At 46.9% G+C, this 240,786-nt stretch overlaps 2 protein-coding genes, 1 long non-coding RNA gene and 1 other non-coding gene across 7 annotated transcripts; 2 read left to right on the top strand and 2 right to left on the bottom strand.

Moving 5' to 3' along the window:
- Positions 1-11,362: 11,362 nt before the first annotated feature.
- On the top strand, positions 11,363-186,296 carry LOC135913318 (multidrug resistance protein mrp-7-like). The gene is made up of 27 exons (XM_065445913.1): positions 11,363-11,527; positions 22,194-22,352; positions 25,439-25,573; positions 41,889-42,029; positions 44,743-44,877; positions 69,376-69,446; positions 71,357-71,473; positions 73,613-73,744; positions 83,864-84,026; positions 96,945-97,202; positions 104,524-104,727; positions 108,227-108,373; positions 110,824-110,920; positions 113,440-113,642; positions 117,711-117,887; positions 119,684-119,851; positions 127,688-127,869; positions 128,445-128,520; positions 129,326-129,563; positions 131,286-131,596; positions 137,611-137,937; positions 150,072-150,173; positions 151,607-151,780; positions 163,933-164,091; positions 164,986-165,152; positions 168,862-169,056; positions 181,080-186,296. The coding sequence occupies exons 1-27, from the start codon at positions 11,510-11,512 to the stop codon at positions 181,228-181,230; spliced, it is 4,407 nt and encodes a 1,468-aa protein (XP_065301985.1). The 5' UTR covers positions 11,363-11,509; the 3' UTR covers positions 181,231-186,296.
- LOC135913320 (uncharacterized) lies at positions 71,330-102,968 on the bottom strand. 3 transcript variants are annotated; one of them, XR_010567964.2, is made up of 5 exons: positions 102,781-102,968; positions 99,733-99,852; positions 97,731-97,845; positions 96,981-97,177; positions 91,349-92,549 (listed from the first exon to the last, which is right to left on the bottom strand). It is a non-coding gene; the product is annotated as an uncharacterized lncRNA (long non-coding RNA). The 3 variants fall into 3 exon arrangements; XR_010567965.1 differs by lacking the exons at positions 91,349-92,549; positions 97,731-97,845 and adding an exon at positions 71,330-71,458; XR_010567963.2 differs by lacking the exon at positions 97,731-97,845.
- Positions 143,698-143,772, bottom strand: TRNAP-GGG (transfer RNA proline (anticodon GGG)). Its single transcript has one exon. It is a non-coding gene; the product is annotated as a tRNA-Pro (tRNA).
- Positions 186,297-212,998: 26,702 nt separating the features above from the next.
- On the top strand, positions 212,999-238,049 carry LOC135913319 (uncharacterized). Of its 2 annotated transcripts, XM_065445915.1 has the most exons (3): positions 212,999-214,184; positions 217,202-217,367; positions 237,809-238,049. In XM_065445915.1, the coding sequence occupies exon 1, from the start codon at positions 213,183-213,185 to the stop codon at positions 213,936-213,938; it is 756 nt and encodes a 251-aa protein (XP_065301987.1). In that variant the 5' UTR covers positions 212,999-213,182; the 3' UTR covers positions 213,939-214,184; positions 217,202-217,367; positions 237,809-238,049. The 2 variants fall into 2 exon arrangements, with proteins under 2 accessions (XP_065301987.1, XP_065301986.1); XM_065445914.1 differs by lacking the exon at positions 237,809-238,049 and having other exon boundaries at positions 217,202-217,750.
- Positions 238,050-240,786: the final 2,737 nt, after the last annotated feature.

Genomic DNA, 240,786 nt, shown 5'->3' with positions numbered 1-240,786 from the left:
GCTTATCATGAACCAGAGACACCCTTTGCTTGCTGTCCCTTTCTACAATAGCAGATTTCCATAGTTTCTTTCTAACGTCTGCAGTTTCTTTTGCGTAATCATTGCTGACGTGAACAGATTTTCCCTTAAGTTTCTTGCAATTCTTTAGAATACTGTCCTTTTCCCTGCTGTCATAGAATTTCATTATGATAGGTCTATGTTTTTCTGGCTTCTTCCTTCCAATACGGTGAATTCTTTCTATTGTGGTGACATGGACACCTAGTTCTTTTTTAAAAATGTTATCTACAACAGCTGCCCTGCGATCTGACTCTGTTTCGTTCGCCTTTTCCGGGACACCAAACACTAAGAGGTTGTTACGCCGCCCACGGTTTTCAAACTCAACTAATTTTTTGGCCTGTTGCCTGACAGTATTCTCGAGCTTATCTATTGTTGTGGTCATCTCCTGGATTACCACAAGGTAATCTGACAGCTTTTCTGTCCTTGCTGAGAGAACACCAATTTGTTCTTGAATTGAATTAAGTTTTCGGTCGGTTTCTGCCTGGTTGTCTAGAATGGCCTTCAAATATTTTTCCGTCAGGGGCCCTGGATTCTCCTCGATATCCCCCGATGTCAACAACAACAGCATCACTGACCAGCAGTCAACCAAAATGGCGCGACATCTGCGAGGGCACGGCAGAACTACGAGAAATCTATCGTCACTGCGATAGGAAATAGAATCAGGCCATGAACCAACCTGCAAAACGAGCAGTAGCTTTTCAGCCATGCTGTCCCTCAGGCGTGTGCCGTGCCCTCTGAAGCCGTGGGTGTCGAGGTGCTGCCTTTGTAGAAGTTCCGCCGATGACGTAATTCTCGAAAGAAGCTTGTCGACGAATCGGAAATCCGTGATGTCCCCCATGCGGCCAAGTAGGAATGACGGGCCACGCGGCTTGCATGTTGTCGCATCCGATGGCATGTCGTTGTCGAGATGATACGGCAGGCAGGATGGCAATCCATCCCAAGTGATCGCTGTACCCGAAAACCACGACGTCACCTGCAAAACGAGCAGTAGCTTTTCAGCCATGCTGTCCCTCAGGCGTGTGCCGTGCCCTCTGAAGCCGTGGGTGTCGAGGTGCTGCCTTTGTAGAAGTTCCGCCGATGACGTAATTCTCGAAAGAAGCTTGTCGACGAATCGGAAATCCGTGATGTCCCCCATGCGGCCAAGTAGGAATGACGGGCCACGCGGCTTGCATGTTGTCGCATCCGATGGCATGTCGTTGTCGAGATGATACGGCAGGCAGGATGGCAATCCATCCCAAGTGATCGCTGTACCCGAAAACCACGACGTCACCTGCAAAACGAGCAGTAGCTTTTCAGCCATGCTGTCCCTCAGGCGTGTGCCGTGCCCTCTTTCACCATGTGACAACTTTCACCATGCGACAATTCGCTGCGCCACAACAATGTCTTTCTTTGTCCTTCTGTGGGGCGGGGCACCGAAATAAAGAAACGCAAAGTATCTCCACAATCGAATACCTACTCTGGGCCCCTAATGTCGCTACCGAAGGAATATCGAAGAAAATGTGAGACGTTTGGTCCACCGAGAACCATGCGCATACTGCTCGGCGTCCTACACCGACTAGACAAGACTTTCCGGAGATGTTGCTCTCCAGCGAACGCGATGCAATCCGTCGAGTCCCCCCAGTGATGGCGGCGAGTAACCATTGTTCCCTTCTCTCGCCTGCTAGCCAGAAAGCGTACAAAACTCTTTGCTAGGCGAAAATCCACTCGGCCAGAGAAAACCGAACGCGCACCGAACTGCGCCGCGCGGTGGCCGGGACAACATGAGAAAAACGCATGTGCTCTGGCTGGCCTGGCAGCTCGCGGGTAGGGTAGCGAGAACGAAAAAAATTGTAGAGGCTCAATGTGTCCTCGTGAATAAAAGTCAAAGTAGAAAAAATAAATAAGAACACAGCTACCTTTGCTGGCTTTAGTGTCTTGACATGGATGCTTTGGAGTAGGTGAAAAAAATATTGATATTTTTTTGTGTGAGATGGCGGCGCCAATGAACCACCTCAACGCTTCGTCTCATTGGACCGCGCTGCTGGCTTTGTCAACTTGTTTGATAGTGTGTTGATTTGGCTTGCCTTGTTGTATGTTCCGATGTACGAATTTAAAAAGGTCAGTAGACCTTAGGTGTCAAATGTTTATAACAGCATTAAAACCAGCAAAGTTCCGCAATTGAAAATCGAAAGCACAACTTTGGAAATGCATCACATCACATCACATCATCACATCACATCAAACATTTATGAGAAATTTATACGCATAAATATTCGGAATTGACATCCATGCGCTCCGTAGATTCCGCGGCCTCCACGACATGCCGCGGCGAGCCCGTTCACCGACTGTTGTGCACTGCTGTATTATACTGGTACCCGCAGAACCTGCCTTTCTTTCCGCAGATTTGTTTATAAACAAGGTATTTCGGTCTTGTAAGCGTAGTATGTGAGCATGGCAATCCAGCTTGTTCTAAAAGTTGCTGCAATGCATGAAATATTTATATACAATCAACCGCGGCCGCTAACGCTGAGCAGTGGAATTGGTCGTCAATAATCAAACTATGAAAACCTAAAATCATATATGCAGCTACATCGCCAATTTGAAAAGGCAAAACAAGTTTTTTTCATGTTTCTAGCATTTTCGCAGGAGGTTCGTCTAATCGTTGTAAAGGTACTTAGTGTTTTTGAGGCGGGGGTAATTTTGGTGCCACTTTTTAGCCCCTTCTGGTGCTTGTTTCCGTATGTGAATAGACAGATATGTTCATTATAAAATTGAGTTTGCTTGATAGCAAAATATTTAAAAAAAGATTTTTGGGATTCCTGCACTCATACATTAGAAAAGAGAATTCTCACTAGTAGCATTTTTAATAACGAGTGTTCAAGGTGCACTTTTAAACTCCTTTGAAGCATTGACTTGGCCACAATTTAAGTACACAGTACGGCAATATAGTAGCCCTCCCCTCCATCCCCCCCCCCCGACACACACACTAACCATACACGAAAACAAGGGCAGGTGCACAGGTCAGTTAACTGCGGCAATTACTTTCTGTTTAATGAAATACGAAAAAAATGAAAAATATGAAGAAAATTATAAAATGCGGTTCTTCTTACCTTTAGAAGCCTGTGGACCGCAAAATGGTTGAGAGCAGGCAAAACATACTTTTTATTCGTGTATCCTGTATTAATAGCATTAAACACTATTTATCCAAAAAGCACGCAACGTGTTCAAAATATGGAGGACGCTTAAGCTTTCTCTTTGAGAAAGGAACGCGATAGCGTTCAAAGACTGCTGTTTTACATGCTTCCCGGCCACTGCAGCTTATGTAACCGTAACGTTTATTGGGAAACATTGGCTACCAACGCTATGCACGAAGGCGAGCTTTCTGGTAGAAGCGTGGCCTCTTGCCTGGGTCGATCTCCTGTAATTGTTTCGCACTTTTAATATTCCAGTCTGAGCCGAGCTAACATAAAAGACACGCGCTGTCGGCGTTTTCTTCCATTACATTTGTTTGTGGGCGGCCGTTCTCAAAATTTCGAGGAATAACATTTGGCAAAGAATGAAAGACAAGGTATGAGCAACTTTGATGGTAGAGAAGTGATTGGATATGCGTGGTCCAGAATTCCGTTCGAAATTCCATAACGCTCTCGTGAACATAGGCTAGCGGTGTTATCAGCATGGGACGACGTGGACCTTGGCGTGTCCGCAGCGTCCTGTCGGCAAGGCTTGCATGGCACTCACAGTCGTCCCAGTGCTCGACGGTGTGTTCCTTGATGGCCGGTACGTTGGTGCAGTCCTATTTTCAAACAGTGAAGTAGACGCTGTTGGAGACCTTGAAGTACTTGCATTCCTGTCTGTTGTTCGTTGGATACATTCTGCTCAGGAGCAAGAGATGCGGAAAGATGTTGGCATCAAGTCTCCCGAAGTCAACTGCTTCGTCTCGGCTCAGCCTGGGGTCTGGCGGTGGCTAGCGTCTTCTGTTCAATTGGTCTTAAATAACAGCGCTAAATGGCTTCGAACTCCTGCGGTTTAACGTCCGGAAACTGCACAATGGCTTAACAGAGGCGCCGCAGTTGTCGTATACGGAATAATTTTGATTACTGGGATTTATTTTTACCGATGACCAAAATCAGGGCACATTGTCAGATTTCCGGCACACTGTCTCCACCAGAATGGGGCCTCTGGGTGCGCTCAACAGCGCAAATAGAAAATGCACCTTATCCGAGCGTATTTACAGAACGACATTGTCTATCCTTTCTTTGTTTTTCCGGTGGCGGCTTTTTTTTTCTGTTCTCGCGACTGTTGTAGATACCGCTCGGCGCACGGCGGGCCTGCTCTTATTAGAACATTCTCGGTTGTTATCGCTGATTGAGTCGGTTGTCTTTGTTGTCACCGAATTTTCTTTTTTTCTGCAAGCAGATTGCATGTGCGACGCGAGTGCTGTTGTGCATTCTGGAAGGCGCGTGAGCACCAGCAAATACTGTTACATCTACCGCGTGTCGCATACTAATAGCCAATGCGTCTGACCCGTGGAAAAAATCTTGAGGGTCGACACATGTACTCATCCCTATTGTTTTGCCCGAGTGCAGCTGTTGTTTCTTTTTTTGCGGGCAAAGCTTCGCCCAATAGCTAGTAAGTTTTGTGCCACGTCATTCATCCGTGGTCTATCCATCATCACGACAACGTGACAATATGACCATGACCAATGCGAGCACTAGTTTGGTGGGGAACGAAGGCAGCTAATCGCATGACTGGCCGCCGGAAAATAAGCTTACGTCTCTGTAAGAAGCATTATTGTTTATTGACTGCACACACATGGAAAGCTTGACTACGTTAGGCCCGCCTATCCATGTACATAGTCGAGAATTTGTAACTATTGATTTCGCCATAACTGCGCACGCACATGCACAAAACACAGACATATCAGGTCTAGAATAGTCTAGAAGTGCAAACAAGAGAAAAAAACTACGAAAGGCGCTCATATGCTGCTGCCCTAATTAAAAGTTTAACGTTCAAGTAAAAACTTCCACTGAAAATATGCCATTTCTAAAATGGACAGAGAGGATATGGTGATGGTTACATGGATTCTAGGTGTGCGGAAAGTACTGCGCATTCATGGAAAGGAGTCCTTCATATCCTTTTGAACACCGTGAATTAGGCAGAACCACTTCATTTCTAATGAAATAAACAAGGCTACCGTGGGCTTTGGCCACTACCTCATCAACATTGCGTTCAAGGGCGGAACTAGCATTCTCATAACAAGACTACTGTTGACCGTCGATCAAGAGACCGTCCTAAGTAATTTTCTTTGTATTGAACATCAGGACAGTGTGTATTCTTCTGTTGCTAATTTTTCAGAGGCACTACACAGAAACACAAAATCATCATAGGCTGATAAATTATTTTTAGAACTCTATCTTAGTTTATCAGGTGGTACTAATGGAGTTAATGGTAAGGACAGAAGTTCAATATTCTACTTGTGAAATTGTATTCTCTGAGAGCTCCTTCTTGAAATTTATCTATATATATATATTGTTTAGCAATAAAATAGGCAGTATTACACTGAAGCTGTCTATTGGTAGCCAATTCGTCTGTCCGTCCATCCGTCTATCGCCTGTAGGCAGAAGACTCCTCCGGTGCAACCCCATGCGCATGCACGGAATAAAGAAGGGCAAGAGACGCACGTTATTGGATGCACCAGTAGTGGCGTCGTTGCTCTCCGTCGTGGCGGACCGCATGCGCGGCAGTTTCTCTTCAGCTCTGAAATGCGTAGGCCACGCATCATATTTACTCCTGAGGAGCAGGCAGCTATTTATCAGCAACGTCGCTAGCAGAAATGGGAAAGAGCTCGTCTACGCCGTGCAGATGCTGCAGCCCGGGAACAATAACAGGCTCGTGCAGCCGAGCGCAAGCAGCAGCTGCGTCCCGAGCATCCGGCAGCCTATAGACTAAGCCGTCGTTTAATGTACAGTCGGGATGAACTTAGTGATAAAGACAGCGGCCGCACGTTTCAGCTTCGCTGGTTAACTAGGTGTACGGAATACTCGGGCGGTAATTTTCTTCGCTAAAAGCCTCTTTATTTTACGTTTTTTTTTTGGCTTATCAAGGTTTTTAATAGTTAACGGTTCCTTAAAAGGAAGTGTGGCATATTGTTAAAATCAACAGAAGTGAGAGCAGACAGAAAGAGCCTCTGTTTCAGCATTGTAGAAGGCCAGTGCACTAACACAGCTAAATAGTTTTCTTCTTCTTCATGGCTCGTTAAGCTGGAGTAATTTGTCTGGTACAATGTAAAAAGAAGAAAGAACTCTGTCGCGTTGTACCCGGTCCTTAGCTGTGCTTAAGTGCGTTTTCCTAGTAGATGTATTCAGCAGTATTCTGTTTACTTATTTATTTATTTATTTATTTATTTATTTATTTATTTATTCATGCATTCATTCATTCATTCATTCATTTATTTATTTATTTATTTATTTCAATACTTTCATGGCCCCAGCGGGGCGTACGTTAAAGAAGTGAGTGGGTAAAAAAAGGTTTAGTCATAATAAAGCAAAATGAATACACTGAAAAACGGCAATAAAAAGCACAAGTTCACGCAAAACGCAAGAACACAACAGGTAACGAGGCAGATTATTCAAATACATTGTTTTGCGCTGTGGTTTCGAACAAACAAGAGTCAAAAATATCGGCAACAGAGGTCATCAGGTGGTTCAGATCACTGGCCATCCTCGGTATGAATGAGTGGAAGTACGCATTTCTCCGGCAGCATAGAATGCGTACTTTATGGCGATGATCTGTGCGAGGTGGTGTGAATGGCGGCGCAGAGAGAAGCTCTCTTTTGAGTTGGTGATTGAGGTAATAAATCTTGTTAAAAAGTAGCTATCGGGACAGTTTTCTACGAAAGGAACGACTAGGAAGGTTCCAGGTACTTTTCATTCCAGTTACGCTAGCACTGCGAGTGAGAGAGAGAGAATAAACATTTTTATTAGGTAAATGCAGCTTTGGAGAGGCGTCCTCATTCCAGAATGCCTTGAGCTTGGGCAGCGTCCTGGGCCCTCGCACTCAACCATTGCTGATGCTTGGGGAGGTAGCTGGCCAAGGCTCTCTCACAAAGCTCGTTGGTGTGGTAAGGGTTCAGAGGATTTAATGGTGCCACTCTGCAACCCCCTACTATGTGCCTAAGCGACCCGGGCTCTGCGCAGAAGCGGCATTCCGGAGAGAATTGTGTAGGGGCTATGAGGTGATTTCTGGTTGGGTGGGGGAATGTATTAACCTGTAGAGCTCGGAGGAATCGCTGCCACTCTCTAGGTAGTGACTTGTGTGGGGGTGCATATGTTCTGCGGGTTAGCTTGTGGTGTTGTGTGATGTGTCGGTACGAGACTAGAGGGTGCAGGCGCTCGGGTTCGGATTCGTCGGCGTCGGCTCGGTGGGTCAAATCTTGAGCCACGTGGTTTGCGACCTCGTTTTCAGGAATGCCGTGATGAGCTCGCGCAAAGATGATCATGACTGATCTCGTTGGCGGCTTTCGATTGATGATCTGGAGCGTAGTGGTACGAATTCTGCCGCTAGCAAAGTTGCGGCCTGCCTCTTGGGAGTCGGCCACTATGACTAAAACCTCTGTTTGGGAGAGCGCGAGGGCTATGGCCGCTTCCTCGGCTTGGAGGGTATTGTTTCGGGTAACCGAAATGCTGCTCCAATGTTCTTTGTTTACGACTACGGTGCTTGTTGTGGCGACGCGTCTGGGGTAAGACCCCGCATCCGTGTAGGCTGTAGAAAGTAAAGTCCGTATCGCTTGTGTATGGCCTGGGCCCAGGCCTCCCTTCGCTTTGCGTGGTGCACTGGGTGCTTATTGTGAGGTAGAGAACGTACGGTGATGTTGCTCCCGATGGCATGGGGTAAGCTCACAGTCTGAGGCGGCGGATGGCTGAGAGGGGCAGAGAACCCCAGACGTATAAGGACGGACCTCCCTGCTTCCGTAACCGCCAGCCTTGTTTGCTGACTGCATAAATGTGCATCGATGAGCTCCTTGGCCGTATTGTCCACTCCTTGTCGTAGTAGGCGTTCTGTGGACGCACTTATCGGCAGGCCCATGGCTTGCTTATATGCCTTTCTGATCATTTTGTTGATTTTCTTGAATTCCGTCGTGTTGAGTAGTGCGTATGGAATAGCGTGCCATGCCTCTTGCCTTGGTTGTTATTCGCCGGATCATGTGAGTAACATTGGCTGTTGTATTCTTAAGCTTGTGAATTAGTGTAGTGAAGTTAGACAACATAAAACGGGCGCTGCTATTCTGTGCTGATTGTAATTGATTAGTAAGGGTATCGAGGCCCGGGTGCCATACCGAGCTTGCATATTCTAATTTAGATCGCACTAGGGTTTCGTAAAGTAGTAGTTTTAATGAAGATAGAGCCATGACATGTTACGGTGCAAGTACCCAAGCACGCGGTTAGCATTATAACATCATCGACGTGAAGTTTCCACGAACGCTTATCAGTTATATGAACCCCTAAATATTTATGCGTCTTTACTTGTTCAAGTATATAGCCTGAAATGTGGTACACACTAAGATTCACGTTAGCAGACCTGTGTGAAACACGCATAACTTTACATTTGTTAATATCCAACTGTGACCGTTTTCAGGTTGGCCGTTTTTCGAAAGAATGTTCTGAGGCGTTAGAACGCTGACGCAGACGTCTTATCCGATAGAGGTATTTCCGCATAGCACTAAAGTGTTATCTATGGAGTGTTTGCCTTCGAGGCAAACACTCGGCAAGTAACGACAGTCATTTCCAAAAGGAAAATTTATATTCACGTTATTAGCTGGCCACGAACAGAAAACGTGCACAGGAACTGTTGTGCAAAAGCCGGGCACGGTAGCTGCAGAAGATATTCGATTCCTAAAGGAAATGCAACGCAAAAAGCCTTAGAAAGAAAAATTACGCACTATTTTTTTCTTTTTTGTTGCCCGTAGTCACGAATGAATTTGCTCTTGTATCGACATCTTGTATCGCCTTATGCTTGGAGGAACTGCAAGGGATTACGCTAATTTAGCTCAATGGCTCTGGCGTTACTTTTTTAATTCAATTTATTTACAAATACTGCAGCCCGGAAGGGCTATTGCAGGAGTGGGTAATTACAAAATGTGGAAAATACAAATCACCATACAAAAGAAGCATATGTGAGTAACATGGCTTAGGGGAGCACTCAATAGCATCTCAAGATGCTCTATGTGGTAAACAACGGATGGAACCTGGCAGGTCATACCAGAGTTCAGTTGTCCTAGGAAAAAAGCTGTATTTAAATGTGTCGGTGCGAGTGAAAAAGACAGATACGTTTAAGTAATTGCTGTTTCTCGTGATTAGGGGCTTTGCACGGGTCAGATATGTGTTAGGAGAAGCATGATGTGGAGAGTAAAATAGAGAGTGTAGAAGTTTCAGAGAATTAATGTGACGACGGTTAGGTTGCTGACTAGGAGGTCATCGGTTCAATCTCCGGCCAATGCGGTCGCACACCACGTGGGTGCAGAATAAAAAATCTTGCGTGTCCCGTGCTTTTGGTACACGTTAAGCGCACAGCCCTGGTGTCAAATGTTAATTCGGAGCTCCTCGTTACGGCGCCCCTCATGATCAACTCGCCATGCGTCCTGGGCAATTAAAACGCCAAATTTTTAATATCAATCTGTTAACAATGCCAAAACACTCAATGGGTATTTTAGATTCAAACACAATGCTAACCCATAGTACCCATACAGCTTTGCTTGACTTTCCTCTCTACTGTCGCTTCAAAATAGCCCAATTTCTAGATTGACTGTAGATGAAAGATCCGGGGCAGGCTTTCATGTCCATACTGTGTCAACTTTCGCTTAAAAATTTTTCGATGGGCATGATGTAAACGGAGAGGCTGGCACATTTAGGTGGAAATGGCTACCCCTTCACGCTTGGCAAAATAAAGATCCTATCAGAAGTAGTAACGATGTGCGTCGCGATTCTATACACGTATGCAGCAGGTTTGCATGAGCACAAAGTGCTGTACATGAGGCTAGTAACGTGCCGAAGAAAAACATGTATGATGCTGCATACCTAAACACAGCCGTGTCTTATTGTACCTGAACATCTACAGAATTACACAGTGGCGCATACGTATGCACAGACCATATACGTCCACATGCATAACCTACTACGTATTCCGTGGAGATCAAAACAAACTATCACGCTTAGGCTTGGGTCACACGTATATATTTCAGAGGACACTAAAATTGATTATAGCATAGTGTGAACAAGTCTCAAATACGTGAGCCTAGACGTCTTTTTTTTTTTGAACTTATATTTATGGGACCGACGTCCATTAGGCTACGCAATGATTATCCGCCATGAAGAGAGTTTTTGTCAAACTAGTTTTTTTCGGGAAGGAAATGGAACTCAAGTCCATCAAGCAAGCATTGGAGGTACTATGACAGAGTCAGTACAGTTTTCATGAAATAATTTTTCATCCCCGTACCGGCGTATTAGCGCTGGCCCTTCTATACCACCGACAGTATTCTAATGAGACCGTAACAACACGCCTGGTTTCCGTAACAGTGTAAGATTCCTCGGTGTTCAGCCACAAACTTTACAAACCCCAGCAAGTGTTTTTCGTCGCGTTCGCGTCAAAACTCTCGTGCTCGATCCACCGGCGTCATTCTGGTGTCATCATCATATTGTAATCATGCCGTCGTCATTTTTACTTCGTCATTCCTTTGTCGTCATGTTCGGGATTCATGTGTTCGAGTGCCGTATCTCCATAATGAGATTCACGTTCCACCTTTAACATGTGTCCGATTTGGTCTCATGCTCTACATCCCCAAATGGTCGTTAAACAAGGAACAACATACGTTCTTCGCAAACATCTATAAAGCTTCGCCCAAACCGATTCTCACAGCGCGCCAGATCTGTAATTTCTTTTTCTCAGCGATTAGAATTAATGGCACTTACTCGGGCTCAATCCTTCAACATTTGATAATAAACTACATCCATTTTTATTTTTATTTTACTTTCTTGATTCACTCACATCAAGCAACATTTAAGTTATCACTGGGATCAACCATTGGAGGTATGATGTTATATGCCGTAAATATAGCAGAAAAAAAACAATCCATAAAATAAAGCTGCCCTACACGTCTTCGTTTATTCATTCACTCCTAATTAGCGTACCCGCAGAGCCGAGAAAGGGCAGCGCTGACTACTAACAAGATCTACAGGCGCTTAGTTTCTGCGCGAGGCGCCTCTGACGGGATCTCGCAAGACAGCTGCGGAAACACACGAGCGACCTTCTAACCAGTACTGGAGGTGAAGAGACGTCGCTGCCCTTTCCGGTGGTCGCCAGCGCAGCACATCGGCTGCTTGGCAGACGGCGTTGTAAGCTGGAACAAAGATCTCCCCACACTTACACAACGTATGCTTGAACTTTCGCTTTTGCGCTGTTGCAGAGCTGCGTCCAAGCGATGGAGACTGTTTCAGAGGTGAGACCTGCCGCGTTTCATTGCAACAGTAGCTGTACGGTGTTCGCGTACAAATGCGAGACCACCGGTGTGCTTAGATTTAGGTGCGCGTTAAAGAACTGCATGTGGTCCAAATTTGCGGAGTCCCCCAATACGGCGAGCCTCATAATCATATCGTGGTTTTGGCATGTAAAACGCGATAATTTATTTGTAATACATTCCAAGAAGTTTACAGTGACTCCTTTCTTTCGAGCAATTCATTAAATTTACCGTTATCATTACTCACTGACTGTTTCCGTGAAATCCGGGCCACAAAACCCCACGCGACACGGTCACTTTTGCTTATTTGTATTGTTCTTGAATAAATAAAGAATGAGTGTGAGGTCATTCCGGCTACTTCCCGAGCCGTTACTTCGAAGCATTGAGCGCTCCCGCTGTACAGCTATTATGTTCTATCGCGATACGTCAATCCTGATCTTGTGTATGAATGCCACAGGAACAGTTGATGCCTAAGTAAATGCACTGAATGCAGCAGCCTTTACGCTTTCTGCAGCAGTGGCTCTTGAAAGATTACCGAGAAGACCGTTGCGACTTGTCAATTTATTGCGTTAAATGGAGATTTGATTATTTCGATTTGTAAAAACACGATGGGCGGACAGACGAGTGGGAAGCGACTCTCAAGAATTCACTAGGTTACTCGCTTTTACACGAACCAGTTTCCACGAAGGCACCCATAGTGTGATAGCGGCGTGACGTCATGACGCAATGACTCACTCTGACCATCCGATTCGCTGTGCTTGCGCTCAGAAAGGAATTAGCGCCACAAGTGCCTACTTTTTGTTATAGAGAACGTCAGTGTATCGACAGCAACATTGGTGGACGTCAGGAATTATTGCTGTGTGTCACGAGGTCAGCAGAATGTCGACGACGCCAGGTCTAGCATTTTGAGGCCAACTTTATGGTATGAAAAGAAAATACCTAGTAAATGTTTTATAACCTTCACAAACGATATATCCTTCCCTTTACACGCGGCAAGCCGCTGTTAGATTTTGTATAAATTCAAGAATACGTATCGCATCACTACGGTGGTAAAGGCGCTTCCTATTAATTTTGTAACTTGTATCGTGAAAATTCCGCAATAAAGATTGTTTTGCCTCGAAATCCTCCAGAAAAAAAATAATACTATTATATGCAGCCGAAAGTTTACATGAGCTCCGCGAAACGTATGAGCGGTAGATAAAGTCATGGTTGTTGTCCTCAGGTCGGCTAGCACGGTTTCGCGCAGCAATTGAAATCTGCCTTGAACAATGTTCTCGATGGCGTGAAATATATTAGTTCCGGAAAGCGTAGATTTACAGCAGGCTTCTTGTAAAATTGCACGTTTTCAAATGAGCACATACGTCAAGAAGAGCTCGCAAAGCCAGACGCCTCTTATACCAAATCCTAAAAGAATAAATAGTGATTGCCACATGCCAAAATGGCAGGGGATCTAGAAAGTTGAGTGCTGACGGAGCTCCTCGGCATGACCTCCGAGATTGTTTCCACTGCGTTTGATATGTGGCGGCGCTGGAAGCATTGCAGCTGAGAACGACAGAAAGCTGAGCTAGTTGGTAAGTATTCATTATGCAAAATAGAAGTGAGGCGTGCACACAGGACACAAGAGTATTGCAGCTGTTTTGCTGGAATTCCCGCGGCATCCGCTAACCATTAGGTGTGCACGTCGTCTGTCAAGGCGCTAGCTGACGCACGTTAATAAAAGTAATTCCATTGGTCAATTTGGAGCCGGAACTTCTTGTTCCGCAGCGGCAAATCTCGTTTCCACTGGTCGATTAGGGTGAACTCGCCGTGCGCCAGATCGCACTTTTTCGTTCCACCGTGGAGGCGCCGATTCCGGCGGAAAATACCTACGTCACTTCCGCCTTCATGGGAAGTCAGTGCCCAATACTGTTCCCGCTATGGGTGGGGGGGGGGGGATGGAATCGTAGGAAACTGAAGACAGGTACCGGTTTGTAACGTGTATCCACAACCTATTCTGTAGTTAACCATTGTTCTGCTATATTTGATCTTCGCAGGCCCACATGGGTGAATGCAATCCGTCATTGCATTCATCTCGCTCGCTTGAGGACGCCGGCAGCAATTTCATATCGGCCCGTGAAAAAGAAACATCAGAACAATTGACAGTTACCAGCCTTACAGCTTTGCCATGATTCATTCATTGGTATATACCAAAATCGAAATTATGAGCGAATCCAGTCGGGCCGGAATGGAACACGGCGAAATGAAAAAAAAAACACCGCCAACGAGCAATTCAGTAACGTTAACGTTTATGCATTCACACGGGGGCCTCGTTCACAAATGGAACTAAAACCGATAAAAAAAAGTCCGTTAGCTACGCCGTATGATGTGTCTGAGGAACCTAGCACACACAGGTGGCAAATTTCCTTCGTTTCAGTTGGCAGTGTGCGTCATGGTTCGACTATAAAGCGAGCCTAGATGAGGACGCACGTTTCAATTCTCTTCCCAATTATGCGTGCATGATGCCAGTTAATAGCATGCCCCGACGAAACACATTGTTCATAAAGGGCACTCGATGACGCGTGTTGCTTCTTGACGTCGTTTAAATGCTGCTTGAGGCGCCTCTGCCAGTTCGCTCTTCCGCCGACGTTATTCTACGAACAATGTGGACTTGCAATGACACACACCATACCCAAATTTTGTCACTGTTTAGTTTGTGCTTCACGTTCTCGAGTTGATGCAGATGCTTTCTTGTGGATAATGTTGCTTTTCATTCATTACGGATTTCACCAGAGTGAAACGTTGTTGCATTTGGTCTTTAAAGAAACACTTAAGAGAACTGAGGCGTAGTGAGCCACGATGGTGTTGCATATATTAGTCGCGACCAGTGGGCAGCTGCCACTGAACCTTGCATCAAGAGAAGGAAACCCAACGGGAATACTAGCAATGAGCATCAGCACCTGCGAGTTGCAGATCACGTGGTCCCCACCGTCGGCATCATCTGCTTTATCTATTGTTTTCACTCCCCTTAGCTGAAAGCTAGGCTGCCTATTCATGGCATTGTCAAATTCGCCCATACTGTCAAATTCGTCATCCTTATGGCCCTTACTGGCCCAGAGGACTGCTGGGGTTTGTCTGATTGGCACGAAATGCCTCCATTACAGAATTCAACAATGTGGCTGCATTTGACATTGTCACTGAACAAGGCCGAAATTATGCAGCGACACGTTCTACTTCTTTCTTTACCACACTTATAATCGTCCGTTCAAGGTTAGATGATCCCACTGACTACGCGGGCGGAGTGTCGCGCTTCCCGCTGACGAAGCGCAAAAAGAAGTAGCATCTGAAAACGCATCGCTGCAATTCACGGCCTTACAGCTCAGAACACACAAGTTCCCGCCGACCTCTGAGCTTTCCGCGAGCAATAAACCTCTTCCTTTTTCACTCTCGGTATATTTCTTCAATGACGGCAGTAAGCGATGACGACAACGACAAATTGACTATGCGCAGCTGCAGCTTATCCGCAGCCTCACAGCAGCCAACTAATATACATATTTTCTATTCTCCACACCAATAATCTTGTACTGAAACATACTCTGCAGCATGGTCAGCACGGTCAAGAACCCGTTTCTATTGGCTATTAACATGGGGGACACGTGCGTTTATTATCTTGAAAGCTTCCACTGGAACCTACTATCTTGCCTTCACAAGAAATCTCAGAAAGAAGAAGAGGCTTGCGCGAAAGCACCATCACTCGGTTTTTACGTGATCTTCTAATTTGTTGAGCTTAAGAAACAAAAAGCCGCAAGGTTCTCTGCAGAGTAAATATGTGATTTGTTAGGAACTTAGTGCAACACCCAACGCAATCGTTTTTTGCAGATGCCAAGTGCAGTCCATCAGCGATCAGTATCCAACGCGAAAAATGCGCACGCGAAGCAATATGCACGAAACAATATGTGAACTAAAGTATGAATAAGTAACATCAGTGAAGCAAGCTGCTATGCCTGTTTATGCTTTACATCCAGCCATTAAAGGAAAGCTTCAGCTAGGCGTCAACTCCCAATAGCCCCATTAAAATACATGATAACCACATAAATGATCATGAAACAACCAATGGATCAGTTTGAATGAAATGTCTAGCATTTAAAATACAAATCTAACTCGTAGCAACTGTGAACACAGAAAGGCTTTGATCAAGGCCATCATACCCTTCACATAAAGCTACAGAAATTCTGAGAATTGTTTAATAATGCATGAGCACTGTTCAGCTCACGTGCGATTTCGCTTTTGCTTAGTTTAGCTTACTTGCTTTTCCTAGCTTATGCGCGTCTATTCATGGCCGTTCCGGGGGCAAAAAAATATTAAGGCTTAAGTGGGCAATTGGCACATTTTCTCGCCGAATCCATCTCCTTCAATGCAATCGTGCCAATTGAGACGGAACGCCGGGCACGAGTGCGCCTCCACGAAGCGGAGTGGTCGACCAGCTGCCGCAGTACCGCATTCATTGCCGCGATGCCATGCATTGCCGAATTGTACCACCATCGCTGTCGCTCTCGCAAGACTGTGTTATGCGCGAGTTTTTTATCCGCACAATCTTTCGCCTGCGTTCTGACTGCGCCACGGTAAGGCCCAGTGAAAATGCACCAAGCGTCTCAACGTGCTCGCTGCCCGCGAGGTGCTCATTACTCGAAGGATGCTCAGCAGCGTTCGATTGGACATTGGGCCACCTCAAAATCTCAAGTTAGCCCACACCCAAATTTAAGTAGTTTCACGCCAAGAAGCTCAAGTTGGCACTAGCCCACATTACAGTGGCGCGAACCCAAATGTCAAGTAGGCCCACCCCGAAATTGAAGTGGCCCACCAACAAATTTCATTTGGGCCACCCTCCAGCCCCAAACCTTAAGTAGACCAACCCCTAAATTTAAGTAGGCCCACGTGCAAATTTCAAGTTGGCCCACCCCTAAATTTCAAGTTGGTGTATTACCAAATTAAAGTTTGCCCATCACTAAATTTCAAGTTGTCCCGCTGCCAAATAGAAGTTTGCCCACACCCAAATTTAAGTTGGCGCATCTCCTAATTTAGGTTGGCCCTCCCCCGTATTTCATGTTGGCCCACCCTATAATATAAGTAGGCCCGGCATCAAATTTCAAGTTTGTTCACCCCCAAATTTAACCTCGCTCACCCCTAAATTTCAAGCTGGCCCACACCGAATTTGAACTGACCCTGCTGGATATTTCCACTTGGTCCACCGCCAAATTTTAGTTCGCCCATCTCTAAACTTAAGTTGGCCCATTTCACGGCTTACGTTGGGCCACCGTCAAATTTCAAGTTGGCCCACCCCCTGATTTCAGTGGCTCACCCCCAAACTGCAGTTCGCTCACCATTAAATTTAGGCTGGCCCACTGAAAACTTTAGGTTGGGCCACCGTAAAACTTCAAGTAGGCCCACCCCGAAATTTCAGTTGGCTCACATTCAAAATTCAAGTTGGCCCACCCCTAAATCTATTTTGGCCCATGTTCTAATTGGAAGTTGGCCCAGGCGCTAATTATGTTGGCCCACCCCACATTTCAAATTGGATCACCCATAAACTTCAGGTTGGCCCACCCAGAAATTTAAGTTGGCCCACCTTCAAATTTCACTTGACCCACCCCTACTATAAGCTTTCCCGTGCGTTTTCTAAGGAGCCCTGTGTATTTCTAAGGGTATTCTCCTTTCATTTTATTATTTTCTTGCTTTAAATTGTTCCTTGTAACTTAAAAGCTTCCAATCATCTACATTTACATTATCATAGCGATTAGATGTCTTAACTTTGCAAAGTACTTATTTTTGTGCAGATACGAGACATTACACTTTTCACGTGACAGGGCTGGGGAGCTCGCCAAAGAATGCTTACACATTGAAAGTACATCGTAAGTAAAACAATTAGCGCACAAGATTTAAAAATCGCTATTCCACACCAAAAGTACACATCGCAGTTCTGTAAGCTCCATTTGCTGGAGCATCCTGTGTGGAAATATGTGATACCTAATTTTGCAGTGTACTGAAGTTCTTAGTGTGTTCACGATATTTTTGTAAATGTTCGGCTTACGAAATGTGAGTAAATGTCCGAATTATAGGCACCAGCTCAAAGTTACCCGTTTAAGGTGTCTCAGGGCCTCCATATTACAGAATCGTGATGTCGTTTCTACGTGCAAGCGTTACTACCCAGCTCGTGAAATCTGTGGTGGTGATCTGAAGCCACGAAGCAAGCGAATGAGGAAGGCACCTCGTCCTCTGTGATGGCTCCGGTCTGTCTGAAAATTTTGTCTGCACATTTAATTAGCACTGTAGGCAACGACAACACAGAAATTTGAAGATAAAAATCGTTAAGCGTCCTTCATACTCTTTAAGCCACCACTTTGAACACAAGGGCTGACACGCATATACCTGAAATTGCATTGCTCAGACGTTTGCTATTAATAAAGACGAAATGGCTGAATAACTAACCCCGCTTACTATTGAAGATAATGCATTCGGAGGTGATTATTTGCGACACTATATTGCACCCTGTTATGGGAGTGCTCCCTCTAAGGTGCTCCCTCCTTTGAGCAACGCGTTTATAACCCCGTGCAGAGCCTCCCACCCCCTCTTATCTCAGACGGCGTGACTAGAGTCGCAGCGTCACAACGACAGCGTCTCTAAGCGCTAGCTGTCACGATCGAAGAATGCGAGAAGGCTCCCCTTACCACCACCACCACCATACCACCATGCGGTACTGAACGGTACTACACTGCCAGCGTTACCGCCATACTGTCTCACAGCGCGGTTGCACGGGAGTTATCTTGAAAGAATTCTGCCTTGGGAGCACAGTTTACGTGGGCCGACGGCTCGTAGATTTGCGTACGCCATGTCCTCACCTCTCAGTTAGCGTTCAAGTAATAGACAGCACGAAGGTCACTTCGCTCGCTGGTGCTGCCGTGATTCCTCTCGCCAACGTTATGGCAGCGACTGTCCGCGGTCATCGAGTGTGAAGTGTTCATGATTGCCTGTGGGCGCTGACACCATGCTGGGTAATTTAGATAGTAAGTGAATGTTTATAACGGGCCTTCTACTATGACGGCTGCTGCGAAAAGCGCCACCGCGCGAGCCCCGTCTCGAATACGATATGCGCTGCGGACAGTGTAGGCACCTAGCGTCACCAAGGACCGACAGCGTCATGTGCGTGATAGCACCCGTACGCTTGCGCTTCACCCGCGTCCACGAAGTTAAACATCACTCTAATGTTTTTATTGCTCAGTTACAAAGTTCAAAACGTCATGCTGCAATGTTATCGCTTCAAATTTAAAATTTTGAACATTCTTTTGAATGAACGCTCAAATTAAAAAGACGCGTTCTGCAGTCGCTTGTCTTTTCCTATTTTTTAGTGCAAACGAACCTCATGAAATGTCGGGCCGTGAATGCTGATCAACGTGATTTTTTCCCTTTCCGAGTATTTCGATAGGTGCTCCTAAGATAGGCGCTCCTGAGCTCCTGACTGGCGGATTGGTGCGGTTATTCCTGTTTTAAAGCAGGAATTTTAATCTCAGCCTAAGAATTATCGCCCTATTTATATATCTAGCATCATCTCAAAACATATGGAGCAAATCATGTATTCTAATGTTGTTGCTAAATTCCTGTCAGCTCTGAACTTCCTCCACCCTAACCAACTTGGTATGCACAAAGGCTTGTGAAACTCAACTCTATAGCTCTTCGTCCACGACATTCACTCTTTCCTCAACTGCAACATTACTGCAGATCTCCTGTGCTGGCACTTTTAAGAGGCATTCGACAAAGTACCAATTTCTCGCTTTGTACTTAAGCTTTCCTGCTTAAACCTACGTGAGTTCGTCGTATCATGGATTCGAGCATTTCTAACCAACCGTCAAAAATTTGTCCGCGTAAGCTCTCGTCACGTAGTCTCGTGTACTCTTTCCTCTGCCTTATCTGGTACACAGCAAGGAACCATTCTTCGGCCAGTCCTCTACCTAATATACATAACTCACTTGCTACTTAGCGTCCTATCTTACATGCGTTTGTTCACCGATAATTCTTTTGTGTACCGCACTTTAAAGGACTCAACGGACGCGTCCACTACAGAACGACCTCCTTAAGGTACAATAATGGCGAGAAATTCGGCTTGACATTGAGCACGCTCATTGGTTTTCACCAACACCGTAACTTCCCTTCCCCAACTTACACCATCAAGTCTCACAATAACTTCTGCGCATTCTTCTAAATAACTTAGTTGACATATATCCCGCGTTATTAATTGGTTCAGTCACACCACCTGTCGTGGTTGCTCAGTGACTTTGGCCTTACACTGCTAAGCACGAGTTCGCGCAATCCAATCCCGGCCCTGGCAGCCGCATTTCGATGGGGCCGAAATGCAAAACACCCCTGTAGCGCGCACTTGGTGCGCGTAGATAACCTCAGGTAGTCTAAATTAATCCGAAGTCCCCCACTATTTCGCGCCTCATCGGGAGATTGTGGTTTTAGCACGTAAAACTCCAGAATTAAATTTTTTTCGCTCATATCAACCCCGTAACAAATTCTTCTATGTGCTCTAAAACTCTTCTTCCGAAGAGTTTTACAACATTATTATGCGGAATATAACTCCAGAACAATGGCGCAGCTTAGGGGGAACACCGGCAACACGCCTGTTACCGCCCCCCCCGGGATTTCTGTGTTAGTATGCCACCTAGCCTGCCTGCCTTCTCACCCTCCCCGTGCCCGATTAGTTGCCATGCTCCCCTTTCTCGGAAAAGTAATTCTGGCTATGCCAATGTATCAGAAGCTTGTTATCAATGAACGACGATTTTGAGGCAAAGCAACCCGTCACGTCCGCAACCGCAAGAGCCAACCTCGTCGCGACATCTCCAGTCGTGACGTACATACGCAACTACCGTGATCTGCCTGTATTATATCAGACTTTAGAGAATCACATTAATAAAAGGACGAACATATTAATTATGGTACTTGTTCGGTTTCTTGTTAACAAACATAAATAACCCGTTGAATGCGCCCAGGTGTCGCCTAGCACTCCATCTCTTGGGGAACGCGTCCTAGGGGCGGCATCAGTCGAAACAGATGCCAACTAGCAGCCATACGTGAGTTCAGAATAGGAAAGAAGGTTGTTTTTCGTGCGATTGTAGCTTTAAAATAAGCCTAATTTCTGAAGCAGTCGTCTTGACTCTGGTGATCGAAGAAAGTGCCAGATTGTGGCGGCACGGCTGCAAGGACTTTGCCAACTTTCCTCATCTGTGCATTAGTGGCGGCTCCTGCATGTTGCGTGGTTGCTTTTGGAACCACGTGACTACGTTTAATGAGTGGGGACGTCCGATGAATAGAAAACCAAGTCGCAGCTCTAGTTATCTAAAGGTGGCCAGCTATCTTTATATTCATAGCACCCTTGGTCGCAGCCTAAGGTGTGCCGTGTCTCAAACAAGAATAAAAACATATGTTGAAATTTTTCTGTGCAAAATGCAGTTCATATAGTTTTCAAAAACTATTATTTGCTTTGCTTTTTATTTTCTCGTTCAAGATGAAGAGAATATAGATTTTTGAACAGCGATTTCAAAGATGGGAGGCTAGAATGTCTAGAAATACGACAAGCGCTCCAGCATGCATAAATCGTCATTAACATAGACTAACTAGCTCAAGCCACCATCTCGTTTCAATAGATAACATCTTCTTTATTGCTAATGCCATGGTTTCATTTCCACTGTTTCTTTAACTTATATGCGCTCCCTCTTGCTCACCATATCGAGTTTGTGTGTTAGTGCCATAGCGAGTTTCTTTTCTTTTGTGTTTGAGTTTCTTTTTTATTTCAGCCCTCATCATGAATAAGTCCTGCAGCAGTTTTCCGTGCCTGTTGCAAGGCTAAATTTTTCCAGTTATCATTATGTTTTCTCTCACGCGCACACAAGCACGCGGTCTTTCTGGTGGCAGTACTAGTCGCTCTATACACTATTCTTGTAATTCAGTCTTACAATGCAAAGATTTTTAAAGGACCGTGTTGCGCAAGCGTAGCAAGTAACGTGGTGGTGGGAGTTCAGGACGCCATGGTGAAAAGGTGGATGTCTTGGATGATGTAGTAGAAGATATTTTGGGAATTTTTTTTCAGAAGGTTTAAATGCCCAAAAAATAATAAGTTTGGTCAACCACGACATTTTCTTTCTAATTATAGTTTGCGAAGATTTTCTTCTCCGTAACTGATTCACAACTTACAAGGTGCACAGCAGGATTTCGGTTAAGGTAAGTTGGCTGTGCATGATGACATGAAATCTCCTATTGAGTGAGACAAAATCACAAAACAAGGACAAATGGCACGGGAATATTCATCTCTACCACTACAACATCTACAGGGTAAATGACGTTGTGAAGTCCGTGGCTCTCTGTGGCCGTTTGTATACTCAGTGCGCACATTCAAGTGTGCGAGCAACTAGCGCTATTTTTCTTTTGTTATTTCACTCTTTCCGCTTGTTTATCCCCCTTCACTCAGTGCAAGATACAAAACACTGTTTTTTTCGCTTCTTCAACTCGCTCGAAGTCATTGTTAAACGCATCTCACATATGGCTGGAATACATTCCTTCATGACGTAATTGACGCCATTCCTGAAAGGGACGGAATTCTCATTCGCGCTTTGAAATGCAGGTGGCATCCACAGACCTGCCTTCAGTGGTGGCGACGCAGGGACTCACCTGCTTCAGCCTCGGTGCGGCCGTGCTGCTCGCGCGCCAGCAGGTGCGCCACAACAATTACCCGAGCGCCCCCGGTGGACCGCGGTTCACGTTGCTCGATGTCGCCCAGACGGTGAGTGAGCCCGACCGCGTGCTGCCTTTCGCAGGTCGATGCTTCAGTGTCGTGTCCGGAGTGTCCTCGATACAGTGAATGGGCGGGGAACGTGCGCTAAAGCCTACCACGTTTACCACAGCACGGATGAGTCATTTCATACGTGAAGGAACTTGAGTCCCGCGTATTGTGTGACGAGTGTCCGCCCTTTCCTAAATGTCAACACATGCTTGCATTCCACGATGAGAAACGACAAGTATAAACAGAACGTTTAAGCGTTCACACTGCCGTTCGCGTAGCGATCATGGACTAGGCCATCACTACGCAGTCAAAAAACGTTTGTGGCATCACTTTTTCTACGAGATGCTTCACTAAACCTCCAGATTTCGCTGTGGCGAAAACCTGTGACATCATCATTTTCGTTATTTTGATGTTTTTTTTTTCATCTGCTTTGACAGAATAACTCTACCTCATAGACATCTCGGTCATGTACATGCGAAAGTGATGGATGGATTATAGGGGATCGGTGGTTTCCCGGTGCAGTAGACAAGGACGACAAAATAGACAGACACAGCGCTGAACTAACAGTTAAACATTATTTTTCTGAGCGCTAGCGTAAATGCACAGGAAAAGAAAGCTGAAGCGAGGTTACATGAAATGCAACCTGCGAAAACCGTCACGCTGCATATGTCACTTATTTCACGATAGTAAATCAGACAGCTTGTTTGACAAAGAAAGCGAACCCACACTGGCACACCGTCGCCCTGCTTCGAAATGTTTCGGGATTGTATAGTTTTCAATTCTATCTTTTCCTTTCGCTGTCAGAATCCCTTAATAAAAAAGAGTCCACTGGCCACAATCGGGACAATGCGCTTCAAGGTGAACAATTACAACCCTATTACATTATGCACTTGTTTCCGAGGACAACGCAAGCAGTTGAGCAACTTGGTTCAGCATTGCAGGAGTGTATATGACATTAGGAGACAAGGAAGCAAGAACGGACTAGACACACGTATCGCGAGCATTTTCTTCTTGTTCGTTAGGTGCACTTACACGCCTCTGTTTCCGAGGACATTTCTGGGGCAACTCACTAGTTTCTCCTACAAATATATGTAACAAATGACAGGACAACGCTGCGTGAAAAGAGAGGGAGACTAAGAGTAAAGGCAGTGTCCGGGCGACCATGTTTGTCTCCATCCGCAACCTCCTGCTCTCGTCACAAATACTCGCTGTTGCACGAAACCGAATATACTAAACTACGCCTTCGCCACACCGCGGGAATTTGCCTTTGTACTTGGTAGTTCATCTTTGGCTAGGGCTTGAGGTTAACGCTCGTAACGTTGACTTGATGCCAAAAATGTCAGACTTTTTCAGGAGCCGTAAACACGACTGTCACATTAACTCGTCTGCCAGTGCACTTTACATTGTGGCGAATTTGATGCAGGTAGAAGAAAACTGCAACTACGTATCTTGCTTTCTGCTAGCGCGTTAGAATCTACACCCCTTCTACAAGCTTTCCTATTCGACTCCTGCATTTTGTTTCACAGCAGATTTTAGGAAAAGGGGTGGGTGCCTGGCTGGCGCGAAACGCTCATTTGAGCTCGTAAAAGGGAGGGCGGGGTGGAATAAAGCGAGCGTACAAGCAATGTTTCATTTAACTTATAACGAGCTGATTTCAATGGTAAAATATCCACCGATAATAACGATGCTCCCCAATGCGAATTTTGAGCGCGGCTGTTTATGTGCTCTGAATTCGCGATATATTGCGGCAGCGAATTTGACTGTGAACAACAGGGATCTCTCGGCGGCGGCATTGAGCCTCTGCTCGGGCAGCTCATTTAACAGCAGCGACAGGCGTAGCATTTCCACAGGTTGCGTCGTTCATTGTTCAGAAAAAAAGCGTGAGCATCGGCATGCTTCGCTCGCGCAGAGCGCAATCTCTAACGGCGTGGCGCAGGCGAAGTAGCGCATGCGTAGTGGGTGCGAAGCCCACGGCATCACTTTGTTTCCATATATGGTATCGGTGGACCCGCTCGCCGCATCTCTGGTCGCCGCTGCTGAGCACGTCTCGCGCGGCGCTCCGCTTACCTCCTCCTCCGCTTTCCTCCTCGCGTTCTCGTCACTGTCGCCGCCTTTCACCCCCCGCTGCACTCCGCGTTCGCTCTCATCCTCGATGGGCTTTTTCGCTTGGTTGCCAGAAACGCCGAGCCACACGAACACTCAACGCACGAAGGGCGCCTAAGAGTGACGCTCTAATACTCCTTGTCACCCCACGGAGTGTAGACCCAACGTACGAATGACTGCCAAAACTCAAGACCTCAATATCTTAATTGGTCGTCCTGTGGAGGTTCCGCGTTTAATTCAAGCAGGTGCAAGCTCTAACAGAATAAGCTCACTGGCATAGCACGTGCGAATGATCATGGCCACTGAGTATGAAGTGGCTTCTTGCCATGTTGTCCACTAGGATTGCCATGACAACAATTCTTTCGCAGCATGGTTGCATGGTTTTTGTGTGCAGTCGGAGACAACCTAAAGGTCTAGAGTCTAATAGATCAATGTCCAATTAACAGGAAGATTGCGTAGAGAACCGGCCGATTACAGTCACTCATAGCTGTGACCTCATGTTGGTGGTTCTAGGAAACTTTGTTTTTCGTGATACGTTGGTGTCAGTTTGTGGTGTATCACACGCCAAGACCGCATATCCACACTGCAAAAAAATGACAGTAATAGGATGTAGTGGTATCTGGCATGACATCCATGGGCTTCCAGAACATGCATTTCCTTTTCAGACCCTTTCAACCATAATTATGTAAAAGAACCTAAGCCTTCTTTAAAAAGTCTTGAACAAGTTCCTGACATAGCGAACACTTACTGCTTGCGCCACGAGCACACAGACAGTGAACATGACGGAAGCTTACTTGCACTTGCAAAAACAGTTTCGTAAAAAAAAAATATCGACAACATTTATAACCGTCAATTTTGTATATTCCGGCCTGTAACGCTTCATTCCCCATGTAACGTTCCCCATACCCTTCATTCCCCATGTAACGTAGCTGCAAGTGTATTTCGCGAGAGCCGCTAATGGATGCTCAATTTTTCTCTTACAGATTTTGGCGTTGTGCTCAGCGGTGCTCGCCTTCATGAAGGGCATTTACGTGCTGGAAGGCAAGTGGTCACTCGAGTTCATGAACACGTCGACACTGCGGTTGGCTACTTCGGCATTTGCCATGGCGGCAACATTTGTGAGTACCGCATCGTAAGCGCACGTGATCACGGCCGGTCCGCGGTACGCTCTTTGCGGCCCAGACATGCGGGGTGTTGCTGCGGCCTCTCGTCGAACTTACGGGGCCGCTGCGAGCTTGCCCTCTACTACTCTCTCTCTCTCCCTCCCTCCCTCCCTATCTCTCTCTGCCTCAGCTCTACGGGAGCTTCTGACCGGTTCACTCGAAAGAGCAACAGTGCCCTGGTTTAAACCCCTGGCGCATGTAGCTGAGCGCTACTCCTAACACTTAGACAAAAGTAAATGGCCGCGTCTTGTACAAACCCAACTATAAATATAAACGCGCAAGGCAATGTGTCCTTCTGTTTTCTACGACCTCAGCCGAGCATTATACGAAGCGTATATAATAATAATAATAATAATAATAATAATAATATATTTCCCATTACTACAGTGGTTCATGGATGGTGTGAGACTAAAAGCAAGGAACGCTTGACGAAGGTGTCACACCTTTCAGAGCAGGCAACAGCAGGGAACATCATACGTTTACATTCGTATTAGCAGATAACTTATTTCAAATAGAAAGAATAACTGAAATACACTTCGAGACGTTTCATTTTGCCTCATAGGTGTTATACGTACCTTTAAAAAGCATGCAAATGGAGTTCGAACGCCTTCAGCAAGAAATAAAATAAAAGTAAGAATGAAAAATGGTCACAATAATTTGGCGGAACAATAACTTTGCACGTATATTGGGGATTGTAGCATGTTTATTTATCTAGAGAGACATTGTCGAACCCGCCGTGGTTGCTCAGTGGCTATGGTGTTGGGCTGCTGAGCACGAGGTCGCGGGATCTAATCCCGGCCACGGCGGCCGCATTTCGATGGGGGCGAAATGCGAAAACACCCGTGTGCTTAGATTTAGGTGCACGTTAAAGAACCCCAGGTGGTCAAAATTTCCAGAATCCTCCACTACGGCGTGCCTCATAATCAGAAAGTGGTTTTGGCACGTAAAACCCCAAATATTATTATTACATTGTCGATGGGCGACGTTAAGAAGCTGTTCTTTTTACGCTACGACCAATAATGTAACTGCGCAGATGCACATTTCAAATGTCCTTAAGGGAAATGTTCGAGTTATTAAATTAATTTGAAAGCTCGGGTAACTGGAACCTGATCATCTCGCACCTGTAGTTTGTTCGTGCAGTCGGCATCGCCCAGACTATCATCTGTCGGAATGTATAGGAAGATTTGAAAGGATGTAAAGACGCTAACTTGGATATTTTTTGCATGAAAGGATTATTTTTTGGGCAACCGATGCCTATATTAGGTGTGTAGTGGTGGTGGTCGCTAACACTAATGTACAGTAATTTAGATAAGAGCAGAATAGGGAATTATACAGAAGCAACTTTATGTGGCAGGACATACCTGTGGCATGTTAGAAAACTTATAACTTGAAAGGCTTTCATGGCAATATGATTTATTTGTCGGCCCCAGAACATTTGTTCTGAAAAATGCACTCCCAGTGATTTAAAAGATTGTACAATTTCTATAATTGCTCCCTTGTACGATAGGTTAACAGTAATATCACATTGTTTGTATTTTTCGCGCGAGAACAGACTGCCTTAGATATTTCAAGATTAGTATGCAACACATTTGCGTCGCACCAAGCTATCAGTTTTTAGATAAATGTATTAACCTGTACTGCTAAGTTAATAAAGATATCGCCTTCAAAGAGTATAGTGGTATCGTCTGCAAACATTATGAAACGAGCATTACTATCAATGTTGACCAGATCATTATTACCGATATTAAAATGCAATGTTCTGAGGATACTGCCTTGTGGTACACCACAACTCACAGCTTGCGTAGTTGACCTAAATTTGGCCATCGAAATAAACGGTTTTCGGGAAGAAAGGTATAATTTTACTAGTTGCAAAACATAACCTCTTATTCATACAACTCGAATTTTTCAAATACTATGCCATGATCTATTTAGTCAAATGCCTTTGTGAGGGCAAGACCATGAGCAACACGAGAACAACGTAAAAGCGGGAGCCAACGTTTCGACAAGTGGACTTGTCTTTCTTAAGGTCCACTTGTGCACTTGGACTTTTCAAGTCCGCTTGTCGAAACGTTGGCTCCCGCTTTTACCTTGTTCTCGTTTTTCTCATCGTCTTGAATTGCTATGCCACACCTTCCCCGTGTTTTTATGAAATCAAGAACAATTCCTAACACAATGTTCTTGTTTTCAAAGTTTCCTAAGATGAATTGTTTTTGATGAGAAGGGCAAGCTCTGTAGAGCGGTTACTACTGAATCCATACTGACAGTCAGTAATAATATTATATTTCCTTAAAAAGTTTTCATTTTGTTTAAGTATCTTTCCGAGTTTCCTTACAAAACTAGCAGTATGCTAGTTGGTCTGGAATTCCCGAATTCACTTTTGCTTCCTTTTTTTCTATATAACAGCGACTTTTTTCAATCTGGATGTCTAAAGGAAAAGTGGACGTTTGTATAAGTAGGTTGTATATGTGGTCGACAGGATAGTTAAGAATGTCAGAGACATGTTTAATTTGATTTAACTGTAGACATTAGCGTCACAAAACGTGCCATTACATAACAGAAAGAATAGCGTAATAACTTCATTTTGGTAAACTGGCTTGAAAAAGAGAGTGGAGGGATATTTATTACTAGATGAATATTGCTTACGTCTTCCCAGTGGGAAGTACCTTGAGTAAAAAATTTATTAAATTAATTTGCTAAATACTTGCCCACATACTCAGGGTCAATATGCGCAAGCCTATCTGCTATATCCTATTATCTTGCGAACAACCTAAGGAACTCGCGACAAGCGACGGAACGAAAAATGTTGGCCGATACCGAATCACAGAGCAACGGGAGTAGCTGGTATTCTAGTTGACATAGAAGAGAAAGTATGGGCCTGTGCAGGTAATATATAGCCTCGGGCAGATAACCGATGGTCATTAAGCTAGCAGAATGGGTGCGAAGGAAGCACAATCGAGGATGGCACAAAATTATTTGGGCAGATGAAATTGAAAAATGTACAGGCACAACATGAAACCCGCTAGCGCAACTCATGTGCAGGGAAAATTGGTGATTGCTGGGACGTGCCTTAATCCGCCAAGGGGCATAAAAATGGGCGTACGGTTATGACAAAGATGATTACAGATAAAACAATAAGATTTTAGCCTGTTAATTTTCTTGCGCATTCGACAAAAATAATTCGGAGAACCTTTTCAGAGATGACACGTGCGGATAGTTTGACGAAACTCTGGTTGACACACACGAAGCGGTATGGGGAATCCTGAATATATGTATGGCTCGACAATTATTGGATGCCTGCGATGATATTTAAGAGCGAAGCTTTATTAGTGATTTGACTGCTTTCTTTAAAGAAACAAGAAGAGTGACCCAGTTGTCTCCTGCATGTTTTGATTTTGGATGTTGGCGTTTAACAGTTTTTCGCTCGTAGAGAAAGTAGCACTTGACGGCGTCTTGTTGGTCGTGATGAGTACAACAGATACATCACAACCAAATGCCTATACAAGTAGCAATATAGCCACCTATACATGCACAAAGCTGCAATAAGAGATATAAGTAGGTGGAATTAAAGAATATCCTCAAAAAATTTTCATTTCTTGAACCGTATTGCCAGGAACAGATGCATCTGCTTCTCCAGCAAATTCGCCTTGCATATTTTTGTGTTTTAATACACATCAACGCCTTTTCTTTCAAAAGCTTTTCAAGCTGTCATGGCTCCTACAACTAACACGTAATTTCTTCCTCATATAACCATCAATTTCCCAAGCAGTCCCTTTATAGGATTAGTGTTCCATTTTCTAGGGAGATTATTCGACGCCTCTTTTCAGTTGCAATTTGACTGTCCTTGTGGAGAGAAGCCGGACAGTGTATGTTTCCTCTGTAAATGTCCCAACATGATCTGCCACTGAACTACCTCGAATGTTCGTCACATGTTTGAAAAGCAATTACAAAACCACAGTGTTCAAGCGTTGACGAAAGCGGCACGCATCGTTAGGGTGCGCGTACGGAATGATCTTGTGCAGGAAGGTCGGGCATGGGTAGGTGCCGGCAGAAGCCGCCTGTACGTGACTTCTTGTGCTTTACTGAGTGCTTTGTGCGGTAGCGGCATGGGCATCCTTTATAGTGCTGGGTGAGATCGTTGTAAGTGACGAGGGGGTCGCGCTCGCTCCCCCATCCTGCCAAGATGAAGTCGGGGCTCGCACGGTGAGTTATGTGTCATGCGGCCTCGTGTGCCGTCTCGTTGAGGTGAGGCAGCGGCCCGTCCATTGGTCCCATGTGTGTCGGCAACCAATTGATGTAGTGTGGGGTGAGCTGTTGAGTACCAAGTATTCTGTTCCGAAGGACAGAATTGGACTCTTGGAGTCGCAGTACACCAAGCTTTTACCGCCTTCTAGGAGTGCAAGGCTGATGGCCACCTGCTGGCGTGATGATGTGATGGCGTGATGAAAGTAGGAAACGTGCGGACATCAAATGCATGGACAAGTACAGATACAACACCCTCGGTATCTTTCATTCGTCCCTATGCGTGTGTTTAGCGACCCTTTCTTCAAGCCAACAGGAGTCGGTGTGTTTGCGCCATTAAGTGCGTGCTTCATGGATCCGATAACCCTACCTAGCTTTCTGCAGCACCTACGCCATCACTCCGGTGCGAGTTTACAATAATTGTGGCTTTTAGTCACTTTAAAAAAACGGTGCTTCCCTTTGATATAAACAATCACGCCTATACATTACAACCTATTTAACCACGCTTGTTTTCGGGAATGATTGCATTGACCTTGCATTATTATCATTCTATTAGCGCATGAAAACTGTTCGTTCTGCGTGATTTCTTATGTGGATTGCACTCGTTCATGCCGTGTTTTCTTTAAACATCATATACCAGCATTACAGACGTCGACGACAGCCTCGATTAACACTTATTGCCAGGTACGGATGGCATCGGCAAATACTTTTTTTTATTTCCTAAAGTACCGTACCGCTGACCTTACTTATTGATTACATTACGCTGCCTTGCTTCCCGCTTCGGTCATCACACCAACACAAATCATATAAGGTAGCTGAAACCGTACACTTGCACCCTTCGGGGCAGTGCAGCGGCTTAGGGGTTGCGCGACTGTGCTCCAGTGGGACGTGTTCAAAGCCTGGCCCCGAAGGCCGCGTGCAAATAGAGGATGTGCGCAAAAACCCTCTTATGTACACCCTACAGGCCTCCACTGCACGGCTGTATATATATTGTATATAGTGTTGATCCGTTAATATAGTGTATTGTTATTGTGTGCTGTTGGTGTTGATGTTTGAGGGAAGAGGTTCGGTTGGGATTTTTTTTTTATTCAGGGATTTTTCAATTCCTCTACGCACTTTCCTAATGCATCTGTCACTGCGTAAACGTGCTGTACCTTGCGACAAAAAGAGGTGCAATGTTTTCCAGCATGCATGTGAAGTTTTTTTCACGGAGGCTAGAAGGCAATAAATGTTTTAAAAGGTGTTTAAAGAAAACTTGCAGCTTTCGTTGAAGAAACGGTGCAGCGAGTGCGTAAAGGTAGAGCATCGGCCTCACGTGCAGAAGGACTGTGGTTCAAATCCCGGTGTCACTCAATTTTCAACCTGACTAAAAAAATCCACATGTGGATAAAGTTGTATAAAGAGGCCTGGAGTGTGGCCTGATCTCGGTAGTGCACTCCCTCACCAGAACACGATTGGCTACCCTGGTACAGTACTTAGCCACAACCTCCTATATGAGTACAACATTCAAACCCCGGCCCTCAGTCCCCAGCAGCTGCGATACAACTGACCACAGCGGTGCTCAGACCTGCGACGCAGCAGAGGGGGCTAAGAATCTCTGGACCCGGACTAGGCCAGCATTGGAATCTGAACCTAGCAACGTTTAACGCTGAAAGTTTATCTAGTGAGGCGAGTCTAGCAGCGCTATTGGATGAATTAGCTGGCATTCAGTGGGATATAATAGGGCTCAGTGAGGCTAGGAGGACAAATGAAGCATATGCATTGCTAAAAACGGGGCACGTCCTGCGCTACCGGGGCTTAGCGGAGAGACGAGAACTAGGAGTCGGATTCCTGATTACCCCTTTGAGACGCCACTTGATCCGCTGATTGAAAACATGCTTTCACCAGATCTCTTGCATCTTCAGCATCATAGAAAGTGGACAGTTGCAGAAGAGATTAGGGATTTTCAATTGTTTAGTAAGTTTTGTCAAGCTTAGAAAATTCCGACTCCATGCGAAAACTCACTACAGGAACATCTAATATGAGAACACATACTAGTTCGTGTTCTCGAAAGCTTGAAAAGCACTCATCCAGCCACTAGAAAATTACGGCTGGTGCGTGACATTGTGAACAACAATGAAAGAGGTGAATCCGCTACATACAACATACTGACACAGAGTAAGAACGCCCAGCCGTCTGCCTTCCCACTCAATTTGCTAAAGTATTCTCCACATTATTCAAACTGCACCACAGTTCCAATTAAGTGTTTCAAGATGTATAAAGCACATTCTAAATATCATTACTTTCATCAGTGCTTTTGTTATTGATGCACTATCCTGACGTGCACAATTGTGTAGACATCGCCTAAAAAGGATAGTAAGGATATAGCTGGTAACATGCAGGAACTCTATAGCATTAACGAGATGTTGGCAGGTCTGGTTGTGAAATTTAATAAGAGGTACAAATTGAAGGTCGTACAGGTCTACGCCCCTACATCCAGCCATGATGACCAGCAAGTCGAAAGCTTCTATGAAGACGTAGAATCGGCGATCGGTAAAGTCAAAACAAAATACACTATACTGATGGGCGACTTCAATGCCTGGGTAGGCAAGCAGCAGGCTGGAGACAAGTCAGTAGGGGAATATGGTATAGGATTGAGAAATAGCAGGGAAGAGTTATTAGTAGAGTTTGCAGAACGGAATAATTTGCGGACAATAAATACCTTCATCCGCAAGCCGGATAACCCAAAGTGGACGCGGAGGAGCCCGAGCGGTAAGACTAGAAATGAAATAGAATTCATACTCTGCGCTAACCCTGGCATCACCCATAATCTGAACGTCCTCGGCAAGGTGCGCTGCAGTGACCATAGGATGGTAAGATATCGAATTAGCATAGACGTGAGGAGGGAACTGAAGAAACTGGTGCATAAGAAGCCGATCAGTGAGTTAGCGGTAAGAGAGAAAATAGAGCAATTCCGGATCAAGCTACAGAACAGGTATTCGGATTTAACTCAGAAAGAGGACCTTAGTGTTAACGCAATGAACGACAATCTTATGGCCATGATTAATCAGTGTGCAATAGAAGTCAGTGGTAACTTCGTTAGACAGGATACCGGTAAGCTATCGCAGGACACGAAAGGTCTGATTAAGAAACGCCAATGTATGAAAGCCTCTAACCCTACAGCTAGAATAGAACTCGCAGAACTTTCCAAGTTAATCAACAAGCGTAAAATAGCTGACATAAGGAAGGATAACATGGACAGAATAGAGCATGCTCTCAGGAACGGAGGAAGCCTAAAAGCCGTGAAGAAGCAACTAGGAATAGGCAAGAATCAGGTGTATGCGTTAAGAAACAAAGCCGGCAATATCATTACTAATATGGGTAAAATAGTTCAAGTGGCTGAGGAGTTCTACAGAGATTTACACATTACCCGTGGCAACCACGACGATAATGGAAGAGGGAATATTCTAGAGGAATTTGACATCCCACAAGTAACGCCGGAAGAAGTAAAGAAAGCCTTGGGAGATTGAAAAGGGGGAAGGCAGCTGAGGAGGATCAGGTAACAGCAGATTTGTTGAAGGATGGTGGGCAGATTGTTCTAGAGAAACTGGCCACCCTGTATACGCAATGCCTCGTGACCTCGAGCGTACCGGAATCTTGGAAGAACGCTAACATAATCTTAATCCATAAGAAAGGGGATGACAAAGACTTGAAAAATTATAGACAGATCAGCTTCCTGTCCGTTGCATACAAAGTATTTATTAAGGTAATTGCAAATATAATCAGGAACACCTTAGACTTCTGTCAACCTAAAGACCAGGCAGGATATCGTAAAGGCTACTCAACAATAGACCATATTCACACTATCAGTCAGGTGATAGAGAAATGTGCGGAATATAACCAACCCTTATAATAGCTTTCATTGATTACGAGAAAGTGTTTGATTCAGTCGAAACATCAGCTGCCATGGAGACATTACGGAATCAGGGTGTAGACGAGCTGTATGTAAAAATATTGAAAGATATGTATAGCGGCTCCACAGCCACCGTGGTCCTTCATAAAGAAAGCAACAAAATCCCCATAAACAAGGGCGTCAGGCAGGGAGACACGATCTCTCCAATGCTATTCACACCGTGTTAACAGGAGGTATTCAGAGACCTGGATTGGGAAGCATTGGGGATAAGAGTTAATAAAGAATACCTTAGTAATTTGCGATTCACTGATAATATCGCCTTGCTCAGGGGACCAACTGCAATGCATGCTCACTGACCTGTACAGGCAAAGCAGGAGGGTTGGTCTAAAAATTAATCTGCAGAAAACTAAATTAATGCTTAACAATCTCAAAAGAGAACAGCAGTTTACGATAGATAGCGAGGCACTGAAAGTGGTAAGGGAATACATCTTCTTAGGGCAGATAGTTACCGCGGATCTGGATCATGAGAGTGAAATAATCAGAAGAATGAGAATGGGCTGGGGTGCGTTTTTCAGGCATTCTCAAATCTTATCATTATCCCTCAAGAGAAAAGTGTATAACAGCTGTGTCTTACCAGTACTCACCTACGAGGCAGAAACCTGGAGGCTTACGAAAAGGGTTCTACTTAAATTGGGGACAACGCAACGAGGTATAGAAAGAAGAATGATGGGTGTAACTTTAAGGGAAGAAGGGAGCAGATTGGGTGAGTGAACAAGCGTGGGTTAATGACATTTTAGTTGAAATCAAGAAAAAGAAATGGGCATCGGCAGGGCATGTAATGAGGAGGGAAGCTGGCCGATGGTAATTAAGGGGTACGGACTGGATTCCGAGAGAAGGGAAGCGTAGCAGGGGGTGGCAGAAAGTTAGGTAGGCGGATGAGATTAAGACGCTTGCCGAGACAACATGGGCACGATTGGCACAAGACCAAGGTAGTTGGAGAAGTATTGGAGAGGCCTTTGGCCTGCAGTGGGCGTAGCCAGGCTGATGATGACGATTATGATTTTTCAGCCGTTGCCTTTCTGGGAGATGGGAGTTTATTAGTTAAATTGCATGCAATGCTACGGATGTCGAACTATTCCTTAAAATTTACTTGTTGGTGATCTTGCGGCGTCTCTAAACGAATAGGAGAGTATTGCTTCAAAAGCTGAAATATGCCCCCGTAGCGTTTCACGAGCACGACTGCAGTGCGTGCAACACTTCTGCTGCTGCAAAGGCTATAATTTTACGCAAGCGCCTTTGTGAAATTTTAGACCGATTTCATAGTCCTTCCCTTCTGGTGTTCATATATCTACGGCTCAAGTATGCCAGAGAAGGCGCCTGTGGGTTGCAGTCCGAGAAATTGACTGCGAAACTTTTTGACTGCCTGGCAGAGACCTAACGATGCTTTACGACACGGCACCATGAAGGATACTGTGTTGTGTCCAGAAACGGCAATGCGCATTCTTTGAATGCTTCGCCCGGGGCAGCCCCTTCGCCAGTGCCCGCCCTGACGGTGACGCATCCCGACACCGACTTTGTCGCGCAAAGACGCTCCCTTCGACGCGAGAACAATCGCTGGAATCTGTGGAAGCGGCAACGACCGTGAACGCCAGTCACGTAATCCCGACGAGCTGAACAACACGGAGAGCAATGAGCAGGTGTCGACGACTTTATTGGAAGGAGCCTCAACCTCTGTTTCCTGATTGCCTCATCCCTGGTTCCAAGGTTGGACGTCAGAGGCGGAGTCCGGCAAGGTCGTGCGACTATTGGTGCCATTTTGCGAACAGTTCGACCATTAGGATTGGCCGAGACACAATCATCAGGTTCCCTCGTACAGTTACCTAAAGAAAACGACTGTTGTATAAAAGCGCACACCTTTGGTGCAGTGTGTGTGAGCTGATATGTGTGCTCAGGACATGTAATGAGCTCCGACATTAAAAGTGCTCCTACATGGGATGTGCTCCTATGTCTGGAGCCCGTTGTGCAAATATTATGCGAAGCATATTACGAGAGCTCAACCCAGCTCCTCAGGCGCGGCGTTGTCGCCTTCAATACCACGTGACACCGTGACGTGACGACAGAGGAGAAACGGGGCTCCAACTCGCGCCGTCGCTCGCGGCGTCGCGGCGGTATATAAGCAGCTGCGCTTGCCTCTGCTAGACACTCACGACCGCTCACGAGGTGAGATGCCTCCTGGAGACAGAGCTGCTCGTTGGAATGAGAAGCGAAGGTTCCGGCGTGCTACAGAGACTGATTTTCTAGGTGGCTTTGGCTCAACTCTTGCAAGATGGGCTGGGTGGGAATCGAACCAGGGTCTCCGGAGTGTGAGACGGAGACGCTACCACTGAGCCACGAGTACGATGCTTCAAAGCGGTACAAAAGCGCCTCTAGTGAATGCGGTGTTGCCTTAGAAACGAGCTGTTTCTAAGGCTGAGGCGTGCGTCGCTTGCTCAGGCGCACATTTCGTTGCCGCGCCGAACGCTGCGTTGCTCGACGCTCACCGCGTCCAATGCGGGGCGCGTAGTCGCTGCGCCGTATCCCATTGTCTTACACTCCTTGGCGGGTCGACGGGAACGCTGTCGCGTTCCACTCTTGAAGGCGAAGCAGATGAGTTGTTTCTTCGTCTAGCCGAACCAAATATAGCCAAGCAACAGCAGTTCACCAGGCTAAACAGTGGTTCAACAACTAAAATAAAGGCTAGTATGCTTCGCATCCTGGGCTTAACCTTAGCTAAGCCACAGCCATTTTTTTTTTAAATAAAGGCCTTTCTCGTTTCCACTAACCTCATCTCCTGGCCAACAAGCAACTCTCAGTGACAGCGACGGACACAGACATCGGTCCGCTTAGCCCCGGTATAGCAAAGGCTAGTTGTCACGTTTTAGGCGCTTCGGCGGTGAAGGCCGACGTCCCTCTTTATGACACCTGAGGCCGATCTACGGTAAAGGTACCGAGGTGACTGTCCATGGAGCCAAATTGAACAAGTTCTTTTCGTACATGCCAAATTAAACAACCGTCAATATTACTCTGCCAATGCACGTTGTTCTTGAACGAACGTGACATAAATACAACCAACTTTTAACACATACTGCAATACTTACGATCAATCTTGTTCTCAGTGCGCGGCTTTAAAACTAGTCGCAGTGATAACAGTGGACAAACAATGCATACACGATAAACATAAGTTGCATTTGTCTAGAAGGCACAGTAGTGGCATATGTGCCTGCGGGCATTTACCCGCTAACAGCATTATAATCCATAAGCGTTCCTTCGCGACCTCCCCAGTCCTGTGATGCGACAAGTGTGTCAGCACAAGAATGCGTAATTTTCAAAGATGTTTAATCGTTATGATGGCGCAAATGTAGATGATCGCTAGCTTTTAAGCGATGAGTAACAATGTAAAGCAAAAAAGTAAAATAGAAAGATAATACCAACTCCAAATAAGGGAGGGTTCCAAATAAGGGTCCCAACTTCAAATAAGGGAGCGAGCCTCTCGCGTCTATACAGTCGTAGCGTTTCCTTGCCTTCTCACGTCACCTTTTCCCTATCCCCTCCCCCACCGCCACACCTTTTGTATGGGACCTATGACCAAAGAATGGTAGGGCTGTTAACCACCCGCTTCGTGACTGTGTTGTTTCTACCCATTCTTTGCCTTCTCCCCCTCTTCTCCACCATTCTGTTTAGCTTCCCTCTGGACTTGGGAATAGTAGAACGGTGAGCGCTGTAATTTCTGCAGTGATTTTACGGGGGGTCACGAATATTTACACCTGTGAAGAGGCTAATGTGGCGATTTACTCCAAGGGAGCTCCATGAGATATTGTCATATTCGACGCTGTGCCAAGGTCCCAACAAGTTTCTCACTTCTTGTTTCCTTCTGCCAGGCTCCTTCCAAGTATATACACGTCCTGAACCACCCTCGATGCGGGCAAAGTTTTGAAAAAAAATAAGCTTCCCATTAGAAGAGCGCCGATTTGCGCAAGGAAAATTGTATCAAAGACGGGGGTGCTGGGCCAGAGAAGCTAAAAAACCGGCACAACAAACAGGTGGGAGGGCAGGTACGAAAATGGCCTCGAAGTCGACGCAGAAACAGAAATATAGAAAAGTTAGCGGCCACCGCGCCGTTCAACAAACCAGTGAATGTTGAAGTGTGTGACAGTGACTAACGGAAAAGAATGTTACGAATGGCAGTGGAGTGATGGACGCCAAAAAGGGGTGGACGCGCATAAAAGACATCAAGAACGAAGTTGGTGGATAATTATGGACATATGGAGAGCGTCTCGTCACTTCCCGATCGCTCAACACCAGACAGCCGTGGGCAGTGGCCTAGTTGAGGCCCACCTGCGTCGTGATCGACTCCAGCGGCAAGATTTCCAATAGCGCCTCGATTCGCACTGCAGACCCGAAAGTCACACAGCAAGCCGCCATCGCCCTCGCTCTACTGTACGGTCCTGGGTCCGAGATTTATAGCGATTCGCATCTATTATATATATTATATCGATTTTCCGAATGTCCCCTTTTGCTGAATTTCTGTCTCCATGGGCAAAGGATAGGTCCGCAATTTCTGCGGCGGCAACGCAGTGACTCGGTTAATCAGCGACAGAAGAGCGGTCAGTCTTTCACATCACCGGCAGCGCTGAGCGCCGTGGAGCTCTAGGCGGTGCCCACATCGTCGCTCGGTACTTTCCAGTTAACTTCGAAGCTATATAAGGCTCACGGTGCTTCGCAACGAACCACGCACGGTCATCAGCCGCAATATTTTGCTACTGTTGTTGCGCCTTTACTATCTCCTCGCAGTAATTTCACGCAAAGAATAAAATACGCTGATATTCACGGCACTGTCGACAGCTATGCTTGCACAGCTGCCGGTTCACCGAGCGCCGTAGGTAGCCGTGCACTGAAGTGGAGTTTGGAAAGCGTCGGAACTCTTTTGGTGCTCAACCCTTGACCATGGAGGTCGCTTTTTATTCAAAGAGACATCCACCGGAATACCCGCCGTGTTTGCATGAGGCCGCCGGATGGAGAGGCCTTCGTCCTGCAGCGGACATAAAATAGGATGATGATGATGATGATGATGATGAAATCAACAATAGGGAACTGGATAAGTGAGAAAACAGCATGGCACAAGGAAGTACTTGTTTGCCGATTAAAAATAGGGCACACTTACGATACTCACCATTACCAGTTCACTGTGAAGGATCCTCTGACTTGTAGGAGCTGCGGCAATCATGTTACAGCCCTCCATATTCTTATTCAATGGCCTGTGATAGAGGCAGAGAAGAAAACGTAGTTCGCTCCTGCATATCGCGAAAATATCTTTTCAGCCTTCATTTCTTTTTAGCAATGAACCGCTCTGTAACCGGAAAATAGTCTTAGAATTTTTATCTGCAACAGTCTCTGCAAATAATTTGGCCAGGTAATTTTTAGTACGCGACTTACAGCCCTGTATTCAAGGGCTCTCTTGAAACTCTAATGTCACTCTTGTGTTTTGTTGTGTCACGTTTTTAACTAAACCCAATTTCCACTGCCCTCATCACTAAGTAGTCAGTGCCATTATTTGGGTACCTATATATTTTACGCCATATACAGTGATAGGGTTCGGCCCTTTGACAGCCAGGTCACATCTAGCATAAGGAATTCGTTGTCCACGTCATTCGCAATTCATCTGTAACATTGCCGTTTGTCATGGCGCTCTTTGGCGATACCTGGCTCTTGCGCCATAAAACACAACACATTATCGTGCATATAACCATGCGTCCCCCCCCCCATGTCGCAATGAACGCGTACCTACGCTGAAAACAATGGTGTTGTACCCCTAGATGTTGCCAGCAGCGAAAAAGAAAGCGATGGTGGTGGGCGAACATGTTCTTTTTGGGGTGTCCTACGGTAGAAGCACGGCCGTTAGATCACATATCCATGTTGAGAGGGTGCGTACTCTCGTACGAGGGTAAGCTATATGCTCACACAACGGCGATATGCCATTGCTGAGAAAAGAACGAACTCCGGCGGCCGCGAGTCTGGCAAACTTAAAAATAGAGCTCGCACACGAGGATAGCACTTTCTGTGCGACTGTGTTGGCTGCCAGATTAGGTGCCGGATTGTGAGGGCGCAATCCTCTTGTGCACCCGGCGTGGTCAAAGCTCGTGCGTACGTCCAGTGTTGAGCGCCAGCTACAGCGCAAGGGGTCTGCAGAGGTTTCGCACCACGAGGAATGGCACACTTACCCTTTTCTGAAAGCAGTCACAGCCACTGCGATTTTTCTAAGGGAAAGCAGACGAGATTCGTCAGCTAGGAGGAGGTCGGCTGGCGGGACCGTAGTCATCTTCAGAAGGCACTGAATGAGGAGCAAATTTCATGTCATGAAATTAAAAGCTGCACAGGTGTTCACTATGGCTTCAACGTTTTTTGGTGACTCGCCAAGCTGGATTTGCAACGTGGGCATACCTGTAAACGGGCCCAGTGATAGGAGAGGGACTTGACGACTTACGCAGGGTCCTGTCCTCATTGGCGTGATGTGGAGTTTTCCGACGAAGGGATGCGACGTGCGCAGTCTCGACTGTAATGGCCGATCTCGTTGCATTGATATCAGCACATGGTTGGAGAGCGCTGATGGTATTCGTCGGAGCGACTGGCTTGTCCTGCTAAAGCTGGTTGACTTGGAAAAGGGTGGGGCGGTGCACTGCAGTGGACCGTTCCATTATGTGAGCCTCCAAGGCAAGAGCTAAGGCAGCGTGAACTGGATGCTGGCAGGTGAAGCGGACGGAGTTTTGGACGTTGAGGTCAATGATAGCGCCGACGAAGGCTTTGTTAGCAATGAAGTCGGTGGTGAAGTTTGGGCAACCAGCCAGGAACTTCCACGACAGGCGTTCGACAAGAGCGAGCCCTTGGAGGCTCCTCAGGAACTCCAGGACCTCGCGTCAATCAAAGGAGTGACGCGAGGTCAAAGAGTGTTTGCAAAATCATTATATGGCGAGGTCAGGTTGACCTCGCCCTCTGGAGTACGTCGGTGGCACGGCTGTGCAGAAACGCGTCTATAGTAATCTCGGCGCCTGCGCATGCCGTAAGGAAAGAAGGCGTGCGCGAGCGTACTCCAGACCGGCCGCTAGTTGACGTGGGTCTTTTCAGAATGACCATGCGAAACGTGCGTTGAGTATTCTTTCGTTTGGGGAGAAAGACATATGCTGCACTTGCTTTGCAAAATGATTCGGGCAAGTCACGAGATGCCCGCCAAGGGAGCAACGATACTTTTGCAGATAAATATATTACGCCTCCCACCTCACCAGTGCTACAGAAGAGTTTCAGCGGAGGCGCTCGGTGCTCTATTCTTAAAAGCGTCAGGGGTTTCACTAGCTATGTGCTAATTTTTGTCTTGCTCACCTTGCGCTGGTCAACTTGTTGATAGAACCGCCCCATTTCGCCAATGCACCTCTCGAAAATACAAGCCGAGAACTGAATGCTCTCGCTTTGTCCCGAAGCATTGCTTTGGAATTAAGTAGACGGCGGTGACAATCACGAATATGTCAACGAACTCGACAGGCACTCTTCAGTATCGTCACCCTTATGTCCCTTATGTCCCAGTTGCAGGGCTAATGATCTATGGGGTGTCTTTCCGGTACGGTCCACCTGTTTCTATTCCCGACAGCATCGTATGGCATCGGATGGATCGATGAACCTAGTCTTCGTGCCTTGAACAGTGGGCCATCGCTTCTTTTTATGAGTGGTCATTTATCAGTGCGCTCTATTTTACGAGGTATTTTAGACTTGTGGGGCTACGAAAGGCGCTTGTTTCAATGCCGGTTGCAATGAACACGGAGTGACCCCGTGGTAGTGCCTCCTTGCAGCTCATTCTGCTTGTTTCTGTCTTCTTGAAATGTTTCTGGAGACTGTCAAGGCTAATCAGCCACAATGTACCCACACACGGGCAATCAGTAATGTCGTAACGAAAATGGAAAAATGGTGGACTGTACTACCATTCAAGTTCAAGCATGCGTTCAAATTACTGACATGTCTCCCTCGCGCAAGCTTTGGGATAGTTGCGCAGGCTAAAACAAATTGCACGTTTTGTCACTTGCAATTTATCCGCTTACTGATTCGCTTTTTTCGCAGGTCACCTTGTTGCTGGTCTTTCTGGGCAGGCTTCGCCGTACCCTTCCACCGTCGGGCCTCTGCTGCGCCCTCTATGGGGCACTGACCGTCGCTGCTGTGGTTGACATGGTTCGTTTCCTCGAGAGGATTCATAACGCAGAGGTAAAGAGTTTCACCGCCTACAGGGCTTTCAGGAGATCCCTTTGTTACAGCTCCATTCTGTACTGCTGAAGTGATGAATGCTGCCGCTGATGTGAAGGACACGATGCGGCATCTGACAATCTAAAAAGGCCCTGAAAAGAAAAAGGAGATCACTTTTGAACGATTGAGTACGCCATAAAAATGACGTTTTCTTTAATTTGGCAGTAGCACGTTGATTACTATAAATTAAAAGAAATGAAGGCCACACGTACATTTACGAAATTCCGCACAGAAACCGCAGCGCCGAAACCTTAGTCTGAAGTCACGGATTTCAGGGGATACTGTTCCCGTATTTAGGTTTAGCTTCTTGTGGTGCTGCAAACGTTTAAAAAGTTGCAAAGTTCAGTCATTGGCTCCTTTAGCGTGCATCTTAGGCCTCCCTTATCGATAAAGGATCAAATGTGTTTCAGCAGATGCCCTCGAATCCATGACGTCACGCCGAGCTGTTGCGGAAAATCCAAGGTGATGTCGCCCCTCGCGTCTTCAGTTCTTGCGTTTTTTGCGGCTTATCAAACTTTGTCGGGCCGTAAGAGTGTCTGTTTTCTGAGTTGCGATTGTCGAAAACTAATTCGAGTAGAGCTAACCTTTTTTTTATTTACTGTCTCTTTCATAAGTGTTTTTAGCGAGCAGTAACGTCGACTCAGCGTTGCGAAAGCGGCGTCGCACGGATAATTCAGAACGTTGCTGCGCGAACACAAATGTTTCGATCAATGTCAGAGCGTCACGAAATGCGCAATAAATGTTGGCGTTAAAGATGTGGATGCTTGACGCATGCGCTATTGTTGCTCCTGCAAAACGCAATAATAAAACTTAAAGTAATCAGCCCGCAACTACGACCATGTTCGTTTATTTGTCACGAGTTCTACACTCTGTTTCAGTAATTCCATGCAGCACTGTGGAAGCTATGGGCTTCTTCAACCAATAAGAATAGATCTTAAAGGTCTCCTTCCGCACCCTCACGTCTGCTAGCGGCGAGCGCCTCAACGCAGGCGGTGGCAGCGTCTACGAACACAGTTCAACCGCATAAGGAGATCAGCTAATGCGGTAGCGATGGTAGAAAATCCGCTCCATATTCACTCTGACACCGAAAAGGCATGCGTCTTCAAGATATTTCGAGATACAGACAAGAAGCACGGTTGTAGAGACGGCGCAGACGGGGAACTTAAAAGGAGCACTTCTCAAGTGTCGCATGGGACAGAGGCGCCCTGCCCTTTATCTCTATTTTACCGTCCACTTGTGCACCGTGCGCCCGCTGATATTCGTAAGTGCGGTTGTTTTCTTAAATAGAATTCGTTCACGTTTGCTGCACTCCTTCCGCACTGTTCCAAGTACGTTAAACGCCATCTCATTCGTTCCTTCCGCGTAAAATAACAACTTGCAACGATACCGCACAGTCGAGTCTGCGAACGCCACTTTTGCGAAGGGCGATGCACTCCCCAAAAGGGAGTCCCGCGCGGTGGCGTGGCTATTCCAACTACACGTACGAATTTCGCCACGGTCCAAGCAAATCATTCTTTCTCCATCAATACAAAACTAATGCTTACACGGCAGGGCGACGTTATGTTCTTTTCTTTTTAAGCAGCACGATTTCATTTGAACATGCGGGAAACTGTACTTTCAGTATTAGAGATCCTCAATAAATATTTTATTAAAGAATGAAGTGAAATCACGCAATAAACCTTGGCTGCGACTTCCAGAGGAGCTGTAATATGTATCGTAAGTAAATATCTATCGACAAGACCACTTTTAAGTTCATTTACTCAAGCGGCGGGTTCCAAAATATAACTACATCTCGCTGCTCATGGATCTGCGCTAGCAGGTCTTGTTGCCTCGACTCTGCTGCGAGTAAATGCTGAAGCTGAGCCTAGAGCGTGCACAACGTTCCGCCGGGCTGTTCATTCCGACATGCCGTATTCGCGTAAGCGCTTTTGCCGCAGTAGAAAAATTCTGATTTATATGAAATGGCACTCAGTACACATATGCGACAAGGAAGTTTTAAAAACAGCAGTAGATGGGCGCACCGTTGACGTCTTCGAAGTTGTGTCCAAAAGGGCCGATTTTTCACATGGGCTTATACCAAAAGGTATTGTTAGCATTTTTCGTATTGTAGGAGCACGCATTACGAAGCGGTGTCGTTTATATCGATCACTGATATGGGACATAAGAACACGCGGGAAAATCATTACCAGCAGCATTTACAAAAGAAGTTAGTCAATGCTTGCGGTAGTCATCATTTAGGGACTTGCAATATGCCGATACCCATGGCACCATCATTACTTGAATTGCTCCACCAAATTTTATATGGCTCAGTCTCACACATTCTAAATTTTATAAAAATAAAGTGCAATACCTAACAAAAGCTTTACGTGACTAAAGGTGGCACATTGCATCTCCGCGGTGAGTGAAATGAGATGACTTGTTCCTAGCTTAAAATTTGTATGCGACTACTATGTAAAACACGGTAGCGATATTACATAGAGGTTGCATTTACGCCGCCATGTCAAGCTTTGGCGCTCAGCTATCACCGGCGCTGGGTTATTTGACGGGTGCTTCAGAAACAAACTGCGATGTTACGTGCATAATGACTCGTTCGATGTGCTTTATGCATTCTGCAATGGGCAGAAAATGCACATTTTCGTATAGGCCCGTGTTCACTGCTTTCGGATTCTTCCAGGATATCCACATAAACGACGTGGAACTTCGGCGGCCGGTAATACTGGTTAGCGTTTTGCTAACTTTTACCACAGTCGGGAACTTTGTCATCGCCGGCCTCCAGGACACCGTGTTCGCCAAGACAGCCAGCGTCAAGGTAAGACAACGTGGTGCGCAGGTTGTTTCGGCGAAAACTATCGTCCCCATGTCTCGTAACCAAACACCACAAGCTACAATAGCCACCGACTCAGATAATATAGAGATGGAAAACGGCATTCAACTCGATGCCGGTCATGGTCGCGTCCTAACGTTTCTTAAAACGCGCAGAGGGGCGTGGCACACGTGCGGTTTCTTTTCAGTAACTTCCAAAACGCCCCGCCTCTTTCTTTTTAACGCGACAGCGTTAAGGAGCTCGTGTCGCAGAAACCCCGGTGTCGTCGGCGTCAGTGCCGGCGTCGGCGTCCGCGGCGTTGGCCGTGAGCGATTAATCTCACCGTGAGCGATAAATAAGATGGGCTGGTGGGAATCGAACCAGGGTCTCCGGAGTGTGAGACAGAGACGCTACCACTCAGCCACGAGTTTTTTTTTTTACTCACTCAGCCACGAGTTTGTTCTTTCAAAACGGGACAAAATCGCCTGTAGTGAATGCGGTGTTGCTTTAGAAACGTGCAGTAGAAAGTTATACTGCGGTGTATATCGGTAATTATGACCATGTAACTTACAGAAGTCGCAGTTTCACGAGTAGCGAAGTATGTTTCCGCTAAATTTCTTCTGCGCTTTGCGCACACGCAGAGCCAACTTACGGCAAAAACAGAAGACCCCCTCCTCGCAATGTACGACGCTGCCCCGACACGTGGCGGGCCACTCGCCCCATGATCGCTTCCGCCTTCATGGCGCATCGGGGCCCGTATTTGTGCGGGTCGCGACGTTTGGCTGGCGTAGCGCGTTTGAGTAGGTGGTGCGAACGGGGTGCGATCACGCTATCGCGTTCCACTCTTGAAGGCGAAGCTTAACACGTTCACTGCGTAGCCCCTTATCATAGTTTTGATCTCTGTGCGTTGCGGCCCACCGGTGGACCACCCTATGCTTTCCGCGGGTGCGGCGTGACACACCAGTGGGGCACACTTCTGAGGCTGTTTTTTTCGCCTCCTGAAAGATGGCTCTACTGGCATTTTCGGTCGCAGCTTTCGCGGGCTACTTCAATCATGTATGCTAGCGCAGAAAATCATCACGTGGTTCACTTGGGCCGTGCATTTTCAGGAAGTTGCTTTCCCTGGGGCCACATTTTATAAGAATCCATTGTCCATTTTCCGCTCCATTTCGCGTGACGTAAGCCTGATGGAATCATCAGACAAAAGCAGCAATCGACCAATCACAGAAATGAAAAGCAGCAGACACCCGCGTTGACGATAGTATTCGCCATTCGTTGCGCGATGTGGTTCAATATGGGCTGCAAGGTGCATCCAATACTGAGGTCCGGTCGCCAATGAAGCATTAGTCAGGTCGCTTCCCACGGACGTTTGAACGGCATGGCTACGTCATCGAACAATAATGACCTGACGTAAAGGACCAAACGGACCATAAAAACAAAATGGATAATGAATTCTTGTAGCATACGGCATCTGGAGAATTTATCGAGTCATTTATTGCCGCGACTCTGCTCACTCCATCCCCACTGAACGCGACTGAAGTGCGTTTTCAAGGATGTCCTTGAAAAACGGCGCCCTTTCTGTCTACAGAATTTCTGCTTTATGAAACTATAGCGCGGCCAAGAGTTTCGGTCCTTTTGGTCCGAACAGGTGCCAGAGGCGCTTGTTGCTCTTGGAACTTGGATTCATCTTTCTTTTCCTGGGCATGCGCAAGTTTCCACAATAAAGAGTTTGCGTTTTGAAGCCTTTGCCTGCTACGTTTAGTACACACCGACCAGCTCCCCTTTGTGGGGCAACGCCACGTGACCCTGCGTTTCAGCATACACTAAGTACCAAGACTCAAGAACAAGACTTCAAACTCGACATTTTATTGAAGTACTTCCTGAGTAATTTTCGTAAAAAAAAACTGTTCAAATCACAGAATTTGCAGCTAAACGTCTTACGTGCCACCAGCTCACGATGTCTAAAACGTAGTCTATGTTCAGAAGTTCTACTCGTGCAGAAGATTGAAACATGGCAAACACATAAATGGCCTTCCTGCGTAATTTGTGCAAAATGTAACAACTTTCTTCGCCATTACCCTTGCCTGCTCTGGACTTGTGCAAGCTCTCAGCGACGCGTAGCATCCAGTACATCTCCTTCGGACAGACCATGCAGGTTCAACGGCCTTTTACAGCGTATGGGCGCGCTTTGTTCTTGAAAGGACGCGTGTCCTTTCGGTCTCAATCTGAGCTGTGGCGAAAAGTGCGCGTGCCAACTCCTCGCGGAATTCGATGATGGTCTACGTTTTACCATCCACCATTGAACGGACAAAACTGCAGTTCCAACGATGAGCTCCACCGCAGCTTTCCTATACCACTTGAGCCCTTTCCGTAGGCAGGAGTAGTAGGACGTCATTTGGTCACTGTAGTCTACGCCCTTTTTCGCCACCTTGTAGTCGAGGACTGTGCGCGGTTTCATGATCGGCTCACCCTTTCTCGTTTTTTTTCCGGCATCAACAAGGCTGGTGTCATGCTCAGTAACCGTTGTCACCATGAGAACAGGCCGTTTATCCTACCACTGCAGCACCTTTACGCCGTTGTGAGATTCAAGACCAACGACTTCCCCTTTTCTTACTGCAGCTTGTGTAACTTCTTTCCGAAGCCCCTTTCGGTTGGATCGGAGAGTGCCACACAAAAATGTATCATCTTTCAACAAGCGTCACGCAAGCGGCATACTCGCGTAGAAGTTGTGCACGAAAAGTGTGCGACCACCGCCGGTGAAGACAGCCATCAAATTTACTACTGCTTCTTCGGCATGCCCCATGCCCGCTATGGCATCAGATTTTTCGGCATATATTTGCATTTTCAATGTATAACCCTCCTTCGTGCAGGCCTTCTATAGATTGACTCCATACTTGTGGGCTTTACCAGGGATGTATTGCTTAAAGGCGAGGTGCCCACGCCACGGAATAATCGTTTCGTCAATGACGATCTGTTTGCCTGGCTCCAACACTGAGAATAAATTGCGATTCATTTTTTCCGTCAAGGGTTGAATACGATAGAGACGACCCTGCTGTGCGCTCGGTTCCTCGTTATCTGCGAAATGCCAGAACCTTAGTAGCAGCCGAAACCGGTCGCGGGCCATGTTCTGGCGAATGCAGTTTACGCCGTACAGATCGCTTCTTGCCCAATAATGCTGCAGATTAGGAAGCCTTACTATACCCATGCAGATCAGTACACCAATGAACACTTTCATTGATTGCACGTTTGTCTCAGTCCATTTCTTCACGCGCGATTTCTCTAGTAGGACGTTCGAGTCTATATACTGCTTCCCATACCTCTTTGTCTCATGACGATCATGTCCCAAATGTCATCAGTCAAAAAAAGAGAAAACAAGCTGAGAGCATCGTTGCTAGTCGGGAGGCTGATTAGCACAGGAGGGCTCGAATACGACATCGCTCCAACTCTAGTCGTTATCGCATTCCAGCTTTCGGCAGGTAATGCAGCCTGAACATCCCCATTTTCCGAATCCTCAGATACCGCTTCACCGCAAACGCTTGACTCACCATGCCACAGTTCAGAATTTTCTAATAACTGTTCGAGGCTGTCATCGTCGCTGTTTGAACACTCAACGTTCGCTGGAGCGGAAGTTGTGCCGCACGAAGTGGATGGCAACGTATTTGGGCTGCCGTGTGTCCCGGCAGATCCGCTTCCGCCGCAGGGTCTTTTATTCAGGTTTTCTGTACCTCCGTCGAATTTTCGACAGTCCACCACGATTTTTGAATGCTCGTAAAAAATTGAAAGCACAAGGATGTGGACCACTAGGCTTGGCACTGAGAGTAAGCCACGTTATTGCGAAGAGGACGGACTAATTCTTCAGCTGGGCTCTTGCACACATTGTGAGCGCTTTTCAAAAGTACGTTGCACATATGGAAAGCGCCCGAATAAAAGGCTGGAGTGGGTAGCTGGAACATTTTCCGCGCCGCTTCCTGATAGCCGTCAGCTTTATCATCAGACGCATTACAAGCGCCAATGTCAATAAATATGGGCACGCTTTATATCTCTACCGCCATCTGTGATATCATAGTGAAAATGCATTTTCATGCATTTGTGGAAACATATCATCGCCGCACTGCAAGAAACGCCTCGTTGTTTGCGCCAGCTCGGCTGGATTGCGTTGCGTGACCCACCGGTGGGCCAAGACGCAGTGAACGTGTTAAGCGTCCTCCAATTTTTGTTTCGCTCTTCTGCCTACTGAAAACATGCTCTTTCACCGTGTAATTTGGTGCTATGAAATTATTTGGCACGTGAAAAAATAATACTGCAACACGGAACACCGAAAAAAGTGGTGATTTCTCAGTGCTGCGGACTCCTCTTGAAGTAAAGACGCGATGGATGACGTTTGTCTCCCTTACGAAGGGCAGGACCCGTATTAGCAAAACACTGTGACACTATTACTGCTCGTGAAAAAAAGATTCCATTTAATGCTAAAGATGGGTACACTATTAGTGAACGGTGGCTGCCAATTGACTAGCACAACTACGAACTAGAATATCTATGAATTCAGCCCCAAGAGGTTGCCGGTCAGGGCGGTCGGCTGTTGCTATAGCTTTGCATTTCATACGACCCTTTGGGTCGATGTATGAAAAATCTTCCAAAAATTAGCATTATATTGGCCTACTTCTGCTCCGGGCATCTTTTAACGCTGTTTGGCATACGCCGTGCGTTTCAAATTTTCTTATTTCATTTTCACTTCTTGTGAAAGCTTATTGTCCGCCTCTTCGAGAAACACAGCTGTAGTATTACAATTGTGTTAAGTTTCAACGGCAATACTTGCGATTCCCACATAACTCCTATTAAAGCGCGTGATATATGAGTGGTTACCTCGATACAAGATGTATCAATGGTACATTGAGAAGAGTACATTTTATGGTTTTCCGGTGACAGCTCGTCACTGGCTAACAAATGTACAAAGGTATCGCTTGCGCAAGACGCAGCTTTTAGTATTCGAAATTTTTCAATTCCTTCGCCCACTGTATAGCGAAAAAGAACTTACAAAATCAGATTACATGCACATAGCGAATAGTGACGCACATTTTATAGCAAACGCCAGCAACAACGAGTACGCTGGCATGCACCATAAGTGATATTTAAATAGCCGACGCTCTTGACACTAAGATCACATTTTCGTACGACCGACGACTGTGCTGGGTGCTATGGTTGTGCACCTAGTGCTACTTGATTTGCTTGGCACAACTTCGTCCAATACAGATTCACAGTTGTGCAACCGTCATTTTCTTCACCGTCACTATAACGTGATATCGAGTAGGGGTGTTTTATTGTGCAATCCGGATTGTGCTCCGGACAGGCCGCCATTGGAATATGAACCTGGCAACGTTTAACGCTAGAACGTTATCTAGTGAGGCGAGTCTAGCAGTGCTATTGGAGGAATTAGAGGGCAGTAAATGGGATATAATAGGGCTCAGTGAAGTTAGGAGGCCAAAAGAAGCATATACAGTGCTAAAAAGCGGGCACGTCCTGTGCTACCGGGGCTTCGCAGAGAGAAGGGAACTAGGCGTCGGATTCCTGATTAATAAGAATATAGCTGGTAACATACAGGAATTCTATAGCATTAACGAGAGGGTGGCAGGTCTTGTTGTCAAACTTAATAAGAGGTACAAAATGAAAATTGTACAGGTCTACGCCCCTACATCCAGTCATGATGACCAGGAAGTCGAAAGCTTCTATGAAGACGTGGAATCGGCGATGGGTAGAGTGAAAACTAAATACACTATACTAATGGGTGACTTTAATGCCAAGGTAGGCAAAAAGCAGGCTGGAGACAAGGCAGTGGGGGAATATGGCATAGGCACTAGGAATATGAGGGGGGACTTATTAGTAGAGTTTGCGGAACAGAATAATATGAGGATAATGAATACCTTCTTCCGCAAGCGGGATAGCCGAAAGTGGACGTGGAGGGGCCCGAACGGCGAGACTAGAAATTAAATAGACTTCATACTCTGCGCTAACCCTGGCATCATACAAGATGTGGACGTGCTCGGCAAGGTGCGCTGCAGTGACCACAGGATGGTAAGAACTCGAATTAGCCTAGACCTGAGAAGGGAACGGAAGAAACTGGTACATAAGAAGCCGATCAATGAGTTAGCGGTAAGAGGGAAAATAGAGGAATTCCAGATCAAGCTTCAGAACAGGTATTCGGCTTTAACTCAGGAAGAGGACCTTAGTGTTGAAGCAATGAAGGACAATCTTGTGGACATCATTAAGGAGTGTGCAATGGAAGTCGGTGGTAACTCCGTTAGGCAGGATACCAGTAAACTATCGCAGGAGACGAAAGATCTCATCAAGAAACGCCAATGTATAAAAGCCTCTAACCCTACAGCTAGAATAGAACTGGCAGAACTTTCGAAGTTAATCAACAAGCGTAAGACAGCTGACATAAGGAAGTATAATATGGATAGAATTGAACATGCTCTCAGGAACGGAGGAAGCCTAAAAACAGTGAAGAAGAAACTAGGAATTGGCAAGAATCAGATGTATGCGTTAAGAGACAAAGCCGGCAATATCATTACTAATATGGATGAGATAGTACAAATGGCTGAGGAGTTCTATAGAGATTTATACAGTACCAGTGCCATCCACGACAATAATGAAAGAGAAAATAGTCTAGAGGAATTCGAAATCCCACAGGTAACGCCGGAAGAAGTAAAGAAAGCCTTGGGAGATATGCAAAGGGGGAAGGCAGCTGGGGAGGATCAGGTAACAGCAGATTTACTGAAGGATGGTGGGCAGATTGTTCTAGAGAAACTGGCCACCCTGTATACGCAATGCCTCATAACGTCGAGCGTACCGGAATCTTGGAAAAACGCTAACATAATCCTAATCCATTAGAAAGGGGACGCGAAAGACTTGAAAAATTATAGACCGATCAGCTTACTGTCAGTTGCCTACAAACTATTTACTAAGGTAATCGCAAATAGAATCAGGAACACCTTAGACTTCTGTCAAGCAAAGGACCAGGCAGGATTCCGTAAAGGCTACTCAACAATAGATCATATTGATACGTGGTAGTATTCCCAGTGACGAAGAGCCTACCTTCATGGCTCCCGGCGGCGTATTTGGAATATCCAGAAGGTACAACGCATGGCAACCGCAGCACCACGCTATTGGCTTACGAGCCTGCGGGACGCCGTGATGTCACTCCTAGCAACGGCGCCAAGCGATAACTCTCGTTCCCGGTGCTCTCCGTACAAAAAATCCCTCACGTGACCTGATAATAGGTGCCTAGGGACAGGATTGTTTACGGTTTTTGAGAAGGCATGATGGTGGCGCCGAGCGACGCCGTGGCGTGTTCGTTCTCGGCATGTTCGTTCTCCGGCTCGCGCGGACCGTGCGTTGTTCGACGTTGCTTATGTGATCGTGCTTGCGTTGCTTGTGTGTTGGTGGTAGGTTCTGTGTTACTTGGCGGAAAGCCGCGAGTAGTGGTGGTGCGGCAGTGCGACTTTCGCCTCGGTGAGCTCTGGCAGTACAGAATCTGCGTTGTGACCCGTGCTTCTAGCGCCTCGGCAGCGAAGTTCTGCGAACCGCGATGTGGCGTCGCCGTGTCCGACTTTGCTTAACGGACATTGAGGGATGTGCTGCTCGCTACAAGTCATGTAAATGCGACTGCGTCGATCGCCCATGCACTGTTCAGCGCTGATTGTGTACACAATTAAGTGTGCTGTGCTTGAAACGAGTGGTGCAGCCGTGCAGCGGGGGGTGGTGGAGGAGCAGAGTGGCTTAGGGGTCTCCATTTGCACGTTCACAGATATGTGCTCCCGTTTTGGTCTCATTAGCGGCTGTCGCGGGATTGTGGTGTGCTCCTTGCCTAGTATGAAGTTTACGATGCTAACACACAGCATGTTCGCGTTTTTCCGTGCTATGTGTCATTTGCATGATGACCGAGTTGAAAACAAGGCATATGTCTGTGTTGTTTGCATTTGTGTGTTGTAAATTACTTCCTATTGTGGAAGTTCTGGCAGTCTTAAACATAAACGTAAACATATAAACATATTTCTGTGTGTCTGAAATTTTGAATTTCCCATAATAGCCTTTACGACTGATAAGCGGGCTACACAGCCTGTGTGAATCAGCTACCTTTTGTTGCGACCCTCTTCCATGTGGTAGACTGATGCATGGTGCGCGTTTATTTCTGTACTGTTGTAAAAACCATTTGTTTATTCACCCATGGAGTACAAATGTACTGCTTCTTCGCCGCAGTACATTTTAGTTGCGCGCTGAAGGATACTAAAAGTGGGAGGGGACCGCTATCACTCAGCATAGTATGTCCACTCAGGCGACCTGAGAGGCGGCGGTTGCGCGAGTGTATAATTAAAGAACTCTTTTTATGTCCAGTGACAGTGGCCCCTTTCCCCTTTAGTATGCTTCAACGCAGTACATAGGAGTATTGCGAAAAAGGTAATCTTAAAAAGCTCAATTATGCAACGTTTCTTTCGTAGCTTGCTACACCGCAATACAGGGGTGTAGCATCGTGCAGTAAAGCATAATAAGAGTGGAAAGGGCACATAGGTTTACTCATTATTTTCAATTGTGATATAATTTGCAAGTGCATCTGTGCTCTTGGTAAGCTTTATTGACAATTCTTTGTACATTACAAATTCATATTGCCAGGAAGCTTACTAAGGCACATTCGCCATATTGTAATGCATTATTCACCTTCAATGCAGGAGCACAATGCGGATTCATGCCTATGCTTCTGGCTGGACTGCACGTGCTCTTTGAGAACTGATTCGTTGTTCATAAGTGCACTGGTACTTACTCTAAACTGGAGGGCTGAAGTTGATACGGAAGCACAATCTTTATTAAGAGGACAAGATGTTGCCAAGGTGGTTGTAGCACAGTTTTTTTTTTCTTCGAGGTACCTTTTCTACTAGAAGCTTCCATTGCAGTGTTTCGAGCCTCTTTGAGCCAGCACATAGTCTATATAAACATCGGACACCGATTGGGAACATCACCTATGCTCTCTGCAGTAAGCTGCGCACAGGATAAGTTCATGCCTATCTATAGAAAAAAATGTAGCATGACCAGACTAAAAGGGGGTGGGCTGCAGCAATACTAAGTGTTAAATGTTGCCTTATCCTTTCTGTTGAGTTTTCTGTTTTGTGCTTTTTATTATGGATCCTCCACAATAACCATTAGAGTGCCGAACGTGAGCTTGTTGGTCTCAGATCTCATGGTTGTTACTAACAAAACAGTGTGATAAACAAACAAGGGCTTGGAGGCATCCTGTCACCTTGCTTATCTCATGGTGTTGCTTCATGAGCACCGTAGGCCTCCAGACCAACTAGGAAGGGAAATTTGTTGCAATCACTTCAGAACTGTATTGCAACCAAACGAACAGTGCTCTCAATGACAACATTTGGACAGTAGAGTGCTTGCACCCAGCAAAGTCTAAGAAGGAAGCATTCAGGATGTGCAAGTGGGCCTTTTGAAGCTGGCATCATTGTTGAAGGGGCTTTGCCTGCTACCCTCTTTATGGATACACAAAGATGATTTCCTCTTTGAGAGGGATTGTTTCAGATGTCGTTACATGGCAACAATGCTGGGTGTATAGTAGCAGAGAAGCTTGTCTTTGCCCACTGTCAATAATATGTTCCTTTTCCAGTTCCTGTGGAAGTGCCTACTTTTTGTACACAAAGTGCTCTCCATGCATGCATGCATTTTTAGCTTGTAAAGATGTCTATTACCCTTTGCCTCAAGCTGGTCCTTGTTGATGTCACCCAAGAAGGCATTGTGGAGTATGGCGATGCGCACTTACAAATCAGTGTTGATGCCAGTGAAACCAGATTAATGGAGCTGCCATTTATTTCTGTCCACTCCATCTTCATCCAGTTACAATGAGCAGTTCTTTTGTCCAAACAGAAGGCATATGTAGTTGGTCATGCATAGCCTACGCACTAAGACTTGTCGGCGTGCCTGAGAACCTTAGCAGTGTCTATATGCAAAAACATTCTGATGTGTTGATGACTTCCTTCTTTTTATCACCCTTTGCCTGATGAAGCCAGCAACTTGGTCACCCGCCGTGGTTGCTCAGTGGCATGGTGTTGGGCTGCTGAGCACGAGGTCACGGGATCGAATCCCAGCCACGGTGGCCGCATTTCGATGGGGGCGAAATGCGAAAACACCCGTGTACTTAGATTTAGGTGCACGTTAAAGAACCCCAGGTGGTGGAAATTTCCGGAGTCCTCCATTACGGCGTGCCTCATAATCAGAAAGTGGTTTTGGCACGTAAAACCCCATAATTCAGCAACTTGGTCAATTAGATGTACAACAGGCTTCCCATTAGTTTTCTCAGCGTCTCCTTTACCAGGGTGCTGCTCGTAGATATCTGTTTTCTTGACCTTGCACTGCACTTAAACCATGGCCACACCTGCTGAACCTATAGTATGCGATCAGAAAAGTGCTATACATCACGTTGCTCCAAACTCATGACATGCGCTACAAGGCCTTGTGGAACACCCTCATTAATTTCCGCCCTCATCATACTGTATGAAGTTTCACATGACAAGTACGACAATTAACATCTGCTGGTTTTTCAGTGCTATTCCTGTCCAGCTTGCTGAAAGCTGTCCCGAGTGTTTCAAAAGCAAGACTGCTGTCGGACAAGAAGTGCATAAAGCAAGGGTAGCAATAACCATATATGTCACACAAAATGAAGGTCACTGAGTGTACAGGCGATTTAATTCTTATCCAACAAGCTTGGTTCTCCCTTTGCAAGTGAGTAAACCCAACTTGCCCCAAAGACATGGCCTGTGACAAACTATGTGCCAGATGCTGTGTCCCCTGCAAAGCCGAAGATGTGTACAACATCCTGACACCCGTAGTGGCTTCTACACTGGGCAAACAGGCTACTACAAGAATGACCGCCTCTAATAATATGCTAATAACATGAAAACGTGCAGAGATTTGGCTATTCATTGGGTCCAACTGCAGGTGCAAGCCACTCTTCCACCAGATTTGTGTTGTTCACAGGAATTGGAGCTATACAAATGCAGACAAAAACAGTGATGTTTGAAAGTAGTTGAGTTCAACTATATTCTGCACAAACAGTGCTACTTACAGCGCCGGTACCTTGTAGCTACATTTCATGGCTGTCCCGCCATTCAAAGGCACTATTCTTGAATTATTAACTTCTATTTATACTTATGGTGGCCACATATTGCAAGTACATATCTACATTTGTGCAATATGGTTAAATGATGTCAACTATGATAGCCATTCCTAATCTGAGATGCAACAAAAGAACTAATATAGACAACAAATTGCAATTCAAGAAGACAGCCCGTGCACAGGATAAGTGATAGACTTCCTTTTATTGAACAAAAGTCACATGTGTCACACGTCACCAGCAGTGGGTAGCAAACTTGCAAGCTTGGGTGACAGAGGCAAAACTTAGCAAAATGCTACACTCATACTCAAATGTATAATGGCCTATGACACAATAAACTACATTATATTGTACTGAATGAAAGGGCAAGACTCCATCCAAGAACACATTACGGCACAACATAATTGACATGGTGTAAAAGATGTTAACACACCTTCCCCATAAAAAAAGAAACACTGAAAACATGCCTTAAAGGGCAATGTGCAGTGTCTGAAAGCAAGGAAAAACAACCCAAAAAATGTTTCGCTAAGTCTTTCAATGATTAAAATTGTCAAACTGTCTTGTCACTTCTTAATGGATCTGCATTGTGTACTAGGGTGTTCTGATAAGGCAGTTTCAGCAAGTGTATTGGAAAGCAGTGTTCCCAGTCTGTGCCCAATATTTCGAATTTAAAGAGGGTCAGGCTGCCTTTCAAAGATGTACATTTTAATTTATAAAACAGAAAAAGGCAAGCAAAATTGCTGTGCTTTAGAAATTCACTTAAAGCAGTGCTAGTAAATTAAAGTATTAGTTTTCACTTATACAGCTTTCCACCTCTAACATTGTTTATCCCAGTTGTAAAAAGATGGGAATTTCTTTTTGAACAGAACTTTTTAAACTATATTTAACAGGCGAACCAAATACATCATAAAAGTGGCATTTCGCATCTGCAACAACTTCAATGTACTTGAAATTCAGCATATTGGGACATGGAGGAAGCCATAAAAATGCAATAACGGCCCGAGAGAGTTCTCTGCAATTAGGTGAAGAAATTGGCACATACCTGCAACATTTATTGATATCTAGGGTGAACTTTAACATCCAATGCAATATAGGCTCTTTCGGGACTGTTTATAACGTTTTGTGCCAGCGCACATACGTTAAAACACTATTCAGTGCTTGCACGCCGTGTCGATGTATGCCGAATTGCATTAACAGGACGTGAGCAGCACAGTAATCGCAAGGGCGTTTTGTTTCCTCTTGAGGGCATCGCGCTGCGTATCATTAGTAGTAGTGGTGGAATACGACTCCATCTCACAGGTTCCGATCTTGTCAGCATGGTTTTCGCCCAGCGATCCTCGCAGCGTAAACTGTCGCACCGGCGTAGATCCCGATTCCTATCAATCGGTTGTCGGCATGGGTTTCGCCCAGCGATCCTCGCAGCGTAAATTGTCGCACCAGCGTAGATCGCGATTCCTATCAATCGGCAGGGCGGAGACGGCGCTTCGATGGATGGGACGGAAAGTCGCGTCACCCTCGGCTCGCGACCGCGCCAGCACACAGTTACGCCAGTTTCACGTAGCCGCGTCTGCGTGCCAGCCACGACAAAACCATATGACAAAACGTTGGCCACGGCGTTGGCCACGACACGCAACAAGCTACGCGAAACCGCTGGTGATGAGAGTACGTTGTTAGGCATGACGCCACGGCGCGTCCCCGCAGGCGGCAGCCAATAGCGTGGCGCTGCGGTTGCCATGCGTTGTCCCTTCTGGATTTTCCAAATACGCCTCCCGGCGACGCCAACCCGACCCCACCGGCTCCGGCACCTGCTGCCACTTCGACGACCTACATCACCCTCTCCGCTCCCCGTGATCCTGGCGTATTCTCGGCAAAAGATGGGGAAGACGTCGAGGACTGGATCAGCCTTTACGAACACGTCAGCCGCAATAACCGGTGGGACCCAACTATAATGCTCGCCAACGTCGTCTTTTACCTCGGTGGAACACCTCGAGTTTGGTATCGGACGCACGAAGATGAGCTGACCAGTTGGGATTCGCTTAAGCAAAAGCTTCGAGACTTGTTCGGCAACCCCTACGGTCACCAACTTGCCGCGCAGAAGGCGCTTTCCGGTCGTGTGCAGACGTCAACGGAGCCCTACGTCACGTACATTCAGGACGTCTTGGCTCTATGCCGCAAAGTTGACGCACACATGACTGAGTCCGACAAGGTCTCCCACATCCTCAAAGGCATTGCCGATGACGCCTTCAACTTGCTCGTATTTAACAACGTCGCGACGGTGGATGCAGTTATAAAAGAGTGCCGCCGCCTGGAATTTGCTAAAAGCCGACGTATCGACCAACAGTTTGCCCGTCTGCCCAACACCCCAGCGACATCTTCCTGTGCCGACGCTCCTCGTCCCAACAACACTGGCGATGTTACCAGGATTGTCCGGCGTGAGATCGAGGCCGCCTATCCGGCTGCGTTCGACTTCAGCCCCTCCATTGCACCTGCAGTCACTGTTTCCCTGATCCAGGCAGTTGTCCGCCAGGAGTTCGCCAACATGGGTATTCACACCATCTGCTCGGCCCATCGCCCTGATCCCCACCCGGCATCTTCGATTCCACCCCGTCCCGCACCTTCTTACCCACCACGTTTCCGCAACCCCTCTGAATGGCGCACTGCAGACGACAAGCCAATTTGCTTTCACTGCCATCGAATTGGGCACATTTCTCGGCACTGCCGCAGTCGCTGGAGTTCCCTGAACCAGTCAACATATACTGCCTACTCTCCCCCCCAGATGGCCTTTCTCGTCGCTATGCTGCCCGCTCAGATAATGCCGCCACCGATTCTCCTGCGCCGAACCGCCCCTATTCTCGTTCACCTTCGCCCCAACGACGACAATCTCGCTCTCCCCAGCCCCGTCGTTCCTATTCGCCGACTCCCTTCGGACGCCGCTCCCAGCCGGAAAACTAGACGATGCAGCGCCTCGAGGTGACGCTGCATTGCTCCCTACGCCGCCAAATTCTCTCCTGACGTTGCCCACTCATCTGAACCTTCTTTACGTGCAAGTCGACGGTGTTCCTGTATCAGCTCTCATAGACACTGGGGCGCATTTGTCGGTAATGAGCGCGGATCTTCGTACCCGGCTGAGGAAAATAATCACGCCCGCCACGACGCCTGTTGTACGTGTCGCCGATGGCGGAACAGCCCCCGTAATTGGTATGTGTGCCGCCCGCGTCTCCTTCGCCGATCGCTCCACTACCGTGCTATTCACAGTCATCGCTCACTGTCCCCACGACATCATCCTCGGCCTCGACTTCCTCTCCGCACATTCTGCTCTCATCGATTGCTCCGCCAGTACTCTCCGCCTCGACCTGCCTGTTCTGGATCCCGCTGAACAACACCTTCCTCGCCTCAGTTCCGTCGACTTCGTTCGTTTGCCACCTTCGGCACTGACTTACGTTGACTTCGTGTCATCCCCACCAGTGCCCGACGGTCACTACATCGCGGCTCCTATGCAAGACGTCCTCCTTACACACGGGATCACACTACCTCATACTATTTTATCTATTACGGCGAATTGCGTCTGCCTGCCAGTGGTCAATTTTGCCTTGACGACACAAGTGCTGCCATGCGGGATGTCTCTGGCCCAACTTTGCTTATTCGAGGATCACTCTGTAGCACCGATTTCAGTAGACGACAATTCAACCGATCCTCCTCTACCATCGCAGTCGGCAACTTGTACCATCGCAAACTTACAGAAAATGATTGCACCCGACATGCCGTCCGAGCACGCTCGTGCGCTCTGCCGCGTTCTGATGACCTACCAAGATATTTTTGACTTTAACGATCGTCCTTTGGCCCAAACAACGGCTGTTAAACATCGCATTAATACCGGAGATGCCCCTCCTATTCATCGCCGCCCGTATCGAGTATCACCGGCTGAGCGTCAAGTGATTCGCACCGAAGTTCGCAAAATGCTTGCCAAGAACATTATTGAACCGTCATGCAGTCCATGGGCGTCACCGGTTGTGCTGGTAAAAAAGAAGGATGGCTCATGGCGCTTTTGCGTGGATTATCGGCACCTTAACAGGGTTACCAAAAAGGACGTGTATCCCCTACCTCGGATTGATGACGCCCTTGACTGCCTCCACGGTGCTCGCTATTTCTCATCTATTGACCTTCGCTCCGGCTATTGGCAGATTGCCGTGGACGATCTCGACCGCGAGAAGACTGCCTTTGTGACACCCGACGGTCTTTATCAATTCAAGGTGATGCCGTTCGGCCTATGTAATGCTCCTGCCACTTTTGAACGCATGATGGACTCCCTTCTTCACGGTTTCAAATGGTCCACATGCCTGTGCTACTTGGACGACGTTATAGTATTCTCCCCAACATTCGCTACGCACCTCGAGCGCCTCTCAGCAGTCCTGGACGTTTTTCGGCGAGCCGGTCTGCAACTCAACGCATCGAAGTGCCAATTCGGCCGTCGCCAGATTACTGTCCTTGGACATCTCGTTGATGCGAACGGCGTGCAACCGGACCCAGGCAAGATCCATGCTGTTACGCACTTCCCTGTTCCGAAGTGTGTCAAGGATGTGCGCAGCTTCATCGGCCTTTGCTCGTACTTCCGCCGTTTCGTCAAAAAATTCGCGGCCATCGCACGACCACTAACCGAGCTTTTGAAAAAAGACGCCCCTTTCCAGTGGGGCGATAACGAGGCCTCTGCATTCTCGCTTCTCATCGATCTTCTCACAACGCCTCCCGTTCTGGCCCATTTCGATCCTTCTGCGCCTACCGAAGTCCGTACTGATGCCAGCGGTCACGGTATTGGCGCAGTACTGGCCCAACGCCAGCGTGGCCACGACCGTGTTATCGCTTACGCCAGCAGGCTCCTCTCACCCGCGGAGCGCAACTATTCCATCACTGAGCGTGAGTGTCTGGCCCTAGTTTGGGCGGTTGCGAAGTTCCGCCCATACTTATATGGCCGACCCTTTTCCGTCATCACAGACCATCACGCGCTTTGTTGGTTATGCTCATTGAAAGACCCTTCAGGAAGACTTGGTCGCTGGGCCCTACGCCTCCAAGAATATTCGTTCTCTGTCACCTACAAATCAGGCCGACTACACAAGGACGCTGACTGCCGGTCTCGCTACCCGGTAGACGAGCCTGACGACGCCGACAGTAGTACCGCCGACGGCATTTTCTCTGTGTCTGCCTTCGCTAACATCGCCGATGAGCAGTACCGAGACCCATCGCTGCGAGTACTCATCGAGCGTCTGCGCTCTACACCTACCGACGCATCCGTTCGCCGATACGTCCTCCAGGGCGGCATTCTGTACCGAAGGAGCTTCCTCTCTGACGGCCCTGATCTTCTTCTTGTCGTGCCAAAACATCTACGACAGACTGTGCTCTTTCAGATGCATGACGCACCCACTGCAGGACATCTTGGCGTAACCCGCACGTACGACCGCGTCCGCCGCCGCTTCTATTGGCCTGGTCTTGCTCGCTCCGTCCGACGCTATGTTGCGGCCTGTGATCCCTGCCAGCGTCGGAAAACGCCTCAGGTGCTACCTTCCGGTCATCTCCAGCCGATCCCCATCCCTGTGGAACCGTTTTTTCGTGTTGGATTAGACCTCCTCGGTCCCTTTACCACGTCATCCTCTGAGAACAAATGGGTAGCCGTCGCAACTGATTACGCCACCCGATACGCTATCACGCGGGCTCTTCCTACCAGTTGCGCCACTGACGTCGCGGACTTTCTCTTGCGTGACATTATCTTAGTGCATGGCGCCCCGCGACAGCTGCTTACTGACCGTGGTCGTAACTTCCTCTCGAAAGTTATCGCCGACATTGTGCGTTCCTGCTCTATTCAACACAAGCTGACTACCTCATACCATCCTCAAACCAATGGCCTGACAGAGCGCTTAAACCGTACTCTTACCGACATGCTGTCCAAGTACGTTTCGAAGGACCACCACGACTGGGACGTTGCCCTTCCTTACGTCACCTTTGCTTACGATTCTTCCCGGCACGACACCGCCGGATTTTCCCCTTTTTATCTACTCTACGGTCGCGAACCGACCTTGCCCCTTGACACGGTACTTCCTCCCGCTGCGACCTCAACAACCGAGTATGCGCGCGACGCCATCGCCCTCGCCGATCATGCACGCCAGCTTGCCCGTGCTCGACTGACGGACTCGCAAACCACGCAGCAGCGTCAGTACAACGCCCGCCACCGTGACGTACAGTTTTCGCCTGGTGCACTTGTGCTCCTGTGGTCGCCCTGTCGTCACGTTGGACTTTCCGAAAAGCTCCTTTCGCGGTACACAGGGCCCTACCGCGTATTGCGCCAGGTGACGCCTGTGACTTATGAAATTGCTCCTGTGAGCTCAACCTCGTCATCTACTCTGGCGTCTAGTGATGTCGTGCACGTCAGTAGGCTCAAGAGCTACTACACTGCTTCAGAGTCCAGCCTTTAGTCGCTCCGGGACGGCGCTTTTGCCGCCGGGGGTAGTGATACGTGGTAGTATTCCCAGTGACGAAGAGCCGAGCAGGAAGAAGAAGAAGACGACGATTGGAAGCTAGCGCGGGCTGTTGCCTCTTGGTCAACTGCGGCGTATAGCCTTGTAAATATACTTGTAAATAGCTTTTCGTCGGTGTCTTCCTACGTAACAATATGCACACTATCAATCAGCTGATAGAGAAATGTGCGGAATACAACCAACCCCTATATATACCTTTCATTGATTACGAGAAAGCATTTGATTCTGTCGAAACCTCAGCAGTCATGGAGGCATTACGCAATCAGGGTGTAGACGAGCCATATGTAAAAATACTGAAAAATATCTATAGCGGCTCCACAGCCACCGTAGTCCTCCATAAAGAAAGTTACAAAATCCCAATAAAGAAAGGCGTCAGGCAGGAAGATACGATCTCTCCAATGCTATTCACAGCGTGTTTACAGGAGGTATTCAGAGACCTGGATTGGGAAGAAATGGGGATAAAAGTTAATGGAGAATACCTTAGTAACTTGCGATTCGCTGATGATATTGCCTTGCTTAGTAACTCAGGGGACCAACTGCAATGCATGCTCACTGACCTGGAGAGGCAAAGCAGAAGAGTGGGTCTAAAAATTAATCTGCAGAAAACTAAAGTAATGTTTAACAGTCTCAGAAGAGAACAGCAGTTTACAATAGGCAGCGAGGCACTGGAAGTCGTAAGGGAATACATCTACTTAGGGCAGGTAGTGACTGCGGATCCGGATCATGAGACAGAAATAATAAGATGAATAAGAATGGGCTGGGGTGCGTTTGGCAGGCATTCTCAGATCATGAACAGCAGGTTGCCATTATCCCTCAAAAGAAAAGTGTTTAATAGCTGTGTCTTACCAGTACTCACCTACGGGGCAGAAACCTGGAGGCTTACGAAAAGGGTTCTACTCAAATTGAGGACGACGCAATGAGCTATGGAAAGAAGAATGATAGGTGTAACGTTAAGGGATAAGAAAAGAGCAGATTGGGTGAGGGAACAAACGCGAGTTAATGACATCTTAGTTGAAATCAAGAAAAAGAAATGGGCATGGGCAGGACATGTAATGAGGAGGGAAGATAACCGATGGTCATTAAGGGTTACGGACTGGATTCCAAGAGAAGGGAAGCGTAGCAGGGGACGGCAGAAAGTTAGGTGGGGTGATGAGATTAAGAAATTTGCAGGGACGGCATGGCCACAATTAGTACATGACCGGGGTTGTTGGAGAAATATGGGAGAGGCCTTTGCCCTGCAGTGGGCGTAACCAGGCTGATGATGATGATGATGATTGTGCAATTTATTCTCGGTGCAAGTCAAAGCCCAAGTCGTGAAAACAACGTTGACGTCACCTCGGACCAGCGAACTATGCGCAGGCTTCAACGATTGCTACCGGAGTACGAACTTCGATCCGACAACACTAGGAAAATTATGGTCAAATCAACAGGCCCCAATGACGACACTAGTATTGCACGCCACGTTTTAACATACCCAGGGAGCCACCGACCTTCCGTGGATAAAAATTTGATGATACGGGAAGCTGACTGAAAAAATACGAAAGGTTCGCTACGGTTAACAACTGTAAACGTGACAAGTTGCGGCATGAACATGTCTCATTGAAAGACGCCACCAGGACTTTATTCGAGGATCCAAAGTGCACGCTGACAACGTGAGACTTGCTTCGCAGCCCCTTCCTAGACACCTTTCACGAATGCTGGGCGCCAAAAAATGGGGAGAAAGTGTAGTAACATCCCGTATGCAGCTACCAAGATGAGAATATCACAATTTTCAGCGAACAAAGTTCTCGTCTCTTTCGACACACTGACCCAACGACGTGCCTGAAGAGAACAAAGTTCGCTTGGTCTTTCAGGGAGTACAATACTTTTTCACTGAAATATTCCGCAATCCGCCCAACACCGTCATCGATTTCTCAACGGAAGCAACGGCCATCGAGAAGGCACTGCTAATGCGCAGTAGGCATTATAACCGCCAAGTGCTATACGCCGAAGTGTAAGGTCCAGGCACTAGTCTCATGACCTCCAGAAGACTAGCTAAGCCACTGTACGTAAAGAACTGAGGAAACTTTTGCTTGCGTCGCAGCCTTCGAGTTTCTTTGATCTTTGATATCGTCGGCGAGGAAATCCAGCCCTCACTGGGTGTTCCTGACCAACCGTAATCTCAGCTGAAAGCAATGAGATACTCCGCTGTCACACACCATCTCGTTCCCCCTTCGAGAGCGTGATAAAGTTCCGTGACGCCATTTCGTCGCAGCCACCTCTCCACCAGCCCGTTAGCCCGTGCCAACCCCAAGGAAGACGGACGTTTGACGTACTCCAGAGTGTCGCCTGCAGGCTATCGCAGCGGAGAAGCAGGGTGCGCGGACCGCCATTGCCCATACCCCGAGTTGAGACCACGAGGATTCGCGGTCAAAATCCCGTTTTTGTTGCAAGGTGAGCGGCGTCATGAGATAGCCGAGGATACCTCGCAGCCGCTCAATGTAGTAGACGAGCGCCCCGTTCGTCGTCGCCAAGACGCTACCTGTTGTCGCAGCGCAGACAGTACACTAGTCCAACCTGTGGCCGGTCTGTCAGCTCACCTCCGGAAAACTGAAAGCACCATCCGATGCAGGTGTGATTGCTGTTCGCCGAAATACTGAAGATCATCCGCCACTGCGGACAACGCTGCGAGAGCCACTTTAACGATGTAGCAACGGCACGCTGCCATAAAGATGAACCTGCGAAAGAAAAAAACAGGCCGCCTAAACAAAATATACGTGGCGACGTAATGACACCCGGACAATGAGGCGCAGTTATGAATGGAGGCCGCGAGCTAAGACAACCAACCACCGACCTGAGCGTGCTTCTAGACTGCCTCACAGTCATCGCTTAGTAGACACGGGACCCCACCATATTTCTTCGTCATAGGTTGAACCTTCGCCGCGAAGTTAGAGAGAGCTGGACTGCATGGAAGGGTTCACGTGCTTATTAAGTGTCGTTAGAGCCCTTATTAGCTTACAAAAACATAACAATCCTGTTTTCGATGAACTATATTCATTGCTATGAGCAGCGTACGTGTGCAACCGAGTCATTGTTCTTTTGGTGAGTACCAGGCGACAGAGGCATAATAAGCAATGTAGCTGCTGCTGAAAATGCTGCGTCACTAGACTTCAGTCATACAGTTATAAACGTACCCACAGCGGCCTCAGACCTGAAACCTTTCTTACACTACGATTCGAGGAAGTATTCGCAAAGCCAGTGGGATAGTGAAGTATCAAATAAGCTGCACATGATAAAGCCAAAAGTAGAGAACTAGACATAGGAGAGGACAGAAAGGCACAAGGAAGTGCTTCTTTGTAGATTGAGGATCGGGCACAGCTACGGCACCAACTCTCACTCAGTTACTGGAAGTGATACTCTTAACATGTAGTAGATCTGGCAATAGGCTTCCTGTCATCCATGTTCTTCTTCAGTACTCTGAAATAGAAACAAAGAGGAAAACCATCGCCAAGCACCCCGTACAGATGGTAAATCCGCGAACCTGAAATGTGCGGCCCCGGAGTTTATGTTGACGTCGACGTGGTCCGGAACCGCCGTATCCTCGGCCCGACGTCGCTCCTGGATATCTCGCTATATTTGCATGTGGTCACCGTCACTCTGGACAGAAAGACGGTGCTTGGCTGTCAACGCAAGCCTTTTCCCGCGGTTCAGGTCAGTGCCGTTACCGTTCACAAGTCGCAAGGAGCCACCTACTTGGACATGGTGTACGAGTACGAGCGCAGGTACTAGCATAGACACGAGCATAGCAACGTAGAAGCTGGTCTACGTTACCCTCAGTATGCGCACGAGCGTCGTCCGGCTAAGCCTTACGAAGTCCAAGGGGGATCACACCATCTTCCTCGCCCGTGAGAACCTGGACCACAGCCTGCTGGACGAGTTTCACTGGCTAGATAACCACCACCTTCGCACCGTCAGGTAAGCGTTTGCGCCTAGGTTCGCCGACCCGCAACATACCTTCTCGCTGGCGGCTCTCAGCGTCTGATCACTGCCTCTGCACCCGGCGGACGTGGTCCACGACACCCTACTTCGACCGGTATCCCTCTCATGTGTCTCCGATACGTGGTCCGATTTTTTTCGTTCAAGTCGACGACTACACCGGCGTCGCGTGCGCCCTCCGAGTCGACTCGCGAGCTGGCGGAGTTGCAGTATATATGTGAGGAATGACGTAGCCGCCGTCGTCGGGCTTTACGACGTTTCGTCCACCACCCAAGAACTAGAAAGGGCGGTGTTTCGTGCCGACGCGTGTGCCGTGAAGGCCGCCGACTGGACGTTCGTTGCCGGCGTGTACGTTCGTCCTGCCTCTTCCAAGCGAGAAGAAGAGGACTTCAGGAACGACCACTTTGTATGGCTGCTCGATCAAGCCGACGATCATCAAACTCCAGTATTCGTCGTTGGCGATTTCAACGTGGACGTGTCGCGGCCAGGTGGCAATGGGCTGCCCTTGTTTATGCCCGAACGGTAAGGGCTACAGTGGTACACCACTCCCAAGGTGTCAACGACCCAGAGGCGCTCGTGTTTGAACTTAACAATCGCAAATAACTGTCCATCCTCGTCACCGAACTTTTGGCTATCTACCATAGTGACCACAAAGCTATAGTAACTTGCGTGAAATAATAAACAACACGAAAATATTTATGTACCTCTGCGTTGTACATTATACCATCCATACAGCTTCGCCGGTCATCCATCTTCACAGAGTGGTGTGGCTGACGAATTTTTTTCTCAACAATGAACGACGTTTCATTTTCAACAAGGTACTGAACTTTTTAACAGAAACTGACAATCATGTCGCCTGTGTATTTCTAGCACGGCCTCCCCTTGGAGGTTCTAGCTGCAATACAAGCCTACTAGTCGAGCACGTACGTGTTTCTCGCCCTTGCGTCCAAGGGCTCTCTTGAGGTACTAGTGCTACTGTAACCTATACGTATCTCTTAATCATCATTCGTTGCAAATATTTTATGATCATATCGTACACTACTAATAATTGAAACCATATCTAGCACCAGCAAGCAAGGAGCGAAGGGAGACGACAACAAAATGCGCTCCCTTCTGTCCTTGTTTGCTGGCGCTAAATATGCTTTGAATTTACCAACACGCCCAACAAATGGCAATAGTAATAATTACCATTATTTTAGTATATCTATATTATAAGCAATTTACAGACACTTATTTTAGGCCTCTTTGAAGCCATGTTACATTCTTTGGTATCATTATTACCTCACTAAAACTTGCGTTTGGCGCTCTTTGGCCAGAACTGGCCCTTGTGGTATTAAAACCCACTAATCAGTCAATAAGACAACGGTTATCACGCCATTGAAGCTGGTTTACGGAAGGAACCCGGCGACAACTCTCGACGTCATCTACAGCACATCAACCACGAAGGGAATCTCAACGTCGTGGTCTTTCTGCGGCAAGCCGAAGAAACAGCAAACGATGAACGCTAAGTGGAATACCAGCCCGGTGGCTGTGTTTGGGTTTGGACCTCAATACGCCAGCATGTACTCATCCAAAAGCTACTACGGCGTTATTCCGAACCATACAAGTTCATCTGGAGGATTGGCGCACTGGCCTATGAGGTTGTTGGGAGCTCAGTTTGAAGGAGGCAAGAAATACACGTTCTGACAGCTTCAGAACGGACAGTCGACTCTCTTTATTCAACACTAAAATCAGGTTTGCCGAGCGGCAGTCGTGGCGCTCCAGTAGGGCAGCCGCTCTTCGGTTCCAAGAAAGAGCAGTAGCAATGACCCCTACGGTGAGGCAACCTAAATTTCTAGAGCAAGGGGCAATAACTCCCACGGCGGGGACAACGAAGTGATGGACGGTCGCTACAAGGGCGTGCCCTACCTCACTGCGTAATCACGACGGTGCGACGCATAACCTGCAGTCATCCATGCAGTGACTTGAGCAATTGTGCGCGCGCTAACCAATCTTCATTTCTTTATTGTCTTGCTACTTTTTCTTTAATATGTGTGCTTTTCTTTGTTTGTTCGTTTGTTTGTTTTTGTTTGTTTGTTTGCTTTATTTTGTGTTATGTTTGTAGCATTGCTACGATGTTTTTTTTGGAGGGGGACATTGACAAGCGTACGTTTCTGTGGTTTTCCAGTGACTTCTTGACTGGATAACGAATGTAAAATGGTATTGTACGGCACTAGACGTGCCTTTCTGCTTCAAAACTTTCTTTAATGGTGTTGTTGATTTTGCAGCGATACAACGTTTGTGTAATCAGGTTGCATGCATAAAGTAAATGATGGTGCACATTACAAAACAAATACCAATGGGAGCAACAGCAATTACGCGGGAATGTACGATACGTGATGCGTAAATAGCCGAAGCTCTTGACCACGGGATAAGTTTTTTGACGGCAGAATAATGTGCCGACCCTTATCATTGAGCTCCGAGTTTTACTTAATTTTTGGGCACAATTTAGTTGAATTAAGAGCTAGATTTGTGAGTCGTAGTTCTTATACCATCTAATTCTTCCCATTCACTACGGCGTTACAATATGGTGATGTTTCCACGGTATAGTATGTATCTACGGTATATAAAGCATATCTTCGTAAACGAACAGCTCAGTACGGATGACGAATACGGATTCACGGAGCACGAAGGCTGCGAATCCTTGTCCGTCGGCACTTTCGCGTTAACTTACGAATTTATCCAGCTTGCTGTTTTGATCCGACGTAAGGTACATCCCAGAGCGCACCACCCTCTAAGGCAACTAAGCAGTAAATGAAGAACATTGCAAATGTCCTTTATTGTAACGCAAACTGCTTTCAGATACCGCCTGGTCCGAAGAACGAAGATGACATGTCGCCCTTTGGAAAGATTATTGTGGCTGCGTTGTTCCCGTAAGTCTTGCTTACTTTTGAAGCTAATAGCCCGTGAATGGAACGACTGAGAAAAAAATTTAGACTTGTATAACTGAAAGGCATAACTGTAAAAGGGCATGGCAAATGCAAGAGAAAGCAAAGGCAACTTGCCGCAGGATTTAGTCGAAGCCATCGCACTACCATGTGGCACCAGCAGTCTGAGAGCGTTTTCATTCAGCGCCATGGCAGTTAGCGGAGCTGAGTAACACTGCCAGGGCAAAGTTTTGCACATGCACAAGTCCCCAAGAAAGTGGACGATAGAACGACCACCACTGTAGCGCAGCTGGTATGTCCGCATGTCATGTCGATGGTATGGGCTCGTCTCTCTTTGGTGACAAGTCATATTTTCTTCAATTTTCATACTATTATTAATGTTATATTTCTATAAAAACAGCATATTTTCCCCTTTCTTGGTCTCATTTCCTATTGAAGTAAAATGGTTCTTGTTACTCAAACATGAAGTCCTCCGCTCTGCTAGGGTACCTAGGCATTATCCGGTGGTTCCACAGGCTGTTTAGCTTTTGTATCGCGTAGTGCACGAAACTACATAACCACCTAAACAGAACCCATGGGCCCTCGCTTGTGGTGACGATGACTGCGTGCTTGCGGTTTCGTTCTCTGTGGTGGCTTCTTGTACGCTAGGGCAGTAATCACTAGCTCAGGATATTGTCACCTGGCATTGAAGCAATGAAACAGAGAACATACAAAAAATTTATATTTAAGCATACTTTATAACTTGATATACTATGAGATGCAAATTTACTTCCTACGGAGTTTAATAAAAACACTGTAAAGAAATAAAGTGCCGGTCCTGAATGCCAGCCGTTGTGGGGATATTAAATAAGATGATAAAGAGGTGTCAAAGAGAAATGAATCATGGAAGTTATCGACATGTGGCTGAATCACATTGGAGTTAGCCGAAATAGTGGCATTCTGTATACAAGCGTTTGTTTAGAAAGATAGACTCGTCATCACGGCGCTGTGAAAGTGGATATCTTGAGAAGCTGTTGAAAGCCACCACTACAGCTTTTGAGGGGCGTATGGAATGTGTCGTTGCTTCAGAGTAATGGTAGTAGTGGCAATTTACAGTAATGAAGTAATGGAAGAAAGTGTAATTTTTATACCATGCAGCCGCTAGTCGTATTTCCGTTTCTTTTTTTCTTTGCGCTCCTCGTATTTACACCGCAGCTGGGAAGTCCTAACTATGCGCTGCCTACTCCTAGAAGTGCTGCAACAACAATGAAGTCAGTTTCTGGGCTGGTTCTTTTGCATACGAAAGGCTAGGGACATCACTGCCCACGTCGCAAGCTGCCGTCGCCGCGGCAGGTTGCATAACATGTGATATTTACCGGGAAACGTATGCGGGGCGCGCTACGTGCTTCGTATTGTTATCAGGAGCGCCTTATCATCAGTTATGTGGTTTAGATGCTCGTTTTCTGCTTGTTCTTGATTGAAAGGAATGATATGCCAGATTCCAAAGAATGTATGCACTTTTCGCGTCGCTTTGCTGAGTGCTTCAAACCTGTTTCACTTCTGCGGGCCAACGAAAGGCCCACAGCTTCCCCAAAAAAGAAACAATAAGCGGATAACGTAAATATTTTCTTGCTGTGTTACAGCAGAGTTCAAATAATGGGAAATTTTTGAGGACGGTGACTGCGTGCTTGCGGTTTCTGTCTCTGTGGTGGCTTCTAGTACGCTAGGGGAGTAATCACTAGATCATGATATTGTCACCTGTCAATGAAGCAATTGCTGCACATATTTAAATTTCACGAATAAAGACAGATGAGCACAACAAAAATGGTAGGGAACGAAAATTCTGAAATGTGTCGCTTTCAAAACATTCAACCAGGTCATTATCTCAGGTATGTTTCGTGCAACTTCAAATGCAGCCTTTTTCGAGAGCAGCTCCGTGGAAGCAAAGACATGGACTCCGCATTTCCAGAGCTCAGGCGTGGAATGAGGTGCAAGGATTTGGTGACGTACCTCAACACCTGCATCACACGCGGGTAAGATCGATCGCATTTAAAGCTACCATAGCCTGTGATTTGTCGCACGCAACTGAAGCGTCGTAGCTCGATATGAAAGTCAGTAGATATGTAACAAAACGAAAAGGTAGGCGAAAATTTTGTATCTTTGCTCTTTTAAGTAGCTTATACTTTCTACACACCCCAGTGAGAACATTTATTGTAAACAAGTTAAACATATTTATAAGCCAGGGGCCCTATAACGTAAAACTTTTCCAATATGTTTTTATTCCAATCTCTTGACGTCAAATTTGCCTAACCGCCGACGCAAGCATCGGGCGGTCACCCACAGGGTGGTCTAAACAGTCCAATCAAACGCTCTCCTCGTTCATAGGAGGTGACTTTTGTTTGCTTTAAAAACGAATAGCATTGCCTACAGGGAGCGGCTTGTCTTTTCTAATTCGCGGGCAAGAGGCGAGGAGCACGCTCAAGTGGAGAGGGATTCGATGGGGCCGAGCCCCTGCACTGAAAATCGATAACCGGATGAAGAGGGTGGTGCCGGTGTCGGTGATTGGTACGCTTTCCCTTACTTAGCTTGCGGTGGCTGGTCGAAAATCGTGGCAGCATGCAATGGAAGCTTAAAAATGACGCTAAAACGGATCCTCAGCAAAGGAGAGGTGGCAGAACGAGGTCGTAAACTTCTCGAAAGCGGTGGAAAACTTACACTCCACGGAAAAGTTTTGCTATGCGCAAATAAACCTATGTTCCCCGGCAGTTGTGAGTAGCCAGTGCCTGAGCGATCGGCGGCAGCCATCTTTTATTCCTTTCGGAACGGGGCAGCCTGTGGCTATTCAGAAGAAAATTCAATTTTGTTCCGCATATTAATGCATCTTTAATGCGTACCCGTCACTTTGACGCGGTGAGTTTTCCCGGTTTTGTGACGTCGCGTGATAGGCAGGTGAAGTGGGTGCAGCCCGAAAACTTTTGACGAATGGCCGAGGTTTAATCGTGAAAAGGCGTCGAATGAGAAAAAGCAATTTTGCTTTTCTTCGCTCCAATCATGCATAATCAGTGTGTACACGTCATATCAGATGGGGAGCTATCGCGGGTTTCGGGGCGTCGCGTGACGGACAGGTGAAGGGGAGGGGGGGGGGGTAGTCAAAAAATGTTTTTGACCAATCGCGAAGGGCTGATTGCAGAATTGGAATAGGCAAGTATGGAATAGTTTTACGTTATAGCGCCCCAGTATTGAAAGCATGACGTACCTTTTATTATGGTAAATAACATTGTACGCAAGAAAGCTATTCTTGATGTTTGTACTTAGGTTTTTGCGCAAATTCCATAGCTGTAAAATTAATGCGCTTTTATTACCACAGAAAACGTAACATTCTCATAAAAATTTTAGTAATAAACTTATTCAGTCTATGGACACAGGTGCAAGAAAAGCTTAGTGAGCGTACTTTCTAAAGACCTAAATTTCAAAGACCCGTGTGGATGCTTAACGCGCGACGTACCGCAGAATATTTACCCGAGAAGTACAGGAAATGTTTACAATGTTACGCCGACAATATGAAATGAAAGAAATTGATATTTTGAAGCAAGCAACTTGCTTCCAGCTCAATCGCCCACGGCAAATTAAAATTTCATATACCTAGCTCATCGGTGACGTAATATATAAGAATGCCTTTCTGCCTAGTAGGAACGGCCTCTTTAGGGTACGCGCCAAAACTGCGCAAAACACCACGCTCTGTTACACTCGTTGCAGCATATCTCTCCCATTGCTCTCAACATGTCATTCGTTAATGGCCAAAAGAAGTGCAGTGGCGATTTGCAGGAAAATTCGAGATATATGCGTTATAATTACATCGGATCTCTTTAAGGTCCCGGATCCACGACTCTAAACCGCATTCACCAACTTGCGAAGTGTCGTTCAGGAGCTCACTCGACACACGTGCCGTCTTTTCTCGGAAAAAAGTTCAACTGACGGTGGACTAGAGCAGACCTCCATCAGTTGCACTATGTAGATATATATAATTACACTACTACCAAAATTTCTTGAAGTATGCTCCCGAACACCATTCAGCTTAGCGTAAGCCTATAAGCTTATAGGAAACCTTTGAGGCTAAGGCGCAGAAAATGCCTCTTGGTTCATCAAAGAGTTCTTCTCCGATGACGCCGCAGAAAGAAGGACGTCATCCGTCGTCGCGTCTTCATCAAGTCCATGATCAGCGTCCTCTGGGTGGACGTGGTTCGAGTCACCGTCTGCACCTTGGCCTACTACGGTTGCCTCTTCGTCAGGGTTCCAGCACTTGAGTGAGTCTTGATTTTATGTTGTTAATTTCAACCAATAACTTGTATATTCAGCTGATCTCGGTCGCGGCCACGGTGATTACAGCGCAATATCGAGGTCCGTGGCAATCTATATTGTTCCGTCGTTACAGAAAATCACCGCAAGTTGTACACAGAATTTCTCTCATTTATTTATCAACACTTGCAAAGCCCTGTAAAGCTCGTACAGGGGATAACATACCTAATTATGTCATAGCCCTTTGCCATACAGAGGATGCGGGGCGCTCAATGGGAAATGCCAAAATGTACGACTTGAAGGCCACGTAAGGATTAAAGGTAGCCAATGTCAAAGTTAACATATGCATCCAGTGGAAGGTAAAAGTGTGCAAAACCGGACGGTAGAACATACAAAAAGAACGAACATACCCAAACGTGTGTGCAAAACGTCAGGGCACAGAAAGTGCGACATCGATAAAATTATAACTCAGTGCAAACCAATGCCACACGAATATGTTCATAATTCTGACAACTCAAATTGCAATTAAAGTGCCGGCATAAATGAATTCAGCGATTGTGAACAGAGAACGTCGCTCGGATGGGGAATTGCAGAGCTCTACTATAAAGAGAAAAAAAGAGTATTTAGTGTGACAACGCTCAAAAATTGGTAAATGCATTTAGCGTTGTTTCTTCCACTGGAGTGTGTCCCAAGGGACATCAAGTGGTCTTGGTTTAGTTTACAAGATCGTACTACAGACGATAAATAAACTTCAGAGGCCAGCTTCCTCTGGCAAGCTAGTTTAAAAGATAGTGTGTTGGCGTTAACGTGCTTTTCTCACCATACTTAGATCTTCTGAGATGAAATTTCCACAAAGGCATATTACACAGACTCACGAAGGGCTCGGCTAATGAGTACTGGCCTCGAAATGTAGGGAACAGGCAGCACAGTCCTGTTCTCACCCACATCAGTGCGTGCGCTACATCCTGGGTGCGTTTCATGCTCGCAGGAATGTCCACCTTACTGACATCTACAGAGTTGGCCCGGGTGTGCTATTTTGCACGCTCTGAAACTCTTCAGTGTCGGTAAAATTGGCGAAATTTTAAGCCGCACAACATGTGTTCTAGCGTTTACGTCCTCGTTGCCGTCAAACACAGTAAAAGATGGTCGCTGCAAGAACATGACAAAACTACTTTTACACAGTTCCCATGCTTCGAACTTGCTATGCGGTATTAAATGTTTATGTAATTGCTTCCGAGTAAAATTGGTAAAAGAACTGTAATATAATGTGCAGTATATTGCACGAGGGGTCTCAGGAAACTGTACGCTGGGAGCATAGGCCAGAACACCAGGCCAGCCAGCCGCGCGCCCACGTGTTGCTGCGAGGACGATCCAGCATGGTCCACTTCACGAGGGGGAAAAATTACCGAGAATGAAGAAATTATACCTGCAGCAGTTCTTGGATATCATGAGAGGAAGAAAGCCAGCAGGCATCACAGGTTTTTCTGGCACTAAATTCATTCACTATGAAAAAATGAGGGTGTTACCACGACCATGGCCAGCTTCTGGAGAGATTATGTGCGATTCGCTCAAAGTCATCCTCCTCCGCGACAACATTGCCGCCGCTTCCGAAATATGCGCACAGGCACCGCTGCTCTCTGACTCCCTGCAGAGCGTCTAACGTTGCAGAAGCTATTAAGTGCCCATGCTGCGGCATCAGCATGGCAGTTCGGGCCACCACCTCCCAACTACACATTGCGGCAGCAATGTGAGCTCGAATCAATGTGGGGGCAGCAGGGAACGCTTTGGTTTATGCGCTTGCTTGGCGACCTTTCGCGCGTTCAGCAGACGTCCTTACTTGGCTACGTGCAATGACCTATGTGTTCAACTTAGAGCTGTAATGAAACTATTGAATATAACGCGCTATCTTGTTGTCCTGTCTGCATGCTTTATAGATGCGTATTAGTCGTCTATGGAGACGCATGTGTCAGACAGAGATTTCTGATTTGTAAACAGAGATGCGCTGACTGCCACGACTTTGTGCATCACACTGCCGTGCTATAAAAGCCAGTTTGCTGAGTTTTGAGGTCCTCGTGGGGAAGCGAACGCGTTGAGACACTTGGCACGTTTTCATTCGACCTTACCGAGGCGCAGTCATAACGCATGGAGAGCTTGCATGGACAAAGTACGCGCACTTGACACAGGTTTGCGAGAGCGACAGCGAGGGTGTCATGGCGTTGCGGCAATGCACTCTACCATCACGCAATGCCTCACGCTCAACTGCGGCAGCTGGTGTTTCCTTTCGACAGCTCAGCTCCGTCTAGGCGCGCTCGTGCCCGGCATTCCGGCTCAATTGGTGCGATTGCACTGAAGGAGTTGGATGCGGCGACAAAATCTCACAGTTGTCTACTAAAGCCTAACCATTCTTTGCCACCCGAAAGGACAACTATCTACTGTACTATACTATACTATACTATACTATAGATAGGATATACTATAGGTAGGTATAGCTATATATAGGTAGACGCATAAGCTATAAGAAAAGTAAGTAAGCAAAACGAAGCAAAAATGAGCTCCCAGCCGAGCCAACCGATGCTTACGTATTAGTCGAGAATTCTCGGAATTTCTGCAGCTTTAAAATGTTGAAGCATTTACATGCTTACCCAACGAGAAATCATGTCCTTCACGTGAGACAAATCACTATAAATAAATAATATGTTCATAAGAAAAAAACGTTAGCGGTGATCAGTGAGCATGATTAGGAGTGATGAGGGCTGAGATGAGTCTTATCACTGTTGATAACGGTTCGACGCAGATGGATAGGGTGCAAAAGAGCAATAAGGACTTCTAATGTACGAAGAAACTCTCATAAGGTTAATAAGCACCGATAAACGTTGTTAAGGGTACGATCAAGTTTGATAACGTTGATAAGGACCGATAAGAGTTGATAAAGGTTGGATCATACCAGTTATGGTTGATAAGGACAGATAAGAATTGGTAAGATTGGATCGATTGAAATATGGTTAATAAAGTACGGATCGTGTCCGATAAGCTTGATAACAACAGATAAGGGTTCATAAGGATTTTGCTGGTCAGATCAAACTTCATAACATTGATAATGACACTGGACTGTATGGAGATCAGCATGGCACAATGGTTACGCGTACTTAGACAACTCCCAGAGGAGTTTCTACATTAATTTTTTTACGTATCTAAATCCAAGCAGATGTATTTTATCGGCATTACATTTGCATCAGGTCGCAACATTCTATTAGATTTGACTACAACAGACTGTAATTAAGTTTTGTGAGTTCTTGTAATTATTTTTGGTAGATAGTATTATCATGTGTAAAAAACCTTGTTGATGAAGTAAATTTTCATTATACGCCATTGATGGATATTTAAAATATTGAAAGTCATTGCATCATGTGCTAAAGTAGGGGAAGGCATTCTCAATATACTTTCATTAAATTAATTGACAATCTCTTACGAATGCATTATTACGTCGTGTTTTCCTCCACCAAAGGTCGTGGGTTCGAGTGATTTAGCTAACCTTGGCTTAATTAACTTCGCCCTAATTAAAACCAAGGGCCGTGAGTTCTACTTCCACCAAAGGTCGCGGATTCGAGCGCCTGAATTAAATCTATCTTAATTTGTCTCTTTTTTTTGGCACAATAAGCGGCATAGTAGCCAGATGTGCAAGAAGACAACGACGAACGCGAGAGCAGTGGCATGAGCGCGTGTCTGTGCAAGGCGAGCTCACATGACTTTCTATAGCACGTGCCACGTTTTCCAGACCATCGGGGGATAAGCCACCTAAGTTTTTTTCCCTAAAAAGGGTGGCCGAACACCGAGCTCTGTGGCACTCCTAATACAAGTGAGAATAAGATGTGATAGGTGACCGTAAAACATAACTGATTGATAACTGTTTGACCATAATTGTTTGAATGAAATTATGGCACTTTCATCAAGTTCAACGTTCCAAACTTTAATGAATAAGTGTTTGTGAGGCACTTTGTTAAAAGCTCTCGATAGGTCAACGGAACTACCCTCGATAGAGCGAAACATATGCAGTTATTGAATGAAGATCTGTCATAAGGTCTAATAATTGCATTTGTCAGGATCGCTTATGTCGAAAGACATGGTAATTATCACTAAGCAAGTGACTATCACTCGGGTGGGCCATAATGTGTGAGTGAATGTTTTGTTTCACTATTTTACAGCTGGTCGATGCAAGTTAAACGTGCCTCTAATTATATGGGTTATTCACGTCATGCGATTTAAACACGGTTGTTTACTTGAGCTATCCTACTCATCCCCATGGCACCCTGAGGGGTAGGATTACTAGAAAACTTAATTACGACAGACGAACACTGACAAGTCAATTTTAGGAGATCTGCACAGTTCTGCACATTGATCTTTGCGTGGACTCATCTTAATGAGCACTCTGTCCATTGCACAGGCTACGCAATTTGCAGTGATTTATTTTGGAAAATGACCAAGCTTGACAATTGCGTTATACAGTATTTGGGAATTAGCCTAAGGCAATTTAACAGTAAACGCAGAAGAGATGTGCTGATTGAATACTTGTGCGCATTCGGCTATCATCATCTCTCGTGAGCAACGGTGAAGCGCGATTTTACTTCGCGGTGAGAAGGCGCCAAAGTTTTCAAGCATCAGTGCTTAACCTATTTGGAAGACCCGCTGCGGTGGCTGAGCGGCTCTAGTGTGGCGCTACTAAGCACGAGGTCGCAGGTTGAAATCCTAGCCCCTGAAGCCACATATCGACGGAAGCGAAATGCAAGAAAGCCCATGGCTCGCGCATTCTGGGCACATTGAAAATCCCCTGGTGGTCAAAATTTGTCAGGAGACCCCCACTACGGCGTGCCGCGCAATGAAATCACGGTTCTGGCACGTTAAAAGTCATAACTCGTTCATTCATTCCGATCTGCAAGAGGGCAATCCAAGTACTGACGTTTGGAATCTGTAACCTCTGTGCGAAATCAATCAGAGAATGTTTTATATCTTAATCAATGAACCGGCCCTTCAGTACGTGTGGCTATCCGGAATACCTTTTACAACATAACATCTCATGGGCTCATTCCAATAGCCCTTTCAGTTGGCGATGTTATCCACCGCGGGTGTCCGTCGCAGATATCACAGGGAATGAGACAAAAAGATACCCAGTTTCCTCCGAGATTAAACCCCGGCCCGATGCACGGGAGTCAGGTACTCTACCACTGAGGCATGCCAGCGCTTCTTTTTTCTTACATGGAATTATGAGTACTATCATGCGAAAAGAATTTACGTTGCATTTAGACGCAAGTGAAAAATAAATGCACATATGCTATGCGGTCCGATGAAAGTTCATGCGAAATGCATTCAGCAACGGGATCAAAGGGTCCAAGCACACTACGGACTTGACCAGCTTCTTCTCGAAAGACATACCTGGTGAAGTGAGGTAGCTCGGCATATCTCTCCATCATGCAGCTTCTTCGTGATCAAGTCCTGGTAACACCAACAGGTGATATGGTGTATTACTGATCGTCTTTTTGAAAGGAAGGAAGCGGATAATGTACGATGAAAGGAAGTTCTTTCTTGATTTTTTTTTCTTGTAAAATGTCCCAAAAATAAAAGGCGACACGACAAAGAATAAAATAATGTTCTGTTGTCTCGGGTTGATTGCAAAGTCTAAAATGTGCACTCCTGTGTACATATAGTTTCATTGCATGAAGCGATGTTTGAACTGGCAGCGTGTAAGTGCGCCGCTTAAAAAGAAACATTTTCGCTGCTGGCGTAATACCCATTTTGCGGACACTACAAGGGACATCATTACTGAATAGAGAAAAATGTGGCTTTCGGTACATAGATTCAAGCAAAAGTCATCTACAAGCGCCATATTTAGTGACGTTCGATCGCTAGCTTTCAGCGGAAACATGCCCTCTAAAGGCGCTCTAGCGCCCGAGGAGACACGCGTTGCAACATGAGCGGCGCGTAGCGTCGATACATGCAGACTTTGCATTGCAGTTGAATATTATCGCACCAGGTGGCACGCCATGTAGCAGCTGCATGCGTAGTGGTGCACTGTGGGTAGAGAAGGTTTGAGAAAGGAGAATGAGCTTTAGCAGATCTATATAAAGATGTCATAATGTAAAAAGAAACATGTATCGTATACCTAATTACACAGGCTGGCTAGATGATTATGTCAGTGCCCAGTTCCGAAGGTGACGCCAACAAATTATTATTATTATTATTATTATCATTATTATTAATAGGTTCGTGTCGTGCTACTTGTCACGCGATGTGAGAGGGGCGCCGCGTAGCGTCGACACGTGCACACTTTGAATGGCAGTTGCATATTGTAACACCATCTGGCACGCCGTGTATAACTTACATAGGTGGTGGTACAAGGTAGATAGAGAAGGTTTGAGGTAGAAGATTAAGGAGATGTATACAAAGATGCTATAACAAAAAATATGTATGACATACGTCATTAAATCAAGCAAGCTTGGTGATAGTCACTGCCCCATTTCAAAGAGGATGCTAATAAATCATTATCAACATCTTCATTAGCATAGTATCCTGCCACTTGTCACGCGATGTGACATGCGCACCACGTAGCAGCGGTACGTGCACATTTTGCATTGATATTGAATGTGATTACACCAGGTGACGCGCCATTTAGCAGTTGGATAGGTAGCGGTACAAGGTAGAAGTCTTCATGAAGAAAAAGAACGTTATGGAGATGTATAAAATTTAATTTAATGGTTAGCATGTGTAGCATACCTCATTAAATCAATCAGGCTTGCTGATTGTCACCACCTCATTTCAAAGGGGATGCCATTAAATACTCATTATCGCCATTATCATCATCTTCTTGATTAGCATGACATCGTATCACGTGTCACGCGATGCGAGATGCGCACCGTGTAGCGTCGATACGTACACACTTTGTACTGCAGTTGCATATTATTACACCAGGCAGCACGCCATGTCGCAGTTGCATGTAGAATGACATGTGCACAATCAGAACTAGATGGCCACCAAAGGTCTGTGGGACGCCGCTCATTAGGCGCCATTAGGGTGAACGTCTTGAAGGGCCAGCGCAAGAAGACAAAGACAAAATGCAAGGAACACACAGATTCTGCTATGTAAGGTTGTATTGGCTGGACAAGTTTGGAGTGAGGGAAGTTCAGAGTAAAATTAATTTTTAAGAACTACTGGGGACTATGGAAGAAAATAAATGGGTTACGAGAATGTATAGGTATTTGCACAGGCAAAACATTAACTCAGAGCGGAGGAAAAGAACTAGGAAGCGCACCAGCAAGTATGCGACCGGTATGGTCAGCAACATGACAATAAAGAACGTCAAACGCAAAGTGAGAGAGGCTGAGACAATCTCATCGGTGGCGACAATGGAAAAAGAAATCTACTATGAATAACTATCTCAAAGGAAAGAACTAAATTAGGAAAGAAATAGTTTATAATAATTCAATTAGAAGCTCTTCACTTTTCAAGCAAGATCAGAATGCCTTAGAGCGCGTAGTTATAAAATGAGGTACACCAAGACGAAGAACCATGTGCTTGCTGCGGTAAAGCTATGGCAATCGTGGACATTTTTTGTTTCAATGTAAAGATATGTACCCTTGCTACCGATTTAGGCTCCTCTAACCAATGACCGAGGGCTAATGGCGAAAAGGCGTCGAATCAGAAAACTACTTTTCTATTGTTCGGTCAAATCATGCATAATCAGTGTGCAACGTCATATCATATGGGAAGCTGTAGCGGTTTTCGTGACGTCGCCTGACAGACAGGTTAAGGGGGGATGGTCCAAAATGCTTTTGACCTATCATGGAGGGCTGATTGCAGAATTGGAATAGAAAAGTTTAGAATATGGTTTTAAGTAATAGTGCCCTTGGTGGCAGAAAAGTACGGAGACCCCAAACAACGGTGGCGTTACATCAGCTACAATGGCAGTAGCTCCAGAGGCACTTGCGTCGAAGTGGGCCGCCGCTCTGCGCAGCCCCAACCTCAAGATACAAGAGTGGGCTGTCCAGCAAGCCCGAGAGGCGGCGACGAGGCTAGGCCTCGAAGTCCCCTCATGGGAGACCTGAGCCCGGGTCGTCAAATTTGCCGGATTCAAAATAAAGTTGTTTCCATCCGTCCATACATAAATAGCGTCGCCAGTAATGGTTCCAGAAGTTTGAGGCCCAGGATTCTTTGTGTTTGTGTGGTTTCTAAAAATGTAGGTAGGACATTAGGCAACATAAGAACAAGAGCTCGGTGGAGCAATCCACCACCCTATTTCGAAGAGGATGCTGTCGCATCCATCCGTCCATCCACCCATCCGGCATAGGTTGTGAGTGGTACAAGGTAGATAGAGAAGTTTCTATACAGGAAAAGATTATTAATGACGTGTATAGAACAATTCTAGAATGAAAGGCATGTGTGTCATACTTCAAGCAGGCTAGGTGACTGGTTGCTACCACAGAAAGCATCTATAGCATACCTAATTAAATCAAGCAGGCTAGGTGACTGTCACCACCCCGTTTAATAGAGGATTCCAATAAATCCTCATCATCCCCATCATCATCACCTCCTTCTTCATTATCAGACCATCTTGCCATTTGTCAAACAATGTCAGAGGCGCATGATCCGCTGCTGAGAAGCATGATTCGCAGCAGAACAGGCGAATCGTAGAGCTAAGCGCGACTAGAACCACGCAACGTCGGGCTCAGCAGACCGCTGTGCAGAGAGCAAGCTGGCCGTGAGACTTCGCTGCAAAGACCGTCTGGTGAGTGCTGCCGAAAATGGAGCTCCTGTGGAGCCGCTCCTCCAGCTTACGCTGTGACTGCGCTGCGTGTACGGCGCAGGCCTGTGACTTCCTTTAGCGATGCTCGTCTTGCGATTATTTCTGCGCCAAAATTTGTTTGCTAGAGAACTAATATTTACTGTAGAGATGCAGCAATACTCCATTTCTGTATTTTCATCGCGGAAGGCATGCCTGCTTGAATTGAACGTGCGATCCTTAGAGTTATTAAAGAAGTCCTCTAAGAAGCTACAAAGTATGCTGTTTATTTTGCCTACAGTTGCTTGGGTGTCCACATATTTTTTACCTCGGTATGGGACACGGATAACGAACAGTAAGCAGTTCTACGGTCACTGATTTCCTCAGTGACAAGCATGTTTGCAAGATCAGATTGATTCGTAAAAATGGGATGCAACACATGATTTTCGTCTCTCATTTTATGAACGGCTTGCGTAAGCTGTTGAAGTTCAAGAGGCGCAGGAACTTGAGACATTCGCTTCAGTTTATTTTGGTGTTAATAGTCACATCCTACCCGTACCTCGCTGAGTAATTGAAGCCTCCCACTACAATAACGAGGGATCTAGTGTACTGTGCTGATGTTATTTTTATTATGTCATTGAAATAGTCGGCTAATTCCGTGCGACTATCTTGTGGGCGGTAGCGTGCACCTATGGCGAAGTTTACAAGTACTATACAAACAGTCACAAGTAACATTTCTAAAGACGTGTCTACAGCAAATACAGAGTGATGATACACATCTTTTAGCTATTATCACGCCTCCTCGTGAATACCGGCCCTATTTTAACGAAGAACGGAGAACAATAGCGGTAAACCAAGTTCACTGGTGCATATGTCGTCAGTAAGCCACGTTTCCGTGCCCATAAGGATGCCGGCTGCGCATATGTGCATGCTTGTAGAGGAGATCATCGATTCTGCGAAGCACAATGCTCAAGCACGCCAGAAGATTTAAACATTATTTCTATGAGAGCTATAATGAATGGTTAAATGTCAATTGGGGATAATCCTATTAGGAATGCTATACAACTTTGTGTACGTTACCGCAGCAACATAGTCACTTGTTAGGCTGTCGATCCTACACACTTTGGGACCCGATTATCTGTAACACTTGCCTTCGTTACCATAAAAGTGCCCTGCCAACCTTAACATTGAATTTAGACTGTAATCATTGGCGGGATACCGACTGAGTGAAATACTGTGCACCTAATCCTACCCGCATGCTCTCTATTTTATGGCATTCCTTTCTAGAAAAGTTCCTGGGGTCCGATTTGTGTCCAGCGCATTCTCGCACAAGTACAGGTCCTTGGCCTCCACTGCGCAGGCTGCTGATGGCCAGCTCCACCCAGGGAGACATGATAGCGGCGGCCATCTTGTTTATGGCGGTCAGCGCGGCGGAATACCTTGTCTCGGTCTACCACATGGACATAGTCATCGTGTTTGGCTGCCGCATGCGAGCCATGATTCAAGGGGCCATCTTTAACAAGGTGACCACAAGACTGTTTCTTTCCTGTCTACGTCGTCATTCTTTTCCAAATGTAGAAGAGACATCCGACGCTACTGAGGTCATTCTGTCTGCTTTTGCGTGTTTTATTTTCTATGTCCTATGTTTTGTAATATGGCTACTGCGAATAGTACCAAACGCTGCTTTTGACATAATTCAAAGGCTGTATTTCTACCCAGTATACTAATACAATATCGTTATATACAGTTCCGAAAGCTTGTTGTGCATATTGTCCAGGCACTTCGAATATTGGATGCTTCTATCTTATTACTGATTGTCCTGAGGAGGCGACGAGCAGTGCGTGCTCAACATATCAGTAATAACCTCAGCTATTTCGCTGTTACAAGGTTGTTTCGCTTAGCCCTGAATGTTCTTCCTTCATATTCGGTTTTTTTTTGTCAGAAGCAAATTATGTGCATACATCTACATGTGGGTAATAAGTTTAGTAAATTTATGTGATAAACGCATCACCCCTCAGCTTCAGTTTAGGGCTGATGAATGGGAACCAGATGAATACCAAGCATCAATTTCCTCAGTGACTGCACCTCCCCTCGAAAGATAGATATATGGCCGGTTCGAGTGTGATCAATATGGGACCTCTGCGTATCGGTGCTACTTGTAGATTATAATTGAAATATTGAAATTGCATGCTGCATCGTTTTTAATAAAGGTATTGCTGGGCTTCTGGGCTTTGCCCAAAACGAATCGGGCTTCTTGAATTCTGCTCTAAGAAGTAAAGTATTCATTGTCACAGCACGTTTGAATTTCCAATGGCTTTCTGCTTCATAATAAATCTATTTTGGTTCTGAGTGGGTAAAATTGTCTCGGAACTAAACGCACTTAACAAAGTGACTACTCATACGCATAAAATAAAACACGACTTCAATATCACTTAAACAATGTACTTGAGAAACTGTTTACTATGCCACTATCCGAAGTAGATTTTATTCCATCATCATCAGATACAGGGGCATAAGTTTCGCTGCATCGTGAACTTCAGTTGCAGGGCCTCTTTTTCGGCACCGCAACATATAGTCAGGGTGATAGTTCTGAGGATGAGGACGGGGGTAGATATGGACGAATCTAGCTTTGCAAAGGCATGCCGGCAATAGTTCTGCTAAGGTCTTTCTCGTTAAAGCACGAGAATACAGCTGCCACAAAGTTGCTTGCAACGCGAGCAGGTCGAACGTCACAAAAACAGATCAAGGCAATTGTACCGAGCGGAGTTAGAATACTACTAATTCATCAAGTTCGCCCCGTACTCAAGGACCATACTATGGCATCAAGCGGCTGTTCCCGGTTAGCACTACTTGCTAAATATCACCACATGTTGAACATAACGGTGCCTTTATGACACTTCAGGAGGAGGCAAAGAACGCGCACGTCTGTCCTGAAAATTCAGCGATGAAAGCAGTTTAAGGAATAGATGAAAAAAGGGAAAATTTTTCTTTGTGCATCCTTTATTTGTCTATAGTGAGGCGCCAATCAGGATTATACTTTCCTTGAGAAAGTTGATTCTTTGCCTATTATAAGTTAAGAGTACATAATTTATTGAAAAATCATTAGTAAAGTGAAAACACACCAAGGTTGCACAGTGATTGTTGTTTATTTTTCAGACATTGGAACGCCTACATATGGTGGATGTAACAAATTTGATTGTTGGAGACCAAATAATGTAGCCATGGTGTTGTTATCACATTGTATAAAAGCATTCATATCCGAAGCTCTTAAAAATCAGAAAAGTGTAAAGCATTAAAAGGTGATCTGTCACCAGGTCATTATTTATGTCATCTATAATTATTACATATTTGATTCAGTTTCCCACAACATTATGAATAGCAGCACAAAACAATATTGTTGACGGAGAACATGTATGATACAGCCAGTCAATTATTAGGCTTTTATTGTCTATTTGAGTCAGTCAATATTTATTTCTATCCAAACATGTTGACAATTATTTACATTGAGCACAAGCCTGTTCATTTGATTTGTCCATTTGATGCAACAGAAGTTAGGTTGCAGCGTCGTCACTGTTCCTTAATGGTCTATTGAAGTATTCAACAACATGATAGAAAAACATAATATGCGATCATGTGCACCCAACGAAGTTTGAGAGATTTCAATGATTGAAAACGGGAAGTTGAAAGCTAAATGTACACAGATTTTTGGGGATGTGCAAGTAGTTCCATTAATCTGACTAGCTGTTACACAAGAAGAAACTGTGAGCTTTGCTTAACTGACAGGCACGAGGTTCACTTACAGGTACGTTATCGAGTAAGTCCGACTCAATTACGCTGCGATAGACTCGGCTATCAGCCTAAGTTTGAAGGTTGTCTGCCTACAGAAATCTTTTTTTCTTTAGAGGCGAATTTCAGACAGAAGGTGTCAAATGTTTGTTCATAAAAACAGGCTTCTCTCTTATTGTCGAAGTGACGATATCACCCAGTCAAGGCCTTGGTTTCCTCGCTCTTGCCCCGAACTTAGCCTGCTTCGTTCACAAGCACAAGCGAGTCATGATATTTTCATTTTATACTTTTATGCGATCACGCTGAACAACGCTTTGGTTAGTTACCGTTACTGGTCAAGCAATTTTGTCGCCAAAAGGTTATGTGGCCATCACACAGTCTTCCCCTCATGTGCGCGAAATGCCCTTGACCTCAGCGTTGTTTAGTCACAACTATTGCTCAAATTTTGTAATCGCGCCACTGTTAGTTTCTTAGAGCTTTCTTTTCCGCTTTCAAGTCATCTTTCTAGGCCTTCAGGTTGTCCAGGAACTATTTTAAGGTTCATTACCTATTTTATAAACTATTAATTGTTTTCCTGAATTCAGTAGCATCTGCGCCTGAGCAGTAACCTTCAGCAGAAATTTCCCTAAGAGGTCGTCGAGAATGCTACCGCTCCCGTTTCCAAACGTGAATTTTTTACCCCAGTTTTTTTATTCCCTTATCAGTTATATAGACATTCCAGGCAAGTTTTCCCCGCTGCCGTCGCCATGATGTTTCATACCAAGTCCAAGTGTGATAACATCGCGACCACGCGCCGTGTACTGTAGGTGGGAAGAATAGCTTGCGAAGGTGAGCCGAGAAGGACAGTGGCTTGATGCAGCGCGTCTTCTCACACACGAAAGGGAGAGTGCGGGAAGATAGGTGCTCGGGATAGGAGCCGGTGGTTGGGGAAAAGACCAGGTTAGTGCGCACCTTATCTTTTACTCCACCTTCGACGACTGAATGCAGCCGCGAGCGCGCCCTACCTTTGAGGTAATCTGTGGTGGGTTTGAAGGCTCGTCAGCCCGAGATGGGCAATTGCTTTGCATGCACTGTGTTCTCGGGCGCCTAGTTCGCGTTAAAGCGAAAGGCAGCCCGAAGGGGAATTCACTCACCGTTTCTGCCACCCTTCATTGCCCCAGCAACCTGACAGCAACGTCCGCGGTCATCGAAGAGGATGTGTTCGTGCTTGCCTGTATGCGACTGGCAACGTGTTTATTAGTTTAGTGAGGGCACAAATGTTTACGGGAATTCGTGCAGTTGATATAACTACTAACTTTACTTCTATATCTGTCTAATAACTTCCTGCCGCAATCAATGGTTCGCCTTCCGGGTGAAACTTCTACTTTCTTCGCGACCTCCCTTATTCTTGGCAGTATTAACAAATTAAGCACAGTAGTCCCAGCCAAACAATACAACTTCGGTGGCGCTTTGTGGTAGAAGCTGTAGCAGTATTGAGAATATAAATGATGCACGGGCGCATGACCAACCTGAATATACAAAATATATTATTCAGCGCGTGCCTTTGTTGCTGCAACCACTCTCAACATCAATTACTCTTTTTGTATTGAGACAGATATGCAAGAACCGGGTTCTCGATCAATCATAATCGCCGATATTTTAAGTTTTTCTTCACGTAAACCCCATTGAGACACCTGATCTTTGCCGTGGTCGCCCTATCATTGAATTTGACAGCTGCACAAAATAATGTTGGTTATAACAAAGGTGTCCTTTATTGCATTACATCTGGTTTTGGTGCTTTACTTATTCAGTACTACCTTAAGATTACATTCTTTAAAGTGATCGGGTCGAAATCAAAGCGATCTACAATATGACGATAGAAAGCGTTTGCGTCAGGAAAAACACCAGCTTGACGATGGAAATTTCTGCCTTGTTAGGACAGGAATGCCTGCCAACTCTTCTAATTTAAATGTAAAATACCTTTCTTTTACAGTATGTTTACGATTGTGCGATTCTTATCGTTACAATAATACCATTATGATCCTTAATGAGAATCTAGTTTAGAGCGAAATAGATTTCGAATAAAATTGCAGGCTCTTTTGTAATCGAGAGTAGATGTTAGCATGAAATCCCAGCCGGCAAAGTAGACTGGTTGGAGATGGTACTAGCCACAATCATAAATGGGTGTAATGCATAGCCGCGCCGGCACAGCCCACCAAATCACTCCAGGCCACACTGTGCACTGGTCCATATGAACGCTGCCCAGCTAGAAGAAGAAAAGCGGCTGAAGGTGGCATGACAGGCAGCAAAAGGCGCAAGGGAGACAGAGCGCACTGTCCAGCTAGATGAATGAAAGCGCTTGTGGGGATGTCGCGGCTAGCGAAGGACGAATCCCAACATAAAAACGTAACGCTTCTTTATTCGGTGAACGATGCCAGCGGACGGGCATACCAACGCTACGTTCGTCACCGTAGCTGGTGGTAGAAGGCGGCTTTTATCAGCCAGGCAGCCTGTTCTTATAGCCACCGTCGGTGACGCATACCTCGGGTGACATGGCGGTGGCGCTATGCTTTATCGACCATGCAATCCATCGTGCAGCTGTGGTATGCTTGGCCAGATGATAAGATGGCAGGTGCGCAGAAATATGCGCAGAGTGTGTCGCCACATCACCCCCCCGCGGAGTGGAGAGCCTTCAGGGCTTGAAAAAATCTGGGCAGCGTACGAGACGTCCGCTGCGCGTAATGACGGAAGCAGGCTGCGATGTCGGCGGTCGTGGATGGACGTCTGTGGGTGTACTGGTATTCGCTGGTTCGGCGGAATCGGTGTAGGCCGGCTTCAGCCGGTCGATAGAGACGCGGACGGTGTTCCCTTTAATGCGCAGGGTGAAGGTTTTGTCATCGCGACGGATTACTGGGTAGGGTCCGCTGTAAGGTGGCTGTAGAGGCCGGCGGACGGTGTCGTCGCGGAGAAAAGTGTGCGAGCACGTTGCCAGATCCTTGAAGACGAAGGGCGCTGTCTTACAGTGGTGAGCTGCAGGTGACGGGCGGAGGGTAGCGATAGTGCGTCGGAGCCGGGCGATGAAATCGGTGGGATCTGACGTCGCGGTGGTGGATGGCGGTGCAGCGAGAAATTCGCCTGGGAGGCGGAGAGGTTCCCCGTAGACGAGCTCTGCGGGTGTAGCCTGAATGTCGGGCTTAAAGGTGGCGCGAAGACCTAGGGTGACGGCTGGGATGGCTTCAGGCCAGGTTGAGTCCGGGTGGCACATGATGGCTGCCTTGAACTGTCGGTGGAAACGTTCGATCATCCCGTTGGCGCATGGGTGGTAGCTGGTGGTCCGCGAGCGTTCGAACCCGATGGTCAGCCCGAGCAGCCGGAAAAGGTGCGATTCGAACTGTCGTCCTTGGTCGGTGGTGACACGGCGAGGGGGCCCGAAGCGGGCAATCCAGCCGGCGAAGAAGGCCGAGGCGACGTCTTCCGCAGTGATTCCCTCGAGGGGCCATGCCTCAGGCCATCGAGTGTACCGATCGATGGCGGTGAGGCAGTAGCGATAGCGTCCAGCTGGAGGCAAGGGCCCTATGATATCAAGGTGGACGTGTTGAAACCCACCAGAGGTCTGGGGGAATGCGCCGAGTGGTGAAGTGACATGCCTGGTCACTTTAGCGCGCTGGCATTGAATGCAGGAGCGCGCCCAAGTGCGGCAATCACGCTGCATGGAGGGCCAGACATAGCGGTCAGCCACGAGGCGTGCAGAGGCGCGTATGCCGGGATGGCTGAGATTATGTAGCTGGTTAAAGAGGCCACGGCGATGGGAAAGGGGCACGTAAGGCCTGCTTCGTGCTGTTGACTTGTCGCAGTAGATAGTCTTTGTCGATTCAGGTATGGGGACTTGCTGCAGTTGTAGCGAGGACCCGCCCTTAAGAAGGTCCTGCAGTTCAGCGTCCGTAGTCTGAGCCTCGGCGAGGACATCAGCTGTTATCTGTGAAGGGCTAATAGCTGCCACACGTGAAAGCGCGTCGGCGACCACGTTGTCCTTCCCGCTGACATGTTGGATGTCGGTGGTAAACTGGGCGATGAACGAGAGCTGGTTCTGCTGAACCGGTGGGAGTTTGTCGCGGCGCTGAGAAAAGGCGTAGGTCAGAGGTTTATGGTCGGTGTAGATAGTGCAGTGTTGTGCTTCGAGAATGTGGCGAAAGTGCTGAACTGCTTCGTATATCGCCAGAAGTTCTCGGTAGTAAGCTGGCGAACTCGACGGCGCGAGGGTCGTGGTTTCGTCGGTGGGAGTGGCCGCAGAAGGGGTCGTTTTGCGAGCTGAGAGTTTCTTGGAGAAGAACGCCAAGGGATGCCAGGTGTTGTCTACGTGCTGCATAAGGGCGGCGCCTACGGCGATGCTAGAGGCGTCCGTGAAGAGCCCCAAGGGAGCGTCTGGCACAGGATGGGAGAGAAGTGTGGCGGTGCAAAGAGCAGCTTTGCATTTTTCAAAAAGTTCTGTTAAAGGCGGTGTCCACGTGATGGGTTGGTTTCCTCGTAGACCAGCCAAGGCATCATGGAGGGGAGCCTGGTACTCGGCTGCGTGTGGCAAGAAACGCCTGTAAAAGTTTAGCATGCCGAGGAAACGGCGAAGATCTTTAGCGGTGGTTGGTTGAGGGTAATTTTGCATGTCTGAGATGCGTTCAGGTAAGGGTCGAGTTCCCTCTGACGAAACTTCATGGCCGAGGAATTTGACGACTGAAGGGCCGAGCGTGCTCTTTGGGACATTGACGAGAAGGCCGTGGTCATCGAGGCGTTGGAAAAGCAGGCGAAGGTGCCTGTGGTGTTCGTCGGCGTTGCGGGAAACGACCAATATGTCATCAAGATAGACGAAGCAGAAGTCGAGGCCGCGGACGACTTCGTCGATGAAGCGTTGAAAGGTTTGCCCAGCGTTCCTCAGGCCAAAGCTCATGAAGGGAAACTCGAACAAGCCGAAAGGAGTAATGATTGCAGTTTTCGGGACGTCGTCCGGATTGACTGGTATCTGCGTGTAGGCCTTGACCAAGTCTAGCACGGAAAAAACGTGGCAGCCGGAAATGCTATGTGCGAAGTCCTGTATGTGGTGAACGGGGTACCTGTCCGGAATTGTGCGGGCGTTGAGGGCACGGTAGTCCCCACAGGGCCGCCAGCCTTCGGTCTTCTTGGGGACGAGGTGAAGTGGTGAGGCCCATGGGCCGTCGGAGGGGCGGGCGATTCCCTCCTGGAGCATGGCTTCGAACTCTGCTTTGGCTATGCGCATGCGGTCCGGGGCAAGGCGACGGGCGCGACAGAAAACCGGGGGCCCTGGGGTGGTCCGGATGTAGTGCAAGGTGGTATGCTGCACGTCGCGTGGCAACCCGCTGGGGCGCGTCAAACCGGGAAATTCGGCGAGAATGGCGTGGTACGGTGAATTATGTTCGACGCTGAGTACTTTGATGCTTGGCTGGTGGGTAGTCGTTCGCTGACCTGGCGCAGAATGTCCCGTTGTCGTGTCGATGAGACGGTCGTGGCGGCAGTCCGGAAGGAGGTTGTAGTGCGCCAAAAAGTCTGAGCCGATGATTGGCTCTGTGACGTCGGCGATGACAAAATTCCAATGAAGGTCAGGGCGTAGGTTTTTGAGCTGGACGTGTAGGCGGAGCGAGCCGTAAGTTTTGATAGTGGACCGGTTTGCCGCGCTGAGCTCGAAAGACGTAGAAGGACGGGGACCTTGAAGGTGGGCTCGTGGGTAGCAGCAAATGTCGGAACCGCTGTCGACAAGGAACCGCTGCTTTGTAATTTGGTCGGTGACGAAGATGCGATGGCCTCCAGGTTGGCAGCTCGCAGCCGTGGCTACGAGCTGCCGTTGGCGTTTCCCTGATTTCTAGCGGAGCAGGGCAGTCGACATTGCCGTGCTCTGTCCCCGAAGCGTCTATGGTAGTAACACCGGTCGTCGTCACCAGGCTGCTGCGACGGGGTAGTGTTCTGGCCACGGCTTTGCGAGTGGCGCGTCGGGAAGTGTTGATCCAGGCGTCGTTTAATGGAGCTGAGCTGTCGGTTGATATCGTCGATACGCCGCGCAAGCTCTATGGTGTTCGGCGGTGCGGCGACAGCCTGGACGGTGGGCGATAACGGCGGCAAAGAGACCTCAATGACGCGGTCAGCGATCCCGGCGAGTTGGTCGAGCTTGAACGCTTGAAGGGGAGGCGCCATGCCACGTGGCGCCATCTCTCTAGGCGAGGCAAAATCCACACCGCGTAACTCACGCACCGCTGGCGTTCAGAAAAGCACAGCCAATCCTGTATCAGCATCAGGAGATTACAATGAAATGTATGTTGCCTGTATCTGCCTTTTAAGCGTTTCCTATTGGAAATGAGAAACAAAACGTCAGCGAACTAGAAGTTACAGCATGAGTGATATTGTGAACAAACATTAGGAAGAACTCGGAAGCAATATTTTTTACCTTGTTTGGGCAGTAACTAGCGTATGTAATGCGACCCTATACAAGGAGTTGGCGTCCAGAAATTGCATTTTCATGAGTTTTGACTGGTTGCCCAGATGATCTCATTTTGTTCTCGCGATTTGCCCGGATAACGGCTCTGGCTCTTCATCAGCATCATTTATTGTCCATTACGGATCCCTTTCAGGGTACTCTAAAGGAGGGGGGGGGGGGTCGCAAATGCTTCAATAAACACTATGGTCATTATTATACAAGATTTAACTTATTTATACAACGGCAAATAAAACTTAGTATACATGCTAGAAGACGATGGGCGAGAACTAATCAAAACAAAACAAAAGAACAAGGTACAAACTGGCAGTAGAAATGGCAGCGCTACCGGCAGTATACCAGAGCAGTAAAGAAAGGTACACGTTAGAGTAAGAGCGCAGTCGTGGTAGGTTCAGAGTTTAAAAACATGACGATAGGTGCCTTAATTTATCTTTAAAAATTAAATTATGGGTTTTACGTGCCAAAACCACTTTCTGATTATGAGGCACGCCGTAGTGGAGGACCCCGGAAATTTCGACCACCTGGGGTTCTATGACGTGCACCTAAATCTAAGCACACGGGTGTTTTCGCATTTCGCTCATCGAAATGCGGCCGCCGTGGCCGGGATTCGATCCCGCGACCTCGTGCTCAGCAGCCCAACACCATAGCCAGTGAGCAACCACGGCGGGTATGTTTAATTTATCTGAATCGCTTTCGTTTGCTATACTGTCGGGATAGTGCATTCCACATTTCAGTAGCGGTAGGTAAGAAATATTTGTTGAAGGCATTACAGGAACCAAGCAAACGTTGTAGACTCAGGTTGCAAAACAGACGGTGAGAGGTGTGGTTGGGTGGAAGTAAAATAGTGTTCCTGAGGTATTGGAAATTATAATACAGTTTGTGGAAAAGGGAAAGTTGTGAATACTTCCTATGAAGTGTTAGACTAGGGATGCTAAGGGATGATTTAGTGCTACTTATACTTGCATTCCAGTCATAGTTTGAAGCGATAAAACGTGCTGCCAAATTCTGCACTGCTTCAAGCTAGTTATTAAGGTAAGTCTGGTGAGCGTTCGAAATTGCTGACGCATACTCGTTTTGTCCGAATTAACGTTTCTTAGGCAACCCTTTTTACGGGAACAGGAGACCGTTTCTTAGGCGAGCCTGTTTACGGGAACAGGAAACCGAAAAGTTGATCTTTTGAGTAGGCCAAGTGATTTAAAACAGTCGTTTATAAGTTGTGTTATGTGTGCAGACCACGTAAGCTGATTGGTTGCAGTAACGCCGAGATAACGGTAAGAGTCGCCTTAAGTGAGAACTGTAGAATTAAGGGAGTATTGGTGGTTAATGATTTCCCGCTTGCGAATTACACACATGTACTTGCATTTGGAAACGTTGAAAGACGTACATGAGCCAAAGTGAGCACCAATTTACTATTTTACTTAGGTCTTTCTGGAGTATTAGTTGGTCATTATGGGAGGATATCCATGGGAGGATATGAGTGAATAGCTAGATTGATCAAAGAATACTGTTAGAGAGCTCATTTATAAAAACGAGAAACAGAAGAAGCCGAAGCACAGAGCCCTGTGATACACCTGACAAGAATGGACTACTTGACCACTTGAGGTTATCGATCAGTGTGTTGTGAGCGGTTTGTGAGAACACATTCAATTTAGGACAATAGAATACAAGTGGGTAAAGATTAAGACAAACAAGGCAAACAAGTTTCGCGGTAAGACGACGATGAGCGACGCGATCAAACGCCTTTGCAAAGTCAAGATATATAACATCGGTTTGAAAACGGGAGTCAAAGTGGAGGTGAAGGTTTGTGGTGAATTCGAACAGTTGTGTTTCACATGAGTGGCCTCAACTAAATCCATGTTTGGAAAGAAAAAAGAGTGCTTGTCTAAATGAGATGCTATCCTGAGTACAATATATGCTCTCGAAGCTTACAAGGTATGCATGTTAAGCAAATAGGGCATAATTACATGGACTGAAATGGCTGCCGGATTTGTGTATAGGTACAACAGGTTAAATTTTTCAATCATTCGAATTAGTGGACGAGGCAATAGATTAGGTGAAAATCAATTGCAAGAAGGGGCTACTTCGCGATTTGGTGCCCTTTAAGCCTTTAGCCGGTAAGCCGTCTGGGCCTGGCGCACTGGAAAGTTTAAGGTTATCGATTAAATTGGAGATTCCTTGAGTAGTTATAGTAACAGCCGGCATTTCATAATGGTGAGTTGATGGCAGCGTAGGAATATTAGTGTCAGGTTCATTAGTGAAAACCGAGCAAAAATATGAGTTGATGACATCGGAATGCTGATTCACTGGGACAGGAGAGCCATACGAGTTGATAAACGCGATACTATGACATGAAGTAGGTATAAGTGACAATAACTAGCAAAATTTGCGAGGCTTGTCACGCAGAATGCTTAGCAGGTCCTGGTGGAAACATTTGCGTTTAGATTACCTCAGCAAACTTGGGTTTTTCCGCAATAACGTAAAGTATTTTTGGCATATTAGCGGATTCTAGCGTCCTTTAAGTTCGCGGAAAATGCGCTTTTTTTCCTAGATATTTTTCGACGTTTGTTCGAATACCAGGACCTGCCGGCATCCCCGCGAATACGTACAAGAGGAACATAAGCATCAAGAAGAGACAAAAGTTTGTGTTTATGGAGTAACCAGTTTTGCTCAACTGTTCTGGAAGAGTCTGATTGATGGAAGCCTACAAAGAAGGATTCAAGCTGGTTGTTAATTTCTGGAATGTTTGCTTTATTGTCATCTAGGATGTATTTAGTAGGCGGCTGGCAGGTACGAAGCTCTATAGATTATGTTAAAAAACAAAATTTTGTGATTGCTAACACTTTTAACATACTGTAAAGAATTATTTAGTTCATTATTGGTACTAAGAACTAAATCGATAATGTTAGCACTGCGAGCAGGTCTGGTAACTACTTGGCTAAGGCTGTACATGAGAACTGCTTCTTGGAAATCTTTGGACGCTGCGGGTTGTAGCGACGCAGTTTTCCCAGTCAATATCCGGAAAGTTGAAGTCACCGCATAGCTTAGCACGAGGAAAACGGGAGATTAGATTCGATTGGAATTAAGATCTTTGTAAATGAAATGTCGCAATCAGTATGACGGCAACAAGAAATCAGCATGGCCGTGCTTGTCGGCAGTACTATCTTGAAGCAAAGGATCTCATGGTGACCTTCAGTAAATAAGCGAGAAGAGACCCGCCGTTGTTTGACAAATACCAAGACTCTCCCTTCCCCCGACAACGGTTCTATCGTGGCTATAAATGGTATACGTAGTGTTGTTGAGACGTTCGCGGTCCCTGATATCAGAGTTGAGCCATGACTCTCAAGGTTCAAGGTCTCTTCAAGTTCGCCGACAAGTGGAGATAAAAGCATTTCAAACTTAAAATACGAATAGAGGCTCAAACGAATTTAGAAGAAGGTGATTTTGAGAACCCGCTGGAACATTCGGCTTTAGCTGGAGAATCTCCAGCCATATCGCAGAACGAATGCCTACTGACAGCAGCAACTCACACCACCATTACGTGACTGCTTGATGAATTAACGTCACGAATATTTTCGTTTGTCCGTACTGCCGATCATTGTAGCCCCGACTATAGACGAGGCATTTTTTTTTACTCTGACACTCGCGTTTAGAGCAAGCGTGTTTAATTTCAACCAAACTTGACGACATTGTTACGACGAGGAAACGCTGTAGGCGGGAGAAACTCTTATGTTAGAGAAACAGGCTGAGTGCCAACTCAGTCGTTCGTTGAACCGGTTCCTGCAGTTATTAGCAAAAGATGGCTGCCACCGAAACAGGCTACAAATTCTGTTCTACAGAGCAGTGCGACTTTTCAAAGCATCCTCACTAGACAAAGCACAATCAGAATCGGTTTTTATTGAGATGATTAGAAAGATTACAAGATGTTAATATACAGAAGTAGGTCCCGAAGTCAAAAACTGCAATTGAACCTCCTTTACAAAGCAAACGTGATCAAACACAAATATCTGAAGATTTTTAAATAAACACTTTCCATTTTGCCTAATCAGACAATTTTACTACTCTTCGAGTTTTGAAATATTATTCAGGTCTCTGCTGCAGTACGTTTCAAATTTTAAGGTTGACCGATCTGAGCATGCCCTCTGCTTCATTTCAAATTTGGTACCTGGTGCCCTCTGTCGTTCAGGCCGTCCACATGCCGGCGACCATGAGGAGCGCTTACCCCACAGGCTCGGTTGTGTCCCTGCTGGCCGTGGACTGCGGCACGCTCGCCTTGAGCATGATGGTGTTCCCCATGCCCCTCGGTGGACTGATCACTCTACCCGTGGCGCTCTGGCTCCTGGCCGAGAGAGCGGGCACCTACCCCACGCTCTGCTGCCTGGCCTGGGTTCTGGTCGTCTTCGCGATGCCGTTCTGCGCCTTTCGGTTCCAGAAGAAGTTCTGGGTAAGATAGCGGCTGAGCAATGACACTGTTAAAAGGCCGCTGCTGGCCTAAGTCTTTGAGGGACCACCTCTGATGCTGTATTTCAATCGAATAGCCCTTTCCGCTGCTCGGTACAGATTGCTTGGTACTTGCATCCAGATTGGAAGGAGGACGTGGAGAAACTAACAGACGCAACAATAAGGGAATCGCAACTTTATAATCCTATCGAAGGTAACACATCGTAAGTAATCAAGATGGTCACTGAGACAGACTTGATGAAGCCGTTGTAGAGCAGCTAAAAAGAAACACAGAGAACGCTACATTGGGCACCACGGGTGCTGATATGCTCTTAGCGTTTGTGTTTAGTTGCGCTACAATGGCTTCAAGTATCAAACAACTAGCCAAGATCAAGCTATCGTAACTAGGTGATACATTATACTGAAAAGTCTGCTCCCGCTTCAGCATCGCGCTGCAGCTAGTCCAGAAAAACTGAATACGATTTCTGTTTAGTGACGGGGCTCGATCTGTGTAGCCCTGACTGATACCTACCTGTCTTGTCGTTCAGAGCAATCTTTAGCTTGGGGGCTCCTATCCAAATACACGGGAACGTAGAAATCGATTTGCTCCGCAACCACTTCACCGAATTCGCTGAGCCTTGTTGCATCTGAAGTAAGAGTTAGTTAGAATTTCATTACTGCTGTAAGCACATTCTTTATTTAGGCCATTGGTGTTCTTGCAGAAATTATTGAAAATTTCAAATTTGCAACAGCAAAGCTATGAAGTTTACGAATGTGTAGCTCTGCAATGAAAAGGATACCGCAGTTATAATTATAAACTACGCCTAACAACACATATGACGCGGCGAAAATTGGTTTACCATAAACAGCTCAGAAACATAGTACTATTTTGTGAGTGCGATTCATGCGAAATCCTAGTACACGTTGCAAGAAAGTAACACAAGCTTTAAATTTATATGTAACATTCGTCCCTTTTGGATGATCTGACAGTAGCGGTTTAGAGAAACGCAATATCATTGTTTGATGCGAAGGTACAAATTTGCAAACATTGGGAGTTCATTTTTTATCCTTACTAATGTTCCTTTGTGTTTTTTTATGTTTTATACATTGCAGGCCCTATACCAAAACTGTACTTCTTAGAGTCGCTAGAATTTGTTTTTTTTCTCAAATGATTCAAATGTCATTCAAATCGGTCAGGCATTTGTATTAGAAGAGCATTCCTGCGTTTCACGTGTATTTGAATAGCGGCATTGGAGTTGGCCCATTGCTAAAGCTTCCTCTTCAGATCTCGTTCAACAGCGCGAAACCACATAAACCACAAAAGGACGAAAGGAAGACAAAGGGAAGCATTGACTTCCAGACAGTTTTTAATATTTCAAATTACAGATATCTATACGCCTACACACGCGCACTTTCACAATTACTCAGACACATTAAATCCTAATAAAAGCGCACGGTTAAACTTTAGTGCCCGCGCTACTTTCTGCATTGTTCTTTGTGCGAAAGAGCTCTGGAAAGCTTACTGAGAGTTCTTCCTTTTACTGTAACTTTGGTTTCTATTACAACGTAAGCTGTTATGGGCCCATCCTAACGCCCGTTTCGGTTGGTGTTGTTGTCCACCACTGGCGGTGTCCATCGCAGCTATCGCTATGAATGGGGAAAAAAATATTTAGTTCCAGCCGGGGTTGAGCCCGGGCACTGCACGGTAATCAGCTACAGTACCACTGCGTCACGAAAGCACTTCCTAGATGCCAGAGAAACATGCCGTAGACACGCGTCCTAGCGCGCCATGAGCCACTCGTTGGGAGATGCGCTCCGCGTAGCGTCGATACGTGCACACTTTGCATTACAGCCGCATAGTAAAGTACCAGGTGGCACGTCATGTAGCAGTTGCTTAAGTAACGCTACAAAATGGATAAAGCTTTGAGGAAGAAAAATAAAGCAAGCGGGGTAGGTGACAATTTGTCACTGCCCGTTTAAAAGAGGTTGTCAATGAATCATGATAATCAGGAGCAGCAGCAACAGCATCTTTCTACAGCGCTTGATAGCTGCTGCGAAAGCATGCCGTAGACACGCGTCCTAGCGCGCGAGGGGTCATGCGATGCGAGACGCACGCGGCGTAGCGTTGATACGTGCACGCTTTGCATTGCAGTTGCATATTATAGTATGAGGCGGCACTCCAAGTAGCAGTTGCGTGGTACAACTAGCTAGATAGAGAAAATTTGAAGAGGGAATAAAGATTAAGAAGATGTATATGAAAATTCGAGAATGAAAACGTGTATAGGAAATCTGATTAAATTTCTCACTACCCCATTTCAGAGGAGATCCCAATAAATTATTAGCAGGAACGGATAACATTCTGTGGTGCCACTTGTAATGATGATTGTGACGATGATGATGATTATGATGATGATGACTTGTGGCTAATGAACCCTTTGTAACCTGTGGACTCAATATGGTGCCTATCTAAGGGAAAAAAGATAGGAAAATAAGAAAGACAAAACAATAGACAAATACATAGTCAAGAGAAATACCTCTTTTCTGCCTCTCCACATCAGTTCTAGGCGAGCTTTAGTTGCAGCTGTAGATAAGCTTCCGCAGCAGCGGCCACCTTCCGTGTCAAGAAATCCGAAAGCCTGGGACGTGGTGGCACCCTGTTTTAGAGTGGGAAACGTTGCACAATGAAGGATCAGGTATTCCAGCGTCTCCCGCTCGCCAGCGCCTGCCCAACACACAGCGGCTCAGGGGTGCCACCTCAGAGGTGCAACGAAACTGACTTCGATATTCAAGAGTGCGGAGCACGCCAGCACGCGCCTCGAAGATGAGGGCGCTGCCACTGCTGTTGCTGTAGAAGGGTTCCGTCGTGATGGGCCTCCTTGCTGACACAGTACAGGCGAAGTGTCTTCTTCGAGGCCATGGCCCATTGTCACAGTTGTCGCTCTGCCTCGCGTACACAGTTCTGAACACCTCTGGCGGTCACATATGCGATGTCAGATGCATGCCGCATAGCGCCAATATTTGCAATCTTTTCCTTACAGTTGGCTTGTATTCCACCAACTGTTACGACATATAGAAGTTGCACCATATCGGGCCACGTGTCAAAGGATGGGAAATGTGCGCCGCGTTCTCTATATACCTGTGTTTACTCTTCGGTGCACGTTATGGTGCCTCCTTGAAAGTACGGTCTGCCGATTAATAAGTTAATGGTACAACTTCACGCGCAGCTACAACCAGCCTACGTCGCGCTCACCAGACCGCCGTGCAGAGAGCAACACAAGCCGCAGGTCGTCGTTGACGCCGGGCGGACAGTTCAGTTAGTTTTCGCGAAAATGACGCATGAAACTTCGCTGCGAAGACCCTCTAAAGCGTGCTGCCGATACTGGAACTCCCATGGAACTGTGCTCCACCAGCTTACGCTGTGACTGCGCTGCACGTGCCGCGCAGTCCTGTGACTTTTTATTGTTCTGCTCTGGTCACATTCGTGTTTTGCGATCGCTGTGGCGAGTGCAGCAGCCCATTTTTTTTTGTGTCCCTCCGATCTCCAGCTACCCCTCTCTTGTGCTAGATGATTCCAACTTGTTCCTGCAAATTTCCAGATTTGTCACCCGACCTAGTTTTCTGCAGTCCTCGACTGAGCTTCGCTTCCACTGGCACCCAATCTGTAAATCCAACGGTCCACCAGTAGTCTACGGTTCTCATGAAGTGGCCTGCCGGGCTCCATTTCTTCCCCTAAATGTCAAATAGAATATCGGCTAACCCCATTTGCTCTATGAACAACGCCGCTCCCTTCATGTTTCTGAACGTTACGTTAACCTACAGAACAATGCGGTACTATAATCCACCCCGGCCCTTTTGAACTTTTTGATAGCGCTCATGAAGGTATACGTTGATACACCTACCAGTCTGCCCTACATATTGTTTACCGTATGAGGGAGATATTAAACACTACATTGTTGCTGCAGTTTGCGATACAGTTCCTACGCTTGGCATTGCAATTTGGCTATGTTTTAAGTTGGACATTTGAATATGGACAATTCTCAAAACATAAGAACAAGGTTCGGCAGAGAAGGCGCCATAATGCTTAGGGGCTCGATTTCAATCGAGAATACGCGTTTCAAATAGATATTCAGGTTTCCTGACGGATCATTCGTTCAAACACACTGTTGTGAAACATCTGACGTTCACCAGAAAAGGCGCCATAATGCGTAGGTGATCGATTATAATCTAGAATATGCCTTTCAAAGAGATATTCTGGTTTCCTGATGGCCCATTCGTTCAACCATAGTGTTGTGAAGCATCTGACGTAGCTACGGCAACTACAAACACAATCGCCGATGGTCATCTCACGTTACAGTATTTTGCATAACGCTGTCATATTCTTTTTGGCGATTACGGTGTTCCGACGAATGGTGATGGGTCGAACAATAATGACACGTGTCAGATGAGTTTGAGATTCTGTATCTGAAGTTTCCGCAGTTCAATTGCAACTGCAGAAGCCTTCTTTGATTTGAGCGCGCGATTATACTTGCAGTTGCATGCAGTCACGCTCCAAGGGGGTTTAGACGACCTGACCGAACGCTTGCTCAGTGTAGAATATTAACAGGTGATCAGTCGTACCCCAAATTATTGCACGTTAACATAGCTTGACAGAAAGTAAACGAAATCAAGTGGAAAACTGCAGTGCTCGTATTTTATAGCAGTGTGAAGAAGCATGGAACAAAAAAAAAACAAAAAACAGCCAAGGCATGAATCTGGGGTGTGCTCAAGATGCTATACTTTTTTTTAATTCACAATTCAGGTCAGAGCTTTTCCTCGTCTTACCTATCGTGTCCCTTATCTATGTTCTCTTGCTGTGTTTCAATTGCATTTTTATTGACCCCAAGCATCCAAATAGTTGGCCGCAATTGAACGCATCCACCGCGAGTCTGACACCGACGGCCCTTGTGCTAACATCACTCGGGTCAGCGTTTACTCAGTGTGTGGCATACGTTGACAGAGGCGGATAAAGTACATAACTGCAGCTCCACGGGCTTTTAGTGGCTACCAACGCAAGTTATCACCCTTACATTACCGGTAACGCCACGGGAATACATGGCGATGAATAGGGGGTAATACGTAGGTTAGACCACCGGCGGACCACGAGGGTTACAGAATGAGTGCCAAGAGAAGGGAAGCGCAGTCGAGGATGGCAGAAGACTAGGTGAGATGATGAAATTAAGAAATTCACAGGTGCTAGCTGGAATCGCTTGGCGCTGAACAGGCGTAATCATCCTGCAGTGGACATAAAATAGGCTGATGATGAGGACGAGAGGGTTTGTGTTTTAAGTCAGGGAGGACACTTCATTTTACGATTAGGCGAAGCGTCGCTGGACTATTACGTTTTCACGATCACCTGGAGAACTTAGCGACCGGCTTGCGGCGCTACATCAGTCAGCAAGCGGAATCGCAACTAAATGTATAAATATAGCCCTGGTGATTATATACCTTGTTCCCTTCTAATAGTTGTTGCATAGCAATAGTAGTAGGAACGATAGTTGTAGTCGTAGTTGATGTTCTACACTACCAAAAAAAGCAACTCTTACCTGGACAAGACGCTTCGACAGAAACACACAGTAACGATATACGGATGGCGACGCCTGCTTCAAGTTCCCGCTCCAGTTCGCCATGACGTCCTAGATTTGACGGCCTCCGCTCGAAACTAGTTAACCTTTAAAATGCATGATAGGCTATACTGACACGCGTACTTACTTTCCTTTTCTCGGATACTTCATTTCGCCCTCTAACAGCTTAATACTACTGCTCAACGCAAGACGTGCCTGCATGATTTGGAACTTTATAGAAGGTTATCTTTCAGTCAATCTGTAGTGTCTGCTGTCGCCTCCCCTGGTTTAACCTGATTGTATGCGCGAGGCGAATTGTTTGGTACTTTCTGGAAGGCACGCGGCCACGAGCTATTCAGCTGCAGCCTTCGACGAGAAATGCATAAAAACCGACGCGCTTGACCCACAGATCAAATTTTCGATGATCGCCGACTGTGATCGCCGCTGTTGTTGTGCTTGACTGTTGCTTTTTTCTTTCTTTTCAGGGCACAGGCTCAGCCAATAAAGAGCTACTTTCGTGGTTCATAGTTTCCGGAACAGTGTTCGTCCCCGTCACTACAACATGACAATATATTGTATTCTAAAAGAATTAAAGATTGAACTTTGCATGTTTCATGAACAGACACACACTAAAAAAGGCACACATGCGAAATAATACTTTGCAATTCGTGACATCCAGCTGACTTACTGGCGCTAAGGTTTCGGCGCCTAATTGAAGAAATGGTAGCTTTAATTTTACTTTGTCTAAACCTATTAATGTGAATTCAACCCAAATTTAACGAAAGCCATCTTTTAAAATGCTATTTTACCATTAAAACCTTATTTAGTGCTTCCGTTTATTATCGCCTTAAGACGGTGGGTGCTCTTGTCCACCTTCCGCCTCTCGGACCAGATCTCGTAGGTTGAAAGGGCGATCGCAGCCAAGACGGTGCATGGCTTCCCGGGAAGAAGGAACCCCTCCTGTAAATCAAGCCATCCTTGTGCTCATCAAAGATGAGGTTTTTCTCTCTCCTCTTTCTCACCTTGTGCACAATCTCTACGTAATTGACTACAAGGTGGTAAAACAATTTGTAAGATACGCTCATCTCAGTGTCATGTGAGTACGGCACGTGCAATTGCATGACGGATTTGACGAGTCTTGCATTGTCTTTTGCTTTTAGAGCGCAGCTCTTAGGCGCCCATTCCTGCGGCGAACATTGGCGTTCTCCCTCGTAACCGAGCGACCGTACAGAGCGAAGGATGAAAGCGAACACAGAGCGCAGTGGTAGACGAAAGAGGGCGATAGTGAAGAGAGCACGGGGATGACAGCGGAGGAGGAGGGTGAAACAGAATCATGAGACGAAAAGCGGACGAGTAGGGTACTGCCAAAGCGTGAGAAGAAAAGCGTAGTGCCGCTCAAGAAGGACTTTGCAGCGACGATGGCTACGAGATGGCGCCAGAGTAGCGCGCGTCGTCTGCATGCAGACAAAGCGCTGCATAAGCGGGAGGTCTGTGTATGGTGGCTGCTGTGAATCATGCCAATGCGTCTCTCACGCGCCGCCTCTCGCGATCTCCTGATTAACGAGACAGTCGCGCCACACACCGATCCGTTTACAATGTGCCGCACGAGACAGGTTGTCCGCGTCAGCCAATATATCGTGAAATAAAAACACATGTACAGCTGCGCTGAAATTTCGCTTTAGGGATTATCCTGATTGTCGGTGAATTGTTTTGCCCGTTTTACAGCAACGTCAAATGAAAGCCCGTGAGGAGCGCATTAAAAGTCTGTCGGACCTGTTCGCATCCATCCGAACGGTGAAGATGTACGCCTGGGAAGAGGCCCTGCAGGAGACGGTGCAGCGTCTGCGCAACGTCGAGCTCTCGTGGCTCTTCCGGGCGAACCTGCTGGACGGCGTGCTTGATTCTGTTTACACGGCCTCCACTTCTGTGGTGCGTATACAACGCATGCATAGTGGTTAACATTAGTTTAGGCGCTCTGTTCAGTGTTACCGGAAAGTTTTGTAACGTATGACTTTATCGCACGTTTATCGTCTTTCTTGACGAAAGATTTACTGGCTAAAACACAATACGGAGAAGTGAAGGAGGAAAAGAGTGTAGAAATAAAAAACTGGTTAAGAAAAGTGAACAAAAATACAATTCGAACAGTCGAGTCCTGATATTAGGAAGTTGAGCGGGAATTACGAAGCTTCCCCATAACAAAAAAAAAAGATATACAATGCGAAAGCGTACAAAGCTGTTCCAAACAAAGGAACTCTACGCCGATTGTTCGGTGGGCTACTCGGGGCTGCGAAAGCAGGACCTAACTTAGCCGTGGAATATACGTAACCAGAGCGGTTGATGATTATGGATTGCAGCGTTTTGCTCCAGGCTGCAACCATCATGGTGATCGCCATAGAAACGCTGATTTTCGTAGTTCTGCACATCTCCAAGTTAAAAAAGAGAAACGGTGAACCAAGTGCCCACGCTAAAGAAGGCAAGGTCGAAGTAAACTGTAGTGTAAGTAATTCGATGAATAAATGTTGACTACATTGCTTGTCTTTCACTCTTTATCTATTCATCGTTCACTCAGTTTGTGTTCTTTCGTATCGTATTTCATGCGCAATTGCGCAGACCTTGTCTTATTTCGGATCGACACTTGGTGGACGCTTTCTATGGTTGATTTTTCTCTTTCTTGGGAGACAGTTCATTACAGATAGCCAGATACGCCAAGCCAGTGTGGTCACCAAAAAAGATATTGTCTTCAAAAGCATGCAATCTCGACGCGCACGGCTGAAGCGATGGGCCTGCCAGAACAATGGGCATCCTCACACGCGTGCGACTTAGACGCAGCTGCACACCGAAGGCCAATGGGATGCCTACGCCTGCATTGGGCGGTCACGGGGTCACTAATGAAGCTGTGCAGGGCGATATTGGCTGGAAAAGTTTTGAACTGAGGAAAGCTCAGAGTGTAAGTGATGTTGAAGAACGACTGAGGATTATGGCAAAAAATAAATGGGTTGCGAGAGTGCTTACATATTTGTACAGGAAATACATTGACTCCCAGAGGACGAAACGAACTAAAAGCTTACCAGCAAGTGTGCGACCGGTATGGTCAGCAACATGGCAACAAAGAACGTCAAATGCCAAGTCAGAGAGTCTGGGACAATCTCATGGGCGGCGGAAATGAAAAAGAAACCTGCTATGACTAACTACCTCAAAGGACAAAACGAAATGAGGAAAAAAACAATTAATGGTAACTCAAAGGGAAGCTCCTTACTTACCGAAGCGAGATCAGGTTGCCTTAGAACGCGTAGTTATAAAGCAAGGCACACTAAGGATGAAGAAGCATTTGTTTGCTGCGGTAAAGCTAGCGAAGCCATGAGATATATTTTAATAATTGTGAAGATAATAGTTCTGCGGAAATCCGCAAGGTGGAGAGAAGTAATTATTGAAGGGAAAATCGGACATCCACCCGTAGGTAGCAATTGCTACAAAGGAAACCCATACGGCTTCCTCGAAAGAAAAGCCTCACAATTGAAGAAAAATTCGTCCTGGTCCGGGACTCGAACCCGGGACCACGGCCTTTCCAGGGCAGCCGCTCAACCATCTGAACTAACCAGGCAGCCAGCGGATAGTAGGGCGAAGTCAAATTTGTCAACAATTCGAAGCAAAGGCAGCAGTTGGACATAATAGTTCTGTTAAGATATCTACCCAGCGGCCGGTTTAGGTTAATGTGGCCTCCTTCAAGCCGTTGGGTTCACTAATAGCAGGAAGAAAGTAAACATGTCTGCAGTAGAGATAACTAAGAGGCAATTGGAGGTTTGGTGCGAGAACAGTAGGCAGACCGCAAACAACGGAGGCGTACAGAATCGATAGTAATGGTTGAAAAAGCTTGATGCTGGGAATATTTGTATTTGCGTGCATTTCGAAATTATAGCTAGGACATTAGGCATAATAAGAACACGAACCTGGTGGCGGAAGGCACCACCCTGCTTCAAAAGGGACCTTCACAGCATCCATCCATCCATCCATGCGCACTCCCACCGGAAGCGCGAGGCGAAAGCGAGGGGCATGCAGGAACAACCAGTATAACTGTACACGTGTGCAAGTTAGCACGTATTCGGCAAGTGGTGTTAGTAGCAAAATATTGCGCACTCTATTCGCCCCGAATGTTTGCGGCTATTGCTACTTGTTTTCGTCATGGAGAGGTATCATTTGGAGAGGTTTTCATGGCCATATGACATGTCCAAGTCACTTAACCGAGCGTGTTTTTCTGAAGGTTGTTACAAGATAGCAAGATCCGAGATACGCTAAAACCATGGGCAGTCAGCAAAGAAGACCTTGTCGTCAGAAACAACTATTTATTCTCCATAGGTGCATTTCACGCTATTTACTATTCCCTGGTTCTTCCGCTGAATAACGGATGCTGCGTTAGGGGCAGACTAGCATACTTCCCGATATGTCAATTGAATGTCGGGGGTGTACTGCACCGAACAGTGGTCCAGCGCTAGGCACACTTTTTCTGATAGTACACGTCAGAGCTCGCTGCTGCAATATAGGCCGATTTTTTGTCTGTCTCATCAGATCCCGAACGATCATCAACTTTCCCTCATAAGATTGAATTTGTAAACGCATTAAGCCCAATGGCACACATTTGGGGATTGGCCGCACTGAAGTTAATAATTTCTACTACACGGCATGCTCATTTTATATTTTAATGGTGTTATTAATGGTACATTCCGCTCCTTTGCCATGCGCTGCAATTCGACGCGGAGAACCAACGTCACCTAGATAGCAGGCCTTCACACTCTGCTTCGTGACGTCGTGCTGCTTGGCCCGAAGCTTCCACTGTCAAACGCAGCTTAACTATAGCAGTAACGAAATAATCGGCGTGGCTGAGTTTCGAAAGTGCCCATTTATATCTATGAAACTCGGGCCAAACAGCATGACACCTTTATCCTGATCCCGGAGACATTATACTGTCTAGGTGGTGTTGGGAGAACCACTACAGTGCAGCAAGGTAAAGCCTGCCCCGGCCGAACGTTCACTTTACCCCAGAGAAAACGAAGGCGCTACGATAGGGAATCTGTCGGATGTTCGTTGTGGTTCCAGTTCAAAGGTGAGAGCGCCCTCTAGCGCTCTGGGATGAAAGTAGCCGAAGAATGAACTAGGTGAATGTGTCACGCGCACTATTTAACCATTTGAACGTAAACTGCACCCCGGGATCGGGCTAGAGCACTCGCAAGCGACCAGTCAAATGGATCATTGGCGAGAAAACGCAGCTGTAACTACCATCAAGCGCCGAAACACTCCTGAATTCATGGCAGTTTCAATGAGGAGGACGATACTATAAGCATTTGTGGATGTAGAAGCGCGTGCAGGAATGTTGATTATTGTTTAATGAAGGCAGCTTTTTGTGTACCACAATGCACTGGCACAATCTACGCAGCTGACGATCATCCTCTTCTCGGCGTTGTACTTTCTGGAGCCCCACAAGCAGCTGACGCCAGAGCTGTCCTTCTCGTGCCTGTACCTCGTGTTCGTGACGGAGTTGACGCTCGCCTCGACGGCGCTGATCTTCAGGAATGGACGACAGGTATTCTCTTCGGCGACGTGCCACTTCTCATCGTTGCTTATAACCCATAGGGTCACGGTACACGGTGAAAGCATTCCCACACTTGAGGGCGATGCTTAGTCCATGGCTAAGTATTTGGTTATGGAAATTCGTCGTGTGTGTTTTCTTTTTCTTTTTTAACCTAGGTAGGACGTTAGACAGTACAATAGCAAGATCTTGGTTGCCAAAGCAGCGTACTCAATTTTACAGCATTCGGAAAATGCACTGATAATGCGCTCCGGGACACTTGATGACCTAATTGCATTCAGTGGCTGTAATAAACCCACAAGTTCAAGTCCTCCCTACGTCTTACTCATAACGTGCTCACCAAATATAAACAAGGTACCTAATTTATTTCGCCTAGGTCATTAGAGAAACCAACTACCGATTTCTTATTAGGCATAATATGGGAAAAAAGGAGTTTTCAATAAAAATTTGCAATGTTTTTAAATAAGCGCGTAACACTAAAGTTTTAGCACTTACTAAACTTAATATTAGCTTTATTCTTACGGAATTCGATGTGAGTGTTTGGTACCGGTATTTTATCACTCTGGCAAACATTGCGCATACCGTAAGACACTGTGCAACGCTCTAATAAGTAACTTCCTTCAAAAGCTGTAGCTAACGTTATTGGTTTAATCATTTCCCGCTGGTCACTCAGAGCAGTCTTCCTTCTTCAACGAAATATAAGCACTGCACCTAACATATTTCACTAAAGAACCCTAGGAAAAGCAACATGCCTTGTATTGGCATAAAAATTGAATGCGCAGTATTAAGTATTCATTTTTGAAGCAACCAATTAGAGCACACGATTCAAACTTTCGGTACCCGTCACATATAAAACGGCTCCGATTCCCTGCAAGTACGAAATTTCTGCGGTTTACGGTACTTCCAGGGGTATAGGGTAACTTTTTATGCAGGTATTATAACCGCTCTAAACGGGCCAAAAACTAGGGTATAGCAATATTCATTTACCCACTAATTGACACACACACTTCGACATTTGCGTGCTTATTGCTCCTAACATTCTCCACATTCCTTTGATATACTAACTCAGCGAAAATATATTGACCTTTTTTCCAGAAATTCCTGAAATTCGGCATATACCGATTGTGAGCGCTTCTACTTGGCTCAACAGCTTCGCTGTAAAATCGCAACTGCAGGAGCCTCACGAGTCTCCTGAAATTAAAAGCATCTACTACGAACGCCCACTACACAGCAAGGCTGGCGATGTCGGAAGTCATGTTCTTCGAGGCTTTGTTGATATCTCATATTCAGAGACAGATCTGCTGTCGATCTGTAGGAAAACCGAATAGGGTTGACCAGTTTATTCCGTCGTGTAAAAATACAAGGAATAAATATTCTTTAATCAACAGTTTGCGACAATTTACCATTGAAAACGGGACATGCTATGTCGCTGGAGGTCGCGTCTATTTTCACTGCTCAGAGTCGTTTCTCCGTACAGGGTGATGGGCGTTCGTTTGCATTTGCCGCTGTTTTCGCGGAACACATCAACAGGCGCAATACTTTCCAGACGCACTTGACAACATCCCATTTCAGCAACACTGCTCATGCATTTTCTATGCCCAAACATGGTGAAGGCCCCTATAAAGTTGTTAAGTGATTTTAATGCGATAGCGTTAGCGGTCCCTTGTCGCATAAAATCTGACGTCTGCGTCCCGCGTCTAGCGTCAACCGTCTTCTTGTAAACATATCATTCCGAACCCTGCATACCCAACCACACAGGCCTTCCGTGTAGCGCAGAGACGCTACTCAAACAATTGAATTTCTCAAAGGAAAATACGTCATAAAAATTTGAAAGTACAATTTACACACAACCTACAGACATGATAGTGTCGGATTGTAATTTGAATATACGAGAAAACATAATTCTGTTTTCTTAGATGGGCAGCCGGTGACAGCATTAGTCGACAGTGGGGTCGATTTTTCTATAATCAGTCAGGAGCTCCTCCTCCAATTGAAAAAAGTGGAGATGCCATGTCAGGACCTCCCTTAAGGACGACAAGCGGTCAATTACTGATTGCTTCTGGAAGATGTACTGCTAGATTTATCATCGGGGATTCTCAAACAGAAACCCCTTTTCTAGCGTTCCTACCATTCATAGAGTGGTGCGCCCGGTTCCTTGCAACACCTCCAGATGGCGCTCGCCACTGCGCCTCTGCGTCCCAAGCAAGAGGCCACCTTTCATCCAGAAAGCTGGCCTCCGTGCATAGCGTTCACTGACAGCTTTTCCCGGTAAACATTACGGTTACATAAGCTGCAGTTTCCGGGAAGCGTTAGAAGCAGTCAGGGATCTATTAATGCTGTCGCATTCCACTCTTAAAGGCAAAGCTTAAGCGTCCTTCAAGTTTTTTTCGCATGTTATTAGAACAGTGCTGACGTAAAACATTCTCTTTTTTTTTCTCGTGCAGGTAGCTTTGGGTCTCGGACGCATATCAGAGTTCTGCACTGAGATGGATCAAGAAGAACACAAGGAGAAGGCTACCTGCGACATCTACAGAAAGGCAGGTGAGCTACCGCCCTCAACGACAGCGAGAGCAGCAGTATCCCACTGCTCACACCTCACGCGACACGTATCACATGTATCCAAAAATATCTTATGATCATATGAACGAGCAAAATAGAAACAGGGTGCTCAATTTCTTCGTTAATCTCGACCGTATTAGTACACCAGGCAATGAAGCCAAGGAAAGCACAGGGTAAATTAGCGCTAGAAAAGTATTTAATTGCAGAAAATAACGAGGAAAAGGGAGAATGAGAGTAGATGAAGAAACAACTTGTCACCGGCAAGAGAAGAAATCACAATCACCGCATCACGCGAGCGTTGCACCACAAGTTCTGCTACGGCGATGGCTATCAATCTATCCGCTATCTTTGGCATTTATGTGCACTCGATCTAGCCCTGGGAGTGTTAGCCAGTGCCGCTCAGGGTCATGGCGGGTGCATGCAGAATATCCATCTTCGGCTGGTGGTGGTGAAAATTAATCCAGAGCCCTTCAATAGGCGTCCTTCAGTTGCATCGTGAAGCCTAAGGCTAGCAAACTCGTACATATGTGTACATTCTTTATGGCTGCATGAATGTTAAAGACTTCGAATACGAATGAGAATATTTTATCCCATTTCCAGTTCACGTTTGAGTAAACAATAACATAGTTTGACTTCTTGAACATCGGTTTCTGTTCGTATGTAAGAGATAAAACTTATTGGAGGCCGCAGGGCTAAAACTTATGAAATGTGTAAACTGTTTGAAATGATTATGCTGCAGGAGAACTATTAAATGCCACGCAGTTATAACATTTTTTGAGCGAAAGCTTGGGGCAGCTAACCTTACACAGTAATTTCCAGCCGTTGAATGAAGCTTCGTCGCTTTCATGTAACCCATATATGAACCTCTTGTCCTAATTTAGGTACAGCAATTGATTATTTGACCGTCAGGCTAAATAATCAGTTGTTTCAATTCCACTGAACAGAATGCGGGATGCATCTTCATCTGAATACGTTCTGTTGCCTTGATTCATGACTACCATTAGACTGTTCTAGTAGAACGTCAACGTTCCGCTCCGCTCATGCCAGTGTATGCTCACAATTTACAGCTCAGCGGAACGCTAGAGGGGACACTAATGCGCGTGAGCGCGACGCTCATACCGGCTGTGGTACGTGGAATCAAGTAGAACGCTGCCCAAGTTCCGCTACAAAACGGATTGAGCGGAGTGGCAGGGTGTGTCTACTTGTCTTTTGTTGTTTTACAGCCAAGTTGACAGCCACCATTGGGTCTCTGGGAGACGTACTCGTTAAATAAGTGAAATCAATGCAGTACCCAACGCAACGCAGAATTCAACCGCTGCGGAGCGAGCGTAAGCAACACGGCAACACTCCGCTAAAACTGGATATTCGCAGCAGAGCCGGTTCGCGGGTCACTGCGCCGAGCAGATGAGCGGAGATGCTACTGCGCCTGCGCAGATTGCTGAAACGGCTAGTAGGCTTACGGAGCTCCTGGTGACACTCGCGCCTACTCGTCTGCTCGCCTGTGCACTTGAGGGGAGCCAAAGACACCTTTGGCGGAGCGCGCCCCGGGAGCGAACAGCATTATTGAACCAACATGGTGGCACCAACACGAACACCGCCACATCAGCATCGTTGTCTTCAACGCGGCGCTAGCACCTGTGCATGCGAGAAAGCCTCGTAGATGCTTTACTGCTCAAGAATTGTGGATTCTGCATGGAGTACTTAGCAGCAACGAGGTCTTTTTAATGCGAAATCATTATATTGTCACGTGGTAGGGACGGTAAAGAACAGAGTAGCGATACTGTGAAACACAAAACTTTTATTGGCTGAACCTGTGCCCACAAAAACAGGCTACACTTAAAGCACAACGATATCGGCGAACACAGTCGGCGATCGTAGAAAATCTGATCAGTGGGTCAAGCGCGTCAGGTCTTGTACGTGAGCCATCGAAGGCTCCAGAGCTTATCGCTGGTGCCCACATGTCTTCCAGAAAGTTCTACAGAATTCACGTGGCACATGCAATGAGATTACACAAGCTTCGATGACAATAGATAGCAGCAAGAACCGTCGATAACATTCGAGACACTTCCGATAAGTGCGGATGCGTCCCGCGCTGAGCGATATAATGCAACGTAAACCAACATACTTCGCAACAGCGGAGAGTAATATGAAAGTACTAAGCTTGGATATAATGAAGTGTTTCAAAAGAATCCGGTGTAGCAAAACAATTCGACGGAAATACTTAAGCGTTCGCGAAGTACTTTCTCGATTTTGCGCAAAAGCAAACCATCGACATAACGCATTCATAGAGTGCAGTGCACCTTGAGTTGCTCCGTGTACGAGTTACTCGGCTCTGTATGCATCTGCGAAGAATTTTTTTATAGCACAGGCGTCGTCAGCAGAGCTTTAGTGAACGTTTCTGTTCACTGTCATTTTAACAATAAACGCACTGCGAGGCATCGAATGCGGTCTAAAAGAAGTTGTACAGAATATGGTTAGGTCACAGCCGCTGCTGCTTTCAGGGCACGTGAACCTGAGGAAATGCGGCTTCTCGTGGAGCAGTCCGAAGGAGGAAAACAAGCAGGAGCACCTGAGGTCCGTCAACCTCGACGTGCGGCCGGGATCCCTGGTGGGCGTCGTCGGCTTCGTGGGCAGCGGCAAGTCATCGCTCCTGTCGGGGATCCTAGGAGAGATGCCCTGCACGGTGGGGCGGGTCGTTTGCACGGTGAGCTATGCCACGTAAAAAACTTGTCTTGGTCAGAGCACCATGTACTGCAAAGCACAAGAGACGGAGCAAAAGACGAACATTCCGATGAAGAGCGAATCATTAGAGAACTTTAGTTTCATTTTCCTTAAACTTTTTACGTTTTCGAATTACCGGGTGACCGGAGCCGCGGACAACAGTAGCAAAACTGGCAGCGACACCTTTAGAGGCTGCGTCCAAGTACGATGTGACTGAAGTATTTTGCGGCCACGTGAGCGTTCTTGTCAAACGAAAATCATAAAAAGACCGCAGGTTAAGAATGATGTCGCTGTAAACGCTTTGCACCAGCCGTTGATTAGAATGTGGTAGGTCAGTGCAGTGTCAGTTTCATTTAGTTTTTATTGTACAGTATCAGTTTTGTGTGCTCCCTGGTTAAACTCTCCGTTATAAGATGTCCCTATCAGCGCGTTTTGTTGCTGTGCGCCTCTGCGGTAACACATTTAACCGCAATCAGTAAGAGGGTGGCGGACAAGCTAAAATTATTCATTCTGTCTGCCGAAATTTTAGCTTCATCAGTTCTCGCACATCTTAAAAAGCCTACACAGCAGATCACGAGTTTTCGGCCTTGACCAATTTTGTCAAGTTTGCACAATGTGGATACCATGCGAAAACATTCTACAGAAAAGTGAGGCATCACAACAGGAACTAATTCAGCGTTAGTGTACTGGAAAAAAATACGTACCCAGTGATTTAAAGACTATGCTGACGCAGAACATTGCGACAAGAAACAAAAAATGCGACCCTGTTAATGACGACATGCTGACACTGAGAGCAAACTACGATCCGTCTTCGTTCCAACTAATTTTACTCAAACCCTGTACTTATATTATTCGAAATTATAAAACAAGCCTAAAGAGTTTCAAGATGTGTCCGACGCATTTTAGATGCCTGTATTTTCGCGAATGCATTTATTTCTAATGCACTACCTGAAGGGGACGTACACCAAAACCGATGGGTTGAAACGGTTGACATCTGAAGACAGATAAGCCAGTTGATATAGAAAAGTGGCTCAGCAGAACCCAAAATTATTCTAGAGAAGTACTGACTGAACATAATATACTGTGGCGCGATAGACGTCGGTAACACTAGACGAAGGTAACGCACAGATGAGTCGGGGCATTAAATCAGCAGTGCCGGAAACACAGAAGAGTTGGAGCCTTCTATACGGATAGAGTTCGAGCACTGGGAGGGTCTGAAAACACACTCCCTGTGCCTAACACCCAAAGTGAGGCACGTCACAAAAAATATTACTCGTGCAGTAGGTCACCACAATTCTTCGGCCGCCATTTATGTGCACAAGTTAGAACAGCTAAGAACAACGGCACCTTTAAAATAAATCGCCGAATTTCGTGCTAAAATCACTATCGGGAACACCGGAACTCTGATTGTGCAGCTGCCGTGGGAGCTACGAGTAAACACAGATCTACCAAATGTTGCCGCTAATGACTTGATACGTTTCTGTCGCGTTATTCACTATGAGCTAGTTTTGTAAATTTTCTTGCAATCGTTTTTTTTTCGAATGCATAAAGGCAGTGAGTCGTCGCACAGATGAATAATTATTGTAAGTTATTGCATATACAGCCCATCGTTTTTCAATTGTGAATTTGAATATTGTATAAAGCCAAATCGTTGTTTGAAACCCAACCGATGAAGTTTATGCAAATCGAAGCGGTGTCCGTCGTTCACATGCTGGTTAAAACGCCATACTCTAATTCGCGTAGCCACAAGGGGCAGATTCCCCTGTACTGATTTTGTAGAAAACTTTCTTCACAGGCAAGTTAGTCTCGTCTTCATAAACTTCTGAGCGCTGTTGAGAGCATTCTCCTTGGCCGCAAGCGTAGATATTCCTGCAAGAATTACTGAAGGGAACGTGCGACCGTTTAGCTAGGATGGGTATGATGGCTAATACATAAATTTGAAACTGATGGGAGAGCGCTGAACGACGGGACAAAAAAGACAACATTTGACAGCATGTATTTCTTGTCAAGCCGTTTAGTGCTGTTCCAACAGTATCAAATATACCACCAAGCACAATTTTCAAGCTTTCTGCATGAATTTGCCTGAATATCGTGCTTGTGGCCCAGATGTTTTGTGGCTTTATTTACGGCGATATTTCTAATAAATGAAATTTTTGAAACGCAGAAAGGAATACGTCTTATGAACATGCATAATCACTCCGATATGTTGCATTTCTAGTACAATGTCTCGCCGAAAAGGACTCCTTGACCAAGTCACAAAGCTGTTTGAAGCTACAAGGACGAAATTTATGCAGATACATGGCTACCATAGGTGCAATTCCCGCAACATCTACGACTTTTATATTGTCGAAATCGCCATTTTGTCAGCTACGACTGGCCTAGATGTCAGATACCACTGGCCTAGATGCCTGTTACGAACTCTCTGATTGGCTCAGAATATCTTCATTGCGCAAAGTGGCAATTCGGCGCAACTTGCTATGTCTAGAGTACCACCCTATCAATATCGTGCTGGCTGATGCCCTCCATGCTTGGAGCTCCCACAGACATTGGTGCCACAGTTCCCTCAAGTAATTTTTGTAGGAAACTCTACGGGCGGAAACAGAACACAAGTTTCATACCCCTTCGGCCGCCTACAGTCAAAGCAATAGGTCTTGCGACGTGAAAGGGATCAGCGTCTGGCGTTTGGTTCAGACCGGGAAGTGCCCTATTCAGGGCAGCGTCAATTTCCGCCATGCTGATGCTTCGAACTAATGAGAGAAGCCGTAACAGACCTATGGGCCAATTATGGCAAACAAGATGGCGATGTTGACATTATGGCGAAATTCGACGCATCCAGAATAGCACCCTGAAACGCTTCTTTGTGCAGAACTCCGCGAGAGAACGTACCAGAGGGAGTGTGTCCATATCTAAGGGGATTTTTTCGGAGTCACCATATGCACAAACGATATTTGTAAGCTAGCTGCAAGGTGCGTGCGACGTTCAAGTCATCGATTCTAAGAGAACGCGGATTCGCTCAATATTTATAAGGTATGTGTAAACGTTGGATTCAGTGCTACACTACCAACAATGAAGGAACACCGATTTGCAGACCCGTTTTTTTCTTGATCCACGGTCGCCTCTAGGGATATTCTAGAACCTCACGAGTGACGTTCTCGTCGCAGGCAGACACGTCTTGTGCTCCTGCCAAGATGATACATTGGAGGCACATATTTGACGGTACGCAGAAACTTGGGGTAAAATCACTTTTTTTTTACATACATTCTATCGACTTCTATGTACTCTAGGAAGTCTGTCGAGTTTGTGCAGTTTATGTCACGCAAATAAACTACAGGCTGTCGTAGGCTGTTACCAGATGCCCCATAACCTGTCTACCAACCCTCTCTTGCCTTTTAACATTACACATTATTAAGAAGATGAAGCAACAAACTGGGGTAAGTTGTGCTTCCGTTACTGAAATTCTTGAGAAGCGATGAACTTCTCACCCTGCGTAATCGCTGAACCGATATCTGTACCATTTCATGTATTGTAGAGAAAATTTCGAGTTTTAATAATTCGGGGAATCAAGGAGTTTTTTTTTTCTTGGAATAGCGAACTTTTACAGCAATTTGTAAGGTTTCACAGACGTGCAATCCACGATTATGGGACAGAAAGATAAAGTCAAGCTGGATTTTAGGCACGCGGGTGTAATCGTTGGGGATAACGTGCTGCTGTAGTGTTCGAATAGTGACGTGGGTGGGGAAAACACATATCACAATATTAGGCACGGGTTGCCAAATTGTGCTGATAAAACGACAATAAGTATGTTTTATGGGCTCCCGCGGTAAACAGCGCAATATTCTGAGCTTCGCCAGGTTTGCTAACCTGAAAATAAATAACTACTCGGAGCTCTTAAACGAAAGTGTCTAAGTAGCACTCTTGCAGTTTCCAAATTAGAAAGAAAAGCGAGTATATTGCATGTATTCACTAAAGGATTAATGTAGCCAGACAGTATTACAGCAGGGTAAACTTTTCACTAGTCGTTAAATTTTTTCTTCTACATTTTTACGTGCAGGGTCGCGTCGCATACGTGCCGCAGCTCGCCCATGTGCACAACATGACAGTTCGCGACAACATACTGTACGGGAAAGCAATGGACGATGACTTCTATGACGAAGTGATCGCCTGCTGCAAACTCATCGACGACCTCAATCGACTCCCTGCTGGAGACCTGACGGAGATCGGCGAGAAGGTGAGCCACACGGGAGCAATGAGGGTTCTTCAAGCTTCCGTATTACTCGCGATAGAACAGTATAGATGGTATTTATAAGTGCATTAGGCGATGTAGCGAGGGACTCCAGCTTACTGTTCACCACCTGAAATGCTCCTGAAAGGGGGACGTGACACAGTCGTCTATTAGCTTGTTATTGCAAGGTTAAAGGGACCTATATTATTATACACACAAAAGATGGAACTCTCAGCTCGTGCTTTAAACTACCGATTGAATTAAAAATTATTCTCGTTAAAGGACGCCTCTTGCGCAGCCCACGCGGACCATGACAAGCCCCGAGGTTCAGGGTACTGTAGCAGATTAAGCAGGTTGCCACAGCCAACACGACATTAAGGGACGTTTTCCCGGCGCGATGGCCACTTCTCGCTCTGTTAATTGCACCAGCAACGTGTTACTAACAACGCTTAAAATTCATTATGAAGTCGTTTGCCTATTTGTGGTTCTGGGGATCGCATCGCGAAACAAACGACGCGGCAACGCAGCGGTGTGCCTGACCATCTCCGATAGTGTTTAGACAGTGGATACGCATACGGACAACGGATACGGGCCGTCATTCGCCGACGTTCTAGGCTAGAGATGCTGACAGAGGCGACTTTTCATGAAAGGGACATGTTGTGATGCTGCCTTACACTTCTTGGGATGTTTAATGCAAAGATGCGCGCACAGCATCAGCGGCAACTAGTCATGTTGCCATCAAGGTTTTTTTTTGCGCAGCGTGGTGTGGTTATCGTTTCTGCCGACTTCCTTAGGAGCTGTGTGAATATATCGTATATTGCGTTTATAAGCCAGGACAGCAAACACGGTTAGGCTACGTACCGCTTAAGGCTGTTGATTCTGAATGGTCTCTTGGCATTCAAAGGTTCCCGAATGAAGGGCTCGTTCACAGAATCATTTCAAATAAGTAAGCATTTTCCCTAGCTCAACTAGCAGTTAACACAATTTCGCTGGATAAAGACAAAATGAGTTAGATGGAGAAACTTCAAGGCCCCTCATGTATCCGGCTTGGCGCGGTGTATAGAAACCTTAAAACCTTACGACGATCAAATTCTTGAAAATCCCGTCTGATCACCAGGCATGGATAAATATACTCCGCCTCGCATTCCTGCTGCACTTATTGCTTGAATACCACCCAGCTACTTTAATTTATACTGAGACCTGCTATACTGTTCATAGTCATCTCGGGCAGCAGTATGGTTGTCACGTTTTGTGCACCGCGGGCTAGCAAATGACGATGAATACAAGAACACAAAAGGTGCGTTTTAAGCGAAGATTTCAATTTGCGGATGCCTTCGTCCGCACGCATGCTCATTTGTTGCATGTTTGTTTGTCTTTATTGTTTCATGACAGTAAGGTTCTGCATAGAGACATAGATCAAACAGGTTAGCAAATAATTGAATGTTCTCTCAATCAGCAGAATGGAGGACGCGTGCGTAGGCCAAGCGTCCTTCGCAATGTCGGATAACAAATTTGAATGTCTTTATTGTGTCAAAATTAGGCGCGATAACCCTACGTAGTTGTTTGTAATCTTTTATTATCCGCTATAATTGTTTCAGATAGCCACCGCGTCGTTAACTGTTCCCTGTTGGTTACATTGGTTTCGTGACAAAGTACTGCATCTGCTGTTCTTTTCAAGCAAAACCTGCCGCTATGATACAGGCGCTTTTGTTCTATAAGATCACGGTACCATAACAGCTCGCACACATATTCGTTTTGCTTCAATACGTGTCTGCTGGCTCCCCCTCGGCAACCACCCCCAGGGCGGCAACCTGAGTGGCGGCCAGAAGCAGCGTATCTCACTCGCCCGCGCAGTGTACAGCAACAGCGACGTGTACCTCCTCGACGACCCACTGAGCGCTTTGGACGCCGTGGTTGGCAACAGCATCTTCCAGGCCGTCATCGGAAACACAGGCATGCTCGGCAACAAGGTACGTGACCTGTCTGGCTTTATATATGGTTTGCATGGACGTCAACATGGTCGCCATGTTGAGGCCCCCGAAAAGAGAGAAGCAGCGTGAAAAGAAACTCGAGAACGGGCTGATATATTACAGCGAGACCTAAAACTCGATTCTTTACCTCTCTTATCATCCAGCGCACACGGCCGGCTGATCCCATTGACAACGTGGGTGGAGCGTCGCTATTAGGACTAACCGCCATGTTCGGGTACTAGCATGGCGAGGAGTTGCGCTCATGACGTCACAAAAAAACTATCTATACACAGGGATACTGTTAGAACACACAGGCCCTCTCGAAGACAAGGGTGGCCCCCTTCGCTCCATAATATTGATAAACAAGTCCTTTCTTTCTCTACTGTCAGGTGTGCCATTCCGGCTGTCCCTCCACCCAGTCTCGTCGGAAAATAGCTAGCTTCAGAGTACTGGCAGTTAGCGTTCGCTTTTATTTTATTTTTTTCCTTAATTGCGCTAACAGCTATACGAACCAGGGATCCGAATGCTTTCACACCGCCGCCGATGTAGTGCTGTCCTTCTGAAGGAGCATGCGAGTGTCGCTTGCGGAGGGCTTCAACAAACGCGGAGTGCTTTTGTCTGCAAAAACGATGAAGCAAGTGGGAACATCCTCAGCGTTATGCTCAATCGTCTCGTTGGTGGTGGAAGCAGTAGTGCAGCCAGGATTTATTTGGGACGGGGGGGAGGGGCGGAGGCACGCACTTCACCGCGGGAAGAGGCGGAGCAGGCAGGTGTGCTCAGTCGTCGCTTGGCGCAAGGTATCTCTCGCACACAGAAATATTGAAAGAAGGGGAGGGGGAAGTGTTCGGGGCACGTGCGCAATAGTGTCCCTCGCCCCTCCTCTCGGCTATGTCCCTAGGTGCAGGGGCCGCTTTCTGCCTTCCGTTGCTTCCAGGAGCGTTGTGCAGCTAGCACGCTATAACCGTGCTCTCTTTGACGCTTTCTGTCGTTGTGCATGCTCTGGTCCGCGCACTGAACGTCAAGCTAGCGTTATCTAATATTCCGCTTGTTTTGATTTACGTCGTGTGTCTCATCTCGTTGCCCCCATCGAGGTGTGACACCTGCAACGCCACTGTCAGCGCTCATCTCGCCGGCGTTCACTTTCTAATGTTTCAGTTGCACAAGTCTAAATGACTGTCGTCCATTTGGCGTTGATATGTTTTACGGTGTGCCGTCTGTTTTGCGCTTCCACATCGCAGGCGATGATCAGCCGGAGCCGTTAACAATGGCTGCTACCTACCCCATAAACAGCTAAGCTTAAAAATTACGTCACTTCCGCACAACCTTTCGCAGAGTAGCCGAAACGATTGGGGCCTCCTTTTTTTTTTAATTGTATCCTTCCTCTATGTCCTCTTAACTCTTCACGTTCAAGCCGTGCGTCGGGACCGTACGACACGCGCCGACAGCCTGAATGCACCTAGAGCGTTCTTATAGTGCATCATTGCAGCGGCGACAGACCCGGCGGCCTCGGCGTCTGCGTTGGCGTGCACGTTCATTTCCAGTTCAAGTGTATTCTGTTGCACTGTTAGCTTAAACAGTGCCCCTCGCCTCCACAAGAGCGCTGACATATAGTGCGGTCAATGCTCGTGCGTCCTCTTTAGAACAATCCAAGGGTGCACAGTCGCCGACAAAAGTAGCATACTCCACGCAGTCCACGCAGCGGAGCCGGAGCAGCGGCACACTGCATCGCGATGCCATCTACAGGCAACATCTGGGATCGAGACAGCTAATGGGTGCCCTTTATTATCGGCAGACATGATCCCACATGCTGCCTGCAGATGGCGTTGCGATGCAGTTTGCAGTTTACTGGAGGATTGGTGGTAGAAAAGTAGGGAAACGACAAGAGACGGAGACGTACAAAAGCACAGTTCGCAATAGGGGATCAGAAAATTTGGGCGTGGTAGTTCATAGTGCTTTTTTTTCATCGTTTAACCTAGGTAGGACATTAGGCAGTATAATAGCAAGAGCGTGGTGGCGCAACCCACCGCCCCGTTCCAAAGGGGACGCTCATAACATCCATCCACCCATCCATCCGTTGCTCCGGCGCCCGCTGCGTGGACTGCGGGGAGTATACCACATTTGTCGTCGCCTGCACATATGAATTACTTATTTCTGCGTTTGCCGATAAATTATGCCATGTAGATACGTAATCACATCAGTCGCATATTTATTGCACACCTGTGCATATCTCTGACATATCACGGTACATTTGTTTTCTCCGTGGTATTGACTATATCAGTCTAAATTCGACCAAGGTTGTGTGATTGTTGTATAACTACAGAGCACCGGACTTGCACCATCTAGGTCATGTACACAGTATACAGTACATAGGAAATGTTATTGCATTTTTGTTTATTCCTTAGTTGACTGAAACGATGGAATGCTGGCGCTGCCAGGACGAATTATAAGCTGCAGTGTGCATTTTTTAGTCCCCTTGCATGCCTTCATTAGATTTTCTGTATATTCATTCTGATTTTATTTTCACCTATATTTAGGAAAACACACAATTTTAACAGACGCGGTGCTATAAGGTGCGCAGCGCGCATACGCTAGTTATTGTAGACCTACCATCAATCCGGTCTTGCTTCTTCCACGTCGTGTGCATAGTAAAGCATCCATTGAACTGCTGTTCTATTTCCACAATTTTAACAAGCGCGAACCCAGCTGTACGTAGATTCTTTTAGCGCACTGCATGCCCGCTTTCTCGCTGTTGTAGAATTGAAGCACACCGAACCGGAGGAGAAACGGTGGTTACGTCACCGTCGCCGCGTCAAGGTTCTAACAGAAAAAAAAGGGACATTCAGACCTTAACTAATGTAATCGCTATGATGGTGCAATAGTAGATGATTGGTACCGTTCGAAAAAAAAAAAACTGGTTACGTCGCCTTCGCCCCGTCAATGTCGTAAAAAAAGGAAAATACAAAAGGTAACGCATTTAATTGTTATAATAGTATAACAATACATCATTCGTAGCCTTAGAATAAAATTTATACACACAAAACTCGTCGGGTCGCCGTCATCGCTTCAAAGTTATAACGAAAACGGAAAAATGAAAATAAGTAAATTGCTGTGGTGGGTCAAGAAAGACGATTGGGACGGCGTTCTGTCTTAGTTGACACAATATATCTGCAAAATATTTCCATAATTGGTCAAGTTTATACGTCTAATCTTTATAACAGTGTTATAGTAGATAATTGGTAGCTATGGGTAGACATGCATAAGCTAGCTAAATAAGTAAGCAAAAGCGGAGTAGCAGCCGAGCCAAAGAATGCTTACGCAGTAGTGCATCGACCATTCTCACAGTTATTCAGGCCATCCTTTGTCTTCTTTTTATGCGAAGCATATTACGAGAGCTCAACCCAGCTCCTCAGGCGCGGCGGTGTCGCCTTCAATACCACGTGACGTCACGACAGAGGAGAAACGGGGCTCCAACTCACGCCGTCGCTCGCGGCGGTATATAAGCAGCTGCGCTTGCCTCTGCTAGACACTCACGAGGTGAGATGCCTCCTGGAGACAGAGCTGCTCGTTGGAATGAGAAGCGAAGGTTGCGGCGTGCTACAGAGACTGATTTTCTAGGTGGCTTTGGCTCAACTCTTGCAAGATGGGCTGGGTGGGAATCGAACCAGGGTCTCTGGAGTGTGAGACGGAGACGCTACCACTGAGCCACGAGTACGATGCTTCAAAGCGGTACAAAAGCGCCTCTAGTGAATGCGGTGTTGCCTTAGAAACGAGCTGTTTCTAAGGCTCAGGCGTGTGTCGCTTGCTGAGGCGCACATTTCGTTGCCGCGCCGAACGCTGCGTTGCTCGACGCTCACCGCGTCCATAGCGGGGTGCGTAGTCGCTGCGCAGTAGCCTATTGTCTTACACCCGTTGGCGGGTCGACGGGAACGCGGTCGCGTTCCACTCTTGAAGGCGAAGCAGAGTAACGCATGAGTTGTTTCTTCGCCTAGCCGAACCAAATATAGCCAAGCAACAGCAGTTCACCAGGGTAAACAGTGGTTCAACAACTAAAATAAAGGCTAGTATGCTTCGCATCCTGGGCTTAACCTTAGCTAAGCCACAGCTATTTTTTTGTGAAGGAGCGTTCTAGTTCTGGCAAATTCATTTATTTCGATCTGCTGTGACCATACTCTGGCCAGTGGTGCCTAAATCGACCGCTGGGTGGACGTCTTCACATTCTGATAAAAAAATAATTGGAGGACGCTTAAGCTTCGCCTTCAAGAGTGGAACGCGACAGAGTTCCCGTCGACCCGCCAAGGGGTGTAAGACAATGGGCTACAGGGCAGCCATCACTTACGAGGCGCCCCGCATCGGACGCGGTGAGCGTCGAGCCATATGGTCGAGCAACGCGGCGTTCGGCGCAGCAACGAAACGTGCGCCTGAGCAAGCGGAACGAACCCAAGAACTCGGTATCTGGGAGGGGGGAATGATGCACGCCAGCCAAACGTCGTGATCGGCACGGGCAGAGAGATAGACAGATAGTGATCTAAAGAAAGGAAAGAGGCTTGATTCTGCAGAGGGAGCAAGGCGAAGCGTTGTCAGAGGAGAGAGAGTCCGGGCCGCGAGCCGCCTCGCACAGCTCCAATGCGCGCGTGGCGCGCCATCTGTCGGGGCAGCGCCGTACATGGAGAGGAGGGGGTCTTCTGTGTTTGCCGAAAGATGGCTCTGCATGTGCGGAAAGCGCAGAAGAAATGCAGCGGAAACGCACTTCGCTACTCGTGTAATTGCGACTTCTGTAAGTTACATGTTCATAATTACCGATATACACCGCAGTATAACTTTCCACGGCTCGTTTCGAAGGCAACACCGCATTCACTAGAGGCGCGTTTGTACCGCTTGGAAGCATCGAACTCGTGGCTGAGTGGTAGCGTCTCCGTCTCACACTCCAGAGACCCTGGTTCGATTCCCACCCAGCCCATCTTGGAAGTTGCTTTTTATTTATGGAGTGCCTGCCGTGATTTATCGCTCACGGCCAACGCCGCGGACGCCGACACCGACGCTGACGACGCCGGCTTTTCTGCGACACGAGCTCCTTAACGCTATCGCGTTAACATGCTCCCTAGTTTCCCTAGCTTTACCGCAACAAGCACATGTTTCTTCTTCCTTCTTATATCTCGCTTTATAGGTGCGTGTTCTAAGGCATCCCGATCTCTCTTCGAAAAGTAATGAGCTTCCCTTTGAGTTATCATAAATTGTTTCTGTCCTGATTTCGTATTTTCCTCTTAAGTACTTACTCATGGCAGGTTTCTTTTCCGTTGCCGCCACCCATGAGATTATTTTGGCTTCTCTGACTTTCCGCTTGACGTTCTTTGTTGCTGTGTTGCCCACCCTACAGGCCGCATACTTGCTGCTAAGCTTCCTAATCCTGTTCCTCCACTGTGAATCAATGTTTTTCCTGTACAGATGCCTCAACAGATACCTGTACATATACTTGCCTCGACGTCCAACGCCGCTGCGGCGAAAGAGGGAACTACGCTGACGAGGCGCTCTCCATAAGTGTGGCACGACCTGATTTTTCGGTGGCCACGGCAGCATGCGGCTATGTTTAGGGGCGACAAAGAGATGGCGCCACCACGTCCAAAGCCATGAGACCACATACGGTGCCATCTGAATACAGCCAAATGGGCACCGGGTGCTGGTCAGATGGAATTGCGGTTGTTTCGGCTTCCTACAAGATCTGTGCCGACGACAACGAGACCATTCTCTTGCTCTGAACAGCAACGGACGCGTGCCTGTTTAATGCCTTGCTTGTACTTCATGCCTGCTCGAAACTGATAAGCAAAGAATTGCCCGATCCACGTGAGCGCACGCGTTCCCAGACGCCAGACGGCGCTCCAGACCGGCCGTGATTGTTTAACCTAGGTAGGACATTAGGCAGTATAATAGCAAGAGCTTGGTGGCGCAACCCACCACCCCGTTCGAAAGGGAACGCTCATAACATCCACCCATCCATCCATACGGCATGCACAGTTTTAACACGGTTGTATACTCTACAGGCAGACTCACGTAAGTTGCGCCTAAATATACGCGAGTGGCCCGTAACTCGACAAAACTAAAGTAATTTTGTTGGCCGTCAACTGGAGCAAGTGATACAATACTTATTTTTTATTTCGCCTAACTACATAACTAGTCATTCATTAACAAATATTATAATCGTTGCAAATTTTCAATCAGAAAATTGTAGGCCATCATGAAAGATTCGTGATCAGTCCTCTTGTTGATCAATGCGAGCCACATAAAAGTTTTTTTCCAAGTGTCTTCCTAACAAGAAAAAGTGCCACTTGGCTAGTCGAGCGGCACATTTTGTTTCGCGAGCTTTCGTTAACGCTTGGGAAAGACTTGTCTGTCGCGCGTATACAGAAACAGAAAGATGTATCGCGAATTTCTCATGTGTTTAATGGCCCAGCAAAAACCTTCTCTCTAATGTTGGTTTTGAACACCTCACACTCATTGCCTTAATTAGACTACTGCCATGTTGGTCTAGGCTACAACTAATTTAATCAGCAAAAATAAATTGGCTAGGCCTCAAAGAAAAGCGGTGAGAGAATTGCACACTCTGCCTACCATTTGCCCGTGGGAACGTTGTTTCCTCGTCTTCGTATGTTACCTGTAGAAAAAACCTATGGCTACCAGCAATGCATTTCTATACTTCCTGAAACTAATCAATAGATAAATGTTCTGACTATACTTAGGAGGCTTGCGCTTAAATCTGCCATAAAGTATCGCATGAAGAGCCCTGAATATTGGAATATTCACCCATTCGACCAGTTCATTACGGAACTGAAACATTTTACTTTCAAGAGCTTAATAGCCTTAAAAGTACAGTAGTACCGCAAATTGTACATGAAATACCGTGACACCGTGTAGTGTTCGTTTGCTTTTTGTCTATTTCACAGCCGTCTTTTTTCTTTACGCATTCAGTTTTATTTTATTGCTTTCCGAAATTTGATATCACCCCACGCTTGTAAAAACTAGTTCTGTTTCGATTTCAAACAAATGTTGTTCCAACGTTTTAATGCTCATTCATATTCCAGTGCTATAGTGCTTAGCGCACGGCCTTACAGCCTTCAGTGCATTGCTGAACTTCATTTCATGGCAAAGAGTCCGTAGACGCGCTACACTTTGTTCGTATACGAACAAATCTTATCTTATCTTATATATCTATACTTATCTTATCTATCTATACTTATACTATACTATACGTATACTTATCTCAGCCAAGTGTTCATTTGTCGCTTGAGTGCACGTGATGGGGCTGTGTACCTCAGAGGATCATTGTTCCGTTGATACTTCACCTGTGGTCGAACCGGAGCGTGACCTGAAAGTCGTCGATCGAGATTGGGTATGTTTGGGATGCTCCATATGCTCCCCATGTATGCATTTTGTCTAGGCGTGGATGACTTCATAGGTGCGAGTACAACGTATCACGTACCAAAGTCTGTTCATTATATTTGTTTTGATTACGTCTCTGCGGTGTTGTTAATATTGCTTTCTGTTATCAAAATGAGCAACTATGGTGCCATCTCTACGAGTGTTGTAGACATTGCGAAGAGTGAGGCCTAGTGGAGCTTTTCTAAGGCTTTGTTTTCTCACTCCTTCCACAGTTATTGACACACTTCCTCAATAAAGCTTGTCGTCCGTCTATGACCAGTTATTGTCCCTAAATATCAGGAAATAGCTATTCAGTGCGCAGCGGCTGTCAGTCGACCGAGTTGTGGATGCAGTTTTCTGCCGCCTCACGGAAGCCGTAGTAACGAGTGACGCTGCATGTATAGACTCCTGGCTTGTACAACGCAGACCCGCATAATGGTGTGCAACCAAGGCAGCTACCTGCGCTACATGGACAAGGTGGTGTTGGTGCACGGCGGAAGCATCCGCGTCTACACCAACGTGGACGACCTGCTCGCAGACCCGGACGCGCCGGAGACGCTCAAGGACACAGCACGAGCCGAAGCCTTGCACTCGTGCGGCGACGAAGGGTAATGTTACGCTCGTCTTGCTCTTTGGATCTCATGCATGTTATGTGGCTTCAGTTAATAATTTTAAGTTAGCGGCCAGTCAGGGATCCGTTCAGCAGCGCTTGTGTACTTAGTTGCAGCTGCACGTCTAAGACCCTCATATTGTGAAAATTAATTCATATAACTTTACTACGACGCTTCTGATAGCCATTGTTTCTTTTGGGAGCTTTAGAATCAGTAACTGGTGGAGTAAATCAACCAGGCGATCAATCAAACAAACATTTCACCGGTATTTAGTTGTCGATCGTAATGGTAATGCATTCAATAATTGCGTTAAGCGTCACAGGTGCTACAGGACCACGGGAATTTTCTCATGCGAAAGAAATTTATTAACACGTTTAAGTAGGGCTTCGTTAAAAAAATTGAATTCGTTTTATTTTAGAAGCCACTGCAACCGAATCACGGCTTAGAGTATGCGCTGCAGTTAGCAGTATGATAGGGCGTAGCAGCCATTTGCACAAGACCGCAGTGGACAATTAGGCACTTCAACATTTCATCTTCGTCACCTGGCAGCACCACATTTTTTTTCCTTCCAGTGCCGAGTCTAAGGGAGGTCAAGAGAACGAATCGGCGGGCCGTGTCACTGAAAAAGAGCAACAAGGTTCGAACAAGGTGTGTATCCGCACTAATGGACTGCAGTGTCAACGAATGCAGCTCATGTCAAAGTGATTCATGCTGATGAATTAAAGCTGTTGGAGCTGGGCTTGACTGCTCCAAAGCCACAAAGTACCGTTATTTCTCTATGTATCCACGAGTAAACTTATATTATTCGAAACAGTACTACTTAGGCATGTAGCTTTTCTTTATTCGTATTGATTGCCACGTGGTATAATGTGAGAATGAAATTGCATGTAAGCATGGAGACCCGTTCCGTGCAGATACTGCAACAGCATCTTGTGAAATGTATTTTCCGTGAGCCATAGTATAATGAGTTGATCAATTCTTCACTACACATCTCTTAGCCCACTTTCTCGAACGTCTTCCCTATTCTTCTTGCGTAATCTATGTACCCGTGGTGTGCCCTGAGTTTGTGCGCGAAAGACTGACAATGGCAGCTACCTTGAGGCATATATGCAATGGGCCACTGTTGGAGGACCTCTGGCTAGGCGCATGGCCCCATACAGTTGGCGGACGATAGAGACAATGCGTGCTCGTTCACGTTTCTTAGGCGTCACGGGCCTGGACTCGCGCTTGTGATCACAGTTATACAATGTGTCCTTCACCTCGTTCCTCCCATTATCATCCCCCATAGTGACACTTTTTCGTCCCCTCTTCCCCTTCCCTTTCGTAGAGTAGCAGGCCAGATGCTCCATTTTCCGGCCGACCTCTCCACATTTTCCAATCATTAAACTTCTTCATATCCGCGGTGCTGCTAATAGCGTTCCTCTGTTGCCCCCGTGCGGTCGTTACTTACCAGTCGGCGTCCAGCATCCTGTGGGCCCTGGTGCGGCTGTCCGGCTGGCAAGCCATGGTGGCTCTCGCGGTGTTCGCGTTGAGCGCGACGCTCCTTGCGCTTCAGCAGCTGTGGATCAAGGTGTGGACGGACGTGTCATCGGCCCACGACGAAGAGACGTCGGAGCACGACGACGACGCCGCCCTCGAGGCGCACCGGACTTCCTGGGTAGCGGTGCTGATTGGACTGTGCATCTTCGACGGTACGTGCCTTCTTACTTACTTTCTCGCTCTCTCTTCCTCTAGTCCATAGCCAACGCGTCGAGAAGCTGGCACCAAGCCGTGCTCCTGAAAGGGCATCGCTCTCTTTAGTGCTCCCTAAGGAACCCATGGCTTACAAATTTTAGTCACGGTTATATGTTATTCAGGTTGAACTCTACGTTCTACAAAATGCACTGCAACTCCTTTCTGTAATGTATACGACTCCTTTCCGTATTGCCATCGGGCCTGGAAAGCATTTTAGTAGATTAATGAATAAATAGCCGTACAAAACGTTTATCCTTTTCTTTTGTTTTTTCTCTTTGTTTTTTGCCCTAAGGTGTATATAGTATTGCAAAAAAATCACACGATAAATAAACGCATGCACCCCTACTGTGTGAAGCATTTACTGCAGCAATGAGAGCATTTGTTCTCCCTTATGCAACGGATATAGCTTGCAACAGCGTTTGGCTTGAGTTTGGCCTCGCTGAGCATCTTGTGCTTAAAAATTGACTAGCCATCCCTGCCCTGCAAAAGTGGATGTCCAGTGAAGCTGTTGAAAACCACCACTGCAACTGCTTTGGGGCTATGCTATGCTTTATTGCTTTAGAGTAGTGGTAGTTATGGCAATTTAGAGTAGTGGTAGTAATGGGAGTAATGGTAATTTTGACAGCATGCCGCTGCACATAGCGGTGGTGTAATACCATTGAAATCAGTTGCTTGCCTCGTTCTTTTACCTAGGAAAGGCTAGGGACGTCACTCCCCACGTCGAAAGCTGCCGTCGCCGCACCAGCTCGCACTACAGTAATCTTTACCGGGAAACGTATGCGGGGAACGCTACGTCTTTCGAATTCTTATCAAGAGAGCTTTATCATCAATTATGTGGTTAGAATGATTGTTTTATGCTTGTTCTTTGTTGAAACGTATGCTGTTGCGTATGTTATATGCATTATTCCGAAGAATGTATGCACTGTTCGCTTTACTTCGCTGACTGCTTGAAGCCTCAGCCTTACGGGGATAGGAGCCACTGCTTTTGCCCCTGCACTGCCACCGAGATCGGGCCACATTGTTGCTGATGCACGCCGGCAACGAAAATTCCGACCAACTAGACGCTAATAATAATAGTAATACATCCAGTGCCTGCTTTCAGCGACGGAACACGGTCAGTGCACGTTGTAATAAGCCGGAGCTGGGCACTTCAGCACGTTCCACGGCCTTCACTTGCTGATCCCCAGGCCCATGTAACTACAGCTGTCAAGGCACAGCCTCCTAAAACAGACTTTCTCAACCGCGGAAACTTTGCGAGGAAGGGAGCGGACACACGGCGTTATAGGTGCACACGTGCCCCGTCAGGAGAAATAAGCTTCTCAATTGCAGGAGAGCGCGGTGGCGAGAAGGTAGCGAGGAATGCGAAATGTCTGTACACAAGCGTTGCGCTTGCAGTGTGGCTCTCGCGAGAGACCTCATTTGCAAGTGCCCGAGAACATTTATATTTTCTCAACATTTATCTTTTGCGTACGTCATCATTAGAAGTAGTGTGCTTGCATTTTTTTAATTGTTGTTTCTGTTGTAACCACTATAAGGAAAACGATGTCAGAGACGAGTTGGTAGCGCCTCGTCTAGGCACTAATATGTCGTTATATATAGTCAACAACAATTATTATTTCAAAAAATTACATAATTATTGAATGAATTGTCTAAATCCGCGACCGGGGCCTGGCTTGCAGTGTTCTGCCGCATAGTCGGGGGCCTCCTGCTGGCGGCCAGCAGCCGCTGCCTCTCGGGGCGTCTGCACGGCGCCATGCTGGAGCACGTGCTGGGCAGTTCGGTGTCGCTGTTCGACTCGTCGCCCCGGGGCCGAATCCTGAACCGGTTCTCGGCTGACATGGACTTCGTGGACTCGCGCACCTTCTTGAGCGGCAAGCAGAGCGTGCAGAGCGTCCTCTTCACCGCGGCCAAGGTGGTCGTCATCGCCACCCAGTCGCCCAACGTGCTCGCCGTCGGCGTGATCACCGTGCTCATCGTCTTCTTCGGACTGGTCGGTGCATGCACAGCATGCGCATTATTGTAGTTGAATACTCACAAAGCGCCGTATTCACAAACCCACTCGGCTGGAAGTTCTTCCTCGCCTCGATTTTCCTACCGTTCCTCTGAGTGATGACACAACCGTCCATTAGCGCTTCACGGTGACTTATATTGACGAGCTACTCCTTATTTCTGCAAACGCAGCTTAACTCCAGTGTATGTGGATAGACGGACGCTGAGAGCACAGCATCATTGCTTAGTAACCCCAACAGAGTGTTGCTGAAACGCACGGGCCACTTCTTTCCAACGGTGGTGCTCGAATCTGTTTGCTTGAGTACAGGTAAAGTGTTGATGGAAGTGGCGTTCTTGAATACGAGAGCAAGAAGTAACGCCAGACTAGGCATTGTGAAATTAATCGAGGGAGATCCGAATGGATGTCAGCTCTCCTTTTGTTACACCCTTTTGTTACCGACAGGTACTCCCTGTCGGTCCCAGTGGGGTAAACACCCGCTACGCGCTAAAAACGTCCTGCAGGAGCAGAATAAAGCGTTCCAATCCAGTCGACAAGTTGACAACCGGAGTTTTAGTACTCGGACACTTCCAGCACATACATATCTGCACTGGATTGAAAGTGTGTTCGTCAAGCAACTGTCCATCACCGGAACCACCGTACATTGTTTAGGCAGATCGTCCATACCAATAGAAACGCGGTCGGTTGGCGGCTATATGGTGTTGCGCTTCTATAAGGATGAGCGCGCGGGGTCAAATCCGAGGCGCGGCGGCCGCATTTAGACGGGGGCGAAATGCAAAACGCCCGTGCTCCGTGCATTGGGGGCACATCGCCCGGTGGTCAAAATTAATCTGGAGTTCCTCACTACGGATAGCCTCATAATCAAATCGTGATTTCGACACGTAAAACCCCAGAATTCAATGGAAGCGCGGCGCAGCCTTCAACTAGGGAAAGTCGAGAGAGTCCAGTGCGGGTCCACTATAATGAAAATGAGCGTAATATATTATTGCGATAGCACTTATATGGAGACGCCAGGCGCATTTCCGCCGTCGCCGTCGCCGTGCGGTTCTGTATAAAGTACAAAGGCGGTAACATTGTCACCGCACGTCGTACGCTCTATGTGCGAGGGAAAGCATGCGAGAGTGAGCGGGCGAACACGGCTCATTCTCGTGTGCACGAGCGAGGAAGGCGGGCCGTTGGCGCACCCTCTCCTGTCGCGCGCGAAGCACAGGGCGATGGAGAGGGGCGTGCTTCAGCGGCTGCTGCTTAGGCGCGATCGTGCGGGCGCTGTATCTCGAAAGCGATCTGCGACGTGGCCTCGCGGGCCTCATCTTCAAGGCGATCTGCGATGCTTGCAGAGTGCGCGTAGTGCCGGTAGCTTTGTGTGCGCTGTGCTTTTGACATTTCATTCGCGTTTAAGCGAGAGATGCAACCAGGTTAATTCGCTCGCAGCTGTTGCCGCGATTCCTCACTCCAGCATTTTGACTTCCGCGCTCATCGAGCGAGACGTGTTCATGTTTACCTGTGCGCATGTGACACCGTGCTTGTTAATTCAGGTAAAACACGTTGGCCGGCTAGTTGGTATAAATCTGTGATAGAATGTGCAAGTGCGACCGAACGAAGACGTAGAACTAACATGCACACAAAGACAACGCTGTCTCCGTACGTCTGTTCCTTTTTCACGTTCTCGTTCAGACGCGCTTGCACGTTCTATCATTGTTAGTTAGCAAGCGAATGTTTACAAGTTTATACAGCCGATACAACTACTATCTTACTTCTCATACTTATCTGTTAATTTGCTGTCGTAATCGGTACTTCTCCTTTAGAGCGAAACTGCGACTTTTTGTTTCCAAAGTTTACTCGCGTTTCTTCGGCTCAATAAGCTTGATCATTATCAGGGAGGATTAGCGGTGAAGCTTACTTTCTACGAGCCCCAGCTACGGCGTCGGGGTCGATAACTCAACGTCTTAGATTTCAAGATATGGTGTAGCGTACCACCGCCACGTCCGGAAGCATTTCCAAACAGCGGCCAGGTTGTGTCCGTTTTGTATTACGATGTAATGTCTCTTGATAAAAAAAATTAATTTGTCCCGAGAAGACGTTCAAAACGTATACCTAAAATTAGTTTGTGCATGACTTTGCAGGCGCCAATTCGCCACCTATATATTTCTTCTTTTTTTTTACTTTCTTGGTTGCCTTCACGATGACTCCGCTCCTGGTCATGTCCTCCAGTGCGATGTTTCAATTATTTGAAAAGGAAGCGCAGTTTAATTATCTCTCTAAATATTATTCGTGCTTTATAATATTTTAAATTATAGACACATAACACTAGCGTCAAACTTTTATTCATATGAACCGAATTTCATTATAAGGTCTGCACGATTGTTGCGGGATGGTGCAGTTTGGCTAATGTGAATGAAACCACAGACCACAGTGACGTCTCGAAAGATGTCGTGTCAGGCATTCTATTGTCACGCATTCACGTACAGCACATCAATGCTACGATGTCAACTTGCAGCCAAGCATCTTTTTTTTTTCTTTCTTGTAGTGCAGAGCAAGCATTCGCGGAATACGAGACGCAGCAGTTCTCTTGACTGCCGATGTGGAGCCCGATAATCAGCAGCAACATCGCCAAGAAAAACGCTTTCCGTAGCAAGCATTGTTAATGCTAAATATAACCACCATTCTAAAAATTGTTTCTCTTCTATGCCCTACAGTGCATTTCCAAACTTCCCATCTATACGCATGATTTCTCAGTATTACTGCAGCTAATCTGAGGCAATGATAACTGTGTAAAATTTGTCTTGATCCCTGTGGTAAAAGGTAATTTCTTTTCCCTTTTCCTCTTCCAGCTTCAACACAAGTTAAGAAGGGAATGTGTTTAAGGTCCGAAGTCGGCGCCTCTCTATGACTCGAGTGCACGGTGGCACCGCGAAGGAAGAGCCGTTGTTCGCTAGCGAAACGCTTTATTCAAAAGCCAAGCCGTCTCACCGGGTCCAAGCCCGAGCCTTTGCTCTTTTACACACTACCAAACCCTCAGTAGCACGCAGTCACAAACCAGCCAATCACACATGGGATTTCACATCATTGCAACTAATAGCACCAAAGCTTTCCTGAAGGGCGTAGCATTGGCCAAAACAATAACACAATTTACTATACGCAAGGCGATAGGCTCGTTGAAAGACACGTGTCATACTCAATCTCCCCTCATTTTAAAATAATTTACACCCCTAAAAGTGAAAAAGGGTGTAAATGTGTCTATAGCTCACAACCTTAGGGTGTCAGTTATATAAATCGCATCCTTAGGGTGGGAGTTATAGACACGTCTACACCCTTTTTCTCTTTTCAAGGACCATTGAAGGGCAAAGACAATTTTGGTAATACACGTGTTACGTGTCCTCTAGCTGGCATTGTGCCGCAAAAATTTTTTTAATCGGCTCATAAATAGCATTATTTTACAGTGTAGTTAGACTCCTAGTATTGGCCTTGATGTCCTCCGGCGCTGGAGGCCAGGCTCGAGCTTGCATGTGTAACCGTTATTTAGCCGTGTCGTTCCCGTTTGTCCATGCACAAGCCCGCGGGCAAAACACCTCTCGCGAGCAGCCGGTACACCAGCTGCCAGAGTATTCCCCAGAAGCCACGGCTACTGACAATATGGGTGACTGACAGACAGCTGCTCTGCCGGCACTAAGGAAACTCGGCCACTTCGTGCAGCTGTGGACCGGTTCGCTTGAATGCCCGGGACACAGTAATTGTGTCCCGATGGCAGTCGCGCACTAAACCACCGATTGGTCGCAGCCTCCTAAGTGTTCGTAAAAAATATCTCCTTTTTTCTCAAGGCACTGTCAAAAACCGCGCGCGGACGCCAAAGAGTGGCACTGAAACCGGGTGGCCGTGTATCACATTACTCAATTCCCGTCAATATGCCTCCCCGTCCGGCGACGAGGCCCATAAACAAGCTACAATAGCGGCTGGGAATGACAACGTGATATCGGGAAACGCCGGGGGCATATTGCGGTAGCTGTGGCTTCAACGGCACCCTCTCCTTTGCTCTTCATGCCCGTCTCCCCGAACGCTTCCCATTCAGCTCGAACCGTATTCCCCTTTGTTCCTAGCGAGGCTGCACCATCGGCGGCTGTTCTACGGTGTAGCTAACTAAAGCACATTTCTTTCCACGCGTGCATGTCTCCCACGTCCCCTGCACACGGAGCCGACTCGCGTCCTTCGTTTGAAAGAAGCGTATACGACAAAACCATTACACGGTAGTTGGCCGATGTAGCACCGCGAGAAATCGTCCTTGCACTATCCAACACTGACATATAATAGGGTCAAAGGACAACATAAACAGCAGCTTCGTATAACTTATACTGACTGTAAGCATATTCTACAAGCTTGGCAAAAGTCGTGTAATGCTTTGTACAGCTGAATGTCAAAGAGCTGTGAAAGATTTGCAAAAATCACCCTCAGTACCAGCATATTTGTCACGCTGTTGAAATTCTCCTTTACCTTTAAAAATAAACTATTCACTCGAGTTCGTTGGATAGTAGGAAGAACCATGTCGGCCTTGTCGTTACATTTGCCGACTATCTCGAGTCTGTTTAGTTCCTAGCTACTCATTTAATTTTTCATTCGCCATGTTTTCTTCGTGCTTGTAAAAGTGTTTCTCTAATTATAATAAGTTTTCTCCCAGAACAACAATTCCGTGTTTCAAAGGGGCAAAAGAAGCGTGTTTGGCGAATAATTTGTGTTAAAAGCGAGAACGATGTCTTGTGCCAAGATAGGCGCATTATTAGGAATGAGGTAGGATCATAAACGTAAGAGTGTAAGCCCCTTCTTTATGTACCGTCATGGGGCAGTATTGCATGTATTTCCTAAATATGCATAATTGCTCATAATAAAAAAAATTAGGGGTGGGGGGAGGCAAGCATACTAGCGCTGAGTCTCCTTCCACTTGTAAAACTAAACTTCACTTCCTATCATCCACACACAGGGCAGAAAGTGGACAAACATGCAAGCATGCTTACATCAAAACGATATAAGCTAAAGTGCAATGGCGATGTCATTCTAATATTGCTCACGCGCATTCAAGTGCGCTGCTCTAGACTGCTACTCACTTGCTTTCTGAACTTGTGAGAGCCGTGATGTTCGTTCTCCGAAGTACAAGCGTGTAGACTGTGCCCTCCGTGATGACATGAAAAGCCGCCCTACAGAAGCTCCACAAGCATTGGAGGCCAGGCTGTATTATAATACTGGAAATTGGAAACTAAGCAATTTGTGGGGGTGAGCTAATTGGTGTTCTGTCGTTAGGTTCACCGCACTGGCAGCGATCGATAGGGCTTCTGTTTGTCAATAATGTATCTCTTGTCGGTCTTCAACACACATCTGTTAAATGACACTCTGTTATAGCTATGTGTAGCCAGTAGTTCTAATACCTTGTGAACCTAACGGAATCTAGAAGCTAGCAACTGCCACCCCGTACAGCGAAGTTTTACAATAGGACACTCGCTAACCTTTAGCGCAGCATGAACTCGCCAGCTTTGAGTGTTTCTCCTCGTACCTCCCTTCGAATTGTGTTTTTGATGCGCTACCTTCTGTTACAAGTGTGGCTAACACACTAATCCATGAAACATTCTTTAATATTTAAGCATGTAAAACGATCAAAAGGACGCAGTTTAGGCAAATTCATGTCCTTCCCACCATGCTACTTAAACCAACATACTGACAACTTCCGTATCCAGTGAAACCATAATTCCGTCTAGTATCATTTGGGGTAAACACTTTGGTCGGTATTCAGGTATACGTGGCTAAGATTACTGTACTAAACACAACGCACTTGTGGACACGAGCATAACCACAAAAGCAGGCATAACACAAGCGGTAGCAACAGCAGGGCACTCTGCGCTAGCGTTTTGGCGTTCTTGTCACAAGAGTGGTGCTTTTGCAACAGAAACGACCAAGAACCTAGCCCGCCAATCGCCCCAGCAACCGTAAGGACGCAGCGCTCCTTCTGTTCGCAGAGGCTGTCCGTGAGTGCGTCCTACCGGGCGCGCTTCTTTGAGAGCGTGGTGCTGTCGCGGCTCCTGGCGCACGTGACCGAGACACTGGAGTGCCTGAGCAGCCTGCGAGCCTATGGCGTGGTGCGGCGTGCCTGCGATCGCTTCTGCCGCCTGGCGGACGCCAACACGCGCGGATACTCTGCCTTCTGCGACACTTACAAGTTCACGCGCGTCATCACCGCCACGTGCGGCTTCGTCGTAGTGCTCGCCACGCTACTGCTCAACGTCGTCTTCGTCGACAAGTGGGACTCGAGCCGCATCGGCCTCGCCATGAGCTCGGCGTCGTCGGTGAGATATTCTGTGTGAAAACACAACCTCCAAGAGTCGGGTGGCGTGCGCCGCCCGATCTGGGAAGCTATGGTGGGAACATTGAGTTTTCTGCAAAAGTTGCCAGAGAAAAAGGTGGCGCTAATGTCTGCGGGAAGCGGCAAATATTGCGTTTCTGCGAGCATGGAAATAATTGACTGCGCATTTATTTGCCGAAACATTGTCTTTCTTGCTTCAAAAGACTTTATATCTTTCGAAATTATTCATTTTAAACAAAATGTTGCGATATAAAGGGCTCATCTCGACGCAGCCAGCTGTCATTATCAATGTAAGAAACTTGACGCGACCGGTATGAACCTTTATTAACCCTTATCGGTTGTTATCAACCTTATCGGACTCGATCCGAGCATCAACAACCCTTATCGGTCTGTATCAACCTTATCGCAATATATCCGATCCTTATCAACCCTTATTTGTCCTTACCAACCACATCTAACTTGATCCGACTCTTATCAACCCTTATCGCTGCTTATTGACCTTATCACGATTGCTCCGACCAATATAAGGCCTTATTGCTCTTTAACACCTTATCCATCCACGACAAACCGGTATCAACCGGGATGAGATCCATATCCCCTCATCGTTCCTTATCACCCTTATCAACTCATTCACTGCTTATCTGTCTGTGTTGCACGACGTTAAGCGCTTCAGCCCTCAGAGATCGGTGGTATTTTAGCCACTGAAGAAACGCCCCAACGGAAGGCGCATCCAGCGACCATGCAAATGCACCAGGGATGTGCTGTGTTTGGCGTTAAAGTTTCGCAAAACTGAAATTTTCTTGATGTCTATAATTCTCCAAGACAGCTCCACATATGGTCCTAGAAAAGTATCAAGAAATCTTTCAAGAAACCCTTTGCAGAAACTGTTCTGCATTGACACTTGTTTTGTACCGCCGGTACAACACATTCATGTTAACACGTGTATTTGTTTACTTTCTCGCGTAACCGCTTTTCACCTTCTAACAGATGTTATCGCTCAGCACGGGACGCGCCCGCATGAGTCAGAAGTGTCTCGAATGTTATGAGTGGTTCTATCCGCTGTCTGTTGTCACCAAGGCTTTGTCTAATTGATTGCATGTGCGACGCGATTTGTGCAGGACTTTCTTGAATAAACGCGGGCACCAGCGATTACTCTTGAACCTTGGATGACTCATGTATAAGAGCCGACACGCTTGACCGGCCGATTATATTTTCGACGATCGCTAACTTTTATTGGCGAACTTGTGCCCACAAAAGCAAGTTACACTCAAAGCACAACGATAGCGACGGCCACGGTTGGCGATCGCCGAAAATCTGATCTGCCGGTCAAGCGCGGTAGTTTTTATACATGAGTCATCGAAGGTTCCAGAGTAATCGCTGGTGCCCGCGGGTCTTCCAGAATGTTCTGCACAATTCGCGTAGAACATGCAATCAGATTACACAAACTTTGGTGACAACAGGCAGTAGATAGTACCATCGATAACATTCGTCAAGAGAGAGAGAGAGAGAGACAAAAGGGTAGAAAAGACCGGCAGGTTAGCCAGTGTAAGTAGCGGCTGGCTACCGTGTGCTGGGGAAAGGGGCTAAGGGAATAAAAGAATAAAGAAGAAAAAACTGAGAGAAAATTCACACATTAACGCGATGCTATGCGCTACAATATTCAAATACGGTTGCACAATTCACAGCTCCTTAAGTGCCAATTCACAGCTTTAAGTGCCGAAACCCGCTGGACCAGTGTCCTAGAACCTTTTCTTCTTTGAAGAGGCGATTGTCTAGTTTATCGAGTGCAGTCACGAGCACTCTTGACACATTATAACGGGGCAGTCACAGAGGATAGGATCGATCGTCTCCTCGCAGCCGTAGCTGAGGCAGCTGTCGGCCATTCCATTGCAGAAGAAATAGGAGTTGGTGAACGCCACGCTGAGCGACAGGCGGCACAGAAGTGTTGGAGGAGCAAGAGAATTAAAAGGAAGGATCGAAACGTAGGTAGGTCAACCGGACGCACGTCCAGTTTGCCACCCTACAGAGGGTAAGGGGTTTAAAAGAAGGAAATAAAGGGCAGGGAGGGAAGAAGGTACTATGGGTGTGAGTACATGCCGAGGTCCATAACTTCACGCCTATAATCGGTCACTGAGGCCAGTCGCTTTCATGAAACGGAACAGTGCCCGCGTCGCTCTGTAAGCCTGTAACGTGTGGGGCCATGGTCCAAAAATCTGAGTCTCTGAAAATGGTCTGTTGTCTAATTGGTTTAAGATCCTCTGAAGAACGTCGCGTTCGTTGTCATAAAGATTACAAAAACACAAGACATGCTCGATCGTCTCTTCACAGTTGCACAAGTCACAGATCGGTGTGTCGGACATTCCAATAAGGATAGAGTAGGCTTTCGTAAAAGCCACTCCTAACCAGAGGCGGCACAGTAAAATTCCATCAGGCCGGGAGACGTTCGATGGAATCTGTAGCTTCAATGCAGGATCCAGCTGGTGGAGACGGCAGCTGGAGAAAATCGGGGTGTTCCACAAAGTTTCAGCCTTGGTTTGAGCAAGTAAATGAAGACCCCTCACAGCATCTGTCCTTGATAAGGGTCTAGGAAATGTCGGGGTTTCTTTATGGGCTGACCGGGCGGCATCCTCAGCAATGTCATTTCCGACGATGCCACCGTGCCCCGGAAGCCATTGAAAGAGGACCTTATGTCCGTTTATGAGGGCTTGATGGAGAAATACTCTGATCTCAAACACCAGTTGTTCACACGTCTTGCGTCATAAGGCTAACTACAGACTCTGAAGGGCTGCCTTGGAGTGACAAAACACGACCCACTTTCGAGGTTTGGCTTGTGCGATGTAACTAACAGAGGCACGTAGAGCGGCAAGTTCCCTTGCCGTAGACGTCCTTACATGGGACAATTTGAAAGTAATTGTTATTTGTTAGGCAGGGTTGATAACAGCGCCTGTGGAGTTGGTGGCTAAGACAGATCCATCGGCGTAACTGTGCATTCTTTGTTCGTATGCCTCGCTCAGTAACGGCAGTGTGAACTGACGTAGTGCCACTGTTGAATGACGGGTCTTAGTTATTACTGGAATCGTGAGGCGTACTTCTGGTTGTCCTTGGAACCACAGGTGTAACAATGGTGTGGCTGCTGGTGTAAAGCCCGACGTAACGTAGCCTTAATGTGTCGCAATCAGTTTGGGAAATGTGGCTTGAAGTCTTTGTGCTGTCGAATCTGTGCACAGATGTCTAATCTGTGCTTTAAGGCCGTCAATCGTTATATATGTTGCAACCAAGCAGTCTCTAGCAATCATGACTGTTGCGTGAGTCGAAGCGCATCGTGGTAGTTCAAGACATGTCTGTAGAGCGTGGCTTTGTAAACTTTCGAGGCTACGAATGGTTGTTTTAGATCTCGCCAAAACTGGCAAGTTGTACTGTAAAAATCACAGAAACAGGGCTCTGTACAGCTGCAACTTGGACCGTACCGACGTGCCCCAGGTTCTTCCGCACAGGAACACCAGTATATGTACAATCGAAATTAGTCTCCGCTTCAGGTAGATGCAGTGGGGGCTCCATGAAAGGTCCCTGTCAATAATTACACCTAAAAAGTGATGAGACTTCTGGTATTCAACAGCCTGGCCATTGAGAGAAACATGGTACGGTGCCATGGGCTGGCGCGTAAACGCGATTAACGCGCATTTTTTGATGGACAGTCTAAGGCCTTGTTTTCCGAGATGCGAACAGGCTAGGGTGGCTGCCAGCTGAATTCTTGCGCGCACTTGAAGACGAGTCACTGCAGAAGACCAAAAACAAATATCATCAGCGTACATTGATAAGTGAATTGTCTTGGGTAATATTTCAGCAAGGCCAACCATAGCTAGGTTAAAGAGAATAGGGCTCAATACCCCTGTGGGACGCCACCATGTGTAGTATAGTTGGCAGTCGGGCCATCTTCGTTCATCACAAAGAACGACCTTCTGGTCAAAAAGTCGTGGATCCACAGAAACATTCGGCCACCAATTCCAACAGCCTCCAATGACTCGAGGATCGCTTCATGTGTAACATTGTCGTACGCCCCAGTCACACCAAGAAAGAGCGCCACTGTTCAGTTCAGTTTCTTTCTATTTATGATTACAAACGCTGCTGTAAATTACCTGGGCCCTTAGCAATATTGCTAGTTCTGGGTCCGCGCAAATGAATAGAGAACAAAATTGCAACTCAGGTTAACAGGTAGTGTGACTTCCAAGTATAGATATCGCAAACATTGTCGTTAACATGACATTGATAAATTTGTAATAGCTTAACAGAAAAACCAACAATAGCAAAATCCGTTACTATTACAATACAGAAACATATTCATCATTAATTATATATTGCTTAAGATCCTATGAAAATCTCGGACTCTCTTTTATCTCCTTGGGAAGAATATTCCATATTTTCGTTCCAATGTATGCTAACCTGCGCCTACCGTACAAATTGATAACAGCTGGTACGTTCAAATTTCTGTTCAGTTGTGCTTTCGTGTGTCTGTGTGGTATGATGAAAATGGTACTTGGAAGGGAGTTATAGTCTGAAAGTATGGCACGAACTGAGCACGCTGTTTTGAAGTCCCTGACAAATAGGAATGGCATAATGTTAGTTATTTTGAAAAGCGGTTCCGTGTGTTCCGTATAACCAGAGAAAGACATAATTCGGAGCGCACTTTTCTTCAGTTTGATTACTGGACCTAGGCAAGATGAATGCGTATGCCCCCATGACTCAATGCAATAGGTTATATGGCTATGAAAAATACTTAAGTAAATCATTCATAGTGTACATGAGGGAAAGTGATCGGATTCCGGCCAGGGCGGCCGCATTTCGATGGAGGCGAAATGCGAAAACACCCGTGTACTTAGATTTAGGTCACTTAAAGAACCCCAGGCGGTCAAAATTTCTGGAGACCTCCCCTACGGCGTGCCTCATAATCAGAAAGTGGTTTTGGCACGTAAAACCTCATAATTTAAATGATGTGAAATGCTGATGCGCCTGATATAAAGTAAGGCATGCATGACTGAGCCTGTTGCAAACATTTGCTATGTGTGTCCTGTAATGAAGCGATAAATCCAAATTTATACCGAGATATTTATATTCTTGAGCTTCTGTAATTGTGGTCATCGCGATCTTCAAAGTTATTGGTGGTATTTTAACTCTATTGGACGTAAATATAACGTAGTTTGTTCGAGATGTATTTAGTGTTAATTTGTTGTGCATAAGCCGTTTCTTAGTTTTTCTAGTTCTGTATTAGCAGTGTTTTCTAAGTTATTGATATCCCTTCCTGAGAATAAAACTATCGTATCATCAGAATACGTTATTGTCTCACCCTTATCAAGCCTTTGGGGTAGGTCGTTTGTGTACAAGAAAAATAGCATTGGATTGAAAACTGATCCCTTCGGAATGCCGTGTGTAATGGGCAGGAAGTCAGACGATACATTGTCCAAGTGTACGCTCTGATATCTTTCTTCTAGATAATTCTGAAAGAAATACAAACTCTCTCCTCAAGATCCATAACATTGCAGTTTCTTTAACAGGATCTGATGATCGACGATGTCGAATGCTTTTTTCATGTCTAGGAATATGCCAATTACTACATCGTTGTTATTCAGACAAGTGTTGATATAACTTATAAAGGGAAAATGAGAGATCCACCCAAACGTAGCTAAGTGCTACAAAGAAAACCCACACGGGTTCCTCAAAAGAAAAGCTTCGCATTTGAAGAAGAATTCGTCCTGGTCCGGGACTCGAACCCGGGACCACCGCCTGCCCGGGGCAGCCGCTCTACCATCTGAGCTAACCAGGCGGCTAGTAGATGGGAGGCGAAGTCAAATTTACCAACAACTCAGATGCAAAGTCCAGAGTTTGACTTAATAGTTCTGCGGAAACCCGCAAGGTGGAGAGAGGTAAATTACCTGAACTTGCTGATGTGACTGAGCCGTCGATGTAAACGTGTACGCGGCCACTGTGCACCTCATGTAAAAGCTTTAAAGTGGATTGCTTCAGGGCAAACGATGGCATGTTAGCCTTCTTCGTGATTCCTGGGATGGTGAAGCGTATTTCAGGTCTGTGCAGACACCATAAAGGTGAGGATGGTCTTGCTGCTGGCATGTACTTCGATGGCAATGAGGTACGATTGGCAACAATTATACGACTGATAGTTGCGTGTGGCCTTTCTGCGGGTAGAGTTGCAAGATGGAGAGAAGGTAGTCGGGCAACGTGTCGAATATGTACCCTAAGAACGTCGGTTACCAAGTACGTTGATATTGGGTGATCTCGAGCTGTGACAATCGTTGCCGCTGTAGACGCACACCTCGGAAGACCAAGACACGTCCTTAGCGCTTGAGCTTGTAGTCCCTGGAGTACACGCAGGTTTGTTTTGCAAGTGTTACCAAGCACAGGGAAGCTGTATCTTGCGAAACCGAGGAACAAGGCGTTATAAAGCTGCAGCATTGACCACACCGATGTGCCCCATGACTTTCCGCCGAGAAATTTGAGATGTATTATATTCAACCTCCTCTTTAGGTGTGAAACGTGCGGGCTCCATGATATGTCGCGGTCGATAATTACACCCAAAAAGCGGTGTTTCCGTGCATTTGCAACTGCTTGTCCGTTGAGCCTTACAGAGTAACGTTTCATTGCCTTCCGAGTGAAAGTAACAAGGCAGCATTTCTCTGAAGACAGCTCTAAGTTCTGTTTTCGCAAGTACAGTGATGTTAAGGTAGCTGCCTTTTCTAGCCGTGCTCGTATCTGCAGTCGTGTTACAGCAGACGCCCAAATGCAGATGTCGTCGGCATAGACTGATACCTGAGCTCTGCTGGGCAAGCATCGGACTAGGCCAACGAGCACTAGATTGAATCGACGTTTTTAGATCTCTTTCAGTTTGCAAGCTCCCACCGAGCCGCGTACGAGAAAGTGGCCCCCTTCCGCTTCCACTCACCATGCGGCGCTGCGGTCACTGTCGGCCCGGTGAGCTCGTGCTCGGCAGCGGCTGCGGCAGCCTTCTTCACCGGATCGCATCCGCTATAACGTCGCGAACGAACGCGCAGAATTCAAATTTGTTGGCCCTTTTTTAGTTGTCACGTAGAAACTGAATTCAGTCTCATGGTTAAATAACTGTTTGGCCTGAGCAGTAAGGATGAGATAAAGAGCAGGCTGAATCAAGATCGCGAAAAACTGCGATCGTTTACTTGCTTCGCGCTTTATCTATCGCATCGTATTCGCGATGTTTATCCTGGATAGTTTAGTGCCTATTGGCGTAACGCTATCAATAGTTCTTGTGAATAGTTCACGAACCATAAAGGACGATTTAAAATAGCCATGTTCCGGTCTGTTTCCAGAACAGTCACGAAATTCCGCGCTCTGTTACCGACGTACGGAGCACAGCACAGAGAGCAGGGTTTTTCACGTTCACTTTGAGCATTTATTTAAGCGCGCACAAACAAACACTGAATGCAGACACACTTGGTACGGAACACGGAAAGAATGCCTACAGAAGACGAGCTTTTTTATTTGCAATGGTGACTTTTTCTCTGCTTTCCAGCCGGCGATTCACATCTCTTGTGTAGAAGTGCATGCGCTTAACTATGACAAAGTTCAGCACCTGGCATGTAAAAGAGGCCATATGCTCTGCATATCCAAGCCGCGCAAGATTTCTCAATTCCAACTCGTCTAACACCTCCCAAAACATATCCGCGGAAAGTGAGCCTTCTTTCAATGAAATTGAAACTGCTGTGTTTACAATATTTGTAAACGCTAAGATCTTTTTGGTAGGGTGCTTTAAGAGCCTTGCTTGAAGCTCCTGTACACTGTGAGGTATGAGTGACTGCCAACAACTGACACTGGAGAGCTGATATCCTCTATGCAGGAAGGGCATGTTGTGCTCTTGCTGAGTTTATGCACCACATAGCCCGAAAAGTAGTAGGAGATGCTTTCATCTACTCCTTTGGAGTAAATGTGGTCACTGCCACTGTGCTGGGACAAGTCATTAGGTTCAGAGGTTAACTCAAGAATTCTGGATTCAATCAGGTCATGCAGGTGTGCTTACTTACAGCGGTGTGCTTCTCTCGATTTCTTGAGTGTGTCTTGAACACCTACAAGCACAGCACTCGGTGCACCCTCCACACTTCCAAGAATACGGGTCTTTATAGGTGTGTACAGACTAAGCAGTCGTAATATTTGTGTGAAATTCACGACTGTACCACACAGCGTAAACACGCACACGTGAAAAAAACCACTGCTTGCTAATTTGACAAGGCGGCTGCAGCGGCGGCGACGATAGGGATGGACCGGGCCGGTCGGGCAAACATGGAAAACAGTGTGGCGAGCGCCACCGCGCGGCAGGAAAGAGAAAGGCGACACTCCGCGCGCCGGAGCTTTCAAACTGAAAGAGATCTAAAAACGCTGGGTTGAATAGCGTCGGGCTCAACACTCCGCCTTGCGGTACTCCACGGCACGTTTGGTGTTGAGTCGTGGCGCCATCCTCGGTCATCACGAAGCAATGCCTGTCGGTCAAATAACTTCACAGCCACTGAAAAGTGCGGCCACCGATTCCGGCTTCAATTAGAGCCTCTAAAATGGCCTAATGTGCTATATTGTCATAGGCGCCTTTTATGTCAAGGAATAATGCTGCAGTGAGTCGTTTCAGACGTTCTTGATGTTGAACAAACGTGACCAAATCGATGACATTATCTATGGATGAGCGCCCACGCCGGAAGCCAGCCATAGCATCTGGGTAAACGTTGTAATTTTCCAGATACCATTCCAGGCGAGTCAAAATCATTCTTCTCATTATTTTCCCTAAGCAACTGGCCAGAGCGATGGGGCGGTACGATGACAAATTTAACGGTGATCTACCAGGTTTGAGAAGTGGAACCAAGCGGCTGCATTTCCATTCACGTGGAACCAAACCGTTGCGCCAAGACTCATTGTAATGGTTTAGTAGCATGAGTCGTGCTTTCTTCCCAAGATTTGCGAGCGCCGCATAGGTAACGCCGTCCGGCCCAGGTGACGAAGAGCGCCTGCAAGTCGCCAGTGCCGCTTCAAGCTCCTCCACCGAAAACATTACATCCATGCGGGAATCCCGTGGCACAGGAGTGGCACAAGGTGTAAGTGCGCGTTGAAGCTGCCAGTTGGCAAGTCTTGAGCAAAATTCTTCAGCAACGTCTATTTCGCTACGACCTTGGTGCGAAGCGATGGATTTGAAAGGAACGCGCTGTTGCGGTGACACGCGAAGTCCACGCATGGTTCTCCATATCTGAGATAATCATTGACGTGGATCCAACGACTCACAGAAACGTTTCCATCTTTGAGGTTGTAGTGCATTAAGGGTTCCCTGCACAACAGCTATATGATTCATAGCAACCATTCTATACCGAACTAAACACTAAACGTATATGTCAATGCAAGTTGAGTTAGCTTTCATTTTTTAAGAGTTGCACGTACCCAGAACCTTCCTTCTTTTGCAATGTTACTGTGAGATTTAGTAGAAAGACGATTTGTAATAGAATATAGGCTTATGTTATTCAGTATTGAATTTCGCAAGGAATTGACACATATGCATCCAAATAAATATGTGGCAACAGATGACAATGTATTGGCATGCTTGCCATATTGGAGCAGTGAAGCTGTATCGTCTTTACGAATTTTTATGCATATATTGTTCACATTATTTGGCGAGAATTCTTATAAGGCAAATAAACAGTTCTTTATTCATGGTTGATGATTCATTGAAATATTTCATCTGTTTTAAACGGTGGCCTCCATGAAGGCCGTGGTTACCCTCACTGCCTACAAGGAAATCCCTAGGGGCTATTGGCTGAAGACATATAATATAAGCATGTCTTTCTACCGTCAAAACCAGCCACCCGTTCTGGCCTAGTCAATAAGTTATGCCGTCCATTTTATAACGTTGAGTTGCTTGAAAATGGAAACAGTGCTCATACACACAGTCCTTATTAAATATTGAAGGACCTGCCTTTAAAGTAGCTTTTAAAGCGCATCTCTTAGTCGCCTGTTCCTGCGGCGAGTGCCGGCGTTGCCGCCCTACCCCGTAGCCGAGCGAACGAGCACAGCGATAGATGAGAGCGAACGCGGAGAGCAGCGGGGATTGAAAAAAGCGCCGAGAGCGAAGAGAGCGCGAGCAGGAAAGCGAAGGAAGGGGTTGTGGAGAAAGCGCGAGAAGGAAACCGTAGTGACGCGCACGAGGGGCCTTGCGGCTACGATGGCTACGAGACAGCGCCAGAGTAGTGTGCATCGTCTGGATGGAAACATAGCACTGCATGAGCGCAGTTTTTCCGTGGCGGCTGCTTTGAATCGTGTCTAAGCGTAATCTACGTGCTTCATCTCACGATCTCTCGATTAGCAAGGCAGTCGTGCCACACTTCACTCTGTTTGGAACGTGCCGCACGAGACAGATTGTCCGCGTCAGCCAATGTATCGCGAAATGAAAACGCGTATACCACTGCGATCCAATTTCGCATTAGGTAGTATCGTAATCGTCGGTGAATTTTTTCATCTTGGAGTCCTTTTAGGATGGAGCAAATTTTGAAGCGCCTCTGACAGTTAACTAGCTTAGCGAGGCGTCATGCTACATATTTGTGCCTACAGCAAGAAATTTTACACATACTGATTTATCCTTCATTAATTGAAACAAGTAAATGCACCACTTTGGTACTCGCTTTTAGTTTTTGTAGTGTGCGCGTTGACTTTTTGCTCATACGCCCTTCGTTTAACGCATTCAGATATTCTGTAAATTCTTGGAACAGCTTACATTTATATACACTTCTCTGCAATGTTGTACCCACGGATTCATTTTGTTTCTGGTCACTGTATAGTTGAAGAATGTTGTTTTAGACAGAGTGGAAACATGGATAAAACCGATCAACCACCTATTGACCACAATCTGCGACTAGTTTTGTACAGGACAAGTGCTTTGAACACGATGCTTGGATGTTGTTCAAATTTCCCAGAATAATACATCTACAATATGTAGCATTAACTGCAAACTTCACAATATAACAGTCTAGCATAAAAAAAGAATTGCGCTGAGAGAGAACGATGAGGGGAACCGAAGGGCTCGAATTTTACAAGAGGTCAGCGAATATAAACATTTGTGAATACGAATAGTTTGTGTGTAATATTGATTAGTCAAACGCAGACGGATATATTTACAGCAGAGATGTTTATTTCGGTATAATTAGGTAGGACATCCACACTGACTAGGGCAATACAAAAACAGCTATCAGAAACAATTTATCAGTTTTAAACGCACTGCCATTAATTGTCATTAAAAAACTGCACAAATAGCCTCTCAATATATTCAGAGCCTGCTTGCAAACCCACTTTCCCATAATCAACGCCTGCCTTGTGAATAGCTTTGCAAAAACGATAAATGAATTGTTGCCAGAAAGTATCAAAGGTTGTGATTAAAAAGAACTGCTGGAGGACTTGTGCGCCGTACACACATATATGTGGGCTCGTTGCAAGAAAATATCACTGGTTGTAGCGTAAAATATATAATTGATACATGATTACATTTCCAAAAACACTAAAAGAGAGTCTGCAAGCAAAAATTAATATTTCTCGTGTATGCATTTGCTGTGAAACCAAAAACAATGCTTGCATTGCTGATTTAATTTGTATTGTGTAGAAAACTCTTGTCGTTGGCGACCAGCATCAGAATGTTTTTTGTAAATTTTACCAGCACAGCGAGCAATCGTATTTTGGCACTTATATCTTTTTTACCTGTCTGAGAACGCATCTCCATGATGTGGATCAGTATACACAAGTGCATTATTTTAGCTCACTTGTTTCGGGATGATTACATGAGAAACAAAGATAGCACAGCCAGGAAACTTTCACTGCAGAACCACAATTTACGTTGATGTGAAACTTACGTCCTTATGTGAAAGAATGGATATAGTTGCTTGATGGCTGGGGTACCCAAACGTCCTTGGACTTCATGTGCCAAAATTTTCACCAGCAAACACCCTTTTGGCGTGTACGCCGGATGTCTAAGTGGTGCTGCAGCCCACGTATGAGCTGTGGCCTTGGCTGAAAAATTACGTTGCATAGAGCTGTGGGGGTTGTCATATTGCTTCGCAGGTGCCGCTTGCGATGATGTACCTGTGCGTGCTCCTCTTCAACATGCTCCAGATGGTTGTCAGCTTCGAGCGGTGCCTCGAGTACTCGCTGCTTCCAAAAGAGGTGAGAGTCAGACACACGCTGAAACGAAAAAAAATTGTAGGTGGTACACTCGTACCTTAATCCACGCATCGCTAAAGATGGAACACGAATGAAAGAACAACGGCAGTGTTGTTGTAATGGTTACCTTCCATGTCAGAAATGGTGACACGGCCACATATCCGCTTCAGGCGCAAATTGATACCGTCCATTTAAAATTTATTTTCGCTACGTTTCCTGTATGCTCAAAATTAGGAATAGCGTACAGCTGCAAAATATGTATTAAGAATTTTCAATTATTTAATAAGTTTTCTCAAGCCCACAGAACTTAGACTCCACGCCAGAACTCTCCACAGAAAGATGAGATATGCGAACATCAACTATTTTATGTTTAGCATACATGGCAGGAACCTATCCATCCACTTGAAAAGTATGCCTGATTTAGAAGCCAAAAACTATGAACAATCTACATGAAGATGCACTGACAATACTAGAACCCTTTACACATAGTGTTCAACCTTGCAGCATATGTTCAATCAAGAGCGCTTACTGTGTATGCCACACATATTAAATATACTTGTTTAGTTGGGGTAGAACATATTACATACATTACATAATAAATGTAATTTAGTTGTGGTGCAACAAAGAGCGTCGCAAAAGCTAACGTTTCAATAAGGCTACTTGTCAGTCTTCTCGTTGAAACGTAGGCTTCAGCAACATTCCCTTTTTCTACCACAATTAACCACTTCAAGCCTCCATCTTCCTGTACCTTTTTATCGTGATTTAGATTATTTTTGCCCAAAAGTTTGCTTTTGACACTAGCTTAGCGCGCACAATTGTACAGACAGCTCCTGAAGGCGGCATTATTATTAGTCAAGACCCCCTGATGGCAGCATGCCGTGTACAACTTTCGTTGAAGTGCGCCGTCCCTATTTAGGCGCTTATAAGCGCACAGTATACGTTGCAAAATCGCGAAAACCAGCTAGAAGGGGCTAGGCTACAGCGCCCGTTGAAAGGCAGCAGTGACGTTGTCGGGACCTCTATTCACTTCGATGAACATGGCAAAAATACCATCCCGCTTTCCGTGCCTAATCGGCCATCTCATCGAAATGCTATTGTCCATTATTTGCCTTTAGTTCGTGTCGGCCAGTAGCTTTTTCTCCGCTTTAGTAGCGCTTTCAGTTCAGTGCTGACACAACACTATCACTGCTTCCATGACAGCTGCCACTGTTTTTGCAAATCAAGCTGTACGAGTGTGATTAACATTTCTGCTGTAGACTAGCATAACAAACGTTTATGCTGATGCACAAGCACACAAAACAATCACCTTTGAACATGCAAAGTACACATCCTAAATAAAGTGTGCGTACGACTGTAATGACGAGACGCCTTTTAACGTCGTCGTTGGCGGTCACTGTATCATTTCCGAGTGCTTCTCTCTGCTTCGTATTTTTCAGCTCGACGTAACGGAAGACTTGACCGAAGAGAAGAAGGATGCTCTATTGAGCTCCCTCTCAGACTGGCCCTCCGATGGCGCAGTCGAGTTCAAAGGCTACTCAGCCTCGTATCGACCAGGAATCCTGCCTAACGTGTTGAGCAACGTCACCTTCACCGTGCTGCCCATGGAGAAGGTACGCCGTTCTTTCGAACTTTGGAAAGAAATTCTTAGCCACAGCTCTAGTTCAGTGCTACGTAACGCGAAGCATTGTTGTTTTGAAGTCGAAGGGCACTTACGAACCATGGCAATTTCCTGAAGCGAGACGCACACCACCGATTGGGAAGATTAAATATTTATATGGTAGTGCCTTCCAGATTAATTATCATGGGCGATTTTATAATTTTGCAGGTTTGGTTGAATCATAAATATGTGTATCACTCGACATGAATACCCAACGTCCATCGGTTCTGGGGTTGTGGTCTTGACGCTTTCTTCACCGCTGACAGCACTAGTGATTTCACTGGTGAATTCAACAGTTAAGGCGGAGCAAGCCAAATGTGCGTATGCTGACGTTACTACGCCCGCGCGTGAGAACTCGGGTGCGCTATCCCTAAAACTGGAGAGCACATGTGCCAAGTGATTAGTGATTGCACACTGTTTTATAGACGCTCTGTCGGGTCTCATGATGACATTGAGCGCTAAATGTTTCATAACAGCTGTGCGTTCCAAATGCTGTCCTAAGTCGCTGTTTGCGACGGTGCTTTGCAACACTTCGGGATCGGCCCACAAAAAATGGTCAAATACCGAGCGAGAAAACCGATTTGCATTCGACAAGACTGGTTCGCATTAAAAAGCGGGAGCGATTTCGCGCACAGTCTGTGCACTGGTACGTGCTTTTCACTTTTTTTTTATTCAGAACGTTGAGTCTTCCTTGCTTTAGCATTATACTGTGCACGCTCTCTTGTTTCCACTTTCGGTGGAGACGCGCTTTCAGTCTCCTCATTTCTCCTACATAACAACCGTAGTAGCCGCTTCTGAAGAAAGATAGGCGAGATGGATGGATGAATGGATGGATGGATGGATGGATGGATGGATGGATGGATGGATGGATGGATGGATGGATGGATGGATGGATGGATGGATGGATGGATGGATGGATGGATGGATGGATGGATGGATGGATGGATGGATGGAAGGATGGATGGATGGACGGACGGACGGACGGACGGACGGACGGACGGACGGACGGACGGACGGACGGACGGACGGACGGACGGACGGACGGACGGAAGGATGGACGGACGGAAGGATGGATGGATGGACGGATGGACGGATGGATGGATGGATGGATGGATGGATGGATGGATGGATGGATGGATGGATGGATGGATGGATGGATGGACGGACGGACGGACGGACGGACGGACGGACGGACGGACGGAGGGGTGGATGGATGGATGGATGAATGGATGGATGGATGGATGGATGGATGGATGGATGGATGGATGGATGGATGGATGGATGGATGGATGGATGGATGGATGGATGGATGGATTGATGTTATGAGCGTCCCCTTTGGAACGGGGCGGTGGGTTGCGCCACCAAGCTCTTGCTATTATACTGCCTAATGGCCTACCTAGGTTAAAAAAAGAAAAAGAAAGCACTATGTACTCCCACAACCAAATTTTCTGATCCGCTATTACGAACTTTGCTTTTGTACCTCTCCGTTTTTTGTCGTTTCCCGAATTTCCTTCTACCAATCCTCCAATCGCCTCTTACTAATCTATATTGCGGACATTCTTACTTTTCCACTCTTCTCGCTGAACCCAAGGGCTTCAAAGAGGCCAGGGGTGCCTTAATCGACCGCTGGGAAGACGTCCTCACATTCTAATAAAACATGCTCCATAGTTTCCCTAGCTTTATTGCCGCAAACACATGCTTCTTCTTCCTTCTTATAATTCGCTTTATAGGTGCGTGTTCTAAGGCATCCTGATCTCGCTTCGAAAAATCATGAGCTTCCCTTTGAGTTATCATAAATTGCTTCACGTCCCAAGCGTGCCTGCGCGCTTTACTATAGACTCAATAAACGTTTTCCCAATCTAATCCAATCTTTCCTGATTTCGTTTTTTCCTCTTAAGTAGTTACTCATGGCAGGTTTCTTTTCCAATGCCGCCACTCATTAGATTATTTCAGCCTCTCCAACTTTCCGCTTGACGTTCTTTGTTCCTGTGTTGCCCATCCTACAGGCCGCATACTTGCTGGTAAGCTTCCTAGTTCTTTTCCTCCACTGTGAATCAATGTTTTTTCCTGTACAGATATCTCAACAGTCTCCCAGCCCATTTACTTTCTTCCATATTCCTCAGTCGTTCTTCATACTCAATTTTACTGTGAGCTTCCCTCACTTCAAAACCAGTCCAGCCCATATCACCCTGCACAGCTTGATTTGTAGCCTTCCTGTGAACGCCCAATGCGAGTTTGGCATGCACCATCAAGTGCATGTTGCGGTTTAATGCGTAACAATGTACAGGGTATCTCGGCTAGCTCTTGCCAAGGCCTAAAAAATCCACGCGGGCATCACGAGAATGCAATCACATTAGTTTTTCTTAGTTCTTTCCTCTTGCACAACTGAAAATACCTTTATTGTTAGCCTAAGTAATTAAATAACAAGAAATAAATTGTCATTTTTTTAAGTATTGCTTTAATAGAAAAACCGTCAGTGGGGAACGTCCCATGACCCCGTATTGAGAAATATTAAAATAATTTTTTCCGTTATAATAGGCGCGGTGATTTCAAGATTTTCACGTGGTCAAGAAAGAGAGCGAGGTTCGAAAGAGCACCACGCGAATACTCACGTGCGACGACATAAGTTCCCTCAAACATGCTACCAACAAATATTCGATGCTGCCCGCAGACCTAGTAGACTGACAGAAATTAGTGTGCGCATGTTAGAAAAAAAAATAATATTGCGCCGCCACCGCCACCTACAATAGGCTGACATACTTATCAGGCAACATAGGCCGCAAGCAAAAATGATAGGCTATGGTCCCACCCACCGTATCCGATACATTACCATCCACCGCCAAAACCCTTCGCCATTTAAGCTGTCTGTCAACAACAAACATGCTGGTAGAGTTTCAAGAATTACTCTGCGTTATTTCTAGTACATCAAATAGATGCATTAGTCTCGTTGTTTCAGTAAACAATATATCTAAAAAAGAGAGCGGAAGCCGAGAACACTATTTGACCCATCTCTGTTACTCAGTTCCTCTTCATGAGTCTTTGGTCTGCGTGCAGCATGGATCATTGTAGTATCTTGGTAGTATGTTTGAGGGCAATAATGTCGCTGCGCGGGAGCGCCTGGTATCGGGGTACATTCTGAAATCTCGCGCGCTTTCTTTGCAAACCCGGAAGACTTAAAAACCACGGCACTCATCAGGGAAAGAAGTTGAATATTTCTCAACCGGGAAGCTCTACAGCTTGTCCATTGAATATTTTGCTATTAAATAGTGCTTTATAGTTTGTTGCTTAACTATTGGTAATTTATTAGCTCAGCTCATACATTAAAAAAACCTTCAGTTCACCAAGAGAACAGTGAACGATAATAAGTTGGTTGCATTCTCTTAACGCATACGTTAATTTTTAAGAGGTGCCACAAGTGAGCTCAATCGACTTGTAGGAGACATGATTGTAATTCTCGTCATTTAACTTCACGATTTCCGATAGTGCTTCCACTATCGCCACCGCCTATTGTATGCAGGTAGCAGCAATGTTTTCTGAGCACGAGATCTCACGGAACAACAATTTCTTCAGAAATTAATATACCTCTAAACTAAAAGACGCAACAGATACATAGCCATACGACTCGTCCCGCGTTGTACGTCTAGATATCAACGTGTGCGGCGTATGCGCGGGGAAACTCGACTGTTTCGTGAATAAATTGGTCCGAAAACTTTTGCAGTCAGCTGTACTTCTCTTGAATGGTGAAAAGTTCACTGAGCAGTTTTCTTCACGTCATTTATGAAGCCTCTCTAAATGGCTCTTCGAACACCGCCACCACGTGACCTGGGCCGCTATTTTGTAGGGATGCCTTATGCCTTATTCTATGCCATTCTTATCATCCACCACACACGGCCGCCTGATCCCGTTGATAATGTGGGTAGATCGTCGCTGTGACCACTGGCCAAGCGCGAAAAGCCTGAAAAAGCATAGAATCGGAAAAGGCATCGCTACAACATACCGGCCTTGCTGGACCAGTGATGCGCTTTCATGGACAGATAAAACGCTGGCATAGGTGAATAAAACGCACGTGGACAAGCGAACAGATATTAGTTGGCATGTAATAAATGATGGCTCAACTGAGTTTTTCAACTATAACGCGAGCGGTGGTGCACCGCTTGAATCGAAAATAAGCCGCATTACTCTGTAATGCCGCCAAATCACGCAACAGAGGACTTGGCGTATGAATTGTTCGGTTCTATCTACCCAAAACGATTAAAAATTTACTTACAGCGATGAAACATTTATTGAGCTGCGTACTCAGCCTGAGTGATCGCATAATTGCTATTTCTGGCTCGCAGGAACTAAACATAGCCTTCCACACTACCCATGCTAGCTGAACTTTGGCTGGATATTGAAAAGGCATGATATTTACAATAAGTTCGTCAATTATCCGGCAGATTCTCAAAGAAAAGGTCGACTTAAGGTTAATGTAAACCGAACAGACAGTCACCTAAAGGTCGAAAAAAAACATACTTTTGTGAGCAATGTTGTTTATTGCTTCAGAACAAACAGCTTGAATCACCCTCGCTCGAAAGCTGCACAAATGCAAGAGAATTTAGCTGCAAACCTAAGGTAAACACATATTATGGTAGTACAGCGAAGCGCACTATCTAATTCGACTGTCCGAGTAATATTGCCGGTGGAAGCAACCAATACCTCGCTTCCTAAGCGCTGAATCTCATCGAACGGTTATAGGCAAATTATCAAAAATAAAAATAAGGGAATAACGCCAATAAATAAGTAAGCTGGCGAGAACTGCTGCGCACTTACTGGACATTACTGGCTTTACATTACTGGAAATTACTGGCTTTCTTTTATTGCTAATTTTTCTCGCTTTCAAAGAACACGTACTCGCCTAGATATTGAGAAATGCCAGACAAACAAGTTTTCACAATCTTCCTAGTTCAACGTGACCTTACACAATATTGCGGCCACAAGATCGGGCTGTTCAGTCACTGGACAGTTTTTAGATTTCTATAGCCCTTGCGCGCGCAATAAAAGACCAAGTCGAAAGTGCCTGTGGGCAGAAAGTTATGAAGAGCTACGCGGGTTACGTACGCATGCTGTCTTTTGGACCTAGCGTTGCCGCCTTTGTGTGGCTAGTGTGGTTCGGCAACAGCATAGCCGCGCCGAGGTCTCCCAATTCGATCCGACTTTCTGCCTCACTACTTCCTTTCCATGGCGATTGCAAAGCACTGGCGCTACAGTCGGCTTTCGCTTAGACTCATCTCTCCCATACGACAGAGTGTTCACAACTGGGCTGCCTGATCTGACGCTGCTAGGCTCAGACAAGTACAAAACACTCGAAAAATATTTAGGACAAAATACTAGATATTAGGCAAAATAATTACGCAGTGAAGTATTAAATAATTATATTCGGAAAGTGTCAGAGGTCTACAAATTACTAAAAAAGGGGGGTCCTTAGTTTCATTCAAGGTACTTTCAAAATACAAGACACTCCACAAACAAAAGAATGTCTCCAACTTGTTCGCGGACCTGTGGTGCGGCAAAAGATTAGGGACGGTGCAATCAACACGAACAGCCGCACACTCCCAATTAGTTTATTGCCAGAAGCAAACAGACTATCGCAGCTAAGTCATGCCCAACTTTTAAAAAATTCATGTGTGAGCTACGAAAATGCAACCAATTTAGTATTCTTCGCTGTCCTCTTGGTCAACTCAAAGTATCTTCTTTTATGCCTAGGTAGTTGAATAAAATAAATAATCAGGCAACTTTTAAAGTATTAATTTAAAGCAAAATTTTCCCTGGAGATCTCGTAGTGGCCCTCATTTGAAAAATATTCGGATAATGTCTTTCCATAATCATAGCTGCTGTAATTCTAATTTTTCCTTAACTGCAAAGTAAGTACGTTAGATTTAATAACGTACCACGTGACTACGCAATTAAGCGCAGTTACAGTGTCCTCAAAAATGCCATCAAAGAATCATCAATGCTGCACGTAGTTCCCAAGGCCAGAAGAGGTCTTAGATAACAAAAATGAATCGAATACAATCGTCTTCGCTTCCACTGTTGCTCAGAGATCTAGTCGGTTGAAGCAGCACAATATGCAAAAACACTTACCACCCTCATCGTCAGCCTATTTTCACGTCCACTGCAGGACGAAGGCCTTTCCCTGTGATCTCCAATTACCCCTGTGTTTTGCTAGCTTATTGCAACTTGCGCCTGAAAATTTCCTAATTTCATCCTGCATAACTCCATTTTGTTTCCTTTATTCTCCATTACAATATCGGCCATCCCCGTTTGCTCTCTGAGCCACAGCGCTCTGTTGCTGTCTCTTAACGCTATGCCTAATATTCGTTCTGTCGCTCTTTGCGCGGTCGTGAACTTGTTCTCGAGCTTTTTTAGTAACCTCCAAGTTTCTACCTCTTACGTTAGCACCGGTATAATGCAATTATCGTACACTTTTTCTTTTCAATGACACTGGTGAGCTCCCAGTCAGGATATGCCAATGACTGCCGTATGCACTTCCAACCCATTATTTTTCTTTAAATTTACTTCCCATGATCATGGTCCCCTGTTAGTAATGTACTCGATAAACCTACTCCTTCACAGACTCTAGAGGCTTACTGGCGATCGTGAACTCTTGTTCCCTTGCTAGTCTATTAACCATTATTTTTATCATCTGCATATTATTCATGAGTCATGCCCTTACACTTTCTGGGTTCCTCAATAATTTGTTGTAATTCGTCCCCATTATTGCTGAACAGAACAATGTCTGAAAACCGAAGGTTGCCGAGATATTCATCGTTGATTTTCACCCTTAAGCGTTCCCAGTCTAATAACTTGAATACTTCTAAGTATGCAGCAAATAGCAATGTAGAGATTGTGTCGCCTTTCCTAACCCCCTTCTCGATTTTTCTTGTGGAGAAACAAGATAGCTGTGGGATGTTTGTGTATATTTCCCGAGGTATTCCCGTATACCTCCTGTACTCTTTGATTACGCAATGCCTCCATGACTGCTGGTATCTGTTCTGAATCAAATGTCTTTTCATTATCTATGAAAGCCACATAAATAGGTTGAACGAGAATAAAGGGGGTTAACCGAGGGGCCCCATTTTTATTAATCATATCATGAGAAGCCAACAAATAAAGACGCCAAGGAAAACATAGCGGAAATTATTTCGGCTTACTAATTGAACTAAACAAATGATGAATTGGTGGCAATGAAAAGGGATGAAAAGGAAACCTACCACGGGTGGGGAACGATCCCACGTCATCGCATTACGCGTGCAATGCTCTAACCGATTGAGCTACAGCGGCGTGGTTTCCCCATCCACTTTCTTGGGTATTTATATCTTACGACCAAATCGTATGATCAAGGTGAATGCATGCGCACCAGCGGGACAATAACCACACAGGCATTGCACCAGAACATTGATGTTCCTAGGGAAGAAACAAATACTTCAATCTTTTATCGCCAATACAGTGCAGCTGATTAGACCCCGAGAAACCGATGCTGACAGATACGGTACAATCTGTAACTAGCTAAACCAGTCTTAGTTTCGCTTGGTACGAACTGCAAAACAGGAGAACATGCTTGAAGCCGCAGAGCCTAGACAATCTATTGTTTTTGCACAATACCATGTAATTTTTGCGTTTTATTGGCCTTTGCATGGTCCTACTCTTGTGGCATCGTTCTCGCGTGCAATCTTTTTCTGTGACTGCACGTAATTTAAGTGTATTTTCTATCTTTATTTCAAGAAAAAGGGAGCAACATTTTATCTGGAGTCTCCTGAAGCGTGCTTTGTGAAAATTTGAATATATAATCGATGTTGTACGCCATGACTAGGTGTTTACGTCGTCGTTAGAATAAGAACGATTTACATTTCATCTGATTTCGCTTGCTGTACACTGTATATAAACCCTAACTTTTCACCTTGCTGCAACAAATTATAAATCACGAGTGTAATTATTATTCTCTCCAACGTGAAGTACAGACAAGAGCATTAAAGAAAATGCCCGAGGTTTGCTTCTATCCGCTTTTAATGCGACCCACGTTTAATAGCCCGTCTCGCATTGGCGTTGGACGTCGCTTCGGCAAAAACAATTTGTGACGAAATTCTGGTCCACGCATAACCTACCCTTTCTCTATCACCAAAGTTGCTCATACCTTGTCTTTTATTCTTTGCAAAGTTGTTTCTCAGAATTTTGAGAGCGGCAGCCCACAAACAAACGTAATAGAAAAACACACTGACAGCGCATGGCCTTTGTGTTAGCTCTTCTCAGAATGAAATATTAAAAGTGCGAAACAATCAAGGGAGATCAACCCACACACGAGGCCGCGTTTCTACCAGAAAGCTCGCCTTAGTGCATAGCGTTCGCAGCCAGCGTTTCCCGGTAAACGTTACGGTTACATAAGCATGCAGTTGCAGGGAAGCATGAAAAGCAGTAAGGGTTCTTTGAACGCTATCGCGTTCCACTCTGAAAGGCGAAGCTTAAGCGTCCTCCAATTTTATGCGAAGCATATTACTAGAGCTCAACCCAGCTCCTCAGGCGCGGCGGTGTCGCCTTCAATACCACGTGACACCGTGACGTCACGACAGAGGAGAAACGGGGCTCCAACTCGCGGCGGTATATATATAAGCAGCTGCGCTTGCCTCTGCTAGACTCTCACGAGGTGAGATGCCTCCTGGAGACAGAGCTGCTCGTTGGAATGAGAAGCGAAGGTTGCGGCGTGCTACAGACTGATTTTCTAGGTGGCTTTGGCTCAACTCTTGCAAGATGGGCTGGGTGGGAATCGAACCAGGGTCTCCGGAGTGTGAGACGGAGACGCTACCACTGAGCCACGAGTACGATGCTTCAAAGCGGTACAAAAGCGCCTCTAGTGAATGCGGTGTTGCCTTAGAAACGAGCTGTTTCTAAGGCTCAGGCGTGCGTCGCTTGCTCAGGCGCACATTTCGTTGCCGCGCCGAACGCTGCGTTGCTCGACGCTCACCGCGTCCAATGCGGGGCGCGTAGTCGCTGCGCCGTAGCCCATTGTCTTACACCCCTTGGTGGGTCGACGGGAACGCTGTCACGTTCCACTCTTGAAGGCGAAGCAGAATAACGCATGAGTTGTTTCTTCGTCTAGCCGAACCAAATATAGCCAAGCAACAGCAGTTCACCAGGCTAAACAGTGGTTCAACAACTAAAATAAAGGCTAGTATGCTTCGCATCCTGGGCTTAACCTTAGCTAAGCCACAGCCATTTTTTGTTGTATGACTTGGATACTTTGTTGTAAAAAACATTTTACCATGCTTTATTGTCAATATTTTTTATCGTAATTACCTTTTGTGTACCGCATAAGGAACATATTTTATTTATATTCTGGTGTATTACGTGCCAAAATCACGACGTGATTACCAAAGACGCCCTAGTGGGGAACGGATTAATTTCGGCCACCTGGGTTTCCTTAACGTGCACCTAAATCTAAGTACATGGGTGTTTTTGCATTTCGCCCCCATCAAAATGCAGCCGCTGTGGCAGGGTATTCAACCCGCGTCCTTGACCTTAGCAGCACAACGGCTTAACCGCTAAGCTACCACTGCGGTTAAAAAACCTAGGAGAAACACGGGGAAGGCGGGAGATGAAAATCCAAGACGATGAGCAAAACGAGAACAAGGTGAAAGGCAGAGCCAACGTTTCGAAAAGTCGACTTCCCTTTTTCATGGTGACATGAAAGAGACAAGTCCTAGTTTCAAAGCGATTTGTCTTTTTCTATGTCTCCTTGAAAAAAAAAACGAGTCCACTTGTCGAAACGTTGGCTACGGCTTTCAACTTGTTCTCGTTTTGCTCACTGCGGGTGAAGCAACATTTCAATGCATGTACGCACGGGGCTTCCTGTCTGATAGCCCGCTACAAAGGTCAAGGCACGAATGATAATAATAATCATCAATAAATTCCCTCCAGCGTTCGCGTCCAGGCCTGATGACGCACGTGCGGGCCCTGGCTATGCTTAGCAATGAACGCCCTGGCCGAGGGAGGGCCCGGGCTGGGCTAAGTCATGTGCGCCCAGGCGCGGGCCGGGCTTGGTACCACGGGCCTGGGCTGGGCTCAGGATTCATAAAGCAGGCGCGGGTCGGGTACGGGTAAAAAATGAGGCCTGAGCAGGGCTCTAATTACTTCCTGAATCCAGCCTGTTCTCTAGGTGAACTTAAGTCAAGTGTAATGCCTACTCTATTGAAAAATATCTTGAATATTTTATACAGTACTGAGAGCAAGCTAATGGACTTATATTTGATAAATTCTTTAACGCCTCACTTTTTATGGATTAGTAAAATGGCGGCGTTCTTCCAGCTCTCTTGTTCTTATGAAGTCGGGAGGCATTGCGTAACAAGGCCGACGCTTTTCACGCATAATATATTCTCAGTCATTGATTGAATCTACTGTTATACCATCTTCTTCTGCGGATTTTTTCTCGGAACGTCTCTTGCAAAGCCCTTTTAATGTCATCGCTAGTTATAGAAGGAAGCCTCTGTACCCTGTTCATCGCTATTTCCAATGAAGGTTGCGTGGCTACTCTGGGTATCGTACGAATCTGTGCGGAATTCTGCTGCTTTTACTCTATAATGGAAGCTAGATGGTATTACTCTGCCTATATTTCAGCACAGATATCTTGCCTTGTCCTGTGTCAAGTTTTTCTCTCACTGATTTCATGCTGCGGCCATTTCCTACTGCTTCCGCAATCTTCCTACGTTATATGGCTTACTTTCTTGTTTATCAGTTTTTATGGTTCAACAAATTGTATCTGATCTCTTGAGTCAGACACTTTCATGCTTCGTCGTTTCTTTATTGGGTTATTTGTTACTACGCGGCGATAAATAACAGGTATAAATTCCAGAAGTTCTGTCATAGTTTTTGCTGTTGCAAGGCCGCATAAAGGACGAGAAGGTTTTGGCGGTGGATGGTAATATATCGAAGACGATGGGTGTGGTCATCGCGCACAATTTTTTTTTCTTGCGGCCCATATTCATTAGGCGCTGTCCAGCGTCGATGCTTCGTTGGTAGCATTCTTGAGGGCACTAACGACGGTACTCTTGAATCCCCATTTTGGCATAAAAATAAATGTGGTTTGGTGCTGCCTGGAGTCATCGCCCATATTTGTTTTATTGTGATGACAATTATATGGACACTACAAGTGCGTTTATGCCGTCGCCGTCGGTGTGATGTTCCGTATAAAGTGAAAAGGCGATAACATCGTGGCCGCGCGCTGTATGCTGTATGTGCGAGTGAAATCGCGCAAGGGTGCGCCGACCACGTTGGCTCGATATCGCACGGGCAAGGCGGCAGAAAGGCCATCTTCCATCGCGCAGGGCACCGAGGGGGGCACGGCGATGGGCGTAGGGGTGCTACACTTCTCCGGCGACTGCGTAGGGCGCGGACGCGCGCACCCAATCTTGAAAGCGATCTGCAATGGGGACACAGTTCCCCGAGTGCTGATAGCTTAGTGTGTGCTGTGTTCTCGTCGCTTGGTTCGCATAGAAGTGCAGCACGAAGGTCTGTTTGCACGCTGCTGTTGCCACACTTCTTCATGCCAGCATTTTTTACAGCGAGTTCCTGCGGTCATCCAGTGAGATATGTTCATGCTTGCTTGTGCGCGCGTGGCATTATGCTCGTTAATTTATTTAGCAAACGAATGTTTGTTAATCAGTTATACGACCGATGAAACTGCTATCCTTACTTCGTATAGCTGGCTACTAATGTGCAATCGCAATCGATGCTTCGCCTTTCGGGTGAAAGTGCGTCTTTTGTTTTCATATACTTATCGTACGCTCTAATAACAAAGGGTCTCACCAAGTTGTAAAAGTGATACTATGGAGGAGCAGCTGCTTGCCGTGACTCTTTTTCTATAGTTCATGCACTCTATCAACAGCAACGTAAACGAACTCTGCCGCTTCCGCAGAGTAGGAGCCATAGAGGAATTTAGCTCTGCTGCTCAGCAGAAGAGGGACTGCAGAAGTGCTGATTTTACTTTGTTCCAACTAGACAGAGTCACTGCAGTAGAGCTGTTGCAGCTCCATGCGGATTGTGCTGCTTCGAATGATCATCGTTGCCTTTCCGTGGCAGGTGGGAGTGGTAGGCAGGACCGGTGCCGGAAAGTCCTCGCTCGTGCTGGCGCTGCTGCGAGTGCTGAGGCCATCGGAGGGACGGATACTCATCGATGGTGTCGACATCGCGGATGTTCCGCTGAAGAAACTCCGAAGCAGCATTACCGTCATTCCGCAGGTGAGACCACCGCCGCTTCTCTGTTCAGCTCTCTTTTAAGGACTGAACACAAGTAAACGAAAAGTGCCCATAGTCGTCATTCCTTGCAGCGCCTTTTCCCTATTATTTATCAAGAACATAAAATAGCATTGGTTTTTTATTCATTCCTCCTTTGCATTTCTTCGCGCGCTTCTAAAATGCACTACGACAAGGCACCACTTTCTGTAATATTATGAGTGGAAGCTGCGTTTTCTGGCGTTGATGCATTGACTTTTTATGAGAGATTATTTGTGTGCGTGTGCGCACGTGCGTGCGTAGGATCGAAGTCTGTCTGGTGGTGGAAGCATGTCGTAGGCAGTAATAGCCTCTGCCGCTCAGCAGGAGCTCAGTTTTCGGGTGATGTAGCCAGATTTCGATGAGTACAAAATTTTAAAAAAAGGAAAGAAACGGTCGGCCACTTAGATTTAGGTGGACATGGCAGAACTCGAGGTGATCAAAATTATTCCTGTATTAAATTAACCCCACCGTTGCATTGGGACATTAAACCTCACTAATCAGTCAATCAGTCACCGACTGTGTGGGCACGAGTGCTATGAGCCTTCAATAATTCTTCATGAGTAATTGCCCTGCCTGGAGTCAGATTATTCGTAAAGTGTGCGCGTCACTGACTGTTTGCCGGTGTCTCCGCTAGATAATATGGAATTTTTTTTTCGGCACAATGCAGCATCTCAGCTGATAAGTCAATGTCTGACTTGTCGTCGTCCTTTTGCGTCTGTCCGCGCTAGTTCAAGCCAGCTTTCTTCAAATCATGAGTCTTTACCAACTCGTTCGCCATGACATAGCACTCTCATTTACCTATTCGAATTTGTCTTCGCATTTTAGGCATGTTTCAGCAAGCAAGCTGTGTTGACGCAGGATCCAAGCCTACTGAGAGGCACGCTGCGAACTAACCTGGACCCCACAAACTCCTATTCGGATGAGCAAATTTGGAAAGTGCTGGGTCAGGCGCACTTGGTCAACATGGTGACAAGCCACTCCAAGAAACTGCTGCTGGAGACCGGCGATGGTGGATCGAATCTCAGGTGAGGAGCGCTGCTCCGTGGCGCTGCTGTGTTCAGCGAGAAGGCGTGAGTAGCCGCGGAAGCATGGTGGAGAGGTCATTTCTTTTATAAGGATAGTTGTTCTGTATTTTATATGTAGAAAAAGGGAAGGACTAAGCCTCTTTAAAGGCCGGCTGTCCCGAAATTACAATTACACTGCTGGTGCTTGGTGATAATATATTTTACAGATTATAATAATTATTATGAAAAGCGGCACACACCCAGTGCCAGATATCCAATGGCGCATGCACCCATAACCAAGTAATCAAATAACCATAAAGGTAACAGCAATAAAATAATTAAGTGGCGTAACATAGCATAACATAACAAAATAAACGCACGTAGCGCTGTCTGATACAGGTACTGCAACAAGCGCACTTGCTGTCAGTTACCCAATGCGTATTGGCCGCAAGATCTAGCAGTGTCGCCGCCTGGCGGGCATTGGCTGAACCACGGATAGTGTGAATTGCGCCGCACGTCGTCTGCTAGGCACTACTTGTTTACATGTGCGTGTAGGGCATGAATATTTTTAAAGGCCGCTTCTTCCACGGCTATAGCCCAGTGGTAACTGCTGATTCGCATTTTATGGCTGTGTACAAAGGCATTTAGCATTACGCTGTCATCTTTGCGCTGTAGTAAGATCAGTGAAAGCCCATGTCGAGTGCGCGATGTGTTATTGTCGCACCCTCCACTCGCCACATCCCATCAATTTTATGCATATTATCCCATCGTGTTTCGACAACATCGCAAAAGGCATATTTAACTTATTTTAAACAAACGGAGATGCAGCAGTCCGACGTGAATGCCGCGCTTCAGTGACTCGTCACGATGTGTTGGTAACTTCGCAATGTCTGTGATGCCGCGAAACACAAACGGGCGGTGTGAGCGTCACTCAGCTGTAGAAGCAAGAGTCGTAAGCATGCACGCATGCCTAATCGCGTCATACAATTTATATTAAGTAAACTTATTAGGGTAATGGCGATTACCTCGATAATTAAATACTCACTTAGTGGTTACGCGATCAAATGTGTTCGTTTATTAACTGGTTCTGATGCCACTGTGGAGAACTATTTCGCCTCAATTAAATCAGGGGCTTTTGTAATTTGATTCGCTGCTACAATAGGAAAGCTAAAATAAGGTATTATACGAAGTTCATGTGTGAAACGGCAGTCTCTAGATGGAAGACGCCATAACACTGCGTTGAAATGCGGACATTAAAATTTTCTTCGACTCTTCGTTGTGTCGTTGTTAGCATGATGGAAGACTGTGGCTAACATTGGCTGAAATAAAACTACTTCAGTATTTTAGCTTCTCAAATATATACAACTTTGTGACGTCGCTGTCTTGTGCGTAGCCGTGCAAGGGCGATAAATATAATCTCTCCTGAAGCAACCTGATGATCCTTCTAACGTATTGACGCCCACAGCGGCCTAGCTTACCTAATTTGACTCATTAACTGTTTGCATGTCACAACGAATAAAAAAAAATAAAATGAGATGTTGAGTGCGCATCTATTGGTGATGTACACTGCGCATAGCTTGCTGCTTTACCTTCGATGTACAATAATGCAGACATTTTTAAACCAGTACAGGATTCTCAGAGCATGCAGTATTATTTACCTGCCGCTGCAATATTAACAGAGTTGGTGGAACGCAAGCCAAATATACGCAAATCGTCACGAGAAAGTGCAGAAGCAGACTGTGTGGCTGAGTACCAGACCCCTAATGAATGACAGTTTGCGCATTTTTCAACTTAACAAAAACGTCGCGCGTATATCTCCGGTAAAAATGTGGCATAGGAGGGCAGTATAAGATCAGCGCAGTGCAGTCAGCGCGCTTCCTTACAAGAAAATTGGGACCAATCATTCGCAGCGGAACGCCGTCGCATACATTTCAATGCCCGCTGTCGACCCCCTATCCACACTAACACAGAGACGGTGCTGCCACGTATAGTTCATTCTTGCAGCAAGGAGTTCCTTGTAGCATTGGGCTTGGATTTGAGCTCTTTTGTGTCTATTGCATGTCTTCTGTTATAAGTACCCAGGCACGACCACAGAATACAGTGAAAGCTCGTTAATTCGAACTTCAATAATTCGAATTTATGGATAATTCGAACTGTACGATTTGGTCCGGCCAAGCTCCACAGAAGTCTATGTATAAAAAAGTCCGTTAATTCGAACGCGAGGAGGCTCCCTCACGGATAATTCGAACTACGCTCGCCTGGCACACGGCCAGAGAAACGCGCCTACTGCCTACACACAAGGCTGTATTGCCTCCGAAACGGAGAGAACGGCGAGAGAAGGCAAAATCGGAAAGGCAGCGGCGGCTGCCGCCTGTCCGTTCTACGTAACCTCCGAGACTTCTTGCCCGTTGCGAATCTCGGAGGCTTTGCAAATCTTGTACAGCTGCTAATGTTGTGCGGAGATGGCACGGCAAGCGCCAAAACACAGCGAATCAAGTACGTCGCAGCTGCGCTTGCAATCAAGAACCAACGAATGAGGACCTTCGCCACCTTCACATGTTCGGCGTCTTTGTCTCGGCAGTCTTCATCGGTTGTGCACCTCTGTTTTCAGCTTAGGAGGTATCGGCCGTCGCGATTCATTGTCATGGTGTTAGGCCTCGGCTAACTTTCGTTTCGGTGGACATCGGGTGATGTGGCACAATCGGACCCAGAGCTTCGATTTGAAGATGGCGTGTGCCGCGGGCACACGCCATCACTGACTTGCCAAATTTCTGACATGCCCTACTGCTTCCAAATCGCAGTGTACTGTTGCTCTCCTTCACTTTCGTTAGTTCGAACTTTCGTTAATTCGAACTGAAGCGACTTCCCCTTGCGGTTCGAATTAACGAGCTTTTACTGTATATACGCAGTAGACGCAGGAGCCGATAATTTAGGACGTGTTCCTGAGTTCTCATTTGTAGATCCCCAGGCCCAAGTGCCAGCAGGTGTCAGAGCTACCCCCAGACCAAAGTCTCCAAAGAGAAGCTTCCTCCGCCCATATGCTCGAACCAATTGTATGCAATCGTATAAATAATGCAACCATAACAATACGTTTTCATTGGAGCTCACAAGTTTGCAGTTGCCTTTGCTGTAACATTAATTTCCTCAAGAAAGCAAAAGATTCCTGGCGGCGCAGTCGACCGAAGCGTAAGACTTCGGATAACATAGTCCTGATATCAGTAAGGTAGAGCGTTTAAATCACTGCGCAAACTAGACGCAAACAGAGAAGACACGCACGCGCGTAGAATGTTTCCATCTCTGCTGAGAAGGCCAGTGGTTACCGCATAATGAAAACAGCCGGTATTGTAAAACGGCTGAGGTTTCAAAGCTATTTCTCCCTTTTAATGCAACAGGATAGCGATTATATTCGGCTACGCGTGACCAAGAGCTATACAACCCACGACAGCGACGACTCCTACGGCGACACCACAATTCAACTGAAAAGGTACCAGCTCATACTGTTGAACTATCGCTACTTCCGGTCGTCTTGAAGTAGTCTACGAGACGTATAGCTTCTACGGTAACTTGCTTTGATTCTGAAACCACATCACTGGGCAGTTTGGCGAACAGTAAATTGGGCGAGTTTCTGGTCATTCATTACTTGACGTACTTGTGCATCATTTAGTATTCGTTCTTTGCGCTGTAGAGGTAATGTGCAGTTTCGCCCCCGTTTTTGTCGAACCGGACGCAGTGTTGGCCAGAGGCAGTTGGTGTGCCTGGCGAGAGCGCTGCTGCGAAACACCCGGCTGTTGCTGCTGGACGAAGCGACGTCGCAGATGGATGGCGACACGGACAGCCTCATCCAGAGGACACTCAGGGAGAGCTTCGCCAAGTGCACCCTGTTCACCATCGCGCACCGGCTGCACACAGTGCTAGACTACGACAAGTGGGTGATCGCACACGTGTCATAGATATACGTAACCCTTGAAGTGGCTCAACAATAACACACCCTAGACCAAAGTATGCAGTGTCATCACTATGGCGCTGTAGCCACCGCGGCAGTAGACTCACTGCATAGGCATCCCTAAAGGAGCCAGAGTTGCGCCGAGGTACGCCATCGTGGGCTCCAAAGTTATGCGGGAAAGCCACTTTGCGTACGCGTAGGAGACACCCTCGCATGGCAAAGCCAACAGCGCTTTTCTTTAGCTTTCATTTTATTGATTTATTATTTTGCAAGTACCACTCATTAGCTAAACTCATGATTACAAACCTGGATTTTTACGCTTGCGTCCCTTATTATCTCATCATTACTCAAAATGCAGCGTGTGACGAACACATACGCCGGTCGGCGTCAACGTCTGTGAGCCTTTCCAATTTCTGTGCAAAGCGTCAAATATAAGCCTATACTTTCCTATAGATTAGCTATAATCCTTATTCCGCATGGATGTGATCATGGCTCGCGACATCTGAAAGATGTCGCGAGCCATGATCACATCCAAACAAACATAGCGCTGTCACGTCCCACACTTCGTGTAAGCAAAGTAAGGGAGCTAAATGCGTTACAGGTGAACCACGCGAAGAATTCCCCTCACCTATGCACCATTATATTGATTTTAACGATTAAGGTGTACCCATATTGCGTTTTAAATGTTACGGATAAATTTAGCCCTGGTACCGGTATCATACGTAGCAGACTCAAACGTTGACTAAGGCTGCATGCCTTATGTGCTTACTGTTTGAGTAAACTTGTCGTGGTTACATTAAATTGTGCAAGTTCTGCAGCGCCGGGCTCAGATGAGAGAAAAAAAGCACGTTCTTTTACATCCTGTCATAGCGCAAGAGGTGTCAGTGCATTGATTCTTCAATTTAACCTAGAAGAAACCTGCGAATACTTGCTTCTTGACCAGCCGCACTCAGTAAGAGCTACAAAAGTAAGAAAAATACCACTGTCAACTGCGCTTGGTTGGCTGGTTCCTGGGGAGTGGTGGCACTGCCTGCGAAGTGGTTGCTCCTCCGCAGCGCACGCGAGCCCGTTTTGACCACGTGATGGTGCTCGGCGAATAGGCGCGCTAGAATCGCTGGAAGCTACGCTAGTGGAGCACGGAAAATACTTGCGCTTCGCTTACATTGATTCCAACATGCGTAGAATCCGTATATCGTTTGAGACGCCTGGCACGTTGGTCACGTTAGGGTGGCTAGAACTGGCAGATGCGAAAACCGGCCGCTCCAAGCTTGCTACGATGCGCGATCCCGCCACAATGGCAGTGTCGTCGAGGGCGCTGGGCGACTAGAAAACAGTGAATTGGGGTTTGGTTTATCCCACGTGCGTAATGGACAAATGGTGTAACAGAAGAAACCCGGACTGATGTATGCGGACGACAATTTGCTGCTAGCGGACAACGCAAGAGATTTACGGACACTTGCGAACGTCTATGGCAACGCAGCGACAAATATAGGCCTTAAGTTTAGCACATAGAAATCGGGAATTATAAGTCTTGATGAATAGCCGAGTAATTCGAGTATGTCAATTCAACAGCAAGCCATACCCATAGTCAAACAATAGAAATACCTCTGCTTATACATAGACGATGGAATGACTTACTCAAGCACCCACCAACATAATCTGAAAATAAAAAAGGAAATGTAGAGCAGCAATACTGAAACATACATGACTTTGGCGTCATAATAAGTATCAGTTGGTGCGTGGAATCTGGAAAGGAGTAATGATTCCAGCGCTAACGTCCGCAAACGCCATTCTATGCTTAAAGTCAGATATCTTCTCCGGGGAAGAAAGTTAACCACAAAATCAATAGGCCGGTTGACTTTGGGGACCCATGGTAAAACCACAAATGAGGTAGTGCAGAGTGACACGGGTAGGGGCGTTTTTGAAGTCAAAAAAGCGTAGGGCTAAATAAGTTTTGAAGAAAGGCTCAGTAGCATGCATCAAAATAAATTGGCGGTTAAAGTGCACAAGTATATGCACCTGAAAAGCGTGGACACAGAACGTATGAAAAGAACAAGAAAGTTGGCAACCAAGTACACGGTAATTGAAAGTGTAAATAGACAACCAGGAGTCATTCGAAAGAAAGTGAGATAAAGAGAGAGAACGAATTCGATGCAAAGAATGAAAACGAAAAAGACCATGGAGAATTATAAGAATCATCAGAAGGAAATTAGAAAGGAACATCTGTGCGACAAAAAACAAGGCAGTGCCTTGTAAAATGTCATCATCAAGGCACTCGAAGCCGAAGAGCAAGAGAACGGCTCCTTGTCGCGAATGCGTGCTACCTTACTTCATAAATACACAGTCCGTGTTCGAAGCAGTCACCGGTCTCGATCATTTTAAACATGGTGCCGTCAGCCAGGACACTACCTCCCCACTCACAAGGAAAATCAACTTGCAAAAAGCATCAGAGAAGAAAACGGTGGTGGAGCAGTGGATCGACCTGGATCGAGCGACGAGACCCAAGTGAAAACTATGAGCGTCGGAACGGCTCTTGACTAGTAAGGCATCATTGTTACCCGCCTAGAAATTAACAAAGTAGTAATGAAGTAAAAGAAAGCGCTTCTATGCCAGATCAGGCAGCTCATCAACGCAGCTGAACATCAAATTAATGAAGGAGCTAACAGAGGACAGTTCCTCACAATGCAGGCACAGGTTCGGGGAATAAGCCAAAGCCCCAACAGCGCCAGCAAACAAATGGAGAAATTTCTGGCCGAAGATACTGCCGAAGCTGAATTCGAAAGAATAATAGAGTATGACATGAAAATAATGACGATCTTGTCTTCAACAGAGTCTAGCATTCGAGAACTTGTACAGTTGGATTTGAACAACAAAACAAGGCAGGCGGCCTCACCAAGCACACAACACGCAAGGGAACTAGTTCAACTACACAAACTAAACATGACCAAGTTTGGATCTCAAACCGGAAAGGCAGCGTCTGCTATAGAAAGGCCTCGGTACTCGATCTGCAGATTGAAATAATGATGAAGCGATAACGATACTACAAACAATTTTGGGAAATCATCAACAATCAGTGGAGCTGCACATAAACGAGCTATTGAGCGCAAATGAGCTTGGCGTAAGAAACTGATGAACTACGCAAGCTAGTGCAAAGAGTGCAGGTTGTTATGATTGGGGGCTCAATCCCATCGCTCGTGATCCGTTGTCAAGATTGGAGTTGGGCATGAATTAGAAGGTAGCTGGCCCATGCCGTCGTCCAACTTATCCACGCTTATCCACGTTGATGAAGGGAAGGACCGCTTCTCATCGAGAATGAGGAATATGGGTTTATTTACAGTATTTATATCAGTCTAACATGACTGTTTGAGAAAGTACATCAGTCTAACATGACTGCTTGAGAGAGAGTGGCCTGAGCAGTCGCACAACAGCGGTTTTTAAGCACTCGGTCCTCTCCCGATACAAGGTGATGCGAACGTTCGTTTAGTCATCGCAAACTAGCCGCCTCTCCGCAGGACGGTCTACACACCCACATGCACACACACACGTGTTTACGGTCCGAAACCGACACCACACGAATTTCATAGAACTCGGAGCCGTTCCGGGTAGCGCGTTGTCTTGCGTCTTGGTCGGTGCGGGGGAAGGAGTGTCCGTCGGCGTTCCAGCGGCAGCTCCCCCGCCCCTGGGAGATCACGTCCGCTTTGTCATGTTTCGCACAAAGCTTACTTCGTCGAACTCCTTCAGTCACAACGCATCCTAGCTGAACCGACGGAGAGTAGAGGATGCGCGTACTGATATCGACACAAAGTCGACTTCACCACGCCGTGGCTAGAGGTTGGTGGCGATGGTCCCGGGATGTTGCCTCCACAGTCGCAACGGGTGGGCTAAACTTTGCACTGCAGCTGGCCGTTCTTAACATCGCCTCCGTGGCCCGAAAAATCTCGACTGTCTAGCACTGACAACCACTGGGCAGGAAGAGAACGGCAGGTGGCCAGGGGGTGATGCCTTGGCTCGCAGCGACCACTTGTGCAATGTCACCCCCCTCCAAAATATCCAACAAGGACAGGCAACTGCTAAATGAACCCCACAACACGGCACTGCGCCGAGATGACGCACATTGGCTCGCACCTTAGACCCACTAGGCTTCAAAAAAAAGTGCAGAAACAAAAAAAAATTCTGCATTTCGCTATGCCAATTTCTGAAGCAATATCGTGCTGACAAATTCAGCAATCATGGAGGGAATCCTGCTAAATGAGAGGGGATCTTCTTGGCTTAACAAAATTAACACTAGTAACCCTAAAATTTAGGCGGGACCCTCAAACGCAGAATTCAAATTAGCCTACTCAAACCATTCGCATTGCTATGCAACTTTCCCTTCTTTTATCTAACGGAGAAGTTGTACTCTTGGAGAGTGAGGCACCATCGGAGCAAGCGGCCATTTTTGTGTGACATTTGATTGAGCCACGTCAGAGGACAGTGGTCGGTCTCGAAGATGAACTTCGTTCCGTACAAGTAGCACGACAACTTCTGGGCGGTCCAAACTAAACAAGCGCCTTCCTTCTCTGAAGCGCTGTAGGCTTCCTCTCTTACCTTTAGTTTACGGCTGGCATAGAGGATAGGATGCTCCTCGTTATCCTCGCCGACCTCACTAAGTACCACGCCCATACCTCTGTCGCTTGCGTCGCATTGAACTATGATTTCCTTTGTATGGTCTGGCGCGCGAAGCACAGGACGAGAAACCAAGAGCGTTTTCAAAATTTGGAAAGCGTTCTCTTTGTCCTTATCCCAGTGTACACTACTCGGTGCTCCCTTTCGGAGGGCGTCTGTTAATGGACTTGCCATTTGCGAGTAATTCGGAATGTACCGTTGATAGTGCCCCACAAGTCCCAAAAATGAACGAAGGTCTCTTTTCGTGCGCGGCTGAGAAAATTGTCCAATCGTAGCTATTTTCAGCTCGGCCGGCCGTCTCGTGCCTTGGCCGACAACATGGCCCAGACAAGTAACCTGTGAACAACCAAATCTACACTTTTCGGCTTTCATCGTTAAGCCGGGTTCCCTCAACCGTGAGAACACCTGTTTGAGGTGCGATACGAGTTGTTCCCAGCTGTCTGAAAAAATTGCTACGTTATTCAGATATGGCAAGGCGAACTCCTGAAAGTCTTTTAGGACAATATCTATTAACTTAGAAAAGCTAAACGACGCATTCTTCAGCCCGAAGCTGAGTGCGAGAGGGCGAAAAGTGCCTACAGGTGAAATGAATGCGGCATAGCGGCTGGCACTTTCTGAAAGGGGAACTTGCCAGTACACCCGCACGAGATCTATAGTTGAAATGTATTTAGCAGAGCTAACTCTTGCAATTCGTTCCTTAATGTTGGGTATCGGGTACAGCTGATCCCTATTGATGGCATTTAACTTCCTGTAGTCAACACACAGACGAGGGTCCTTGTTAGGGGTTTCTACCAGTATTAGCGGTGACGTGTAGTCACTCTCAGCGGGCTCAATAAATCCCAACTCTAGCATGCGCTGTATCTCTGCCTCCATAATCTCTCTCTGTCTTGGAGACACCCTGTAAGGCTTTGATCTTACTAGTTCGGTTGATGTCAGCTCAATTTCATACGTTATTAGTTCGGTTCTACCCGGTCGATCACTGAATCTGTCGAGATATTCCCCTAACACCTCTTTTAGCTCATCTAGCTGTTCGGGTCTTAGAGCGTGCGAGCTTACCGAGTGTTCTACTACTTCTTCTAGGCCGATTTCAGAGATGGAGGTCGCCCTATACTCCTTAAACTTGGTACTAGTGCCATCCTACTCTTTGATGGTATAGTTAACGACCCCGCTCCGCTCTACATACGGCTTCATCAAATTACAGTGATATATCTTCACTTCCTTCCGGCGACCGGGCATTTTCAGAGCATAGTTATTATCTGAAAGTTTGTGCAACACTTTAACGGGCCCGTCCCAGTGAACTTCAAGCTTGTTCTTTCTTGAAGGTTTGAGGATCATTACCTGGTCTCCGGCGTTAAACGTACGAAGCCTCGCATTCTTGTTGTAATAAAATTTGGCGTTCTTTTGAGCTACTTCCATGTTCTTTCCGACTAGTTCTTGGGTTGCGCTTAGCCGTTTCAACAAATTTAGCACGTATTCAACCACTGTTGGGCTCCCCCTCTTTCCTCCCACATCTCTCTTAACATTCTCAGTGGAGAACGGAGTGCCCTCCCATACACTAGTTCTGCTGGCGAGAACCGTGTCGCTTCATGTGGAACCGTTCGCAAAGCAAACAAAGTTGCCGGCAGACAGTTCTCCCAGTCCTCCTTGTGCTCATAACAGAGCGCACGCAAAACTCGCTTAAGCACCGAATGCCACCTCTCTACACTGTTTGACTGAGGGTGATAGACAGAACTGTGTCTGACGAGGTGTGCCACGTCAGCTGGCCTTGCTCTGACGTGGCACACCCCGTCAGAGCAAGGCCAGCTGTTCGCGCACTCTACACAGACGTGCTCGCGGCTATACACCATGTTTCAACTAATATTTAAAGCAGCTCTACCTTTTTTTTTCATATTTGGGTGAGCTTTTCTTAACGTCTAACCAGTGTTCCAAGTTATCGCTTGATTGAAGACGCGTCTGCATGTATTTCAAGTATCCTGAATGTTGCCACGTATTCAGTAGCCAATGAACGTTATCTAATCATAGTGAGCTCGTGAAGCGAATACTGGCGTACATTCTCGATCGCATTAGACCTTCCGCGACTGCGCTGCAACGGTACAAGAATTCAAGTTTGATGAACCGATGTCTTGATCCGTAGATCATATTTAGAGGAAGGACAACTTTGTGCGCAGCCATATTTGTGTTTTGAGTATTTGTCTTTTTTTTGCAACGCAAGCTCGTCTCATAAAACGCGATGGGGGACGCTGAGGCTACCATTGTGGTTGTCGAGGTGACCACTGTCTTCCTGATCGCATCAGGCAGGAGTCCGTGCTCCGGGGGCAGCCCTTGCAGTCTGCGGCCAGCTCGCTGGTCTTGGCGACGGTGGTGTGGTCTTCGTGGGTCGGGCTTGGATCGCTGCTTTACGGGGGCGTTCGATACATGAACGCACTAGCACCTCCACCTGATGTCACGTGGTAGTTACGGTGAAGAAAGCAGCAAAACTGGAAATGACAAAACTGTCGTTTTATTGGTCGAACTTGTGCCCTCAAAAACAGGCTACACTCAAAGAACGGCGACAGCGGTGAACACAATCGGCGCTCGTCGAAAATCTGATCAGCGGGTCAAGTGCGTCGTCTTTTATGCATCATTCATCGAAAGGTTACAGAGTAATCGCTGGTGCCCGCGTGTCTTCCAGAAAGTTCTGCACCATTAGCGTCGCGCATACATGCAATCAGATTACACAATGTCAGGTGACAACGAGCAGCCGGAGAGAACCATCCATATCTTTCGAGAAACTTCCGTTATATGCAGGTGCGTCCTGCGCTGCACGATAACGTTTCCTAGGCGGTGAAACGTGTCACTCGATAAAGATAAACAATTACACGTGTGAATAAAGCTAATACATTAGAGCCGACAGTGTTCAGCCGCATTTTTTGTAAAAGTTATTTTAAGAAATAAAAAGAATCGCAAGGTGGCACTGCGTCCAACTATAACTCCGAATACAACTCTCACTGCATAGGGTTAGTTGTAACCCTGGCCTCATCGTTTACAGCAATGGTGCCAACATGGGTCGTACACACGCCACCGGTAGCGTTCGCGAGTCTCATTCAGCCTCCCGCCACCTACCGAGCCTAGACCAATTGCAGAGTTCTTGACTCTGGTGGAGGTAGTACAGCATTGGTTAGATTATATAGTTATTAATTCTACCTTGACAACAGAAGTCGGCCTAAGAAGGGCATATGACTCAGCAGGCGTTGCCATGACGAAAGGTCGAGAGAACCGGGAGCGAAGTGCCCGCTTGCCTGCCGGCTGTTATAACGTGTCTAATGGGGATACCTCTGCACAGAGAACCAATGTTGGTCTAGTTGACGCGCTGTACTGGCTGGGTCAACGACGTGACTGGCGAATTCGGTGACAAGTGACCAGTTCAAGGAAGGAAAATCTAATCGCACTCCAGTATGCCAGCCAAGCAGTAAAAGAACTTGAGTATCTTCTGCTGTCATAACGTTACGACTTATAACAAACGTAACGAATAATATCCTTCTGTCCCAGTCACTGTGATAGACAACGGGTAGATATACCACATCACATTCAGCGCTCAGTTCAGGTGCGCGGTCCGACCGCCTGTGTGTGAATGATAGGCTGTGCTTAGCCAGTGTTCAGTGGGGCAAGCACGAAGGATGTTACCTACCACTCGTAGCTAGACGTACTTACCACTGTCCCTGAGGAGCTCATCTCGGGTGTCATGATTTAGAATGACCTCGAAGAGGAGACAAGTAGCGACGTCGGTAGAACAGCTTGTCGACAATGCTCTGGTGATAGCAATGATCGTGGTGTAGTCCATCGCGACCGCAACCCATTTATTTCTCGAGGTGTACGTAGTGACAATGCCTAGAAGGTCAAGGCCAACAAGGAAGAATGATTATACAGGGATATAAAAAGATTGTAGCATGCAGACAGGCTGCGCTGAAGTGCGCTTGTGGCCTTCATTAAGAAAAAGGAGGGCCAAACATGACTGGAAGCACGCACGTCTCAAACCATTTAGAAAGTGGCGGGGGACATAGAGAGGAAAGGAAAGGGTCCAGGCGGCAGGCGAAGTCGCAATGAAGGGTCGAGAGAATGCAAGCGGGTTTCGGTGAATTCCACTGTAGATATGATGTGGCGAGCAAATGATTGGAGCCTCCACCCAGCATCTGTCCTTTGCAGTTGTATAGGCGTCCGTAGTTCATGGTAATAAACGTTTCCTGAATATCAGTCATGGCAATTACTTCGTCATCGGTCATACCTAGAAGCGTGTTTCTTAGCGGCAGGCGCTGGGAATTAAAACTGCGGTGTCGCGACAACTTGCAGCTTAGAGAACAAGTCATACTCCTGACTCTTGCGATTAACCGCCATGGTTGCTTAGTTGCTATGGTGCTGGGCGGCTAAGCACGAGGTCGCGGGATCAAGTCGCCGCCACGGCGGCCTCATTTCGATAGGGGCGAAATGCGAAAACACCGGTGTTCTTAGATTTAGGTTCGAATTGAAGAACTCCAGGTGGTCCAAATTATTCCGGTGTCGATCTCAACGGCATGCCTCACAATTACATAGAGGCTATGGCGCGTAAAACCACATAATTTAATTATTATTTTTACTCTTGCAATTGTGGGGATGCCTGGAACATTGGTTAAACGCAAGCAACTATGCAGCATGATACGGTTCGCATCCCTTCAGGATTGAGTTTACTGTACCAGAACGCAGGCATAGAAAGCCGTTAGACGACACGGTGTTGTCCTGTGTCTCGTGACAAACATATCCAAGCCAACACAATTCATTAGCAACCATCATGTCGTTTCTATGCCGACGCGTCTCGTTGGACCTTTGGAGGCCGCATTATCGACGCTGGACTCTCGACGCTCCAGGACCTTAGTACTAGCCGCTCGGATGGCAGACCGCGCTCGGAGAAAAATGTCCTGAGAACTTTTCCCAAGTACTACTAGACGCTCGAGGCCACCAAGACTAACTGCACTTGTTGAAAACGACTCCACACAGTATACGAGCGCTCGCGTCTGTTAGCGGTCATTCCTCTTCGAGTGGGTCCACTCTGCCAATTGCTTCACTGTAGCGACGGAACGAAGAATGCTAGGCATAATGTTAAGACATAGACAGATAGCGATTTGGATCAGAGAGCAAATGGGTATAGCCGATATTCTAATTGACATCAGGAGAAAAAAATGGAGCTGGGCAGGTCACGTATAGCGCAGGTTAGGTAACAGGTGGACCATTAGGGTTACGGAATGTATGCCAAACGAAAGGAAGCGCAGTCGAGAACCGCAGGAGACTAGTTGGGGCGATGAAATTAGGGAATTCGCTGGCGCTAGTTGGAATCGGTTGGCGCAGGACAGGAGTAATTGGAGATAGCAGGGAGAGGCCTTCGTCCTGCAGTGGACATAAAATAGGCTGATGATGCTTATGATGATGAAGGCGGCTGACCAATCATATAACCGTGCATTCAAAAGCGAGTGATTATGCGTTATTAAAAGACGTTAATGCAAGAATACTTATGAAAACCGCAACTTCCACGCTGTTCAGGTCGGAATGACGGAACCATTATTGCGAGCAAACTATTGGTCTTCAGACATCTTCTCCATGTGCTTGCTTTTCAACAGGACGTTAACTTGCCCCGTTGCCGGCGCTGCTCGCCACGTTGTTCCTATTATCCGGTGAGAGGACAACGTCGTGGCCGGCGCCTACTCCACCGTCCTGCCAGCGACCTCGATACCACGCGACCACCGCCTCAGATTTCCGCGCCATGAAGCCGAAAGCCACGTCGCATTCACCAGAGGTTTCTTATTATCGCCATGAAGACATATTCTAATTATTTTTGGCGCTCTAAGGAAATGCAGCTATTAATCAGGCATGCTTGAGTGTTCCAGATATAGTGAGTCTAGCGTGCACATATTGCTACAGGTTATAGCCTGGCTCACGTAAACTGAGGTAGCGAATGCAGAAAATTGAGCTGTGTGGAACCGTGATTATATTAGAAGTTTCTAACGTTTAGCAAAAAACGTAGCTTGCTATCTTTTTTTCTTGCTTCCTCTTTTCCAATAAACACTAAACATTTTTAATGTTGAATCGCGGCTTTTCATCACAATAGTTCACTTCGCGCCCCATGGTGAACCTTCGCGAGATTCTGCTCTCTTTGGGTGCATGTACACCCGCCCAGTAACCCCGTAGAGCGACAGCATTAATTCTTTGCCACGCAAAATTACATTTCATGTGTTTGGCATTCTTATCCTACTTCATTCCTTTTATGTCTGTCTAGCTTCTTCACACCATTTGTTCAATAAAAGAAAGATAAAGGGAATTCCCCAGTGTCGGGTGGATTGTAACCCGCGTCACGCGGGTTCCCCAGAAGCCCAATGCTTTGGCACGGCACCATGATTTTTTTTGTCTTGATTATCGATTCATTGACATGTTTAAAAAGCCAGCAACACACTTGTTGTCTTTGAACAAAAAGATAAAGCAACGCAATGGCAGTTAGTGACCCCATGGCTGCCCTTGCCATGTTATAACTCCTTCAGGTCTACCAGAGCCTACACCGTGGGCGGCCAGTCAGGAGCAAACGTTTGCGTTTCGAGCACTTCAATGTACTGTCTTGTTGCTCTCGCGAAACAGCAGGGTTAGAGGGCGCCTGTTGTGGTCGCACTGAAATCCGGCCATTCGAGCGCGGCGTAAACACTGGAGGCCCGAAAGCATTATCAGATCAAAAGACTTTTCTAGCATCTTTGTTTTCGATGATAGAAACCCAGCATTTCCTCGGAATGTGAGCGAATAATTATCAGCCTTTAGCACGCACCCGTGCACAACCTCTGCAATCTCTGAGTCCACGCAAAAAAAAAAGAGGGGGGAGTGCGGACATAGCTCGTCCGCCACTAGACGGCGCAGCGTGTCCAGAGCGAAGCGTGAGAGAGGAACCCAGCTGCAGTACAGTGCGGCGTATGCGTGACGCGTTTCAACGATGGTAATGCGGTGTGCCGATACATTGCTTAAATGCTAATATCATCATTGTTAACAGCCATCGTGAGATGGTTTCAGATGGAATTCTTTTTCGGCTTAGCGTCGCCATGAAAGTCGGGTGCCTCTGGCCTACCCGCTCTATGTTTGTGCACATTGCATCCGAACAAGGTGCTAAGGGAAACAGCCCGGAAAAATTTTACATCGCGAATTTTTAGTGCGAATTCCAGCAATTTGCTCAGATGGGAAAGAAATTTATACGTGTTTCTTGTTGCACACAATCTACCGCAGACGCTAATCTCATCTACGCATACCTTTGATTCATTCCACGTAATGCCAGTGGTTTTGTTCTGTTCCTCTTCCGACAGGATACTGCTCATGGAAGATGGCAGAGTACTAGAGTTCGGCGCAGTGTCGACGCTGCTGGACGACCCGGGCTCTGCGTTCCACGCCCTGGCCTTCGAGGCTGGCGTTCTCTCTGGAGAAGATGTGTCCAGCACGAGCACTACGGCGCTGTGACCTTGAATAATATTATACTGACAAATAGAGCGCGGTACAGGGGCAGTAATTACTCGACGAAAGGAAAGGCCTCGCAAATTAGGGGAGAAAAAAAGCGCGTGTGTCTTTTGTTGGGTACCTTTCATATCGAATAATTATTTCTAGGGCAAGCTAGCACTTTTTCTACTCACTATACTATTTTTAGATATTTAATGGAGATACTTAAAGACATATACTTTTGCGAGTTTTCCTACCGGTCCTTTGTGCTGCTTTATAGAATGGCAGCGCTTCGTAGTTTGCAAATGTTTTCGTGAAATCCTGGAAATCTTACATCTTTTTTGCGCACTCCAGATGTCAGAGTACACTGCAGATCAGGGCTGGGCTTGCATGCCGCCCGCAGGCGACCAGCGAGCAACTTTTCAGCTTCTCGCCGCCGAGTTTAGACTTACGGCGTGTGTGGCGCTGCAATCAGATTATTTATTTATTTATTTATTTATTTATTTCACAATACTGTCAATCCCGTTTGGGATTATTACAGGAGTGGGCATATGGTCATCAAAAAGTACAGTGTGAGCAAACACTGAGCAAACAAGGAGTTAGCATAGAAAAACATGGACGCTTTCATTTATAGAGTAACACACTGGTCTTCACACAGTTGCTCTTGCAGGAGAGAAAAAAAAATAACTAAAACACTAAGTGGTGATTGCGATTTCTTCTTCTAAATGATTGGTAAATGTTTCTAGTGTGGGCTGGGCAGTAATAGCAGGGTTTAAGCAGTTCCACTCTCGCACAGCTCGCGGAAAGAATGAAAAGAAATAAGTGTTGTTGTTACAAAGAAATTCCTCTAGCGTGAAAGCGTGTTTATGCCGAGTCGGTCTAGTGAGCTTGTACTTTAGAAAAGTGGCGGGATCCAATTTCAGTGCACTGTGTAATACCAAGTATAGGAATTTCAATCGTTGAACCTTGGCTCGAATTTCTAGGGTAGCGAGGCCTGCGCGAGAAAGAAGTTCGGTTGGTGAATCTGTGCGTTTGAAACGGTTATAGATAAATCGGGCAGCTTTTCTTTGTATGCGTTCCAGCGTATGAATTTGGTTTTTGGAATGTGGAAACCATACTATGTTAGCGTATTCGAGTGCCGGTCTGATGAGGCTGACGTAAGCAAGCTGTTTTGTCTGGCTGGTGGAATGCGATAAGGTGCGTTTGAGGTAGAACAGTTTGTTCAAGGCTTTTTTAGCTACATACTGTATGTGCGCATTCCAGGTGAGGTCGGATGAGATGATTACGCCTAAGTATTTATACTGGGTGACGCTTTGTAGAATAGTGCCGCTGAAACCGTACGGGAACTGCAGAGTTGATTTTTTGTTTGTGACCGACATGCAGACAGTTTTATCAGAATTTATCACCATTTGCCAGTCTGCACACCACTGCACTACCTTATTTAGGGATTTGTTCAGTTTTGCTTGATCTTCGTGGTTACGCACAGTATGATAAAGAATGCAGTCGTCTGCAAAGAGGCGAATGGTGACGTCGACTTGGTTGGTTATGTCATCTATGTATAATAAGAACAGTAGTGGGGCCAGAACTGAGCCCTGGGGAACGCCGGACAAAACAGGGACAGCATCAGAAAGGTGATCATTGTATTCGACATATTGGGAGCGGTTTGACAGAAAGTCATTGATCCAACCAACAACAGGGCCGTTACCAAGTAGGCGGTTAAGTTTTTGAAGCAATTTAACATGGGAAACACGATCAAACGCTTTAGAGAAATCCATAAAGATTATGTCTACCTGTAGTTGTTCATTAATGTTTTGAGTTAAGTCGTGAAGGGTTTCAACGAGTTGGGTGACTGTTGATAAACCGTTTCGAAAACCGTGCTGGTTTGAATAGATTAAATTGTTTGCTTCCACGAATTCTGTTAAGTGTTTCAAGATTATGTGCTCTAGTATTTTGCAGCACGTGCATGTTAAAGAAATTGGCCGGTGGTTAGACAAGGAAGATGTGTCATCTGATTTTGGTATGGCAATTATTTTGGCAACCTTCCACTCTGCAGGAAGGCGGCTCTCACGGAGTGACTTTAAGAAAATTAAATGAAGAAACTTGCTTACTGGTTCTGCGTACCTTTTCAAGAAACTGTTCGGAATTTGATCTGGACCATTGCTTTTCTTTTCATCTAAATTCAACAAGAGAGATAATATGCCAGCCTGTGATATTTTTGGGGTGCCCAAAGTGCTTTCATGGCAGTGGCTAGGGTCGAAGTGGTTGAGGGAACCGTTATCGACGGTGAAAATGGATTGAAAGTACTTGTTAAACGCGTTAGCTTTTTGTTTACTTTCCTGAGCATTCATGGAGGGCACGTTAGAGCGCTTCACGCTTAGGTAGCGCCAGAATTTTTGAGGCGATTTCCTGATAAAGCTGTGTAGTGAATTATTCAAGAAACTGTTTTTGGCACTACGTACTTTACTTTTCAATGACGTCGTTAGCAGAGTTATTTCCGAGTCAGTTTTTTTACACATATGCGACTTTCTTCTTTTCCTAAGTCTCTTTATTTTGCGCTTCAAGTGGATTATATCACGACATATCCATGGACTGCGTTTTCTAGTTTTTCTTTGAACTCGTGGAACAAAGGCGTTTATACAATGCGTCACAATGGCTTTAAACTCGGTCCACACCACATCGATAGACGACTGCTGGTCAGAAATGAGGTCAAAAAAATTTTGATAATTGAAGGCAAGGTAGGTCATGATAGCTGCATCGTCTGCATCTTTGAATGAGAGCACTCGCTTTATAGGACCGAGCATTCGTACAGGACTTGGGAATTGTAAAGAACAAAATATTATCTTATGGTCAGATAATCCTTCAAGGGGTTCAACGTGAACAGTATTCTCAACGAAATGGTCACTAATAAACACAACATCTAAGAGTGAACTTGAGGTACCGACTACCCTGGTTGGGAAATCGACAATTTGTGTCAGGTTATATGCTAACTGTATATCTGATATGGTGTCAAGTGTAACATTTCCTGGTGTCATTGAGTTCCACCTTATGTCAGGCAAGTTAAAGTCTCCCGCCATTATTACTTTGCTGCCATAGGAGATGTGTTGTTGCATGTATTCTAAGAGAGATTCCAAGAATAGAGGCTCAGCATCAGGCGGCCGATAAACCGCACCAATATGGAAAACATCATTGTGGCCATATGATGAGAAAAACTACTATTTTCTCGCCAAGCACAATACACGACAGAAGCTCTGGCGGCGTCGGGCACATCAAACCCAAAGAATTTGCACGAACGCAATCGATCTACACTCTCAAAACAGTTTACAGCTTTTACGCAGTATCTGTCCGCTACAACAATAACTGTCATTTGTCTACATTGTGTTTCCTTTCGTGAAAACTATGCACTCGCTACTTTGCTGTCGAGAATGCTGTGTCGCGCTGATAGCCGCATGCCGTTCATGGAAAGGCCGCAAGATATGTGACAATTGTTGCTGTGGAACACAAACGCACCAAAGAGTACAAAAACTTTTTTTAGAATTATGAGTAGATAAGAGAGCGTACAATCACCATGACTACCGAACGTATCAAAGCCACGAATTCCACGACTGCATGGCAGCATTCATATCGGAATGGTACACGAGCTTTCCCAATGTGTTCACGATATGTTTCGATAGCGCCTGCGGCAAGACACTTTTATTGGGTGTGCTCATGTTATCTTTTAACCTTTATAAATGTTTTCACGCATTGAAGCGCATTGGAAGTAGGCGTCAGCCAAGCTTATTCGGACCTAGTGACATTAGCACTGAGTAGGCTTCAATGGTGCCAAGTAAATCTCCTCGATTGGCACCAACAAAGTTCTTCGAGGCTATGTAATATAGGCCAATGCAATAAACAAGCCACTTTAATTCGACACATTTTAGAGGCCCGTAATAACGTGACCAAGCCTTTGAGGGTCGCTTTCCTGACAATATGCTAGCCCGTTCCATAGCGGTATTACGAGGCAGGCACGATTGCTTTTCGTTCAGTCCAACTGATAAAACTGCAATGTTTTGTTTACGTTTCATAGTTGAACTGAAATGGGAGTGGCATCTTTGTCAATAACTTCTAGCATTTGATGTGGTTTTTTTTCTTTTTCATTCCTACTTGAACAGTGCGCTTGAGAAAATATTCAGGATATGTCGACAGCCTTTTAGCACAACTTCAACTGGGATACAGGTCATCCAAAGATCAGACACAAAGGAACCCACCTTTTTTACCTCCCTTTCTTGGTGACAACAAAAGGCTGCGGCTATACAGTACAACTAGAGCTACAAGTTTCGAGAGGTGCGTAGTGTTGACCTTAACTTAGCCTTAAAGTGACCTAAGGAGATACACCCAACTTCATTGTCAATCATCCAATTCTCAGTAATAGCTTACTTGTTGTGGTATAATATAGACATTTCTTGTCAATCCTCTAAATGCCAAGCATAGCAGAAGTGTCTGGTTTTGCTGATGATTCTCATAGTCATTTACTGTACATCCAAACTGGCAATCAGCAATCCGGGATGCCTTACTTTCACCCGGTTCTGGCTTAGGTGAAGTAGCGCGTACAAACTACTTAACTTTTGTTCGACAAGCAACAGCAGTGTTTATTTGCAGAACTGGAGTTTAAATTAAAGCACATACGTTGACGTCATGAACATAGTAAACAGAATTTTCTTGTCATGCGTGTACCTCAAGATTTGCAAAACGTGACACGTCGCCACCTTTTGTTGGGGCAGCACACTTGGGCATATCACACTAGCTGACAATTAGTTTCAAAAACCAGCAAGCAAGCCACTACAGAGATCCCTTCGTTTGCCCAGAACCATATTTTTTGCGAGAATATGGTGAAATGACAAGGAAATGAAAGGTAATATATTTCAGAACCCATCACTGCTATAATATTATACGTACGCGAGGTTTCGCAGATTTAAAAATATCGCAGGGTGAACAGGAATGAAAGTATTGTTCAGTGTACGTGAGAAAATCTTTTTTGTTGCACTCTACTCTTGTATATGTAACACTTATATATATAATGCTCTTATGTATAACAAATAATAAAAGCTGGTGGTTGGTCAGCGTTGTCTCTGTCGTCTTGTCTGTTACGGTGTTCATATTTCTTGCGATAGCAATTATATAGACGCTATAGGCGCTTTCACACCATTCACACCTGCATGCGCAGCACGCCGCAAAGGATTCGAGCGAGGGTTTCCAGAGAGGCGGAGTGTGTCTGGCTAAAACGGCGATGAGTCGAAGTGGACGCACCGTCATCACTACTGTGAATCGGATCGGCGACGGAGCCGGGGCAGAGAATTACCTTTCGTTGCAGTCGTGAGCGTTGGACAAATGCACGCATAAGTTAAACACATGATAGTTAAACCAATCAGTAACTTGAAGAACGCGGTTTCTACGTAGTTATGAAGAGGCGTTAGAGAAAAAATGTCTTCGCAATATAATGCGAATAGTCTGATTTTGAGTGTGCTGAATAGAAGAAAGAAGTGTTCCTGCTGAGCTGCAATGTCACTGGTCTGAGCTGAACATGCTGTAACCGTATCTCATTTTTCGCTGGGCGCTGAGTAATGCCAACGATCGGCGTCATATCATGCACCATCGATGTGGGATGCCTGAAACGCCTGTGGCTGCGCGCCTCATCAAGCCAACGTTGTGAGACGCCTGGTAGCTGTGGGGGCGTTGTTCGTTCTGCACAGAGGGAGCCGCCTCGCGTGGTGTGTCGCGCCAGCACGTTGCATCCACGTATATTTAGAGAACAGCGCCCTTCAAACGCAATAATAAACTTTGCTATCACTGTTAGTCCTTCGCTGTTCGGGCGATACTGTCAGTGATTTCACACATAAAAAGCAAAGGAACAGGAAAGATGCACAATCATTGCTAATTACACAGCTACTAATTAGCAAAATAACATTACAGGAAATTAGTCAGACAGCAAATATTTCTTTAGTTAGTAGTTGAAAGAGTTCAAGCTAGATATATTGTTCTTGTAGTAACAGTGCACAACAAAAATCTTGCGGCCTCCTATCGCCGTGACATAATGTAATCGCATAAGATGTAGGGTAATTTCATATTCATCAATGAACATTATATATGTCTTAGCTGATGCCTTTAAGGAAAAGTGTCCCTCGAGTTTAGATGTAAAGGAGCACTGATAATAAAGTTTTGTGTTTCATTTTCTCATAGTAGTCTCGTTACATATACCCGCTTTTTAGACTATTCCACGCCATGTAAAGATGGGTGTGCCTTGAGCTATTCTAAACGTGTGGAAAGAATTGCTTCATTAAATAATATGTTTCTTTGAACCGTTCGCGAACATTTACAATAACATTAATTTAATTCTAAATTCAAGAAAGGGGCTGACAGATTAACAAAAGAACATGGTCGAATATATGACCATGTTCGTTGAAGTGGCTGGCTACTGCTTTAGATAAGTTGTGTTTTGTAGCCGCGCGGCGACTGTCGAGTCTTGTATGAATTTGTTGTACAGTCTCACCTATGTATTCTTTGCTCCAAGCGGAACATTCTAGACAGTAGACTACGTTGCTTGATGTGCAGGGAAAACTCAAAGTTAGCTAGTGTGAGTAATTCGACACTGTACTTTTTACTGCAGTAGTAGATTGAACATGCTTGCATGTAGAGCACCTGGGGCGGCCACAGGGACTGGTTTCCAACTTCGTCTTTGTCCTTAGTTAGGCATGCAGAAGTATCTTTAAAATTAGTGTTTCATCTGTAGGCTACTCTGGGCGGGTCGGAAAAAATGTTCAGTTTCTTGTTGCTAGTGAGAATTTTGTAGTATTTACTGAGGATGTTCACGTTTGGGAGTGCGTTTGAGAATTTAGTAGTAAGAAGAGGCGTTGTTGTTACTGTGATCCTCGGGCGGATTTTGAGGACCTCGGCTCGATCAAGTTTGGTTTTGCCGGTGTAGGCTTTTTGAAGGTCACTGTTTTACTGGTTCCTGTTTCATAGAGCTTCTTTAAGGTGATCAAATCTATCCAGTTAGTCTTGGTTTTCAACGCAAATGCAACGTAGTCTTACCTTATCCCTGTTTATAACCTTTATACCACAGTGTGCTATACCATCTGTCAGCCCCTTTCTTGATTTTGGATTTCCATGCCAGCTGACGATGACGGAACAGGGTAAGTGCCCTTTGTTATCTTTTGCCCATGTAGCAGCACTTGGTGACAGTCAGTACAGATACCTGAAGGAACATTTTCCACCAGGACCACACGCGCCGTACATAAGATACCTAAGTGAGGCGCAAACATAAGATATTCTCCCGCTAGTTTGTGATACGCCAGTTGACACTACACACTTCATTATCAATGTAGGCCCAAACAACCTCAGTACACAAAGCGCCGCGGAAACGATCTAGTCTATGAACATCGTAATACGAACTATTCAAGCCGCTCGCTCAAACGCACACATAACAGTAACTACTGTCGCTTCCCACCTACAAAACAAGCACCGCTGATTAATCCACCAAACTGACGCACTCATGAAGCAGAATGAGGGGACTAACAAGCTCAACTCATTCATTTTCAACTCAGAACACTTCGAATGCTGGCACGATGCATCAGGCAGAAATACACAAAGCACCACATGAACACCTAGCTTGGGACGGTTTCCACTTAAACCGCGGAGGAATACAGCTAGTTTCTCAACACATCGAATCCGTTATTAAGGACAAGTACAGAAAGATACTCTTTAAGTCTACTTCAAACACCAACCCCACCGACTCTGCCGACCGTGCCACCCTGAACAACACAACTGCGACAGTCACCTCAAGAACACACGGAACACAGACAGCGAAATGTGAAATGAGCCACAAGACACACACTACTGCAAAAACGACATCAGCGACAGTGCAAACAGACACAACTGTAACAGACAACAGAAAATTCACTACCGAAATTTTCATACAGATGCCCACACGCCTGCCTGCACAAGTACAAGATCCAACAGATACCGAGCTGCAATTAAACCAGGCATGCGGTAATAAACCTGCAAAATAGAAACACACCCCACTAAAGTCTACCCGCAAAAAGACAAATAAATGACAGCCATCGCAAACCAATAAATCTTCGCTGCCATGTGGCACCGAATTCCTACAGGCTAGAAAACTTACCAAAAAACATGCAAGCTACACCTCCCATATGAAAACCTATCCAGTGTGCACGGAGGTCTAAGGTCTAAGGTCTAAAGGTCTAAGGTCTAAGGTCTAAAGGTCTAAGACTGAAGGCTGTACCAGCTCTAGGAACACTCCCTCCAAACCATCGTGCAAACTGGGAAGCAACATTGCACAATGCCTCACTTTCACGTTTGAATATCCTCAAGGAACACTGCTAAGAACAAATCGAAAATTTTAGCCACAGACTTCTGAACATAGCTCTGACACCGGATGAGAAGAAATATTTAGAGCATCACGACGAAAAACAGTCTAGAAAATCGGTTGAATAACAAAGGAAAAAAGGATATTTAATAAAAAAAAACTTCCAGGCAAACAGCCACCTCACGCCAACAAGAGGGACCTCGAGACTAGAAATACCAGACGGGACGGAAACTTCCACAAGATTAAACCATTCCAATGTTGTTGACATTTCAGAAACGTTAAGCAAAGATGAAATAGGTGTGCTTAACAAGGACGTAAGCTTTTGTCCCACAAAAAACACAAAAAATTATTTCGAGCTTCACAAAGACCTTTCACAATTTTCCCGACGAATGCGGACCAGACACTTTTTCGCAGACAACAACACACCAGACACCGGGACGACGCCACTTAGAGCCCAATTCACTTGGACTCCCGAACCAGAACAAGCCAGAGAATTTGACATATACCTTAAAACTGTCAGTAAACAAATTATAAGCCAATCCAAGACATCTAAGCGACGTAAAAACATAACTGCGTCGGAGAGTCGTATCATTTCAAATCTTAGTTGCTGGAACGACATTGTTATTAAGGAAGCAGATAAGGGTGGAAGTATAGTTATTTGGCAAGTAGAAAAATACAAGCACGAGGCTTACAGACAACTAAACAACCCAGAACATTACCGTAAGCTAGATAACGATCTGACATTGTCCTGCACAGTGAAAATTACAAACTGGCTGAAATCACTTTTGGCTGATGAAGTGATAACACCGTCAGAGTACGAATTTCTTAAACTACTCAACAACACTGCCTGGCATGTCTACCTCCTTCCAGAAATTCATAAAATTCCATTCCCTGAATACACCGCTATTATCGACGTCGCACGATAGTATCAAACAAGAACACCCCGACAGAGCGCATCTCCACATTCCTTAATCACTTCCTTGGTGACTTGCCAAAAGCACTTCCGTCATTTGTACAAGATACGCCCCACCTGCTGAGAATTATGAAGGGCATTAATACTAAAAACACACAACATAATTCTTGCAACATTAGACGTCACGGCCCTGCACACCAACATTCCAATACCTGATGGTTTATCTTCTATAAAACAAATGCTGTCTAAACGCAGTGCACAACACTCTATTGAAGCCTACTTGTCTCTGCTTGAATTAGTTCTAACACATTACTTCGAATTTGAGGAAAGTTGCTACCTACAAATACATGGGACAAGCATGGGTAAGCCTTTTGCACCAACCTACACGAACATATTGTTACGTAGGAAGACGCAGACGAAAAGCTATGTACACGTATATTTACAAGGAAAATACGCTGCGCTTGGCCAAGAGGCAACAGCCCGCGCTAGCTCCTCATGGTCGTCGTCGTCTTCGCACTGCTCGCCTTTTCGTGATCGCACATATTGTTCCGTAGCACTAACCCCGGCTGCAAAAGCGCCGTCCCGGAGTGACTAAAGATCGGACTCGGAAGCAGTGTAGTAGGCCTTGAGCCTACTGACATGCACGACATCATTTGATGCCAGAAGAGAGGACGAGGTTGAACCCACAGGAGCAATTTCGTAACTCACAGGCGTCACCTGGCGCAGCACGCGGTAGGGCCCTGTGTATCACGAAAAGAGCTTCTCTGAAAGTCCAACGTGACGGGAGGGCGACCACAGGAGCACGAGCGCACCAGGCGAAGACTGTACGTCACGATGGCGGGCGTTGTAATGCCACTGCTGAGTGGCTTGTAAGGTCGTCAGTCGAGCACGGGCAAGCTGGCGTGCATGCTCGGCGAGGGCGATGGCGTCGCGCGCGTACTCGCTTGTTGAGATCGCAGCAGGAGGAAGTGCCGTGTCTAGGGGCATGGTAGGTTCGCGACCGTACAGTAGATAAAATGGAGAAAATCCGGCGGGGTCGTGCCGGGAAGAATTGTACGCACATGTTACGTAAGGAAGGGCAATGTCCCAGTCGTGGTGGTCTTTGGAAGCGTACTTGGACAGCATATCGGTAAGAGTACGGTTTAACCGCTCTGTCAGGCCACTGGTTTGAGGATGGTATGAGGTAGTCAGTTTGTGTTGAATGGAGCAGGAACGCACAATGTCAGCGATAACTTTCAACAGGAAGTTTCGACCACGGTCAGTAAGCAGCTGTCACGGGGCGCCATGAAGCAAGCTAATGTCACGCAAGAGAAAGTCCGCGACGTCAGTGGCGCAACTGGTAGGGAGAGCCCGAGTGATAGCGTATCGGGTGGCGTAATCAGTCGCGACGGCTACCCATTTGTTCCCAGAGGATGACGTGGGAAAGGGACCGAGCAGGTCTAATCCAACACGAAAGAACGGTTCTACAGGGACGGTGATCGGCTGGAGATGACCGGCAGGTAGCACCTGAGGTGTTTTCCGACGCTGGCAGGGATCACAGGCAGCAACATAGCGTCGAACGGAGCGAGCGAGACCAGGCCAGTAGAAGCGGCGGCGGACGCGGTCGTACGTGCGGGTTACCCCAAGATGCCCTGCAGTGGGTGCTTCATGCATCTCAAAGAGCACAGTCTGTCGTAGCTGTTTTGGCACGACAAGAAGAAGATCAGAGCCGTCAGGGAGGAAGTTCCTTCGATACAGAATGCCGCCCTGGAGGACATATCGGCGAACGGATGCGTCGGTAGGTGTTGAGCGCAGACGCTCGATAAGTGCTCTCAGCGATAGGTCTCGGTACTGCTCATCGTTGATGTTAGCGAAGGCAGACACAGGGAAAACGCCGTTGGCGCTACTACTGTCGGCGTCGTCAGGCTCGTCGACCGGGTAGCGAGACAGGCAGTCAGCGTCCTTGTGTAGACGGCCAGATTTATAGGTGACGGTATACGAATATTCTTGGAGGCGTAAGGCCCAGCGACCAAGTCTTCCTGTAGGATCTTTCAGTGAGCATAACCAGCAAAGCGCGTGATGGTCTGTGACAACGGAAAAGGGTCGGCCACATAAGTATGGGCGGAATTTCGCAACCGCCCAAACTAGGGCCAGACACTCACGCTCAGTGATGGAATAGTGGCGCTCCGCGGGTGAGAGGAGCCTGCTGGCGTAAGCGATAACATGGTCGTGGCTATGCTGGCATTACGCCAGTACTGCGCCAATTCTCTGACCGCTGGCATCAGTACGGACTTCGGTAGGCGTAGAAGGATCGAAATGCGCCAGAACGGGAGGCTTTGTGAGAATGTCGATTAGATGTGAGAATGCAGAGGCCTCGTTATCACCCCACTGGAAAGGAGCGTCTTTTTTCAAAAGCTCGGTTAGTGGTCGTGCTATGGCGGCGAAATTTCTCACGAAACAGCGGAAGCACGAACAAAGGCCGATGAAGCTGCACACATCCTTGACACACTTCGCAACAGGGAAGTGCGCAACAGCATGGATCTTGCCTGGGTGCGGTTGCACTCCGTTCGCGTCAACGAGATGTCCAAGTACGGTAATCTGGCGACGGCCGAATTGACACTTCAATGCGTTGAGTTGCAGACCGGCTCGCCGAAAAACGTCCAGGACTGCTGAGAGGCGCTCGAGGTGCGTAGCGAACGTTGGGGAGAATATGATATTGTCATCCAAGTACCACAGGCACGTGGACCATTTGAAACCGTGAAGAAGGGAGTCCATCATGCGTTCAAAAGTGGCAGGGGCGTTACATAGACCGAACGGCATCACTTTGAATTGATAAAGACCGTCGGGTGTTACAAAAGCAGTCTTCTCGCGGTCGACATTGTCCACGGCAATCTGCCAGTAGCCGGAGCGAAGGTCAATAGAGGAGAAATAGCGAGCACCGTAGACGCAGTCAAGGGCGTCATCAATCCGAGGTAGGGGATACACGTCCTTTTTGGTAACCCTGTTAAAGTTCTGATAGTCCACGCAAAAGCGTCATGAGCCATCCTTCTTTTTGACCAGTACAACAGGTGACACCCATGTGATGGTTCAATAATGTTCTTGGCAAGCATTTTGCGAACTTCTGCGTGAATAACTTGACGCTCAGCTGGTGACACTCGATACGGGCGGCGATTAATAGGAGGGGCATCGCCGGTATTATTGCGATGTTTGACAGCTGTTGTTTGGGCCAAGGGACGATCCTTAAAGTCAAAAATATCGTGGTAGGAAAACAGAACGCGGTAGAGTTCACGAGCGTGCTCGGACGGCAAGTCGGGCGCAATCATTTTCTGTAAGTCAGCGATGGTACAATTTGCCGACTGCGATGGTAGGGGAGCATCGGATGAAGTGTCGTCTACTGCAATGGATGCTACTGAGTGATCCGCGAATGAGCAAAGCTGGGCAAGAGACATCCCGCATGGCAGCACTTGTGACGTCAAGCCAAAGTTGACCACTTTCAGGCAGACGCAATTCGCCGTAATAGATAAAACTGTATGAGGTACTGTGATCCCGTGTGTAAGGAGGACGTCTTGCATAGGAGCCGCGATGTAGTGACCGTCGGGGACAGGTGGGGAAGACACTAGGTCAACGTAGGTCAGTGCCGAAGGTGGCAAGTGAACGAAGTCGATGGAACTGAGGCGACTGGGGTGGGGTTCAGCGGGATCCAGAACAGGCAGGTCAAGGCGGAGAGTACTGGCGGAACAATCGATGAGAGCAGAATTTGCGAAGAGGAAGTCTAAGCCGAGGATGATGTCATGGGGACAGTGGGCGATGACTGTGAATAGCACGATTGTTGAGCGATCGGCGAAGGAGACGCGGGCGGTACACATACCAATTACGGGGGCTGTTCCGCCATCGGCGACACGGACAACAGGCGTCGTGGCGGGCGTGATAATTTTCTTGAGCCGGTTACGAAGGTCAGCGCTAATTACGGACAAATGCGCCCCAGTGTCTATGAGTGCAGACACAGAAACACCGCCGACTTGCACGTCAAGAAGCTTCAGATGAGTGGGCAACGTCAGTAGAGGATTTGGCGGCGTAGGGAGCAATGCAGCGTCACCTCGAGGCGCTGCATCATCTATTTTTCCGGCTGGGAGCGGCATCCGAGGGGAGTCGGCGAATAGGAGCGACGGGGCTGGGGAGAGCGAGATTGTCGTTGTTGGGGCGAAAGCGAACGAGAATAGGAGCGGTTCGGTGCGGGAGAAGCAGCGGCAGCGTTATCGGAGCGTGCGCCATAGGGACGAGAAGGGCCACCTGGGAGGCGAGAGTAGGCGGTATAAGTAGACCGGGTCGGGGAACTCCAGCGACTGCGACAGTGCCGAGAAATGTGCCCGATTCCATGGCAGTGGAAACAAATGGGCTTGTCGTCAGCAGTGCGCCATTCAGATGGGTTGCGGAAACGGGGTGGGTAAGAAGGTGCGGGACGGGGCGGAATCGAAGAAGCCGGGCGGGTATCAGGACGATGGGCCGAGCAGATGGTGTGAAGACCCATGTTTTCGAACTCTTGGCGAACAACTGCCTGGATCAGTGAGACCGTGACTGCAGATGTGTTGGTGGGACTGGAGTCGAAGGCAGCCGGATAGGCAGCCTCGATCTCACGCCGGACGATCCTGGTAACATCGGCAGTGTTGTTGGGACGAGGAGTGTCGGAACAAGAAGATGTCGCCGGGGTGTTGGGCAGACCGTCACACTTCTGGTCAATACGTCGGCTTTTAGCGAGTTCCAGGCGGCGGCACTCTTTTATAACAGCATCCACAGTCGCTACGTTGTTGCAAACGAGCAAGTTAAAGGCGTCATCGGCAATGCCTTTGAGGATGTGGGCAACCTTGTCTGACACAGTCATATGGGTGTCAACTTTGCGGCACAGAGCCAAGACGTCCTGAATGTACGTGACATAGGGCTCTGTTGACATCTGCGCACAGCCGGAAAGCGCCTTCTGCGCGGCAAGTTGGTGACCCTAGGGGTTGCCGAACAAGTCCCGAAGCTGTGTCTTAAGTGAATCCCAACTGGTGAGCTCATCTTCGTGCGTGCGATACCAAACTCTAGGTGTGCCACCGAGGTAAAAGACTACGTTGGCGAGCATAATAGTAGGGTCCCACCGGTTATTGCGGCTGGCGTGTTCATACAGGCTGATCCAGTCATCGACGTCTTCCCCGTCTTTGCCCGAGAATACGCCAGGATCACGGGGAGTGGGCAGAGTGATGTAGGTCGTCGAAGTGGCAGCAGGTGATGGAGCCGGGGGAGTCCGGTTGTCGTCGCCGGGAGCCATGAAGGAAGGCTCGACGTACCGTCCACTGCGAAGCTCCGTGACGAGGTACAGGGAACGTCCACCTCCACCAGATGTGTTACGTACGAAGACGCAGACGAAAAGATATGTACAAGTATATTTACAAGAAAATACGCTGCGCTTGGCCAAGAGGCAACAGCCCGCGCTAGCTTCTCGTCGTCGTCATCGTCTTCGCACTGCTCGCCTTTTCGTGATCGCACATATTGTTCCGTAGCAATATTGTCACAGTCGGTAATGTGGGAAAAGGAGGACGATGATGGTGGCCTTAGAGACGACGAAGAAGAGTGTAGCATTATCGCTGCTCTACGCTTGCTGGCTGAGCCATTAAAAGCCATCTGTAAATAAGCGCACGCTTCTTCCTTCCCGTAACATCTTTGGTGGAGGTGCGGGGTATCGATCCCCGTACCTCTCGCACACCAAGCGACGCACGTCACCGACGCGCGAGTGCCACATTTCCGCTCTATCTGTTGCGCCGTCTTCGACCAATGCTCATTTTGCGCCTTCTGCATCAGCCCCGACCGACCAATTTACAAAGATGATTGCACCGGACCTCTCAACCCAACAAGCCTCAGAGCTCCGTGGCCTCCTCGAGTCCTACTCCGACATTTTCGACCTGAACGATCGCCCTTTGTGTCAAACCATGGCCGTGAAGCATCGTATAAACACCGGCGATGCAACACCTGTTCGCCGACGCCCATACCGGGTGTCGCCTTCTGAGCGACAAGTTATCCAGAGCGAGTTTGACAAGATGCTTGCCAAAGGGATTATTGAACATTCTTCCAGCCCCTGGGCGCCCCCTGTTGTTCTCGTCAAAAAGAAGGGTAACAGCTGGCGATATTCTGCGTTGACTATCGTCATCTAAACACGATCACCACGAAAGATGTATATCCACTTCCCCGCATTGACGATGCTCTGGATTGTCTCCACGGTGCCACTTATTTTTCATCTATAGACCTTCGCTCTGGATATTGGCAAATTGCCGTGAATGAAATGGACCGTGAGAAGACCGCATTCGTCACACCAGACGGCTTATATCAGTTCCGGGTAATGCCTTTTGGCTTGTGCAATGCCCCGGCGACCTTTGAACGGATGATGGACATGCTCTTACGTGGTTTGAAATGGTCCATCTGTTTGTGCTACTTGGATGACGTCATCGTATACTGTTCAACTTTTGCGACGCATCTTGAAAGACTTTCATCTGTTCTGTTTTTCGCACCGCTGGCTTGCAGCTCAACTCGTCCAAGTGTCACTTCGGTCACCACCAAATAACCATGCTCGGACACCTCGTCGATTTGTCAGGCATTCGCCCCGACCCCGCTGAGGTTCATGCTGCGCAGAATTTCCCCGTACCAACTTGTGCCAAAGATGTTCGCAGCTTTATTGGCCTTTGCTCGTACTTCCGCAGGTTTGGGGAAAATTTCGCCCATGTTGCCCGTCCCCTGACTGACCTCCTGAAGAAAGACGTTCCTTTCCGTCCGGACTCTGAACAAGAGTCTGCTTTCTCGCAGCTCATCACGCTGCTCACCACACCTCCTGTTCTCGCCCATTTCGACGCCTCCGCTCCGACAGAAATCCGCACTGACGCCAGTGGCTACGGAATCGGCGCAGTTTTAGCTCAATGCCAATGTGGGCACGACCGCGTCATCGCCTACGCCAGCCGCATCCGCTCTCCCGCAGAGCGCAATTACTCGATTACTGAACGCGAGTGTCTTGCCCTCATTTGGGCGGTGGGCAAGTTCCTGCCCACCCTGCAAGACCCTGCATATATGGTCGACCATTTACAGTTACAACCGACCACCACGCCCTTTGTTGGCTTTCCTCCCTCAAGGATCCCACCGGACGCCTCGGTCGCTGGGCCCTACGGCTACAGGAATACACATACACTGTGGTCTACAAGTCGGGTCGTCTACATCAGGACACCGACTGCCTGTCTCGTCATCCCGTCGATGTACCGGACGGTTTAGTGGATGTCGCACCGATCTGCGTTCTTTCGTTCTCTGCCTTGCAAGACATTTGCGCTGAACAATGACGCGATGAGTAGTTACGCCTCATTATTGGACGCCTGCTGTCTGATCCATCTGACCCATCCCTTCACATGTTCGTACTACAAGATGGCATCCTGTATCGCCGCAGTATGCACCCCGATGGGCCCGAGCTCCTAACCGTCATTCTGTCTCATCTGCGACAGATTGTACAGCAGCAACTGCGTGACCGAATTCGGCGACGGTTTTTCTGGCCCAGTCTCAACCGCTCCGTCCGGCGCTATGTTGCCGCGTGTGAGTCGTGTCAATGACGGAAAAGACCAGCTGTGCCTCCCGCCGGACTGCTGCAGCCTTTGGATATACCGGCCGACCCTTTCTTTCGCGTTGGCGTTGATCTTCTCGGACCATTCCCTATATCGAATGACGGAAATAGGTGGATTGCCGTCGCTACGGACTATACAACTCGCTATGCCATTACTAGAGCCCTACCGACCAGCTGCGCCACAGACGTCGCTGATTTCTTGCTTCACGACGTTATCTTGCACCACGGTGCACCTTGTCAACTTCTCACCAATCGCGGCAGATACTTTCTTGCCAAAGTCATAGACGACCTACTTCGATCGTGTGCTACTAAACACAAACTTACTACCGCTTACCATCCTCAAACTAACGGTCTTACCGAACGCTTGAACCGCCCATTAACTGACATGTTAGAAATGTATGTTTCCTCCGATCATCGCGACTGGAACATTGCTCTACCATTTGTCACGTTCGCCTACAATTCCTCGCTCCATGACACAGCTGGATATTCACCCTTCTATCTCCTCTTCGGCCGTGAGCCGACTTTGCCTTTCAAGACGCTCCTTTCGACCACACTCGACTCGCCGACAGAGTACACTCGGGATGTCATAGCCAAGCATGCCAGATTGCCCGCATTCGTCTTTCTGCTTCACAGACACGCCAGAAGTGCCGTTACGACCAGCGCCATCACGACGTGCATTACGAACCAAGTGCTCTTGTGCTAGTTTAGTATCCAACTCGGCGTGTTGGTCTTTAGGAGAAATTCCTCTCGCGGTACTATGGCCCTTACCGCATCCTTCGTCAGATGACCCCTGTCAGATATGAAGTCTCTCCGCTGGATGCCACGGTGCCTTCACCTCTCTCTGACATCATCCACGCCTGCTGCCTCAAGCCCTACCTTTCTCAGACCGATGAGCCGCACCAATAAGGTGCTTTTTCAGACGGGGGTTATGTCACAGTCGGTAATGTGGAAAGAAGACGACGCTGATGGTGGTCTTAGAGACGATGAAGAAGTGTTTAAGAGTATCGATGCTCTACGCTTGTTGGCTCAGCCATTAAAAGCCACTTGTAAATAGACGAACGCTTCTTCCTTCCCGTAACAATATTTATGGTGCTTCTAGAAACAGATTTCTTCTCGCGCTCCACTGACAAGCCCCACACATACCTACGATACATAGACAACATATAATATGGGGACATGGTCAAGACAGTCTAGATAAATTTGTAGCATTTATTTTTTATTTATTTATTTATTTATTCCGTACTGCCAGCCTGCTTTAGAGGCCCTAGGCAGAAGTGGGACATACATATAGGCTTTAAGAGTCAATAACATGTGAAACACAAGAAAGAAAAAAAAGAGAAAAAAAAGGTGGAAACAAGCAAAGCGTCATCTTGGTACAATGCAAAAGAAAGAAACAACAATAAAAAGGAAGGAAGATATCAAAGAATTCTGCAATACAGCACATGTTTACACAGTGGCTTATAAACACACACACACAAAGAAATTGACGGTGCCCTTAACATGATATAATCTATAGTGTATGGATTAGGATAGAAATCGTGGGAAACGTTTCGGTTCATAGATTAATGAGTGCGTGCATGAAGGACGATATGGTGGAGCTTTGAAGAACGTTTTCAGGCAGGGCGTTCCAGTCATGGATGGTTCGGGGGAAAAAGGACTGCTTAAATAATGTGGTATTGTGCGAATACTCGTCTAACCTGAATGAATGTGATGAACGCGTTGGGCGCCGGCTACAAGGGGTAATATACAACTTTTTATCTAGTTTTACATGTTCCCGATGAATTAAATATAACATTTTGAGCCTGTCTCGATACCGTCTTGCCTCTAGGGTTTCCAGGTTTGCCTGCTGTAAAAGAACGCAGCTGATGTATCACGGCGGTAGGAATTAAAAATAAACCTGACTGATTTCCGCTGTATCATTTGAATCATATTTATGCTTGCTTGGGTGTAAGGATCCCAGACAGGAGTAGCGTACTCTAACAATGGTCTGATGAAACTCTTGTATGCTAATAATTTTATATTACATGTAGATTTAGCCAAGGTCCTCCTCAGGACCTTGGCTAAATTGTTTTCACCCAGCAATAAAATTCACATCAGACTTTTCCACTGAGCGCATAAACTTTCTGGACACAACAATACATATTGAAAATGTGGCGCTAATGACAACGCTGTATAGGAAACCTTTCGACAAACAACAGCACCTATAATATACGCGCCCCCATCCCAGACATTGCAAACAAGGCATCTTTAAAGGCCAAGCCACAAGACTACGTCGCATTTGCGTTGAAAGCTTAGACTACACAGATAAACTCGATCACCTTAAAGAAACCCTATGAAACAGGAACCACCCAAACAGTGACTTTCAAACAGCCTACACCACTGCAACCAAAATTGATCGAGCCGAGGCCCTCAAACCCGGCCCGAGGATCACAGTAACAACCACGCCTCTTCTTACCACTATATTCTCAAGCGCACTTCCAAACGTGAACAACGTCCTCAGTAAATATTACCCGATTCCCACCAGCAACCAGAAACTTAAGATTTTTCCCGACCCGCCCAGAGTAGCCTACAGACGCAACAGTAATTTTAAAGATATTCTTGCGCATGCCAAACTAAAAACAAAGATGAAGTTGGGAACCGGTCCCTGTGGCTGCCCCAGGTACTCTACATGCAAACATGTTCAATCTATTACTACAGTAAAAGGTACAGCATCGAATTACTCACAAGAGCAAAATTCGAGTTTCACCTGCACATCAAGCAACGTAGTCTACTCTCTAGAATGTGCCGCTTGTAGCAAACAATACATAGGTGAGACTGGACAACGAATTCATACAAGACTCAACGGTCACCGCGTGGATGCAAAACACAATTTACCTAAAGCAGTAGCCAGCCACTTCAATGAACATGGTCATCTCTTCGACAAAGCCAAGGCTCTACATACTACAAACAAATTTCCTTTCAATTACCGAAAGGAAATATACGGAATCGTACCGCATACACAAGTTTAACTGCCTACACCCGACGGGAATTAATTTGGCACGTGGCGACTTAGAATCTTTAAAGGCGGTAACTTGAATCTGAAATTCTCATAACATCAACCAAGGCACAAAACACATCATGCCACCAGCTAACCTTAATTCTTCACCTCATCTAATCCTCCATTTTGATAAATTATTTTCCTGCCTAGTGTTCAGTTTAATATACTCTTTCATGTTTTTACGATTATATCAACTGCACGACTCCCTTTTCCCAAGTACACCTGCCCCCGCCCGCTTCTGCGCGCGTCACCTCCCTATTTGTTATTCCGGTTTCAGTTCTCCCCCTTTTTTGTCTGTTTTTTATTGTATATATTTGTTAAACACCTTCACCAACACATTTCAAAGTCCCAGACGCCAGGATATCTTTTTCGGCGCCTCAGCCGAAAAAGATATCCTGGGTGGAAAAGATGTATATCCTGAAAAAAATATATCCTGAAAAGATATCCTGGAAAATATGTATAGCGCCGTAACGACACCTACCTTGAGCTACTGGGGCTCACGTCTTTTAAAAGACCATGCCGCTGCCTTCCAGTAATGCCATGCATTGCACCCCAGACTCCTTGTCGCCATCTTAACTCCTTCAAAATTACTCGACGCATTGCTGCTACACTACTAAAGTCATTCTTTCAACTGATGTATTTTTTGGTCTTTCTTGTTACTCGCGCACAGACCGCCTGACCGGCTCCTCTAAAACCATAAAAACATGCCGCCAACGACATCCCTGAATACTCCCTAACCTCTAGTTTCCCCAACACCCTCCCATGCCCTTCTTTTTCTTTTCTTTTTTTTCGTCTTAATTTGGTGTCCTTTTCTGTTTTCTTTTTTTTTCTCCCAGTCTTCCCACTCTCCCGCTCTTGTCCCCTCGTCTTAGGAACCGCCTTCACAGACGTCAGGCGACACCGCTCGTTCTCTTTGAAGTCTCTCCCTTTACAAGCAGCCGCCGCCGACAACAACCACACGTGACGTCACTGTGCTAACCCGTTAAGGGCCGATTTACGCTCGAGCCGCCCATCGCCGCAAGCCGCACCGCACGCGTGCGGTCGCGTGAAAGATTGCACGTATCAAACACGCACTTGTGAACAAATTTCAGTTTACAATGTGTAAGGCATACTCTGTGCACACAGTGTAAATGGCAATTTGTGCACAAGTGCTGGATACGTGCAATTTTTCGCGCGACCGCAAGCGTGCGGTGCGGCTTGCGGCGATGAGCGGCTCGAGCGTAAATCGGGCCTAAAACCAACATGCTGAGGACGACGAGACCGCCTTTGAGGATGATAGGTCCTCCTATCGAAACGTTGGCCAGCCTTTCTGAGGCACATTATCCCTGTTTATAACATTTACACCACATTAATTTAATTCTGGTGTTCTGAAAGGCCCAACAACGATACAATTACGAGGCATGCTATTGTTTGGGCTTAATTTTGGTTGCCTGTGGTTTTTTTCACGTGCGCTCAATGCACAGTAGACAAGCGTTCTTGTATTCCGCCACCACCCGTGTGTACATGGCTGCAGCTTCCTCAAAAAGCTAAGGTGCATAATGCTGCAGCATGATGTAGCAATGCGTTTCATAAACAAAACCTAGAGGGTGTTTGTCTGTACACCTGTCTTTTGTTTTGTGCACCTATGTTTTTTTTTCACTTTTAAGACTGCAGAATGTCTATTTCTACGTTATATTAGGGCAAAGAAGTAAGATTTTATTCTCAACATGGAATTGTGTTTGTTAGGTCTTTGTACGCTGTCATTGATGCACATCTATCAGCTGCTTCGTTACCCAGTATGCCAACATGGCTGGGTACCCAGTAGAAACGAACTGATCTTCCCTATTTGTTAAGCGCCACTTAAGGAACCAGTGTATATGACTGTATTTATGTGTTTGTCAGTAATGACCTTTTTATGCGAAGCATGTTAACGTAGGTTTCGGGCCTTCGCGCGACGCCCGGCGGTGGCCACCATTGACCCTGAAGTGGAGTCACGTGACATGACGTCACGTGATGACGTCACACAGGCTGCAGATGGGGCCTCATATCGCGCCGTCGGTCGCCTCCCGGCGGTGGCCACCACTGATTGACCTTCAAGTGACCTTCAAGTAGGTCACGTGACATGACGTCACGTGACATGACGTCACGTGATGACGTCACACCGGCTGCAGATGGGGCCTCATATCGCGCCGTCGGACGTCGCCCGGCGGACGCCTCCACGCTTCGGTTCGCGCCGTCGCGCGCGACGCGGCGGCGGTGCCACCATCGCTGCATCACGTGATATGTGACGTCACGCCACGGATGAAGCGGCGCGCGCCCGCCGTCGCGTCAGTCTCTGTGCCTGCAACCGCGCCAGCGTCTTTGCGCCGGGCGTGTATGCGGTCAAGATGCCTCCAAACGCTAAGGATACGCTAAGGTAAAGCCCAGTGGATGCGAAGCATCCACTGGGCTTAACCTTGATAAGCCTCCAATTTTTTTAACTACAACCGACACAGCATAAACTTCAGCAGTGAAAACGGAGGCATGTTTTGGTAATCGAAAACTTGTTTCCCAGTTTTCCGTTACGGCCCCTACATCTACGTGTTCTTTGTTTTAGAGCCATCAGTGTAAAATTCCATGCTATTTTGATGTTTGTCCTAAAGAGCGTGGAAATCTTGTAGAATGTGTTCACGTGGTGTGTCTGTTTTCCTTAAATGTGTTAATGTCCGGTCACATAAGTGTGTGACATTGTACCACGGGGGCAACCGTTGTGGTCTTTTGGCAACCTGGAGGTCTTCACGGGTAATGTAATAAACGAGACAATATTCCTCATAGCGCAGGACAAGCAGCCTAACCATGTTCGGTTTATTTCTATAGTGTAAGCATGAGTTGCATTGTGTGATGACGTAGCATATACGTTACGGTGATGACTGAATTCTGAGTACGTAGGAAAAAGTGAGTAACGATCTGCACTGCTATAAGGAAGGTTCATTAGATTCAACGTACAAAATTGGGACATGTGATGTTCTTTAGGCAACTCTTTCCAAACGCAGTCCAAGGTTATGTACTGGATGAAGTAGTCGGATGTAGGACTATCTACATGAGCCATAAACCACGCAGCCATAGTCTAGAATGCTGCGTACAAGAGACCAGTAGATACGTTAAAGGCATGTGCGGTAGGAACCACTGTGCTCGTGAGATAAAACTTTAAGGATATTCAACGCTTTATTTGCTTTAATCTTTAGTGTTTTTGTGTGAGCTAGGAAGTTTAGTTTGGTGTCAAAAGTTACTCCTAAAAACTTATAGCCATATTTGACGGGCAGTGTGGCGTCATTCAATTTTAGGACTAGATCGCTGTGTAGCCCTCGTTTCTGAGAGAACAAAACAGTAACTGATTTCTGTGACGAGAAACAGAAACCATTTTTGTTAGCTCATTGTGTAAGTTTATTTATTGTGATTTCAAGCTGCCTTTCTCAGGTTGCCAAATTTGAGACGCGCCAAGCCACTTGGAGATCGTCTACATATACAGAGTGCATGAGAGACTACGGTATACTCTTATTAACTGTGTTCATTTTTACTATGAACAGTGTCGTGCTGAGAACACAGCCTTGTGGAACGCCATTTTCTTGTGTATATGTATGAGAATGTACAGAGCCAAGACGTACCTGAAATGTTCTATTAAACATAATATCAGTTAGGCAATTCAGCATTTTATTACGTATCCCGAAATCAGCTAAGTCTCTTAAAAGTCCACATCTCCACGTGGTGTCATAGGCTTTTTCTGAATCAAAGAAAACTGCAAGACAGTGTTGCTTGTGTAAAAATGCATATTGAATTTCGTGTTCTAGATGGACAAGATGGTCAGTAGTTGAACAACCCTTTATATATCCACGCTGGTGGGGATCTATAAGGTTTCTTGACTCTAAAATAGATGAGAGTCTCATATTATTAATGCTTTCATATGATTTAGCCAAACAGCTTGTGAGGGCAATTGGTTTATAGCAGCTTGCGGATGCTGGGTATTTACCAGCTTTTAGAAATGAAACTACTATTGCCTTTTTCCAGTCTTCCGGCATTATACCAAATTTCCAGATTATGTTGAAAAATTTTAGGAGAGCTTCTACAGATGCTTGAGATAGATGTGCCAACATGGCGTAGTGAATATTGTCGTGACCTGCCGCTTTTTTTTTCCTGCTGAAAGGACTCTGTTTATTTCTTCTTATGTGAGGGGGGAATCGTACAGTTCATTTGATGCGCCAGTCATGGGCAGCCTCTGCTTTTCAGCAGACTGTTTATGCTTTAATGATTCCTTTGAATAATTCCCTGAACTTGAGACATCGCAAAAGTATTCGCCAAGTACATCTGCCTGTTCTTGTAATGTAGTTTGTGTGCCTGGACTCGTAAGTAACGGTATTGTGTAAAGTGAGTAATCTGCTTGCAACTTTCCAATCTATTCCCGCATTCGCTTAGATGTGATTGAGCTGTTTATTGAGGACATATATTTCTTCTACAATAATTTTTCCGCCTGCCTTCGAATACATCGTGATTTGGCTTTGGCCTGTTTAAAGCATGAGAGGTTGGCGTAGGTCAGGTATCTTCGTAAGAATCTTCAGGCCCTATTTGAGGCTATTTTGTTGCGTCTATGCACTCAGGAGTCCACCAGGGATAGATTTTTTTGCGCACAAGGCTATATGTTTGCGGTATTGTCATTTCTGCCGCTGAAATTAAAACGGCAGCGAACTTTTCATTATTTAGTTTACGCTTACTTCACTTGAAAATACTCCCTCGAGTTTCGCATGTTTCACGAAAAGCGGCTAGTCAGCAAGAAGTATTTTCCAGCGACGCGGCCTAAAATTTGTAATGGGTAGCGATGATGCCAGTTTGATGACAGCAGATGCACATCGCTGTCATATGAGGTGTTCAGGACTTCTCATTTCAAATCAGTAAAAACGCATGGTGAGCAAAAAGCTAAATCCAGGCAGCTAAAATTCCGTGAAGTAGGCAAGAAATAAGTTGGCGCACCTGACTTTAAAATACATATCCTATAAGATAAAACCAAATCTTCAACAAGCTGCCCTCTTTCGTCAGTTTTACCGCTGCCCCAAAGAAAAGAGTGCAATGAGCATTAAAACCTTCAACTAAAACAAAAGGCTCCGGCAACTGGTCAATTTAATATTCCTGGTCTCGCGTAGTGAAATGGGTATTGGGAAGCCTGTACAATGAACAGATAGTGACAGCTAGTACCTCGTACGGAGTATTTAATATGACGTTCCGCTTGGGGATGCCGCTTTGGACAACAATAGCGACACCTCCTGATAGACGCCTGGACTGTTTGCGGCCCTTTCGTATGACAGTAAAACCTTTGGGAAGAAATGTATTTTTGGGGCTTAACTTCGTTTCTTGAAGGCAGAATGATACTGGTGATAACTTATTTATAATGTCTTTGATATCACCTAGATTGTGAATTAGGCCTCCGCAATTCCAATGAAATATAAAAGCCATTTTAAGGGAATTAATAAAATTCCTTATGTGTGTGAGCTTACAAGTTGTCGGTGACATGTATTAAAAGTTGATTACTCTTATTAAAGGGAAGCTGAAGAGTCTGTCGAATTCAATAAGACGCTCATATACGGATGCGGGAACCTTATAAACCATGCAGGTAAAATTTGGGGGGGAGGAATTTTCACTTACGAGTGACGCAATCGTCGGTTAAAATTGCACTGTAGCTCCGCCCCCCGTCGAGCGCCGCGCGCTGCTGCTGACGCTGACGATGCGAGCGGAGACCGGAAACCGCGGCGCAGTGACGTCAGCACTGGTGTTCCGTTCCTTCGCAGTCTCCGCGACCGTGCCTGACCGTGCTAATTTCTGCGTGCGTGCCATCCTACTCTGCTTCGCTCGACCCTACATTCCTTTGTTGTGTGTATGTAGAGTGGTAGCTGAGGTTCTGTGCAGCCTACGGTTGCACGAACACCAGCGGCCGCGGCGACGTTCCGATGTTCCATTAGTTCCCGCAAGACAAGAAGCTTTCGGCTAAGTGGGAGGCTGCTGTGAAGTGAAAGAACTTCAAGCGCTCAAGAACTACAGTGCTGCGCTCTAACCACTTCCGTGACGACGATTACAACCAGAGTGTATCAATAATGCGGGCTTTGGGTTCTCCTTCGTGTTAGCACGCTGAACGGAAGGTGCATGTTTATCTCGATCCCACCCTTGACGCAGGTTTCACCGCCAAGCGCCGCGAATTTTCTATTAACACGTGTGTTGTGAAACAGCCTGCATGCAGCTACCATAACGCAGTGCAAATGTAAAGTATGCGTGTTTTGGAAAGCCGGCTCCCGCCAGGACGATGCGCTCCCCCTTCTCTCGCGCACATAGAGAAACCGACCATCTCACGTAGCCGACGGAATTCGCCGGTTACGAGTAGCGTGCGGATGGCGCGCTGATGAATGCCCTATACTACACTTGCTACAACAGCCGGTAAACTTTTCCCGCGTTTAAACCGTCTGTGTAGATTGCCGACAGCTTTGGGGCAGTGCACAAATGCCGAAGATCGCATCACCGCTTACGTTCTACGAGGAGGCATGCAGGAACATAACACTGCAGTTGTTTGCCAGGAGATGTGCTCACTGGATTGCTGAGTGCAGCTTAGGAAAAAACATACTCGCTAAAGAGCATTTCCAACACAAGGATATGCTAACACTTCGCCTTCGTTGGCGTGGAAGGCACTGCTTGCACCAGCAGTTTTTGCTTCTTGGAGTGGTCGGTTCTTCGCAATCGGCTCGTACATGTAGGGAGTAAAGTATAAACCCCATACAAGTAATCTTGCACGCGACAGCGACAAGCGAGGCGATAGCTGTCGCATTCACTCGTCGCCTACAAGCCGAACTCCACGCGAGCGACGGCCTTGAGCGACGACTTCCCGGTATGAGGGCAGCAATATACGCGCCTACACTAGCGTGTCGCGTACTTTACCAATTTAAGTTGATATATTTTACGGCAAAAAGGATCATAAAATATTCCTGAAGGTCTTGCACTAGGTTCTTATTCTTTCACTTGTAAAATTCAATAGTTCGCTCGTTCCGTGCGACAAACAGTACTATTTCATTCATGTACATCCAGTTCAGGCTTCGCACTATCGGCTAGTCGCTCATAGCACTTCCGGGCGACGAGCGACGAGTTCTAGATTTCTTGAAACGAGCGATCGAGCGACAACACCGAGCGATCTATTCAAGCGACGGCCTGTTTTGTCGCTCGAAGCCGTCGCCCGTCGCCGTCACGCGCAAAATCACTTTCGTGGGTTTTGGACTTCACGGCGAACTCCTCAGAGAAATGCAAGCTCACGAAATTTTCCATGACCGTCTCAGCAAAACAGCACCAAACTACCTTGCACCGTGCTTCATGTGTAGCGGCAGCAGTACACCAGGATGAACACCATTGTTGACGTCACGAGGCGCCCGACCAATCACAGGCGGAAACGAGGCGCGCGAGCTGCCCCGAGTCTGCTGCTGCACTTTTCGTCGAAATAAAATCTGTTTGCGCTTTCTTTCGCTCAATTTGGATGCAATTTTCGCTCAATTTTGCTCTTCACTCATTTTTTTCCGGAAAAGCTTTCAGCTTCCCTTTAAGGGCGGTAACCGTTCAAATTACCTGTCCCTTTTTCGGCGCAGTTACAAGAAGTTTGTGGTTCTTGGCGCGCGTTAGATGATCGCGAGCCAGGCGCCGAGACGTGTGTCTCGGGCCATGGAGCTCGGTTAAACTTTGGGCCCTGCGGCACTGCGGTCTGCCGGCCCGTCTTCGATAGTCATGGAGCAGCACTGGCTATAGCCACCAAGGAGGCGGTTGAAGTTTCTACAGGAGTACCGAACGTGGACTGTAGACTCCTGAAACCGGTGCGCCGCTGCCCCCTACCGCGGCACACTGGCATAGTTTACTTGAGGTAAGTGCCCTAGCCTTTTCCTCATTTCATAGAGTGACATATTTTCCTTTACAGTGACTGCGAAGATTTTGTCTTTTGCAGCAAAGGCAGCTCCGTGAGTAAGCTGGATGATCGCCCTTGCAATGGACACATTGTGCAGGAGCATTGCACTTGTCAGATGGATGGTCGTTGGTACTACATTTCGTGCATGTTTCTTTTCCTCTGCATGATTGTGATGCATGCCTGAACCACTGACACTTGAAGCACCACCTGGGGTTCGGTATGTGTGGTCCGACGTTGATTTTCAGGCGTGCTGCGTCGAGTGAGCTGGGCACCGTATTCGAACCAAATGTGAGTATTACATGTTTTATGGTGATCTGTTGGTCGTTTCGTCGAAGTGTTATTCTTTGTACCTTCATTACATTTTGCTCCTGGAATTCCTCAAGGAGCTCTTCGTCACTGAGGTTCAAGAAATCTTCCTCTAATATTACTCCTCTGCTGGCGTTGAGTGAGCGATGCGAAGAGATTGTGACATTAACGTCACCGATACTTGCCAGTTCAGCTATCTTTTCGACTTTGTCTTTCTTTGTTAGTTCGACGAGGAGGTCTCCGCTTGCCATTTTTGTTGTTTTGTAGCCGGGTACGATTGTATTTGATAGGCATTTTGAAATGAGGAAACGAGATGGTTTTTTGACGGTTGTCTTGCCTTCACTGTGAAGGACACGGTACTTTGGGAAGGTGTCTTGGTTCGGTTTCAAAAGGAACTGAAATGTTGCTGCGGGGCACTCTTCTTCTTTAAGGGCGATTTTAGAGGGGGGGGGGGGGGGGCGTTTGCCATGTATACCCTACAAAACTCGGTGGCGATGGTAGCCACCCACCACCGAGCTCAACAAGGAGACGCTACTAGGCAGGGATAATACCTTTTGACGCCAGCCATGCATCGCCGCCATAACCTAATACAAGTACACCCAAGACTGGATATATTGCACACGGTTAACCCTTGCCGCCAGGAAGTTCGGAAGTAATAAGAAGTGAAAAGAAGGCAGGACAGATGAAAAGGCGAGAGAGAGAGACGAATATTGGATAGAAGGACTGAAAAAGGCGACTGCCGATTTTCTCCAAGTGGGTCAGTCTGGAGGTGCCATCTATGTGAAGCAGAGGTCAAAGAGATGTGTTGCCTCTGCCGAGGGTCCTTAAAGGTCCGAACACCCAGCATAAGCTCAATCCCCAGGATCCCCCTTTCCCCAGACATGGCTAAACCGCGCACGGCTACACGTGGGAGGGTCCAATCTTCGTGTGCTCGGGTACGTGGTGTCGCAACACATCATACGCTTTCTGACGCAGACGCTCCTGCGGGAGCATGCTAAACACTCATGATGTTTTCTCACACGAATTATTTTTTATACTTTAGGCGAGCACGCAATCTGTGAACGCAAAATACTTCGGCATACCGTAAGACAGTGTCAACCCCTTCTGTTGTGGGTTTTAATGACGCTGAAGACGTGAGAACTATGTTAAATTATTTTTTGTTTGAATGTTTGCCCAGCGACATAAAAGGGTGCCATCATCTCAGGCAGGCACATTGAGTTCATTCTCCTGAATGTGGTCCAGCAGGGATCTATGGCATGCAATCCGCAGATGGTGGTTAAGCGGTCTGCGCTGTTAAGGAAGCTGAAAAAAATTATAAGTATTTACGTGCCAAAACTACAATATGGTTATGAAGCATGGTGGTTATGAAACCACATGGTGATCACTAATGCGCACCCAGTGCACATTACACGAGTGCTTCTGCATTTCGCCCCCATCGGATTGCGGCCGCCATGGCCGACATTATTTGAAAAAAAAAATAATTTATAGAAAGACAGACTTTGCTACATGTCGGCTGCATTCGTTTTTTTTTTTTTTAAATAGAGAATTTTGAAGAAATCGCCTGCGGCAAATAGCATTATAGTACACATTGAACTGTACTCATAGAAATAGACATTACTCGCACGAGAAATCTAAACGCTTAATCGACTAGTTAACACAAATCACAATTAAATTTTCAATAAAAACTGTACGGCTCACGCGGAAAAGCAGGAATTGTAGCGTGTGAGCTCGCAAGGTGTATTCACTTTGAACAAATTTTGCGGGTGACACCAGTTTCGAGATAATGTTGGCGACAGAATACATTGACGTCACGATCACTTTTGCGCTTCATAAAGAAGTGAGGGGAGCAGTGCATTTTTACCGCAAGTTTGAAGGCGTACTCCCCCGCCCCCCCCCCCCTAATTCTCGAAATCACTTTCATCTTCCGAATTCGTTCCAAGTAGATAAGCCTTGAAAACTCACCGGCTGCAACTCATAAAAAGCAGTAAGTGCCGAAATGACATAATTAAAACGATATTACCTTTTTTCACTTAGTCAATTATGTATTTCGATTTTTCGTATGACTAATGACTGCCTATTTGAGTAATACAGCTCAGGGGCTGCAAATACGCCATCTACCATAAGTGATATATAAAAGTTCTATATGGTTTAAAAAGAGACACCCGCATATAAGATATTTGGCCCATTGCAAGCTTTTTTTGAAATAAAAAAAAGGTCTTTGCACATGTTCTGGATTTACACGGTCATTAGTTTTTAGACAGCTGTTAAACATTCCCATAGGATATGCTCCAGGGTGGCTCTAGAGTTGCAATGTCTTCACTTGTCCGTTGGGTATAAATCTGGGTGTATTAGGTGCATAATAGTTGGACTCCGATAGGATCTGGTCTGTAACTGCCGCCATTCTACAGACTGGTTTTTGCTTAATTTTGGGTGCGGCGGCGGGAATGTACGCATCTGCAATCTATGGTGTTGTGTAATTTCATTAAATCTGGTAATTCGATCTCCCCCCTCCCACTCATCGGTAGTCGATGAGGCGGGGCTAACCGAGGCTCGGTCCGCAAGTTCTCGAGCCATGCGGTGCGCCACCTCATTGTTACCGTCTGGTAGTGTGTGACCGGGTGTGCAGATGAGATCGACACTTTTGTCACGGTTATCAGCTAATTTTAGGAGTCGTACTGCCTGTGGGGAGATTCGACCGTTGGTGAAGTTTCGTATGTCCGTCTGGGAATCACTGATGATTACGTCCGCTGGTGCTTGTGCTATGGCTAGCGCAATAGCTATTTCCTCTACGGTTTCTGCATGTAGCGTGTTGACTGTAGCGCTAGTCTTGCATTTTCCCTCGTAATTTATCACCACTGCTGCGTAGGCGCGCTTGTGTCTGTATCTAGCTTCGTCTACAAATGTGGTGTCCTTGCTGTTACCGAATTTCTTCTGTATATTCCGTGCTCTGCTTTCCCGTCTACCCTGATGGTGGGTAGGATGCGTATTCTTGGGTATTGGAGGGATGGTTATCATGTCTCTGATGTGTAATACGGCTGTAATACAGGGTAACGGTGATACAGCCTCTAACAGCGACATCCTCCGCACGCACTGGGAGTCTGCGTTGCTCAGCTCGGACCTACAGCACCAACTCTGGGCCGTCCAGCGAGCCGAGGAAGCAGCCAAGGGCCAACAACCCTTGGCTGAAACCTAGGTGGGGTCCAGGCCCACCCCACCAAATCACAGGGCACTGCATAAAGTTATTTGAATGAATGAATCTACTGTAAAACATTATAAAACTTTCCTGGGCAAACCCCATCTCTGTAGTTCACCTCGAGAAAATCGCTCAATGATCGCATATCCTCTATATGGAGCATTGCCATTCACTCTTGAAGCAGACCTCGCTGTATTTTATGTGTTATTCACTCCCCTCGGGCCGCTGCTAAACTACGCGCGACAGGTGCAGCTGCACAAGAAAAATACAACAGGTACTTTTCGCACTGATCGCCAGCTGCTTTACTGGCCCGTGCTGCATCTCTGTAGAAAGGCATTTTATCAATTACGGAAGGCATCCTACAGCCCTCAGGACACCCTAGTATAGCCCTTTGCTCCAAGAAAGCGATTTCTAATGATTCGCCACGTAAGATACAAGAAAATAAGAAAGAAATATATTGTACCTACTGTGCCTGCCTCACCTGAACGCAGCTCTTCCGAAATCTCCTTCGTGTTTTCGTTATGTCCGGCTTACAGCAGATTTGAGCGTTCGCCGCGGCCACTAGCGATCGTCGAACAAAGACGGCGAGAATTAAGAACTTTTCTGCAGCTTGAAGAAACCCTGAGGCAATGAACTCCGCAGGGCACAACACATATTTCAAGGGCCCACCCACGAATGTCGCCGAAGACAATTATGGCACAGGTTGCCACGACGCCGAACACCTTGCTGCGGGCCCGGTTCAAGTGGCGAGGCCGAGGGGCACACGTATTCGGTCAGCGCGAAAAGCCAGACCAAGGCCAGCAGGCACAGCAACGACAGAAGATTACGGGAAGCCGGGCGGCAGTGACGACTGGTCTTCCGTGTTGTACGGCAGGCCGACAAAAGGCTCCACGGGTGAGATTCCTCTCCTGGTTCGCAGTCTCGACCCAACCAGGACCGTTCGCGACCTTCACCCGGAACGCGTGATGCGCGAGCTCCGGGCCGAGTCCGGCGTGGCTCCCGGCAGCTACTTCTACGTGCGGCTCACGCGAGGCGGCCTCTTGGCCGTGGGCGCCCGCACCGCGGAGGCGGCCGCCCGGTCTCAGCGCGTCTGCTGGCTCGACGGCACGCCGGTGGAAGTGACGGTGGCGCTGTGGCACGGCCGCAACGCCAGCAAGATCCGGCACGTGCCCGCGTGGATGGACGACGCGGACATGCGCGAGAGCCTGTACGCGTCCGCGGGCGTCGTGTCGGTGCGCAGGCTCGTCGCCTACGGGGCCCCGGCGGCCGACGGCCGACGCCGCGACGTGCCCCAGACCAGCGTGGTGCTGGTGTTCCGGCCCGAGCTGCCCCGCGTGCCGGTCAGCGTGACGCTGTGCGGCGTCGAGTACGCCGTCGAGCCGTAAGCCCTGCCGCCGACGCAGTGCGTGCGCTGCCAGCGCTTGGGACACCAGGTGGCCGCGTGCCCCGCGCTGGAGGCCCGCTGCAAGGTGTGCGCGGGGCCGCACGACTACCGGCTCTGCGACTCCCGCGGCCGTCGGCTGAAGTGCGCCAACTGCCGGGGTCCGCACGCCGCCACGTTCGCCATGTGTCCGACCAAGAGGCGATACCACGCCTCCGGCGCCGCGCAGCCGAGCCAGCAGGAGCCGCAGGTGGGTGGCTTTAGGCGCACGAATGGGCGTCTTGCGCTGGAGTTTGAGGTATAGTAGCGGCACCTGGTGGCGGCACGGGAAACGACATCTGGGTCGTACCAGCTTGGGTCGTATTGAGCCCTGGCTGTGGCGAAGCACGTTTCTAGGTCAAGTTTTGCGTCGATTCGCACTTTTTAGAGCGCAGCTCTTTGGCGTCCGTTCCTGGGTTTCGCGTCGTCGTCGGCGTCGTCGTCGGCGTTGTCGTCGGCCTCGTAACCAGCTCGCCGACGAATCTGCTCCGCCGCCGCGCATGCGCGCTGTCGGCTCTCCGGGCGAGGGAGGATGATGGAAGGGAGGAGGAGAGACTGTGGAGGAGGGCTGGCTACACAAATGGCTCTTTGGCGTCCGTTCCTGGGTTTCGCGTCGTCGTCGGCGTTGTCGTCGGCCTCGTAACCAGCTCCGCCCCCCTTTCATCCCCCCAGCGCTAGCAGCGACCGACTGATACCGCTTTCGTGAGTCCGCTACCACACTCACGAAAGACGTCGTGCACTTCCTGCAACTCGCATTAACCGTCCATCGATCCACACCGATGTTAGTAGTGGGGGACTTTAATGTTGACATAAAGACAAACAGCAATTTCCTAACACTTATGCGGGAGAACATCCCGTTCCTCTCGCTCGTAACGCGTCCCACGGCTGTGACAACCTCGCGAGGCACTTGTATAGATCTCGTCTTTGAGAATCAAGCATTGGTGTACCAAGTCGAACATATATCAGTCTATTTCTCCGACCACAAAGCTTCCTTCATGACTGTCAAGAACTGTTAGTGGAGTCTTTGTTAAAGGAATACGTGTGAAAAATAAAAAAAAAATTCTGTGATAGCGCATACATGTGTTGCTCGATTTCTTTGCCTTAATCTATCGAAAAGGTGAAACAGCTTATTTGCTGCGCTCAAATTTCGCATTAGGAAGTAACGTAATCGTCGGTAATTTTTTTTATGCCATGTTGCGAGTGCGAAAAGGCTCGTCACTTCTCACAGACCACGCCGACCCCGCTGCGAGCTCGCCGCAGCCTATAGTTTAACGAAAACGGACTCTCCGTGTGCCGTGGGACGTAATGCTGGGAGCAGACGGAATCGGTGACGCCGATCCGGAGAGACCTAGCCCAGCCTCGAAAAGGCGTCACCGTCATTACCTCTGCGTCGTGGGCTGCCATGAACAAGAAGGCCTGAATCCCCAACATCAGATTCTACCGTTTTCCTTCAAGGCCTCACGAAGTGGAGCGTCGGGCGCGCTGCATAGCTGCAGTTCGTCGCGCTGAGTAAGCGAAACTTCGCGCCATGCTGACCGATTCGCCTGTCTTGAAGCTTGCTTGATTATCTGCGTTCTAAATTTCGGTCTTTTGCACCAACAGCAGACCGACATAGCAGCAGGCATGGCTGGTAATTTACGATTCGAGACCCGGCCACAGCGACAATTAACAATTCGACCGATGCGAAGTGGTGAAGTGACCAGATGTGTACAAATGGGCACAAATGGTCGGGCTCATTCGATGACAATTCACTACTCCACTACGAGCAGCACAGGTTAAGAGAGTTAAATGCGTTCATCCTTGATCTCAAGCCAGCACGTTGAGGCAGCGCAGCAAGGCAGTATTGATTGCAGCACATCGATGTTCGAGCGCTGTCATTAAAAGCTACATCAAGCGAGCAGCGCACGAGCTCGCGCTGCAGCACGATTCGCACGTACTACGTGCGAGCTCATATGCATTGCATCAGTTATTACCAGTTACTAAAAGGGACAGATGGCCGCTACTACAGCGCAGGCATAACTGTTTGTTTAGTGGCATGCAGTCAACAAAGATTGCAGGAGGCCCGCCGTTTCGCGGCATGTCGAAAGACCGCTGCCGTCGCGGCGCGTACGATCGTGCGCTCGAGCAGTTCGTACATCGCGGCGCGTACCGACGTGTGCTCGAGCAGTTCCGTACACATGATGTCTGCTTATCGCTGCTGTGGATTCATTTATAGCACACATTTTCTCGCGTTTGTGCGCCTGAACCCAGCAGCTAGCGTGCAAACCTTACCTGTATTCCACTTCGTACGCGACTCGCTTCACTTGCGATTGACACCGTGCTAAAACTTCGCCGCCTAATTCTTGAACGGCGTACACGTATTTGGCACTGCATAATTTCTTGCCTTTACGCAGCGTGCCACCCCTGAAAAAAATCTTCGGCGCCCGATATTCGCTGCAGGCCGTGCTACAACACAACCGAAAGTGGCGGGTCCATATTGTAAACGTGCTTTCCGAAGCAGACGACCGAGCTTGGTACGACCCATTTTAGGATAGAGGGCGCTTTTTAGCACCTTTTTCGCAGCGCCCCCTGGGCAATGCAAGAGCCCCAATGGATCTGGTTGGTACATTTTGTAGAATATTTTACGGAAGCGTTTCAATGACGCCATCTTGGGCTAATAATGTGGCCGTTTTCTATCCTTCACAACCAAATGCACGGTATTACAGTCGATTCTTATGCACGGAAATACTCTCGGTGTTTCGTGACAAAGGTAATTTGATGTCACTGCTCACGAAAATCAATGCGTACAAAACGTCACTGCGCACAAAACACAATATCTGAAATTTCCGTTATATGCGTATATACAGCAAGAAGCGTGAAGCATCCCAAGAGTGCTAATTCGATTGAAAACGTTTCAGCGAGTTCATTTAGGCCCGCTTCGATGGCATAGGTTGCTTTTGCTAGCATAAATTCACTTATTTGAAGTGCTGACAGAGCGCGAAACACATTCAAACAGCTCCTATATAGCCCCAGTTATTACTGTCACATTCCAGCTGGCTCCGCGGTTGTTATGCTGAGTGCAGTTGACCGGACCCTTGAGTTTTTATGCATGCGCGTCCTGTCCTGTCACTGGCTGTCTTGTCTGGTCGCTATATCCGATTCGATACTTGATTGACTGACCCGATGAGATGACTTTCGGGTAAATATACCTCGACGTGAAGCTAACGTATTTCGCATGTACAACCACAGAAACATGGCGTCAGGACCCCGACATCCAGAAGGCTGCGAGTGCGCAACGAATACGGACAGCTGCGCCGCCGCACCTTCAAAGACCAGTCCGAAGCAGCCTTCGGTGGCAGCCAAACCTCCCTCGGTAATGGAGCAAGACGCGGAGCGGCATCCACTCATCCGTTCGGTGAGCCTCGTAGCTTTCCACGAGGATCAAAATCTGTACGAGGTCACTGGTGTCCGCAGTAGCGTAGAGAAAGGAACTAAAATGGGAGGCAGAATTAGGTCACACAGCCAGCCTTGGCAAGCGAACTTCCCGTGAAGCCATTGCATCTGCTTTCTTCCTCGCAGTATCGGCTGACCACGTGACCTCCAAGACAGCGTATTTGCCAAAAGTGTTTGGTTTCGGGTAGTTTTTAATCGATGCGCACCTGCTCGGCTGCCCTGCTGTACCTCTGCCTGCAGAACAGGATCACTAAAACCAACTGTGTGCTTTGAAGGGGCGATCACGTGTTAATTAGGGCGATAAGTTCGACTTCAGTCGTATTATGCAGTGTGCCCTCCTAGTTATTTTTTCCCAGGCGTAGAACGAATTGATAATAGTAATAAACTGTGTAATATTATACACACGGGTACCATCTTTGTTTGTTTCATCATCATCATCATCATCATCATCAGCCTGGCTACGCCCACTGCAGGGCAAAGGCCTCTCCTGTAGTTCTCCAACTACTCCAGTCATGTGCTAATTGTGGCCACGTTGTCCCTGCAAACTTCTTAATCTTATCCGCCCACCGAACTTTCTGCCACCCCCTGCTACGCTCCCTTCTCTCGGAATCTTGTCTGTAACCCTTAATGAACACCGGTTATCTTCCCTCCTTATTTACTTATTTGGAAATACCTCACAGTCCCCGATCAGAGCATTGGGTAAGGGATGCCTCAAGAAAAATATGCAAGATCAGTAGAGAACAGGGAAAAACGAAAGAACCGGAAAGAGAATCCTAACACGTATGGAAAATTACAACGAAATACAGCCGTTCCTAGTGGCAAGGAGGATACCAGGAATGCAGAGCCTTCTCTACGACTTGAGCGGCCCTCTGCTTGAACGTGCTAGCATAGCAGCTTGGGCTTGTTGGTTTTCCATCCTGGTGTTAACAGCGCAAAATGTAGACGTGAGACGAGTCCTTCCTACTGACAAAAAAAAGAACTTCAGCTTGTAAACGTACAACCACTACCTTAAGTGCAAAAATAATGTGCGTGTTTCAGATGATGTGCGATCACGTGACTGCGACACGTGTGGGCAATGGTATAAGAAGCCGTGTTTCTTTCAAAATAAACGTTGTTGAAAGTCAGCGCTTGTGGTATCGTCTTCTCGTCTCGTCTCTCGTCTACATTTTGCGCTGTTAACACCAGGTTGAATCTGCTGCCGTCGCGTGCTCCTGAACGATTTGGGTGCGTTTTAGCTCATTCGCTGAAAAAAACATTTACCTGATGACAGCTTGTTCAACTTCGCCGGAGAACCACTGTGCAGCCTTTGGGTGCAGCAAGAGCTCCAGCGTGGGGAAATTTCTCCTGGATGCGCAAGCACGCTACGTGCATCATCGGCCGCGGTGTGTGTACGTGCTGTGGATTATTTTGGCTGTACCGGTTCCCGAACGACGAAGAGCAACGGCGCCGGTGAATCGCCAGCGTTTGAGACATTTGCCCCGTGCGGTCCGTATATGGAACGCTCTACCTGTCACACTGATATCGGGGCCGTTCGGACGTTGGGAGAGATGGAGTCGAGAGACGCAGGCGAGCACAGCAAACAGATTTTACTGATAACACACCCAAAATAAAACACACTCAAAACTCAACTGACAAATATAAACTCCACACTTTAGCAGCCTACATATGTCCTTATTCTGCCCTACGTTCGTCCTTAGCGCGTTCCGCGCGGAAGTCCGGCAACTCTGGCCTATGGCCGCACGCTTACATAAGGAACGTTCTTACAAAGTTCAGTCGTGGTGCGTGTCTCCAAGTCCGGTGTGCGTCGGCTCTTGATGCCAGTCGGTGCTCCCGCCGACTCCGCCAGTTTTGCTTCCTTGGTATCGGCCGGCCAGCTCCTCCGTCTCGGATGCCGGCGCCCCGAACTATGTTGGTGACGTGGCAGCCAGGCCTGCCTGGTTAGGCCTAACACCGGGCTCTGACGCTACCTCTCCGTGTGCCGACAAGAAGACCCGGGGACTATCGTCCGTGCTGGTCTACCGAAGAAGGGCGATCCAATTCCTGAAGTGCCCGGCAGCGCCGTGAGAGGCTGCAGCAGGTCCAGGGAGCCTCGCTCGAACGTCGCCGAGGTCGACGGCTACACCCTGGTTTGCCAGCGTCACGAGCCTGTCCGAACCTCCATGGGTCCCGTGGCCAGTGCGAAGCTGGTGCTCCAACCTTCTTGGCCCAGAGCCACGTCGATAATGCCACCTTGGCGCCGCTTCTCCTCCCATCACACCTGGGGTCGCGCGCCTCGAGGGCTCGTGCCGTTCGGACCGGTCGGCGCACATCGTCCTCTTCTTTTTCTTTTTGTGTCCCCTGCCTCTTACATATGACATAGGCCCCCTTTTCATGAGTCTTTTTTTCCAAAAACTGCCTTCTGTCGCCCTTCGTGGTGGCAAATCTGACTCTCCCGCTGTGACTTGGGTGCTTTTTCTTTGCGTCGTCATGGCTCACAACACATTACCACACTGTCACGCACATTTCACCACACGCACAGTTCACAACGTGTGCGAGTTCATCGTTCTCACCACTTTACACATGTACACCTAATCGTCCGCGTTACACTCTTGACTTTTAATCACTCCAACGCCCTACTCATGAAATCAGCACCCAGATTATGGCGTCCTTTAATGTACTCTATATAGAAACAGTATTCTCCTAAAGCGCAATATGGCGCAACGAGAAGAAACAGCGACCTCGGAACGTCGGAATCGCCGCTTGAGGGTCGTGGGCACCGTAGTTGTGGGTTGAATCGGCGATATGTCTAATAGCGCCATCAATGCGAGAGGTGCAACTTGTAGCGAGATAGAAATTTCTTGCCCCGATCTGTTTGAGATGCCGGTTGGAAGCTTTCGCATTATTCCGGCCGTTGCATTCGAATGAAATTTTCTACATTTCCACGTGTCAAAAAATATTTACATGTCTACTGCATGGTGATGTTTGTTTGTAGCATTCACATAAAAAATTGACTGCAACTGGCACAAATATCTGCAATTAACTATAAAACAGTTTCGACGTGCAGGGTAAAAAAATAACTTCTTTTTCGGGCATTTAGGTAGAGGCCTAGGTCTCAAATCTGCTGTGCACAAATAAAGTTTATTCCTTCTCCTCTTTTTCGGGAATAATTCTGCATCTAAGCAATGCTTGCATTTCTAAAAATGTACACTTTGTTCATTCAACGTGGTGATGACAATTTTAGCATATTTGTTTTCTACCGCATCTTAACATGTTTCAGCTGAAAAAAAAAAGTTCACCTTGTAATGATAGGGGTGGCCGAGCGCCTCTCACGAGTCGCGCGGGTCCGACACACCATCTATGCCGACGACATAACGCTCTGGGTCCCAGGAGGAAGCGACGGACACATCGAGAATACATTGCAAGAGGCGGTTGACGCTATCGAGGAGCAGCTGGACGGGTCTGGGCTCGTCTGCTCCCCAAGCAAGTCTGAGCTGTTGGTGGTTCCTCCAAAAAGGACAGCTAGGAAGACGAAAGGCAACGAGCCTGCGAGAGAGCAAGACACAATAAAGATCAAGACGAGCGGTGGTCACATGATCCCGGCTGTCGAGAAGATCCGAGTGCTGGGGATGCTGATTGAGCTCAAACGAGTCAACGGCGAGACGGTCAACCGTCTGGCGGCCAAAGTCACCACGGCCATCCGCCTCATTAAGAGGGTGTCGCACAGAACAGCAGGCATGAAGGAAGAAAGCCTCACCCGGCTAGTGGAATCCTTCGCTATAAGCCACATTAGATACGTTGCTGCTTTCCACAACTGGAGGCAATGCGAACGCAATAAGATAAATGCGCTCATACGCAAAGCGTACAAGGCTGCACTCGGACTTCTCGACTGCACAAGCACCGACAAGTTCCTGGCCTTGGGAGTGCATAACACCCTGGAGGAAATCGCCGAGGCGCAGAGGACCGCTCAGCTCGCGCGGCTATCAGAAACAAGAACGGGCAGACAAGTGCTGCGTGACCTAGGCCTGGGACCAAAGGAAATGGGACCCGAAAATACAGAGGTGTCTGTACCGGACGCAATTAGTAGACGGCTACGGGTATGTCCGGTGCCAAGAAATATGAACCCTGAGTTCCACAAAGAGCGGCGGGCGGCGAGGGCCAAGGCGCTCATCGATCTCCATGCCAAAGACAGGGGTGCCGTGTTTGTGGACGCGGCAGAGTATCCCCATGACAGAAAGGCATTCGCCGCTGCAGTCGTCGGGGCATCGACCGGTGCAACTAGAACAGCGGCGAGTGTGCGGACTCGAGGGGCGCATCAAGCCGAGGAGGTGGCCATTGCTTTGGCCATCGCCGACCCCGAGTGCACGACTGTGCTCTGTGATTCTAGGACGTCAGTGAAAAATTACGCCAGAGCAAGGGTGTGTGGTGAAGCCGCGCGTGTGCTGCGTGTGGTCGATCTCGCGAGTGAAAGTCGGTGTGTGGTGATAAAGTGGTTTCCGGCCCACATGGGCAGTGATATGTCGGATCGCGGCAACGCTAACCACAACGAGACGGCGAACGCGGCGGCGCGAGGACTAACCAACCGTGCCGCTGCTACTACAGCCGACCCGTCGTGGTGGTGGGAAACCAAGGACAAAATGACTTCGTACAATGAAATTGTGAAATGGTACCGACTAGAGCGCAGGACTATGCCGCCACCTCATCCGGGCTTGACCCGTAAGGAGGCGGTTTTAAACCGACAACTTCAAACGGGGTCGTTATTCACCCCGGTGCTGATGAGGCACGTGTGTCCAAGTGTTTATGAAAGTGATCTGTGTTGTGTGTGCCGAAAGGAAAGAGCCACTGCAGCTCACATCCTTTGGGACTGTGCTAAGAATCCGCATGAAGCTGCAACACTAACAACGATCCCGCCGCGGCTCGAGGCCGCAACGAGATGCTATGACCAAGATGTTCAAACCCAGGCCGTCCAGCAGATCTCGGCGGCCCTCGAAAGGCAACGACCGAGCGAAACCGGAGGGAGACTGCCACCCCAAAGGAGGGGCAGGCGCGGTCGACCAAAGGGAATAGTGCGGCCGCGGCCGAAGTAGAGGCGCCACACGCCGCGAAGACGTCATGGCCGCGTCACGGTAACGCCTCCCTAACAGGGGAAGGCTAACCGTTCTGCAGGCGTTCAGAACAAAGTTTCGTCACTCACTCACTCACCTGCTGCGCAAAAAAAAGTATTTTGGTTCTTTTTGCGTCAGGGAAAAGAAGGACATTATAAAAAATGTCACATAAACAAAGGGTCATTAATACTCAGAACGAGTATTTCACTTATTGTCCAGTCAAAAAGATGCGTTATAACATCTTCTGATTGATTGAGGGGTTTCGGTTTCCACGGCGCTGCCGCAGCCAGCAAAAAATGGCCGTGCGCCGCCGCCGATTAAACCGCCGATGAATAACCCAGCGCCGCGCTTATGACGCCGCCGCCGGTTGAAACCGACAGGGCGCACACCGCTACACTCCCGTCGGCCCCTGCGGCCAAATTTGGCTTTCAGCGCACCCAGCGGAATCGGGGAAACGCACCAGCCTCCAAGGGGGTCGTCACACGCCGCCGAATCTCAGAGGCCATGATTTCATTTTCATTTTTAAAGCGACGCTTTAAGCTTTCTTTGCCTCTTCCTTCGACTTTCCCGCTGCTGCTGCTGCTGCTGCTGTAGCGTCGGGGGGTGATGCAGAGCTTAAGAGAGGAAAGGCTACTGGAGAAACTCGTTTTCATCCCACCGCGTCTAATGTGCACAATGCCCGGTGGAGCTCCATGGCCGTCGGCACATTAGCCGCTTCCCAGCTGTAATTATCCGTGACTTCCTTCGGAAGCAGTGCAGAAACTGCAGCGCTTCCCTTTCTACTAACGTGCGAGGCCAGACGCGACGCAGATAGAACTGCAGAGAGAAGAAGAAGAGGAGAAGAAGGAGATGGATGAGAAGAGGCAGTTCCCATATAAGAGAGGGTGGAGGTGTCTTGAGAAGGCAAGCAAACCCCACAGCGGTTGCGGTGAAACAGGATAAGCTGAAGTTCAAAGTACGGTACGGTACGTTGCTGCTATTTCTGAAAAATAAACGCCATGCAAGTATGTCAAGCGGGCAACGTACGCAGGGCGTGCAGAAGCAGAGCCACCTTAATTAAAGCGCACCGCAGGGTCCAGGAGACGCTACAGAAGCTGTCCACCGTCAAATCAACACTTCTGTGCCCGCCGCCTTAGCTTTGCGGCTGTGGCATTGCTAGAGGTCGCGGATTTGATCCCAGTTGCGGCAGCCGCATTTAGACAGGGCGGAAATAGAAATAGCACATGCACTAAGATTTTGGGACACGTTAAAGAATATCACGGTGTCAAAAATAATCCGGAGCCCACCACTACGGCTTGCCTTATAATCCGAGTGGGGTTTTGGCACGTAAAGCCCCATAAGCAAATTCCAGTTTAATACTTCTGCCACAATGCGATGTGCCATGTGAGGAAATGACAACGTTCAACCCTCTCAGAGGTTATACAATATGGCGCACAACAACGCCTCAAGCAAACACCTCTCCCTGTGTGTTCTGTGTACTACGCAGACAAACAGCAGTGGTGCACGCAAGGTAACGTTTAAATCATCTCACCACTCTTGTGCTAGCCTAAACGTTGAAGAAATTAAGCTTTAGCCGTCAACAACACCGCTAATTATCGTCACTCAAAGCATCCAGCACGGAAAGCTTCGCTTACATCGATTCCCACAGTGCGTAGGATCAGCATAATTTTTTTATTATATCTTTTTTGTGACCAGTAACGTTGCATGAATCGAATAATTTCATGCAGGCGCTTGTGCCGCTGCTTATATGTCGCGTCGACTAGCGCACAAGGACGTTTTACCTTGTTAGTTTTATTTAAATACATATTTGTTAAGTTTCAAGCTCTAACTTAGCGCAACAATCAACTGTTAATGACGAAATATAACTTTATTGTTTATTGTTTATAGTGCTCACACCAATCGTAGTATTGTAACAAATGTCATGTTCCCTCCATATCAATCAGCTTGCTGAACAGCCAAGAACACGAATATAACAGATAATTTATTGTAGCAAGATTGCGGGAAAAGTGACCGACACGTGAAAACTGGAAGAAACTGCAAAATGCAAGTAATAGAGAATAGTCGGAAATTATAGGCCTTATGGCAATAAACTTTCCACAAGCATAATACACACAAGGCATGTCGCAACTATTTAGAGAATGAAAAAAAGAAATAACTACACAGACAAGCCAGCAGTTTTACTCAAATTAAGATTGTTTTAGAAGGAATAAATATGACGCTTCTTGTACTGCTATGAGGGAGGATGAATTTAGGCAGCAAAATTATGTGAACGGTTGTGGGCCAAAATAAAATGACCTCAGGAACACTTGGGCAGGCACTAACACCCTCATCTCGAATGTGTAATCCAGTGAGTCTCTCATTAAACAGCTGTAAGATACTGGCATCTCAGCCAATTAAGCACTTCGAAAGTGTTCACCTGCTGTCTTCGAAGCCTTGCAACCGTCTTATACTTGGAGACCGCCTCTGCAGAGCCAAATACAAGGTTCCGTACGTCGTGCGGCGACGGCGATGGGAACGCCGTAACGCCGAAGAACAGCGAAAGCAAGCACTCGAATCAAGCGCCTTTCCACGCCTAGAACGCTCCCGCTCGCGCAGCCCTTCCCGTGGTGGGTCCCGCAGTGCGTCGCGCCACGCATCACGTTACGCTTCCCGTCATGCCTCGCGCAGCGCATCCCGCGGCCGTGACTCATCGGACAGGAACAGTTGCGGCGCAAAGCGATCGCGCTCCCGTGACAAAGTCAGCTGGGCCGACGTAGCCAAGGGCGAAGTTAAAGGCAGCAGCGCCAGCTCAAACAGCGCCACTAGTGGCCGAAGCACTCCGAGCACCTGGCAGGCGTGGACTACCAGCCCCTACTACAAGGAGCTCGAACAACTCCGCACAACCAATGCGACCCTGGTAGAAACCACGCGCCGGCTTGCCGAAGAGCTAGCCGAGGTCAAGTAAGAGCTTCAAGCACAGCAAGCCCATAAAAGGACAGAACCAGCTCAGTCACCCGAGACACCTACACCCGCCACCGACACGCCATCACACCAAGGCATACAATCAATGGACACAACCCAAGACGAGCCCCAGGAGGAAAAGACCACTGATCCAACCCCCAAGAAACGAGCACGCAGTGAACCAACACCCACCGTTGTCCCCGAGCAGAACTCCGACACGCTATCGCACCAAGTCACAGAATCAAAGGACAAAACCCAAGACGCGCCCCAGGAGGAGACGACCACTGACCCAACCACAAGAAACGAACACGCACTTCATCACGACATTACAAGGACCTGACCCAATTGGAAACTCAGCTCGAAGCCAAAATTGAAGCGCTCGCCAACACCTACGCCAGCACGGCTGCCGTGACCGACCAACGACTGGCACGGCTGGAGGAACTGATCACCACGTCCTTCCGCACCATACAAGAGCGTTTCGAATTCATTGAACACACCCTCAAGCCCATAGTCCGCAGCCCCATCTTTTCAGCGGAATTCGCCAAACACCCATACCTCCAAGAACAGATGCAAGCCCCACCCTCGCCACAACTATGTCCCAACACAAATCCACAATAGCATCACTACCGGGCCTTACGGTCTGGCAGTGGAACTGCCACAGTTACAACAACAAGAAAGCCGTGCTGCAACAACATATTACCACAGTCAACAAGAAACCTGACATTATCCTGCTGCAAGAAACGGCGACGGTGACCCCCACCCTACCTGGGTATCGCGCTCACGTCAGCCAAGCGGAGGGACGGGGCGTCTGCACGTTCGTCCGCAAAGGGCTCACGTTCATCGAGCACCAACTCAAACAAGGCCGCAGCAGGGTGGAATACGCCTTCACCGAAATCATCCCAAGCAAACAACGGAAAGGCAGCCTGTTCATCGCCAACATCTACAGTAACCCCAAGCACCAAACACAGAAATTCAAGACCCTACTACACACAGCCAGCACACAAGCCAGAGACAACACGTTGCTGATCGGAGGGGACTTCAACGCCGCCCATCGAGCGTGGGGTTATGTGAAGGACATGGCCAAGGGACGTGACTTATTACAGGATACCCTGGACCACAAATGTGTCCTAATCACGGACCCCGCGCATCCTACGCGCATCGGCAACTCCGTAGCACGAGACACCACACCAGACCTTACGTTCATAAAAAATGACCACACGGGCAAAGTAACATGGCACAACACGGGCGTCGACCTGGGCAGTGACCACTACATCCTCGAAATTACGATACCCAACCAATTACGGAGCAATACCGTTATACACAAGTGGACGGACTGGGACGAATTCCGTAAGGGGCACCTCACCACAGCACAAGACATCACAGAGATCGAAACCTGGACTGCGGAACTCCGCGATGCAGTGTGCTCAGCCACAAAGTCCATAGAAACAGACGAGGACGTCATCATCATGGACAGCCGCCTGGCCCATCTGATAGAGGCCAAACGTTCGATACAGGCGCGTTGGAAGCAGCACCGGCTGAATCGCAAATTGAGGAAGAAGGTGGCTGACTTAAATAGGGCCATTGAACAACATTGCATGCTCCTGTGCCGTCAACAGTGGAACGAGATCTGCAACCGAGCTGACAGGGAATTGCACCGCAGTTGTACATGGAATCTATTTCGGCACCTCCTAGACGAAACAAAGACCAAGTCAACCCAGCGAGACCGCCTGGCACGCCTCATGCACACCATCACACAACAACAAGGAAAAGACGCTGTTATCAGGAGCCTGGAAGCCAAGTATCTGCCAGACACGCCAACGGAAACCCACCCGCCGTACGGGGGGCTGCCCAACGCGTGGCTAGACCGAGACATTACCATATCAGAGGTACGGGTAGCGCTGCACGAGCTCAACACCCGCTCAGCAGCCGGCCCAGATCTCGTTACAAACAAGATGCTACGCAACCTGGACGACGCTTCGATAGAGGCCCTAACCGACTACTTCAACGAATGCTGGCATTCGGGCAAGCTCCCCCGACAGTGGAAAACGGCTAGAACGATCCTGATTCCGAAACCGGGCAAACCACTGGACATCGGCAACCTGCGTCCCGTCTCGCTGACGTCCTGCGTGGGCAAGGTGCTGGAGCACGTGGTCGCCAACCGTTGGCAGGAATACCTAGAGAAGGAAGGCCTCTATCCTGACACGGTGATCGGCTTCCGGTGCAGACTCAGCACACAAGATGCCATGTTACAGCTCAAACAAGAAATCGTCGACAACAAGACACAAGATAGCAAATTCTGGGTCTCGATTTGCAAAGTGCATTCGACAAAGTCAAACACTCAGCCATATTAGGACAAGTATCAAGGCTCAACATGGGGGTAGCGAGCTACAATTACATTCAAGACTTCTTGACCAACCGCACGGTGGAACTGCATGCCGGAGACCTCAAGCTCCCCGAACACAAGCTCGGCAGTACGGGTACTCCACAGGGTTCGGTTATATCGCCGTTGCTCTTTAACCTCGTCATGATCGGGGTAGCGAGGGCAGTAACGGGGACCGGCGTCCGGCATACGATCTACGCCGACGACATTACCCTGTGGGCGGCCGGCGGCACCGACGCCAGCATCGAGCAACAGCTGCAAGCGGCGGTTACCGCCATCGAGCAGCACCTTGATGGCACAGGCCTCATGTGCTCGCCCGCCAAATCCGAGCTGTTCGTCCTCACACCGCTTCGACCGGGACGGAAGCGCGCTCCTCTTCGCGAGTGTGATCACATCAAAATTGTGACTGCATCGGGGCAACGCATCCCCGAAGTTCCCAAGATCAGGGTCCTGGGCCTGCTGCTCAAAAAGAGCGGCCGCAACGACGAGACCATCAACAAGCTTACCACCAAGGCAATGGACGCCATCCGGCTCATACATCGAGTCTCTGCACGACGGGCGGGCATGCGTGAAGACAGTCTCGTGCGCCTTGTCCAGTCTTTCGTGATCAGTCACATCGCCTACGTTGCGGCCTACCTTAACTGGCACGTCACTGACAGGACCAAGATCAACACGCTGATCAGACGGGCTTACAAGGTGGCACTGGGTTTAATGGAGACCACGAGTACGGCTCGGCTCTTGCAGCTCGGCGTCCATAACACCCTAGAAGAAATAGCCGAGGCGCAGCTCAGCGCGCAATTCGAGCGCCTCTCTACCACCAAGACGGGCCGCAGTATACTGACGTCCCTGGGTTACAGCCCCCAAGCTCCCAACCGGCAACCGTGCGAGATCACAGATGAGGCGCGGGCCCACATTTACGTGGACCCCATCCTGAAGAACATGCACCCAGAATACAACCAAGAACGGCGGCAGGCGCGGGCCAAAGCCCTCACTGAACACGCCCAAGACCCGCACGCCCGGTATGTGGACGCCGCGGAATACAAGCGGGAAGGCTTCGCGGCGGTGGTCGTTGCGGCGGCTACCGGCACCAAGACAACGGCGGCGAGCGTGCGGTGCACGAACGCCACAGAAGCTGAGGAGGTTGCCATCGCTCTGGCGATCACCGAGGCCGAGTGTCGCACCGTGCTCAGCGACTCGAGGAATGCCGTGCGCAACTTTGCCAAGGGGCGAATATGCGCGCCGGCGGCCGCCATCATCGGCAAGCTCCAACTTCAAGACCGCGGCAGCACCGTCCGTATCAAGTGGTTCCCGGCGCACGCCGGCGAATGTGCATCCTCACCGAACCACAACGAGACGGCTCATTCGGAGGCACGAGCGCTTACTTTCCGTGCCCCCGAGAGTGACCGTTCCGTGTGGTGGTTCGAAACCAAGGACAGATTGACTAGTTATGCCGAAGTAACCAAGTGTTACCGCTTAGCTCGACGGACAATGCCGCCTCCCCACCCGGCACTCAGTCGGGAGGAGGCCGTAATCCTAAGACAAATACAGACCGCGTCACTCCTCGCCCCCGCAATGCTGCACGTGCTTCACCCAGAGCTCTATCCAAGTGGGCTGTGCGGTGTTTGTGCAGTGGGTCCGGCGGACCAATGGCATATCATGTGGGACTGTGCCAGGTTCCCGACGGCAGCTACCTCCAGGACTTACCCGCCAGAACTTCAAGGTGCACTGCAGTCTGCAGACAAGGAATCACAACTATGGGCCGTCCAGCAGGCCCGGGGTGCGCTCGAAAAGCACAAGCCTCATGACCCACTACAAACGGGCCCAACTGGGCTAGTGCAGAGTAGGGTATAACCCCGGGTCGACGCTTGGCCAGCGTCACGACACGTTACATCGTCGTTTGCCGGCACTTCATTAAAGTTATCCCTATCCTATCCTATCCTGCCTTTGAATATGCATGATGTCCTTTGGCTATAGAGTGTATTTAGAGGCAGGAAAAGTGGAGATTCCTGCAGTACGTGGAATGAGCAGAAGGTAAGCGATACGGGAGTCTTCAAAGCTTTTGATTGGGTATGCTACGTTCCTTCATGTAATGCATACTTTTCTGATCTAACACACCAACTGCCTCTGGTAATAATGCATGTCATCAAAAAGAATGGCTGTCAAGGAATCACTGTAATAAATGCTTAGAAACAAGAAACTACTGTTAAGGACTCCGTACACAATTAAAACGTGAAAACACGTACTTCAGCCCAATGCAAGATAGCTAACAACGCTCGAGAGCACCTAGTATTGTAGAGAGATTGAGAGAGCGCGCATTATTGCCATACTGCAAATGTTGCACATGCAAGAGCTTTAGAAATAGCTATGTTTCCTTAGAAAAACTGGCGCACCGTGCTTCTTCAGAAGACACTGCACGCAACCTTCTTGAATAAATCGACACAAAGCCCTCTGCACCGAACGGCATCTGCTCAAAAGTCGCATTTCTTAACGAACCGTTTTACTTGAAATAACGTAAGTTTCGGTATGTTGGTGTTCCAATTCTGCATTTAGCGCACAACGGAAGTCAGTTTTCACTCCGCCATTGTCTTGTGTTGAAAATCAAGAACGGGGCTGACAGATGGAGTAGCACACTGTGGTATAAAGGTTATAAACAGTTATAAGGTGCCTCAGAAGGGCTGCTTTTCTGAGGCACCTTATCCCTGTTTATACCCTTTATACCACTTGTGTTGTGCGCTAGATGCAAAAAAAAAAATGACCCATTTTATTTTATTTTATTTGCGAACTTCGTCATTACTTCGAACGGGACTCGCAGCTCGGACGCTGCCGCGTCACCGTTATCACTGGCATCACCACTCATTGCTGCGCATGTTTAAAAAAATGCAAAATGAAGATCAACTTTGCAAATTGGCAGCAGCTGTTTATGGCTTCATGGCCGCCATGCCCACCCCGTCTCTCGTTCGCGCGGTTAACAGTGACACGATGAAATACGATGAGAATAAGTATTTCACAACGCGCAAAAGAACTTTCTGTGGCCTTACCATGAAACGGCGACGAAGCAGTAGTGTCAGACGCCCGACAACGATCCACCGTGCATGTTACAGAATAACGTTGCCGCCAGCCCGACGAGATGTCTGACTGGGCTTCGCACGTGCTGTTGGCCGCGGCCGCAGCCGCATTTTTCTTAGTGTTCCTGTATATGCTCGCGGGAGCATATACAGGAACACTAATTTTTCTTCATGTGCCCTGCCATCTAGCGGCATCGGTGAATCTCCGTAACTTGGCCATAGAGAAAGATACGTAAAGAGTAGACACACCCGTAGGGCCCTGCGGCCGAGCTACTACACTGCCGCCAGCTCCACGCGAGGATAGTCAGACCGCTAATTTTATCTTCGAACTTTTTTAACGCGAGCTTTAGCTCTGTTTCGATTTCGACAACAATGCTTTCGATTCTTACGTAGCTTTCTCTGCAAAAATGTTCAATACGTCGTCCCTAGTGGAGTGCAAGAACTTTAATATTTCTTCTTGAAGTGTGTCATACAAGTGGACGTAATAAACTCGCGGATCACAAACATTTCACTGGAAAAACCGCCAAGTTTCTCGAAGAGCCAGCAACGCTGAATCAGCTCATGCAGATGAGAAGAATAATGCAGTCATGGCTCTGTTTATTGCTATTCTTTTGCCGTTTCTGAGCCGCTTCTCTCAGTCATACACAATAGGAAGCAGTGGTCCCAAACATAAAATTTTTTTTCTTGTTCACATGGGGAAATGGACAGAAAAAATACTGGATCACAAAGTTGATAAGTACACAAACAAGAAGAATGTTTACCCTTGACAAGCAATGCGTTAAGTAAAAGTGGCACTTGCGAACCGAACCAGGCCCATGCAGCGCGCATATACCGTCAGGCAAACATCCTTCACAAAACGGTCCCGAATGCGCATTACACTGCTCGAGCCCCGCCAACTGGAACGCCTGTGTAACGGTACGGGAGAGCCACAGATAAGAAATTCTGTGCTTTAAACCGAAGGTAGTGACTTTTGGAAAATTACGCGTCGGAAGTAATGCAAAAGCTCTTCCGGAAAAAACTAGTGCAAGAGCAAACGGGCGGGTGCACGGTAAACGGCTCACATTCAATGCTACACGTGTAAAATCCGCTCACCCGGCACAACAAACGTCTTTCTAACAAGTTCTTCACCCAAGAAACAGCAAAGTTATATCTGCATAGAAAAGGAAACACCATACCGCACGAATGAGGCGGCGCGTGGAAAAGCGCGGTGGGGTGGGCGTAACCACCGGCACATGACCGGCGCAGCATCAACGTCTTTATGGAAACGGGATGCGGGGACGTAAAACCGTAGACGTATGATAAGCTATCTGCAGTTGAGGTTAAGTGGAAGCGCAAATCGCTACGCCTCCTGGCGGATGGTTACACCCTTATTTGCTCGGCCGCGAAACGGCTCGAGTGTCCGCTCTTGTCATCTATTATGTTACTCTATGATTAAAGGTTCTCATCGCATGGGACCTGCACTGGTGTAACATGCTCACTTCGTGTCACTGCGCCGGTGACGCAACAATCTGGTGGCGAGTATGCTTTCCACCACCGGGATTCCACCGCCGCCTCCATTCCTTGCCGCCCAGGTTAGGTGTGTGCGACGCCGCCGCCGATGTTCCTTGTCGGCGATATCGACGTGCCATTTAAATAGAAATCGTCGTTTCTTCTTTAAGCCAATCCAACTCCGTCTGAGATTTTCTGTTGTCTTGTTTAATTATTTTGCCGGTCTCAAGCCCAGAATCATGTCGAGAAAGGGAGCAATTAACAACACAATACAAGCAAAAGTAACTCCTCTCTCCGCGCGTCTGTGCATGCGTGTCGCAACCAGTCAGCGCATCGTGGGATTCCGAAACTTCTCCTTCAAAAGCGTAATATGGCCCAGCGAGAAGAAACAGCGGCCTCGGAACCTCGAAATCACGGTTTGAGGGTCGTGGGCACCTTAGCTGCGGATAAAATCGGCGATATGTCTGATTGCGGCATAAACGCCAGAGACACAACTTGTAGCAAGGTAGACATTTCTGGCCCCGATGTGTTTAAGATGCTGGTTAGAAGGTTTCGCGTTATTCCGGCCGTTGGACCCTAAGGAGTTTTACTACATTTCTGCAAGTAAAAAATATTTTGGCACATTGGTTCCGATTCGTGACCAGTGGCAGTGTAAGCGCCCAGGGGCAAAGAAAACGAAATGACAGTTTGTCGTCATGGCTTTTTTTGTTTTTGTTTTTCGTAGTGTCAAAGTGGAAAAAAGTGTAGATACATTGGGCAACTGACGGTGTCCTCCGAACCACTGTTAGTTGTACTTAGCTTCTTGAAGAGGCAGGGTGTGTGCCAAGTAAGCATCGCAAACAACACTTTGCAATGTGGCTAACACAGTACACGGTTTAATTCATTGAACCGTTGGCTCAAGTAGGTGCGACATAATTCTAACACATTTCTCTCACATTCACCACGAAATTGCCACTGAGTTTTTGTCTAATCCCTTGCGTTGCTCCCTACCTTCAATCCATTTCCCAGTCTGGAAAAGAGCCACCCATGTTCTGAAAATTATTTAGATTTATCCTGTCTTCCGCGCTTGCCATAGGCACCGACTTTTTTCCGACAGGGGTCTGCGGTTGCGCTTTATCACTTTTGATGGATGGTGCAGACATGGTTCTGCGTAGTATAGCTTTTTTGCAGTGTTGTTCTTTGTGCGGCAACCAAAAATTGCTGTCATTTGGGCGCGCTTTATACATCATGAACCGAAAATTGCGCTGGTCGGCACGATCCCAACACGAGCAGTACTATTTAATCAGCAATGCAAAAAAAAAATTATGGGTTTTTACGTGCCAAAACCACTTTCTGATTATGAGGCACGCCGTAGTGGAGGACTCCGGAAATTTCGACCACCTGAGGTTCTTTAACGTGCACCTAAATCTATGTACACGGGTGTTTTCGCCCCCATCGAAATGCGGCCGCCATGGCCGGGATTCGGTCCCGCGACCTCGTGCTCAGCAGCCTAATGCCATAGCCACTGAGCAACCACGGCGGGTAATCAGCACTGCAGCAGTGGTACAACTCATTATAGCAGCACAACCAGGCAGGTACCTAGCAATGGCGGACACGCTCGCTGAACGAACCGAAAATGACGCATATGCAAATTATGTAGTTTATTAACGTATACTGCAGCCCTGTTATGTAGCTATAGCAGGAGTAGAAACCGTAAATTAGCATGCAGCCAAGCATGCAGCCATCAACAATAGAAGAAATAAAATAGAAGTATAGCAGTCTGCATATTCAAGAACTTTTTGGCGACTGGAAACTCATTGGCAAGGATCGATTAGCACAAGATAATGAATGCCAGTGTTGTATTACTCATGGAAAAAAGGTACTTAAACGTGTGAGTATAAGCAAAAGGTGTTATCTTCGAAGCATGGAAATCACGAGTAAATCTTTTTAGCAAACGTAATATGACTAAAGTCGCAAAAGCCAGAGACGTCGTTGAAGTGCAGAAACTTTAGAGATTCATTGTCATAATGCAGCAAGAGGGATGGGAGGTTCAGTGACTGTGACTGTTTTTATGGCAGATGAAACAAATAGATTTTCTTTGCAAGATTGAACTAAACTTATTTCACACTGTTTGCAAGGGTACCAAACCACGGAGCCGTATTGAAGAACGGGCCTAATTAATTTGTTACGTAAGAACAGTTTAGTATCACGTGGGGATTTAGTGCAGCACAAATAATCTCATTTTTAAAGTGTTTTCATGCTTACGTATTCAATGTCGCTATACTGAGAATAATTGTTTGCACAAACAGCCCCTAAATACTTCGTGTTAGTTTACTGACATTGAAATAAAAAATAAGAAACAAATGAGTAGCGTGTTAGGAAATTACATTCCTGTTTTACTGCAAATAATAATACAGTAGTAGAGTAACAAACTGGATGACATGACATCATATACAACCTGCAGTGGTTCTCTTCTAATATTAAAAAATTAGGCCTACCTAATGCTACTAATTTTCATTTCTTGCTTAGGTCAGGGGCTCTCGATACTCCCAAGCACTTCATCACACAAGAATGGGTACCTTTGCAATAACCAGGGATGCCTTCACTAAACATGGTAACAATATAGTGAGAGAAATAATTATCATTGTCCACTCAATCCTAGCAATGTGCATTCATACGGAGGCTTGGTGTCTGATCCCATGACACAGAGCATAAGATTATAGTACTCGAGCTTGGAAATGGCGGCTGCATTTCGATATGGGCAGAACGAAATTGACTTTTGAACAGTGTTTATGTGCAGATCAAGAACATTAATCCAAGCTATATAATGCTTTCTCTTAGGCCAGTTATGGTTAGAGATGGTACACCTATGTCATGTTCAAGCTTAGGTCACCTTACTGCAATATATACCACTGAAATTTATGGTATGGTAAATTTTCCAGCTGCAACCATCATTGGATTATTATTCTAGTTTTAGGCTTCGCAGTAGCCTGTTTTGTGGACAATAACGAAGTTGAAGCAGTTCCGTCATGAATAATTGCCATTTATAAGGAGGCTCTTGCACATCTTTCTAGCGTCATATATATATATATATATATATATATATATATATATATATATATATATATATATATATATATATATATATATATATATTGTAAGCACTATTAACGTACTTCGTCGTTTTCATTTGTACATAGCCATCATCATCTTCCCTGTGCTTCGTCTTCTTCGCGCGTGAGCTGGGGGCGTTGCCTTTTGTGGAATAAACAGCGCTGGACAACTCGATCGGTCTCGGTATTATAAAGTGGTGGAGGAGCGACACGCTGATTGTCGCCCCTATACCTCGAAACATGCACCCCGAATTTAATCGGGGCCGACGCCAGGCCCGTGCCAAGGCACTGCTGCGCTCCTTGGGTGGAAAGAGGACTACGCGCTTTGTAGACGCCGCAGAATACACACGAGAACACCGGTTCACGGCGGTAGTCGTAAACGTTAGCTCCCGGCTTACGCACGCGTGTAGTGTCGCAACAGAATACCCCGAAACAGCAGAAGAGGTAGCAATTGCGCTTGCACTTACCGACCCCCTCTGCGAGGTAGTTTTTAGCGACTCACAATCCGCAGTTCGCAACTACGCGCGGGGGCGTATTTCCTCCGAAGCTCTCCAGATTCTAAGGAAAGCTGGTCGACAGCACTTAGATAACACCGCCATCATATGGTTTCCAGCGCACGTCGCCACCCCCACCGATGAGGGCCTCATTAACTTGAACGAGGTAGCACACCGCTCTGCGCGAGAACTGACCCGCCGCGCAGAATCGGAGACCGCCTCTTCGAGTTCAGAACTGCTGGCTCAAAACACGCGAGAACGCCTGGTCAGGTACAATGACATCACCAAGCACTACCAGCTAGGCAGGCGGTTGCTGCCCCCACCTCACCCCATGCTGAAACGTCGCCAGGCAGTCATCTGGCGACAATTGAAAACACAAACCTTCCCCAGTCCGGTGCGATTGCAGCACATTTTCCCCGCGCAATACCCGACTGCTCTTTGCAAATTATGTCAGGCAACTAGAGCGACGCTGTCACACATGTTGTGGGAGTGTCGGGTTACATCAGCTACAATGGCAGTAGCTCCGGAGGCTCTTGCGTCGAAGTGGGCCGCCGCTCTGCGCAGCTCCAACCTCAAGACACAAGAGTGGGCTGTCCAGCAAGCCCGAGAGGCGGCGACGAGGCAAGGCCTCGAAGTCCCCTCATGGGAGACCTGAGCCCGGGTCGTCAAATTTGCCGGATTCAGAATAAAGTTGTTTCCATCCATCCATCCATGGAGGTACGTCAAGATCCCGACGTCCTCTCGCGTTCCCGTCCTCCCTGGAGCTCCGTTCCGGTTTTTAATTTTGCGCTCACAACAATAAGTTGAAAGACTAATTGTTTTGGTATTTCCAAGGACATGCACACAGTATAATCACTTAAGAAAAATTAACAATTGCTAAATCAGTAGTAGCAAATTAACAGTATCTTTCAGCAAAGATGCAGAATTAAAATGGGTCCAAGGAAGGCGACATATGTTCAATCAGTAATGGCAGTGAAGTACTCTAGAATTCAATTATAGCTCAATGCCATGCCCGCCCGTATATAGTGCACTATGGCTTTGTTTTGCGACTTGAACTTTTTATTTTCTTTGGTAACATAAGCATACAATGGAGCAATTTACAGCACCTTTCTTAATTTAAATCCTTTTCGTCCTTAGCACTTCTGAAAAAAAAATGAGGTTGCAGTGTTTTTTTCTTTGTGTGTGTGTGTGCGCAAGTCTGTGTAGTGACAATATTCTGTTGAAAAAAAAAACGTACTGATAAAAAACATACACTTGTAATAGCCGCTACTACTATATTACGATGAGCTAAATGGAGCTTTCAATTTACCATAGCGAATAAAATTGGGGTGGTGTAACAACGCTATGTCAGTTGAGCAGTGCCTTTCCAGTGCCGCAATTACCTAATCGCAGGTACAACTTCACCTGAAATACATCCTGTATACCTTTCTTTGAGTGCTAAGTGGTGCCTACTTTCCTAAGTTTAAGGAGGCTGCTATCATCTACGAATCACCAAAAAATGGTCAAGACAAATGGTCAAGACTCCTGAAAACCTGCAGAATAGGCGTCACTTACACTGGTTGGTGATTTGTACGTGCAAGTATGTTAAAAGCTGGCTTAGATGCAAAAGCGCTAGATGCTTAAAGTATGTCTTCAAGAAAAACGGAGAGCGGAATTTCATTTGCGACCTGTCATTGGTAGAGCCATCTTAATAAAAGTGGGATGCTTGAATATTGTGCGCTGCAGCCAATGTATTATTGTAATGCATATTGTCAAGATATATTGCACTCCTTATTGCCAAGTTATATCGAAAACCAAACCGTTCACTAAGAAAAGTTTGCTTCAATTCACATGCCACCTTCCACATGCCTACTGTCTTTACAGTAAGAAGAGCTGCGGAAGGAGCTAGTCCAGATTCCTGTTTTCGTACATAAGGAGCCCACAAGAATTTTTATGCCTTCCGTGCACCAAAAAGCCAAGGTGAAATTTGAAATGGGGGGAGGACGGAATCTCGCATCATGGAGAGGCAAATGCGTCATACCTGAGAAAGCGCATCGAGAAGATCGAAATAATACAAGCCTACTAAAGAAGCTGTGTTATTCGCTTTGCATGCTCTTCACACTGCCACCAGAGTGCACCAAGATCTGCATGTGTGCGTGCGTGCGTGCGTGTGCGCGCGCGCGGGTGGAGGGCTGTATTTTTTCTTTGGTGTTTATGAGCATCTGTATTAAGGAAGACTACAGTGCAAAAAGCTCAAGTGGGCATAGCTTTAACTCGTGTGTACCGTGCCTCAAGTCCCTGGCAACACTAACATTGTATGCCAATTTTTAGTAAAGTATGCTTCCACATAAAAAAAACTGAGACTGCTGACCACCATTAGACTGAGAAAGCCGTCGCCTGTTGAGTGCAGTGAATGGTGTTGACCACTTGCGAGATTGGACACCTCTTGGGACTGAAGGCATGAGCGTCAGTGTGTTCTTTTTCTTTATGAGGGTGCACCTAGAACGAATGAAAACTGCTAACTTCCTCTTGCTTTTTACAGCGACACTGTATACGTCTACCGTGCAAGCAAATTTTCGTGTCGTAAGCAAAAAACACTCCCCATACGTGGGCCGATCTCGGAGATAGTGCAATGCCGCCAGGCCGACCCGCGGCGGAGGTGAAGCAGGCGTTAAGCACTCCCCATACGTGGGCCTTACGAAGTTGGTGCAATGCCGGGCCGACCCGCGGCGGAGGTGCAGTTCGCCATGAAGGCGCCCACACATACACAGTTTCGCTGGTCATCCTTCTTCACAGAGTAGAAGGGTACTGAATTTTTTAGGTGGTGTGATCATGTAAGTATGATTCAACATGCATAGGTTTTTTATGATAGAACATGTAATGTCTTCAGATTTTTGTTGTAAATAAGCTTTACTCTGATTATTGCAGCGATTGCTTCAGCAGTGTGCTGAACTGGGCTAGTTGTTGCATGTTCATAAGGGAACTAAACAGTGCTATGGAAGAGACGAAGTGTGCCTGTCGTCTTCATTTCGTCCTGTCTGTAGCACTCTCCGTTTCCTTTCAGAGTTATTTTCTTGCAATTGCTATCAGTATGTTGTACAGGCTTTCACGTTGTGATGGCTTTTGCACGAGACACGCAGTGGCTCAGACATTTTTATTTTGTGTAACTTATTGATGTGTTAATTGCTTTTGGTTCGCCTTAATTTTATTGCTTGCATGTAGCTTCTTTTTGCCCACGTTTAGTTTAGGAGGCTTTTCTTGCTCATACTAGTACCTGATTTGAAACGGTCCAGTGCAATACTATTATTGTGTCCAAAATATCAATTTGTTCCTACAATCTACATAAGTTAGTTTTTTAGAGACCTCATATTAGCGCATTTGAATTTATTTATTCAAGCGTTTTACACTACTTAGCAAATGGTGAACTAGTATTTGTGCACTTTAATTCATTGGTGAGCACTTTGTTTTGATACTGTTCACTAAATAGTAAACATGGTTTGCAAGTCCCTTATTAAAAGCAGCAGTTTATGCTGAATGTCTGGCTTTCTGTACGTACTGCCAGCATCCAATAACCGCCAGATCATGTGGATTTGTGATTAATTTTAGTAGGCTGTGATCTTCACATACAACATGTATTAATAAACTTGTACCACTACCCTTTTCGTCTAGTGGCCGTCCTTTGTAAAAAAAATATTCTTGCTGTATGTGTTTCGTGTATTGCACACAACTGCAGACCACCAGGTGGCGAAATGCCGCTGGGAAGAGAGTACGGAAAGACAGAAGGGGGGAGTGAAACGAACAAAAAAGGAAACAGGTATCAAAACACGCATTGTAGGATTCTACCTGTACAATTCAAAGCTTGTAATGGTCTTATAAAATCACCCTTCAAGAGAGGATTTTTCTTGCCTACATTAAGCAGGATTCTAGAGCTTCTTGAAACAGTCACATACCGGACATTAGTAAAGATATACGACTATTTATCACCTTCTAAACTGACTGCGTGGACTTTTTCGTGCGTCTCACAGGTGCTCGTCTTGGCGAATTGGTATGGAAGCAGATTTCTATCGCTTTTGTGTTAACTGAGATACCACTAATTAGCGAATGCAATTTTCGCAAAAGACTTGTAAACGTTGTGCAGAGTGCGTGTGTGAGCTTTTTTTTCTTTTTGTGTTCTTTTTATCTTATCTATTGCATCTCTTTCCCCTCCCCTGGTACAGGATAGCCAACCGGAGATAATCTCTCGTTAACCTCCCTGTGTTTCCTTTGCCTTTCTCTCTTTGGTGAGGAGTTACGAATGTGTTAACTTTGTGCTTCTATTTACAGTGAAAAAAATTTTAAGTGAACATACACTTTAATCAAACCAAATTGCAAGGACGTCACAAATACATTATGCAGTATTAAAATTGCTCACTATAATGCTTACTAAATGGTTGCTATAATATGTGGTGTACTTCTATAATCGCCAGGCTGTTGCAAATAATTGGGCAAAACGAACACGTCCAGTTGAAATGCATGATATGCTGCTCTCCCCTCAAAGGCACGTGAATATTGTAGCACCCATTTTAGCTGTAGCATTTGAACGTATATAAAGGTATTTAATTTTAAGGAGCGATAGAAAGAATGATTCAGTCACAACTTCGGAGTACACGACGGTGAATACCGTAATAAATTAGGAATTAATCAGCCTATGATATTGCAGTTTTTCACTACTTAATCACAAGTGCACCTGACAGAGCACTTGTGATGCAGCTGAAGGTGGAGATTTATGTAGAAGCGATAAACTGGCAAATAACGCCTTGGTGTGGAGGTTGAACCGTACCGTGAGAAATACGACGATTGCGAGAGCCTACGGAAAGGCGGCC

Source organism: Dermacentor albipictus, chromosome 6, assembly GCF_038994185.2.
Source record: "Dermacentor albipictus isolate Rhodes 1998 colony chromosome 6, USDA_Dalb.pri_finalv2, whole genome shotgun sequence".
In the NCBI taxonomy this organism is placed as follows: domain Eukaryota; kingdom Metazoa; phylum Arthropoda; class Arachnida; order Ixodida; family Ixodidae; genus Dermacentor; species Dermacentor albipictus.
This window is presented reverse-complemented; position numbering and strand designations above follow the sequence as displayed.

Coding starts and splice junctions, on each gene's coding strand:
- LOC135913318 (XM_065445913.1), top strand. Junction 97,203..104,523: donor GGTTCCAGAAGAAGTTCTGG/GTAAGATAGCGG, acceptor CCCGTTTTACAG/CAACGTCAAATGAAAGCCCG. Junction 150,174..151,606: donor ACTCGCTGCTTCCAAAAGAG/GTGAGAGTCAGA, acceptor CGTATTTTTCAG/CTCGACGTAACGGAAGACTT.
- LOC135913319 (XM_065445915.1), top strand. CDS start 213,183: ATGAACTCCGCAGGGCACAACACATATTTCAAGGGCCCACCCACGAAT.